The sequence below is a fragment of the Periophthalmus magnuspinnatus genome, chromosome 7 (genome assembly GCF_009829125.3).
Source record: "Periophthalmus magnuspinnatus isolate fPerMag1 chromosome 7, fPerMag1.2.pri, whole genome shotgun sequence".
In the NCBI taxonomy this organism is placed as follows: Eukaryota; Metazoa; Chordata; class Actinopteri; order Gobiiformes; family Gobiidae; genus Periophthalmus; species Periophthalmus magnuspinnatus.
In genome coordinates, this window is record NC_047132.1 from 713,571 (window position 1) to 920,869 (window position 207,299).

General features: G+C 42.5%; 12 protein-coding genes across 18 annotated transcripts; 5 read left to right on the plus strand and 7 right to left on the minus strand.

Annotated features, from left to right (window-relative positions):
- Positions 1-8,411: 8,411 nt before the first annotated feature.
- On the plus strand, positions 8,412-32,235 carry LOC117373842 (myelin transcription factor 1-like). The gene is made up of 18 exons (XM_055222868.1): positions 8,412-9,233; positions 11,110-11,229; positions 11,748-11,838; positions 13,106-13,213; positions 14,102-14,322; positions 21,576-21,638; positions 21,753-21,937; positions 22,434-22,649; positions 23,041-23,189; positions 24,510-24,572; positions 26,487-26,555; positions 26,654-26,716; positions 27,764-27,847; positions 27,983-28,204; positions 28,511-28,602; positions 29,178-29,281; positions 31,579-31,722; positions 31,952-32,235. The coding sequence occupies exons 1-18, from the start codon at positions 8,759-8,761 to the stop codon at positions 32,090-32,092; spliced, it is 2,610 nt and encodes an 869-aa protein (XP_055078843.1). The 5' UTR covers positions 8,412-8,758; the 3' UTR covers positions 32,093-32,235.
- Positions 32,236-35,774: 3,539 nt separating this feature from the next.
- On the minus strand, positions 35,775-46,632 carry asxl1 (ASXL transcriptional regulator 1). The gene is made up of 11 exons (XM_033970337.2): positions 46,484-46,632; positions 44,573-44,655; positions 42,615-42,732; positions 41,744-41,918; positions 40,722-40,879; positions 40,565-40,649; positions 39,889-40,055; positions 39,523-39,619; positions 39,344-39,449; positions 38,346-39,258; positions 35,775-38,109 (listed from the first exon to the last, which is right to left on the minus strand). The coding sequence occupies exons 1-11, from the start codon at positions 46,538-46,540 to the stop codon at positions 36,088-36,090; spliced, it is 3,981 nt and encodes a 1,326-aa protein (XP_033826228.1). The 5' UTR covers positions 46,541-46,632; the 3' UTR covers positions 35,775-36,087.
- Positions 46,633-47,686: 1,054 nt separating this feature from the next.
- Positions 47,687-51,298, plus strand: LOC117374156 (zinc finger protein PLAGL2-like). The gene is made up of 2 exons (XM_033970340.2): positions 47,687-47,821; positions 48,673-51,298. Exon 2 carries the CDS (start codon positions 48,967-48,969, stop codon positions 50,113-50,115), a length of 1,149 nt encoding a protein of 382 aa, XP_033826231.1. The 5' UTR covers positions 47,687-47,821; positions 48,673-48,966; the 3' UTR covers positions 50,116-51,298.
- A 5,984-nt stretch (positions 51,299-57,282) lies between these two features.
- On the minus strand, positions 57,283-75,472 carry mfn2 (mitofusin 2). Of its 3 annotated transcripts, XM_055223050.1 has the most exons (19): positions 75,338-75,417; positions 75,143-75,265; positions 74,266-74,447; positions 73,532-73,667; positions 71,572-71,734; positions 70,549-70,673; positions 68,304-68,412; positions 67,636-67,743; positions 66,895-67,048; positions 66,278-66,345; positions 66,071-66,192; positions 65,418-65,544; positions 65,241-65,345; positions 61,800-61,902; positions 60,642-60,859; positions 60,109-60,267; positions 59,518-59,714; positions 58,530-58,664; positions 57,283-57,521 (listed from the first exon to the last, which is right to left on the minus strand). In XM_055223050.1, exons 3-19 carry the CDS (start codon positions 74,441-74,443, stop codon positions 57,449-57,451), a joined length of 2,280 nt encoding a protein of 759 aa, XP_055079025.1. In that variant the 5' UTR covers positions 74,444-74,447; positions 75,143-75,265; positions 75,338-75,417; the 3' UTR covers positions 57,283-57,448. The 3 variants fall into 3 exon arrangements, with proteins under 3 accessions (XP_055079025.1, XP_033826230.1, XP_033826229.1); XM_033970339.2 differs by having other exon boundaries at positions 60,109-60,264; positions 75,143-75,472; XM_033970338.2 differs by having other exon boundaries at positions 75,143-75,448.
- An 805-nt stretch (positions 75,473-76,277) lies between these two features.
- dedd (death effector domain containing) lies at positions 76,278-81,707 on the plus strand. Of its 2 annotated transcripts, none has more exons than XM_033970178.2 (5): positions 76,278-76,580; positions 77,167-77,613; positions 78,610-78,696; positions 80,364-80,531; positions 80,607-81,707. In XM_033970178.2, exons 2-5 carry the CDS (start codon positions 77,250-77,252, stop codon positions 80,993-80,995), a joined length of 1,008 nt encoding a protein of 335 aa, XP_033826069.1. In that variant the 5' UTR covers positions 76,278-76,580; positions 77,167-77,249; the 3' UTR covers positions 80,996-81,707. The 2 variants fall into 2 exon arrangements, with proteins under 2 accessions (XP_033826069.1, XP_055079293.1); XM_055223318.1 differs by having other exon boundaries at positions 76,295-76,580; positions 77,164-77,613.
- Positions 81,708-82,940: 1,233 nt separating this feature from the next.
- efhd2 (EF-hand domain family, member D2) lies at positions 82,941-90,574 on the plus strand. Its single transcript, XM_033970267.2, has 4 exons — positions 82,941-83,368; positions 85,719-85,866; positions 87,402-87,536; positions 87,981-90,574. The coding sequence occupies exons 1-4, from the start codon at positions 83,082-83,084 to the stop codon at positions 88,110-88,112; spliced, it is 702 nt and encodes a 233-aa protein (XP_033826158.1). The 5' UTR covers positions 82,941-83,081; the 3' UTR covers positions 88,113-90,574.
- A 604-nt stretch (positions 90,575-91,178) lies between these two features.
- On the minus strand, positions 91,179-101,644 carry LOC117373531 (troponin C, slow skeletal and cardiac muscles-like). Its single transcript, XM_033969583.2, has 6 exons — positions 101,542-101,644; positions 99,899-99,929; positions 97,307-97,453; positions 92,680-92,794; positions 91,962-92,098; positions 91,179-91,325 (listed from the first exon to the last, which is right to left on the minus strand). Exons 1-6 carry the CDS (start codon positions 101,563-101,565, stop codon positions 91,294-91,296), a joined length of 486 nt encoding a protein of 161 aa, XP_033825474.1. The 5' UTR covers positions 101,566-101,644; the 3' UTR covers positions 91,179-91,293.
- Positions 101,645-110,234: 8,590 nt separating this feature from the next.
- On the plus strand, positions 110,235-115,021 carry LOC117373666 (solute carrier family 25 member 45). The gene is made up of 5 exons (XM_033969746.2): positions 110,235-110,305; positions 112,880-112,995; positions 113,442-113,630; positions 114,250-114,484; positions 114,735-115,021. Exons 1-5 carry the CDS (start codon positions 110,269-110,271, stop codon positions 115,019-115,021), a joined length of 864 nt encoding a protein of 287 aa, XP_033825637.1. The 5' UTR covers positions 110,235-110,268.
- Positions 115,022-118,260: 3,239 nt separating this feature from the next.
- On the minus strand, positions 118,261-132,970 carry LOC117374115 (solute carrier family 35 member E2A-like). 2 transcript variants are annotated; one of them, XM_033970279.2, is made up of 9 exons: positions 132,621-132,970; positions 132,041-132,435; positions 131,434-131,569; positions 125,365-125,492; positions 123,911-124,031; positions 123,791-123,844; positions 122,770-122,842; positions 121,528-121,664; positions 118,261-121,148 (listed from the first exon to the last, which is right to left on the minus strand). In XM_033970279.2, exons 2-9 carry the CDS (start codon positions 132,318-132,320, stop codon positions 120,929-120,931), a joined length of 1,149 nt encoding a protein of 382 aa, XP_033826170.1. In that variant the 5' UTR covers positions 132,321-132,435; positions 132,621-132,970; the 3' UTR covers positions 118,261-120,928. The 2 variants fall into 2 exon arrangements, with proteins under 2 accessions (XP_033826170.1, XP_055079292.1); XM_055223317.1 differs by having other exon boundaries at positions 132,577-132,970.
- Positions 132,971-133,936: 966 nt separating this feature from the next.
- nadka (NAD kinase a) lies at positions 133,937-159,952 on the minus strand. Of its 3 annotated transcripts, none has more exons than XM_055223315.1 (12): positions 159,597-159,952; positions 158,837-159,031; positions 152,855-152,938; positions 146,732-146,861; positions 144,528-144,636; positions 143,163-143,248; positions 141,903-142,005; positions 141,130-141,251; positions 138,881-138,980; positions 138,583-138,740; positions 136,927-137,009; positions 133,937-136,402 (listed from the first exon to the last, which is right to left on the minus strand). In XM_055223315.1, the coding sequence occupies exons 1-12, from the start codon at positions 159,653-159,655 to the stop codon at positions 136,255-136,257; spliced, it is 1,377 nt and encodes a 458-aa protein (XP_055079290.1). In that variant the 5' UTR covers positions 159,656-159,952; the 3' UTR covers positions 133,937-136,254. The 3 variants fall into 3 exon arrangements, with proteins under 3 accessions (XP_055079290.1, XP_055079291.1, XP_033825990.1); XM_033970099.2 differs by having other exon boundaries at positions 133,943-136,402; positions 159,829-159,952; XM_055223316.1 differs by lacking the exons at positions 152,855-152,938; positions 158,837-159,031; positions 159,597-159,952 and adding an exon at positions 151,133-151,418.
- Positions 159,953-161,406: 1,454 nt separating this feature from the next.
- Positions 161,407-196,195, minus strand: gnb1a (guanine nucleotide binding protein (G protein), beta polypeptide 1a). Its single transcript, XM_033969041.2, has 11 exons — positions 195,760-196,195; positions 181,642-181,747; positions 178,187-178,225; positions 178,003-178,109; positions 176,677-176,740; positions 175,657-175,819; positions 173,826-173,892; positions 170,670-170,871; positions 169,756-169,972; positions 168,812-168,927; positions 161,407-163,759 (listed from the first exon to the last, which is right to left on the minus strand). The coding sequence occupies exons 2-10, from the start codon at positions 181,696-181,698 to the stop codon at positions 168,821-168,823; spliced, it is 1,023 nt and encodes a 340-aa protein (XP_033824932.1). The 5' UTR covers positions 181,699-181,747; positions 195,760-196,195; the 3' UTR covers positions 161,407-163,759; positions 168,812-168,820.
- A 5,429-nt stretch (positions 196,196-201,624) lies between these two features.
- Positions 201,625-203,297, minus strand: LOC117373673 (tripartite motif-containing protein 16-like). Its single transcript, XM_033969753.2, has one exon. The coding sequence runs from the start codon at positions 203,295-203,297 to the stop codon at positions 201,630-201,632; it is 1,668 nt and encodes a 555-aa protein (XP_033825644.2). The 3' UTR covers positions 201,625-201,629.
- Between the last annotated feature and the right edge of the window lie 4,002 nt (positions 203,298-207,299).

The following is a 207,299-nucleotide window of genomic DNA, read 5'->3' on the forward strand; positions in this document are numbered from 1 at the left end:
GTCCAGCAGTAATCTGACACTTCTACAACTTTTTGTCCAGTTGACAGATTTTACTGTTGGCTTTTACTATTGTATTGGTTTTATGCTGTTTCAAACTTGACAGAGAAATTACAATACTGTGGTATACTGAGGACACTTAATTTATTCTACAGCACTAATAGTAGAACATAAAGCATAATATATAATGATGGATGCATGTTTTAATAACGTAAATTAGATTTTCTGTCTTAAGCCAAACACACATGCCCACACCTATGTTGGGTCAACATTCTTGACTGACGTTCATTTCCTTGGTTATGGTTAGGACTGACACTTTACCATAACCAAGTCACTACTTCCTGACTTTAACCTAAATCCTGACCATAACCTGATTTAGCCCAGATCTGAATTTTAAAACATGTTGTTGATCTAATAATAAAGGATTTATGTCATGAAGTCCTGATATGTGTGTGCGCACATCTTAGTCCTCACTCTGTGTTAAATACCCACACAGAAGCAGCCATCTTCCTCGTGACCCTCTCCATATGCTGGTTTAAATACAGTGTTATGTAGGCCTAACCCTGTAGGCCTAACCCTGTAGAACAAACTCTGTACGCCTAACCCCGTAGACCTAAACCTGTAGACCTAACCCTGTAGAACAAACCCTGTAGGCTTAACCCTGTAGGCCGAACCCTGTAGAACAAACCCTGTAGGCATAACCCTGTAGGCATAACTCTGTAGGCCTAACCTGTAGACCTGACCCTGTAGGCCTAACTCTGCTAGACCTAACCCTGTAGACCTGACCCTGTAGGCCTAACCCTGTAGACCTGACCCTGTAGGCCTAACCCTGTAGACCTGACCCTGTAGACCTGACCCTGTAGGCCTAACCCTGTAGACCTGACCCTGTAGACCTAACTCTGTAGACCTGACCCTGTAGGCCTAACCCTGTAGGCCTAACCCTGTCGGTCCTCTGCAGGGCTGCTGTTGTACGTGTACGTGCACAAAAGGCGCACACATGTCGCTGTGGGTTTGCGTTTTCACTCCGCAGCTCCTGAGCCCCCTTGTTGGTCACGTGACATAAAGGCGCACGCTCATTGGCTGAGTGTGAACCTGCAGGCCCGACCGGCGCCGCTGGGTGCAGAGCAGAGGGTTCTGTCCATGGTGCTGAAGTGTCCCGGTGCTGGACAGAGCTGTGGGGGGACCGGGCCCGTGAAGTGTGCCGCTGTGTGCCGCAGTGTGCGAGAACGAGCACCGACGAGCGGGCCGAGGGCAGCGCGGACCCAGGTAAGACTTGTGCGGGCAACAAAGAGGCGCAGTTAAGCCCCGGGCCCTGTCAGAGTAGGCTGCGGATAACAAGGGCTTGTGTGGACTTATGTCCGCGGTGGATAGCCGTTAGCCAGTTCTCTACGGTACACCGCTCTCTTTATGTTTAGAGGTCTCCTTCTTCGACGGCACAATGGCGCCGTGTGAGTGTGCGCTGTGAGGAGGACGGGCCCTGCTCCCGTAGCTCCCGTAGCTCCCGTAGCTCCCGTAGCTCCCGTAGCTCCGCTGTTATCGGCCTGTGCACGGATCATACGCGTTACAACTAAATAATAGAGTACACAGGCCAGAGATTACACTGTGAGGAGCACACTGCTGCGTCCACGTCCCCGCGTGTCCCTCTGCGCGACACAAAACATCAGTAACATCAGGATTATTTATTTATTACAACGTAACATGTAAACAAGGGGCGAGAAGAGCGAGAAGAGCGAGAAGAGCGAGAAGAGCGAGAAGAGCGAGACAAGCCTTCACCGTGTGTGTGTTTATGTGTGTGTAGGGGTGTGTTGGGGTGTGTGTGTGTGTGTGTGTTTATGTGTGTGTTGGGGTGTACTTGTTTTTTGACACATGTGTGTGTGTGTGTGTGTGTGTGTGTCGGGGTGTGTTTATGTGTGTGTGTTGGGGTGCGTATGTGTGTGTATATGTGTGTGCGTGTATGTGTGTGTTTATGTGTGGGGGTGTGTGTGTTGGGGTGTGTGGGGGTGTGTGTGTTTATAGGGGTGTGTGTGTGTGTGTTTATATATGTGTGTGTGGGGGGGTGTTTGTATGTGTGCGTGTGTTGGGGTGTGTATGGGAGTGTTTAGGTGTGTGTGTGTGTTTATGTGTGTGTTGGGGTGTGTCTGTGTGTGTTTATGTGCGTGTGTGTGTGTGCGTGTGTGTATGTATGTGTGTGTATATGTGTGTGCATGTCTGTGTGTCTGTGTATGTATGTGTGTATTTTTGTGTGTATGTGTGTGGGTGTCTGTGTGTGTATTTGTGTGTGTGTGTGTGTGTGTATGTGTGTGTATGTGTGTGTCGGGGTGTGTCTGTGTGTGTGTGTCTGTGTCTTTGTGTGTTTGTCTGTGTGTGTGTGTGTGTGTGTGTGTATTGGGGTGTGTCTGTGTGTGTCTTTGTGTGTATGTGTGTGTATAAATTATGAATAGGTTAAAAGTTTGAAATGGGCCATAAAAACAAGACTAAACTATAAAATCAAAGATAGTATAACCATAACATAACCATAACTGAGACTGACTCAAAAATATGACCTCACATTTTGTAAATTAATGTACTAGACTACAGTCAAGGTGATAAAACCAGTGGGCAGTCAGCTTCCATCAGCCCAAGTTTGGTTTGTCCGTCCAGGGCCGTCCCAGAGAGAGCCACTGGTTTCACCAGAGCATCCAAGTTTCACGCGACAGTGCCGGGGCTGTAGAGCGGCTGTGCACACACAACAGCCCTGTTGTGTGTGCACAGCCAACGACATGCAGCATCCCAGAGGAGGCTTATGTTTGAGTCCGATCCCGTGCTGCAGGTCTCCAGCGTCTCCATTGCCTCGCACCATTGCCGCCTCGGCACACGCTCGCACAAAGGGCCAGCAACACCTTTGCCCGTGCACTCTCCTTTCTTCCCTTCCAGACGGACTATGTCCTCCTTTATAATGTGTAGGTTCCCGTGATGTAGGCTATGCAGGTGTGTGATTACACAGCACCAGGGGTTGGCGCAGAAGTGATCCGATCATGAAGGTGTGACAAGGCAACCACGGGAGCAAAACTAAAACTAGGCCATACATACAATAAAATACAAAATATGCAAATTATAAAACCACAGCAAAGATAAAACATTAAAACACGATAAAAGGTTCATCTCACAAATTGTCCCATTTGACATATGTCCACAGGGAATGCACCTCCGCACCACACCGGTTTCTAACAGGGACCAGGACCAGGCCAAGCACCGAGGTACCCCACCCCCTCCACTCAGGCTACTGTGCACTACATATGAGTTTGTGTGTCCTTCAGTCTGTGTCCCTCTGTCTCTCTGTCCTTCTGTCTCATGTCTGTCCCTGTCCTCTGCATCTTTATTGTGTCTCTCGTGTGTCGCTCTTTTGGGGTGGACTTTGCCAGAACCCTTTTCCCTGTTTGTGCATTTATTTATCTGTCCAATTGCATTTCTGTCCCCGTCTGTCCCTGCACCTGTCTGTCACCCTGTCTGTCTGTCTCCCTGTCTGTCCTCTTGTCCCTTTGTGTATCTGTCTGTCTCTCTGATCAGGACCTGTCTCTGTCTCAGATGAGCCAGGACACCACAGGGACACGCACCCGCTCCAAAGCCATGCGCGGTAAGTCTCACTGTGTAATTGCCACACACCTAGAATCAGACTAGAACCATTTGGATAATGTCATCTCCTGGAATTGCCAGTTTCTACTAAACAAAAGGCAAAAGGAGCTGTAAGTTGAAAACTACTCCTTTATGACATCACAAGGTGGAACAGAGCATTTTGAGCTTTGGAGATGTAGACAGACTAATAATAAAGTGTGACTCAAACATGTGTGAATGAAACAAAACACAACTCCAGGTCTATTTTTCAGGAGGAAACATTATTATAACATGGTTTAAAGCTCACAGGAGTCAATTTTGTGTTATATAGGACCTTTAAATAATCACTTGTAAATTCAAAGATGCAAGCAGAAAGAGGGGGTAGGTGAAAACAAAACATTTCTAAGCACTTGAAGGCAGGACAACATTACATGCATGAATTAATCCAAAGCTAATTCTAAGATAAACAGGTAATACAATGATGAGGGACCACAGTTATATCATGGTTAAAAGCTCATAAAGGGACTTTTTGCAAAATATGTCCCCTTTAAGGTTAATGTTATTGTCTTTTGTAGTATCAAAATCAAGTTAGAAATTCTACCAACGTGACGACACTAACCCAGACACAGAGAGAACGTGCAAACATCTCTTTAAGGGAGCACTGTTTATCTTTTCTAGAAGAAGGTACTGTATGTCTACTAATGTGCTGAGAATGTAGCAGGTGGCATACTCTTCAGCAGAAATGTTCCACAGGGGACTTTAAAGTATTTGCACTATAAAAACCCCTAATGTGTATGTCCCTCTCATAGGCCCCACAGGCAGCAGTGACCCCGGGGCCACGGAGCTCAGACAGGACAGGTGCGTTCCACTTCCTCACCTGCCACTCCTCCTCCATCTTCTATCTCTCTGTGTCTCTCCTCTCTCTTCTCTCTCTGTCCATCTCTCCTCTGTGTCTCCTCTGTCTTTCTTTGTCTCTCCTCTGTCTCTCTTCTGTCTCTCCTCCTTGTCTCTCCTCTGTCTCTCCTCTATCTTCTCTGTCTCCCCTCCTTGTCTCTCCTCTGTTTCTCCTCTCTTTCCTCTGCCCTCCTCCTCTTTCCTGTGGCTCTCCTCTCTCTCTCTCTCTCTCTCTCTCTCTCTCTCCTCTATTTCACGCTCTCCTCTGTCTCTTCTCAACCCACCCTCTCTCCTGTCTCTTTCTCTCCTCTGTCTCTCTTTCTCTCCTCTCTCTGTCTCTCTTGTGTCCTCTCCTCCTTCTCACCCCTTTCCTGTCTCTCCTCTGTCTGTCTCTCACTCACACACACTCTCTCTCTCCCTCCTCCATCTGTCCTCTGTCTCTTCTGTTTCTCCTGTCTCTCCTCCTCTTTCACTCCTGTCTCTTCTCTCTCACTCCTTTCTCCTCTCTCCTCCTTCTCACCCCTTCCTGTCTCTCCTCTGTCTGTCTCTCTCTCTCCTCCATCTGTCCTCTGTCTCTTCTGTCTCTCCTGTCTCTCTTCATCTCTCACTTCTGTCTCTTCTCTCTCAGTCCTTGATCTCTCCTTTGTCTCTCCTCCTTCTTTATATCTCTGTCACTCCTCTATTTGTCCTCTGTCTCTTCTGTCACTCTTCTCTCTCACTCCTCTCTGTCGCTCCTCTGTCTCTCACACCGCTCTCTCTCTCTGTCTCTCCTCTGTCTCACTCACTTTTGTTTTCTCAGCAGCAGTTGTCCCACTCCAGGATGTGATGGGAAGGGCCATGTCAGTGGAAGATACGCCCGCCACAGAAGGTCAGACAAAATAGTACTAGAACTATTCAAATCACTACTTTCACGTGTACAAATTACTCTGAGTACCCCAAACAACCAAATTCAAATCATCTTTGCCCCAAAACCTGTCAGACCACACCCAGTCTACAGCAGGTCAAAGGTCAAAACGGAGTCCCTCAGGTGCTTCTAATTGCTAATAAAAACAGTTATCATACATATAACCACACTTCTGATAGAAATAAAGGGATTTACGTTTACAAGCATTTGATTTTCAGACATGTTTCTTTGTATATTTATGGAGAGTCTCAAAAAATAGATTTTGCGTAATACCCCCTCTTTAAAGTAGTAGTCCAAAACAATGAAACAACACGTGCTAATGTGAGGTGCAGACTGTAGTTTGTTATCGCTGCTGCTCTAAATAAAAAAGTGAGTACACATCCAAACTAATATTTTCCTGGCTGTTTCTTACCTTATGCAATTGAATGCCTCTCCTAGTCTACGTCTAATGTAAATCCGGATAGTGAGGTATCTGAGTATTGGCTGCTCCAGACGTGTTATTGAGATCTTTGAGGTCTGATTCATGATTTGTCAATCGTAGTTCCCAGGTTTATGTATTTTGATAAATTGGACCAGGCCAGTTATTTGTTTTTTCTGATGTGCATGTGAAACTGCATGATGAGATTTACTGTGACCCGTGCTGCTGCGCTGTGCTGCAGTGTGCTGGGCTGCCCCCTGGTGAAGAAGAGGAAGCTGGACGAGGAGGAGGACCAGAGCGCCCCTAAAAAGAAGAGCCCACAGGTGAAGGCGTCGGAGTCTGGAGCGGACAATCAAGGTGAACATCATGCACATCATGCTAGCGAGTAGCGAACAAAATAACTACACGACGCTACCAAATCCTACACACATCACTGATTAAGAACATAAAACAAGAGAACAGGGTAAGTAGAGAGCAGTAGGTGTGCATCGGTGGTAGTGAAAATGTTAGTTGTGCTGATTGGCAAAATGGTGTCGAAAATAAGCAGTGGCAAAGTATCACATGAGAAATAGACTTAAGACTTAAGACTTTAAGTGTCTGTTTAAAAATATACTTTAAGAATAAAAAGTATTACACAAGTGTTGTTAATTTATTAAAGTGTTAAATGTAGGGATATGATATGTAGTGATTAAAAGTGATTTTAAAAAAAAATGCATATTTTGGTCAACAACAACAATACAAATCAATTTCTTAATTTGTCTTCTGGATTTTGCGCGTTTATTTTTGTTTGCTCAAAGCCAAAGTTTAAACTTAAAAAACTTTAGTCAGGATGTTATCACAAGCATAGTAAAAATAACCCCTTAAAGTACTTTTCAGTCCTCTTCAAAAATGTAGTCCTCTTTGGGAAATGTGTCCTCTGCATTTGACTCGTCCTTTTATGCCTTCAATCAGACTCAGGACTAACGCAGCTTTAGGATTTTTACCTATTGTGCATGTTTTGCGTTGATGGGGGGAAAAAACTAATAAACTAGGGTTGTCAAAAGAATCAAAAGGGAGAGACTGCTGTTTGTGTGTTATTATTATTATTATTTTTTGGGTTATGGTCCTTTTCAAGCACTTTTTTTTTGTTTAAACATATGGCAATATATTCCCTTTTTACAGGGAATAGGGACACCTGGGACATGTCTTGTATAAATCTGGGACAAATCAATGTTTAGTGTTAAATCTGCTGGGACAGGGCACACAAGGCTCAACTCTGGGACTGTCCCGGGTAAATAGGCACAGTTTTACATAGTTCTGTTTACAAACACTGGAAGGGTGTATTTAATGGGGTTATATTTTCATATTGTTAATATGGGGATTTTTGTTATATAGTTCATGAACCTAGTCACTAAAAGAAATGATCAAGTTTAACATAAGTGGAGTTTGTGTGACTATCCCTTAATGAAGAGGCACTGTGTAAAAAACATGAAAACATAATGACTAAATTAATTCTACTTTTGAACACTAGAGAGAAAAATGTTTGTGCACTTTTCATCATAAGGGGACACTGTTCTGATTTTCTTTGAAGGATGTGTCTATGTCCCCCCTATATGATAATGACAGACCCGCCCCTTCCATGTGTGGCTCTTCTCAAGTCATGTCTCCTCCCCTGGACTATGTCAGGAGCTTAAACTCTGGTGCGGTGGTAGAGCACCTGCCTGTGGAACTAGTATCTTGTATGTTCAAGCCCCAGAGGAGAAGCATGGTACAAAGAGTACTAGTACTACAACTAGTTTGGGACAGTTTATAAATGCACTGATGATTTGTAACATGCCAGTTTGTGATAATCAAAGCATCTTTTATAGACTAGTTGCATTATTGGTACCTAATGTATCGACAGTTTCCTCTGAAGTTTGAACCTGTAATCTACTAATCCAGTTCACGGGGACGAGGCCTGACTTCATAAGGGCACATGTGGGTGGATCCCTCACTATCATACGGGGGGAGATCTGGACACAGCACTCGCCTAGGACCATAGAGGGTACACCTATTCAGTGCCACTAGCCACTGGACACTACATGACGTGAACTTAGAGGCCAGTGGTTTACAGTCAAAAATACTGTTCTGATGCCAGAAATTAGCGAGATTGTGACTTCAGTGTGTGATGTCAGTCTATAATGTTCACACACTGCTCTGAACTCAAATAACTCAAATCAATTCAATATATAGTTTCAGATGTTCCAGATGAAACAGTAACTCCAGAAGCTTCAACAGCTTCAAAGAAATCAGTGGCTTCAGAAGTACCCGTGGAACCTGAGGAACCAGAGACTTCAGTAGAACCCGAAGAATCACAGGCCACTGAGGAACGAGAGGAACTGAAAGCTCCACGAAAACCTGCAGAACTGGACACTTTAGGATCAAAGATTCCAGCGAAGCCTGAGGAACTAGAGTCTCCAGAGGTTCCAGTGGAGCCTGAGGAACCAGAGTCTCCAGAGGTTCCAGTGGAGCCTGAGGAACCAGAGTCTCCAGAGGTTCCTCTGGCACCTGAGGAACTAGAGTCTCCAGTGGAACTTGAAGAACCGGAGGAAGCTCCAGGCTCTCCAGCACTTCCAGTGGAACCTCAAGAACCAGAGTCACCAGAGGTTTCCTTGGAACCTGAAGAATCAGTGTCTCCAGAGGTTCCAGAAGAAGAAGCTGCTTCAGAGGGACTAGAAGATCACTACAACAATGTCCTTCCAATTCCAGAAGAGGATAATGCCCATCTGAAGCTTACATCTGAATGCCAGTCCTCTGAAGACACAGCAGAGAACACAGTGGAGGAGGTCCAGCCATGGGGGAGCCCTGATGACCTACCTGAGGAACTCCCTGAGGAGGTCCCTGAGCATGCAGACACAGAGCAGCAGGTGCAATGCACCCCGCTGGACCATCAGTACTCCAGTGGAGACTACTGCCACGGGGTTAAAGACAGCAGCATGAGACAGGGCAAAGAGGAGGAGGAAGATGAGGAGGAAGAGGAGGAGGGCTTCTACCAGGACAGCCCCACCTCCCTGAGCCTCTGCAGCCAAGACTCCCACACGGAGATGGTCCTCAGAGAGAAGCTCTCCACTCCAGAGCACCCAGAGGAAGAAGAGCAGCAGAATGAGCAGGGACCAGAGGTGCTAGAAGACTCCAACAAGAGCTCACCTGCTACAGTGGTCATCGAGGTCCACTCGGACGATGAAGAGGAGGAGGACGCCGGTTCTGAGGGGTCAGGGGTCACTGAGGGGTCAGGGGTCACAGAGGGGTCAGGGATCACTGATGACTCGGACGACTGGGACATGACTCGAGGAAACCTGCTTCTGCTGGAGCAGGCCATTGCTCTGAAGGCAGAGGAGGTAAAGGGAACACAGGGACACAGTGGACTCACTGTCCCCCAAGGCCCACGCAGGATTCCCCACCACAGCAAAGGTATGTCTGCTTCACACATGGAGGAAACATTGTGTAAGGCTTTCCTCATAAACCACTCCTGTTTTAGGTCTTAAATCATTCCAATGGTCTAGGCTGTGATTAAAAAGTCTGAGTTCGGTCCCTTGGTTCTGGTTATGACAGGAGCTGCTTTGTTCAGGACCAGTCACACATTACATTAAGTCTGGTAGCTTTTTAAAGCTGATGTCAAATGGAATGTAAAGTTTTCCATGATTTGATGGTGCCTAAATGATCTTACTAATAATCATTTTGAAGTCAGGCAGATACAGTATGTCCTTCAGGAGAGGATGAGATCTAGTTTAAGAGACAGTACTGGTGGACTGTTACTTAGTGAACGTGCAGACTGGGGTAGTCCCTCGTGGGGTAAAAAGGGACCAGAGGGTGTGTTCCAACAGGGGTAAATTAAATAACGACCTGTGAACTGAATTCAATTGGAATATCCTGAGAAGTCCCATTTTTATATGTTATATGTTGTCTGCCCCAATACCTAAATGTTATCTAACCTCAAATCAACCTCACATCCATAGACTGTGGCTTTCAGACTCTAGAATGTGATGATGTTTCCTCCTAGATGAAGGCAAGAGTCAGATTATATTATTTATTATTATGGTTATGGTTATATTGTGCTTTGCCATGAAATATCCAATATGTAAATTCACACATATTGAACCTCATCATTTCTATTATTGACCAGACCCTCAGGAACTCACTATTTAACAAAAAAAATCTTTTATTTTAACAATATTAATTTTAGCTGCACCCATCTGTATTATATATAAATATTACTGGCGTATAGAATGTTGTGATGTCAACCCAGCAATAATATAATACTTAGCAGTGACATCACGCTGGGGGTGTTCTACATGTATCTGTATGGTGGAATGTTCATCAGTTACCATGGAGACACAGTACACACATTAGTAAACACTATACTATATACTAATATAGTAAACATATTTTCAGAAGCCTCTGAGCATGACCAACTGAAAAACAGTTGACTAATGCTGAAATAGCTTGTGACTGTAAAGTTATTTAAGAGGGACTTGGTTAGCAGTAAAAATAAGATTTCATGTTGTAGTTCCAGCTACACCATTTTTTATGGTCAGATTGTGTTAAAAATTAAAGAAAAACTCCCGCACACTGTCTCACTCTTAATGCAATTTTATTCCATACAACGTTTCGGTCGCTCTGACCTTCTTCAGGTACCAGATTGTGTTAAAATAAAGCTCAGATTAAAGTATAATTGGAGTAACGGAGCTTCAGATAGAGTATGAAGCCCGTCGAGGCTTGGGGTTATAGTGGCTAATTTGGTGGGTCCATATTTGTAATTCCATCCGTGTATCATAGAAGCCAAAGCCAGTTCAGAGTGAGTTTGTTAAAGGTACATGCCCCTTCCTGCCTGCACCGCAAGTTTGGCAGGGAGCAGTTGTTTAGCAACGCTGTCAATCAAACATGTTGCTAACGCTAGTGGGAGCAGACCTCAAGGAAAGAAGGCTCGGTATTGATGCATTATTAATTTTCATATCTTAATTTATGGACAAAATAGTGAAATAAAAACCCCAGGATCATGTAGCAGCGGTTACAAAGAGAGGGGCAGCGTTTCTTCAGTAGAAACTGATTCGGAGCTGACGGAGCCAAATGCTCACTTTCTATTTGGAAGGCAGCGGCCAGCAGGCTAGCTATCCCCATTTATACATACAGTCTATGATGACTGTATATATATATATATATATATATATATATATATATATATATATATATATATATATATATATATATACACACACACACACACACACACACACACACACACACACACACACATCTTTGCTGACTTTGTCCTCTGTCCTTCCCTTAGATAAGAAAGAGGTGAAGTGTCCGACACCAGGCTGTGATGGGACGGGTCATGTGACAGGCCTGTACCCACACCACCGCAGTCTGTCGGGTTGTCCGCACAAAGACAGGATCCCTCCGGAGAGTGAGTACCCCCCACCCCTCTCCTCCTCCTCTGCAGTACATTTACACTTTAAAGGGCCTATATTACGCTATTTTCTAATATTTGCTCTAATGTTGTTTCCTCATCACAAACACTTGGAGTTGTGTTTTGTTTCACTCACACATGTTTAACACAAACCCTGCAGACTTGGGCTGAGTTTTTCTCTCAAACAGAAAAAAAATCCTCTGCTGCTCCACAGTGTTTTTAAACTCAATAAAGGTTTATGGAGTGGAAAAATTTTGATAATTTCAGTCCTGGAATTGCCAGTCTTGACTGAACTAAAGGTAAAAGGAGCTGTTAACTTGAAATCTAATTATTTTGAGCTTTGAACATATAGACGGACTATTAATAATACTCAAACATGTGTGAATGAATCAAAACACAACTCTAGATATGTTTTTGATGAGGTAACAGCATTATAACATGGCTTAAACAAATCGATTGCAATATAGGACCTTTAACCCACAGTCTACTAACCCCTCTGTACTGACTCTGTGCAGTTCTGGCCATGCATGAAAACGTCCTCAAGTGTCCCACCCCAGGATGCACAGGACAGGGACACGTCAACAGTAACCGCAACACTCACCGCAGGTTAACCCCACACCCTGCACACACATAACATGCATACACACAGTTTGACACACTTTTATACACACACTACTTTGCCGGAGACTTTACCCAATGTACTGCTTATCTAACGCTAAGATTAAAATGTCTACAACAGGTTTTGATGGTTCTCTAATTTTGACTTAAGTTGGTAGGATAATACCTGTTGCAAATATAAATGATAGTTTTATAACAATCATGAAGCAGGGAAAAAAGTTTAAATATATGTAAATAAATTACAGGAAGCAGAGAGTTTCATATTGATGACATGACAGTAGTAAGAATAAAATTTTCTGATACTTTAAACATATTTTCAACAAAATAAAGGTGTTTTCTTATATTTTTATTTGTCAAATTTTATTTGTCATAATTCCTGTGTCATAACAGAGGAGTTTTGGCCCAGTGTATAATATGGTTTCTGGGTAACAGCTATGAATTTCCCTTGTGTGATGTCATGATTTCAACCAGGAAGTACAATTTTAAACCTAAGACTGTTTTTTTTTTGTTTTTTTTTTTTTTAATTTATTTATTAGCAATAGCTTAGCAATAAATCTTCAGTGTTAAAAATGTTAACCATTTGGATAGAGATGGGACATATGTAGAAACAAGAATAATATCACAGTGGCTATAGTGCAGATATGTACCATTTGAATATTGAATATTTACACTATAATATGATTTAAAAATAAAACAATGTTGCCACGGCATTTATAAGCCCATTTTGGATTAGCATAATATAGTCTCCAGGGTAAGTCAGAATATGACTCTAATCATTTTGACCATCCCTGCCACTAAAGCATAATAACACCTGGAAGATGAACCACAGCTGTCTGGGTTCATTGGTGGATGTGGCCAAAAAACATTTTTTCTGCCAAATTTACTTCCTCAACATTTGTCCGGACATTTTGACCAATCAGAGCAGAGCAATCTAACGTTGGTTAGAGTGGAGCTTGTGCGGGCTCGGGGCGGGGTAGAGTAATTCTTATAAACCTAACTTTTATGTGCTTTGAGGTTTTATAAGTGTTAAATATACAAATATATGATGATATAGCAGATATATGATGAATGCACAGGATATGTCAAACCCTGTTTTATTGTTCTACATTTTCCACCTTTTCAGCATAGGACCACAGTCCAGTAGGACAGAGTACATCACATATGCAGTATAATGTATTGTACAACATGCAGCATTACAGTGACTCCACTGACAGTGGTCCCAGATGTGACTGTGAGCTGTGCTCGTGTGTTTCAGTCTGTCCGGCTGTCCCATCGCTGCGGCCAAGAAGCTGAACCGCAGTGTGAGTCAGGACAAGCCCATGCCCTCCTCCAGCGACCTGTCCAACTCCGACCGCGTACTCAGGTCTGCACACACTACCTTTTTGTCAGTATTGATTTAACACATAAATATGAATCCTAATAATTGTGCTCATAAGCATAAGCTTGTGCTTCTGGAGCTGGAGTGAATAGGCCTGTCCTCCATGGCCCGGGCTGCGTCTTGTGTCCAGGTCAGCCCCTGTATGATACTGAGGGATTCACCCACACAGGCCTGTCATGATGACACATTTTAGAGCATGATGTATTGCTGAAGAAATTATAGACAGATACAATAATGTTGAAACTAATTTATGCTACTAACACTGACAATAACTCAGCCACAAAAACTGTTCTAAATTTACAATACTGTCAACCACCACCTGCAATAAATAAATAGCAGAATGAGAGCAGATCCTTCTATAGCTTAAATCTTATCATGTTGCCAAAGAATAACCACAAATTTCCCAGCAGTGCAAAGTAAAAAGGTGAACATTTCATAAGTCACCATTAACACTCATATACCTTTGTGATTCACTAATACTGTTCCCTGGGGTGTGAAGCTAACTGTAGACACTGCTCTGTCTGAAGCTGTTAGACTTTAATCTGACCCTTGTTCTAACACAGTCTGACAATAAAGAATTTACAAAGCTGGAACTATAACAGGTGCGGCCAATTAGTACAGTTAAATAAGTCTTTTACATACATTACAGGCACAAGCTAGCTAGCTAAGAGGTTTACTGTTAGTCACTCTCACCTTTTTGTTGAAATTCAAACATGTAAACGGGACCATGAATGCTCATAATGCTAATGTGTGCTTTGTGTCTCAGTTGGAACTGCTGAACATTCCACCATAGAGATACATGTAGAACGCCCCTAGTGCGATATCACTGCAAGGTATCAATACTGATGACCTGTTTTTGTCTTTGTATTTCAGGCCCATGTGTTTTGTAAAGCAGCTGGAGATCCCTCAGTTTGGCAGCTACCGGCCCAGCACTGCCACACCCACGCCCCGAGCCAACCTGGCAAAGGAGCTGGAGAAGTACTCCAAGGTCTCCTTCGACTATGCAAGCTTTGACGTTCAAGTGTTCGGCAAGAGGACCCTCATCCCCAAAGCTCCAGGCCCCAGCACAGACAGCTCACCCAAAGCCTTCAAGAGTAAGCCCCAAGGCGTAGACCTGGTTTAGACCTGGTTTAGACCTGGTTTACACCTGGTTTAGACCTGGTTTAGACCTGGATTAGACCTGGTTTAGACCTGGTTTAGACCTGGTTTAGACCTGGTTTAGACCTGCTTTAGACCTGGATTAGACCTGGTTTAGACCTGCTTTAGACCTGGATTAGACCTGGTTTAGACCTGGTTTAGACCTGGTTTAGACCTGGTTTAGACCTGGATTAGACCTGGTTTAGACCTGGTTTAGACCTGGATTAGACCTGGTTTAGACCTGGTTTAGACCTGGTTTAGACCTGGTTTAGACTTGGTTTAGACCTGGTTTAGACCTGGTTTAGACCTGGTTTAGACCTGGTTTAGACCTGCTTTAGACCTGGATTAGACCTGGTTTAGACCTGCTTTAGACCTGGATTAGACCTGGTTTAGACCTGGTTTAGACCTGGTTTAGACCTGGTTTAGACCTGGATTAGACCTGGTTTAGACCTGGTTTAGACCTGGATTAGACCTGGTTTAGACCTGGTTTAGACCTGGTTTAGACCTGGTTTAGACTTGGTTTAGACCTGGTTTAGACTTGGTTTAGACCTGGTTTAGACCTGGTTTAGACCTGGATTAGACCTGGTTTAGACCTGGTTTAGACCTGGTTTAGACCTGGTTTAGACCTGGATTAGACCTGGATTAGACCTGGTTTAGACCTGGTTTAGACCTGGTTTAGATCTGGTTTAGACCTGGTTTAGATCTGGTTTAGACCTGGTTTAGACCTGGTTTAGACCTGGTTTAGACCTGGTTTAGACCTGGTTTAGACTTGGTTTAGACCTGGTTTAGACCTGGTTTAGACCTGGTTTAGACTTGGTTTAGACCTGGTTTAGACCTGGTTTAGACTTGGTTTAGACCTGGTTTAGACCTGGTTTAGACCTGGTTTAGACTTGGTTTAGACCTGCTTTAGACCTGGTTTAGACCTGGTTTAGTCCTGGTTTAGACCTGGTTTAGACCTGGTTTAGACCTGGTTTAGACCTGGATTAGACCTGGATTAGACCTGGATTAGACCTGGTTTAGACCTGGTTTAGACCTGGTTTAGACCTGGTTTAGACTTGGTTTAGACCTGGTTTAGACCTGGTTTAGACCTGGTTTAGACTTGGTTTAGACCTGGTTTAGACCTGGTTTAGACCTGGTTTAGACTTGGTTTAGACCTGCTTTAGACCTGGTTTAGACCTGGATTAGACCTGGTTTAGACCTGCTTTAGACCTGGTTTAGACTTGGTTTAGACCTGGTTTAGACTTGGTTTAGACCTGGTTTAGACTTGGTTTAGACCTGGTTTAGACCTGGTTTAGACCTGGTTTAGACCTGGTTTAGACTTGGTTTAGACCTGGTTTAGACTTGGTTTAGACCTGCTTTAGACCTGGTTTAGACTTGGTTTAGACCTGCTTTAGACCTGCTTTAGACCTGGTTTAGACCTGGTTTAGACCTGCTTTAGACCTGGTTTAGACCTGGTTTAGACTTGGTTTAGACCTGGTTTAGACTTGGTTTAGACCTGGTTTAGACTTGGTTTAGACCTGGTTTAGACTTGGTTTAGACCTGGTTTAGACCTGGTTTAGACCTGGTTTAGACCTGGTTTAGACTTGGTTTAGACCTGGTTTAGACCTGGTTTAGACCTGGATTAGACCTGGTTTAGACCTGGTTTAGACCTGGTTTAGACCTGCTTTAGACCTGGTTTAGACCTGGTTTAGACCTGGTTTAGACCTGGATTAGACCTGGTTTAGACCTGGTTTAGACCTGGTTTAGACCTGGTTTAGACCTGCTTTAGACCTGGATTAGACCTGGTTTAGACCTGCTTTAGACCTGGATTAGACCTGGTTTAGACCTGGTTTAGACCTGGTTTAGACCTGGTTTAGACCTGGATTAGACCTGGTTTAGACCTGGTTTAGACCTGGTTTAGACCTGGTTTAGACCTGGTTTAGACCTGGTTTAGACCTGCTTTAGACCTGGATTAGACCTGGTTTAGACCTGCTTTAGACCTGGATTAGACCTGGTTTAGACCTGGTTTAGACCTGGTTTAGACCTGGTTTAGACCTGGTTTAGACCTGGATTAGACCTGGTTTAGACCTGGTTTAGACCTGGATTAGACCTGGTTTAGACCTGGATTAGACCTGGTTTAGACCTGGATTAGACCTGGATTAGACCTGGTTTAGACCTGGTTTAGACCTGGTTTAGATCTGGTTTAGACCTGGTTTAGATCTGGTTTAGACCTGGTTTAGACCTGGTTTAGACCTGGTTTAGACCTGGTTTAGACTTGGTTTAGACCTGGTTTAGACCTGGTTTAGACCTGGTTTAGACTTGGTTTAGACCTGGTTTAGACCTGGTTTAGACTTGGTTTAGACCTGGTTTAGACCTGGTTTAGACCTGGATTAGACCTGGATTAGACCTGGATTAGACCTGGTTTAGACCTGGTTTAGACCTGGTTTAGACCTGGTTTAGACTTGGTTTAGACCTGGTTTAGACCTGGTTTAGACCTGGTTTAGACTTGGTTTAGACCTGGTTTAGACCTGGTTTAGACCTGGTTTAGACCTGGTTTAGACTTGGTTTAGACCTGCTTTAGACCTGGTTTAGACCTGGATTAGACCTGGTTTAGACCTGCTTTAGACCTGGTTTAGACTTGGTTTAGACCTGGTTTAGACTTGGTTTAGACCTGGTTTAGACTTGGTTTAGACCTGGTTTAGACCTGGTTTAGACCTGGTTTAGACTTGGTTTAGACCTGGTTTAGACTTGGTTTAGACCTGGTTTAGACTTGGTTTAGACCTGGTTTAGACTTGGTTTAGACCTGGTTTAGACCTGGTTTAGACCTGGTTTAGACCTGGTTTAGACTTGGTTTAGACCTGGTTTAGACCTGGTTTAGACCTGGATTAGACCTGGTTTAGACCTGGTTTAGACCTGGTTTAGACCTGCTTTAGACCTGGTTTAGACCTGGTTTAGACCTGGTTTAGACCTGGTTTAGACCTGGTTTAGACCTGCTTTACACCTGGTTTAGACCTGGTTTAGACCTGGTTTAGACCTGGATTAGACCTGGTTTAGACCTGGTTTAGACCTGGTTTAGACCTGGTTTAGACCTGGTTTAGACCTGCTTTAGACCTCGATTAGACCTGGTTTAGACCTGCTTTAGACCTGGATTAGACCTGGTTTAGACCTGGTTTAGACCTGGTTTAGACCTGGTTTAGACCTGGATTAGACCTGGTTTAGACCTGGTTTAGACCTGGATTAGACCTGGTTTAGACCTGGTTTAGACCTGGTTTAGACCTGGTTTAGACTTGGTTTAGACCTGGTTTAGACTTGGTTTAGACCTGGTTTAGACCTGGATTAGACCTGGTTTAGACCTGGTTTAGACCTGGTTTAGACCTGGATTAGACCTGGATTAGACCTGGTTTAGACCTGGTTTAGACCTGGTTTAGATCTGGTTTAGACCTGGTTTAGATCTGGTTTAGACCTGGTTTAGACCTGGTTTAGACCTGGTTTAGACCTGGTTTAGACCTGGTTTAGACTTGGTTTAGACCTGGTTTAGACCTGGTTTAGACCTGGTTTAGACTTGGTTTAGACCTGGTTTAGACCTGGTTTAGACTTGGTTTAGACCTGGTTTAGACCTGGTTTAGACCTGGTTTAGACTTGGTTTAGACCTGCTTTAGACCTGGTTTAGACCTGGTTTAGTCCTGGTTTAGACCTGGTTTAGACCTGGTTTAGACCTGGTTTAGACCTGGATTAGACCTGGATTAGACCTGGTTTAGACCTGGTTTAGACCTGGTTTAGACCTGGTTTAGACTTGGTTTAGACCTGGTTTAGACCTGGTTTAGACCTGGTTTAGACTTGGTTTAGACCTGGTTTAGACCTGGTTTAGACCTGGTTTAGACCTGGTTTAGACTTGGTTTAGACCTGCTTTAGACCTGGTTTAGACCTGGATTAGACCTGGTTTAGACCTGCTTTAGACCTGGTTTAGACTTGGTTTAGACCTGGTTTAGACTTGGTTTAGACCTGGTTTAGACTTGGTTTAGACCTGGTTTAGACCTGGTTTAGACCTGGTTTAGACTTGGTTTAGACCTGGTTTAGACTTGGTTTAGACCTGGTTTAGACTTGGTTTAGACCTGGTTTAGACTTGGTTTAGACCTGGTTTAGACCTGGTTTAGACCTGGTTTAGACCTGGTTTAGACTTGGTTTAGACCTGGTTTAGACCTGGTTTAGACCTGGATTAGACCTGGTTTAGACCTGGTTTAGACCTGGTTTAGACCTGCTTTAGACCTGCTTTAGACCTGGTTTAGACCTGGTTTAGACCTGGATTAGACCTGGTTTAGACCTGGTTTAGACCTGGTTTAGACCTGCTTTAGACCTGGATTAGACCTGGTTTAGACCTGCTTTAGACCTGGATTAGACCTGGTTTAGACCTGGTTTAGACCTGGTTTAGACCTGGTTTAGACCTGGATTAGACCTGGTTTAGACCTGGTTTAGACCTGGTTTAGACCTGGTTTAGACCTGGTTTAGACCTGCTTTAGACCTGGATTAGACCTGGTTTAGACCTGGTTTAGACCTGGTTTAGACCTGGTTTAGACCTGGTTTAGACCTGGTTTAGACCTGGTTTAGACCTGGATTAGACCTGGTTTAGACCTGGTTTAGACCTGGATTAGACCTGGTTTAGACCTGGTTTAGACCTGGTTTAGACCTGGTTTAGACTTGGTTTAGACCTGGTTTAGACCTGGTTTAGACCTGGTTTAGACCTGGTTTAGACTTGGTTTAGACCTGGTTTAGACCTGGTTTAGACCTGGATTAGACCTGGTTTAGACCTGGTTTAGACCTGGTTTAGACCTGGTTTAGACCTGGATTAGACCTGGATTAGACCTGGTTTAGACCTGGTTTAGACCTGGTTTAGATCTGGTTTAGACCTGGTTTAGATCTGGTTTAGACCTGGTTTAGACCTGGTTTAGACCTGGTTTAGACCTGGTTTAGACCTGGTTTAGACTTGGTTTAGACCTGGTTTAGACCTGGTTTAGACCTGGTTTAGACTTGGTTTAGACCTGGTTTAGACCTGGTTTAGACTTGGTTTAGACCTGGTTTAGACCTGGTTTAGACCTGGTTTAGACTTGGTTTAGACCTGCTTTAGACCTGGTTTAGACCTGGTTTAGTCCTGGTTTAGACCTGGTTTAGACCTGGTTTAGACCTGGTTTAGACCTGGATTAGACCTGGATTAGACCTGGATTAGACCTGGTTTAGACCTGGTTTAGACCTGGTTTAGACTTGGTTTAGACCTGGTTTAGACCTGGTTTAGACCTGGTTTAGACTTGGTTTAGACCTGGTTTAGACCTGGTTTAGACCTGGTTTAGACCTGGTTTAGACCTGGTTTAGACCTGCTTTAGACCTGGTTTAGACCTGGATTAGACCTGGTTTAGACCTGCTTTAGACCTGGTTTAGACTTGGTTTAGACCTGGTTTAGACTTGGTTTAGACCTGGTTTAGACTTGGTTTAGACCTGGTTTAGACCTGGTTTAGACCTGGTTTAGACCTGGTTTAGACTTGGTTTAGACCTGGTTTAGACTTGGTTTAGACCTGGTTTAGACTTGGTTTAGACCTGGTTTAGACCTGGTTTAGACCTGGTTTAGACCTGGTTTAGACCTGGTTTAGACCTGGTTTAGACTTGGTTTAGACCTGCTTTAGACCTGGTTTAGACCTGGTTTAGACCTGCTTTAGACCTGGTTTAGACCTGGTTTAGACCTGGTTTAGACTTGGTTTAGACCTGGTTTAGACTTGGTTTAGACCTGGTTTAGACCTGGTTTAGACCTGGTTTAGACCTGGTTTAGACTTGGTTTAGACCTGGTTTAGACCTGGTTTAGACCTGGTTTAGACTTGGTTTAGACCTGGTTTAGACTTGGTTTAGACCTGGTTTATACTTGGTTTAGACCTGGTTTAGACCTGGTTTAGACCTGGTTTAGACTTGGTTTAGACCTGGTTTAGACTTGGTTTAGACCTGGTTTAGACTTGGTTTAGACCTGGTTTAGACTTGGTTTAGACCTGGTTTAGACCTGGTTTAGACCTGGTTTAGACTTGGTTTAGACCTGGTTTAGACCTGGTTTAGACCTGGTTTAGACTTGGTTTAGACCTGGTTTAGACTTGGTTTAGACCTGGTTTAGACTTGGTTTAGACCTGGTTTAGACTTGGTTTAGACCTGGTTTAGACCTGGTTTAGACCTGGTTTAGACCTGGTTTAGACTTGGTTTAGACCTGGTTTAGACTTGGTTTAGACCTGGTTTAGACTTGGTTTAGACCTGGTTTAGACCTGCTTTAGACCTGGTTTAGACTTGGTTTAGACCTGCTTTAGACCTGCTTTAGACCTGGTTTAGACCTGGTTTAGACCTGCTTTAGACCTGGTTTAGACCTGGTTTAGACCTGCTTTAGACCTGGTTTAGACCTGGTTTAGACCTGGTTTAGACTTGGTTTAGACCTGGTTTAGACTTGGTTTAGACCTGGTTTAGACCTGGTTTAGACTTGGTTTAGACCTGGTTTAGACCTGGTTTAGACCTGGTTTAGACTTGGTTTAGACCTGGTTTAGACTTGGTTTAGACCTGGTTTAGACTTGGTTTAGACCTGGTTTAGACCTGGTTTAGACCTGGTTTAGACTTGGTTTAGACCTGGTTTAGACTTGGTTTAGACCTGGTTTAGACTTGGTTTAGACCTGGTTTAGACCTGGTTTAGACCTGGTTTAGACCTGGTTTAGACTTGGTTTAGACCTGGTTTAGACTTGGTTTAGACCTGGTTTAGACTTGGTTTAGACCTGGTTTAGACCTGCTTTAGACCTGGTTTAGACTTGGTTTAGACCTGGTTTAGACCTGGTTTAGACCTGGTTTAGACCTGGTTTAGACCTGGTTTAGACCTGGTTTAGACCTGGTTTAGACCTGGTTTAGACTTGGTTTAGACCTGGTTTAGACCTGGTTTAGACCTGGTTTAGACTTGGTTTAGACCTGGTTTAGACTTGGTTTAGACCTGGTTTAGACCTGGTTTAGACCTGGTTTAGACCTGGTTTAGACTTGGTTTAGACCTGGTTTAGACTTGGTTTAGACCTGGTTTAGACTTGGTTTAGACCTGGTTTAGACCTGCTTTAGACCTGGTTTAGACTTGGTTTAGACCTGGTTTAGACCTGGTTTAGACCTGGTTTAGACCTGGTTTAGACCTGGTAAATAGTGTAGTAAAATATCACTGACATAGTTGCTTGTCCCACAGGTAAAGTGTTCCCCAAGCCCCCGTCCCCCAGCCCCTCAGCCTCAACTGGGTACACTTCTGTTGGTAATCCCTCCTCAGTAGGATACTCCTCAGTGGGTACCCCCTCCTCAGCCGGGTACCCTTCTGTGGGTAACCCCTCCTCAGCCGGGTACTCCTCCACAGGTAACTCCTCCTCAGCCGGGTACTCCTCCACGGGTAATCCCTCCTCAGAGTACGACTACAGTCAGGACGCAGAGGCAGCTCACATGGCAGCCACCGCCATCCTCAACCTGTCCACACGCTGTTGGGAGAGTGGGCAACCGCACCCACAACCACCGCACCCACCTCACCAGCCACACCCGCCTCAACCTCCCACCGCCAAGGTACTCCTGGTCTGTGAGTGGCCCTTTAGTGTTGGGTTTAAGATGACATCACAACATTCAACAGACCACTCATGTTTAACACAGATGGGTTTTTGTTGTAATAAAGCCGGGTTCTAGGGTTTAGTCGCTAGTACAAATCAGGTTCAACATTTGTGAATTCACCTTTTACTTCACGGGCGTGTGATGCTAACCGTAAGCACTGCTCTATCTGTGGCTTGTTAGAACTACAACAGGTGAGCTGATTTGTGCTGTCTCTCACACATTACAGCACCAAGCCAACTCACATTAGCCTACAGCTTTTCAGTTAGTCACTGTCTTAATTTGTTGAGAATCAAACTCCTAAACAGGACGCTCGTATTGAAAAGAAAAGTACTATGATTTAAGGCTGAAAATCACATTATATTGTCTAAATGAGTGTCTATGTCGAGTTTGAAATGTTAGTGATATATATTGTCCCATATCTAATCATGATTGTATTCCCTGTTTGTCTCTGGAGGACTCTGGCATTGAAGTGGATGAAAACGGTACACTGGACTTAAGCATGAAGAAGAAGAAGGAGGAGCAGGCGGCCCCGGAGACCCCCCACCCCCCCTCCTCTGTCACACCCACCCCTCTCACGCCCTCCTCCCTCCCCCCCTCCTCACAGCTCGACTGGTCCGAGCCTCTGGACTGCAGCACCACCAGCGGGGTGAAAGAGGAGGAGGGCGAGGAGGTGTGCTACGAGGTACAGGCACAGTGAAAAAGTCACATTTGGCTTGGTTTAAAGAGGGAATATTAATCGACTTTTTGTAACAATGTTCCCTCATCAAAATCATGCCTGAAGAGGTTTTAGATGTCATCCATGCATGTTTGAGTAATCTAGAGATCTCTCCTGGGGCCTGTGTGAACCCTCCATGTGGTTAGTTGTATGATTGTGTCCATAGCTCAGCCCACAAGCCTGACCCATGCTCCTACAGGACAATTGTCCATGAATATGATACAAAACTGTACAACTGAGTGGGACGCACGTAAACAACATATCAGATCAGAAAACTACTTAATATGGGCCCAATGATAATGAAAATATGAGTATTTTTCTGTATTCTGACCGTACCCTTTGTCAGGACGAGTACGTGGTGCGCTCATACAGCTCATCCGACGCAGACGAGGATGACCAGGATGCGCTGGAGGACAGGAGATACCCCGGAGAGGTGACCAGCAGCTGCTTCAAGCTCAAGCTGCAGAGCAAGGACAGCCGCAAGGAGACGCTAGTGTGAGTGTCCACTGTCCATGTGTCAGATGCCCTCCCTGTGTGTGTCAGATGCCCTCCCTGTGTGTGTCAGATGCCCTCCCTGTGTGTGTCAGATGCCCTCCCTGTGTGTGTCAGATGCCCTCCCTGTGTGTGTCAGATGTCCTCCCTGTGTGTCAGATGCCCTCCCTGTGTGCGTCAGATGTCCTCCCTGTGTGTCAGATGCCCTCCCTGTGTGTCAGATGTCCTCCCTGTGTGTCAGATGCCCTCCCTGTGTGTGTCAGATGCCCTCCCTGTGTGTGTCAGATGCCCTCCCTGTGTGTCAGATGCCCTCCCTGTGTGTCAGATGCCCTCCCTGTGTGTCAGATGCCCTCCCTGTGTGTCAGATGTCCTCCCTGTGTGTCAGATGTCCTCCCTGTGTGTCAGATGCCCTCCCTGTGTGTCAGATGTCCTCCCTGTGTGTCAGATGCCCTCCCTGTGTGTCAGATGCTCTCCCTGTGTGTGTCAGATGCCCTCCCTGTGTGTCAGATGCCCTCCCTGTGTGCGTCAGATGTCCTCCCTGTGTGTCAGATGCCCTCCCTGTGTGTGTCAGATGCCCTCCCTGTGTGTCAGATGCCCTCCCTGTGTGTCAGATGCCCTCCCTGTGTGTGTCAGATGCCCTCCCTGTGTGTCAGATGCCCTCCCTGTGTGTGTCAGATGCCCTCCCTGTGTGTCAGATGCCCTCCCTGTGTGTCAGATGTCCTCCCTGTGTGTCAGATGCCCTCCCTGTGTGTCAGATGTCCTCCCTGTGTGTCAGATGCCCTCCCTGTGTGTGTCAGATGCCCTCCCTGTGTGTCAGATGTCCTCCCTGTGTGTCAGATGCCCTCCCTGTGTGCGTCAGATGTCCTCCCTGTGTGTGTCAGATGCCCTCCCTGTGTGTCAGATGCCCTCCCTGTGTGTCAGATGCCCTCCCTGTGTGTGTCAGATGTCCTCCCTGTGTGTGTCAGATGCCCTCCCTGTGTGTCAGATGCCCTCCCTGTGTGTCAGATGCCCTCCCTGTGTGTGTCAGATGCCCTCCCTGTGTGTCAGATGCCCTCCCTGTGTGTCAGATGTCCTCCCTGTGTGTCAGATGCCCTCCCTGTGTGTCAGATGCCCTCCCTGTGTGTCAGAAGTCCTCCCTGTGTGTCAGATGCCCTCCCTCGTCCACAGGGTCTTATTCTGTGTAAAAGCTGTTAATCCTGTAGTTTAGACCTCTACAAACATATTCTGAAATGTCCCTGCATGTCAGATTATTTTGAAGATCTACAAACATGCTTTTATAAATGGGACTATGCTTTTATAAATGGGACTCTTGTTGTGCTGCAGATGTCCCACTCCGGGCTGTGATGGGAGTGGACACATCACCGGGAACTATGCGTCACACAGGAGGTAAGAAACATACCCCAATGAACTGAACAACCAATGAATGAATGATTCATGTAAACTGTGTGGTGCACTGTGTATATATTTGAAACTCCTGCTGTAGTTTACTTATTTAAAAGTAAGAAATAAATTATTACAAATGTACAGTATTTCATCATGTGATGTTTACATATAAAAATAAGGCATTTTATGAGTAAAAATGACCAAATTACCAAAATTGACCATTTTTGGGACATTCAAAACAGAAATATGGAAATAGCCAGGTTTAAATTTCTTAAAATATAATAAAAATAAAATATACAGAGGGGATTTTATTAAGTATTTGAGAAAACTAAATCACACTGAAAAAATGCCTAAAACTTCTAATTTTGCCTCATTTTTGGAGTTAAAACTTTAACATTAATAACTCTCAGATCTATACAAAAAAAATCCTTGTCAAATTTTTTTGTCACTAGAAAGTTTGGTGTAGGTGCTTCTTTAGAGAGTCATCCTCATGCCCCTGTGGAAGAAATGCATTTTAACAAAATGGCCTTTGAAATGGTAATGTCTCATATAATTCTATGGATGCAAGTTTATTAAATTAAATATTAAAAGATCTTTCATTGCAGAGGTGACAATTATGTTGTTTTCACTTGAAAGCTTATATGCAAGGGGACAAAACTGACCAAAAAACAAGAAACTGAAAATGAGTAGTGAAGTTGAGTGTAGTGTCTCCTCTTAAGGTGCAGTCTTTCCTCCAAATTCATCATCTGTTTTTCCTTTTCTTTTTCTTTTCAATCTACTAAAACACAGTTGATGCATTTCCTTTATAATATTATAAAAAATATTTAACAACAAAATAGAATAAGTGAAGTATGAAAGTATAGTGCAGTATAGTATTTCTGCTAGTATGACAGTGTTTGTGATCAGACACACCTGAGTGTAATCAGGGCAGTCATGTGTGATGTCACATAGTACTTGACATTGCAGAGGCCACTAGAGGCAGCAGAAACTTAGATTTAGGTGTTTTTGACCAATAATAATAAATAATAACCTTTAATTCAATCCTTTTCTATAAATTTATTTTCGGACTTAAAACCAGGTACAAAATGAGCTGTACAAGAGATAAGAGGATCAAGCATCAAGCCCAGCCTGATCTCTGTAATAATTAACACGACCACACAGGTGCAGTATCTGGCCCAGAGTGTAGACACATCATTTCTATGGTAACAGTCTGTCTCCTCTGATATTGTCCTAACACAGATGCTATAGTTTTCAAACCTCTGACAAACCAGTGGAACTGAAGCATGCTACAGTCGCCTGTCACTAACCATCTGCTTTCTCTCTGTCTCTCTCCTCCTCTCTCTATTCTGCACTCCCCTCTCTCTCTTTCTCTTCTTCTACTCCCCCCTCTCCCCTCCTCACCCCTGTCTCCTGTCTCACTCTCCTTTGTCCCCTCTCTCTTGTCTCTCTCTTTCTCCTCCTATTCATTTCCTCTTCTCTCATTCCTTTCCCTCTCCTCCATCTCTCCTACTCTCTCTCTCTATCCTCTCCCCGTCACCTCCCCTCCACCTCGTCTCTCCTTCTCCTCCTCCCCTCTCACTCCTTCTCTCTCCTCCTCCTCCCCATCCTACTCTCCTCCTCCCCCTTCTCCTCCCTCCCTCTCTCTTACCTCTCTTTTCTGTCTCTCCTCCTCTCCTTTTTTTCTCCTTCTCCTCCCCCTCTCACTCTTCCCCTCACCTTTTCCACTTCTCTCCTCTCCTTCTCCTCCCTCTCTTTCCTTTCTCTTATCTCTTTTTTCCCTCTCCTCGCCCTCTCTTTCTCTCCCTCCCTCTCTCTTTTCTCCCTCCCCCTCTCCTCCCTCTCTCTTTCCTCTCTCTTCTGTCTCTCCTCTCTCTTTCTCTCCCTCCCTCCCTTGGACCCTCCCTCTGTTTCCTTCAGTCTTTCTGGGTGCCCTCTGGCTGATAAGTCTCTGCGGACCCTCATGGCGGCACACACGGTCGAGCTGAAGTATGTCTTGCCTTCCTTTCTTTTCTCCTCTGTTCCTGTGGTCTAACCCGTACCTCCAGCTGTGCCCTGTGAGCCTAACAAATGGTGTGTGTGTGCAGGTGCCCCACGCCCGGCTGCGACGGCTCAGGACACATCACCGGGAACTATGCCTCCCATCGAAGGTACTATACTTCTGAGGGCCGGTGTATATGTGATACAGTGATACTTGGTAGTGGCACCACACTGGGGGTGTTCTGCCTGTATGCCTATGGTGAATGTTTAGCAGTTACCATGGTGACACAATGCACACATTATTAAACACAACTGAAACAGTTTTAAGATTGTCTAAAAACTCAAGCAGTCATGTATTTTACCAAGACATTTTCAGGAGCCTGTGAGCAATATGAGCGTCATAGTCATGTTTAGGTGTGACATATGAGAGTGACTGAACAACTATTGGCTGATTCTAGCTAGCTTTGTGGCTGTAATGTTATTTAAGAGGAACTTCTTTCTGGTCAGATTGTGGTCAAATAAAGCTCAGATTTAAGTCTAGCTTGGGCTTTAGACAGAGAAATGCCTTTAGTTAGCATCACACCCCCATGGGTTTGATGACATCAGCTGCAAAGTATCAATAATTGATTCAATAGTTTATTTGCTGACCTGGTTTATGGTTGATATGTTTGTATTTACTGGGCCTATCCACATGACACAAAAACTGGCACAAACAATTCTCTGTTTGAGGGTGGACTACATCGTCATACTGTACGCTATGAGTGAGTGAAAATGTTAGCACCACCATCGACAGTTAACAATCAAAATAGTATATCTGGTATATGGTCAAACGTTTTAAAAAAGGAACTACAATCACAGCTGAACCTGTGACCAGTGCCTTCACCTGCAGATAGAGACATGTACATGTTTATCTCATTCTCAGTTTATGGACAGGCCTCATGTAAAAACTCAGAACCTCCAGAATTCACTCACTGAGCTGCAGAGGCTGCACTAGCACTGACTCATAACTGACTGCAGGTGCTGGGATTTAGGTAGTGACAATGCAGCTCATATCTTCAAATATAAAAAGTGCTTCCTGTGGTAATTTGAGCTAATTCACCAAAAATTGGTATGAGTGCAGAATGTGGACCCCGGGTTAAAGTTTAGACATTTCTGTTGACTGTGTGTGTGTGTTTGTGTGTGTGTTTGTGTGTGTGTTTGTGTGTGTGTGTGTACAGTCTATCAGGGTGTCCACGAGCCAAGAAAGGAGGGATCAAATCCACCCCGACCCGAGATGAGAAGGAGGACTCCGAGCTCATAAGGTCAGATATGATCTATAAAATAGTAAGAAGCACAACGCAGGAAAATAACAGCTGCTCGCTCTCTGCACTGAGCTGAATCCTGATGCTAAACCTGCTCCTCAGTGCTGATGTACTGACCGCGTGCTGCTCCTGCAGGTGTCCTGTCCCGGGCTGTGACAGTATGGGCCACATCAGTGGGAAGTATGCCACTCACCGCAGTGCGTACGGCTGCCCCCTGGCGGCTCGGAGGCAGAAGGAGGGTCTGCTGAACGGGATGCCCTTCTCCTGGAAGGCCTTCAAGAGCGAAGGGCCAACCTGCCCCACCCCGGGCTGTGACGGCTCCGGACACGCCAACGGGAGCTTCCTCACACACCGCAGGTATCACACATGCATCATGTATCACACAGGTACCACTGCGCACACACACCGACTTCACACGCACACTATCCTCACACGCACACACTATCCTCACACACACACTGACCTCACACACACACATCTCACACACACACCTCACACACACCCACACACCCCCACCCACACACCTCACACACACACACACACACCCCCACACACCCACCCACCCCCACCCCCACACACTATCCTCACACACACTGACCTCACACACACACACACACACACACACACACTATCCTCTTTAATGTCCCCATGTCTCTCTCTCAGTTTGTCGGGCTGCCCTCGAGCCTCAGCCAATAAGAAGAGAGCCAAGCTGCAGGGAGACGACTTCATGACGGCCAAGTTCAGAGCCAGCGATGGTGAGCTGGACACATAGGACTGAGTCTAATGGGGACAGAGCCCACAGTGCCTCTGTATATTTAAAGGGCCTGTACCTGATTTCAAACCATGATCCAGAGACATGTTTTAGTTTAAACCTTTAGGCCCGCCCACTTAGTCCTTTCTGCTGCTGTGATATTGTGCCATGGCACAAAAACTACTATGTGGGATAGTGTTTCCTTATAGTTCTCCAATTTTTGCTAGTATTAGCTTTTTTTTGTCACTACTGAAAATGCACTGTGACTGAGAATCAACATGTAGAAGGTGATCCTGTCAGTAGCTTCTGAGAAAATACTATGTAAAATGAATAGATTATATTTTGCAGTCTCAGTTTTTCTTATTAAGCAGCTTTTGGCATACAAATCATGATGTAAAGAGCATTTATCTTGACAAGAAAACATTAAACTAGTCTGTAGGCAGCTTTTATTTGTGTTGTGGGGACACATAAGGATTTACATACTTTAGGGGTACATGCCTCTTTTATGACCCGTGTGTGTGTGTGTGTGTGTGTGTGTGTGTGTGTGTGTGGGTGTGTGTGTGTGTGTGTGACCGCCAGTGCTGGACAACGATGAGGATATCAAGCAACTGAACAAAGAAATCACCGAGCTCAATGAGTCCAACTGTGAGATGGAGGCAGACATGGTCAACCTACACACTCAGGTACTACTACTGCTACTACTACTACTACTACTACTACTACTACTACTACTACTACTACTACTACTACTACTGCTACCACTGTCACCAAGCTCCACTTTACCCATGCTTCCTTGAACAGTGTTTATCCAAACGTCAGCAGTATGTGGATAGTAAAAGTCGGGACAACAGAGCTGTGGACCTGTGCCAGTCGTATTGGTGCATTCAGTGCCTCTGTCTTGCCCCCATCGGGACGATCAGACCACAATCTTGTCCTGTTTCCACCTCAGTATGTCTCTGCAGTGAAGAGGCAACCTGTCACCACTAGGACTGTAAAAAAGTAGAGCCAGGAAGCCCACCATGCCCTTCAGGACTGCTTTGAGATCACACACTGGGACTTGTGTGAGAATACAGCTTCCCTACACGGACGGGCTGTTATCCCAACACCAAGCCCCGGATCACCAGCCACTTGAAGGATCTGCTGAACAAGAGGAAGCGAGCCTTCAACTCCAGAGACCAGGATGAGTTGAAGAAGATACAGTTAGTTAGCAGCTAGAGAAAGCTGAAGCCCTAAACTGAATTTGTTTCAGGGCCCCCTGCTGTGTTCATGTCGTTCAGATATATATCCTTTACTTATTATATAAACGTCCCCTTCACTCTTTTATCTTGGCATGTCATGTCTTTTAGAGTAAGATGTAAGTAATAGGCTTTTTAAGTCACACAGAGCTGCCCACACCTCTGCCCCGCTCAAAGACAAATGTAGGCAGCAGAATATATTTTGCTACTATTGATTAAAAGAAAAACAAAAAACAAATGTAATTGTTTGAGAGGGATATTTAGGCTACTGTGAACACATGAGTCCTGTTTCTGATAAATCTTTACATATTATATTATTTTAAATACAAATGTGGGCTCTTGAGGGCCCTCTGGTGACCTCAGGGCCTTAAGCAGTTTATAGGCTGGGCCGGCCTGAAAGCAAGCCTACTGGCCCAGACCTAGTCCACCCCTGCATGCTGAGGACTTGTGCTGCACAGCTCACTGGAATCCTACACTTTCTCTCCACCTTGAGTCTGAAGCCTGAGAAGATACTAGCACCTCCTGCACTGTGCCAGGGCCCAAGAAGTCTTTTCCATCTTTAGACTTTAGACTGGTTGCAAAGACGTCTCTGGCTTGCTCAGACTCTTTGTGGCTTCTGCTCTGGATCCTCTATAATTTGCATGTTGTTAGTGTGGATGATACTTTCCTCTATCTTCTGCAGCGTGCTTGCTCTCACCTGGATTGTGTGAAGGACTATACACTGCCTTTAATCCAGCTCTTTCTTTGATTAGTGAGAAGGTGTTCAGGATGGGTATCAGCTCCTCCATTGCCTCCTGGATGGATACTAACTACTTCTCAGACAGGACTCAGTATGTGCGACTGGGGAGCACAGCTCCTGCCATCGACAGACAGGACAGGACATGGACATGGAGCTGGAGTATAGGACATGGTTTGCAAATTTTGTGGACTGGTCCCAGGCAAACCATCTGCTACTGATAATTGACAAGACCAAGGAACTGATGATAGGCTTCAAGAGGAAGGAGCCCATCACCATCCAAGGCCATGAGGCGAAGGTGGACTGCTTCAAGTACCTGGGAGTCCACATGAACAACAAGCAGGACTGGAAGGACAATAGTAATGCTGTGTAGACTGTAAAGGGCATGAGTAGACTGTACTTCCTGAGAAAGCTCAACATGACTCACATGTCAACATGTGAGTCAACATTTTCTACCCGTCTGTGGTGGCCAGTGCCCTGTACTTTGCTGTGGTCTGCTGGGGGAGCAGCACCAGCAAAAGGAACATTGAACAGACAAACTGATCTGTAAAGTTGGTCACATGATCGACTGTGAACTGGACATTTGTCACAGAGAGGGACAGGAGGACACTAGACATTCCTGCTCAGCCACTGCACCAGACTAGAGGGACAGAGGTCATTCACCCAGAGGCTCCTACAGCTCCGCTCACACAGAGAGTTACAGGACTATATTTATACCATGCTCCATACAACTGTACAACAACTCACCCTTATAGATAACCCTGTCTCATGCCAATCACTATTTAATCTTTGCACATTCTCCTTACCCACCTCTTGTGTATAGCTGAGATATATTTTGTATTTACTATATTTTTACTGGTACAAATGCAATTGTATAATAATTATTCCTTATTTGAAATACTGTTATGTGTGAGCTACTGTATCCAAATAATTTCCCCTGTGGACAATAAAGTTTGACTCTACGTCTGTTATTGCCCTGCTGAAGGCCCTCTCTCTCATGTTCTCACAGATCTCCACAATGGAGAGGAGCCTGAAGAACATGGAGGAGGAGAACAAGCAGATTGAGGAGAACAACCAGGCCCTGTACCTGGAGCTGTCAGGCCTGAGCCGGGCCCTCATCCACAGTCTGGCCAACATCAGGCTGCCCTCTCTGGTCAGTACACACACACACACACACACACACAAACACACACCCACACACACACAAAAACACAAACACACACACCCGGGTTTCCCCCATCAACCCAAAACAGCACTTGATACTAAAATTAGTATCAAAAGTAGTTATTTGAGCCAGTATCAATAATAAAAATCACTAGACAGAAAAGAACCTTTCCTGAATGGCTTTAGAATGATCTTGCTGTCCCTTGTGGTTTGTGCAGGAGCCTCTTTCGGAGGAGAACTTTGAGCGTTACGTGGACACGCTCACAGACATGTTCTCCAACAGAGAGTGCTACCAGAACCCGGAGAACCGCGCCCTACTCGAGTCCATCAACCAGGCTGTCAAAGGCATCGCTGTGTGAGGCCAGAGACCGCCCCAACCAGCCTGGAGTTCTCCCTCAATATAATCTCACCTCTCCTCCCTCACTCCTCTATCTGATCTCTCTTTTGTCACTCCTTTGTTCCTTTATCACTTCTCCTTTTTCCTTAAACTCACTTTTTCTCCTTAACTTCTCTCCTCCTTTTTATCCTTCTTCCTTTTTAACAATTGACAAACAGGGACAGAAATCTGAAAAAAAAAGACAAATCTTACTTCCAAATGAAACTTTAAAGTGGGTAATATGCTTTTAAAAAAAAACAAAACTATCTTAGTCACCTCCAAGACAGCAAAGTGTACCTATCTAATCCCCATCACAATACTTAAGACTTAAAGTTGCACTATGTAACCTTTTGATGAAGGGTGTGACGTCTGGTTGTCTCCATGGATATATTATTGCTTTGCCTGGAATATTCCACAGTAAATGATTAAACTACAGGTGTTTGTATAGAGCAAAAAAAAAAAACAAAAAAATACATGGGCATTCTTAACGCCCCACTGTGTAACATTTTAGCCAGAAAATAGACTAGAATAAAAGCATATATTTACATGATGGTTGTTTTCATTGCACTAAAAAGCTTAAAAACATCCTTACTGAGAGCAGACGTGCACTTCCACACACACTCTGTCTTGGCCTCCACCTGTTTGTAGCCATGGAAATTGTATTGATTTGGATAAAATGTTCCATAGTATGGCGTAAAACTTATTTATTACCATGGAGAATGTTTCAAATTATAACTTCAACTATGTTTCCATGTATTTGTTGCACCACCACCAAAAAGTTACACAATGTTGCTTTAACTGTGAGCAGGGTCTCCTCTCCCACTGGTAGCGTCACCTGCTCATCTCCATGGAGATACATTTAATTTTATACCATGGGGCATTCCAGGCAAAGCAATAACATCTCCATGGAGACAAGCAGGTGGTGGTGGACCCCGTTGAATTTGTGGATTGGTCAGTGCTTCCTGGAGTGGGAGGGGCTTAAATTATTACTTAATTAAACAAATGAATGACAAAAAAAGACAATTTCACATTCCTCCTCTTAAAAACAAAAGAGCATATTACCAGGATGTGGCTATGATCACTTTGCTTTGAGAATCAAAAAACTGCATTGAAATTATTACCATAATATAGAAGTTTAAGTTGGCACGACCCACATGTTAAAATAAGTTCTGCATGTGGCTCAGTGGTAGAGCAGTGGACATGCGTGTGTGAGTGTGTATGTGTATGAAGAGCTCCCTACTGATTATACTGTGACTAGTTTTCTAAGATGACGCTGTTTCACCAATAGTTTGTAGATCCACTTGTTACTGTTGTGTAAAATGTCCAATTATTATTATTATTATTATTATATACTATTTATTTCTTATTTATACGTTTACATATTTATTACAGTATATTATGACTCCCTCATTTTAAAGGGCCTATGTTAAGCACATTTTTTATCTGTGTTATAATGTCTCCTCATCAAAAATACTATACCTGGAGTTGTGTTTTGTTTCATTCACACATGTTTAGCACACAAACCCTGTGTGTTTAGTCTATATGCTTAAATGAAAACACTCCACCTTGTGATGTCATCAACTGATAACACAGGAAGTGCTTCACTGTGTTTTTAACCTCCGCACAGCTCCATTAGAATCATTTGACAGTTTCATGTATTCACGTATGTGGTGTTTTAATAGCTACTGTTGCTAGTCATTTTTGGCAATTTTAGTCTAAACGAGGTACATTTGCAGCTTTGTTATCAAAACATTCAAGTACTTAGTATGTCATTTCAAGTACTACATGACATCACACAGCACTACCCTGAATGTAGACAGGTGTGTCTGGTTACAAACACCTGACTGCAGGGGGCAGGGTTTGAAATGTGGATACCTGTTAGACCAATCATACTGTTCCTTATACCTCCAGACCCCGCCCCTCCTCCCCATCACTCTCCTCTTTTGTCCTCCAGGTACTGCCCAGTCTCGCAGCGCTGTTTGAAATGTGGTTATGGGAGGAGTCTAGGTGTTTTGTCCTACTTTAAAACTACCACTAAAGGACATGACATGGAGGAAGAGCATTTTGAGCTTTGGGGATGCAGACAGTGTAATAAACTAGGATTACTCAAACATATGTGACTGAAACCAAACACAACCCCGGTGTGTTTTTGAGGAGGTAACAGTATTATAACATGGCTAAAAGCTCACGAGTCAGTTTTGCATAATATAGGACCTTTAAAGTGCAACGGTTTGAAACTTACACCCTTACACTGAACAAAGAGGACGTATTTTCAGATATCAACTATTGATTATTTTGTTATTTATTGAAATGCTGGGATCTTTTTTAATGTGCAAATATTTTCTAACTTTTTTGAGATAATTTTGTAAAACCTGCTGATATGGTTATTTATTTCGTATTTATTTCCTTTGTCTATTTTGAGAACACTGCAATATGGAAATGCTGATTTTATTTGTGGGAAAAAGTGATCGTGTATTGAATTTTTTATGATGTTATTTATGGCTGTGAAGATTATGTTAAATAAAGCAGAACACAGAGGAGATTGAGGTCTCCCTGCTCTGACCAAACCTGGGGTACTGTCTGTCATCCATAACCTGCACCTACACCGGACAGCTCGCGTCTTATTTTAGGCCAGTTACAAAAAATAATCCCCACTAGTGAAAAGAAATTATGAATATTGAGCCACAAAAATAATTGTTCCAGATTTTGCATGTGACTAGTAATTTTGGTGACAGGCATTTAAAAGTATGACATACCACTGCATTATTCTGGTGTCGTTTTAGGCTTAGATTTGCTGTGGTGTTTGAGCGTGCAAACAGCTTTAAGATAAAGATATACCACTCTATCTGTATCCCACTAGTGGTCACTATTGGTGAAATTAAATTTTTATATAAAATAAATATTGCCCAAAGCAGTACAAATGAAAAGTAAAATATTTACTTAATACTTACAAAAAAGGACATAATCCCCATTTTTATGATTTGGAGTTCATGCAATTGAACAGACAGAAAAAAACATGCTAAATAACACGGTTATACTTTAGATTCTTATATACAGACCTCTGTTTATTTCATACCTTGACAAGTTGGGCTGCTACTGCCTACCTAACTTCTTCAGAACTACAACCCAGGATTGAGAAAGTTGGAATGCGCCCTCATCCTTTTACAGTCTGGTGGGCACGTTTCTGGATCTCGATGGCCGCTCTGATACAGTGATGGTACTCACTAAGTGCTTATGACTTTAGCATTGTCCCAACCATGAAATGGTTTTCCCTCTTGCAGTGGTCTGTTATTGTGGACTTTAGCTGTTCCAGGTGGGCTTGTGGCTCAGGTGCAAATCAAGATGCACATGTAGGATAGAGGTATGAGACGTCGGACCACAGATGGCTGTTGACCTACTGCTCCAAGTAGGAAAACAGCGTCACAGTCTGTTTAAATCAGCTGAGCAGACATGTCACAGCAACATCACAAGACAGGCAGCAGAGTGCAGCCCAAACTGTCAAGGTATGCAATAAACAGAGGTTTGTACATAAGAAACTAAAGTATAATCATAACAGAAGGCCTAAACAACCTAATGGGACAACATCTGAAGGTTATGTTAGAAACACCAAATGTTCAGATCGCAAGAAAGACCCATGCACTATAGATAAACAGAAATAAATGGCGTTCATGGTTAAAAAAATATTTATTTGCACAAGAAAATAACAAGGCCCTGTTAAGCAAACAAGGAACCAAGACAACGCTGGCAACCAAAACAAGACATGGCATAAAGATGAGGTAATGTTTCCAAGTTAACACAAAAGGCACAACTTACAAATCCATCATGCCCAAAATGTACAATTATATTAACCAGAATTATATCAATAATAAAACAGTACAGCAAATCCTCCTCTCTGCTCAATAACACTTGTTCTATTTTACACTTAGGCAATGTTGTTCATCAGGCTCTGTGACACCGACAGCAGCCAGCGGGGGCAGACTATCTGACCACCAGGCAGGATACACACAGTTTGGAGGGGCCGATACAGTCGTCGTGGCAGAAGGCTCCACAGCCCTGGCACATGATCATGGCTTTAAGGCGGCATGAGCACTTAAGGGCCACCTCCTCTGTAGTGTCGCTGAAGGCCTGCAGGGGACGCAGGGACAGCCCGCTGTCCATCACTGACACATTGGCTGTGTAGCTGAGGCCGGGGCCCTGCTTGGGCAGCTTCCCGTACAGCTGGAAGGGTAGGGGCCCCGAGCCACTGCCTTTGTGCTGGTCCTTCTTAGCCATCCGTGCCAAAGCCAGCTCCATGTTGAGCAACCCCTCCATGGCTCCCCCACTCAGATAGCCATCCACAGAGCTCAGCAGCTCTTTTTTGGTAATACTAACAGGAAGGGCAGGGGAGGCCCCGTCCTGACATGAGGGCCGAAAGCCCCCCTCACTCTTCACAGCAGCCGCAGGGGTCTGAGGAGCCCAGGAGCCTGGCTTCATGTGGGGCACAGTCTCAGTGGGACAGGGGTCAGCGTGGGGAGGGGATGGGTCGGTCAGCATGGTCCTAGTGGCCTGCATGGTTCGGTCCAGAGTAGCCCCCTGAGAGGGCTGAGGACAAACACTGTCTTTAAGAGTAAAGTCTGAAAGCTCAGGCTTACACCTGGATGAGCTTGAGGGATGAGAGGTGATGACAGGCACCTGCTGCTGCAGGACCCCAGAGGGGGGCACAGAGGGGGCCCCAGAGGGGGCCTCCACACAGGGAGACGCAGGCTGAGCAGCGGGCACACCCCTGATCTCCAGTCTGTTGGCTCCATGAGACGGCAGCACCTTCTCCAGGGGAAGGCTGCCCTGCAGGAGCTGGGTCACCAGAGGGTTGTTGGCCTCCACAGTGGACAGAGGCCGAGCTGAGCTAATAGCTCTCCTGGGTTTGGCAATGTCTGGATCAGGAGGGCTCAGTCTGTCCCTGGGTTCCACCTTCACTTCACTGAGTTTTGGCCCGTCGCAGAGGCTGTCCATGGAGTCGTGTGGCTGGGAGAGGCCGTTCATGAAGCAGTGCTGGATGACCGTAGGCCCGCAGCGGCCAGACACATGGGACTGGATGACCGGTTTGTGGTTAGGCTGTGGACTGTCTCCTGATGATCGCCAGCCCCGGTCCTGCTGTCCCTCTGTCTCCCCGTCTGAGGCTGTCTCTGTGGAGTCACTATGAGCTCCGTCATCCTCTTCCTTCACACTGAGGGTCAAGGAGGAGGGTGGGGCGCTGGGTGGGACAGAGGGAGGGGTCACAGAAGGAGGACTGACCTCAGAGCTATGCTGGATAACACCTGGGGCAGGCTCCTCTGAACGGGCACACGGCAACTTCTGGCTCACATCCACACCCTGAGCCCCAAACCTTGGCAGTGTGTCGGGGATGGAGGTGGGGGTTAGAGTTCGGGTCAGACCCTCTGTGCGGGCCTCTGTGGGTGCAGGGACACTCTCCACAGGCTGATCCTGCTCAGAGTCAGACTTGAAGTGGCAGGCGGTTGTCTCGCTAGGCTTGTCTTCAGGGCCGTCAGGCTGAGAGCTGGCTCTGTCCTCTTCTGCAGTGTCCTGCTGGGGGCTGGGGGTGAGTGAGGGCTCTGTGGACACTGTTGTGGAGGTAGTGGAAGGGGCGGGTGAGGGCTGAGCACTGGGCGGGGCTTCTACATTGGGAAGCTGTAGTTGTGTTCCAGCTGAATCAGTGCCTGTAGGTGCGCGTCCCTCTGCACACAGGGAACGCTCTGGCCCTCGGGCGCTGGTGCTATTGTGTATCCCAGGGCTATGTTGCACCCCAGGCGTGCTCTGCGAGGGTCCTTCGGCAGAGGCCGCAACAGCAGCAGCGGCCTCTCGCTGGGCACGGGCCTGTTGGGCACGGGCCTTGATGTCTGCCAGTGTTCTCGCGCCCCCCGTCCCCGACCGCTGCGAGCCCTGGCCGGGGGGCACGATCCGGGGGCAGATCTGATAGGTGGGATGACCTTTGACCCAGGGAGGTTTGATCCTGGACAGTTGAATCTGAAACAAACAAAATGTGTAAAATTTAGCAATAAAGTGAAACGTGTCAGATCCTGTCTGAATCCACTTCTACTAAACACAGTAAAAAGACACAACCAACCACAATATGGATATGAAGCTAAGGTTTGAGCGGTCTCCAGATGGTGTGGTCCAGGACTCAACAATTATTGGCTGTGTAAACTGATATAAGCCCACCACAACACCCTCTCTGTGGGTGCCCCTGAGTGTAGACTCACCCGTATAGGCGGCACCTTGGGTTCCTCTGTTGTTGGCTGCGGTTTCTCGGAGCACACACTGGTAATTGTGGTACGAAAGGACTGCTGGTCATTGAGCCGGGGTCTTTTCTCGGGGAAGCTGCGAAAGTCCTGGCTCTCTGGTCTTCTCTTCTGCTCCTTGGGCTGAGGGGCAGGGGTGGGCGCTGGGGTGGGGGTGGGTGCAGGGCTGGCTGAGGGGCTGCTCTCCCGACTGCTGGTGGCTGTGCCAGTCACGGAGGTGACTATAGAAGCTGTGTCATCCAGAGGATCAGCCACCACAGCGGCACTGGAGGCCGATGAGGACGAGTCCAGTCCTGCCCCGAATGCCTGAGGATCTGAAGGAGAGGAAGGGGAGGAGGCAGGAGATGACGCAGAGGATGAGGAAGAGGAGGAGGACAGGGATGAGGTGGAGGCTGCGGCAGGCTCTTCCACAGACAGGCTGGGGGGCACTTCGGGATCCTCGTTGGCGCTGGTAGAAGCCGGGCTGGGGCTTGGGCTGGAAGGGGGGTCTGGCTCTGGCAGAGGGGTGGGCTCCACGGGCTCTGGTTCTATGGGAGTGCTCTCTGCAGGGAACTCTATGGGGTCTGTGAGTACCACAGCATCAGGCACAGGAACGGGCTCGCACACCTCAGAAACCTCTGCGGGTGCAGTTGCCACCTCTGTGTCTGTAGGGGGCAGCACAGGGGCAGGTTTGCAGAGGGGTCGGCGGGCCCTGCGCCTGAGGTCTGCCCTGGCACGTCTCCTCATGCGCCCATCCCTCCTCCTGCGCCCCACACTGCGTCTCTTGGGGGTACTGGAGGCCACAGCAGCCACGCCCTCCTCCAGCACTGTGGCAGCCACCTCTGTAGCCTCGGTCATGGTGAGCTGCAGGGACTCCTCATGGGTCAGTCCCAGCCTGAGGAGAAGACAGACAAGGTCAGTGTTAGACAGGTCATAATCAATACGTCAGAGACAGGCACATGACATTTAGACAGACGTACTTTTGTCCATGGTACTCCTCAAAGAACTTCTCTTTCCACGCCTCCACCTTTTTCTCTTTCTCCATTTCTTGTCGGAAGCGTGCCTGCATCTCATGAGTGAACTCCCCTAAAGTACAAATAGTAGTGCTTAATTGGAACTGTCCATCTTACAAGTAAACCAATCTAGTGAACAGACATACCTTCAGCCAAACGCTCCTTCCAGCTCTGTGAGGCGTGGGTGAAGAACTCATTGTTGAGAGCAGAACTACTGAGTCTGGCCATTCCATCAGCTCCGATCTACTCAGACACAGGCACACAGCACAGCAGGGTCAGGAGGACTGTCCCTCTTATTGTCTCATGATTTTCATGAGTGTGTTGCCTTCAAGAGCTCCAGAAATGACTCTACTTAGAATTCACATCTAGAATAGCTTTAGCTGCTCAGTTCATAACACACATATATATCAGCTGTTATGTTGAAGTACATTGAGGCAATGGTAACATAATATTCTTGAAGCTTTATCTCAGTACAGCATATGCAAACATGGCCTACATGGCAGTGCTCGTACCTGTCTGTCCACCTCTGGCAGGAGCTGCAGCAGCTGCTGCTGGGAGTGTGGGGGGAAGGCAGAGAAGGTCCTCACATTGATCAGAGCTCTGATGTTGGTGTTGACCAGAATAGAGCCGGGAGTCTCAAAGTCCACATCCACACCTCCTCTGCGACTCTTCATGGGGCCTGGGGACAGTGCACAAGGTTAGCACCTGGGTTGTGATGCTGACCAAAGAATGGGGCAGTAAAATGACACTGTGCGTATAATGGACAATGCAGGGACAGTCCATAAAAACAGCTGGTATTGTCAGGCATTCTCATGGGGCCAGTGGCTTTCTGGACTTTTTGGTGTAATAGTGCTGTACCTCCAATTCAGACAGACACGCTTTACACCATACATGTGCCATCACACCAGTTATTGGACACCTGCTGTGACAGTGGTCTCTGTCATGGTGCAACATTAGAGTGACATGCGATTTGGGTGTACTGATTTGCTGGATTGCTATACATATTGCTATTCCAGTCTCCCTCTCTCTGTGCTCTGGGGGTTAAAACAGAAAACAAATGTGGTACTAAATCAATCATGCCTATCCCACATTTACAGGTTGAGGTGGTCCCCCTGATGAGTAAACAGCGTGTGTAGCATATATGTATCATGTAGAGTGTGACTAAGAGGCAGGAAGGCTGGTGCTTACCTGAAGACACATGTTCTCCATTGACTTTGAGAGGTGTGAGGACCACACGAGGCATCATGACAGCTTTCTTCCTCTGTCTCCCTGACTGCACACAGCGCACACACACAGTATAAGCAGAGCTCCTCCCTGGACATCACCAGAAGACAAGCACACGCACCTGTCTGGATCGACTCAGCCTGGTCTGGGCGTGGGGGGGTGGCTGCCGCTGGGCGTCTGGTCTCTGAGCTGCTCTGCTCAGTCGGGTCTGGGGGTGACTGACCGGGGCTGGGGTCTCTGTGGAGCACAGGGGGCTGGAGGAGCTCTCATCCACAGACGCTGCAACACAACAGCTTCAGTATTACAATGGAACTTTGCCCCAGTCTAAATAGTTTATTTAATTCTTATTCTCATCACTGTCCTTTTGGTTAAGAAATAGTCAAATGTACTGTATATACATAATGTTATTCAAAGGTTTGGACACACTTTTCCATTTATGATTCTTTCTTATTACTATGAATATTTCCATTGTAGATTCTCACTGAAGGCATCAAAACTATGAACAGACAGATGTAATATGAATTATAAAACATAGTAAACATAAATAAACTCAAAATAAATCAAAACTTTATTTAGATTTTTTTTTTAATGAAAATTGCCACTCTTTGCTTTGGTCACTGCTTTGGACTTTTGCCTTTTCTTGACTCTAAAAAAGGCACACCTATGAAGTGATAACCATTTCAAAAGTCTTCTTCATGAAGCTCATTGAGAGAAGGCCAAGGGTTTGCAGCACTGTCAACAAAGCAAAAAGTATCTACAATGAGCATTTGAATATATAAAAAATATATATTCATTATTAAACTTTTTTCCGTTGCTTCATAATTCCCTATATCCTGCTTCTGCCTCATATATTTGATGTCTTCTGTATGTTTATAAAATGCAGAAAGTAGTAAATAAAGAAAAAAAACATTGAATGAGAGGGTGTGTCCAAACGTATGACTGGTTGAGTACATAACGGTGCATAAATATGAGTAGAAGGTAGTTGTGTGTGAGTATGCAGCCCTTCCTTCCTGTACCCATCGATACTCTGAATCGTGGGATGTACAATCAAAGTATATGAACCCATTGTAAACACGAAAAGAACCATCCGCTGACAGACCCACTTGCTCCATAACCCCTACTGTTTGTGAGGGCCAGTCGTACCATCGTTGTCTCCGCTGACTGCCACAGTGGTCTCTGTGGAATCGCAGCTCTCCTGCTCTGTGGCATCTGAGGGGCCCCCAGCGGAGCCCGCCTCATGGGGACTGCTGCTGGAGCTGCCTGCCTCAGCCTGGAGCTCCGCATCCTCCGCCATCTTGGTCCACTGCAGAGCATTTTTCTGCACAAGACGAGGATGTCTTTAGTATGGGGCTGCAGTCAAAGACATGTCATGCTGATCATTTAGTCAACTAAAATAAAGGCATGCTCCCAAAACCTCTGAAAACTATAACGTATCTCTATGTATCTGACCCAAACTAGACTCACAAGACTACACCTGCATAGGAGTTCATGCAAACTTCTATTTTATGCAGAAAAGGGTACTAGGAAACTGTTAGAAAATTACAATTCTGTCACTGCTATTTGTTCAGTCCTTATTATCTTAGCCTGCGTCATCCAAGGTATAATACTCCCTACAATGGAAGCATAGCCAAAGTGGACTGTACTAGACTGGAATGGACAAGACTATCACAATGTCTTGAGGGTTCATGTCTCCAGGTGCTGGGTCCCATTCTAATAATATTGGTAAATAATCTTCTCCTGCATTAGAACTCCAGTATCATGACTCTCCGTTTTAACTCTCAGGCTACTACAATTTATTCTTCAGAAATTATGTACTTATATAATGACACTATTAAAGTTGGGACTCACAAGTTTAATCTGTCCTTTTGCCTTTTTTTACCAAAAAAAACCCAAACTCACTAACTTCTCCTTCCTGCTGTTGTTCCATATTTATCCTAATAATCCAAGCTAAATGACTAAAGGCCTAATTTAGTGGCGAGCTGATGTGAGGTTGTCTTGTGAGTGTGAGGCGCACCTTGAGAGTGAACAGGCTCATGCGTCCAGGCAGTTTGAAGAAGATGCTGTTCTTGACGCGGTCTCCTCTCACCTGGGAGTGCAGCATGGTGACCAGACAGGCCAGAGGGGCCGTGCCACTGCAACACAGCGCAGCATAATGTGAGTCACCAGGGCTGTGGATGCTGAAAGAGCATTGCTATAGATACAATTTATGGTATGAATAATCTAAACCGGCAAACATTTTCCCTGCTTTAGATTAATTCAAAATAATAACAATAACTTCAATATCAGTATTGGCCATTAAAGAAACACGCTGATCAATCTATGTAAAAAGTTAATTCAAAGTCAATTATAAACGCTCTGATAAATAACACAAACAAGCTCATCCCTGCTCCCTAACATCATTTAAAAGTACACTATGTAACTTTATGAAGGTTGCACTGGCACACCACCTGCATGATTTCATGGAAATACAAAGTTAAAACCATGATCTGGAACATTCTCCATGGATCTATGCATTTTATGCCACACTGTGGAAGATTATAGACAAAGGAACAACATTTCCATGGAAACAAGCAGGTAGAGGACCTCCCCCAGGCCAAAGAAGAATTAGGTTTGTGGAAAAGCAAGCCTGCTCAGAGTAAGGATGCACGTTTTTTCTATGTTTTCCAGTACAACAAAAACAAGCAAAAGAAAAACAAAAAACATGCTTTTATTATAGTTGTAGTTTTTGGCTAAAAGATTACACTGTGGCTTTAATGTATAGTTTGTAAAATTGTCAGGTTGAACGTGTCTATGTATTGATATATACTGGCTATATGGGTGTTTGAATGTGTGTAGTGTCAGTGTTCCTGTGTCCATGTCTGCGTATGTCCTACCTCCTGATTTGTGGAGCAATAGTCCGGAAACACAAAACCATTCCGATCAGTCCGAGAACACAGAATGAAAGCAGAGTTAATGATCTTACAGGGAAGACAGCGCCACCTAACAGTGCCATCTCTCTGCTCAAAGGTCAATGAGAAATTACATCATAAAATCATGAGAGATCTGAAGTTTGAACATTATTTTCGTAATGCCTGGAAGAGCTTATGATGGTACTATTGCAATAATAAACCTACTACTACTGCTTCTACTACTGCTACTACTTTGGTAGTGAATGATGCACTATGTAACTTTTCTGATGAGGACAGCACCCTGCTTGTTTCCATGGAAATATTGTTTTTCCTGAAATGTGATGAAAAAAATCTCCATGGAGATCGATCATTTCAATGGCATACTGTGGAACATTCAAATAAATAACATGTCTGTGGAGGCCCACCAACATAAAAGTTACATAGAGTGCACCTTTAAGTGAACCCATTGACAGAATAAAAACAGAAAAATCCAGTGAATATATAATATATAATATTGTCATATGAAGAACATGCAATAAAATCGGGCCCTCTGCAGCAGGGGTGGGCACTGTTTCGCCCAGGGGCCATGTTTGAATCCACCCATGTGGTCAGTGGTGTCACAAATTCTCGAGTACATTTATGCATCCAGCAATGGGTAACTAATTACTTAAAAAAATAACTTCCCCAACACTGGATGACAGATGTAGAGGTAAGTCCATAAGTGTAACCTAACAACTATAAAAGGGCAAAACGTATACATTACACAGTTGTTACCAATTTAAACTGTCAGAAAAAGTGGTGATGACATGGGTTATAGTTTTCCAAACTCACCACTAATTCCTATATTTTTGTACTTTTCTTAATCTCTTTTTTGACAAACCACCCCTTTACTAATGTAAAACTATGATAAATATTGATTAAAGGTACTATCCCACCAAACCAAGTCATAATTAGAAAAAACATGAAAAACAGTCATATGCACTATAGGACTAAATCTTGACATGTTTTAGCACATCTCTGTGGACCGAATATAGTCATATATGGACTATAGTTCTATGAGCGAACAACACTGAGCCCATCTGACCTCATCTCCTTGAGTCCTTTGGTCTGGATCACGTGGAGGATTTGTTTGGGAGTCATCGGAGCATCTGAAAAGTTCTCCAGGACCTGCAGAGACAGAACCAGCTCATCAGTGCGTGCTCACATCACAGGGGTCCCAACCTCACAGGGGTCCCAGCACAGTCTTTACATCACAGGGGTCCTGGCACAGTGTTAAAGATGTGCTCATGTATGTTACTTTCATGTGCATATTGGACAGTTCGGATTTTGGTTTAATGCTGAGAACACTGCATCTGTTTGCGACTCAATATTTTGAGCAGAAACTATTGCATACAAGAGTTATCCCAAACTTAATGTTCACAAAATACATACAAAATATTTACCTTATTTGTTGTGAACTCCATTTTGACGTCATGTGACAACTTTGGTTGTTTGTGCTGCTTTGTAAAATGCTTATTCATTGCTAAATTCAATCACAAATATAACTGCAAAAACAATAACAAGTTTCTTTCATTTCCAGCCTTATTTTAAATGGCTTTATGAAAAATAAAATTTTAGCAAAGACTTTACAATAGGCCTATCACAATAATCACTATATCAACTTATCGTTCAATACTTGACAGATAAAAGAATTATTTTTGAGGGTCAGTATTTATTGTGTGTACCTTTGCTTTGCACTAATGGGATTTTTTTTATGATAACATTTAAGCCGTAGAAGGTTGAATTAATAACTAATGACTCATCATAGATACAAACTAATCACTTAAGTGTTTATTTCTGCTATTCATTTATTGGAGCTTATGTTTCTTAATATAATACATTAAGAATGTTTTGGAGAGATAATCCTGCTCTAGGGCTATTGTGTCAGTGGCATTATTTGGTTTCAATAGTATCATTTATTGTCTACATTTTCTTCAGCAATATATCATACTTCAAAATGTGCCACTGTCCTGTTCTGTCCCCCCAAATGACAACACTGAGGTAATTTCCACAGTCAATAATCATATCATTTAAAGTGACCTATTTGGATTTGCTTTACAGTTGCAGTCAATATGTCACATACCTGACCATTTATTATTTGATACATTTGGATTATAAAGGGAAAAGATTCCCCCTTCATAAATAACCACTGAGTTGCTATAGTGTGTAATATTAGAGTACAAAAGCCCACCGTGCTGTAGAAGCATTTGTGCGCAGACCTCCCCCTCACTAACGGGCTTGTACAAAGGAATTTGAGCTGGCATGATCAGAACGCTCCAATCTCACGCAGCATGCAGCGGGCTGCACCAGAGCTGCCCCTAACCAGCCCCGCACACACACACGGTCATCATGGTGCTCTGCCTCTATCATATCTATAAAGACAGCACATGTGTAAGAGCACCTGGACCAAGCACCAGGCCGTGTGTTGTTCTGTGGGCTGCTCCCCGCGGAGGGGGCTGAGCTGCAGCTCCGCTAATGTTAGCATCAGGCTAACACACACAAGCAGTGCTGCAGCAGGCTTTATCACCCCGCGGCCGTTACAGCGGGACAAGCACCAAACACAGCAAAAGTGTGAATAGTAAAGTGTCACATATAAGCTGAGCTCCAGGGCACACAACGGTCCAAACGGATTCTGTTATGACTGTAGCAAACAAAGGCATCTGAGCTGTAGCAGGGGAGTGACATGCTAACATGCTAACAAAGCTAACCACACTAACACGCACACACACGGCTCTCTTTAGTCTTGTTTTGGTGCTCTACAAAAGCGACAGTTTCCCCACATGTCCACGCCGCTGTCTCTGTGGTCCCAGAGCCTACAGACTCACTCAAGGCTGCCATGTTGCGTAAAGAAAACTTAGCATCGCTTCGAGAGGAAATAGCCAGCACTAATGTTGTTTATATCGAGATCAAAACAAACGCGTCAATAATCGGTGTTTTTAGAGGATCTGTACATTACCAGTCGAGCTGCCTCAGCCCAGGTCCTCTCCTTCTTTCGTTTCTGTTTGTCCTTCATGTCTCTGGTGTGTTGTGGCTGTTTCCAAAGCTAGCACTGCCTCTGCGCTGAGACTGCGGAGCCGAGCGGACCAACGCGGGGCAGAGCGGACCAAAGCGGAGCGGAGCGGCGCCAGGCGCTTCAAAGCCTCTGCGCTGCGCTGCGGCGCGCGCGCTCTGCGCTCCTCTCGCGGTATAGGACGCGAACACAGTGCCGCAGCTCCGCTTCTGCGAGCGAAACGGAACGCAACAGCAAGCAGGTCAAAGGTCAAACACAGGATTCAGGGAGAAAATGGACATTATATGCATGCATGATTTTGAATTTATAATAGCAGATCAAATGTTAGTTACACACACAAAAGTAACCATTTAAAAGTGTCTCGTGCCTCTATACTCTCTTTCACTATGTAAACATTGAATTGTATTCTTGAGCCTTTCTAGAAACGCAGTTACATTGCATGATCACATCACATCATTCCTTCACTCCTCTCGGGTGGTGCTCAAGGACTTGGACCTGTCCTGTGCCACAGCTGCCCTGGGGCCGCAGCTGTTCTGGGGAATACTGATATGTGACTGTAGCTCATGTTTCTTTGATTTGATGGAGGCTGCAGGTCACACTCAATAATCTTGTATGCACAAACAGCATCTTCTTATCTGTTCTTGTATTAGGCTTTGGTTTTTGCCCCAAACTGTCTATTGTTATATTATTACTACACAATGATATCTTTTCCTAAAATCCACTTGAGTTTTCCATACTTGCATGTTCATTTTCACATCACAACATTCTGATATCCTCTGCACTATGAGCGCGTGAGCTGAGAGGTGGACTGTTTTTGGGACACAAGTTTGCTGCGAAAGGACGTGCTGCACCTCGTTTACAAAAGCAACACTACACAGTTTTCACTCAGAGTTTCAGAGTTCCACTTTAATAAAAAACAAGAGGCTGTATGAGCCATTAGAGACGAAAACAATAAAAAGGCTTCATTCATAGTATTCTAGGCCTTAAACTAGACATAGTGGTTATCAGTTGTAGTGCACCTGTAAGTTCTGCACAGACCCAGGCCCACAGCTGCCCCTGAGCTCAAGGATGGACCCGGGGCCACAGCCCGGAGCAGGGGGAGAGGAAGGGCTTCTGCGGCGAGTGACGTCATTACCCAGCATGCACCGCTGCAGCACCGCGCTTAGCAGCCCCTCGCAGATCCAGCCCAGGCCCAGGCCACAAACAACCAACAAAAGTCATCCCAAAATGCGCGCGTGGAGCCGGGCTGACGGCTGGACGGCCCGCGGCTCTGTGGCTCCTCCGGTGAGTAGTGCCATGTCCGCGGTCCCCGGGGCAGAGGCAGCTTTTGTGGCTGTAAACAGAGTTAGCTCCTGCGGCGCAAACTCCTGCACAACTTGGTGAACCGCTAGTCTGTGGATGTAGCGCACGGACCCTGTTCTGTGTTCGGTAACTCTCCCCCAGCACACTGGGACCGGAGTTACAACACTTGTGTCGGTTTAGTGGGGTTTTAACGCGCACATACTCGAGCACAAAACTTGTTTCCACTCCGCTGTTGGGGCAGACAGAGCGGCCATGAGTGCCGCGGGAGCTGCGGGTCCAGTCGGCCGCAGGTCCCAGTGCGCTCCCGGCTCACGGTTTATTTACTGCTGGAATCAGAGCCACACTCAACTATTCTCATCGCTGTTGGTAGTTTCATGTTTTTAAACCACCAACAGAGGCGTAAAAACTCTAGCTGCTCAGCCGTGAAAAGCCAGCAGATGGCGCTATGGGCTCCTGAAGCGTGCGTATTATGCAGAATGTGCACAAGTGACCAAGAACTCTCCGCAAACAGTTGGAACTATTCAGATTTACAGGACGAGTCTGTCTACAAAAACAAGAATATGGAACTTTTCTGCTAGAGGATCGGACACCTGATTCACTTCACAGAGACGATAGGGCTTTGTCTGGAATGTTCCACAGCATGACATTAAACTTATCAACATCTGAAGTGAATTCATCTCCATTGAGACAAGCAGCCTACCACCCTGACCAGAAAAGTTACATAGTGCACCTTTAGAGGCATTTAATATTAAAGTGCTGTGAATGGTAGTTGTGTTTGTGTTGTACCAAACTGTTGCTGTAGAATCACTAAATGCCTGACTTTGTGTTTCTAGGACTGTTCAGAGGAGCTGCTTCTTTGAGTGCTCAAGCTGCTACCCTGCCGCTCTTCCCCTGTTTTACCCTGCACCTGTCGCCCCGCTGCCCGCCCCGCTGCCCGCCCCGCTGCCCGCCCCGCTGCCCGCCCCGCTGCTCTTTGCTGTTGTTATGGCAACAGCTCTCAGAGAGGCAAAGTGGTACAGACAGACTTCCCTAAAAACATTGGCCTCTGCCCCCTCAGCCCCAGTGAGCGCACAGGAGAGAAGAATATGAATATGCTTTTTACAGTGTCCCGCTCCTGGTGTTGAAGCATGTTTAACCCACAGGGCCATCTGAGGGGCCCGCCTGAGGAGGGGCCTCCAGACGAGCGCCAGCGCTTTCACTGTCAGGAGTGTGGCAAGCAATACAACACACAGCTGGGCTTTAGGAGACACCTGGTGGCAGCACACAGCACTGCAGGGGCCCCTCTGTGTCCCCAGACCCCACCCTCTCTGCTGGAACAACTGGGCAGCCACACTGACCGGCCCCCTCCTACAGACGGTGCTGCTGTAGTCCCTGTCAGAGAGAGGAAGTACTCATGTGAACGCTGCGACCGGCGCTTCTATACCCGTAAAGACGTGCGGCGCCATGCAGTGGTGCACACAGGCCGAAGGGACTTCCTGTGCCCACGCTGTGCCCAGCGCTTTGGCCGTAGAGACCACCTGACCCGCCACCTGAAGAAGAGCCATGCCCAGGAGCCTGCCCTCATGACCCCGCCCCCTGCAGCTTCTGTTACTCCTGTGGCTACGCCCACCCCTACCCAGTGTCCAGTCAAGGAGGAACCTTCGCCCAGGAACTGTGACATGGGGCCCCTGCCTAAAGAGTCCCTGGACCCCTTCTGCAGGGACATGTACAGTTCATACCCCATGCCCCCCCATGGCCTCCCGCAGGGGGCGCTGCCCTCAGGAATGGGCCGTCACGTGACCTCTCAGGCACCACCCCTGCCCCAGCCAGGCGGCCTACAGCAGTCCTACAGCAGCGTGGGCAGATACCAGCACTCATCTACCTCATATCCGCGGTCCGATGTGGACAGCTTCCTGCTGGAGTTGCAGAGCGCCCCCCCTCCTCACCTCAACAGTGTGGGCCCCAGCTGCGCCTCGCCCCAGAGGGAGGGGCTGACTGAGGGTACAGAGCTGTCCTGTACCACTAACCTGCTGGGCTTCCTGCCATTCGGCCTGCCCCCCTACAGTGCTCACATGGGTATGGGAGGGTTGGTCATGAATTATCCCCCCACCAGCTCCTCGTCCCCCTCGTCCTCTGCTGGGCTCACCTCACAGGCCTCAGGGCCCTTCTTCCTGCAGCCCACTCAAACCCAAGTGCCCCCAGCGGCCGGAAGCCACAACCACAACCAGCTACCTCAGGCCTACGGGGGCTCCGGCCCCTCCAGCGCCCTACCTCACTACTACCAGGCCTTTCAGTGAGGCTGTCGCACACCTCCACACAACCAAACACCTCAGCAGTATTACCTCAGTGTCTAGAGCAATGCTTGAACAGAGACTTAGAGACTTACAGTGAAGGCACTTACCTCAGACAGCTCCTCGCCACGTCCCTGCCATGCCCACTGTGATGGCCGAGGCTGTCACATTGTTGTTGGGAATCAGTTGGTTTGCCCACAGACTGAATAGGATTCAAGTCACTAATGAACTCTATTTCCAGCTAATTCTGCTAGTGTGACTCAGAATTGTAGATGATGCACTTCCCTTTGGCCCTGTTGGCCCAACCTTGAGAAGGTCAAGAGGCCTAACCCAGACTCTCCCGTGAAAGTGACTGTTTGAGTGGCAGGCTGACTGGCAGCTGTGTGACATGCTTCTTCATATGGACATGGGACACAGTGGATGTGTCAGCTGTGGAGCTGTAGTATTTGAGCAGGCACTAGGGGGCAGCACACTCCACAGGAGTGGGGGGGCAGACCTCAGTGGTGCCTTAGGTGAGGGTTTGATGCCTTATGCCCCTTGTGCCTCAGTCAGGTTTAAGCACTTAACACTTGTTCTCTCTTTGCCGTTACTTTTTATTATTACTCTTTGAATATAGTTATTTTTGCTATTAGATTGAAACTACAAGTGTAGGTTTGAAACAGATTTTTCTATAGCTACAGAAATGTGTAGTCATGTTTTCTACCTCTACCTCCATGTCATATTTAATCAGATGAATAGATTTTGAACTATGTAACAGTTGAGCAGTTTGACCATGTTAGATGACGCTCAAGTGTGTGTTGGACATGTTTGTACCTTTGACTACCTCAGAAGAGATAGCTGCTGTGATGCTCTACCGTGGCCTGAGAGGGTGCTGTCTCAAATACAGAGGACATAAGCACAGCAGCTCCACCTGAGCCTCTTGTTTGTTGTACATGGCTCCTTCTAGAACACAGCTCATAGTATTTGTACTCTCAAACTTATGGTGTTGGATTGGAAGTGATCGACTAAAAGCCTTGGCGTCCTTAGCTCAGATACTAACCGTAGTTTTCCCTGTGCATAGACTGTAGTCTAGCGTAGCATCAAGAGGTTCTTTCGTAGCTCCACAGGTTTGTATTACGATGATTAGACTAGAACACAGAAAAGGGCATTCAACATCGTCTGAACTGAAATAAACGCCTTTTGACATCGGTGATCGCCTTATATGGTTTCTTGACACTTTGTGCACCTGGAGCTACTAATTTATTCAGCTAACACAGAGGGAGCAGCACACATGAGTACCGATCATTAGTGTAATTGACAGATTTGCTTAATGTTGGGGCTGTATTGTATTTTTTTCCTATTAAAGGAACTATGTATTCAACACTCTTAGTTTAAAAAAAAAATGCACATATGACTGAACCTGGGTTGCTGGTGCCTTAACCTTTCTGACTGGATAATTGTCTCGAGGTCCCAAAATCAAGCAATAACAACTGAGCCATCATGTCCAGTGCTTTTGTAATTAACTAATCAGTATTATCATTGTCAGTAAATGCTGTATTTGATTTGAACACTATTTTAATAGTTTATTTTTCCCAGACCCAGGTTTAGTTTGTTTTCATCTCCGACAGTTTCGACTGGTGGTCTTCCTCAGAGTGATCATGTGATGTTGCTGTGATGTGTCGTCAGCTGATTTAACCCTTGTGTGTTCTTCCCAGTACAGTACGCTGAAGTTCAACTGGGGTCATTTTGACCACAATTTGCCATAACATATATATACACATATATACACATATATACAATTTTGGGCTCTATTTTTAGTCTGACTTCAGACTAATGTATTAATACTAAATGTGTTTAATTTTTTTTCAAATTTTGGCTAGTAGGCTGTATTTTAGGGGGGAAAAAATGCATTTTTGTCAAAAAAAGTTTTTGATTATTTTTTGTATTATTTTGATTGAGAGCAAAACGTAAATTTTTCTCTTATAACTCAGCCATAAAATAACACTTTTAGAATTTTGAGCTCCATTTTTAGCCTGACTTCAGACTAATGCACTGATACATTTATATATTTAGTGCCAAAACAGAATTGTGCATCTTAATATGATTTTTAATTACATTATTTAATGTTCAGAGCCATTTGACTCTGCAGGTAAACAACAGAAGGGCATCATGTGTTTGGGGCCACGTAAGTCTACGGACAGTGGAAATAGGCTTTCACGTATTTCCAGTGATAATTGATTCCTGTGTTGGATTTTTTTTTTTTTTACATGTTATTTGTGTAAATCTGGTTTCTGGCCATAATTACACATTCTGAGTCTGTATTTGGCAAGGCACCAAACTATTTACCAGCAGAGTCAATCGGCTCTAAACATTCAATCATTTCATCCCAAATCATAACCTCTGATCAAAAACTCTGCTCAGAATAATGTCTGAACTCATTTTTATCAAAAAACCTTTTCAAATGCTTTTTTCATTTGACTTGAACTTTGTGAAAAAGAATCTGCCTACTGACAATGGAATTTGTTTTTCAACCTAAGGAATCAATCATTGGAAGATACATTTTTAATTATATAAAAATATATTTTATTTCTTATTACGTAAACAAAATGTCCCCCTTGAGCACTTTTAGTGGTCACTGGCTGCACAGGGGTCAGTGTTGTTCACTGCATTGGTCCCGGGGCTCTGTGGCAGAGGACATCTTGTCTTATGTTGTCTCTGTAGTAGGCTTTGACTCTGAATTGTGTTTTTGTAGAAGTCACATATTTGAACAAAGTGATATTTGATTCCTGTGTTAGACCTGACTCTTTAGACAAAGCCTAGTTCCACTGTCCAAACATGGCTCCAAACACGAGCTGCTCTTCTACCCTTTACTTGCAGCGTCAAATGGTTCTGAACATTCAATAATTTCATAAAAGAAATCATAAATTAAGATACAAAACTCTGTTTTGAAGAAATTTGAATCAAAACGCATCTTATTCCACAAATGTGGATTTGTGAGGGAAAAACGCAATTTGGCTTTACATAAACACTGGGTTTTTGCAGAGTTTTTTTGGCCTTAAAACTATAAAATTTGATAAATCCAAAATCAAGTAAATATTTGTGTAGATGAGGTCTTATGAGATATATATTTCATAAAAGTTCTCAGTCTGGAGTTTGAAGTTGGTATGAAAGGCCAAACACAGAAATTTAAGCAGGATTCACTGAATCTCATTGAAATTAATGGGAAAATGTCTGGGCTCATTGGAACTTCAACTTCACTTTTTGCCCTTATAAAAAAAAAAAAAAATTTTCAAGAAGAGCACCCATGTTAAATTTAGACCTCTCCCACCTTCTAATTATCCAAATATTAAGTAAGTCATCTCCATGTTTTTACCCTATAAGGCCCAATAACGCAAAATTATTTTCACAAAATCAAGGCCTACTGGCAATCAAAATACTTTTTTTTTTTTTTTTACAAAATTTTGACAGTGTTGACATTTTGAGGGTCAAAAATGCACTTTAAAAAAAAACAAAAACAAGACCTATTGGCAAAAAAAAAAAAAAAAAGTATTAGTATATTAGCCATAAAATAACACTTTTTTATAATTTTGTGCTCTATTTAAAGCCAAACTTTACACTGATTTATAAGAGAAACCAATTGGGGTCAAACTGATCACAGATGAACTTTATTATACAATCAAAACCTTTCAAATTTTCATTATTAAAGATAGTCAAAGTGAACAACTAACTCAATTTTCAACCCATTTGATGAAGAAATCAGAGTTCTGCTGTAACAAAGATGCTTTTGTGGGTTAAGTAGGCTTTGGTGCAAATTTCCTACTGGTGAAGGCAGGACGACAGCGCCACCTACAGTCCGACTTCTTCAGGACAGTATCCCAGGTGTGTGACAGTAAAAAACTATTTAAATCAGCTGGTTAAACACGTCACAGCAACATCATGTGACCACACTGAGGAAGGCTGCTAGTGAGCAGTTGAAATTGTCAGGTATGAAGACAAACTAACCCTTGATCTGGACGAAGAATCCATTAAAATAAATGGAAGACCAGGTGAACCTGTGATGGAAATGTATCTGTATCCATGTTGTGAAGAAAATATTCTTACATGTCCTTGTGTAAAAGCATTTCATCTGTGTCAGTGTGTCAGACCCACTGCAGACATCGTGTGACGGCTCTGTCTCCATCCCACAGAAAACTGTGGGATGGAGACTGTTATGCCTGTGTAAATTTAAAAGCTGATTAACTCATGGGTGTGAAACAAATGTCACTTTGCTTTGAAATGTGTGTAGCTTTGTAATTCTGGTATAAATACTCAACAGCTCAGATGCTCTAGGGATACGTGCTCTAAGAGAGAGACATGGAATGCTGGAATGTACCAGTCTGTGGCCAGGGGAGGCCTGAGCCCTGCCCACATCTGCTGTAACAAAGAATAAACCTATTTTGTATTTGAAAACTCAAATGGATTTTTATTCATAGTATTTTTCCACAACAAAGCTCATTGGACTATTAACTAGAACACCTTGTATATGGGGACAGAGAGGGGCCATTTTTATGGAATTTAAAATCAAAATATCGCGTACAGTTCCTTTATTCTTTCCCAACATTTATAGTTACAGATAAACCTAGACCAAAGTGCAGAAAAAATACAATTTAAAAAAATTGCCATTAGATAATGCCACTGTCACTATTGAAAAAACAAATATATTCATAAACAGAACTCCATAAAATAACTTTTGTAATGCACTTAGGCTTGTCATAATTCATAGCCACATCTGCCCTGGGGTAGACTGACAGAAGTGAAGCTGCCAATCTGCACCATCAGCTCCTCCGACCACCAAAAATCATTCACACACACCCCAAACAAACTAGGCAATGTGGGTAAAATGTCTTTCCCAGGGGTGGGACACGGGCCACAATGGGATATATATATATATATATATATATATATAGTAATGCTAGATTTAGTCCGAAACATGAATATGCAAGGCTCATTGTACAAATTGTTTTCCAAATGCATTAATTAAATTAATAATTCATTGATTAAATTTCAGTTAAATAAACACAGCAGACACACTCACATTCAGTTTTATCAAGTACCAAAAGTTCAACAACTTGTTGAAAAGGTAAAATTGAAAAAGGTTCACCCTTACCCATTTTAATATAATTTGGTCACATTCAGTGGGCCGGATTAATAAACCCAAAGGGCTGTGCGTGGCCCCAGCACCATAGTTTGCCCATGTCTGGTCTTGCCTAAGGATACAACAACAGAACTTGCTTCGTTCCACAAAAGAGGCCAAATGAATTGAGATGAGGCGCTGACACAGGACTGGATCATTTTATTCAGTAGTGTGAACAGAGAGTACAACTGTTTTGTGTATAACAACATGCCATCTCACCCACAGCGGGAGGAATCATGCCGACTCACCAGGACCAGGCTGACCATGGTTCAGTCAGGAGGCTGTTTAAGTATACAGTATACAAGCCTCATCACCATCAGTGCGCCCCTCAATGTGAACAGAGCATGAGGAGCTAAGCATGTGTGGGGGACATGACAGCACTAAGGACATGGTGAGGAGTCACAGATTTAAAGTGCATATGGCAGGTTTTCATGTTTTTCTAATTTGGACTTTGTTTTGAGGGATAATACTTGTAACTCTGATAAATATTTACCAGATCAATGGGATCAAATGTCATCACCGAGAATTTGCTCCTAAATCCAGTGACAATTTACAGGCAAAAAACCTTAACTATTGATACTTTGCGGTTGATGTCATCAGCATTGCCTGAGGGTGTGATGCTAACTGTAGATACTGCTCTGTCTGAAGCTCTGTTACTGAAGTTAGACCTTAATCTGAACTTTGTTTTAGTTAACTAGTTAGTTGGAACTACAACAGATGAGCTGTGCTGTTAAACAAGTCTCTACACATAAAATTATAGTCACACGATATCTAGCATTAGCCAATGGTTTTTCAGTTAGTTGCTCATCTTTTTGTTGAACATCAAACACCTAAACAGGAACATGAACGAGTGTATTGATCACAGACTCCTGAAAATGTGTTATTTAAATCCATTCTTGTATTTTTCAGACCATCTTAAAACTTTTTGACAGTCTTTGCTAATGTGGGCATTGTGTCTCCATGGTAGCAGCTAAACATCCCACCATAGAGATACAGATGTAGAACACCCCCAGTGTGATGTCACTGCAAAGTATCAATTGTGTAATTTAAAAGTTTTGGCCCTTGTCATGATGGTTGCTAAGTAAAATTTAAACATAGAAAAAAAAATAGGCAAGCGTTGTAGTGAAATCTTAAATATAATGATGCCAACTATGTCTCAGTGAAATTAGTGGTCTAACCCGTCATATGCACTTTAAGGTTTATGATTTAGAATAATGTACAACCAACCCTATACACGCATGTCGATATGTGAGCATTAAAGCGGATATACTGAAACTTTATTTCTTGTAAAATAGTACATTTTGTTTTCCCCCCATAGATTACACTGAAGCAGCAGCACTGTCACAATCCAATCTCTGTGCATTCTTGGCAGTAGGTATCAGCGTTCAAAAAACCTATATCGGACGAACTCAATTGTTTAGAATCCAGAGCAACTGATGGCCGATAATTTCTGCCCATGTTTTTGCGCCAATTTAAATTGTTTTCTCCAAAAAATATAATTTAAATTGACCACAAACATCCACAACCCTGTTTGAATACAAACTGCATAAGAGAACAGTGTAATTCTGTTTAGTGCAGTGTCCTCTTCCCTCTTCGCACTTATGTGTTCACATAATGCTTAATGCGTATTTTTTAAACAGCAGGTCACCAAAACAAAATCTCCTCTAGTAGAGAATTATAGCCGATAGACTAAAAAGTGCAAATATCAACCCAATATCATTCCATCACTACTCTGCAACCAGTTATGGATTATTTTCTTGAAAGCAGCACAAAAGGGTTCGATAAAGTTTCATGATACACTATGAGGAGTGCGGTCCACCCAGCTTCACTTTCCCGTATGAAAACGCACATGAAAAATCTATGCATGTGGATACTAACGATGTGCCAAAGTAAGCCAACAGTTTAAGTTCTTCTTTTATATTTTGAAAATCAGTGAAGTATTTTTGTTTGAATCCTTTTATTCTTTATTCATTTTTTTCCTAACAGAAGAAGATAAATAGCTTAAGTTAAGGTACATAAAAAAAAATCTTTTTGTTCTTATTTCATCCTCTAGATAGTAGTTAGTAGGCTTATGGACTCCAAACTGGTGCCACAAGGGGCCGATGGAGTGGTGCACCTGTACTGGTTAGTGTCCCTCCCTGTGTGTCGAGTAGTTCTGGAGCAGAGGATGTGGACATGGTGCAGTCATCACTTGCTACTGTGTTGAAGGTACTGTTGGATGAACATGTTGAGCTCACTGTCCAGCCAGCCTGCCTTGTTCCTATGAAGAGAAAAAAAAAACAGCCCAGTTGGTTTAGAAAACAACAGAATGCTATTCACTGTTGATTAGCATTCTTTCATTTTATCAGTTGGAGTCAAAATCTAAAAAAATAAATGACCATGGACAGTAGAGATGGGTTGAGTTGTTTTTTAAGAATTGGCACTTCTTGTAGTTTTCTAGTCAGAAAATCTACTCCTACATGAGTAATATTTTAGTTACAATACTCTTACTTGAGTAAAAGTTTTGGTTGTTCTTCGCTCTGTGAGTAAGTCTACAAGTAACACAGGTTTATGTTGACAATTTGAAATTATTTGAACATCAGTGTTTCTTGAACTGCTCCTTCAGATACGATTTAGTTTTGCACAACATTTGGTATTTTCAAATTATAGATAAGAAATTGTGTATTATTTAAGGTTTTATTACATTAAAACCACAGTAGGTAACTTTCCAGCCCCAAAATGGACTAAAATAGGAGCATGTTTTTTCCCTCCTGCTTGTTTCCTTGGAAATGTTGTTCCTTATGCTATAATATTCCTGGCATAAAACGTATCTTTTTCCATGGAGAATGTTCCGAATTATGGCTTTAACTTTCTATTTCCATGGAATCATGCAGGTGACATGTCACCTCCAGAAAGTTACATACTGTAACTTTAACTATCAGATAATATACATTTAGTTTATCCTTATTTGATTAGTAGTTTCGTCAAACTCCTTATTTTTAATTTATTTCTAAGACCGCTACTTTGTTCTTCTACTTGAGTGATATTCTACTGAAGTAATGGTACTGATAGTTGAGTTTTGGCTCCTCTACCCACCTCTGATAAGTGGGAAAAAAGTGGGGAAAAAAAATTCAGAGCACTCGAGCCATAGATGTGGTACAATACAGGATTAATCAAACAGGCTTAAGTCATAGCAAGTAAAAATAATGAAGGACAAACACTATACCCAATTTAAAAGCAATGGATTAAGCAGCATCTGTCTTCTCCCCGTACATTTAGCGGGCCTTACCGGAGAAGCTTGGCCTTGCTCTGCAGACTGTCCAGCTGCTCGATTTTGTGGTTCATTTCATTGATCTCATCTTCTAGATTCTGCCGTGTCACATCCACCTGCTGACAGAGCTGAGCAAACATACCCGCCAACTCCCTGAAAACACCACACAAATACCATCTTTACACGGGGGAAATCACCAGGATTATCATAATTATTATACTAATGTTATGTTGCAATATTTTTGGAAGTTTAAATATGAAAAATTTTAATATCAAGTATTTTCTTTAAAAATGTTCCGAAATGATCTTTCAAACAGAACCCAGGGCTCAATTAATTCCACTGGTTGCGATTTAACAGAAACCCTCTTACATTTATATGCAGATGATGCCGTTTTGTAAGTGCTCCCCCTGATGATCAGGTGATTTTAAATCTGCAGCAAGTACCATTTATTACAAATATATATTTACAAATATCTTATGTATTTTAAAGGATGTTTCCTTCCAAAACTCATCTTGGAATTATGCAACAGCGTAAAATCTAAATTATAATTTCATTACAGAAACAAATCTTGTATCCCATTGAATTACAGAAAAAAAACCTAATATTCAAGGAACTTTTCTTTCTGTATTGGATTATGGAGATATAATATATATGAAGACTTCAGCCTCTACTTTGAAACCTTTAGATAGCCCTGTAACTGTCGGTACCTCCAATGGATAGCTACACACCACAGATTTTTTTTTCATTTGTACCAAAATGACTATGCAGCGCTGCCTTGAAAGTAAGTACATGTTTGAGCAATTGAAGATTGCTAAAAAATGCACAAATAACTCAAAATCCTTTTAAATATGTTTCCCCTCATCATTTACTCATCCCAGGTTGATTTTGCAGAATAGATCTGCTTTAAAGTAAAAATTATGAATCAAATCAAATATCACAGAGATTCCAAAAAAGTTCAAGGCACATTGTTATCATTACACCCCTATCATGTGTCTGTGTGACTCACTGCTGGACTTGGTGGCTGCAGTTGGAGCCAGTGTAGCTGACGATGAGCTGTAGTTTCTCACTGGCATAGTCCACAAACTGCCTTTTGAACGCACGCTCTTTGGCCTTGGTGGTCCATGTGAGCCGCTCATAGATGTACAAGAGACCATATAGACCCAGGGACAGAGCAATCAGACGCCAGCCCACTGCCTTCCAGATCTGCACATATGCATATGGCCAATCAGATCAGAGAAAACACACATACAGCCAATCCAATCAGAGCAGTGGTCTGTAGGTACGGCTCAACGAAGACAACAGTTGGACCTATTTTTAGATAATTCTGTATGTAGCATTGGCATCAACTGTCTTCCTCCATCTTTGGCACACAGCTGCAATAATCCATCTACCATGAATGTGATCAAACATGTTTAACATTAACCGTAAACTTAACAGATTATTGGATAGTTATGTTGGCATTGGTAACTTTATTAAACCTTGTAAAATGTGATTCAGAGTAAAACGGTAATATGTCTCACTTTTACACCGAATGTCAGCACAGGACCCCAGGTGCCCAGGACACCTGAGGAAGCCTGCCTCAAACACACACACTTACCACTCCACCTACAACCAGCACGCCCATGGACGTCCGCGACGTGAGGGAGGCCAGGCCCGTCACCATGGAGACCATCAGCTCTTCCTGAGTGACTGAGTTCTGGGGAAACGGGGGCATGCTGGGGTTCACCGGGGTCAGAGCTAGAGGCCGAGGGACCTGCTTCAGACATGACATGCAGGACAATGAGTTATAATACAGAACAGATTTACTCAGTGATACATTTCAAGTTTCCTCTGAGCAGCATCAGAATGGTCAGACATTATAAAATTTTGTGTAACAGAGAAAACAGTTTCAAGCTCCATGGCTTATCACACTTATGTTTGTGAAGCAACTCTCTACTTTCTTTCACATATTGTTTGTACTAGCAGCACCACACTGACTATACTCTCTTGGCTGCAGTGAGTGTGGCTTCAGGTCTGCACTCCTCCTCACTGAATTACACATAAAACAATAGCCATCAATACTTAGACTCTTGCCTGAATATAACTGGCCTTATATTGCAGACATGCCACCTTTGGCTTAATGGGTCTCACCTCACTGTAGCCTGTAAGAGCCCGCCGTGTGTTCTGAGGCCCCAGGAAGCGTTTGACTAACATTGTCCAGCCCAGGGAGAAGTGGAAGCTGATGTCCTCCTGGAAGTCACTGCATAGTTTGTCACAGGCCAGGTCATAGCTCAGGCTGAAGCAGTGACGAGGAACCAGCTTATCCACCTGCTCGCGAACTTCGGCAGGCAGGAGGGGCTTCAGACCGTCTGTTTGTACATAAGATTATAAGATAAGATTATATAATAAGATTGTTCTACACATAGACTGTATAAAGAAGTGGACTAAGACTGTGAAATAACCCATAAACAGGGACGATTGGATGGAATTCTGAGAACGAGTATCATAGCAACCAAAGAGCCAATCCGGAGTGAGGGTGAAGGTCAAACTTGTCACTAACGTTAAGGGGAAAGAAGGCATCTGATTGATCTTTTATTAATGTTCATATCTTGGATCATGTAGTCTATGGTTCTATACAAGAAATTATAAAGGGTGGTGAACATACAATTTATCAGTCCCTTTTATTTCCGTTTACTTTATGTTTCTGACAAACCAGGAGACAAATTAATTGTTAAAAGGCATAATATGGAACCTTTTCTGAGGTATTTCCTCAAATAAATTGTTTCACTGATTAAGTTTAAACAATTGAATGCAGGGTACCAAATTATATTATTTAATAGCCAGATCATATAATTTCTCAGCTTTTTAAAAATTAATTAATGCACTGCTAACCCTAACGCAGCATTTAGCATACAGGGGGAGACTGCCAACACCAAAACTGATTAGAAGGGGAGACTGCTAACGCATTTAGCATACCATACTAGGACTGAAAGTAGGAGATTCGGTTGTTTTGTGGAGTAAATTTTCTGTCTTATTCTGCGTAAAAACTGCTAACCCTTTAGTTTAGATCTGTACAAACATGTTCTGTGATTCTTGTATTAGTTCACATTAGTCTTTTTTTGTCAAATCACAAATCTAAATCCAACCATAATGCTTACCAGAAAAATCCCATTTGGATAGTTTCACGAGGTGTATTCGTTCACCATACCATAGGGGGAGACACCAACAACACTAACAAAGCATTTATCATACAGACAGCCAAGACTAACACAGAGGAAGACAGAGGGAGGCAGAGGCATAGGGGCTTACCGATCATCTCAGTCTGTGTGGCCTGGAGAGATGAGTTGATGGATGTGGAGCAGCGATGGGACATGTTCTTCCCCAGGCCAGTCTCTATGTGCCTATGAAGCTCCTAAACACAAAAACATACTTGCAAGATGGGCAGGATGATTCGACCATAAAAATCTAATTGTGCTCTTGTTTATGTCTGCAGTATTGTTAGTTAATTCCAGTTAATGTAAAGAAAAAACTGACAAAGAATGAATCACTAGTTTCCGAGGATGCTTTTATTTTAATGTTTTCAAATTAAATGTGTGAAGCACTTTGGGATTTTTATATGTGGGAGGTTTTTCTAGTCATTCTAGTCCTTGTTTTATGATCAATGCTGGGCGGGGTCCAGATGGTCTTATGTAATTCCACAGGCCAATTCTGGTCAAACTGTATGTCCTTTTTCTGTCCCTGGAGTTGGGGCCTGTAGTTCAATCGGGGTGGTAAGTAAAAGTACTGCCATGTCACGTGACCTAAAGTGTAGTACAATACCTTATTGTGTTATTGTTTATAGATTTTGACTGAGCATAACTGAAACAGAGCATTTGGTGCATGAGCAGTTTTATTTGGTTCCTATTCAAGTACCCATTTTATCCAGACAGTCGCTGTGACGATACGCTGGTTGGGGTGGAAGAGATGGGCCAAAGCTTGGCACGATTGCTCATGTACGTGCACACATGCGGTTTATGTTTACAAGCCCTGTTTTGTGCGTGGAGAGGATAGAGGATAGAAGGGAAAAGTGAGAGTGAAACCTGCTCCAAACTCACGGCGAACCTGCACTTATCCTTCATTAAGGACTGTGGACAGAAGTTTTGAAGCCTCATCTCCTGTTTAATCCATGAACTCATGGTATCACATCAGGACTCATTATCTGCCTCACTATTTAAGAGATATTTCATGCTGTTGGACTTTTTTTCTCCGCTAAAACATTAGCAGTGCTGTGTAACATGCAAACAAACAGCCATGTGATGACGTCACCAGGCCGTGGCTCGGTTCAGTTGTGCAGGTATGAGTGCGGGCAATAGAACTCTGTATTTCCAATGCAAGAAAGTGGGTGAAATAAACTAAAATTTTCTTCCAAACTAATAGAATTTTGAGTTAAAAACGGTTTATTTATGCAATCGATTTTTTGCCCAGCCCTAGGTCAGCCTCTGAGTGATAGGTAAATTTAATCAATCACAGTGTAGAAGAATCTGCTTTATCCACCTCCTCAAGGAAGTAAAAAGATAAGCTGTACCATACATAAATCTAAATAATTGCCACCTGGAGGGGTTTGATCGTGAAGGACGGCCTCCCTGATCTGAACCCGAGTGGTGTTCTGTTATTGGACTTCTGTGCTAGTCACAGTTCATAACGAACACGATGTTCGAGCAAAAGGGTGTCCATGAGCGCACGTTGCACCAGGAAAACCTTGGTCGAAGGTCGATGATCGACTTTGCTGTCGTGTCATCCGACCTCTGGCCGTGTGTCTTAGACACCTGGTGGGATTTCCTGGTGGAGGATTTCCTGGTGGAGGAGGAGGGCTGACAGACCCGGCAGACCCAAGTGTTCTGTGAGGGTCTGTTGGGAATGTCTGGCGAAGCTGTCTGTCAGAGAGGTCTTCAACTCACACCTCTTGGAGAGGACATGGATTCCGAGTGAGCCATGTCCTCGATTGTCGATACGGCTGCTTGTAGCTGTGGTCGTAAGGTTTGTGGTGCTTGTCGTGGCAACAACCCACAAACCTGGTGGTGGACACTGGAAGTAAGGGATTGCTGAAGGACTCCTGTTGAGCCTTGTTGGCTTGTGGGATCCCTGAGGCATCTGATGGGTACCACGTGAGCAATGGCACGCTTGGCCCGTGTGGTTTCCGAGGTAAAAAGTTGGGGCTGGGAGGAGTTTGGGGAGGCCATGGATTAGGACCATCGGATGGGCCTCAAAGAGATTCTGGCAAACCATCCGAGGCCTTAGAAGGGGGAGGCAATGCTTCACCAACACTGTTTACAGTGCGGGTGGAGAACTGCTGACCTTGACTGGGGATGTTGTCAAACGGTGGAAGGAATAGTTTGAGAATCTCTTCAATCCCACTGTCCCATCTTCCGAGGAGGAAGCAGAGACTGGGTCCCCGGAGACGGACTCGTCCATCACCCTGGTTGAAGTCACTGAGGTGGTTGGCAAGCTCCTCGGTGACAGGGCTCCAGGGGTGGATGAGATCCATCCCGAGTACCTTAAGTCTCTGGATGTTGTGGGGCTGTCTTGACTGACACGTCTCTGCAGCATTGCGTGGCGGTCAAGGACAATACCGCTGGACTGGCAGACTGGGGTGGTGGTCCCTCTGTATAAGAAGGGGGACTGGAGGGTGTGTTCCAATTACAGGGGAATCACACTCCTCAGCCTTCCCGATAAAGTCTACTCCAGGGTACTGGAGAGGAGAATCTGAGTAGTAGTCAAACTTTGGATTCAGGAGGAGCAGTGCGGGTTTCGTCCCAGTCAGGGAACACTGGACCAGCTCTATACTCTTTATTGGGTCCTCCTAGCGTTCACGGGACTTTGCCCAACCAGTCCACGTGCTTTGTGGATCTGGAGAAGGCATTCGACCGTGTCCCTCATGGTGTCCTTTGGGGGGTGCTCCGGAAGTATGGGGTCTGTAGACCTTTGCCAAGTCCTGTCCGGTCCCTGTATGACCGGAGCAAGAGCTGTGTTCGCATTGCCGGGAGTAAGTCAGACCTGTTCCCAGTGCATGTTGGACTCTGCCAGCGCTGCCCTTTGCCACCGGTTCTGTTCATTGACAGGACAGAATTTATAGGTGCAGCCAGGGGGCCAGAGGGGGGTTCGGTTTGAGAACCACAAGATTTCATCGCTGATGTTTGCAGATGATGTTGTCCTGATGGCTTCATTCAACCAGGACCTGCAGCAGGCACTGGGGCGGTTTACAGCCGAGTGTGAAGCGGCTGGGATGAGAATCAGCTCCTCCAAATCAGAGGCCATGGTTCTCGACCGAAAAAAGCTGGGTTGCCTTCTCCGTGTGGGTGGTGAGTCCTTGCCTTAAGTGGGGTTGAAGTATCTCGGGGTCTTGTTCACGAGTGAGGGAAGAATGGAATGTGAGATTGACAGGCGGATCGGTGCAGCGGCTGCAGTGATGCGGTCGCTGTATCGGACAGTTGTGGTGAAGCGGTAGCTGAGTCGAAAGACAAAGCTCTCGATTTACTGGACAGTCTACGTTCCTACCCTCACCCCCGGATAAAAGGAAGAAAATGAATGGATGGAAATCTAAATAAAAATTTTTAATTGTAATGTAGACATATTCACTTTTAATTATTTGATTTTTTTGGCATATCACCCATCTCTATGTCGAAGTGATTTTAAAAGACTACGATTGAGCCCAGAGCCCTAAAATGGTTTACGACTTTCTGAAGTGCGCCCATATCTGTAGTTTAGACTTACATTTTTGTAGACCTTGAGGACCACAGGGGAAGGGTGGAAGTCCAAGTGGAAATCATCTACCAGAACATTGAGCTTCCGGATCTCCTCGGCCATAGCGTTGGATACCTGAACATCCCAGAGGCACTTAGACTATGCACACACCTACCATTATGTCAGGCTAACCTGACCTGGGCTTACCTGTCTCTCCACCTCCTCTGTGATCTTCTTAATCTTTGCTTTACAGTCCAGAGTCAGCAGGTCAAGTTGCTTATCCAAGAACTGCAGGCGGTCCTGGCGGTCTTCTTTGATCTCTAAGCAATACATCCTGTAGACAAATACGGTGACCAGAGCAAGATTTGATCGTGTTTACTTTACATAATTCAACAGGGACATAAACCATCAAGTCCAATGTTTTTGTAATTAAAAATAAATAAACATCAAAAACAATATTATCAAGACAACATTTTTAACATGTTTACTTCATATCTGACACAGAGAGGTCATGTTTCTGAAATATTTCATAATTCTACATCAAGCTATCCTAAAAAAATAAATAAACAGGTTATTACTCCCATAAATTCAAGGAAGTGATTAAACTAGACTGTTCTTTGGAGGATCTTTACACAGTCATTAATACTTATTGTAGTATTGTATACGCACTCTTTCAGTAGTTTATCTTTGAGGTCTTTTGCAGTTACCTTTACTTTGGCCTGGAGCAGCAGCTTCTTGGTTCAAGTAAACACTGATGAGGATCTACAGCTTCATCAAGTCTCTTAACCAACCAGTGATCCTATGAGGAGCCAAACTGGGCACCCACACACAATGTACCAAAGCTCCCAGGCCACACTCACCTCTGCTCCTGCGCTGCTACGTGCACTGACTCCATGATGCCTCGCAGGGCCTCACTGATCTGTTTGGCTCTCACCGTGTGCTGTTCAAACTTGGTTTTTACAGCCGACTGAGAGATGCATTCCTACAACACAAGGCAGCAGAGAAATCATTAACTCTGTATGCTGTTGTTTATGCTAAATCTCAATGTGTCAATGTGAAAGTTCTACCTCAAATCTTCTTTCAAAGTTTTGGAACTCAAACATTCGAGCTTGAAACCCCTCAGCGAGTGCTCCTCCTGAAATAAAGTCAATATTTACAACAATTTTAAAATACAATCATTTACAGGAGGCATCATCTGCATTAAGTGTTGTTATGGCTTTCTTTACCTTAAATCTTTATTTGTATTGTTATGGATTTTTTTTTACCTAACCTTCGTAATACCATCTGTTGTTAAGCGTGGGTGTATCTCTTGTTTGTGCATCTAACGGCCTCCAGCCACTTTGACTAGACTAAACGGTTAGGCTTACTTTGTTTAAAAATGCTATATTCACCGAAAACAACGTATTAAAATGTGTAATTAAATAGGCATGTTTTTTTTGATGATGTTAAAACATGGTGGAAAGCTCCAAAAAGTTGATTTTTGCATAATGGCCCCTTTAAAGATTCTGTTTACACAAGAACGATGCAAACTGGATATTTTGTTGTTCAGAGGGGAAGCAATCAATCATTATTGTGCTACAAAATATTATGAAATATCACAAAACAAAACTTTGCCTCAAATGTGCATGATCACATTTAAACTAAAGCTTTAAATGCTTGTGTGCATGTGTGCTGTGGGTGGTACCAGTCTCAGGCATGCCCTGAGCCTTCTGCACTCGGGCCTGCAGCACTTCTTTAGCCGACACAAAGAAGATGCGGTCTGCAGCCTGAGCCCGCTCCACCACACGCAGCTCCTCCACCAGGAAGTCTGTGCAGCGCTCCATGTGCTGACGCCGAACCTGAGACACAGACAGGGACTCACAGCTATGAGGTACTGTTATTTTAATAGATTCATGAGTTAGGTTTTTTTTTTTTTTTTAGAGCCGTTGTGGATATCCAATCTTTTGCCTGCTGCGGTCTATAACTGATATTTGCTGATACAGATATTTAGCATTCAAATCCATAGCAAGGCTGACACCTTTGAAGTGAAGATCACAGATGAACTGTTCACTTTCTGCACTTGAGCCATAAGTAGGGCTGAATGATTTGGAAAAAATATCTAACTGTAGTTTTTTTGTCAAGTGCAATTGTGATTAGATACGCAATACACATTTTGTAACATTCTGTTCAAAGGCTACATATTAAACACATCCAAGAACATTACATTTGAGAAAAGACTGAAATATGTATGGATAAACTAATCCAAGAACCCCACACATTTCAGACTAGACATGATTAAACTAAATATTTTGTTGTTTGTAGAGGAAATTATGGTACTTAAATAACTGAACTGTACTAATTAGCTAAGACTACAATTTAAAATTCAGTTGTGAGATATCTTTCAGCCCAAAGCTGTAGTGTTATGTAACCTAGCCCCAGGACTGACCTCATCCATGTACTCTGGCTCTGAGGCTGAGGCATCCCAGCGGTTGTTGAGGATGAAGATGTTTGGGCTGGACAGTCTCTCGTTGACTTTATGGAAGAAGGACTTCTCCTGTAGAATGACATGACAAAACAGTACATCTGTGTATGAGTTAGGCTACACTTTACTGATTACAAGGACAAAATAATTGCAAAGTTGAAATATTTTGTGAGCTGGGATCAGCAGGAGCCATACAAGATGGATTCTAGTGGGTTTGAAAAAAATCAAACCTTGTGACAATCCAGCTGCAGTGAAAGGTTATGCAATATATAAAATAAAGTGAAGAGTAATTCGAAAGTTGGGTTATAGTACATAGACCATTTAAGCCAACATAAACCAACCACTAAGACACTTTTGTTCTGAGGGCTATTGCTCTGACACATGATCTGATGACCCTATTAGGCCTCCTATTAAACTTGCGTGACCTCTGACTGAGCCAGCGCAGTGGAATTGTTGCTACAGGTAAACTTGAATTTCCCTCAGAATCAAGTATATCCAGCTATTCATCCATATATCCTTTTAATAATTCATGATTGTATATCATCAATTATTAAAATGAGTATTCTTAACATTTATTTTCTGCCCTCATGGCCCTCCCCAGACACGGGGCACAGGCAGTGCGCATGAGTTACCGTCTGCATGAGTGTAGATTCAGAGTTGGCCACCAGCACAAACACATCAGCGTCCAGACAGAACTTATCGATCCAACTGTCCAGCTCTGTGGTCACGTCAATGCCAGGGCTGTGGGCAGAAACAGTGTACAGATCAGGGAGGAGGGCTGCACCATATATAGAAAAAAATATACAACCCCACTTCCAATGAAGTTGGGACGCTGTGTAAAACTTTGAAAAGTATTTGTAAATCATTGCATTCTGTATTTTCTTAACCTATATTGAACTGAATACACGAAATAAAGACATGATATTTATTTCAAACTGATAAACTTTATTGGTTTTATGCAAATATTCATTCATTTTCTATTTGATGCCTGCAACACGTTCCAATAAAGCTGGGACAGGGCCAACAAAAGAATGGGAAAGTTGAGGAATGCTTAAAATACACGTGTCTGGAACATTCCAGAGGTGAAGGTTAATTGGTAGTAAGGTAGTTGGTAATTAGTATAGTATGCTTTTATTTGAACAGGGACAGTGTACAACAATACACTGACCTTATAAAAACAAAAAACAAAAAAACAGGAAAGCTGTATGAAAAAAAAAACAGGAACGATATATGTAATTGGAAACAGATGAGTGTCACGATTGGGTATAAAAGGAGCATCCCCGAAGGGCTCAGTCATTCACAAGCAAGGATGGGGCGAGGTTCACCACTTTAAACAACTGCATGAGCAAATAGTCCAACAGTCTAAGAACAAGGTTTCTCAACGTACAATTGCAAGGAATTTGGGGATTTCATCATCTACAGTCCATAATATCATCAAAAGATTCAGAGTTCACATTTCAAATTGTTCTTGGAAATCGTGGATGTCGTGTCCTGCGGGCTAAAGAGGAAAAGGACCATCCAGATTGTTATCAGCGCAAAGTTCAAAATGATGGTGATGGTATGGGGGTGTGTTAGTGCCGCATTATGAAGTGCAAAATATGACAATGGAGACCCCGGACTGCTGAGCAACTGAAGTTGTACATTCAGCAAGAATGGGAAAGGATTCCTCCTGCAACAATTAGTGTCCTCAGTTCCCAAACGCTTATTGATTGTTGTTAAAGGAAAGGTGAATTAACACAGTGGTAAACATGCCCCTGTCCCAGCTTTATTGGAACATCTTGCAGACATCAAATTGAAAAGTGAGAGTGAATATTTGCATAAAACCAATAACGTTTATCAGTTTGAACATTAAATATCATGTCTTTGTAGTTTATTCAGTTCAATATAGGTTGAAAAGGATTTGCAAATCATTGTATTGGGGTTGCAGTTGTGCAATATGAACAAAGACCTAATCCATACCCCAGGTACAATGTGGTCTTCCATTTTGATTCCTTCTTAGCCTTACAAAGCCTGAATGGCATTTGTTATTTTATGTATAGGCGTAGCATAGCAGTGTTTTCACAGAAATTTCAAACTCATTTTGATACTAGGGAATAAACTTGATACCAATTCTGATACCATCATGATGATAAAACTCTTACAGTATGTCATTTTTCATCATTAAATCCCAGAAAAAAAAATCTGTCAACTACACAAATCATTGTAGGAATGAAGACGTTTTGCTGCTCATCCAAGCCGCTTCTTCAATTCTGGTCAGATTGCTGGTGGACACTGCCTTATACCTATCTGAACGAAGGGGCTAACTACACTGAAACTGTAAACAGATATTGTTTACAGTTTCAGGCAACACTCTTCACTCCTACAACGATTTGTCCAGTTGACAGATTTAAACTTCGGCTTTTGCTATGGATCAGACCTGGACGACTGAGGGATTACACAGACAACTTTGTTTTATATTACCATGTAGTCTTATATCTGTGGGATCTTATACTTGCCTATGTGGTCTTATACTTATTCTGAGACAGCTTAAGATCATTCTAAAGCTATTCAAACAATCATTTCTGTCCTGTGAATGTGATTTTTTTAGTATTGAGACTTGGTCAAATGAGTATCTAGTTTCAATACTAGTTTAAGAATCAATTAGTATCCAATTTTCTACAATTTTGACAACCCATTAGCATAGCATGACACTTAGCAGCACAGCCACTCATAAGGAGATGAAGCTGCTGCATGGAAGGTTCTGTAGCAAGGTTCTGAGCAATTACAAAAACAGTCAGTTTATTGGCTGAAATAACGCACTGAGGCTTTAATTTTGAAACGATTCAGTTATTTTAATGAGGTGCAGCCCTAAAGAAGCAGCAGTGACCGAGGAGTTACCTGTCCAACAGCACCAGGTCGTCCCGGAGCAGAGCACACTTGGCTTTGGGCCACATGACACAAACCAGGCTCCCCGCGTCCAACTGCTCCTCCTGGTGCAGAGCATGGGCAAGCTGGTTCACTGTCTGCACACAACCACAGCACATCACACATTAAATACATATGAGAGGTTAGACCAGACATGAGCAAACTATGGCCCGGGGGCCACACATGTGGGCTTATTAATCCGGCCCGCTGAACATGACCAAATTACTGTATATTAAAATAGGTAAGGATGAACCTTGTTCAACAAGTTGTTGATCTTTTAGTTTTTCTGCTGCATTTATTTAAATTAATTTATTACATTTCTGTGAATTAATGCATTTGGAAAACAATTTGTACAATGAGCCTTGCATATTCATGCTTTCCTACATGTTACAGGCCAAATCTCACACAGACACAAAAAATTAGGTCATTTTTACTTCCCCTCGTTTAAATAGTGATAAGTTCAAGTGTAAGTGAACAATTATAACCTTATATATTGCCTAAAAATCTCAGAAGGTTCAGTTTACCTACTACTAAAATTTGGTGAGTATAACATAAGAATTATAGGAGCTTTTGAAGATTTAAAAGTGTCAGTGACTTTTGGGACTTTTTTTTGTATATAGCAGACACAAGCACAATAGGTCTTCTTTAAATGAAGGTTTAAACAGTCAGAAAAATGCCTTCCTTGCACATGTATTGTCCCTGCATTTTGGATGGAACTTTTGGTGTCGACACAGGCAGAGGTATTCTGTTTTAGAACTCACTGCTACTTTCTGTATTTTTGTACTTTTCTTCTCAACATTTTTCCACAAACAGCCACTTAACTGACGTAAAACTATGATAAATATTTAGTACAAGTACTATCCCACCAAACCAAGTCAGAATTAGAAAAACATGAAAACCTGTCATATGTACATTTAAGAGTACCTACAGGTTAAAATGAATCTTGAGTGAAGATAAGCCTTGTCATCCATAGTGTGAACTCCTGGCTGGTGTTACCTTGATGCTCTTGCGCTCCTCAGACCCCTCTGTCAGGATGAAGGCCTCCGCTCCATCAGTGCCCTCCACGCGCAGGAAGCAGTTGGTGGTGTGTCCGATGCCTGAGGGCAGCACTTTGTCACACAGCATGGCGTTTATGACAGAGCTCTTTCCATTACTGGTCCTGTAGGGCAAACAGCACATGGCATGAGAGAAACTGTTACAGACCCTAGAGTTTTATTTTACTGTGGCATTTTGCTTACTATTTAGTTCATTGTGTTTAGAATAGGTCACAGATATAAACAGCAATCACTCCATAGGTTGCGTCCATGTTTAAGATTTTGATTATGTCATAATTCCAGATGGAGGGCCACACTATGTAAATTTATTTGAGATTCACGTTTTTTGGAAGAAATATCCAAATGTATGATCCATAAATTTTGAACTTTATTATTATTTGTTAAGGGCTGGCTCCACAAACTTGCCATATTAATCTTATGGCTTAAAGTCCTTTTAACTGACAACAATCATGTTTTGGGGATTATTGTTGGAATTTACAGTCTAGTCAGGTCTAGTTGATATGATCAGATTCAGCATTTATAAATCTACCATTGGGTGTATGACATCTTCACGTTCCAGAATCTGAAAACCACCAATTGCTAAATTTCATTCTATGGCCCAATAATGTTTAATGCTAATGTTAAAATGCTGATTTTTGTTAGAATACAAAAAGTTAATGAGTCTAGTCACCAATAGAAATCATCGGGTTCAACATTTCTTGGGCTGTAGTGTAGAAGAAAGAAATTCTTGGTCAACTAAAAAAAATGCCCTGTACATTGACTAATCGACAAAAAGAGGGTGTGGCATAGTGTTTGCTCTCAAATCATTAGGATCTTGCACAAAAACCTATTATTAGGTATATAGAGAAGTAGGAGAAGTAATAAACAACACCTTCAGAAATGAAAAAGCAGATTGAACTGTCCAGTCATTCCTAAACTCCAGCTAACACACGCTTTCTTTCTCCATTCTGCTGCCGTCCATACAAACCTATTAAAATAATTAGTCGACTAATAAAAACTTTGTTCGACCAAGACACCACTGACCGATTAATCAACTAAACAAGCCCCAAACTTTTGGTTTACATTGTTATCAAAAGGAAAATCTGTTTCTTGCCCCTCATTAGGGAGCATGATACCATCACATTCTACAATCTGAAATCCACCAATACAGAGACACGGTGTTGAAGTGTCTAAAGTCTATCTAGTGAGGAGTGTAAGAAGTGAGACTTTTCTAGTCTAGTTTTGAAGCCACAGTGTGTACAGGTGCAGACTGAGTGGAAATTGTTTAAGCAACCTTTCTTTCTGTACTAGATCATGGAGATATAATATACATGCAGACTTCATCCTCTACTTTGAAACCTTTAGACACACTCATGCACTAATTAACTCTGCCATTCGTATCATAATTTCGTAATGAATTTTTAAACCCATTACTGTACACTCGATGAAAACGTAGATTTGCCATAGCTATCTGTTAGAATAGAACAACAATGTGTAAAATGTATTCATATTCATAAGGGATTACTTGATAGACTGCCTGAATATCTCACTTGCTTGTTGAACTTTGATACAAGAACTTTAATACAAAATCTCATGATTGTCTAGGTCTAAAAATTGGCTGCACTAGAACTGAAATGAGGAAAAAAAAAAAACTGGTTATGTTGCTTGCCAGAGATGGAAAACATTTCAAGGACATGCAAAACTGGGTACAATGGGGCTACAATGTACTTTAGTAAACCGACCTGCACGTGTTTTTAATGTTTTAAATGGACCTGTTCAGTTGGTATTATTGTTTTGTTTGTTTTGCTTGTATTGCCTAAACGGGGCACCCATGAAAAAGAGTCTGGTACTCTCATCTCTCCTTGTATAAAAAAAAAGTTAAATGAAAAATGTAATGTAAGAATGGTAGTCCCAGTCCATACCTCCCAAAGAAGACCACCTTCATGTGTCTGCGGGCAAGCACCTCTGCAATGCCTGCTGCTTTGCTCTGGAACGCACACACCTCTTGCACCTGCTCCTCTGTGGTGACTGGGTCCAACTCCTCATTCTTATAAGTCTCTGCAAAGACAAACTGTAACTATGGAAGAAATCACACACCAAAGTCACCAAATTACACCGTGCACTCCTCCGACCTTCAGGTTGGGGGACCAACGCTCTAACCATTGAGCCACTGTCGCCCAGTGTCATCAACATTCCCTGGGGATGTGATACTAACCGTAGACACTGCACTGAAGCTCTATTACTCAAGTTAGACTTTAACCTGACTTTTGTTTTAACATCATCTGATCATTAAGAACCTAGTTAGTTGGAACTAACGCTCACCTTTTTGTTGAACACCTAAACAGGACCACGTACACACGTTTTCAGACCATCTTAAAACCTTTTTGGCAGTGTTTGCTAATGCATTGAGTCACCATGGTAACTTCTGAACATTCCACCATAGAGATACATAACACCTGTAGAACATCCCATGCAACGGTGCGTGGTGCCTTGATGCAAAGTGCTTTGAGTGGCTTGAAGGTAGAAAAGCACAATAGAAATGTAACCATTTTTATTATATTAATACATTTTAATGTCGCCTTCCTTAACACTCAAAGATGCTTTACCAAGCATAAACAAAATATGTTTCTGAACTTCTTATGTATCGCAGTGTTACCTTCTAAAAACACAGAGCTCTCCTTGATGTAGGCCCCGAGCTGCTCGAAGATACCATTGATCTTCTTCTTGGCGGTGACAAAGTGCTTGAGGGGCGACGCGTTTACCTCGGCCATCAGTCGCTTGTCCTTCTTACTGTGTGCGGCACTGACACTGGCTCGTGGGAACACCACAGACATGGCACTGGGACACAACACAGGTATATGGTCATTTAATATAGAGCCTAAACTTAAGAAAACATCAGAATTAAGAGGTGGTTTGCATGATTATCTGGCTTTCTGATTCATTCAATTGCAGTTTTGAATAGCCTAGGTGTCGGTGTTTGACTATTCATACTCCCGAAAAGTACTGAATCTCTCAGATCTCTCAGCAAGTCCAGAGGATCATCTACCCTCAAGATGAACCAGGTTCTCCTTAAAGTCTCAGTTTTGGTTCATCCTCATACGTTCTCTTAGACACGCACAAACCCATTGTATTACAGAACACCTTTAATGCCCAGACAGTGGAGACTTTGCTTTGGGAAGTAACATTCTGCCTGCCTGTCTTATCACAAAAAGTGTCTAAATGATAAACCGAAAAGGAAACTTCCAGCTCAGACGACACAGGCTGTAGGCCTACTGTTATCCTGTGATGGTGCGCAGGTGTGCCGTACTCATGACACTCAGCCCTGGCACGGCTGGCAGGTGTGTGCCCAGGACACGGGCTCCACAGGCCCGGGTGCGCCCTGCTCCACTGTGTGTTACCACAATACAACTGAGTTACCTGCGTGACACTGGAACAGGACTCAGCGAGCTACACCACCAGTGTCATTGTGTAGCACCCCAGGGTGCCGTCAAGCTCCTAAATCCGTGCTCTTGTTAGGACAGAGCTGTACTCACCGCAGATGTGCTCGTTCTTCAGAGGCGCTTCACGGTCATGTCCCTGGTCCTGTGTATAACCGACCACCCGAGACCCGAGGCAGACCAGAGCTGTCGTCCTCTGTTCTCCTCCGCGGAGGAGCTCTGTAAAGACACTGGCTCGAAATGAAACAGGCCCCGGTCCTCACGGGCTTGTCCTCACGGGCTTATACTCACTGTCCGCGGACACGGAGGAGACTGAGCGGTCTGGGCGCGCACTAGTCCCTGCGCTCTGGTCGCTCCGTTTACATCAGAACGAGCTAATGCTAATGCTAAAGCTAGTATAGCACGCCCCTCACACAGCTGTGGAGCACTGAGCACACTGCCCCCAACAGGCAGCGAGCGGTACAGCACCGGAAGACCTGCGCACAAGCCCACAGGACTCAGTCTCAAATGTTACTTTCCACAAACTAAAGCAGAGTTTAATTTAACGACGAACATAAACGTATGCAAATTTACCCACAAATGTATGTTATACGCAAAAACTATGCAATGAATAGTAGGCTAGAGTTATTGATAGAAAAATGACAGACAAAACAGACAGATTCATTTAAGTGATAATAGTGACACTAATAGCAAATGTGTTTCAGTTTTCTGGTTATTTTATTCATGGGGACGAACTATAAGTAGATCTGCTCACAGTTTGAAAACCACTGAAGTAGTATCATAACATTTGTATTCTAGTAAAGCATAATCAGAGGATGATCAGAGGTGCCCAAACTTTTTTTATTTTTATCGAGGGCCACATCTCAAAACATATTCGAAGCGGAGGGCCACAGACCAGTGATCAATGCAGCACGGTGCTTTAAACGCAGCTTTGACGGAGCCACTGTATATTAATAAGGCTTGAAACACATTCATTTTAGGTCTCTATCACAATGCAATGTGATGTTTGAGGTTATAGTGGTAGAAATAGTTTAATTTGCTGTTAAAAGTACTGCTTATGATCGATTGGGCCGGTTCAGCAGGAGGCTTGAGGGCCGATAAAAATTGGTCTGAGGGCCGCATTTGGCCCCCGGGCCTTAGTTTGGACACCCCTGCCTTAGATTGTGTCCTCTCATTGTTTTCATGGTGCACTACTGTGGAGGGCCACACGCGGCCCCACACTGCCGCACTACAGCACTGCGCTCCGGATGTTTGCGCTGCGTAAAACGGAAATGCATTTATTTTACTGCGAGTGTGTGCGCTGCTGACCAGTGGATTTTAGCCTTTACCGCGACTGCCCAGGCCCAACGCTTCACATGTGAAGCACGAAAAGACTCTTGTGTGTGGTACAAGAGCATTTGTAAAGGAGCCGTGTGCCGTGCAGCAGACATGTGTGCCACAGGTCTGTGTGAGAGGGACTGAGGCGCTGTTAGCCTGGGACCAGCTAGCCCCGTTAGTCTGTGTGGAGCCGTGATCTGCCACACCAGACAGAAAGGTAACCATCACGATCAGTGCGCTGTGCTTTCACGAGTAAACGTGGATTAGCATTTACAAGGCACATGACAGAACGAGCACATAGGGCAGTGTTTGGTAACACGCAGAGTGCGTCTTGGCAGCGTGACGTTACGGCGGCCATAGCAAATGTCTGACGTTTTGTTCCTAATTGTAGAAGCTGATTTTCCAACGTAGGTTATTTGAGAGCATTTTTGAGGCTATATTCTCCCACATGCCCTCCTGTAAAGGCCGGGGCAGGCAGCAGAACACCATGGAGCACACAGTCACTTACCCCGTGTGTGTATAAGGCGTGCTCTGTACCAGAGCCATGTGGGACTGATCCTGCACACAGACAGGGGCCCTGTTGAAGCCCCTATAGTAGCAGAGCTATTAAACAAACATTTTGCACCAGATGCCTGGTCACTAAAAAGTGTAAATAGAAAATTAGATTAGAGTAGATAACTCTACAGAGGTGTTTGCCCTACCCCAATACAGGACACTTATGTGAGGTGTCCCATCAGCTCTGTAACATAGTTGGTATGCATAATGTGCTTATGTGTATTGAAAGACCTTGTTTTCGTCAGCAGCTCTGCAGAGCGCGTCTCGGCGCCCACACCAGTGCTAGGACGTATCTTCAGACTCTTCACCACTGGCGCTGGAAGCTGCCGTCATGCCCTCATCCCCGGAGAGCAGCTCGCCCTGTGCCCCGCCCTGTGCCAAGCGGCCGCGCTGCTCTGAACCCTGGCCCGAGGAAGCGGTGGACAACTCATTTGGACTCTACTCCCTGCACCACATGTTTGACATTGTGGGCTCCCAGCTCACGCACCGCGATGTGCGTGTGCTCTCCTTCCTGTTTGTGGACGTGATTGATGAGTACGAACGTGGCGGCATCAGGTGTGGGCGGGATTTCCTGCTGGCTCTGGAGCGCCAGGGCCGCTGTGACGAATCCAACTTCAGACATGTTCTCCAGCTGCTGCGGATCATCACCCGTCACGACTTGCTGCCCTACGTCAGCTTGCGTAGGCGTCACACTGGTGAGAACCTTGACCGCAGAGCCCTGACCGCAGAGCCCTGACCGCAGAGCCCTGACCGCAGAGCCCTGACCGCAGAGCCCTGACCGCCCTTAGAGCCATGACCACAGAGTCATGAACGCCCTTATAACCCTGATCACCCTTATAGCCATAACCGCACTTATTGATCGCTGACTTGATGTTAGAGCTCCAGGGGTTATGGGCTCATACATGCACATGGTTAGAGGAGGAAGGATAGGAACTACTGATTACAGTAACCCTGGTGAATCGTAAGAAAATAATTAATCTGTGTTCTTTGGACTCCAAACTGCCTCTATTATGCCCTGTGCTGAGAAGAGGTTGTATTATTACTATAGAACAATTATCAAAAGATACAATATATTTAAAGATAAAAATCTTTGCTGTCTAAGATGCTCCCCGTATCTTCTATTTTTGCTTTATTGTTTACTTTTTTTTTTTTTTTACTGAAGTCTAAATTCATCCATAGCTCACCAACATATAAAGAAGACCAAGATAATAGCAGCAAAATAAGCCTTAGTAAAACAAGCGTGATACTTTGATTTGACGTCATGCTGGGGGGGTTCTAAGCAGAATGTTCAGTAGTTACTATTTTCAGGAGCCTTTAATCAATATGAGCATAGTCCTGTTTAGGTGTTTGATTTTCAACAAAAAGGTGAGAGTGACCAACAGAAAAGATGTTGGCTAATGCTGACTAGTTTGTGACTACAATGTTATTGGAGAGGGACAGCATAATCAGCTTATCTGTGGTAGTTCTGATTAAGTCAGTTCTTTATGGTCAGATTGTGGTAAAATATAGCTCAGATTAAAGTCTAACTTGAGTAACTGAGTAACTTCAGGCAGAGCTGAGCCTACAGTTAACATCACACCTCCAAAGAATGTTGTGACATCAGCCATAAAGTATCAATAGTTCTATGTCACATTTATGTCTGACATGATTCTTGCTCTTTGCCAATTCGCTTCTGCTTACTGTGTTTTCAGTGTGCCCTGACCCGGTGGACAAGTATCTGGAGGAGTCATCCAAAGGCAGTGTGCAGAGCCGGAGCCCTTCCGGCCAGAGGAAAGCAGGTGAGAGTGCTGCGCTCCCTACACGCCCTCACTTGCATGTAACCAACCATGTGTACTACTGTTATCCGGGCTCCTTCAGTCAATGATGTGCTGCTTGTGTCACACATATTTAAAAACCCATGATTACATTAACTGATATGCAGAAAACATGGATACAATGCACATGCATATTACAACCCCAATTCCAATGAAGTCGGGACACTGTGTAACACTAAAAAATACAGAATACAATGATTTTCAAATCCTTTTCAACCTATATTTAACTGAATAAACTACAAAGACATGATATTTAATGTTCAAACTGATAAACCTAATTGGTTTTATGCAAATATTCACTCATTTTGGTTCCAATAAAGCTGGGACAGGGGCTACAAAAGAATGGGAAAGTTGAGGAATGCTTATAATACACGTGTTTGGAACATTCCACAGGTGAACAGGTTAATTGGAAACAGGTGAGTGTCATGATTGGATATAAAAGGAGCATCCCCGAAGGGCTCAGTCATTCACAAGCAAGGATGGGGCGAGGTTCACCACTTTAAACAACTGCGTGAGCAAATAGTCCAACAGTCTAAGAACAAGGTTTCTCAACGTACAATTACAAGGAATTTGGGGATTTCATCATCTACAGTCCATAATATCATCAAAAGATTCAGAGAATCTGGAGAAATCTCTGTACCCAAAACCAACATTGAATGCCTGTGACCTTCGATCCCTCAGGTGATACTGTATTAAAAACAGACATGAATGTGTAAAGGAAAAGGATATTACCACATGGGCTCAGGAACACTTCAGGAAACCATGGTCAGTTAACACAGTCTGTCGCTACATCTCCAACTACAAGTTAAAACTGTACCATACAAAACAAAAGCCATATATCATCAACGCCATTTTTTCTGGGCCCAATCTCACCTGAGATGGACTGATGCAAAGTGGAAAAGTGTGCTGTGGTCTGACGAGTCCACATTTCAAATAGTTTTTGGAAATCGTAGATGTCATGTCCTGCGGGCCAAAGAGGAAAAGGACCATCCAGATTGTGATCAGTGCAATGTTCAAAAGCCCACATTTGTGATGGTCTGGGGGTGTGTTGGTGCTCATTGGTAAGTTGCACATGTGTGAAAGCACCATTACTGCTGAAAGGGACATACAGGTGTTGAAGCAACATATGCTGCAGGGATATCCTTGCTTATTTCAGAAAGAAAATGCCAAGCCACATTCTGCACGTGTTACAACAGCGTGGCTTCGTAGTAAAAGACTAGAGTCTGTTGTAGTACTAGACTGGTTTGCCTGCAGTCCAGACCTGTCTCCCATTGAAAATGTGTGGCACATTATGAAGCACAAAACACGACAACGAAGACCCCAGCCTGCTGAGCAACTGAAGTTTTACATTCAGCAAGAATGGGAAAGGATTCCTCAAAGCTTCAACAATTAATGTCCTCAGTTCCCAAATGCTTATTGATTGTTGTTAAAAGGAAAGGTGATGTAGCACAGTGGTAAACATGCCCCTGTCCCAGCTTTTTGTAGTTTATTAAGTTCGATATAGGTTGAAAAGTATTTGCAAATCATTGTATTCTGTGGGTTTTTTTTTTTTAAGTTTTACACAGCGTCCCAACTTCATTGCATTTGGGGTTGTATTATTGCAATAATAATTAGTGTTTGTCTGTGTTCAGCCCCACAGCCGCTGATCTGCTGCCCCCCTGCAGGGCCACAGGTGGGGGCCTCTCAGGTGGGGCCCTCTCAAGTGGGGCCCTCGGTGAGTAAGCCAGCCCGGACGTCCCCCACACACAAACGCAAGAGGAGCCAGAGTGTGGTCGACTGTAAAGAGAAGCAGACGTGTGGTAAGGAAAAGACTGTCTTACAATAAACACTTTGTATATACTCCTGTCCCTGACACTGCTCTGTGATTTGTGCAGACATCCGCTTGCGTGTGCGGGCCGAGTACTGCCAACATGAGTCGGCGTTGCAGGGGAACGTCTTCTCCAACAAACAGGAGGCAGTAGAGCGCCAGTTTGAGCGCTTCAACCAAGCCAACACCATCCTGAAGTCCAGAGACCTGGGCTCCATCATCTGTGACATCAAGTTCTCCGAGCTCACCTACCTGGATGCCTTCTGGAGAGACTACATCAACGGCTCTTTACTGGAGGCCCTCAAAGGAGTCTTCATCACCGATTCTCTTAAACAGGCTGTGGGCCACGAGGCCATCAAGCTGCTTGTCAATGTGGATGAGGAGGACTACCAGGCTGGCCGGCGCAAACTGCTGGGCAACCTGGTGACAGGAGAACTGTGCTCCTCTCGATGGTAGAGGTTCAGCCTAATCGTAGATGTCCACTGCATGTGTCCACTGTCCACTTGGCCTGTGCCAGAGAGATCTGCTCCAGTCCTGCAGAGGGCAGCCCAGAGCAGGACGTACACTGAGTGTGTAGACCCATCAGATGACACCAAACAGAAAATGAAACACATTGCACATGGACTATGCTTTTCATTATTTTATCCTCTTCCACCTGATATTTTAGATATTTATTTTAAAAAGACTTTCTCTTTAGGTTACAACACTTTCTTCTCGCTCCCTCATGTTTGTGCCTGATTACTTCCCCGTTGTAGAGGAAACCCCGTCCAGTCAATGTGCTGTGTTCTCATAAGAAATGTCTGACTACAATGGTAGTCTTCATCCTGTGCTTCTGTTTGTTCTTCTGGAGCTCCTGTGAGGTGGAGGGGAGGTGGGGGAGAGCTGTGGGTTGGTCAGCTGGAGGTAGGCACGTTCTGTGGACACATACAATGAACAGTGGACAAACATAGTGGACAGTGGACACGAGCAGTGGACATGGCTCTGAGACCACTGTTGACTGTAGCTTCTGGACTGTGACATTCTTCTCAGTGTTGATGTGTTCTGTAGGAGGCGCTGTCTGATCCTGAGTGGATATGTGGTCAGTTTATGATGAACATTTTACTGGTACACTTTGCTTTGTGAGCAGATCCATTACTCTAGAACTGCATATTAAACTTTTTTTAATTCAGTCTTTTTTCATTGTCGTAAGTCCAAGTTCCTGGATAGAGGATTTGAGCTCTTCAGTAGGGTTGTCTGATATGCTAAAATATCATTTGTTAGGGCAGTTCTTGTATACTTGAGTTACTTGATCTCTCCAGACCCTGCCCCTTCTCCCCACTCACTCTCCCCTTTAGTCCTCCAGCCCCTGACCCTTCTCCTCACTTACTGTCCCCATTAGACTTCCAGACCTCCTCTCTCACTTTCCCCTTTAGTTCACCTAGTCCCCTCCTCCCCCTTCCCCCTCACTCTCCCCTTTATTGCTCTACCCCCCGCCCCTCCTCCAATGGTTGAACTACGTGAAATATAGTATTGAAGTCAGCCTGTCAGCAAAATTCACTTAATATCTGTCTTTACAACCTGAGCCAAAAGAATCATTAGTTGGAACATTTCAATTCAACATTCAACAAAGCAGACTTGTCAAAGGAGTTAAAGAAAAAAGTTTTTAGGAGGAGAAAAGAATCCAAGTAGGCACTAAAATAATGAAATTTAAAGGTGCACTATGTAACTGGGGTCTGCCACTTGCTGAACTCCAGAGATTGCTTTCCAATCTCTGGAACTATGGTATACTATACTATAGTTCTGTGGAACAAATGTTGCATAGTATGGTATTAAACTTATTCATTTTGCATTTATTCAATTACAGGTGTTTTTATAGTTCAAAAAGTGCATTTTTGCTGTCAGATCTGATCAGTAACTTGCCTGGTTGCATCACCTGCTGCTTCTCTGCATGGAGATGGACAAGATAAAGTTCATATAGTAGAACATCCCAGGCAAAGCATTAACATCTCCATGGAGACAGGCAGGTGACAGACCATCCACTTGACAAGTTGCATTGTTCACTTTTAACTGTAGATTACAGAAGGGATCTGTAGCTGCATATGTATAGGTCTCTAGTTTCGTGACGGAAAAAATGTAACATTCTGTCAACTTGTGTATGTCCTCTATCTGCAGGTTAAGGCACAGGCAACCCAGGTGCAGTTGTTTACCTTTTTTAAACCAGTAAGAGCGCAGCCTACAGTTTCTTTAGAATGGTTATCGCTATGGCAACTCTTTCTCACTCTGCTGCTTTAAGGACACTATCTATAGGCTTCAGTCAGTCATGCGTGTGAAGCTCTTCCCAGGTGTCCAGTAGGTGGCGATATTTTTACACGAGACACACATCCTCCATAAAGCCCCAAAGAAGACTCCGTGGCACAGCCCTTCAGAAGAGGAAGAGGAAGAGGAAAAAGGAAGAGGAGCACGCTCACTGAACCCGTGCGCTCTGCTCCATCTCCGCGCTCCACTGTCAAATCACGGCGTCGCCACACTCTCCCCTGACGCCCCTCACCATACCGTCCGGACCATGGCCACAGACGAACTCTCCTCCAAGCTAAACCGGCGGCTGCTGATCGAGGACGGGGCCGCGGACCCGGTGGCCGTGGACCTGGAGCCCAACGACGGCGACCAGGCGGAGGAGGACAAGCCCTGCACCGGGAGCGCGGACTCGGAGCTGGGGGCCAAACTGCAGCGGCGCGGGGAGCTGAACGAGGGCCGCGGAGAGGTGCACATGAGCAAAGTGTTCAACCCCTACACCGAATTCAAAGAGTTCTCCCGCAAACAGATCAAAGACATGGAGAAGATGTTCAAGACGTAAGTGTGTCGTCCTGGGTCTGTGCGTAAAGGCGTGTGTGGGAAAACTGTGCGCAAGGGCCGTGGCCAACAGACTGTCACCCGCCCAGCCCTCATGTAGCTCCAGATTAGACCCATTTAGATTAGAGCTAGTTTAGTCTGAGTTTAGTCCTGGTTTGGAAATGTAAATCTTGATTGACTTGATTAAGGCCTTCATGTCCTTATTTAGTCATGGTGTTGATTAGTCTTGGTTTAGTCTTGGCTTAGTCCTGGTTTAGTCCTGGTTTAGTCCTGGCTTAGTCCTAGTCAGTTTATTCAGGTTAGTCACACTTTATCCATGATTTATGATCATGGGTCAGGATGATTTTTGTGGGTCAGTATTTATCATGGTACTTTTTTTTTTGCAGTAGATTGATTAAATAACTTCTATGACTCATTACAGATGCACACTAACAACACAATAATTATTTCAATTCATGTTTTTTTTTTTTTTATAGTACATTTAGAATGTTTTTTTTGGGAGATGATTCTGCTTTGTGGTTTGGTATTGTTGGTATCGTTTATCATCTATATTTTCTTCAACAATATATTGCACTTCAAAATTTGTTGACAGACCTAGGTGCATTCACAACTGGGACTACGCCTGTAATTAAAGATGGACCACAGCTAAACTGAAATAGGACCAAACCAGGTCTACTAAATTGGGCTCAAGACAGGACCAAACCAGAATATAGTGTAAATGAACCCATAGTTCCCGTTTAGCCCTTGATTTATCCTGTATTAATCCCGGTTTAGTCTTTGTTTTGCCTTGGATTAGCCCTGGTTTAATCTTCCTTTACCCCCCTGGTTTAGACCTGGTTTAGACCTGGTTTAGTCCTGGTTTAGACCTGGTTTAGACCTGGTTTAGGTGGTGATTTTTTTAAACGTGTTGTGCAAACCATATTTACTTGAAGTATCCTGATTTTTAGTGATAAAATGATGAATAATGTGAATGAAGTTTGTGGCCCTTAAAGATGAGTCAAACAGTCGCACTCAGCATTTTTACAAGACTGGACTTGCAGAGAATTCCCTTGTGGAGAGGAGCAGAGAAAGAATTCTGAAGTCTGCAGGGACCTGTACATATTTGGCCCTGGCTCTACTCCACCTCAGTCCTCAATCCTAGGTTCAGTTCTGCTTTAGACAGAGAGTTTAGGCTAATGTTCCTTTTACTCAAGACAGGAACAAAGCATGAGACACTCCCACCGCAGCATCTAATCTAATCTATGTCAATGTGTCAACTTCCTGTTACAGCCAAGCGCTCGGCCAATCACCGAGCGCTGATGTAATCGTAAAACTGAAGAGGCCAGTATTGTAAATGTCAAGTTTGACCAAAAAAATAATAAAAAAAGACGTGTTGTATTTTAAATGAATGCACGAATAATGTGATAAAGCTTGTGTCACAAGATTGTAAATTAACTCTGTAAAATTTTGTTTTTAATTGTCAGAAACCTATTTGTGTCCCCAAACACTAAGTAAGCATGTTCAAATCAAACATAGCTTTTACTAATAACATTTGTAATGCTGATTTATTCTTAATTACACTGGACATAATGGTCAAGTTGTTAAGTTATAATTTGATGTTTTGGTTCTTAAGATGATTACCTAATTTAGAAAGCAGAGTGAGCCTCACAACAGTCTCTCATTTGGGTTGCCAGTTTCAATGCTGAAATCCAGTTAGTTAAAACTTGAAGGATTCGCTGACCTGTAACGTCACTACCTAAACCCCAGCATCTGCAGTCAATCATTAATCGGTGCTACTGCAGCCTCTGCAGCTCAGTGAGCGAAGGTTTCGAGCTTTCACATGAGGCCTGGCCTGTCCATAAACTGAGAATGAGAAAAACCTGGATGTGTCCTTTATTTACAGGTTAAGGCTCTGGCAACATAGGTTCAGTTGTGACTGCAGTACCTTTTTTAAAACTGTAAGAATGCAGACTACATACAGTTTAAGTAAGACACTTAATTGTGCACTGCGTAACTTTTCTAGCTGGTACGCATACAGCCTGTCTCCATGAATGTTATTGCTTTGCCTTGAATGTTCCGCAGTGTGGCATTGAATGTAAATAGCTTCAAGTAGACAAACAGGTGGTGCTACCAGGCCAAATTACAGGTAAGCCACAGAATGCTTGTTATTTTTACTTTAGCAATAAAACTAATTGAATTGAATGCAAGATGGATACCTGAAATGCCATACTGTGGAGCATTCCAGGCAAAGCAAAACTATCTCAATACAGACAAGCAGGTGGCAGTCAGCTTACTGGAAAAGTTACAAAATGTTTCTGTGTAAAGTCATGTGATCTTAATATAACATACTGAAATGTGTTTGTCCCTCCAGGTTTGACGCAGGCAAAGACAACTACATTGACTTGATGGAGCTGAAATTGATGATGGAGAAGCTGGGAGCTCCTCAGACTCACCTGGGCCTGAAGAACATGATCAAAGAGGTGGACGAGGACCTGGACAACAAGCTGAGCTTCAGAGAGGTGAGCTCCAGGAGATGGGCTTCAGAGCAGTGAGGAAGCAGTCTAAAACTCAAGTGTGCACTGGAGACGTTATGGATCACAGTGAGATGTGTAATGGAGACATTATGGGTCACGGTGAGGTGAGCTCCTGGACATAGCTTCAGAGCAGTGAGGACGCAGGCTGCTCCCATAGACACATAGTGAATATACCAAAAAAAATAAAACATCATGATTTTGTTGGAGCCAGATCATGCATTTTATTGTTGATTTACACTTATCTATCTTTATAGTCCCTTCCGCTTCCTTACTTCTATAAGCTAATAATAATTTTTTAAAAGTTCACAGTCCACTATGAGACAGTGCCAGGTAGGTTCAACCAATCAGAGCACAACAGACTATTAGGAGGAGTGGGGAGGAGGAGTGTTGAGCTACAGAGAAGCACCAAACTTCCCTTTCAGAAAATCAGGGTGTGATGTGTGTGGTGTTCAGGTACAGACTAACCCAAATGTAATGGTTCATTTGCAACCTCAGCCTCCATTGTTCTTGCTCTCGGTCGCAGTCGTGTATCCCAGCTATTTACGCTCTAACTTAATAACGTGTAAATAACTTAACCCTCCTCGTGGCCCTTATTAAAGGAAATTCTCTGTGTTTCTGTGCTATATGAAGTGTCTTATTTTGAACAGGCCAGATAATGTCAATGACAATATTTAAATTCATTTTGGGGGATGAATAATGGTAATTCTGAGGAATCATTTGAAAACTTAATACATATTTAAATGTCATATTAAAAATGAAATGGAGTCATTAACTATTTCAGCCTTCTTTGGGCGGAGACTTTACAGATTAGGTCTCAAATAGATGACAAAATATTAGGCAAAGCAAATGCATTTGTATAGCACAATTTAATTAATCATTTAATTTATATAACACCCAAAGCACTTGCATTATGCATTCACTCCACACTGAGTGCTGGTCAGCCACTATTGTAGCCACAGCTACCCCAGGACAGACTAATTGAAGGGAGGCTGCCAATCTGTGCCATTGGTGCCTCCAACCACCACCGCACTCATGCACATACCACATTCATACTAGGCAATGTGGGTGAAGTGTCTTGCCTAAGGACACAGTAAACAGTTTTTTGCAGCTGGGGCCCCACTGTGGCCCCACTTTGTGTGGCATCTGGTATTCTCAGCCTTGTCCCATCCAAGTACTACCCAGGCCCAGCCTTGCTTAGCGTCTCAGATCTGACAGGATTAGGCTTTGACAATATCAAGCTTTGAATTATTTTATGGCTTGTGTGGCCATTGAGCTAAACCAGGACTAAACCAGGACTAAACCAGGACTAAACCAGGACTAAACCAGGACTAAACCAGGACTAAACCAGGACTAAACCAGGACTAAACCAGGACTAAACCAGGACTAAAGTCCCTGAGGTCCTCAAAGTATGAGATGGTGCATATTATTCCATGGTGAGATGTTGTAGACCATGTTAAAATGCTGTGGACCATGGTGAGGTGCATGTTGAAGATGCTGATGTGTCATGTTGGTCTCCACAGTTCCTGCTCATCTTCAGGAAGGCGGCTGCGGGTGAGCTGGCACAGGATAGCGGCCTGGACATCCTTGCCCGTCTGTCTGAGATTGATGTTTCTGCAGAGGGGGTGAAGGGAGCCAAAACCTTCTTTGAAGCCAAAGTAACCACCACTTTTTTACTGAATAATTATTTACTTGAATCAAAGGCCAAAATATGTCAGACAAACTACAAATGTGATAAAATGTTTTCATTTTGGGTGAAAACCCTTAAATCAACAAATTTTCTGACCCCGTTTTAACATTATCTCCTAAAAATTTAGCTTTTAAAAGTCACAAGATGGTTGCCACTCTTGCTACAATAGAATCCACGTCTCTAGCCTGAAAAAGCATTACTTCCTTTAAACTGTACAGTGTGAGACACATGAAAATGAAACATTCATTAATATACTCAAGGTATTGTTAGAGATTTTTATTCACCAAGTGATAACTGTTGTGGAAAGTACTTGTCCAAGAAAATCCTTAAGTGAGAGTTTTGGGGAAACTAGTAATTTTTAAGACATATATATATATATATATATATATTTATTTATTTATTTTTTCCCTAGGTCCAGGCCATCAGCGAGTCAAACCGCTTTGAGGCAGAAATCCGACAGGAGCAAGAGTCCAAGAAGCAGCAGGCCGAGGAGCAGAAGCAGAGACGGGCTGCCTTCAAAGAACTCCAGTCTGCCTTCAAGTGAGGAACTAGGGCCCTCCTCCAAGCCCCGACCCTCAGGCTGCATGTACTCTGTCCAGACAATCATGGTTCTTCTGGTAATACTAGGGCTTCACAACAATATGATATTCAGGACTGTAATATTTTAATACTAAACTAACTTTTTAAGACAATAATTTCACAAAAAGTTCTTTACTAGCCAAACTCTGTCAAACTAAAACTTAACTGAGACAAAACCTAAAAACTAAGTCGAGGCGAACCTTGGACTTGATAAGGAAATACCTGAAAGAAAAAAAACAGTTTTAAAATATTTTAGTAAGAAGCGTCCATTTCTGCCAGATAAGGAGGTTTTATTGTGATGTATTTAGTTATGATATCAGTACTATTGCAACATATGGTGCAGCCCTAGCTAATGCCACCTTTTCTTTATTATTTTTCTAACTTTGGTACAATCACTAAAGAGCATTTTTTGTAGTATTCCATAGTGTTAGACAAACCCTCTTTTTCTACAAGGGTGAATAACATAAGGGAAAGACCGGGAGAGGAGACCGGTCTTTTGAGCACTTTTGAAGCCAAATGAATCCGTGGGCACATATATATAGTGTTGATCAAATCATTCCAATGTGAACATTCCAGGATCTGCTGTATTTTCCTCACACGTCACGCATTAGGGTTTTCCTGATGAATATGTAAAAACTCCCAGTCAAAAGTTTTGACACACTTTTTCATTTAAAGTGCCCATATTGCGCCAATTTCTGATCTCTTATAATGTTGTTTCCTCACCAGAAATAAAGTCTGTGAGTTCTTGTCTCAAACTGAAAACGCTCTGTTCCACCTTGTGATGTGATGTGGTGATACAGGAAGTGCGCCATTGTGTTTTTAAACTCCATACTCCTTCACTAGAAATATTTGGATAATTTTAGCTCTGGAACTGCCCATTTCTATTGAACAAAAGGTAAATGCTAACTGTTATTTTTAAAATTACCACTACATGATATCACAAGGTTGAACAGAGCATTTTGAGCTTTGGAGATGTGGACAGACTAATAAGTGTACTCAAATGTGTGAATGAAACAAAATACAACTCTGGGTATGTTTTTGATGAGGTAACATTATAACATGAGTTAAAGCTCATACGGATCCATTTTATCCTTTTTAATGTTTTTTCATTACTATTTACAGTGTAGATTCTCACTGAAGGCATCATAACCATGGATGAACACCTATAGAATGTAGTAACCAAAAAGATGTGAAATTACTCCAAAGATGTTTTAGATTTTAGATTCCTGAATGTAACCTTTACCCTTTGCTTTGATAACTGCTTGGCACAGCTGTGAAGTGAAAACCATTTCAGGAGATTTCATCTTAAAGCTTACTGAGAGAAGACCAAGGTTTTCTAGCGCTGTCGACAAAGACAGTGGTTCCTAGTTTGAGGAATTAGGAGTTGTTTAACATTTTTGCTACATAATTCCATACATCTTGCTTCATATATTATATATTATCTTCAGTATGTATCTACAATCAGTTGACATTTGAATGAGAAGATGTATCCAAACTTTTGACTGGCCGTGTATTTAGTCATTTTCTTTACTCTAAATGACGTCACTCAATCTTTCTCTGGGTGAAAGTTTGTACGTATCTCATGTTCACATGCCTTTCATGAGCTAAACAGCTAACAAGTTATTCAAAAGAATAACTGCCAGATTAATCGATTACCACAACAGTTGCTAGTTCAGCTCTACTTGTAATTTTGAGTTTAACCAGTCCAGTCGAATTAACATTTAGAACAATACTGAAATCTGAATGCTCAAACAAATACAAAACCCCCATGCCTATTTATGACCAAATTCATTGCAGCCTATGCATATTACATTCCTACTGTTTAAAGCAGCTTTTTTGCAGTGCACTAGCAAACACAATTATTTTGTCAAATTTGAATACATTTTAGACCAAAGATGGCATTCACAATTTCACATTTGAGCCTTATCTGATTAATAGAAGAATACAATGATTGTCATTTTTGTCAACTTAATTAATAAGCAAACTAATGTCTAATAGATTACCAAATTCCAAATAAAATTTGGCATATGGTGATCACATGTTTTTCAATGGCATAAAAATACAAAATTACAAATACCAACTCTGCAAATGACAAAAATTAAAATTTTAATTCATAATCCTGTTTATATTGTTACTACCTACTGTGAACCTAATGGTATTGATGAGTTGGTTATCCAAAATACTGAGCTATAAAACAATTCCACTTAAATTTTGATGAGTATTAATATAATACACACTTGTCTTTATTTTGCTGTATGTTTTAACCATCACTTGTTGTTAATGTGATATTCAGTATGACACGTTTAATAATATGAATGACACAAGATCATTTTGTAGTATTGGTGGGTGGGGGACAAAGTCATATATCTGATTTCTAAAGATTAAGATTTGTACTGTTTTATAATATACATTTGAAATAAATATTTTTTAACAATAATTTGATTTGTTTCTAAAGTTTTGTTGTAATGTTAGCATTAACACATTTGTTTCTTGGGACATAATTATTGGTAGAAATTACCTTAATTAATAATTAGGGGTCAAAATTGAACTGTTGTTTTTTTCAGTTGAAATTCTGTGTCCGAAATTCAGCTAGAGACCCAATTATAAAAACATTGCAACTTGTGACAAAGTTCTTTACAATGAATGCTTCTGGGGAGCTGACTGCAACAGAACAAATCTAATTAGTATATCTTATTTGCACTAGAACAAGACACATTTTACTCAAAAACATTGGACTTGACTTGACTACGAAATGTGGTGTGATTATATAGTCTTATTATCCCTGGTAGTCTTTTATAACAGTGTTCTAACAAATTATGACGACTAGCATCCTAATTATACAATATACATACAAGTCCAGGTATTATACTGACACATTTTATTCAAATACTTGGGGAAAAAATTGAGTACAGCCACTTTAGGGCTGTACATACTGTATACCACGTCTAAACTGGGACTAAACTGAGGCAGAACTAAACTAAACCAGGACTAGAAGAGGACCACCATTCAGAGACTAAACAAAGCCCAAGCGGAGATGTAAACGGTTTTATTGACTGTTGGTGACATCACATTGATCTGGTACAGTATGAGAGAGACTGAGAGCACGGGCAGGGGGAGGTTTGGAGCAGCAGGGGGCAGCACACTGTTCATTCCACACCTTTCATGAACTCCAAGAACTCTGCGAAAGCATAAATGAAAAGACAGACATTCAGGATAATTTAGATATTACAGAAAAGATGGCAACAGTGATTTAACAAAATAAAGGTCTTGCCATTTATTTGTATTGGTCTAATCATAACTGCAATTTAGACCAACTTAGGTTTCTGTCTTTCTGTCATAATACCCATAATAATGAAGAGCAACAGTTATTCCAGGTTATTCCCTAGGTGGCAGTACTGTAACATGGAATGGTAACAGCGCCTATCCTAATTATTCTTGTCAAAAGTATCAAAATTCGGATACTGTCATTTATTCTAAACTAGTATCAAAACTAGATAATCATTTGAGCAAGTATCAATACTGAAAAAGTCACATTCACAGGACAGAAATGAACCTTTCCTGAATATGTTTAGAATGATCTTGAGCTGTATCTTTCTCAAGTATAAGAAACAGACTAGTATACACCAATGGACCACTATGAACCTACTGGACACTGAGGATTACACAGACACATGGGAATAGAAAAGAAAGTATTATGATTTCATGTTGAAAATCACATTCTATTATCTAAATAGTGTTTTTTATTAGCATTGTGGTATTGGAATCAAGTATCGAGTCTTTTCCTTTGTATTGAAATCCTTTTCCTGTGTGTTACCGTCATAGTCAATTTTTCCATCGTTGTTCTTGTCTCCGTCCTTCATCAGCTCCTCGATGTCATCTTCAGTGATGGCCTCTCCAGTGGACTCCAGCATGCTCTTTAGCTCTTCCAGGTCGATGTACCCGTCCCCATTTCTGCACAGCACACGTCACATCCGTCAGTTACTGCAGTTTCAAGTACTACGTGACATCATGCAGGACTGCTCGGATTACAGCCAGGTGTTTCTGACCACAAACATCTGGCTGCAGGGGTGAAGTTTAAGAGCGGATACCTGTTAGACCAGTCACAATGTTCCTGATATGTCCCTCCTCCCCCCTCACTCGCCTTTAGTCCTCCAGGTACTGCCCAGTTTAGCAGCTCTATTTGAAATGTGGTTGAGAGGGGAGTTTAGATGTTTAGTCCCATTTTAACACTGGAGACAGGGCAGAATTCTATGGTGGAATTTGCTGCAGCCCATTAATATATTAACATTCTATAGGCCAATAATATTTCATAGAGATAAAGGGACAATTAAAATGAATATTGTTAAAATGCAGATTTTTGTAGCAATACAGAAATCATTAGGTTAAACATTTATGACTTTACCTTTTGGATATTTCATGGCAAAGTACAGTGTAATCAATAAGAAAAACTGGGTCTTGCCCCCATTTGGGAGTGTGACATCATCATGGTCGAGAATCAAAAAACCTCCATATCTCCGACAGCTGAAACGTACTTGTCAAACATTCGAAACAGCTCGCCTAGCTCCTCTTCAGACTTCCCTTTGTTCTCCTCCTTCATGCAGCGCACCATCATCACCAGGAACTCATCAAAGTCAACAGTGCCGCTCCCTGCAAGTCAAAGGAAAAAGGAAGGAAAAGTCTGGCCCTAGCTGACATTTTGGATGTGGACACACTGTAGAGACAGGACTACACGAGGAGTTTCCTCTGGAGTTGGAAGGCAAGGCAAGTTTATTTGTATAGCACAATTTGTACAAAAAGTAATTCAAAGTGCTTTACAAAAAAAGAAAGACATTAAAATCACAATACAAACAAATCAATAAATAATCACAAATAATCATCATAAAAACATTAAAGGAGAAAAGTGTAGAGTAAAAACCTTGCACTCAAACAGCTAAACAGACTGTTTTGAGCCTGGATTTAAACATTGTCAAAGTAGAGGCCTGTCTCACATCTTCAGGAAGACTGTTCCAGGTTTAAGCTGCATAAAACTTAAACGTTGATTCCCCATGTTTAGTCCTGACTCTGGGCACCAGCAGGAGGCCGGTCCCTGAAGTCCTCAGAGTGTGAGATGGTTCATATGGCTCTAACATGTCAGAGATGTTGTTTGGTGCTAGGCCATGGAGAGACTTGTTCACAAGCAGAGCTGCTTTAAAGTTTATTCTGAGCCACAGGAGCCAGTGTAGAGACCTGAGCAGAGGACACATGTGTGAAGTACTTCCTGGTTCTACAGCTTCTGCAGCCGTCTTAACACTCATTTGGAGAGGCCAGAGGGCAGGCCGTTACAGTAGTCTATCCTGGAGAGAAATGCCTGGATAAGTCTCTCCAAGTCTGGTTTTGACAGTATACAGTATTGGACAGGTGATGAGCAGTGCCTGGTGTTCTCCACACATACCGCTTAGAATTAAGGCCAAAATCTATCTTGGTCTCATCAGACCAGAGAATCTTATTGCTCACCATTTTGGAGTTCTTCGGGTGTTTTTTTTTTTTTTTTTTTAGCAAACTCCATGCGGGTGTTCATGTGTCTTGCCCTGAGGAGAGGCTTCTGTCAGGCCACTCTGCCATAAAGACCCCACTGGAGGAGGGCTGCAGTGATGGTTGACTTTCTAGAGCTTTCTCCCATCTTCCAACTGCATCTCTGGAGCTCAGCCACAGTGAACTTTGTGTTTACCTCTCTCACCAAGGCTCTTTTCCCCGATGGCACAATTTGGCTGGATGTCCAGCTCTAGAAAGGGTTCTGGTCGTCTCAAACGTCTTCCACTTAAGGATTATGGAGGCCACTGTGCTCTTAAGAACCTTAAGTGCACAGAAATTGTTTTATAACCGTGGCCAGATCTGTGCCTTCCCACAGTTCTGTCTCTGAGCTCTTCAGGCAGTTCCTTTGACCTCATGATTCTCATTTGCTCTGACCTGCACTGTGAGCTGTAAGGTCTTATATAGACAGGGGTGTGGCCTTCCTAATCAAGTCCAGTCAGTTTAATCAAACACAGCTGGACTCCAATGAAGAAGTAGAACCATCTCAAGGATGACCAGAAGAAATGGACAGCACCCGAGTTAAATACATGAGGGTCACAGCAAAGGGTCTGAATACTTGTGTGATATTTCAGTTTTTCTTCTTTAATAAATCTGCAAAAAATTCAACAGTTTCTTGTTTCTCTGTCAATATGGGGTGCTGTGAGGAAAAAAATTAACTTAAATGATTTTAGGAAATGGCTGCAAAATAACAAAGAGTGAAAAATGTAAGGGGGTCTGAATACTTTCCATATACATAGATTTGAGTGTCATCTGCAGAGTTGTGGTGGCACATTATTGCCGTGTATTAACTGGTCTAACAGCAGCATGTAAAGATTGAACAACATGGGGTCCCAGGGGTACCCCACAGGTCAGAGACATTTTATCCGGGACACATTTATTTTATTTTATTTGTTTGTATGTATGTATGCATCTATCTATCCATCTATCTATCCATCTATCTATCCATCCTTTTCATAGTGGTATTTCACTGTAACAAGTAGATTATCATGTATGTGTTCTTATTGGTTAAAAGAGGCATACATGACATTTACCTGACCTTACATGTCCAGCCAGAGCCATATGCTCTGACAAAACATTAGACAGATGACGTAATGCAGATTTGTGCAGAAGCAACAATCAAGGCACTAAACTCTTTATCTCTTTATCTCATGTAAAAGCAGTTTGTCTTCCACATTTGAGAGACATGCGATAGAAATTAGCAGCTGTTTTTGGAGGTTTGTCATGCTCTGTGGCTTGATTCTAACAGAATGTAGAAGGGACCGGGTACTCAAGCAATAGGAACCCCACTTATCAGTGTCATGTTTAGAGGAAATAGGGGTTAGGGGGAAACCCACATTTTCTGAGCACTCAGGCAAGACAATACAGGATTACTCAAACATGCATGAATAAATCTAAATAGTCTCTCAATTATTGAAAGCTCATAAAAGTTAGTTTTGCAGAACATCTTTCCTTTAACAGAATTGTATGTAGCCTGTGCACTTACAGTTTTGAGAAACAATCACAACTGAACATGGGTACCCAGAGACTTAACGACACATACAAGTTTTTCTCATTCTCAGTTTATGGACAGGCCTCATGTCAAACCTCAGAACCTCCAGAATTCACTCACTGAGCTGCAGAGCCTGCACTAGCACTGATTAATGATTGGGTGTAGGTGCCAGGGTGCAGGTAGTGACGATTCAGATCAGAGAGAGGCCTTTTAAGTTTTGCTTTTTCATTGGGTAATCATCTTGAGAACCAAAACACCAAATTATAACATAAACAACTTGTGCATCATGTCCAATGTTTTTGAAGTTAAGAATTAGCATTACAGTTGTTATCAGTAAAAGTTATATTTGATTAGAATATGTTTAACTCATGCTTGGCCCTGAGTTTAGGCTCTCAGTCTTCACTGGTATAATAGTAATAGTAGTAGTGGTTAGCTTTTGTCCTGGAGGCACACAGGCAGATATGTAGAGTGTTAAGTTCAATGAAATACAAGATGAAGACTTGCCATCACGTGATCTCTGTAGAAAGGTTATTTATATTATTAGATTATATCTTTTACTAAGCTATAATTCTCCAGGTCATGTGCGCCTATTAACAAGGGCAAAGGACACATGTTTTAAATGTTATGTTTAATGTTGTATTTTAGGTTTATTATTTGGTAAAATGTTCAGCAGTAGTGGTTTAATGTGTAATAGTATCTTTAGCCAGCTTGTTGCATTTTTTGAATACAGCAGATAATTGACCTAAATTAAAACCAAAGCAATTTACCACCAACTATGAAACTGTTCAAGTCTAAAGTGATGGCAAAGATATATAAGCCCACACAGATCTGACATGACAGCTGCACAGGTTTATTTTTGTAATTGGCTCAATAATAAAGGCACACCAGTTATTATTTATTCTCTCCACACTCTGGCTACTGTCCTGGGATACACTATCACTCACCACCAACACTCACACCACATTCATATAGGCAATGTGGATGAAGTGTTTTATTGCCCCACTCTGACACCTGGTATGCCCAGTGATCTCACATCAGCAGCGGTGCCAGGGAAGCAAGGGCGTTAGGGGGCACCAGCCTCCCCTAGAATGGTCAATGCATAGCCCAGTCCCATAGCTCCCCCAAAGATTTTTGCCCCATTTTCATAATACATGTAATCGTGACTAAAAATGCTCAAATGGTGACCACAGAGTGCTCAAAATGAGACTACAAAAAAAATAAATAAAAAAATAATAAAAATTAAAGCCATATTAGGTTTTATAAATACACAGGGTGCAAACTACATTTAAACTCATTTAAAACAGTGAACCAAACATGGCAGGGGGTGGGGGTGTGCTCACATCCAAAAAAGGCTGTAAATTAACATGTTAAGAGAGTGCCCCCATTGCACATAGCACCTCCTACCAAAAATGTCTGGTGCTGTCCAAATATTAACTAGAAGCTGCTGAGCTTCTGAGACCAGACGACACATTCTCAAGGTGGTATATGGCCACAGATCTAGGGCTCATTTCTAAAGTATCCACAGTATTAATAAACCACATGCTGGACATGAAACATTGGGCCCTTTCATGTAAAGTGTAGAGTTGGTGTATGCGATATGCACTTTTCAGTGACCAAAACTAAACACCTCTGTGTATTTTCAAAGTGTTTGGACTTAAGTGAACTGTACCAGCCCGGTACTGGTCCACAGAAATGAGGCAGACCCTGCGGTGTACTACCTTCCAAAGTGGCTGAGTACGTTTGACCTAAGGAGGAGCTACACAAACTGTAGCCTAATGATTGGAGAGAGAACACAATCCCAGACAAGTGCTCCTTACTGGTTATTTGGCTCTGGTACCAACTGGGTACCAGAGCCAATCAAAACATGGCTATAGTGGACCTTAAATTATTCCATAATTATTATTATTATTATTATTATTATTAGATATGCAGGGTTCCTTTGCTAAACATGTATGAATGAAACAAAACACAACAGTTATGTTTTTGAAAAGGGAACAACATTATAAGAGCAGGTTGACAACAGTATTTGTGTGTGTGTGTTGTGTGTGTTGTGTGTGATTATGTGTGCGTTGTGTGTGTATATGGGTGTGCATTCATACCATCCTCATCCACCTCATCAATCATCTCCTGGAGCTCCTCTGGGGTGGGGTTCTGGCCGAGCATCCTCATGACTTTGCCCAACTCTTTGGTGCTGATGCAGCCGTCCTCTGCATCCTGGATGAAGACGTCGAACGCTGCCTTGAATTCTGACACATAACCACAGAGTTGGTGAGAGTTGATAAGATGTTTACAACAGTTACAATATAATCCAAGATTAATTTAAAGGCCAAAGCCAGGTGTGTAGCAACCGATGACATAAAACTGGCCAGTAATGTAATAATGGTCAATAATGTAAGTAAACAATAATTTTGGCCAGGTTTAAAGCAGTCATATTGTGCTTGTGTCTGCTATAATTTTATAATTTGTCATCTTTGGATCATTATGCTATAATTTAGACACTTTAGATTGCAATATTCATCTAAAATGACTTAATAAAAGAAGAAAACTGCAGTGCCCAATGGGAGCTGATGTTGCTGTAAATGTCAACACTACAAAGAGTGGGCACCTTCGATAGATACCTGCAGGTCACACTAGCGAGCCACAGATTTATGTTCATTTGAACCAAAATGACTATGTGCTGCTGAATCCTACATGTATCACAGATTAAGAAAATTAAACTGATTTAGTACAGCACAGTGGCTGTATACCAGAGGTGGTGAAAACAGGTGTTGATTGACAAAATGGCATCTTGAAAATAAGCAATTAAAGATTGCTCAAATATACAAGAATCACTCCAAACACAACTTCGGGTGAGTAAATGGTGAGAGTAAACAACTATAACATAACTACATAACTGCTGCATTTATTACATTATCAGAGAAAATCATCTATGTCAGGCCAAAGATATAATAACCAGCCAGTAATGCAATAAGTTATTACAGTGGTTCTCAAAATGTGGTACATGTGGTAGCACTGGCAGTACACAAGCTCCTTCAGGGGCTCTTCATTTTGTGAGTTTGTCTCATTTAGAGTAATTTTTTTTCCCACTTTTTTCTTTTTTAGGACAATTTCTTGTTTAAAACTACAGTGGAAATGATGTAATGCACTTTTAGACCTGGTTTAGCTCTAGATTAGATTAGAACTGGAATCGTCCTATTATAGCCCTGGTTAAGATCTGGTGGTACTCGGAAAGCGGTGGTGCTTAGTGTGTAAAGTTTGAGAACCAGTGACTTATTACATTATAGGCTCACTATATTTATTACATTATTGTCCTGTTATTACACATTACCCAGTTATTACATTATTGGTCTGTTATTATATTATTTGTCTGTTATTACGTTATTCGTCTGTTATGATCTGTTATTACACTATCGTTCTGTTATTACATTATTTGTCTGTTATTACATTATCATCTTGTTATAACATTATCATTCTGTTATTACATTGTCGCCTTGTTACTACACTATTGTTGTTATTACACTATTTTCCGGTTATTATATTATTCTGTTATTACATTATCATCCTCTTATTACATTATCATTCTGTTATTACATTATCATTCTGTTATTACATTACTGACCTGTTATTACATTATTGTTCTGTTATTACATTATCATTCTGTTATTACATTATTGACCTGTTATTAAGATGAGATAAACTTTATTGTCCCAAAAGGGAAATTTGTCTTGGGCTCACTGCCCGCAGCTTAAAATCACAGTTACACTCACACATACACAACAGTCTCAAGATACATGTGCCATTATTAATGTCCATAGTCCATTTGTGCACTGCACAACCATAAAGTGTCCAAGTTATTTCACAAGCCCAATTTCGCATTATTACATTATTGTTCTGTTATTACATTATCATTCTATTATTACATTTTTGTTCTGTTATTACATTATTGTTCTGTTATTACATTATTGTTCTGTTATTACATTATTGTTCTGTTATTACATTATTGTTCTGTTATTACATTACTGGCCATTATTACGTTATCGGTTGCTACAAAGTGTTATCCACAACTTGACTAGAACTAATGAAAACTAACTGAAGAAACTAAAGAATTAAAGAAAAATGAATGGAACAGCTGAATTAGTATGTGTAACTAATGATATCAGGTACAAGCAGATTAATACCAGAATACCAGTCTTTTGTTACCTTTGGTGTATATTTTATTTTGGGTTCTAGGTCCATTTTATTAGGGCAGGGGTGTCCAAATGAATGCCCTGGAGGCCAAATCCCTTAGACCAATTTCTGATGGGATTTATGGTTCTTGCTGAATTGGCCCAAATGCCAAAAGTAATACTACTATTTATTTATGTATTTATCAGAAACATGGCACAGGCTTTGGCTCTCAGTATAACTGTCAATGTGTCATTTTCCTTCCACTTTTTCACTCCACTTGAGCAGGTGGAGCTGACAGCCCTTCCACTTCAAAGTGAAATATAATAATAATATATAGGTTCATTGCATTTATATATGAAACACATGGTATTGGTACTGATATTGGAACTCTGCTTTACTTGGTATCGTATGAAAAAAAAAATAGTATTGTCCACCACTAGAGCCATACCATAGTCTGAGAACAATCCACTTATGCTATACATTGCTTTGAGTGACTCTAATATCTATGAACTGTAAGCACTCACCATTTTTCTGCTCTTCTGTGAGGTTCTCAACCTGAGGACACAAACATGGGACACTCAGGAAACTATGACTGTTACAGTCGTCCAATCACAGCATGCTACCTTTGCCTCTCAACCAATCATGTAGTATTTCATACAAATGCACTTCTCCCTAACTACAACCTGACTTCTATGTGCAAACCCATCTCCGCCGCAGTAGCAGAACCATCCACGTCATCAGACTTTTCCATCTCAGATATTAACATAACACATTTAGATCACCATATTACCTTTTATAGGAAATATCATATTCACCAAAAACAACCCCCCTTCAGACTGCTATCACAACACAATCAGCGTATATCCTGCTAATGAAACTACTGCACATCGCATCAGGTTTGTGAAATTGTAGTGCATTGTTTTGCATATAGCTTTTGTATATTTATTGCAAATGACCAAGTGGGAGCATGGGCTTATGGGCTGAGCATTGGACAGAGTCACATTGGTAACCGTAAGGAGGGTTCAAATAGGGAGAGATTGCAATATTACTCAAACATCCACAGATGACGTCTAAATTTGGCATAATGCCTCCTCTTTAACAAATCCATCCTCCTTTCCCTTCTTACTACCAGAGTTCATTTAATGACTCATGTCTTTCTTAGTGTGTCCTCTTTCAAAGCACATCTCTGTGGAACACATGACTTCAGAGCAAATGCTTCTCCAAAGCTGTGAGAACATTCACCTTGCTCTTGTTTTGTCATCAATTTAAACTGATGATTTGAACAGTTTGACTGCTTAAAATTTTCCCACAGTTTCCACTTGTCCCTAAATTTCACCTGCATACGCACATCTGTAACTGTGAGTGAGCACACACAGCCCACCTGTTCATGTCGCTCTCACATCTCTGAACTGTGTTCTATTAAAAGTACAATAAGCAATAGCATTTGTGTGTGTGTGTGTGTATGCGTGTGGGGGTGTATGCGTGTGTGTGTGTATGCGTGTGTGTGTGAGGGGGGAAGAAAACATTTGGGTTTTTAATCTGTTTTAATTCTATGTGACATTTTTGAACGCAATGTCAGACTTTTTTGAGTACAGAACAGTGGGCGGAGGTAGGTGAAAACAGGAATACTCAAACATGCATGAATCAGAATCTATGATCTATGTTTCATTCACATGTTTAACACACAAACCCTGCAGATTTAGGCTGAGTTCTTCTCTCAAACAGAAACAGTCTGTTGCACCTTGTGATGTCATGAGGTAATACAGGAAGTGTTCCGCTGTGTTTATAAACTCCACACACCTTCACTAGAATCATTTGGATGATTTCAGGCCTGAATTTCCAATTTCTACTAAACGAAAGGTAAAAGGAGTTGTTAACATGAAAACCATCACTTCATGACATCACAAGGTGGAACTGAGCCTTTTGAGCTTTGGAGATGTTACAGACTAATAATAAAGTGTCACTCAAAAATGTGTGAATAAAACAAAACTCCAGGTGTGTTTTGGAGGAGCTAACATCATTCTAGCATCACTCCATTTTGTGTAATATAGGACCTTTAATGATGAGGGAACATTGTTGTAACATGTTTAAAAGCTCGTCAAAGTTTACACAATATGTCCCTTTAAGGTACAGGTTAAATTGGGTTAAAATACAGAAGGTCACTCACCGCTGCTTTGTACACGTCATCCATGTTGAGATGTGGTCTGCTGAGACTCCAGACAATACTGACCTGATGGAACGGAGAGAGAAGAGTGGAGAGGGAGGGAAAGAGACGGTCCACCTGTTGGAGAGGAGAGAGGGAGGGGGAAAAGAGGGAAAGAGGGAGAAAGAGAGATGGGAAAAGTGAGGGAGGGGGGGGGTCTGTCTGAGAAAGGTGGGAAAATGGGGAGGTGTAGCGAGGAGGGAGTGAGGGAGGAAAAAGAGAGAGGGAAGGCAAGCGGGGAAGGGGATTTAAGGGATGAGAGAGAAAGGGAGTTTATCTTTTGGAAGGAGGGTGAGAGGGAAAGAAAGTCGGCAGGACAGGGAGAGAGGGAGGGAGAGAGAATGAGAGAGAAAAGGACGAGGAGGGACAGAGATAACCAGAGAGAGAGGGAGGACACCTGTCACCGATTAGAGGGAGAAAGTGAAAGAGCACCAGAGCTCTTGGGATACCCTCAGCTGTAAAGAGTAAGGGAGAGGAAGACATGTGATGGATCAGAGGCAAAGAGAGCAACTGAGAGAGATAGAGATAAAGAAAGAGAGAGAGACGTGACCCATCAGAGAGAGAACAGGAGGGAGGTATAGTCTCCACAGCCAAGTTCAGCAGAGGTCGGGCGTCAGACATAACAATGGCGATGATGAGAGCTCTATATTTAATGTGCACTGTCCTTGGATACAAATAGAAGAGGTGTCCATGTAGGGCAGTGCAGAGCGGGACAGAAGCACAGCTGCACACACAGCTCTCCTGTAGGCCTATGCATATAATGTATAGGCAGACTGTAGGCCTACTCAGCCTACTCAGCTAATGTAGACCCATGTATAACCCTTTACATTTAATGTAGGCCTAATCCTATAACACTACTTATCTAATCATCTAATGCCATCTAATGTAGGGCTACTGATCTTGTGTATAGGCCAAATCATTTCATGTAGAGGCCTACTCATCTATTTTATTAGTATACCTGTCTAATGCAGGTCCTCTAAACTCAGTATATTTCTACTCTAATGAAGGTCTGCTCATCTCATGTCATGGGTTTCATACATAGACTGTATAACACTATATATTATATATAAAGTCTATGGTTTCAGTGCCCTGTTATGAGCAATATATGTCACATGTAAGGACATTTTCCATTTCAAAGTATGTAATATTTTGTTTTAAATTGTTAATTGCTACAGTAGTAACTTTTCACCTTAACCCATGTATAGATCTATTTATCTAATGTAGATTTACTCAACAAAATGTATAGTAAAACAAAGCTCAACTCATGTAAGCCCACACATCACCTTATTTAGCCTACATTGTAAAGGTCTACTGATCACAGGTACAAGCTCTTGTGCATATAGCTACTCATGGGTCAGCTGTGAGAGTGCAGAGGGTAAAGGGTCCCAAGCAGGAAACATCTTTGATGTGGAAGCAGCAGATCTACCAGTGACATGCAGAGTTTAGTGACACCTGCTGGTTATTTTTAATATCTGCTCAAACTATTAGTTAACAGTGGGTATGTTTCCATGTACAAAAAAGTATAAAAAATCCAATCCTTATCTGATTCTTGGAGTTATCAGGTTCTTGAGATGTGAATGTCATGCAAACAAATACATCTGATGTGTGTAATCTGATTTATTTCTGATTGTTCACAAGTTTGTGACAAGGAAAAACATTCAGTGTCCACTGTGAGTTCCTGTCATGAGCCCACTATGGACTTGTGCCCGTCATGGACTCTCCTCTTAATCGCAATGTCTCTGAATCACAACCGCCCCTGAATTGTGACCATCTCTGTATGAGACTGCCTGACATGCCATCCTCCCTTCCTGACAATCGCCCAGGCCACTATCTGCTCTTCACCCTATTTCCATAGTGAAGTGCCAATTGGAGGCAGGCACTGAACCAGCAATGTGCATAATACACAAGGTTCCTGTGGTGTAATGGACTTCTTTGACTGGAGTAACCTACATAAATAATGTGTACATTTTCAACCACTTTGCACTTTATCATCTGTAAATCACAGAACTATAGTTACATCCATAACTCTCATTATACTGATGGGTACATGACTTTTTTGATCAGAGTGACCTAAATAATGTTTGTGTCCATTTTCAATAACTTTGCTTAAAGTAATTTCTGTCTCTGTAAATAGATCCGTAAATATGAAATAGTGAATGTTTATGTGATGTTGGTCCAATTGACTTTTTTGTATATTATGGTGAATGCAATTAATCCCCCAGATTTCATGACAAATGGATAAGTTTGGACCTTTTATGTGTATTATAGGGGACACTATTATCACCATTGGTTACGTGCTTATTACTCTGCTCCATTCAGATTTTGATTTAACATTTTTAGCCCTGTAGGCTGACGCGTGTGGCCATGAGAATGAATTTTTCACTAAGATGGTTAACTCTGTCAATTATTGTGTGTTTTGGTTAATGTTTAGTGGCTCTTTCCTTCTTTCCCTGATTGAGGAAATCCCAAACATGGAAATCCCAATGGAAACGTGGGGCACCATCTTGCTGGAAAATGGTTGGTTGAAGGGTCTGCAGTTGTGGTGCCACATATTCAGTCAGAAGGTCAAGGTAAATATTTGCAGTAATTGATTTCTCGTGGAAGAAAAATGTACCAATAATTTGATTTCACATAATCCCACACAATGTGATTAAAAACATTTATAATCACTGAGTACAATAAAACAAATCAAATTAATATATTTTATTGTGTGTGTGTGTGTGTGTGTGTGTGTGTGTGCGTGCATGTGGGGGTGTGCGTGTGCGTGCGTGCGCGCGCATGTGTGCGTGTTAATTGACTCATCATTGAATTTCAATAGCTCTGGATGTAGTATCTCAAATTTGAGCTCATTCAGACCAAAACCCTAGGACTAGTTCATTAAAATAAAATGGCAGTCAAAGGGGCATTGAAACGTCCTGTTAGGGCAGTGCTTCAGTTCAGTGCTTCAGTTCAGTGCTTCAGTTCAGTGCTTCAGGGCAGTGCTTCAGGGCAGTGCTTCAGGGCAGTGCTTCAGTTCAGTTTTAGACTTGTCTCTTGGACTCCATCACTGTTCTAATTATTGTGAGTTTATGCCAAAAATGTGCCAGTTTCCTGTCTCACAGGGGTCCACTTCTAGGTGGAGTTCATTTTCACTGGACATTCTCGTGATGCCAATTTTATACTTTTTTTATTGGGCCGACCTTACGTAAGACTTCTTGGCAATGTTCAGGAGGTCAAAAATGTGATCTTTTTGTCAGAAAAAAAGTTGCAAAGCAAAGACCAATATTCCTGGCCAGTTAGACTTTGTGACTTGTGAAGGCCAAAAAAGAACGAACTAAGGAAAAAGAGAAAATGTAAAAGATTGAAAGAGTTACTTTATAGTCTTTTGTACTTTGTCCTCCAAATACAACAGTTACTATAAATATCCACTGATTCACACGTGACAGGTGTTTGTGATCATCAGATTTCTCTTTTGCTGTAAACACACCAAAAACAAACCTAATTATTGGGTTATCTGATTATTCTATTGATCAGATTTTTACTGGTCATGTAAATGTATCCAGTGTCAGCTGTGAAGAACAGCACATATGAAAAGTTTATTTTTATTATTATTATTTAAATATCTGCTTAATACCCTATAGATTTGATAATAGATCCATGGAGATGTATTTGTCTGTCATGGTCTCCCTCTGATCTGAATCTTCTGTATCTCTTTAGGTAGTCTAAACCCCAGCACCTACAGTCATTAATCAGTGCTAGTGCAGCCTCTGCAGCTCAGTGTGTAAATTCTGGAGGTTCTGAAGTTTTACAAGAAGCATGACTTGTCCATACAATGAGAATGTGAAAAACTCCCAGTGATTCTGTTACCGTGGCAAAGGAAAGTGATGATGTGAACTGTGATTCTGCTTGAATAACTGGATTATTTTATTTTGAAGGGTGCAAAGGAGGTGTGAGTGCTACAAGCGGCTGCTGCTGTGACACAGATGTTGGAAGAAATTGTTGTTCTGTGTTGTACTTTTGAACAGAAGAATTCTCTGCTGCTGTCTGCACGGGTAAGACTAAGCAAAGAGCAAAAACTCAGGCACATAGGAGAACATGCCAAAGTACAATCCAATCTGCAACTATGCTTTCAGTGGTGAATGATGTTACATTTGAAGCTGGGGAGTTGAACTTTTCTGCTCACTAACTGCAACCACAATAGTTACAGTTGGAGTTAAATATGCTGTATCTGATTTTTGCTGTCTTTAAAATGAATTAGTTTTGTTTTTCACTTTTTAACAGTTTGCAGTGGTTCAAAGTTATTCCTCATTACCTTATGCATTCCGAGCATCCAAATTATCCACCACATTTAGTTTAGAAGCACTTTTCACAACCACAGCGACGTTTGCCACAGTAGAAATAACTAGCATGCTAAAATGCACTTTCTGGTTATCAGACAATTAAATTAGATGTATTGTGTTCATGCATGTTTTGATTTATTATTTGGTGTTTTATGAATATCTTTCAGTTAAAGAATAAAAATTATAAAATGGTACATGTGTTTTGCCACTATGAAAAATATGCAATTTATAATCTTTCTAACTGGACAAAAAGTACAGTAAAATGCAATTTTATCTTTATTTTTTATTAATGAGGAATTCTACTAGGATTTTGTTGTTTTTTCTAAAAGTATTCTAATTATTTATTTAGGCCAATGGATTCCCCTAGTTCCGATTTGTCCCACTGACTTGGTCAGTATGCAATGCCGGCACAAGCCTTCAGGGGGCCCTCAGCAAAATTTGCCTTAAAGGTCCTATATTACACAAAAGTAACTCTTAAGAGCTTTAAGTCATGTTAGAATGATAACACAGGTGCACTGTTCATGGAAATGATGCACTTCGAAAATGCCTCATGTTCTGATGTTGATGATTTGTTGAATTTGTTGACTTTGAGTGTTCTGAATGTTCTGGACACCATTGCCCCGATGAAGGTTAAAATGGTTAAAGATGAGCAGAAAGTGCCATGGGGGAATGAAGACTCGGTCAGGGCACAGAAGTTATTAGACGTTGCAGTAACAACTCTCGTGTCCTGTTTGCAGCGGTAAACAGATTAACAAACCCCCCAGCTCCACTGCCATTAGAACTGATTTCCACATCTAAGTGCAATGAGTTTGCAGTGTTCTTTAATGACAAGGTTCAGGGCATTAAAAATGCCATAAATTCCACAACGCAAATAACAACCCAGCACCCACCTAGACACTTAGAACTGATTCACTTTACACCTGTAACTGATAAAACTGTCCAAGAGATTGTCACCAGTCTGAGTTCATCTACATGCTGCCTCGATGTGCTACCCACTAAATTTCTAAAGTCTGTGCTCAACAGTTTGCTGTCACCACTCACTTGCATATTTAATATATCACTTTAATCTGGAACATTCCCAAGAACTTGTATAACTGTATAACTGCGGTTATAAAGCCTTTCCTCAAGAAGAGCAGTCTTGATGCCACGATATTGAACAATTACCCACCAATCTCTAATCTGCCGTTTCTAGGCAAAGTCCTTGAAAAAATAGCTTACCAACAGTTTATTAACTTTCTCCAAATTAACAACTCCTTTGATGTTTTCCAATCAGGTTTTAGACCCCACCACAGCACTGAGACTGCTCTTATCAAGGTGACAAATGATATCCGCCTGAACACTGATACAGGCAAAGTCTCAGTCTTGATCCTGTTAGATCAGAGTGCTGCTTTTGACACTGTGGATCATGGGATCCTCTTACAGAGACTAAAAGACTGAGTGGGCATCTCTGGTACTGAACAAAACTGGTTCAGGTCCTATCTAGAAAACTGTACTTTGTTGAATCTTTCTCTCCACATCAGCTATGAGTTTAATGTAACAACACTGTTATGGTTATTTTATCTCATTCATAAAATGGAGATGGATTTCTTCCAATAAGTTAAATATCATTACTTATCAATACAATGTTGAAGTAACATCACATCTTTCTGCTGCTTTTAGTTAAAAGGAGCTTACTATTTACTTGCACTACAATATCTCATAGTTTTAAGGTCAAAACTTTACCAAAACAACGAACTGTCACCTAAAATGGCTAAGGTATGGAGCTGGTGACAACCATTGGAAAGAACAACAGGAACAACTTTCATAAGGATCTTGAGCATTGTCTCTGGGTTATTGACAGGGCAGGGCTGAAGCACTGACCATCAGACAAGTCTCAGCAGCTGAAACAGTGTCATGCAAGATGATCAAATGATTGATTACAAATATTACCTGGCCTTTTGAATGTGAAAGCTTCCAGTGAATGGATATGGCAGCACTTCCAACAGTGATTATAATCAGTAATCCATTGTTTCACTTGGTAACTGGAAAACCTGGTAAACTGGGGAGAGCCATTGAGAAAGTGTTATTTGTTATTACAGATACAATAAGGGAAGAATTTTAACTTTAGCTTCAGCACATGGTGACTGGGGGCTTGAACATACCTTTATTCATATTTGGCTTTCTCGCATCAATCTCTTTACATGGTTTGGTGATGCGTCTGGCGTTTGCCTTTTGTTGGAGCCATAAAGAGAAGTCTTTTAAGGTGTAGTTTTGATATCCTCCATCTCTGAGGATTCCCTGGCTTAGGCAGTGATGAAAAACTCACAATGGCTTGGTAGCATTTTGCTTAGCAGTTTGTCAGCATGAGAGCCACATTTTAATTAATTTCCATCTTGACTTTCAGTGGACTTCAACAAGCCAAGTAGAGCCTGCACTTACAAAGAAAACTTTTCAAAAACTTCAACATACTACTACTAGGGGCAGAAAGAATGTTCCCTATTTCACCCTGGATCACCTGCCGAGGAAGATCTGGTACTTGTACTGCTCTGAAAGATGAACCTGACTGCCAACAAGTGTATCAAGAGCTTGTTTGAGAAGAAGGAAATCACTTTCATTGTCAACTTCAGAATACAGTAAGTGAGGTTTAGGAAGGCCATAGGAAGAGGAGACAACAAAACAACTCTGAAATCCGAATGAGGCAACAAAGTTTGACCATCTGACTGAGATGGTGCAGCTAATGCCCGAAACTACGGCAGAAGTTGTGGGACAATGACTGAAGGTACATGGGCATTCACATTGAGGCATAAGCATTAGCATTAACATTAGCAGTAGCAAAATGAAGTCTGAGGTAATTATACTGAGAAGAGGCCACAGAAGAGCCTGGTAATGGCTGAAGGCTAGGATAAACTTCACGATAAAACTGGAGAGAGAACTAAGGTACAAGTGGTAAGGGTCAGATACCTGTGTCTCAGTTGACAAATAATTGGCTTGACCCAAGGTGGATGAGTTTAGTTCTTTGTGGCCAATCATCTGTAGCAGGTTCACGCCCCATCGTCTTTCCAGACAAACCACTGAGTGTGTTCTCGCAACAGTCAACAGAGGCGAACCTGCAGAGGAAGGTGAAGCAGGATGAAGCTGGATATGAAGTAAGGCAGCAGCTCCACCCACAGCACCAAGAGGCCCGAGAAACATAAGCTATAGACGTAGTTGACCTTCTGGCCTGTAGTGTTGTGTGGCTTTTGGAAGTTGACAAGTTATAAGGGTACGCTTAGGGGTAGCCTCATGCTCTTTGTCATCAAGTTGCCTGTAATGTCCTCGACTTCCATTTCCTCTGCTTACTGATTTCTTAATTCTTCTAATTCTATAGATTTCACCTTTTCATCCAGTAGTGCAGATTGAAGGGGCCCTTGAAGGGGCCCTTGAAGAAGCTCTACATGAGCGTAGGCCAATTTCAGTGACTGTATGTGACAAAGTGGGGCCTTTGTCCCTTTTTAATAGTACTATAATTTGGTTTGTGCACATGTCTGTTCATTTTCAATAACTTTTCAATACTAAACTAAATAGAACTGTCCCGGGTTTGCTTAGTTTAGTTTTCAATCAGTTAAATCACCACACACTAGTGAGTTTAAACATTTTATTTAGTTAAATGTGTCAGTTCAGTTCAATACAGCAAGCCACTTACCTGCATCTCCACATGGTCCAAACGAAGAGGGGGTGTGGCCTATGTCAGCCATTTTATAGACTTGAGAGGGGTCGTGGGCCGAACCATGTGGAAGGGAAAACTGGTTTAAGTTTGTTTATTTCTTTGTGTTAATGTCTTATGTATTTTTGGTTCAATGATATAAGTGTTTATAGTTTATTTTGTTAAACACTTTAGTAAAGGGACTTGGGCCCTGAGATGTGGTTTTATATTGAAGGAAATGCAAATGTTACATCCACAGCACCTGGAGAAAAGATGGAGGGGGGAGGAGCTTCCGGTGCAGGAGAGTATTTGAGCAGGGCTAATTAGACAGATGAGGGACATCAGTGTGGCCAGGGCACACATGGTGGTTTCCTTAGTTGTTTAAGTTTTGTTGCTTAGTTTTCGTTGAGCACTTGTAAATATGTATTATTTTTTTGTGTTCACGGGGGACCACTATGTGGTTAATAAATTTTGTCTAATGGGACTTCTTTGGAGTCTGCCTCCTATTTGATCACTTCGGGCCAGCTTCCCCACACTGTATTATCAGTTTTTCAGTCTTTTTGCTACCACCTGTATCGTCCCCATGTGAGACCACTATCTGATGAGTATTTGTGTGTATGTGTTGTGCTCCAGGTACACGTATGTTTGTCATACATTAACCTCAGAGACTGAAGTTCACTCATGGTTGTGTTGCCCTGACTTCCACTCGACATGCCCCTGCTGGAGTTCCTGGCTGGAAGTATCTCAGGTAAGAATGGGACTGGCACAGATAGTGAGGACTTTAGTGGGATCAAAATGCCACACTAATCTACAATCATAATCAGAAATATCACTACATAATCTTAATATAAGATCTTCATTTTCATGGTGATAGTTTTGTCACTTGCTTGTTTCCATGGAGATTCTATTGCTTTAACTAAAATGCTCAGTTAGGCATTATTCCATTTAAGGATAGTGCATATTTAAGGTCTATAGTATGCAAAATTGACTCATGTGACCCTTTAGAAATGTTATAATGTTAAAATGTTGTTACCTCCTCAGAGAATTTTCTGTTTGAGAGAACTCTCCTATGCCTAAATTTACATGTGAATGAAACAAAACACAACTGCAGATATGTTTGTGATGAGGAAACAACATAACAGATCAGAAAATAGCATAATATGGCCCTTCACAGCAATTATACGCACACTCAAAAGCTGATTATTTACAGATTTCAGGGTTATATGTTTATTAAGATGACATGTAAACAGCTAATTTATCTGATTTCTTACTGAATGTGACTTTTTCTGATTACTCACACCATATTTGGCATTTGGTATTTCATTTATGTAATCTTAAATGTCCAGAAATCAGATAATAATTAGATGTTGGTGTGCATAAACATAGCAAATGTGTCAGCAAGCAGCTTCAACATAAATATGGCAGAGTTAGCACAAGAGTTACAGTTCATCCTTTGTCCTAAGGCCAGTCAAAGCATTACACTTACACATTAGTGGGCATTATTCAACTTATCTTTCTTGAATGTATGTAGAGTTAAGTGTCTTGGTAATTAATAAATACATCAATAAATAAACAAATATGTAACATACATAAATACATACATAAAATAAACAACCTATTAAAATTCAAATTAACACACATTTACAGGTACACTGAGGAATGAAGCAGTTCCTACAGCTAAAAACAACAGCTGTTCCCTTCAGTTAATATGGTATAGGCCATAGTAAAGGCCAGCTGAGCACTCAAATGAGAAGAACAAATCTTACAAAGGTGTCTGAACATGACATGATGTCACAAGGTAAACAGATGTTTGGATGCTGGAGGGAGACAGCCTGCAGGTTTAAAGAGGGAGTATTGTGCAAATTTGACTTTTTATTTTTTTTTAGCTTTCTACCATCTTATAACATTAGACATGTTTATGATGAGGGTACAAAGTGTTTTTATGTCATTCAGGCATATTTCAGAGTCCTTATAGTACAAGCCGGCTTGAGGGTGTATGGTCACACACAGCAAATTTCCATGGATAAACAAAACTACACCACAACTCGACAAACCTGGTGTGCTGTGCAGTAGTTTCATTAGCGATGCATGTTGATTGTGTCAGGATGGCGCTCTGAAGCGGTGATTTTTCACACAGAGCAAAGGGAGGGGCGACGCAGAGAGGCAAAACGAAATGTTGACACCTCGTTTTGGGCAGTTTTCAAAATCAAAGGTTTTAAAAAAGACTAACACACTGCCTCACTCTTGGTTCACTTTTATTAATACAATGTTTCGATCCCTCTGACCGGGGCCGGCCCAATGCTTTCATCATCTCAATAGCAAGCAATAGCCACAAGTATAACAGTCTAAAAACATGTCAGGATGGGATGTTCCAATTGGACTAAAGTGGGCTTACATTTAATTCTTCATGTTATAAAATGCTGGATTGGATAGAGTAGCCAAAAGATGTGCTTAAGCCAAGGTACACTTACTTCAAAATCATATAAGTCAAAGTAGCATAAGAGAAACAGTCTGGACATGACATCAGATTCATAATCATCTGCCCATGTGGTCTTGTGTATGTTGGAAAGACGACACGAAAACTGAAAAGTGAGCACAAAAGACGTCAAGACCCGGACTCTTCTGTTACTGTTCATTTTAATCAGCCCAAATGTGACGTGTAACAACAATGTAATGTTATGATTATGTCAAAAGGTGCAATTAATAGTTCACATTTGTGTGGGAGGTTCATGTAAACTCTTCGATGCGCCCCTTATTTTGCAAAAAAAACAAAAAAATGGAATAGGTTAATGGAATACAGTTGTGACCCTTTTGTGAGCTAAAATGCATGAACAATGACTAGAAAAATATGAACATTATTAACTCACTAAAGACTGGTGTAAAGTGAATTATGTACAATATGGCATTTATATTGTGAATGTATTTTTTGACTGTTGTGATTGGTTGATTACACTTAAGGGAGCAGTCCCTTAACTTATATAAGAGGAGCGGATCCCTCTGACCTTCCTCAAACCTGAGGAAGGTCAGAGGGATCAAAACGTGTGAATACAAGTGAATACAAGGGTGAGACAGTGTGCAGAAGTCTTCTTAACCTTTCTGTCGCCCAATCAGGGGTGCAGAGTCTAGACAGAAACAAAAACAATAAAAGGTAACATGGTGAGCTAAATATGTTACGTGTTAGCAGTTAATACTCCATAGAATTAAAATACCAAAAAAAAATACAAAAAATTACTAATATATTTATTGTAGCACCATATAAAACATTACATGTGTCTTTATCAAACTGTGGTTCTCGTGAATTCATGTAAATCTCATGTTTTAGGAGCACTGGGGATCATTGTGGGTCACCCTATCGACACCGTGAAGGTGCGGCTGCAGGCTCTCACTCGGTACAATGGCGTCGTGCAGTGTGTGGTCCAGACCTACACCAGAGAAGGGGTCAGTGTGGACTCTATGTGAGTCAGACCATGACTAAACCGGAATTAAACTGGGATTAAACCAGGAGCAACGACAGGGCTAAACCAGGTCTAAACCAGGACCAAACTAGGACTAAAGGCTGAATAAACTATGTCTAAATGAAGATGTAACCAGGACTAAAAAAAATAAACGGGGGCTAAATGGGGACTAAACGGGGACTAAACAGGGACTAAACAGGGACTAAACAGAGACTAAACGAGGACTGAACAGAAACTAAACAGGGACTGAACTAAACAAATACTAAACAGACTCTAAATGGGAACTTAACGGGGACTAAACTGGGACTATACAGGGACTAAAGGGTGAAGTCTGTGCATTTTTTATGGACTTTTGTCCTGTTTCTTGTCTCCTGCATCGTATGTTGTGAATTGGCAAAAAAATAAACATAAAGAATGTGCTGTGTGCAGGTGCAGGGCTTCTACCGGGGCATGGCCTTCCCTGTGCTGACCAATGGCCTGGTAAACTCTTTGGTGTTTGGGGTCTACAGTAATGCCCTGGATGCCCTGAGCCAGGGCAGGCAAGAGGAGCATGGAACTGCCCCCTCTGTGCCTGCGCTGCAGGTCTACACTGCGGGAGCCTTCTCTGGACTGGTGCAGGTGAGGGGACAGCCACTGAGTCTGGAGGGTAATGGTGTTAGAATACATTTTTATACATACTATATTTGTACTGCCTAAAAGCCTTCTATGGACACTTTGAAATGTAATCACTTTGTCCTAACATACAAACATTTTTGCTGTTTTCACAATGATTTTAAGTGATAAAATATGTAATGGAACACACTACCAGAGCACATTAGAAACTGTGGACACTACTCAACCTTCAAACAAATCATTAAGAACTGGCTGAAAACGCAGCAGTCCTGTACTCATATGAATATCCATTTGTCTTGGGTTCTTTATACTCTAGACTGAGGCACTTCTATTGTAAATAGTGTAATATCATGTTACTGTGTTCTCATGTTGTGTGTTTATGTCTGACTGCTGTAATGTCTAAATGTCTGTGTTTTCATATTGAATGTTTCATTTTTGCACCTGCCTTAGGACAACGGATGGAATTTAGGTCCAGTGCTAACACCGGCATATTTATGTGGAAACTTTTTGTAGACGCATTGATTAATATGTACTGTCCTAGTAAAAAATAATAAATAAAAATGTATATGTAATATAGCACCAAACATCCAACCCTGTGGAAATGTATGTAACATTTATGTCACAGGTTCTCGTGGCTGCCCCCATTGACCTGATAAAAGTGCGTCTGCAGGGCCAGACGAGCGTTGGTGGGCCCCGGGGGCCCCTGCACTGTGCTCTAGTTATACTGAAACAGGAGGGGCCCCTGGGGCTATACCGGGGGGGCCTGGCCATGGCTCTAAGGGACATCCCCTGCTATGGCTTCTACTTCCTCCCATACGAGGTCATCTGTAAGGCCCTGACAGAGAGCGGGCAGAGGCCGGGTACGTCTGCACAGTGCACACAACTGTCTGTGTTTACTGCTAAATATTCTTATTCAAATTTGGAATTAAACCAGTAAAACATTGAAAACTCACCAGAAGCAACTTCAGTGTGATGTGTTTAAGAATTTAGAGCTTGTGACAAAATGAAAAAATGAATTAAATGAATATATATATGTATATATGTATATATACATACATACATACACACACACACTTTCTAACCATGTACTACTGGCGTGTTTGTGTTCAGGCACCTTGGCAGTCTTGGTGGCGGGGGGTATGGCGGGCGTGATCACATGGGCCCTGGCCACGCCCATGGATGTGGTAAAGGCACGCATGCAGCTGTCAGGGGCCGGGGGTCGCAGGTACCGGGGGGTCCTGGACTGTGTGAGAGTCAGTGTGAGGGAGGAGGGCCCTCGGGTGCTCTTCAAGGGCCTGCTGCTCAACAGTGTGCGTGCCTTCCCTGTTAATGCTGTCACCTTCCTCAGCTACGAGCACCTGAAGAAACTCCTGTGTCCCAGTCCTGCCCCCAACTGAGCAGCTGCAGCTCTGAGCACCCACAGCACTACCAGGGGCATCCACAATTCTGAGCACTCATAGCTCCCAATGAGCACCTACACTCCTGAACACCAACAGTCCTGAGCCCGCAAAACAATTCTGCGCAGCTCTGAACTGAGCAACCACAATTGTGATTGACCTGAGCACCAACAGACCTGAGCACCCACAGTACACCAAGAGCACACTCCATCGAACCCTCCTCTTAGTTTTATTTTTATAAAGTAAATAAAGATGATTTAGGAAGTCACTGGAAATACGAACTCATATCTCTGGACGTTTTGAGCCTTTTTGATCATATTAAAGTTTAGTTAACATTTTGCCTTCACTTTGCAGCTAATCCATTTCTAAACCAGCAGGCAGCTGCAAGTGTAACCATTTAGCAAGGCAAGTTTATTTCAATAACACAATTTGTACACAAAGTAGTGCTAAAGTGTAAAGTGCTTTACAGAATAATAAAGACATTAAAATCACACAAATCAAAACATAAATAATCACAAATAATCATCATAAAATGAACATTAAAACAGAAGAGTGCAGAATAAAACTGTTTATCTGTGCATATGACTTTCAGTCGTATGCACAGATAAACAGAACCGTTTTGAGCCTGGATTTGACATCAACATTGTCAAAGTAGAGGCCTGTCTCAGATCTTCAGGAAGATTGTTTCAGGTTTTAGCTGCAGAAAACTGAAACACCAAGTCCCCATGTTTAGTCCTGACTCTGGGCACCAGCAGGAGGCCGGTTCCTGAAGTCCTCAGTGTGTGAGATGGTTCATGTGGCACTAACATGTGGGAGATGTACTTTGCTGCTGGTCCATGGAGAGACTTGTACATAAGCAGAGCTGCTATAAAGTCTATTCTTTGAGCCACAGGAGCCAGAGACCTGAGCACAGGACTTATGTGCTCATACTTCCTGGTTCTAGTCAGGACCCAGACATCAGTGTTCTGGTTGTACTGCAGCTGTGTTAAGGCTCGTTTGGAGAGGCCAGTGAGCAGGCTGTTACAGTAGTCTAACATACTGGAGACAAATGCATGGATAAGTCTCTCCAAGTCTGGTTTGGACAGTAAACCTTTGATACCGTTTGATGTGCCTCCTCTTCTCAGTGCAGTGACGCTGTGTGCTCTATAATCTGGAAAGACTTCACTCCACTGTTTCCCATGTAAATATAACACGAAAGTCACATTCTGAGGTGTACTTTGAAAAATAAATATAACAGATCATGTAACAGGTATATTTTGGATCACTTAAAGGGCCCTATTAGACAATTTTCTGATCTGCTAGAATGTTTCCTCATCAAAAAGATACCCCAACTTGCGTTTTGTTTCATTCACACATGTTTAACACACAAGCCATACAAATTTAGGCTGAATTCTTCTCTCAAACTGAAAACACTATGTGATGTCATGTGGTAATACAGGAAGTGCTCCACTGTGTTTTTAAACTCCATACACCTTCACTAGAATCATTTGGATAATTTGAGTCCTGGAATTGCCAATCTCTACTGAACTAAATGTAAATGAAGCTGTTAACTTGAAAACTACCACTTCATGACATCACAAGGTGGAACAGCATTTTGAGCTTTGGAGATGTTACAGACTAATAATAAAGTGCTACTCAAACATGTATGAATGAAACAAAACACAACTCCAGGTCTGAGGAGGAAACAACATTATAACTTGGCTTAAAGCTCACAAGAGTCCATTTTGCACAATATAGGTCTCAGACTCTGGTGAGCATGTGTGTTTTGAACTATTTAAACTTCTCATGTTGCATAGTGTGACATCCAACAATCTTATTGATACTTTGCAGTGACATCACACTGAGGGTGTTCTACATGTATGTCTATGGCATGTTCAGCAGTTTCCATGGTGACACAATGCACATACTGACAAACACTACCAAATAAGTTTTAAGATTTAGGCTAGGTTTTAAGTCTGAAAACTCATAATTGGATTGGAACAGCACTTTTCCAGAGCCTATGATGTTCATGTTACTGAGTTTGATTTTCAACAAAAAGGTGAGAGTGACTTACTGAAAAACAGTTGGCTAATACAATTCTCACCTGTTGTAGTTCAAGCTGAGACTGGTCAGATTGTGTGAAAATAAAGCTCAAACAAAGCCTCAGACAGAGCAGTGCATACAGATAGCATCATACCCCCAAGGAACGTTGTTGACATCAGCTGCAAAGCATCAATAAGATGAGAAAATAAGCTGTAATACCACGTAGTTGCGTGTGGCACAGTTGGGGGAACTCCTGTGTGCTTGGACACGCTATGGTCTGTATTTTGCTCAACATGGTTCTGACTCGTGGGATCGGAGCAGTTTGGGTTCAGCATACGATATGCTGACTGTACGCTGAATGTATGCTGAGCTCTGCGGGGAGCATGTGCACAGAACTCTGTTTGTTTTCTAAACAGGATGTGTCTCCTCTAAAAATAAGGCCCTGAGCACGAGCAGGTGCACACTACACAAGTATTATAGGCCTCACAATGAAACTACATCCATTTTTTTTCTTGCACTCCTAACAATATGGATCAAGAGGGTGATTCTAAGTTCATATGGACTCACCCAGAGCAGTCCTCCTTGTGCATAAACTGGAAATAATCCGCTTGTAGTTTATGCATCTGTCTCTCCTTGGAATGTACATGAATCCAGTTCTACCAGCATACTTTTACTCCTACTTAAGTACGATTTTTTTATTGAAGTAACAGTACTCTTACTTCAGTAAAAGTTGCAGTTGCTCTTTCCACTGAATAAATGAGAAAAGCTTTATATTTACAATACGAAATGATGTGAACATTTGTGTTTCTCACACTGCTCCTTCAGATATGATTTAGTTTCTAATTTTTATGTCTGTCCTTTGGAAATAATGAATAATGCACAAAATGTGGTATTTTCAATTATATTAACTTAAAAATCTAATGTTACATCCTGACAGTTACTCTTTACGTCACTCGTACTTGAGTAGTTTCCTCAAATATTTTTTTACTCAAGTAATTTCTTTAACCAATATACTTTGTATTTTCGCTTGCGTAATATTATTTTGAAGTAACACTAATCTTAAGTACAATTTTTGACTACTCTGCCCTACTGACTCTACTCTGTATGTATAACCTGTGCACTCCATTTAGGACCAAAGGGTAAATTATTCCAGATGATTCTATATTTTAAAAAACATGTCCTGTGTTGTTAGATATTATATAAACTTTTCAAATAGAAACTATCGAAATGTTGATTTATTCACAAATTACAAAAACATTGACATGACGTTAAACTGTTTTTTTTTACAGTTTGGATAATCCTCTTGAGAAACAAAACGCAATAAAAAAGCAGAACAAGCTCATCACTTTGGGTTGCCAGATCCTATGACTAAAACCAGAGAATGACTCTACAGGTTCAGTTGTGGTAGTGCAGATTTAACCAAGACAGACATGTTACTGCTAATACCTTTAAATGCCTGTACCTGATTTCAAACCATGAATTCAAAAAATTGAAGACTTAAGTACAGAGCAGTGGGTGTATTCCGGTGGTGGTGAAAATGGCTGTTGACTGGAACAATGACGTCTTGAATGCAAGAGAATAAATATAACTCAGGTGGGGTTGAGTGGGTAAATGAGAAGGGAAACAGCTATAGCACGGTCCAAAGATCTAAAAAGGTAATTTTGCCGAATAGGTCTGCGTTAACGTGAATTTATCTTGACAATAATCATTTCAAATCAGGTACGGGCTGTTTAAATGAAAAAGGGGAAGTCTTCACCAAACATTAGTGCATGAGTCATTTAAGGCATGATACATTTCCAGTGTCACTTCCTCCATAGAGCTGAAGGAACCCTGAGCATCAACAGTTAAGGAGAAAAGCACCACCAAAGTCCGTCTGGTATCGCTCACAATCTAGGGAGAAGGGGGGACATATCTATGGTGGGCAAGATTGTTTTTGCAAAAATCCTTAGAGGAAAAAAAAACATTTCTGATGAAGGGTTCACCATCTGCTTGTCTCCATGTCAATATTATCCCTTTATTTTGAAATGAATCTTACAGCTAACTAACGATGGTTCAACTAGGGCCCAGAGATTGCAAAATTTCACAAACATGCATGGATGACATCTAAAACCTCTTCAGCCATGTTTTGATGAGTGAACAATGTCATAACAAGGTAGAAAGTAAAAAAAAGCATAATACTCCATCTTTGAAAGTTTTTTGGGTGAGAAAAGCAGGTGACCGTATGTTTTTTCAATGCATTTTAAGGCATCAAAAGCACTTATAAAGAAATAAATACTCGATAGATATGTCTAATGCCATACTGTGGAACATTCCAGGGAAAGAAGACTCCATGGAGACAAGCAGGAAAGTTACCACCAACAAGTTACACAATGCAGCTTTAAAAATGAAAGGGCAAAACAATACATTCAATATTCGACTTTTGGCATACATAATTTCAGCATTATCCTGCAGACAATACCCCTAAACCAGTCCTTAAAATTCTCAAATTTAGAGCTGGATATGCCATGATTTTTACTATTTCTTAGTAGTTTAGAAATAGGGGCGTCAGAAGTATTAAAAATCAGATACTAAAACTAGTATCAAAACTAGATACTCATTTGAACAGGTATACTAAAAAAGTCACATTCACAGAACCGAAATGAACCTTTCCTGAATATCTTTAGAATGCTCTTGGGCTGAATCAGATGATTTATATTTTATAAATATATGACCAGGCTCTTCCTCAGCACTGACTGATCTGGAATAAACAATGGAATGGATTCACAACTTTCTCCAATTCCTCCAAGGTGCTTTTCGGGAGTCCCTTTTTCTCCCTTCCATCGGTTTTGGTGAGAGTTAGGCAGTCACACTGGCACAGGTGAGGGAGAAGTGTCATGCCCAAGGACACAACAACAGCAGGGTCCAATGTCTGTGGTTCTGTGTGCTGATATAGGGCTGCATCCCATTTCTCCTCAAAGCCTCAGTGCTTCTACAAGTCCAGGTTATGTACCATGACAATCTTAATCCTATTAAGATTATTATTTAGCAAGTTAAACAGCTTGTTTTGATTTTTGAAAGAGGAGCCACAATTATTGATAATAATTGTTTTTCCCTGTCATTTTCTGATATTTTGTATCAATTTTAAGAGGCTTGAAAAAATGTGCCTTTAAGTGTCTTGGTTGAGGTTAAAGTGTCGCCCATAACATGAAGGGTTTGTAATGGGTTTGGGTCACTTGCTCCTCCATTGGAGGTGTTCTGGGTATGCCCCACTGAAAGGAAGATCCAGAACACGCAGGAGGGACTATGTTTACATACTTCCTCCAGAGGAGTTGGAGGAAGGGTCTGGGGTAAGGGAAGTCTGGGAATCCCTGCTTAGACAGCCCCTACGACCTGGCCCCAGATTAGTGGAAGAAAATGGATGGATTTATGTAAAATAATAATTATACATATTTATGCCCATTTCGTCATTTTTGTTATAATCTGCTGCAATTATATGAGTAATCAAAAATGTTTTACTCCCAAGACACTTGCTCAGCTCCTGTGGGGTGGCACCAATCTGGCCACTACCTGATAACTTTACCCAGTGGTCTAAAACCTGCCTGTGGAACATTTTCATGGAGGCAAGATGGCAGACCCTCTACCTGCATGTTGCATGTGCATGTTTAAAGTCAAAAGTGTAGAACACTCACTTTATACCCTTGTTTAGAAGATTACACTGAAACTTTTACATTTACGTTCCTAGTTTATGTCATCACATAGACAATAAAAGGCCACTTGTAGATTTAAATCAACCTCCTATAAAGTGTTAGATGAATGAAACGAGGAGGCCAAGAAAAAACAAGGAAACTTCGAGGTCCCTGTTCTGAGATTTGGAACACGGCTCTCAGCGTGGGTGTGCCAGAGCTCTCAGTGAGGATGTGCTGGGGTATCCTTATCCTGTGGCACTGCGACGTTCTGCTGGGCCAGATCTTGTAGCACGCCCCTCTGAAACTGGCGTGCCTTGTTGTAAAGGAAGACCCCGATGAAGACAAAGATGGTCCCCACGGCGCTGAGCAGGGTCACATGGTTACTGAAGACGATGACACTGAGCCACACGGACAGGGCGTGCTTCACTGTGCTTGCCACGCTAAAGAGGGGAGGGAAGGGGAAGGAGGGACAGGAGAGTGTTCAGATACTCAGTAAAGGAGCTCAACAGACCACCCGCCTCCTGGTTTACAAGTCAATTTTTCATTCATTTTTCCCATACACTTTCTGAAAAAAGTTGATATTAAAAGTCTGAAAGCTTGTTCAGGGCTAATTTGCTGTGTGGTAACTAATGACCATTTCACTAAATTAAATCAAATGTGCCTTTTGGACTCAAAACACCTGCCTTATGGCTATTAGTTAGCAAAGTGCCCAAATACAAATATTAAAAAAAATCAGTATGAAACACATGAGCTGCAAAATGCAAAGGCACACAGAGGCACATTAAGCTACATTACACAATGGTAAAAGACATGGAGTACCTGAAGGTGACAGGGGAGATGCGTCCCATTAGGGCGTAGGCGGTCACACTCTGCAGGTGGAACAAAGCTCCATCAAACAGCAACAGCAGCAGCACGTCCTGGCTCAGGTACAGGCTCCGGCTCTTCTCCGGTATCTCCTGTACGGCCATGACAGAGCAGGGGTTATACAACTCATGTGAGCCTACACCCAGAGAGCACCCACACAACACCCAGAGAGCACCCACACAACACCCAGAGAGCACCCACACACCACCCAGAGAGCACCCACACAACATCCAGAGAGCACCCACACACCACCCAGAGAGCACCCACACAACATCCAGAGAGCACCCACACAACATCCAGAGAGCACACACACCACCCGGAGAGCACCCACACACCACCCGGAGAGCACCCACACAACACCCGGAGAGCACCCACACACCACCCGGAGAGCACCCACACACCACCCGGAGAGCACCCACACACCACCCGGAGAGCACCCACACACCACCCGGAGAGCACCCACACACCACCCGGAGAGCACCCACACAACACCCGGAGAGCACCCACACACCACCCGGAGAGCACCCACAGAACATCCGGAGAGCACCCACACACCATCTGGAGAGCACCCACACAACATCCAGAGAGCACCCACACACCACCCGGAGAGCACCCACACAACATCCGGAGAGCACCCACACACCACCCAGGACACAGCATTGAGGGGGACACCAAATCAAATCTTATGACAATCCAGCTGCAATACAACGTTAGCAACAATAACAGTCTGTTTGTGTTGTCACAATACTAAAACTACTAAAATTTCAAACTGATTTTGACTCAAAGGAATAGAGTTGATACTCAATATCGATTCTAATACTACTATGATAATTAAAAAAAACAGTCTTTATTTAGACAATAAAATGTGATTTTCAACATTAAGTTATAATACTTTGGCCATGTGTCTTATATCTGTGTAATCCTCAGTGTGCAGTAGGTTCATAGTGGTCCATGGGTGTGTACTAGTCTGTACTATGTGTATGTGTCTTATACTTGTGATACAGCTTAAGATACTCCTAAAGCTATTCAGGAAAGGTTCATGTCTGTCTAGTGAATGTTACTTTTTTAGTATTGATACCTGTTTAAATGCGTATTGATCAGATTTTTGGTACTTTTCACAACCCTACAGTGTATGATAATAATTTGAACAGTCAATAGTTTGAACAGACAGAGGAGGAGGCTGATTGTAAAGCTCACCAGTAAGAATCCCCAGGCAGGTATAAGCATGATCACAGCAGCCGCACTGGTGTAGAACTGCAGCTCCGGAGGGCTAAACACACAGTAAGTATGTTTTAGTCTGTACCTGACTGAAGGCAATCTGCTCCTATTCCATAAACAAGCTCCAATGGGCATGACTGACAGGCAGACAAGCCAATCAGAGGCCAAAGACACTACTTTGAAAAAATGTATTGGGTATGTACCAGATATATTGCGATACTTTACATGGCAATAGTATATCCCACAGGCTACTGTGTAGATGGGTTTCAGATCACAGAATTCTAAAGCCCACTATTATGTAATATAGAAGGGTGCAGTTAAAATTTATATTGTTGAAAAGCTGACTTTTGTTGTAATATAGTGTGTTCTTGGCTGTAGACAATAATATCCCTTAAAGTAATATTGATACTTTGCAGTGACATCGTGCTAGGAGTGTTCTGCATGTATCTCTGTGGCAGGATGTTTAGCAGTTACCGTGGTGAAACAACGCACACATGAGCAAATACTGTGAAAAATGTTTTAACATAATCTGAAAACTCAACACACTCTCAGGCCTGTGATCAATATGAGCGCTCATGGTCCCGTTTAGGTGTTTGAGTTTCAACAGAAAGGTAAGAGTGGCTAACTGAAAAACCTTTGGCTAATGCTAGCCTGACTGTAATGACTTAACAGTATAAATGAGCTCACCTGTTATAGCTCCAGCCAAGTCAGTTCTTTATGGTAGATTGTGTAAAGCTCACATTAAAGTCTAACAAAGCCTAAAACAGATTAGTGCAGTTTGCATCACACCCCCAGGGAGTGTTCATGACGTCAGCTGCAAAGTATCAATAAGCCTCAGCCCTCCATCTGAAATAATATCATAATGAAACTCAAGAACGTGAGCGCAACCTATCCACAGGTTTCAGAATGAGGAAAAATTAGGACAGTTGCCATAGCAATTGACAATTTAGAACAAAATATTGTATCTTTTGAACCCTTCACTGCAGGTTTAAGTCCTCACCTGAACTTATATGTGTCTCCACTGAGCAGTTTCTTGGAGAATACATTCTGTAAACTGAGAGGACAAAGTTAGAGCGTCCCCAACTGGAGGTTTGGGGGTACTGCAGGAGGAGGGTGTTACCAGTCCATGATGTTGGTGGAAAGAGCAGCAGAGAAGCCCAGCATGTTGAAACTGAGCTCTGTGGCTGTGCAGAGAGCCAACCCAGCCATGACAGGGAACAGGGACAGGTTCACCCACAGCCCTAAAGACACAGAGACAGGCACAGAGAGAGAGACAGAGAGAGACAGGCACAGAGACAGAGAGACAGACACACAGACAGAGAGAGACACACAGAGAGTAAGAGTACCATCTGATTCATAATTTGAAGTTATAGGCCTTGTCCCTGTTTTTTCCCCATGTATTTGAGCAAAATGTGTCTAAGCTCTGTTGAGGTCAAAATAAGTCTGCTGTGTACTGTCTGTATCTAGTTAAAAAGCATTTCCATTGTCTGATAATCAGGAAGTGCACTGTTAGCATGCTAGTTGTTGTTATCGTTATTGTCTCAGCAAAACTATGGTCTTTGAAAGTTGTGAATAGCGATGATAAACTCATGCATTCTGCACATCCTAATTATTCATGGCGATAAGGTAAGTGAGGAATAACTTTGGACTACTGCACACTGTGATTACCCAACCCTGAGCTGTGCAGGTGCTTTCTGGAGCACACAGTTTATTGTGTAATCATCTCTGTCAGTATCTTATCTTTGACTGTTTGCCTAGCGTGATTGATTGCTTTACTTTTATTGTTTTACCATTTTTGCAGCATCATTTTAAACAAAAGTTCTGTATAAACAAAAATGCTTCTTATGTGCTTATTTTTTGAGTCCTAAAATGGTATTCAAATTTCAAGACCAAATGTTAGGTATTAAGTACTTAACATTTTTAGAGATCTGTGCTTTACTTAAAGACGCTGTACCTGATTTTTTAAACTTGAAATGTGAAAAACAGAACTAGTTCATTTGAAATGGTTTGCAGCGGTCCACGTGGTTATTCCCTACTTACCTTATGCATTCTGAGCATCTGAATTACTCACCACGTTAAGTTCAGAAGCACTTTTCACAATTCACAGAGGCCAGAGTAAAGTTTACTGTCATAATAAAGCTAATAACAGCTAGCATGCTAATTCTCTGACAATATAATGCTTTACAATTGGATCCAGACAGCACACAGTAGACTTATTTTGACCCCAGGAGCTGCTCACATGTGCGCTGGGAAAAGGCATAGGCTCTTTAAGTACATTTAAAAGTCAATACTTTTCAACATTTGAGAGCAGGTATCTGTACTCCACTACATTTGGAACATTTTGAATCTTCATCAAAATCAGTAAATTTGACTTTGCTTTAGTAGATCTCACAATCTGTCCAAAATACTTTTATTTTTTACTTTTAAAGTAGATTTTTAAACAAGTACTTCAGTACTTGTAGATTTGTAGATTCCTATATCTATACTGTACTGTAACAAAACTGACTACTTCTTCAACTACTAGTTAAGATTAGGCAAATAGTCATTATAGTGTGTGTCACGTGTGTGTCATACCGGTGTACTCGCCCAGGATGAGACGGGACATGATGACAGTAAAGATGGGGGCGGAGCTCTTGACTGTCTCAGCAAATGACACAGCCACATTCTTCAGACTGACCAACCCCAGGACCACGGTCACGAACCTGCAGCAGAAATCACATGCTAACTCCACAGTACACAGAACACGCTACATGCTAGCTCTGCTGCAAACACAACATGCTACATGCTAACTCCACCGCCGACACAGCACGCTACATGCTTTAGAGATATTGCAATAAACTGGTTCAAGTCTGATCTAGAAGACAGGAAGTACCTTGTTGAAATTGGAAATTGTCTCAGATCACATGATCCTGACCTGTGGGGTGCCCCAGAGGTCAATCCTGGAACCCCTGTTGTTCAATCTCTAGATGCTGCCATTAGGCCAGTTAATGGGCAGCATTACCACAACCACGACTATGCAGATGACCATGTGACCATGACCATATATAATTATATATATAATTATAAACTGTTGATTTTCTATCTTTCTGTTGGTTAAATTAATTCTCATGTTCAGCCCTAAGAGGCAACTGCTGTTGTGATTTTGGGCTTAACAAAAATAAATTGAATTGAAATTAATAATTAATTTATTAAATTTCAGTTAAATAAATACAGCGGCAGAGATCCGGGCAGCAGTCGAAGGCGGGGACCTCGACGACCGGACATGGAGACTGGCTCTGGGGACATGGAACGTCACCTCACTGGGGGGGAAGGAGCCTGAGCTTGTGCGGGAGGTTGAGCGTTACCGGCTAGATATAGTCGGCCTCACCTCCACGCACAGCTCGGGCTCTGGAACCCATCTTCTTGAGAGGGGTTGGACTCTCCATTTCTCTGGCGTTGCCCGCGGGGAGAGGCGGCGAGCTGGTGTGGGCTTGCTCATTGCCCCACAGCTCAGCCGCTGCGTGTTGGGGTTCACTCCGGTGAACGAGAGGGTCGCATCCCTGCGCCTTCGGGTCGGGGACAGGTCTCTCACTGTTGTGTCAGCCTACGGGCCAAACAGCAGTGCGGAGTACCCGGCCTTCTTGGAGTCCCTGGGAGGGGTACTAGACAGTGCACCAACCGGGGACTCCGTTGTTCTCCTGGGGACTTCAACGCCCATGTGGGTAACAAAAGTGACACTTGGAGGGGCGTGATTGGGAGGAACGGCCTCCCCGATCTGAACCCGAGCGGTGTTTTGTTATTGGACTTCTGTGCTAGTCACAGTTTGTCCATAACAAACACCATGTTCGAGCACAAGGGTGTCCATCGGTGCACATGGCACCAGGACACTCTAGGTCGGAGGTCGATGATCGACTTTGTTGTCGTGTCATCTGATCTCCGACCGCGTGTCTTGGACACTCGGGTGAAGAGAGGGGCTGAGCTGTCAACTGATCACCACCTGGTGGTGAGTTGGATCCGCTGGCGGAGGAGGAAGCCGGACAGACCTGGCAGGCCCAAGCGCATTGTGAGGGTCTGCTGGGAACGTCTGGCAGAGCCCTCTGTCAGGGGGGTCTTCAACTCACACCTCCGGGAGAGCTTCTCCCTGATCCCGGGGGAGGTTGGAGACATGGACTCCGAGTGGGCTATGTTCTCCACCTCTGTTGTCGATGCGGCTGCTTGTAGCTGTGGTTGTAAGGTCTGCGGTGCTTGTCGCGGCGGCAATCCCCAAACCCGGTGGTGGACACCGGAAGTAAGGGATGCCGTCAAGCTGAAGAAGGAGTCCTATCGAGCCAGGAGGCTCGATAGGTCAGGAGGTCAGGAGGGGGAAGCAGTGCTTCACCAACACTGTTTACAGTGCGGGTGGAGAGCTGCTGACCTCGACTGGGGATGTTGTCGGGCGGTGGAAGGAATACTTTGAGGATCTCCTCAATCCCACTGTCACGTCTTCCGAGGAGGAAGCAGAAACTGGGGACCCAGAGGCGGACTCGTCCATCACCCTGGCTGAAGTCACTGAGGTGGTTGGCAAGCTCCTCGGTGGCAAGGCTCCGGGGGTGGACGAGATCCGTCCTGAGTACCTCAAGTCTCTGGATGTTGTGGGGCTGTCTTGGCTGACACGTCTCTGCAACATCGCGTGGCGGTTGGGGACAGTACCTGTGGAATGGCAGACCGGGGTGGTGGTCCCTCTGTATAAGAAGGGGGACCGGAGGGTGTGTTCCAATTACAGGGGAATCACACTCCTCAGCCTTCCCGGTAAGGTCTATTCCAGGGTACCGGAGAGAGGAGAATCCGACCGATAGTCGAACCTCGGATTCAGGAGGAGCAGTGTGGTTTTCGTCCTGGTCGTGGAACACTGGACCAGCTCTATACTCTCCATCGGGTCCTCGAGGGCTCATGGGAGTATGCCCAACCAGTCCACATGTGTTTTGTGGATCTGGAGAAGGCATTCGACCGTGTCCCTCGTGGTGTCCTTTGGGGGGTGCTCTGGGAGTATGGGGTCCGGGGCTCTTTGCTAAGGGCTGTCCGGTCCCTGTATGACCGGAGCAGGAGCTGTGTTCGCATTGCCGGCAGTAAGTCAGACCTATTCCCGGTGCATGTTGGACTCCGCCAGGGCTGCCCTTTGTCACCGGTTCTGTTCATTATATTTATGGACAGAATTTCTAGGCGCAGCCAGGGGCCGGAGGGGGCCTGGTTTGGGAACCACAGGATTTCATCTCTGCTGTTTGCAGATGATGCTGTCCTGATGGCTTCTACGAGCCAGGACCTGCAGGAGGCACTGGGGCGGTTTGCAGCCGAGTGTGAAGTGGCTGGGATGAGAATCAGCTCCTCCAAATCTGAGGCCATGGTTCTCGACCGGAAAAAGGTGGTTTACCCTCTCCGGGTGGGTGGAGAGTCTCTGCCCCAAGTGGAGGAGTTCAAGTATCTTGGGGTCTTGTTCACAAGTGAGGGAAGGATGGAGTGTGAGATTGACAGGCGGATCGGTGCGGCGTATGCAGTGATGCGGTCGCTGTATCGGTCCGTTGTGGTGAAGAAGGAGCTGAGCCGGAAGGCGAAGCTCTCGATTTACCGGTCAATCTACGTTCCTACCCTCACCTATGGTCATGAGCTCTGGGTAATGACCGAAAGGACAAGGTCGCGGATACAAGCGGCTGAAATGGGCTTCCTCCGCAGAGTGGCCGGGCGCACCCTTAGAGATAGGGTGAGGAGCTCGGTCACACGGGAGGAGCTTGGAGTAGAGCCGCTGCTCCTACACGTTGAGAGGAACCAGTTGAGGCTCGGGCATCTGCTTAGGATGCCTCCTGGACGCCTCCCTAGGGAGGTGTTCTGGGCATGTCCCACCGGGAGAAGGCCCCGGGGAAGACCCAGGACACGCTGGAGGGACTATGTCTCTCGGCTGGCCTGGGAACGCCTTGGGGTCCCACCGGAGGAGCTGGAGGACGTGTCCGGGGTGAGGGAAGTCTGGGAGTCCCTGCTTAGACTGCTGCCCCCGCGACCCGGCCCCGGATAAGCGGAAGAAAATGGATGGATGGATGGATAAATACAGCAGAAAAACTGAACAAGGTTCACCTTTACCTATTTTAATACAATTTGGTCGCGTTCGGTGGACCAGATTAATAAGCCCAAACGGCCACATGTGGTCCCTGGGCCGTAGTTTGCCAATGTCTGAGCTAAACTCAGACAAGACTGAAGTCCTTTGGTCTACCGAAACAAAGCGGAAGTGTCAGCAGTCACCTCCAATCTCTCTTTCTAAAACCTTCAAATGAGGATAGAAATCTATGGCTAATAATTGACTCAAACTTAAAGTTTAAAAGCCACATCAAATAAATAACATCTGCAGCTTTTTACCATCTACAAAACATACTGTCAAAACCAGACTTGGAGAAACTCATCCGTGCATTTGTCTCCAGTATGTTAGACTACTGTAACGTCCTGCTCACTGGCCTCTCCAAACGAGCCTTAAGACAGCGGCAGTACATCCAGAACACTGCTGCTCGGGTCAGGACTAGAACCAGGAAGTACTTTACAATATGTGTCCTGTGCTCAGGTCTCTGGCTCCTGTGGCTCAGAGAATAGACTTTAAAGCAGCTCTGCTTGAAGTAGCTCTCTCCAAGGCCTAACACTGAAGTATTTCAATGTGTTAGTGAACCATCTCACACTCTGAGGACTTCAGGGACCAGCGGCCTACTGGTGCCCAGAGTCAGGACTAAACTTGGGGAATCAGCATTTCGGTTTTATGCTACTAAAACTATTACTTGTGTACTATTACTCATGTAATAGTACACTTCAAAATAATACTGGCTACTCACACAGAGTAAAAGTATGGTGTCAGAACACTATTACAATTTAATTTAAAAAGGGTTACTCAAGTAAATGTAGTCTACTAGAGTGCTATCCACCTCTCACAAAAAACAACAAACTGTGGTCACTGTATTATGACCACAGTCAGTTGAGTAACAGTGTACATTTGCATACATATTTAGCAGAAAACTTGGGTAAATGTGCATATTAATTAGCCCATACAATACAAGTCACGACTCGTTCACAGGCCATTCAGTCGTCCAGTAAATGTGACAGCGGTTTATCAGCATCACTAATTTGATAAGAGGAGCAACCTGCAACAGCCTAAATATTGACAGAACGTTGGCTGATGGCTGAATGTGAAACAACAATCAAAAGCAGACAACTGAATGAGCTGATTCACCATGCTGTGTTCATGTCGATTCTTAGATTACTAAGAATACCTTGTGATGGAAATTTAGGTATATTAATGTTGTGAAGAAAATAATTGTATGTCTTTAAAAGCATTTGATCTGTGCCAGTGTGTCAGACCCAGAGCAGACATCAACATGTGTGAAGCCTCTGCCTCCGTCCCACAGGAGAGCCTTTGTTGTCTTATCTGTCCTCAGGTGTAAAACTTTATGGTCTCATGGGCGTGAAACATATGTAGCTTTGCCATTCTGGTATAAATACTCAGAGCTCAGTTAGGGGGGAGGGAGGGAGACTAAGGACCAGGGGGGAGACTGAGGATCAGGGGGGAGACTGAGGACCAGGGGGGAGACTGAGGACCAGGGGGGAGACTGAGGACCAGGGGGGAGACTGAGGACCTGTCCTGCCTGTATCTGCTGTAACAAAGAATAAACCTTTTTTGTATTTCAAAACTCAAAAATGTATTACTTTTCATCTAGAATTGTACAACATAATCACATGGTTAAAAAAAACATTATATTTGACAATGTTTTAACTGTGTTCCCTGATCATTAACTTTCTCAGAGTTATATTTGGATTGATTCCTGCATGTTTGAGTAATCCCGTATTGTCCTGCATTTAAAGCTCGAGTCCTCTGAAAACTACTCCCACCCGGAGCTCTATATTTATTTGAAATTATTATTTTTGTAAAATCTGACTCTGGGTCATACATGTAGGGTTCAAAAATGTCACTAAGTCATTTTTCCATAATAATAATGACAGCAATCTGCTTCATGGCACAGTGAAATTCAACTATGAAGCGGCAGAGCCAGTCAGTCCTGTCGTTTTGAAGAGTCAATGATCCGTTTTTTTATTATTACGCTGTTTTAGATCAACACTGTAAAATGTAACATAATGATCTACCTCTGTTATTGTGTAATACCAAACTCCCAGAAAAAAAACATATGTCTAATGTTGTTTTCACAGTAGTTCGGTCGATGTGAAAGAGCATTCGCTCCAAGAGCGGTGCGCTTAGGCTGGTGTGAACCCAACAGCCAATGGACCACATTCAAAGTCTACTCCCTGCACTTGAAACAGGTGGTTTTGATGCGACGAGTGCAGTGTGAACACACCCGACCTCGGGCCGACCCACGCAGTAAGAGATACAAGGAAAAGTGCTTGAAATTGGGCAAAAAAGTGCTCGGATCAGGTATATTTGTATGAATGGCTGCTGCATAGGAGAAGTGAGTGTGTGAACACGTAATCTGTCTGCTTCAAGTGCGTTGTCATAGAGATTAGTTCAGTGATCACATGGTGCAGATGCACAGTGTGTGTGTGCACAGGAGCCGCTCCACAGATCCACTAACAAGTGAAAACCACCTAAGTACAACATTCTGCCCTTCACTGTGTGCGGGTCAGAGGGATGAGGTGGGTAGAGCTGACCTCATGAGCCCGACGAAGAGCATGATCATGATGAAGTTGGCGGGGTACTCGGAGCGAGGCTTGTGCTGGTACAGACAGCACGGCACACACATCTTCAGAGAGCCAATCAGAGTGGTGGACAGCATCTGCACCGCGCCTGGAGCACACAGGACACAGAGTACAACACAGAGAACCAACACAGAGAACCAACACAGAGAACCAACACAGAGAACCAACACAGAGAACCAACACAGAGAACCAACACAGAGAACCAACACAGAGTACCAACACAGAGAACCAACACAGAGAACCAACACAGAGAACCAACACAGAGTACCAACACAGAGAACCAACACAGAGAACCAACACAGAGAACCAACACAGAGAACCAACACAGAGAACCAACACAGAGTACCAACACAGAGTACCAACACAGAGTACAAACGCAGAGTACCAATGCAGAGTACAAACAGGGAACATGAGACTGGCTGCATTGTGGCAGGGACAGGACAGAGGACACACAGGGGACAGGAGACAGGGGACTGGGGACACACAGGGTACACACGGGGTACACACGGGGACACACGGGGGACACACGGGGGACACACGGGGGGGTCAGGGTACTCACCCAGCATGCTGGGCTCCCCTTCCAGCAGGGACAGGATGTACTTGTTGAGGAAGAGTGTGCAGAAGCTGAAGAAGTACCAGAGGCCCATGTAGGCCAAGGAGCGGCTGCTCCACACCCCAGACTCAGCCTCGATCACTGTGGTCTCTGTCACGGTGATCTTCAGCACCTGCTCCCCCGACAGGCTCTCACTGCGCGCCAGCACCACACGTTCCGGGCCCCTGCCCAGAGGGGCCAGCAGCCGCCACATTGGGTGTCTGGACACAGACCGGCCCCCCGTCATGACGTCACAGGGTTCTCCAGGGCCAGCTGGAGGTATAGGTGGGTAACACAGGTTTGGAGCAGAGGTATGCTCAGGCCATCACTGCCCTCAGCGGGAGGAGAGCTCCCAGAGGCACCTATCAACAAAAAAACAGCTCTGTGCCTGTGGGACTGACTCACATCTTTATTACAATAACAACAGCACAGTAAGCAAACAGACAGAGGGAGTATGCCCACACACCCAGATTTAAGCTACAATTACACATTACTTAACACACGTTTGCCACGCTGCGTAATCCAGGCTGCAAAAACACGAGCGTACCCCAGATCCAGGCAGTTTGTCCCGCAGAGCAGAGCCCGCCGCGGGGGGAGGTCCTGGCCTCAGGTGCTCGGTCCTTTCGGACTGGATCAGTTCGGATCAGGACTCAGGAGGAAGCGGAACAAAGGACGTGCAGCAGCTGTGGGTCTGCGCAGCGCAGAGGAGAGCGGCGGCACAGAGGAGAGGACAACGGACAGAGCGGCACAAAGAGCGGCACAAACTGCGGCACAACCTGCGGCACCAGCGCTCACGGCCTGCGGGCTCCAGGCGGCTCTGGTTCTGGCGTCTGAAGATGAGACGTGGCTGCGTCCATCAGTGAAGAGTCAAGCGAACAAACAACACTCACCGGAAACGAGCCACTCCGGGAGCGGAAGTCACAATCTGAGGCAAAACAAAGGCTGTCCTCTTCAGTCACGTGGGAGGAAAAAAAGAAAAACAACGTGGCCTCTATTCAAAACTGAAAACAAGGATCTTTAACTACTGCTACTACTACTACTACTACTACTACTACTATTACTACTACTACTACTACTACATTTACTACTACATCCACTACAACATCTACTACTATTACTACTGCTACTACTACTACTACTTGTTGCGTGGTGAAGTGTGTTGGACATAGTAGATATTCAGATTGTATTGTATATTGACGCAGTACTTTGTTGGTTATTGAGTTGTTCTTTTGGACAGTGTACTTATAAACTCTATCCTGTCTTTAGACTTTTCAGGCTTAATCTGGGCTTTTCTATCAGGCCCATTAAATCCACTGTAATGAGACAGTTTAAGTGACTGATAAATCCATACAAACATGTTGGTTTTGTCTGGGCGCTGTAATGTACCTCAGTCACTGACAACCTGTGACCACCAGGGGGCGCAGTGTGTACACTGCCAGTACAACACACCTGAAGGAGTGATATTAGTGAGGTCATTGGATCATTTTGGTCAGATAGTTTAAAGAGGGGCTCTTTTATTTACACAATCAGCTTACATCCTGTTAATGAAACTACTGCACATTGCATCAGGTTTGTGAAGTTGTAGTGTATTGTTTTGTATCGTATTTGTTTAGAACTGAATCTCTTCTCTTCAGTTTTTTTTGTTTTTGATGAAGCAATAACATTATAAATCAAAAGTCAGTAAGATCCTGCTTTAATATCATTTTGAAGAATTATTTCATATTTTTGTAGATTTCGTCCATAGTTCTAATTCTCTCTCCCCCGTCTCCCACGCTGTCCTTCTGATTTTCCTTTTCAAATTTCATTTTAAATCTCCTCCATTGTACTTGTAAAATCTAAATTAAACACATTGAAAAGTGCAGTCACTTGAAAAAAAAATACCAAGTTTATTTTAGCAGTGACATGTTGTAAACAGGTTCATAAACATTCAACTTCACAAATACAAAGCAATCAACATTTTATCTCAAAGGAATGTTTTTCCAGTATCTTGGTCCTCTTCTAAAAAAATTACAAAACAGTTCTCTCATCAACATTACATAATTATTATTTTAACGCACTGCTGGGGAAATTTTTTTTAAAAATCTTAATGTAAAATGTATAGACTTTAGTTTACTATTTAGGAAGCATTAATTAACTTCCCCACTTTGCAATGATCTTAAAATTCAGAATTTGGAAGAATATACTGTCGTCCTGTTGCTTTAGTGACAGACAGTGATGTTTCTTGAACAATAATTTAACTATTTAATTTAGTAAAAGGTATAAAATCTACAAAGACTGTTATGGCTTACAGAGCTTAAAGGAGACAAGTCATTGGGTTTTGTTTTATAACTTAAAATAATACTACTGTGAATTATAAAGTGGTTTCATTAAAGATGTGGCTTCCAGTGCGCAGCTCAGATTAGCGTGTGCGCCCTCTGCTGGTGACAGTGGGCAGTGAGCCAGAGGAATAAAATCTATCCAATTATATTAATAAAAAATCAATATGGCTGAGGCTATGGAGTAAAGGCATTTTAAGTTCATTATTGGGTTTTATGATTTTCAATTTTTTTGCTTAATTTGGTGAAGAGTATAAATACATTTTTTCTTAGTGTAAATTTTACATCAGTGAAGTAACCAATCGAGAAGAAAAAAGTCTGAAGACACACAGACGAGAGAGACTTGTACAGGCAGACTTCAGTCTACTGCAAAAAAACGTATGTGCAAGGAACACATTTTTGACGCTTAAGCCATTATTAAACTAAATAAAAAAAAACAACAACATTTGAATTGCAACTATTGTATAAATTAGGCTCTGACCGTTTTGGCTCCAGTGGTTGAGTTATGGAATGACCTAGTGTCATAATTTATAATCAATAAGAAAAATTATAAAACACTAAAATTGCCACAATGGGGAAAGACTGTGAACCACTCAGTTAAATATGATGCAGATATAATGTATAAGCAGCAGTAGAAACTAAATGTTGTGAAGAAAAGAAGGCATATTTACTTAGGGTTTACTTAAAATGTGAATTTAACTACAACTCATGATTAAAAATATGATACTGAATAATAAACAATAAACACTGAGTGAACATGTCTCCTTTAAGCCCTTGAATCACTGGAGTAGTAGGGCCTGGGTTGGAATGGCTCTGGTGGGACTGTGATGCCAGCTCACAGGGCAGTGTGGGAAACCTGCTGAAGATAAGGCACTTTTCACAATAGTTTTGCTGCAGCAGCAGCAGCAGCAGTGTGGACTCTGCCTTTGGTCACTGAGATCGTCTGTCAACACAGAAGAAAGTGCAAGACAACCCTGATACGATAGGAGGAAAACCAGCCGGCTAAATATATAGACAATCATATACGTTTAAAGGTCCTATATTATGCAAAACCAACTCATATGAATTGGTAGCCATGTTATAATGCTGTTACCTCTACAAAAACACACCTGAAGTTTTGTTTGAGTAATCCTGGGTTATTAGGCTGTCTGCATCCCCAAAGCTCAAAATGCTGCCTCTCGTGATGTCATTTAGTCGTAGTTTTAAAGTTAACAGCTATCTTGAGCCTCAACTGTACTCTACAATACTTAATACTTAATGACATCACAAGCTGGTGTTTCAGTTTAAGAGAAGAACTCTAAAACATGTGTGAATTAAACAAAACACAACTCCAGGTCTGTTTGTGGTGAGGAAACAATATTAGAACATAAGACAAAAGTACTGCAATATAGGCCCTTTAAGTCTATTTTGTAGACTTGTAAATATGTAAATAAGTATTGTAAAACAGGTGACACTCCATTTAAAAAATACAATTACTATTTACCAAAAATACATCATATATTCCACTAATTCAATAGTTAGTAAAAGATAAAAATATGCTGATGAAAGCCAGGTCTCAGGGTTATTCTTTAAAATGCCGTTTCTATTTGTATTTTAAAAAATATGAATTATTTTGGCTAAAAGTGAACAGCCAACTTCATCAGACCAATCCAGAAGTGTAACAAAACAAGGCCTCAAGACCCAGTGTCTACCTTTTAGAGCCTCTACACCAATGTAAAGCAGTTAAACATGTTGTGCCTTGTGCTACATTCACAGCTAAGGCCAGGCGGTGGGCGGTGGGTGGGGTGAGTAGGATGTGGGTGTGGTCAGTGACCATTGGGCAGGGTCAGTTAGGTTGTGGGTGGGGCCGGTGGGCTGTGGGCGGGGTCAGTAGTCATCATCCTCGGGGCTGAGGTAGCTCTGTCTCTTGCGTACGTTCCAGTGCAGGCATTGGGCCAGGCTCTCAAACCAGTCGTTGACCGGGTCTCTGAAGCAGATGGAGGGCACGGGGAAGCATGATGTGGTGATGGTGATGCTGAGGGGGGCACAGGAGGGCACACAGTTACTATGGTCACAGAAGCAGGTAATGTTAAAGGGGCTCAACCTGAGTTCTTTCATATGATAAAGTACAATGTATCTTGTCCCAGGACAGATATATTGTTAATGCTTCAGGGTCTGTGTGAGGCCACTGTGTCTGTATCTACTTACAAAGCCAATTCTCAGACAATACAGAGAATCAGTATACACTTCGTAATTATTAACAGGAAAAGTGCATTAGCCTGCTAGCCGTTAACAGTGGCATGATGACAAAGTTGTGAAATATACTCATAAACACATTACAGTGAATAAATAGAATGTTAGGAAATTATTAAAGCGAGTTATATGATTAAACATGAGTTAAACAAAGTTTAGTATTTTCTGCCACAAAGAAGATAACCATGGTGAATGATAAAATCTCAGAGATGTGATTGCCAACATGTGCAGGAAACAGTCAACTGCTCAAAGACACACCCAGGACAAACGCGGGACAGATGGAGGACAGACCCAGGTCAAACCCACCTGTCTCCATGGCATATCTCCTGGCGCTTCCTCCCGTCAAAGGACACCCAGGCCGTGTGTCGGGCATCACATGACAGCATGATCTGCACACACATGAACACATATCACTAGATTTACTTTTATATAAACCATATTTGACAGTAAATTAGGTTTATACTGTGTTTTATGAAGTAGCTCAATCACCCCCTGTGTTATTGCCAGGTGCTGTAGAGCTGTCACCTGTCCTGTCTCTGATCCTGTCAGACATGTTCCAGATCTCACACTAGAAATATCACATTTTAAGCATAGTTTCAGGTTTGTAATGTTATTTATATTTATCTGGCTAAGAACTAAGCCTGTCACTATATATTCGATATATAGACGATAAATGATAATACTGAAACTGCTTGATTCTGCTCAATAGGGGGTGATCAGTATAGGCTGGGTATCAGTATCGGCTGATAACGCCGTTCGTTACTGATATTCAATGCTGATATTTTTTGCCCTGCCTCATGCTCTGAATGTTCTTTTTAAACAGACTAATGAGTAAAAATGCAAATAGAGTGTTATATGGCACAAACACACAAATATCTAACAAATAATTTTATATTCCAGATTTTTACAAAAGTGAAAAATGTATCAGTGATTTCTTCTTTAACTTCAGATACCTTTGTGGACCTAGCTAAGAATTTTAAAAGCTAAATATTGGTGTCTGCAAATATCGGTTATCGGCCACAGCATTTGGTCAAATATCGGATAGGCAAAAAAAAAAAAAAAAAAAAAAAAAGGAAAAAGAAAAAAATCCATATCGGCCCATCACTATTGCTGAAATATTAACCCTAAAGGAGGACAATCGCAGCTTTTTCAAAATGTCCAATATCATTAGAAACATGACACAATGAAACAATATAGCTATAATAAACCATATTAGTTACTTTATGACCTTCTATAGCTCAAATCTTATCCTACTACAAAAGGAAGTGAAATAGTTCCCCACAAATCAAAAGAAAAGGTGCATAAGATAAATACTAAGTCCCTAAAACTTTTGTTCTTCCTGTTTATTGAATGATAAGTTGATATAGTAATTATGGTGACTGACCTAGTAAGAGGCAGACACTACTTTTACATGCCCAGAACTCTAATTGTGCTCAACAACCAAATTCAAAATGTCTTTGGGGCAAGAGTGGTCTGACAGGTTTTGAGGCAGTCTACAGCAGCTAATTGCTAATAAAGTGACTAACATACATATAACCACACTATTGACAGAAAAAAAAAAGATCATCGACATCTCTTTTATGTTGAGCATTTGATTTGCTTCGAACTGTCTTACTCACAAGTTATTTATCTCAGCAGCACAAATAAACACATTGAGGCTCTGGTAGTTTTTTTTAAAGTAGTGGACCAAAATTACACATGGTCAGTGGAGAGACTGTAGTTTGTCATTACTGTTGATCTAAAACGAGTGAGTAAACGTCCAAACACATGTCTATTATTTTCTTGGCCATTTCTTACCTTGTGCAGCTGAACGCCTCTCTTAGTTTGCAGTTAATGTAAATGGGACTACGCAGTTACAGGGTCAGAACTTTGATAAATCTTTTTAAATTGGACTAGGCCAGTTATCTAGTTTTCCCAGTGTGTATGTAAAGGTAGTGAATGAGCCCATAGCGCAAAGCAGACCTTGAGCTGGACCCCGGCGGGCACCACGATTGGCCTGAAGGACAGCGAGTGTGGGCAGATGGGGGTGATCATGATGGCCGGGACGTTGGGGTGGATCATGGAGGCTCCTGCAGCCACAGCGTACGCCGTGCTGCCCGTGGGAGTGGACACGATCAGGCCTGGCCACAGATAACACCATTACAACACATATACACACACACACATCTTGGGTTTCCATAATGTGAGTGTGGAATCTCGGGGTCCCCCCAATGTGATAAAAGCCTGTCTACATGCACACACATACAGTCAGCGCTCATACCGTCTCCCTGCACTGTGGTGATGAGATGTCCATCCAGGAAGAGGTCCACATTGGACAGGTATGAGGACGGCCCTCTGTCCACTACCACCTCATTCAGAACCTGGAACACACAGCAAAGTTCACTCAGGTTGCAGGTTTGCGTGTAATGGAGCAGATGAATACTAGTGATAGACCGTTATATCGGTCAGCCAATATTCAGCCAACGTATCGGCTATTAGCCTTACAGCCGATATTTTGTTTGGCCAAATGCGTTAAGAGTATATGCATAAAACTATATTTGAACACTTAAGTCCAAAGAGGGCAGTGCCAAATATGACTACACTGCTCTTTTATCCAGTTTGTAGTAAGACAAGGTCATGGATGAGTTTGTACTAAATTCAAATTAAATCCTTTTACTAAAATTTCTAAAGCATCGGTATGCTGAAATATTCCCTTCAAACGTGCTCAAGGAACATGAAGTCCTTTCAGTACCGCCGTCTGGTGGTCATCCGGGATTCACAGAACTGTAGTTATATCTGTAACCTTTTGTGTATCCATTTATGTCACATGAACTCTACTTCACAAAATTTATGTTTTTCAAGCTGGTCAGATACTAGAGCAATGGTGATCTACTAGACAATGGAAATAGAAGTAAATTAGCATTTCACTGTTGAATCCTAAAATAATGTTTCTTCTTACAATAATTGTATCAGTAAATGTGATATTCTGATGTGCAGATGTAACAAAACAAGTCCAGTCCATGTTTCTGATGAGAAAACCTGACTAAAAGAGCGTAGTCACTTTTGTGTAACTCTGTAGCTGAAAGAGCAGATTTGACATAGAGCTGGTGAGGTTTTATGCTTGTGTCCTGTAAAACGCTGTGGGCACTGTGCATGAGTACCACTTCTGTTCTCTTTTCATGTACACCCCAGCAGAACCAAAGAGCTGCTCAAATACTTTAAACTTATAATAAACCCACACAGCCTCTGTCTGCTGACACGACCGTGGAGAGCCAATCAGCTGATTTGAATGGCATTTCACTTACTGGTGACCACAGTGGTGCAGTGGATTCAGGAAAGTGACTGTCCACCAGATTGTGGCTGGTTTAAGTAAAAAATAGCAGAACAAGCGCTTGTGGTCAGAGGGCGACTACTTTTCCAACACTGTAAATGTATGGACTTAAAACCATACAGGAGTGTAGGTTTCAACTGCTCATGTAGATCACTGAAACTGAATGATTATACCTCTGATTGCAATTATTAAGACAATCAATCATTAAAATGATAATAATAATCGCCAAACCTTAATAATATATGTTAAATATGTTAAAAGTGCTCTGTGTACCTTGTTTGGTACTGGGTACGTATTACTTTGCCTTGAATATCTCATAGTATGGCATTAAACGCATCTATGTCAATGGAGACAAACAGGCAATGGATAATGGAAAGAGAAGAGCAGTTTATTTTATTTATTTATTAATTTATTTATAGCGGACAGTGCATGTTGACCAACAGTAACTGTTTAACATGCCAGCTAGTTAGGCTGTATATTTACACTCATCATGCTACTAATTATGCATAATAAAATGTATTTATCTGAGATATAAAATAAAGTTAATTTGTGAACTTTACTATAACGTGAAGGGCCTATATTATGCTATTTTCTGATCTATGTTATAATGTTCTTTCCTCATGAAAAACAGACCTGGAGTTGTGTTTTGTTTCCTTCACACATATTTAAAACACAAGTCTCTTCAACAGAAAACACTCTGTTCCACCTTGTGATGTCCTTGTGATGTCATCATGTGGTAATACAGGAAGTGCTCCATTGTGTTTTAAAACTCCACACATCTTCACTAGGATCATTTGGTTGATTTCCCCCTTAGAACTGCCCATCTCTATTGAACTAAAAGGTAAAAGGAGCTGTTAACTTGAAAACTATCACTTCATGACATCACAAGGTGGAACAGAGCATTTTGAGCTTTGTAAATGTACAGATTAATGATAAAGGATTATTCAAAAATGTGTGACTGAAACAAAACACAACTCTGTGCATGTTTTTGATGAGGTAACAACATGGCTTAAAGTTCATATGAGTCAGTTGTGCATAATATCTACCGTTTTACATATAATTTCCAAAAAATACCAAATCTTCAGCTAATTCACTCACTAACTTCTCCCTTCTGCTGCTGTCCTATATCTGTACATCTTTATGATCTAAATAAAATGATTAGTCAACAACTATACATTTTGGTTGTGAGTGTGTCCCACCTGGTACTCCTCTGCTGCCCCCTCCCCCTCTCTGTTGATCAGACTCAGGCCATTGTTCTTCTCGCTGCTCCCTTTGGTCACTCGCACCCGGAGCCGACTGCGCAGGACCAGGGCCGCGTTCCCTGCACCACAACACAATACACATCAGCGGTGGGGACTACGTTGGGACGGGCTGTCAGGGAAAACCAATTTACAATTAACTGAGGAAAGGAAAGGAAAACTAAATAAATATGGTGGGACGAAACACAATTTCCACGAGACAAGATACACATCATGAAATGATGTACACAAGAATGAGACAAGACAAGATTTTGACCAAAATAGTTATGATTAGACTAATAAAAGTAAATGTTAACACCTTCATTTTGTTAAATTAAGGTTTAAACTGACAGGAAAATAAGTTTCTTGAATACAAATTGCCCCTACATTTTGGATAGAGTTTTACCTGTTGATGACAGAGATAGAGGCATTCTGTTTTAGAACTGACTTACTACTACTTTCTGTATATTTGTACTTTTATTCTCAACTTTTTTTTCCAACAAACTGCTATGTAAGAGGTGGAAAACTATACTACTATAAAATATTGTAGGGTAAATATTTTCCACTAATACCCCACCAAATCAAGTAACACTTGACACAATCTGTCATGTGCACTACAGGCACAGGCTCAGTAAAAACAATCATGAATAGTCATAGTTTCATTTCCATTGCATGTCTTCCTCTAATAACACTAAAACACATTGTGAGAGTGTTGTTGAGAGAGGGCAGAGTACCTTGGATGACCTGAGTGAGCTGGGACTGATACGTGTCAAACTTGAAGGGGGTGAGGAAGCCCAGGGAGCCCAGATGGAAGGCAATGACCGGGGGTACGCTCTCCTGAGGACACACACAGGTGAGATGGGCATAAAGCCTGGGCATTTCACACAGGAATGAGGTTAAAGGTCAGTATTGGTGCTATTCAAAGTCTAGAATATGATGATGTCATACTGTCAGATGGGGCAATTCCCCCATTGATTACAATGTAAAAGAAAAATGAAATTCTGTCAACTGGACAAAAAGTTATTGGAGTGAAGCCATTTCGCGGTTGACAGTTCTCGTTAGTGTTAAACAATTGCTATCCTTTGTTAACAAAAGATGTGTCATTGATAAAAAAAAAAAAAAAGAGGAAATTGTAAACATTATTATTCCATTATTTTCAATTAGCTAATGCACCTTGGACCCAGAAGTGACAACAATCCTAAAGCATTCCACAATTTTGAAAAAAATAAAATAAAAAAAGAAGAAATTGCAATTATTATGATTGTGATTTGATTTTTCAATTTATGTTTTAAAAAGTAGGATTCTGTTAAGGGTGGAGATTGTAAGCAACTCCCGAAGGATTCACATTTGAGAGGAGACTGAAATATAAACTAACCTAATTCAATAATTTTACACACAATTGTATAGATCTAAGGTTCAACAAGATTTTCTACCAAACAACAGGATAGTTTGTTCTTTACAGAGGACATTATAGCAAATCATTGCCGCCTTTGCAATTTGACAATTATACAGCCCTAGATCTTGAAGCTTTTCACATTCTGAGCACTTTAGCCTGGAGTTCGAAAGAATGCATTTGTTTACTCTACTACCTCTCGTTAGGTGTGATGTGTAGTGAGGAGTCTGATCAATGTGTGGACTTTAAAAAGACTTTAAAGTGGCTATACCTAATTTCCACTACCTTAAATGCACTACAAATAAGTTTTGCCATGACAGTAAAGCTAACAACAACATGCTAATAGTCTTACTCACACTTACTAGACAGTAAAATGCTTTTTAATTAGTACACAGCAGACTTATTTTGAACTCAAGAGCTGCTTATACAATATATATGGAGCAAAACATATTTTGCTCAATTACATGGAAAAAATTGGGTACAGGGCCTTTGACTTAAACCCTAAGCCTAGAGGTTTGACCTGTTCCACACTCACACATTCTAGTGAACATTGAGTGGGTGAGGGTAGAGGAGCACCACCTGGAAGTCAAAGGCTCCATACCTGAAAGAGGGAGGAGGCATACAGTAGAGTCCCATCTCCTCCCAGGCAGATGATGAAGTCCACACGATTGGAAATGTCATCAAGATCTAAACGAAAAAAACACATTTAGGACATACATATTTTAAAATAATATTTCAACACATAGTTAGTAAATAGTAAAAGCCAAAAGTTAAGTCTGTTAACTGGACGTTGTACGAGTGAAGATGCTTCGCTGCTCATCCAAGCCGCTTCTTCAGTTCTGGTCAAATTGCTGCTGGACACTGCCTTATATCTGCCTGAAGGGAGGGGCTAACTACACTGAAACTGGAAACAGCTCTTGTGACTGTGTTGGTACATTCTCTTACGGTGTGACTGTTTAGTTTCTCCAGTGTAACGCTCACTGCACTCTTCACTGCACTCTTCACTACACCGAACAGAGTAGACCACATTACTTTGTTTGTGGCTCGGGGGTTTTGTCTTTTGGGTGAACCAGTTTCTGTCTTAAAGTGTTTGTAGGTCTGAAGTAGACTGGAATCTCAAATTGCCTGAAAATTCTCTAAAATTTTTTAGACGTACAAGGTGCTGTAAAGAATAGTTACACTGAGAGTAGAGTTGGTAAAGTATAATAAAATGTATACTAATGCTTATAGCAAAAGAAGCATTCAATTATGTTAACATCAAATGTTGGACAAAAGTTTTAGAGTGAAGACGTTTTGCTGCTCACCCAGGACACTTCTTCAGTTCTGGTTACTGATTACTGGTGGACACTGCCTTATATCTGTCAGAAGGGAAGAACTAACTACACTGACACAACTATTTGTTTAGCATTCAGACCCTTGTGGTTCCTCTCACACCTATTAGCATACTGGCTATCATTTTTGTTTTCCTTTTTTTGGTCTGAGGATGGAGTTACAGATAGGAAATAAATAATGTTTAAGTCCCCATTCCCCTGACAGATGATTGGCTATAGATCTCCCCATGAAAAACACCCAAACTGATCATTGACGATTAGAAATTAAAGAATTTCAATCTCAATTAAAGACATATTGTGCTTGTGTCTGCTATATAGTTATAATCTATGACACCTGTGGATCATTATATTTTGGGCATTTTAAACCACAATATTGATTTTAAAACCACTTAATAAAAGAAACAGGACCCCAATGGGAACTGACGTGGATGTAAATGTCATCACAACAAAGTGCTGCTCAGATGGATAGTAGCACATCACGGTCATTTTCATTTAAATTTGTACCAAAATGACTACATGACGCTGCAGAATTCTATGAGTATTAGAACATAAAAGTCTAAGATTGCGGTAATTGCACAGTTTGATAACTAAAACAGCACATTTTGCACAGCTAATTTGAAGTGTTCCAGGCCCACCTTCTCTGAAAGTGCAGAACTTCTTAGTGATGGCTGCAAAGTTTTCATCTGCAGAAATGGACGGGTCTTGTAGAACCTTCTTCTCCACGTACACCAGCATGTTTTTCACCTGACAAGCACATGATATTGTATTAAACACTGAAAGTTACTCCCACCAACCATTCATACAGCAATAGCAGTGGTCACATTTTGATTTGTAGTTTTTGTAGCAGCAGTAGAGGTGGGTAGTACTCAGTTAAATTTACTAATTTACTACTGCTTGCTACTACTTTTTTAAATAAATTGTACTTTTCAGAGTACTTTACTAACAGCATAATTTTACAGCTACTTGAGTGATGTTTTTACAACTTTTGCTCAGTACTCTTACTTGAGCAAAAGCTGTGGAAACTCTTCCCACTGTGAGTAAATCTACACCTGACAAAAGCTTTACGTTGACAATACTGATTGAAATGATTTGTGTTTTTTGCTTCACTCCTTCAGATATGATTTAGTTTATCTAATTTTTGTGTCTGTCTTTTGAGATATGTTTTGTCTTTCCATTTACGTTAACTTTAAATTATAAATCAAATATTACATAGCAAAAGTTACTCTTAGTTGAATAGTAGTGTTCCCAAATACCTTTTTACTCTTGCTTGAGAAATTTCTTGGACCACTACTTTGTACTTTTATTTGAGTAATACTGATATGAAGCAACTCTTACTTGAGTACGGGCTACTCTACCCACCACTGAGCAGTAGTAGTAGAAGTTTTGTAGCAGTAGAATTGTAGTAGTAGTAGTAATAGTAGTAGTTGTAGAAATATTCATTGATTAGTTTATTTTAGTCACAAGTATTTTCTCACATAATATTTGTAATTTTAGAAGTAGTAGTAGAAGTAGTGATTTTAGTAGTAGGACCAGTTCATGAATAAATCTATAAAAAAGATTTGAATACTCTACAAAAGCTTTTTATTTGGTAGTTTTAATTTTATGTTAGTATTTAGTATTATACAATGTGAATGAAAGAAGATTAAGGATTTCACTAATGTCTGATCATGGTGAGAGTCAATAATCATGATTAATTGTAAAATCACAATAATCTTGACACTAAAATATGCTGGATTCATCACAACATTCTCGAATCAATAGAGTTTAAACTGAGCTGGAGACAGTTCAGAATTCTCTGGTGGAATTTGCTGTTTAACTGTCAGAGTGTAGATGTGTTGACCTGGTTTATGGTTAATATCTCTGTAATTACTGGGCCTAGCCACATGAAAGAAAAACTGCCATGAAGTTCAACATCTTCTCTGTCAGTTTAAGTAAATGAAAGTGAAATTATTTTTGTCACAACATCTTGGTAGAATTATTCAACACCATCAATGTGTTTGAAGCCAAAATATTAACTTGTCAGGTTTGTGGAGCTGGTACCTTACAACTTATAATAAGGTTCAACATTTGTGGAGTAGAAGTTTGATATCTGTGTAAACCCTCAGTCATCCAGGTCTGATCCATAGCAAAAGACGAAGTTCAAATCTGTCAACTGGACAAATTGTTGTAAGAGTGAAGACGTTTCACTGCTCATCTAAGCTGCTTCTTCAGTTCTGGTCAGATTGCTGGTGGCCACTGCCTTGTGAAGGGAGGGGCTAACTACACTGAAACTGTAAACATCTATTGTCTCCAGTTTTCAGCTGGAACTACCCTATTCAGCCCTATTAGAAGTATGAATTATTCTTCAAAACTTATTTGTGAATTTATCTTTTAAATATTTCATGGCAAAATACATTATAAGCAATAGAGAAATCTGTGTCCTGCCCCCATCTGGGAGTATGACATCACATTCTACTAGGGCTGGGTTTAATGTAATCATTTAGTCGATTCATCCATCGATGGTGTCTTAGACAACCAAAATTTTATTTTATTTTATTAGTCGACTAATCATTTATTTAGATTATAAGGACTTATATGGGACAACAGCAGAAAGGAGAAGTGAGAGGGTAGGTTAGCTGAATATTTGGTATTTTTTAGTATTTATATGTAAAAAGGCATGATTCACATATCTTATCTGTCTTTATATACATGTATAATATACATATACATTACATTGTTTCCTAGCAATTTATTTCTGCATAAATACACACCCGTGCAGGTGTAGTCTTGTGAGTCCAGTTTGGGTCAGATAGAAAAACATTTGGGCATCCCAGGTCGATGGTGTTTGATTTAGTGGTACCTCAGTGAGAAAGGTGCAGAGCTCCTTAAAGGGCAGCAGCAGAGCGGTGTCTCGGATCTTCTTGATGACCAGCACGCTCTGAGGAGGCTTGTTCCAGGTCAGCCTCTGACTGGCAGGATCCTGGATGTGCCTGCATACACGCCACAGTGTAGGGGTCAACCATTTGGGAAACATTTCTAACTGCTTTTTCTGACAAACTTTAGGTCAGATTATATTTGATATTTATGTTTTAATAATGGGATTAGATCCAAATTCACATTTTAAAGGTGTCCAAAAGAATGACAAAAATATATGAACTGGCAAACTAACACAAGAAACACATTTTAGAACATGCACAGATCTAAACTACAGGGTTAACAGTTTGTATGCAGAATAAATCAGGGAATTTTGTTGTTTGCGGAGGAAATTACAGTACGTAACTTCAAACATTGTATCATTTGCGATTAGATCATTTTATCCATTCAAACTGGAATTTCTATTAGATTGTGTTTATTCTTGCAGCCCTAACAACAGTCTGCTACCACAAGGACATCACATGTTTGGTCCTGGTTTAGTTCTGGTTTAGTCCTGTTTTAGTCTTGCTATAGTTCCGGTTAGGGTTAGTCTTGATTTAGTCCTGGTTTAGTCCTGGTTTAGTCCTGGATTAGTCCAGGTTTAGTCCAGGTTTAGTCCTGGTTTAGTCCTGGTTTAGTCCTGGTTTAGTCCTGGTTTAGTCCTGGTTTAGTCCTGGTTTAGTGCTGATTTAGTGCTGATTTAGTGCTGATTTAGTTCTGGTTTAGTTCTGGTTTAGTTCTGGTTTAGTTCTGGTTTAGTTCTGGTATTGTCCTGGTTTAGTTCTGGTTTAGTCCTGATTTAGTCCTGGTTTAGTCCTGGTTTAGTCCTGGTATAGTTCTGGTTTAGTCCTGGTATAGTCCTGGTATAGTCCTGATTTAGTTCTGATTTAGTCCTGGTTTAGTCCAGGTTTAGTCCAGGTTTAGTCCTGGTTTAGTCCTGGTTTAGTCCTGGTTTAGTCCTGGTTTAGTCCTGGTTTCGTTGTGGTTTTAGTCCTGCATAATATATTGCAATCGAATCAAAATCCCAATTTCAGTTGGGGCAATGATCAAACCACAAAGATAATAGAACATTCTCTGCAAACAACAAAGTAATCTGTTAAAGTAATCGGCAATACTTGTCAGAAAAATCACAATCTACCAGTGGCGGGCCGTTAGGGCCAGCAAGGCCTTTTCTGCTGGCCTAAACATGCTCAGAAAAGTGAATTTATTTTATTTGAATAAATATGTGAACAAAAAATATTCTCTATTCTCTGTTCTCTTTATTTCATATCATATCCACTTCGTTGAGTGGTTTCCAATGTTGTTTACTGTGGTAGAGTTTTTATCCAATTATATTTCAGCTAGCTTGTGTTGTCAGGTAAATTTCATTTTCCTGAGGCCTTTAGAGTAAACAGAGCAGGCCCCGCCCACTGTAAGACACAGGCCGTTTCTCATTTCGCCAAATGCACCCTTTGAAGGTGCCATTCGAAGTACTCTTCAAAGTGTATTTTAAAGGTTCCAGTCGAGAATCTGCCCTCCTCAGTGTAGCCGCCATCTTGCTGAAGTGGGACAGGCCTAAACCACGGACCGCACTTCCACCGCTGTCTTTGAGCGTACGATACGCACATTACGTACGTTATTTTTAATTATTATTTAATAGAAGGAAAGTCAAGATGTCGTCGTCACAGCCGTTTCTTTCTGTTTAGATTGAATATCAACAGGCAAATATAAGTTTCAAGGTGATTTCATAACTGCCCTTCGACGTACACTTCCAATGGTGATTCTAAGGCCATTTTGGCGAATTGAGACACAACCACAGACACAGTCAGTTTCAATAGCCAATCAGATCTCGATTCTGCATTTCACGGCCAACTAGAAGGTCCTACACAAACTGGACATGCACGTGTCCTGTGATTGGATACACATACACACTGCTACAGCCTGAAAGGTGGCAGTTTGCAGAATGTTAAACTAAATCCGGAGATCCAACAGCTATTATTGTACTTTTAACCCATAATGGCAGGAGGAGGAACAGAGATTCATCTGGTTGCAGATATACTTTTCACACCATTTTCAAGATGGGCTTTTCATGAAAATCTGGAAATTATGAGAAGAGGTCGGCCAACCCCTGCACTAGCTAACCTGTCCCAGCAAGGAAAAGGGTTTGTCGGTCATTACCAGACAAGTAACTATGAACGATACCCGTGGCTCACAGCTTCTGAGAAACGCTGCAAATTGTACTGTTGTTGTACGGCTGGGCACTTAAAGCTACAGTGCGTTTAAAAACTTTTGGAGATGCTCAAGTGGACCTGCAGCTCAAAAAAGCGAGTTTATAATATTAATAATAGGGTGGAGCATTGAAGTCACCTCAGTTAAAACTGCACTAAAGTTCGTTCAATCTCAGCTGCGCCACATTTTCAGTTCTTTGCTGTTGTATAGCCTATTGTCAAAAATGCAAATGATCTGTTTACTTTATTTTCAAAGAATAGTTTGTTTTGTTATTGTCTGACTGGTATCTTATAAGAACTGGCAACATGGCACAGTCTATTGGACAGACTTGTTTAAGCTCACATAGCATAATTTTGGTGGCATTTTGTTTGGCATCTTTAAATCGTTTAAATTTTTGACAGTATTTGTGAGCTTAGTTTCCTACTCTTAATTGTGAATGCAATGCATGCTTATTGGTTTTAAATGATCCTAGCCTATATTGAGGTGATGTTGTAATGTGCAAGTGGAACTGAAGGCCCAAGGGTGAAATGCACGGCCCACCACTGCAATTTACACAAAAAACCTTGTGGAGAGTGAAACTGGACATTTAGTTGTTGTCAAATTAACAAAACAATAGCAGCCTGTGTCTGACTATTGCTAGAGTTTAAATAATCATGATGACTATTCAATTGTGGGAAATCAGCCCTGCCTTCCTTACACATAGTTATCTTTGGCACTGGCTTTAGAGCAATGCTTTTAACATTATTATTATTCTTATTAAAAGCCAAGTTACAGTTTAGATCAGCACAGAGGTGAGGAGTGTTTAAAGGTACAGTAGAGGTGGCACATCACCTGCATGACTCCATAAAAATATAAAGTTAAAACTATACACAGAACATTCTTCATGAAGATAGATATGTTTTAAAACATACTTTAAAATAAGAAGAGATGTGTGTTTGTGTAGATGCAAGCCTACTCACAGTAAGGATATAATATATAAGATATAATATTTTTCAGTGCAACCAGATTGAAACAAACAAACATGGCTAAAAAGTTACATACTGTGGCTTTAAGCAATACAAACACCTGTAAATAGAGCTATTACACCTGCAAGATAGAAATATTAATGCCATACTGTAAAACAAGGGAAAGCAATTACATCTCTATGGAGGCAAAGAGGTTCCAAAGTGCACCTATAAAGCACCTAATGAATGGACATAGTGAGATCTGGTGTCAGTATGATTGTCCCTGCTTCTTCTCTATGAAGGACTCTAACTTGGCACACACCACACAGTTCAGAGCTCGCCTGTTTGATCATCAATAAGCAATACAGCCAATCCTCTACCAGGAAAATCATGAGGTTTGGAGCAGACGGAAGTCTTTGGAGGAAGAAACTTGACTATTTATGGGTTAAAGGAACTGTATGCAAAATTTCATTATGTCCCCAGATATGAGGTAGACATGTTCAAAACAAATACAGCTTTGATTTGACAGTTATACTTATACAATATTGGTCATGATGTCCCATTTACTTGGTGTTTTGGTTCTCAAGACAATTATCCAATCAGAAAGCAGAATGAGCCTCATATGAGTCTCTTATTTGGGTTGCCAGTTTCAATGCTGAAATCCAGATGGTTTAAACCTAAAAAGACTTAGGCCTACCTAAAAAAAAAATTACCTATTGCAGCCGCTGCAGCTCAGTGAGTGAATTCTGGAGGTTTTGCGCTTTCACATGAGGCCTGTCCATATACTGAGACTGAGATAAATGTGTATGTGTTTCTATCTGCAGGTTAAAGCTCTGGCAACACAGGTTCAGTTGATTGTAATATAAAAAAAAACAACCAAAAAAACAGTAAGAGCACAGGCTATGTACAGTGAGTTCCTTTAACTGTCACTAATTACACATCTGTCTAGTTTACGGTCAGGAAATTAATATTGAAAGACACAATAAATTTGAAAAAAGCAATCAATATAAAGGAAAAAACATCATAAACATATCACCGAGTCCTAGTTCTTAAATGATGCGGGCTTTTTAACAAATTGAAACACTGCTGTGATTGATTCCTAAATTCCAGCCCAAATTTCCCCATCAGCCCATACATGAAGCAGCAAGGATCTGACTGCTCAGTAGATTTGAGTAAAAGTGTTAAAGTGTTCCTACCATTTGGGGTTGAGCTGGCTCATGATGCTGCCCCAGAGGGCGTCCTGCGCGGGGCACATAGTATCTAGTGTGCAAACCTCACAGCTCCGGCACTGTCATAAAGAGTCATCAGGGTTGCCAGATTTTCAACTTGTCACTCAGGAGCAAGCCCCCCCTCCAAAAAAAAAAACACCACCTGTGACCAAGCAACTTTCCAAAAAAAGAAGCCCAAAGTTGCTATAAAGAAGTGGACTTGGCAACTATGAGAGCCATGCTCCCTTGCCTGTTTCTGCTGTCTCTGCTCACTGTCTGCTCAAGATTAGAACGGCACTTACTATGGCACAAGCCCCACCCTCGCCCTGTAGTCCCGCCCCTCCTTTACGAGAGAGCTCAGCCATTGGCTGCTGAGTTAAACCAAAAGAGTGGTTATGTCACCGGACAGGTAATTCCACCTGTAGGGTTATGCTGCAGACAAGCAAACCTCCTGCTCCAGTGCCTTTAATACCAGACAGGACAAAAGAAGTGCTGTATCACAGGAATGACACAATGCAAACAAGTTTCAGTATTTGTGTACAAGGTCAGCTTGTACTGTACTGCACGCTAATGTGACCTCAGTCTGCGTGTGCCAATGAACTAACATCCTCAGTACCACTGTACAATAACAACATCTAGCCTTAAAGGGCCCATATTATGCCATTTTCTGATCTACCTTATGTTGTTTCCTCACCTAAAACATACCAGGAGTTGTGTTTTGTTTCATTCATTCATCATTAACATACAAACCCTACATATTTAAAGTTCTTCTCTCAAACTGAATATACTTGTGCTCCACCTTGTATTGCCATGTGGTAATACAAGTAAAACCTGTGTTTTTAAACTTCATACACCTTTACTAGAATGATTTTGGATAAATTTCAGAACTGGAACTGCGATCTCTACTGAACAAAGGGTAAAAGATAGCGGTTAGCTAACGGAGCATTTGAAGTTTAGGAGATGCAGATCGAGGATTACACAAACATGTGAATGAAACAAAACACAGCTCCAGGTCTGTTTTTGACATGGTAACATTCTAACATGACTTAAAGCTCACAAGAGTTCATTTTGTTTAACACAGGACCTTTAATAAAGCATCAACAAAGACTTAACCCTGAATGAACACATAGTTTATTAAGAATGATTCAGGCTTAGTCACTACTTTAAAGGTGCAATATGGTGTAGGGTCCACCACCATGAAGTTATTGGTATTAGATTTATCCATCTAAAATACCTAAAATATGCATTCTTACTGTTAGGGGGCTTGCCTATCTAATTTCGATACTTGTTTTAGTATTGAGTAGGTCAACAACAGACTCTTTTTAATAACTACTTGGTTCTTTTGGGAGTGTCTTCTCATGCAGATAAACTGTAATCCTGTATGCCCAGTATTGCTCCATGTCTGTGTTTGGCTGTTGATGTTCAGGTCATGCAGTGTGACAGTCCTGCTCTGTGACATCACTCTGTATAATAATAATAATTAAAGTAGTCTCTCCTGAGCACATACAGTACATGTGCTTAGCCACAAGAAGCAGCGCCAATCAACAAAGTTATGAAATTACCACTACGTATGTCATATCTGCTGCCCATGTCCAACCAGGAAGTAATTAAGTCTATTTCAGTGAAAGTAGAGTCATTATGTCTGTGGGTGCGTGTCTGTGGGTGTGTGTGTGTGTGTGAGGAGGATGAAGGGTGTGTGTGTGTACTTACATGACAGCCTGAGGGTTCTGCAGCATGCATGCCTTGGGGCCAAACGTGGTCACGGGGCTGGGGCCATGGAGCCACTGAGTCCTCCTGAAAACACGCAAACAAACACACAAACATGTCACTGTTAAAACACATAAAGGCATGCAGAGAGATACACCTGTGAGACACAATGATGCAAGATAAAATGATTCACAAAGAAGAAGGAAACAAAGAAAGATAAAACAATAGAAAGAGATAGATAGATCGATAGATAGATAGATAGATAGAAACAGAGACAGAAAGACAGAAAGAGATAGATGGAAAGATAAATAGAAAGAAAATATGTAAGATACTTTATTGGTCCCAAAGACAATTCAAGACACACTGTAGGTAAAAATACAATAAAACATTAAGGTTCAGGTATACATTATTGTCCCCATAGGGAAATTTGTCCCCTGCGTTTGACCCATGTGACGCCACCCGGGACCTGTCAGGAGCAGTGCAGTGTTTGGGGACCCATCTCCAGATCTTTAGCTAGTCTTTGTCAGGACTACCTTAGCTGGAGGATTTTATTTATTGTGCAATATTGTGCAATTGTCCTGGTGAATAATTAGGATCCTCAGAATGCATAAGGTAACAAAATCAACCTAACCCCAAGTATGTTTTTCACCAGAAAACATTATGTAACACACAAGGAAAAGACAGTAAACTAGCAGTTGTTTTAGCATAAGTTTGAGCTAAATTTGTCTTGTCTCTGTACACATATATTGTATAAGCAGCTCTTGTCTGCTGAGTGTTGTCTGATTCCAATTCTAAAGCATTTTATTGTCAGAAAATCAGGAACTGTATGTTAACATGCCTGTTGTTGTTAGCTTTACTGTGACTGCAAAATTCTGATCAGTTTTTGACACCTTATCTGATTACTGTGCACAAAGGACTACAGTTGCCAGCAGAAGGCACAAGTTCAAATTAGGCTAAACACAATAGCAGCTAGGTTGCTTGTATACAGTTGCCTTTAAGATGTAACTTTATTTTTTAACTTAATCCTATTTTGATCTTTGTTTTGTGGCTTATTTTATATTATTTGCTGATCATGAATAGTGATTTAAAATGTTTAAGCACATGAACTTTGGAACTTTTTGCGCCACCTGCTTGACTCTATGGAATTACTGCTTTGTCTGTAATATTCCACAGTATGGCATTCAATTTATTTATCTTCTGGACGTCCCAATTATTCACCGCAATGAGTTTACAAGAGCTTTTCACAGCTTTAAGAGACCAGAGCGGAGTTACTGTAGCACTAATAACAACTAGCATCCTAACTATGCACTTCCTGATTATCAGATAATAAAATGCCTTATGATTAGATGCAGACAGCCCACAGCAGATTTATTTTGACCTCAAGAGCTGCTTATACAATATATCTGTACTGAGGCAAGATCTTTTTTTTTTTCAAATACATGGGAAAAAAATCTGGTACAGGGCCATCAATGCCATAGTGTGGCTAAGCAATAACATCTCTATTCACAAGTAGAAAAGATACATAGTGCATCTTTAATATTGTTTTTATTAAATGATTTGAATTTGTGCATAGAACTCCAATTAATACAAAAAATTAAGCCTTTAAGTTGTGTGATTTAGTTAATGAGAACGTATTGTTATGGAGAGTAAAGAGGGTGAAATATTGAAATGGGATTATGTAGTGGCCGTACGGCGCATTCAGAGAGCTGTGCAGGGGTCAGGGGTCAGTTTAGATCTAATCCTCTTAGCGCTGGCTCCATCTGCTGTTTACAGACATGCTAACACTCCACTTGGCTCTCACCGACCAGTAGCTTCTGCTTTATAGTTTAAGGTCTCTAAACGTGAAGAGAGGGATCAAAATGACACTTCTGTTTGTGTTTTTGGTAATAAAAGGTTACAAAAAAAGGGGGAAAAAATATATTAATTAACTTACTGTCAAAAATATTAAAAAACATACAAAAATAAGTTCAGGTGCAATAAGATAATAACATTAAATATAACATTTGTCTGACAATGACAATATTATGATTTGAAATGCGCAAATTACAACGTAATAATCCATGGGTGCCCTAGGTTATAACCACCTAGCAGACACAAGCACAATGTCTTCTTTAAGCTACAGTTGTGGTCCTTTAGTTGTTTAGTTGATAGAGTCTTAGTTGACCAAAATTTATATTACTACTCATTTAAAATACAGTTACCTGATAATGTACAGATCTACTGTATATTTGCACACAAATAAAGATAGTGAATTTGAAAGTTTCCATTTGAGAGAAATGTATACTTTTAAAATTAACAACATTTACTTTAAAAGTATATATGTGAGGCACCCCTCTTTGAAGCGCCACCTTAACGTGGTGGAAACAGGTCCTTGGTACTACAAGGTCAGACAAAGAACGGCTCATTATGATATCATATCCTGGGGTGGATGCTCGTCAGCAAGCGTCAGCGTGGACCCACGAGGAGGATCCAGAAGGGGCCGGTGCAGGGGGGTCTGTACAGCAGTCGAAGGCAGGGGCCTCGACAACCAGATCTCCGGACATGGAGACTGGCTCTAGGGACATGGAATGTCACCTCACCTGAGGGGAGGAGGCTGAGCTTGTGTGGAAGGTTAAGCCTTATGGACTTGATATAGTCGACCTCACCTCCACGCACAGCTTGGGCTCTGGAACCCAACTCCTTGAGAGGGGCTGGACTCTCCAGTTCTCTAGCGTTGCTCACGCTAATGCAGTGAGCTGGTGTGGACTTGCTTATTGCCCCACAGCTCTGTTGCTATGTGTTGAACGAAAGGGTCGCTTCCCTGCACCTTCGGGTCGGGGACAGGTCTCTCACTGTAGTGTCGGGCTACGGGCCGAACAGCAGTGCAGAGTACCTGGTCTTCTTGGAGTCCCTAGACAGTGCACCGACCGGAGACTCAGTTGTTCTCCTGGGGGACTTCAACAGTGACACCAAACTTTTTGATGGGGGTCACCAACTGTCCTAGAACTTGATGATGTCATAATTTCAGATTGCGGGCTTGGGCCCATGTAACTCTATGAAAGGTTTACAGATTTAAAAATAAATATCCCAAGTAGAAATCCACATGTTTAACCGTAAATCTTTCAACCGGCAACCATCATGAGTTGAATAATGTCCCCAATTTATGAGACAAAAAAAACAAAACACTTTTGTTTATTTATACTGACAAAGAAGATGTTGAACTTTGAGTCTTTGCTTCACGTGTATAAGCCCAGTAATTACAAAGATATTAACCATAAACCAGGTCAACAAACCTGCAACCGGTCAAACAGCAAATTCCACCATAGAATTCTGCTCTGTAAATAAATGTGAGAGTAGCCTGCAGAGTCCTCGATGTTTTTCACATTTTAGATGTGTTTTGAGATTTTACTGAAGAACACTTCATTACTCCCCATTGACAGCCACATGCCACTTAGTGTAAAAATTCTGAATGTTGTGATCTGCATAACCTCTATTGCTGGATTTCAGATGACATCACAACACTCTATAGGTCAATACTAATTAATACAGATGGGCCACCAAAAATGAGTATTGTTAAAATATAGATTTTTGTTGTAATAATAATGTATTTTGGGGTCTTGTCAAAACTAAAGATTTTCAATTCAACATTTGTTTGAATTTAATTTCTGGATATTTCATGGCAAAGTACAATGTTATCAATAGAGAATACTGGCTCATCTGGGATTATGACATCATCACATTCACAATGTTCTGTATCACTAACATAGACTGTATAAAGAAGTGGACTAAGGGAGTGTAACATCACCCATAACGTTCAGCTCCAGTCAAATGAAGCTCATCGAGGCTAGCAGTTAGATGGCGAATTTGGAGCCAGGCTCCATATTTGGAGGGCTCAGCAATGCTGTCTATCAGACCTGTTGCTAACGCTAGCCAGAGCGACCTCAGGTAAAGAAGGCAGCTGATTTGTCTCTTATTAATTTATTAATTATGTTTTCTAATGTAAAGTGAATTGGAGCCAGAGCTGGAGCCCCCGGAAGGGCAGCCCAGGATCGCTTTCTATTTGGAACATAACATAACAGAAGTGACAAGTGGAGACAGGTTCTGTTAAGTCCCAGAACCAGACCATTTACTCTCAGTAAGAAGTCTGGGGCTCTGTAAATTATAGACTAATCATAAACTGACTAAATTAAAGCATTTCTGCTCTTTTTGGTTAATTTAAAATGAACTAGCTCCGTTTTTCACATTTTTAAGACAGTACAATTACCTCTGCTTTTGTACACATTTGCCATAATTCTCCTCATTATTTCCTTCCTTTTAACTGGACTTGCCCCGCTAAATCTCAACTTCTCCAAAAGATCATGTAACCTTCACAGTGACACAATCTTGGGTTTTTGAGACATACTTAACTACCAGGCTAAATGTGTGACTGTCCTTTGTAACCACAGCACTTTTGTAAGGAGCCGTAGGTGTGCACTTCCCTGTTCCTGTTCGGTAAATGCGATGTGTTTGGTAATCCTGGCCTGATACTTCCCCAAGGTAAAAAAAACAACAGCTATTGTTTTGTCACATCAAACTTGGGGAAGCATTGCACCATGCATGGTTCAGAAGTCCACTGTGCATCTGCTTTTGTCCAGCGTATCGTAAACTAAAGCATGTGGTAAGACTTGGACCAGTGAGACAGAGAAAAGACAACATCAGCTAATGCAGGTTAGTGTTGTCAAAAGTATCAAAAATCCCATACTAATCAACTGAAAAACAATACTAATTAGACAAGACAAAAAACAAAACAAAATACAGTTTTAAAATAATTTGAGCTATAAGACCAAAGACTAAGGCAGTGTCATGTCACCCACAGCATTCGGCTCCAGCCAAATAAAGTCAACTGAGGCTAGCAGTTATAGTGGCTAATTTGGACCCGAGGTCTATTCTATATATCTATACTGGGATTATAAGCGCATGGGAAAATACCTGTTCTGCTGCTCCAGATGCACACTGCAGATCAAACCTGACCCAGGCCTCTTTCATTTGTGATACTAAATCAGTTTGTATTTGGTCTTTGCAAAGTGACTGCAGTCTGAGCTGAGCAAGGAAATGCTACAGGTATCACAAGGTTTTACTGAAAAAGCAAGGAATAAAACACAATAAAACAATGAAATGCCTGCCAGACGACATTAGATGCAGAGAACAGAACTTTGGCGAAGTAGACAACCTAATAATAAAGTTTTAGTCAAACATGTCTGAATGAAACAAAACATAACTATATTTTTGAGGAGGTAACGTTATTACATGGCTTAAAGCTCACAAGAGTCGATTTTGTCTAATATAGGACCTTTAAAAGTATTATATTCTTCTGTATGTGGTGTCCTCAAGAATTACTGCTCTATAGTATTCAGAACAATGAAAATGGTTTTAATAAAAAATATATATAATAAAAAAACATAATAACAACAATAATAAAATATAATAATAATAATAATAATAATAATAATAATAATAATAATAATAATAATGTGATAGACATTTTGGATTTCTGACCTACATGAAACCCACCAAGACGAAATACAACATGGTGCACCTCTCTACAGTCTCACTATTCGTTCAACAAAAAAAATGTGTTTAATCAAAAGCTGCCAATATTCCTCTTGGGAACCCATTAAAAGTATTCAAATACAATTTCAAATGCAGTAATAATAAATAGAATTAATAAGTTACCGTACATTACATCATAATACAATGGCAGTGAAATAATTTAATACTATTGTAAGCGGGTGTAGTAGTCTGCATGATGCTTCATTCAGTTGGACCTGTTGTATCCTCCTCTATAAATGTATGTTTTCCCAGCCTTGCTCTTCTTCATAATAAACTGAGACGTTTTACTGCCTTCCATGATGAGCCTCTACTTTGTCCTGGGTAATTACTGCCTAATAACGCCATATAGTTTGCACACTACCCTAGGCATGTCAACTTAGAAAACAACACTACCCACAGTACATTATTTCTAAGTACCTGTACTCCGAGCAGCCGGCAGACGACGTGCTCAGGCTGCGGCACTTCCTGGTTCTGCGGGACATACTCCTGGTGGAAACATCTCCCATGGACATGTCTCCTCCATCACAGGGACAGCAGAGAACAGGAGATGATTGTATCCCATCTGAGCTCTCCATCACTGGCCTGCTCGTGTCTTCAGCCTGGGTCAGGAGCCTACAGGACGGTCACAGGGGTTAGAAAAACCTACATGAGAGCCAGGTGAGATAGGTGAAGACAGGCGAAGACAGGCGAAGACAGGCGAGGACAGGCGAGGACAGGCGAGGACAGGCGAGGACAGGCGAGGACAGATGAGCCAAGTGAGACAGATGAAGACAGGTGAGACAGGTGAAGTGTGTGTCCCTGTGCCGATCTTTTGCAAAATGACTGTGGTCTGAGCTGAGCAGGGAAATGACACATAGTTTTACTGGAAAGGCATGAAACAGAATAAAACAATGAAAAGCTTGCCAGACATTAGGAGCTAGAAAGTACAAATAAGAAGTGATGAAAAAAAAAAAACAGCCTGGCTCAGGACCTACAGGAGGGTCACAGTAACCTGTCCAGAGCTCCGTCCAGAGCCCTGTCCTCTGTCCAGAACCCTGTCCAAAGCCCTGTCCTCTGTCCGGAGCCCCGTCCAGAGCCCTGTCCTCTGTCCGGAGGCCAGTCCAAAGCCCTGTCCGGAGCCCCGTCCAGAGCCCTGTTCAGCAGCCTATTGAATAGCCCCTTCCCTGATGATTCACACCTCTGTCCACAGCCGTTAGTCCTCGCAGCATTAGCATGATTCTGGGCTGAGCTGCACATAGCACACCTGTCTCTGTGGAATATTAACTTTAAACACTGTTAAAAGTGCAGAGACAGTGTGCTGCTGCAGGCTGACAGCACAGGCTAAGCTAAGCTCATGCTAGCTCACACTGCGGCTCTAACCACAGCACTTCTCCGGGAAAAGCTGTTTGTGGAGCGGGTAGAATAGTTACCGGGTTCAGGGGACCGCTGGACTTGGTGGCGCAGGGATGTTCACAGAGTGGACATTATTTCATGTTTTAGGCCTAATTTGGACATGTCCATTTCCCCCGAAAGTGTCAACAGTCAGCCCAGGGTTTCCTCATTTTCAGCCGCCAACCAAAGCCCGCGCCTGGGATGACGCCGCACGCACGCCCCGCCTCCTCACGCCCCTCCTCGCGCGAGAGGACAGCCCTCCCTAAAGTGAACAGGACAGATTATTATTTATTTACTATATGCAGCCGGTCACTTATAATATAGCTTTATGAAAATGCCATAAACAAATTGGTGACGGTAAGTGCGAGCTTATGGCTCAAAAAGGAAAGCCACTATATTAGGTTTTTATTTCATGTGATTTTGAACCGTATTTTATGCCATTTGGTTTTACATGAACTTGGTCAGCAGGGGGCGCCCTTCTCCTTAAGACCAGTGCTGGTTACGACCTCACGTATCACTAAATTCAGATGACGTCACAACAAGCTATAGACCAATAGGATTGAACACAGATGGAGCCACAGAAATGTATATTGTTAAAATGCTGATTTTTGTTAAGATACAATAAGATACCGAGTCTATCCGAATCTTGTCACCGGGGGGATACCCAGATACTCTGATTTGAGCATCTGGGTATCCCCCAGATATATTAATTGCACTATTCCCAACAAATATTTCATAACAAACAACAACAACAATTTTTGTGGAAAGATCTCAGATAGTAAAAGCCAAAAGTCAAATCTGTCAACTGAACAAAAACGTTGTGGGAGTGAAGACGTTTGGCTGCTCATCCAAACCACCAGACCACAGTTCTGGTCACATTACTGGACACTGCCTTATATCTATCTGAAGGGAGGAGATAACTACACTGAAACTGGAAAACAGCTATTGTTTAGGTTTTTTTGTTTGTGTTTTTTTTTTTTTTTTTTTCCAGTTGACAGATTTTACTTTTGTCTTTTCTGCTGGATCAGACCTGGATGCCTAAGGGATTACACAGACATTTCAGCAGATAGCCAACGTCACTGAACATCTTTATAAGGACTTGCTTTGAAATGGGAGAATGCAGTATTTTGCTTCTTTTGTAAACAAACAAAAAATTAACTGTATTTAATTATAGATTTGTTCATTTTATTGGAATAATTCTACCTGCACAAGTGTAAATATTGCAATTAAAAAACAAACTGCACATTTCTATAGTGGCACTGTTTCTTATATAGAAGTGGCTCCACAAAAAAAAATGCTATGTGCATACAAACATTTGTATACAATTTTGTACAACTGTTAAGTTATTAAATAAATGTATTTATTGACTTTTAATAAATGTATTCAAACAAAACTAAAGACTACTTAACATGACCATGGCTGCCATCCTTTGGCTAGGGAACAAAATTACAAATGAATACAAGTGTTTTTCTGCTAATTAGTATCATTCACTTGATTACTATTTCATGTAAAAATGTTAAGTTTCTGTTCACTTCTGTGCATGTGTTGTTTATTTTTTTGATTACAGCTGTTATGGTGTGAGTGGACATATGAAAGACAGAACTGTAGGGGCTCAGTGTGGATAAGAAAGTGTTTATTTCATTTGAACAGAATTACAGGTCAAGAGTGGGCCACATGGAGCGTGTGTGGAGCCGCAGAATCACACGACACAGGGTCATCTCAAACTGCCTTTTATTACATCTTAAATAACAGTACATTTGAATATAGTTTCTATCTTGCATCCAGCGTTCGCTTGTACACTGACTGACTTCAAAATTAAATACAAAAATGAAAGGGAGCGTCGGGTCAGAGCTCTACAGTTATTGAGTTAAAATGGAGGATAAGAGAAAAGGAAAGTGGAATTTTAAGTCATTTGAACTTTTTTTTTTTTATTGACTTTTGCCAACTCCAGGCCTAAACGCACAATTACAGCACATGTTTGTACAGAATGTAGCAGAGAAAAACAGTGAAATGTCACTAGTGCTAAAGAAAGAGCCTCAGAGGAGCAGAACAGCAGCCTGCGTTCTGCCAGTGAGTTCAGGAGGAGCGGTCTGGAGGGATTGGACCTGCTACAGAGGAATGAAAACTTGTTCCGTCGCCGTGGTGATGAGAATGTATGCACAATGTGTACAATTCAACATGGACTTCATTTGTGGAATCCCCCCATGTACTATGGACCAGGGGACGGCTGGGGCTGCTTCTCAAGTGCATAGCTTTGCCTTTTGAGTTGTATCATGTATGCACGGAGGAGCCGAGAACAAGGAAAAACAAACATAAAAAATAAAATATAAATACCATATCATAGTATTTATGATATATCAACATTTTTTCTTAAAGAAAAACATCAAAGAATTGAATTCCATATGCACCTTTTTAAGCAATTCTACAGCATGCGATTCTAAGAGATAACCCACCCATGGCAGACAACCAAAATCTTTTTTTTTGTTTTAAACTTAAAAAGTTTCAATATCATTATTTTCAAACATTGATTTATACAACATGTCATTCACAGAGTAGTAACTGCATTTCCAAGCACGGATCTGAAGGTCCCGCCCACGGCCCAAAGAACCAGGGGACAGAAGAGAGAGGCAGAGTGGGCCGGGTTCCACCTGCGGCCGGACTCTACACTCACTACATTTACATGCACGCCAGGAAAACCAGATTACTGTTCTAGTCCAATTTAACAAATTTTAATGCATGTAAACCCGGGAACTACAATTGAGACGCTGTGATTTGGAGAAGTTGGTACGTACTCGGATACCTGCTGCATGTAACAGTGCAGTCTTATTTACATTAGGCAAAGACTAAGAGAGGTGTTCAACTGCACGAGGTAAGAAACAGCTAGGAAAATAACGTGTTGGACGTTTATTCACTTGTTTTATATCAGCAGCGATGACAAACTACGGCCTCTCCCCAGTGGAATTGCACGTGTCTGCTACGATAAAGTGAAAGCCAAAACTACCAGTGCTTCAATTTTCTAATTTGTGCTGCGGAGAGCAAAGACCCTGTGAGTAAAGCAGTTCCGAGCAGGTCTGAAATTAAAATCTTTATGTAATGAGATGTCACATATATTTCTGCCAAAGGTGGCTATATGTATGATCGTCGTTTTAATTTGTAATTATAGCTAAAAAGTTTTAGTACTTATAAATTACTAGACACCCCTGAACATAGCCCGTTTGCACTTGTTCAGTTCTTTGACCTGCTGAAGACTGGAACAACAGTGGTCTGAAAGATTTTGGGACAAAGGCGATTTGAATTCAGTTTAGTGCACTCTGATTTCCCTGTACACGTAAAAGTAGTGACTGTGCGCACCGGGGAAAGGAGGAGGGGAGGGGCCAGGTTCGATCTACACTGTTGGCACCAAGGGGGAGGGGCCAGAATTTGTAATGTGTGGGTGCCTTGTCAAAAAGAGCATTCATTATCAGACGGCGTGTGCTTTGTTAGTTAACATTATTCTATATATGTAGGTTTTCGCTTGTGCAAACTAAGACATGACTACACAGGAAAAAAGGTAGAAAAATGTGGGCGCATGTACAGAGGGCGATTCAAAACGGGCTGTCTAAAATGTGGAAGGGCTAAACTAAGGTGAGCTTTGATCCTGGTTGGTAGTCTGACAGCCACTCAGCTAACTGTCAGACTAAAGAATGATCAGAAGAAAGGGAGAGACTCATGGGGTGGGCGGGCGAGTGAGCGGGGGAGCCGGTCAGCGAGAGGGAGGGAGGCCGAGTTCACTGGTCGATCAGCGCTTTTCCTTTGACTTCGGAGGGACGACCACGTTGTGCTCTTTTAAATAAGGAGGAAAGATTTTGCCCTTGATAAGTTTGTGGGATGACTGGAGTCAGTATGGTGGTGGGTGGAAAAGATTGGATATGCCAGAAAATTTTACATTGTGAAGTTGGAATGGTCTTCCACTCAGAGTCCAGAGGTCACCTGCAAAGACACACACAGGGAGATGTAAGCACTGGGGACATTAGCATCAAGAAAGTGACGACCAAAAATGTACGACTGCTTCAAGTGGAGGGTATGTCATCTTGTTTCCTATAATGTCATTGCTTTGCCTAGAATGTTCCACAGCACTGCATTATATATCCAGGCAAATCAATAACATCTCCATATAGATGACAGCTACCAGAAAGGTAGCTGTCCCAAACTCAGCTGGCAAAGATTACTTAAAACATTTCCAAAAATACATAATTTTTAAATAAGGACGCATAAAGCCCACACTTTCCTTACACACTATTGTGTAGACATATTCATCTGAGGAAAGACTTGAAAGAGTAGTATCTGTTGCACCGGACATGTTAGTTTTTACTTCAGAAAAATATTGTTCAGTATCAGCACACATACTGTCACAATAACATTTTTCTTTTTTTGCGATATATTTTCAATTTGTATGATAGCAAAATCAAGATTATACAAAATTCCCCAATCACAAACAAATAACAAATTTTGAAGCATAATGTAAATTATCCTGATAAACAATATCGAAACTAGTCTATATTATAGACATGATAACCCTAAAGCAGGAGAATCCCAGTAAACCTTTTACTAAGTGAACCAAATTGCAAAAAATGTGGCTAACAAAAATTTTCAATTTTCCAATAAACTTGGGACAGGGGCATGTTTACCACTGTGTTACATCACGTTTCTTTTTAACAACAATCAATAAGCGTTTGGGAACTGAGGACACTAATTGTTGAAGCTTTGCAGGAGGAATCCTTTCCCATTCTTGCTGAATGTACAACTTCAGTTTCTCAGCAGTCTGGGGTCTGTGTCGTATTTTGTGCTTCATAATGTGCCACACATTTTCAATGGGAGACAGGTCTGGACTGAAGGCGGGCCAGTCTAGTAGCCGCACTCTTTTACGATGAAGCCACACTGTTGTAACACGTGCAGAATGTGGCTTGGCATTGTCTTGCTGAAATAAGCAGGGACGTCCCTGAAAAGGACATTGTTTGGATGGCAGCATATGTTGTTCCACAACCTGGATGTACCTTTGAGCATTAATGGAGCCTTCACAGATGTGCAAGTTCCCCATGGGCACTAACACACCCCCAGACCATCACAGAGACACTAACACCCCCCCCCCAGACCATCACAGAGGCACTAACACCCCCCCCAGACCATCACAGAGGCACTAACACACCCCCAGACCATCACAGAGGCACTAACACACCCCCAGACCATCACAGAGACACTAACACACCCCCAGACCATCACAGAGGTACTAACACCCCCCCCCAGACCATCACAGAGACACTAACACCCCCCCCCCCAGACCATCACAGAGGCACTAACACACCCCCAGACCATCACAGAGACACTAACACACCCCCAGACCATCACAGAGACACTAACACACCCCAGACCATCACAGAGACACTAACACACCCCCAGACCATCACAGAGACACTAACACACCCCCAGACCATCACAGTGGCACTAACACCCCCCCAGACCATCACAGAGGCACTAACACACCCCCAGACCATCACAGAGACACTAACACACCCCCAGACCATCACAGAGGCACTAACACCCCCCCCCCCCCCCCCCCCAGACCATCACAGAGGCACTAACACACCCCCAGACCATCACAGAGACACTAACACACCCCCAGACCATCACAGAGACACTAACACACCCCCAGACCATCACAGTGGCACTAACACACCCCCAGACCATCACAGAGGCACTAACACACCCCCAGACCATCACAGAGACACTAACACACCCCCAGACCATCACAGAGGCACTAACACCCCCCCCCCCCCCCAGACCATCACAGAGGCACTAACACACCCCCAGACCATCACAGAGACACTAACACACCCCCAGACCATCACAGAGACACTAACACACCCCCAGACCATCACAGTGGCACTAACACACCCCCAGACCATCACAGAGGCACTAACACACCCCCAGACCATCACAGAGACACTAACACCCCCCCAGACCATCACAGAGACACTAACACCCCCCCCCCCAGACCATCACAGAGACACTAACACCCCCCCCCAGACCATCACAGAGACACTAACACCCCCCCAGACCATCACAGAGACACTAACACACCCCCAGACCATCACAGAGACACTAACACACCCCCAGACCATCACAGAGACACTAACACACCCCCAGACCATCACAGAGACACTAACACCCCCCCCCAGACCATCACAGAGACACTAACACACCCCCAGACCATCACAGAGGCACTAACACACCCCCAGACCATCACAGAGACACTAACACACCCCCAGACCATCACAGAGACACTAACACACCCCCAGACCATCACAGAGACACTAACACACCCCCAGACCATCACAGAGACACTAACACACCCCCAGACCATCACAGAGGCACTAACACACCCCCAGACCATCACAGAGACACTAACACACCCCCAGACCATCACAGAGACACTAACACACCCCCAGACCATCACAGAGACACTAACACACCCCCAGACCATCACAGAGACACTAACACACCCCCAGACCATCACAGAGACACTAACACCCCCCCCCCAGACCATCACAGAGACACTAACACCCCCCCCCCAGACCATCACAGAGACACTAACACACCCCCAGACCATCACAGAGACACTAACACACCCCCAGACAATCACAGAGGCACTAACACACCCCCAGACCATCACAGAGACACTAACACACCCCCAGACCATCACAGAGGCACTAACACACCCCCAGACCATCACAGAGACACTAACACACCCCCAGACCATCACAGAGACACTAACACACCCCCAGACCATCACAGAGGCACTAACACACCCCCAGACCATCACAGAGACACTAACACACCCCCAGACCATCACAGAGACACTAACACCCCCCCCCCCCCAGACCATCACAGAGACACTAACACACCCCCAGACCATCACAGAGACACTAACACACCCCCAGACCATCACAGAGACACTAACACACCCCCCCAGACCATCACAGAGACACTAACACACCCCCAGACCATCACTGAGGCACTAACACACCCCCAGACCATCACAGAGACACTAACACACCCCCAGACAATCACAGAGGCACTAACACACCCCCAGACCATCACAGAGACACTAACACACCCCCAGACCATCACAGAGGCACTAACACACCCCCAGACCATCACAGAGACACTAACACACCCCCAGACCATCACAGAGACACTAACACACCCCCAGACCATCACAGAGGCACTAACACACCCCCAGACCATCACAGAGACACTAACACACCCCCAGACCATCACAGAGACACTAACACCCCCCCCCCCCCCAGACCATCACAGAGACACTAACACACCCCCAGACCATCACAGAGACACTAACACACCCCCAGACCATCACAGAGACACTAACACACCCCCAGACAATCACAGAGGCACTAACACACCCCCAGACCATCACAGAGACACTAACACACCCCCAGACCATCACAGAGGCACTAACACACCCCCAGACCATCACAGAGACACTAACACACCCCCAGACCATCACAGAGACACTAACACACCCCCAGACCATCACAGAGGCACTAACACACCCCCAGACCATCACAGAGACACTAACACACCCCCAGACCATCACAGAGACACTAACACCCCCCCCCCCCCCAGACCATCACAGAGACACTAACACACCCCCAGACCATCACAGAGACACTAACACACCCCCAGACCATCACAGAGACACTAACACACCCCCAGACCATCACAGAGACACTAACACACCCCCAGACCATCACTGAGGCACTAACACACCCCCAGACCATCACAGAGACACTAACACACCCCCAGACCATCACTGAGGCACTAACACACCCCCAGACCATCACAGAGACACTAACACCCCCCCAGACCATCACAGAGACACTAACACACCCCCAGACCATCACAGAGACACTAACACACCCCCAGACCATCACAGAGACACTAACACACCCCCAGACGGTTCTTTTCCTCTCTGGTCCGTAGGACACGACTTCCATGAGTTCCAAAAACAATTTGAAATGTGGACTCGTCAGACCACAGCACATTTTTCCACTTTGCATCAGTCCATCTCAGGTGAGCTCGGGCCCAGAAAAGCCGGTGGCGTTTCTGGGTGTTGTTGATATTTATTTTGCTTTCACTTTGCATGGTACAGTTTTAACTTGCACTTGGAGATGTAGCAACAAACTTTGTTAACTGACAATGGTTTCCTGAAGTGTTCCTGAGCCCATGTGGTAATATCCTTTACACATTCATGTGTGTTTTTAATACAGTACCGCCTGAGGGATCAAAGGTCACAGGCATTCAATTTTGTTTTTTGGCCTTGCCGCTTACGTGCAGAGATTTCTCCAGATTCTCTAAATCTTTTGATGATATTATTGACCGTAGATGATGACATCCCTAAATTCCTTGCAATTGTACGTTGAGAAACCTTGTTTTTAGACTGTTGGACTATTTGCTCACGCAGTTGTTCAAAGTGGTGAACCTCGCCCCATCCTTGCTTGTGAATGACTGAGCCCTTCGGGGATGCTCCTTTTATATCCAATCATGACACTCACCTGTTTCCAATTAACCTGTTCACCTGTGGAATGCTCAGAAAAAAACAGGTGTATTGTAAGCATTCCTCAACTTTCCCATTCTTTTGTCACCCCTGTCCCAGCTTTATTGGAACGTGTTGCAGGCAAATTGAAAATGAGTGAATATTTGCATAAAAACAATGTGTGTCAGTTTGAACATTAAATATGTCTTTGTAGTTTATTCAGTTCAATATAGGTTGAAAAGGATTTGCAAATCATTGTATTCTGTATTTTTTATTTATTTTTTAAGTTTTACAACTTCATTGGAATTGGGGTTGTAGAAGTATATTTTTATAAGCTTAAATGTGAGTGATTACAGCCCTCATCTGGCTGCACTGAGCCCAGTTCTGATTAAAGTGCACAATGTAATAAAGGCAAACAGTGTGTGTACCTTTGGACTCTAGTTCCAGATCTTGAGGAAGCTGTCCCAGGACCCTGTAGCCACTGCCATGCCGTCGTCGGTCACTCCCAAACAGCTCACCCGGTTATCGTGGCCCGCCAGCACACCTGCAACACCACACACAATGTAGCAAACATATGTGGGGTTTTGGGGCCATTACATTGACTCATCCATTGACTGGAGAGTATATTGTTGTCTCCTCGTCAAAAACATACCTGGGCTTGTATTGTGCTTCATTCATGCTTATTTCATTAATCCATTAACCCAAAGAGTACTCAAAAATGTTCTATTTGCGTTTTGCCTGGATTGTTGTGTCACAGGTAAAAATCCAGACAAAAGAATGTTAAATAACAAAATATGTTTATTTTATTTTACTTATTTACTGCCATTTTGTCGTTTTATGGTTTTATATACTTTTTATGGTCTCTAGTACATTTTACTCAAATTTCCAAAGTATTACACATATAAATAAAGTAAATTTGGATTTAGATGAAGTCACCCGAAATGGTTTTCACTTCACAAAATGTGCCTTGTCAGCATTCATTAGTGGAAAGTGTGCAAAGGTCACTTTTTAAGAATCTAAAAACATTCTACACTTTTTTTGTTTACTACATTCCATATTTCTCCATTCATATTTGATGCCTTCAATCAGAATCTACAACGAAAAAGTGTGTCCAAACAAAAGGGCTGCTCAAGTAACTTCTGTGGCTAATAATTGGTTCATTCTGCTATATGTTGTAGGTCAGGTCTTTTCATGTGTCCATTAAAACCTGTTTTACAGCATTATCCTGCATTACTGTTATCGTCTTAGTAGGAAAAACATTGAATATGATCATTTATTGTTATATTTCTCTGTAGCAATATATCGTACTTCAAAATGTTATTGTGACAGGTGCACACATTGGTGATGGGAAGGTTTCAGAGCAGTGGTGTACCTGCGCGGTCGGCCTTCAGAGTGTCCCACACGTTGCAGTTGAAGTCATCATAGCCAGCCAGGAGAAGGCGGCCGCTCTTGGAGAAAGCCACCGAGGTGATGCCACATATGATGTTGTCGTGGGAGTACACCATGAGCTCCTGGTCAGCCCGCAGGTCGAACAGCCGGCACGTGGCATCGTCCGAGCCCGTGGCAAAGGCGTTTCCATTGGGGAAGAACTAGGTCAAAAACAAACACGATTAGCTGGAAGCTAAGCCTTCCATTTCAACTAGAGCCATTATACTTGATGGATTCAAAATATATCAATACTATACTGTTATCTCAACAATTTTTAACTCGTCTAATGTCAATAATTTTGACAGGTCTGGTATTCTAATGTCAATTCCTTTTAACACCAGCATGAAAAGTATGAAGGTTATGGACATAGGAGTCAAGTTCTTTATTTACTCTACATGCAAGTTGTACAAAAAATGGGGCAGAACTAACCATCCATCTGATCTACGTCAATTCAGCTGTATGCGCTGGAATCATACACACCATTGCTGTGAGTTAATGTAATCTGCATGTGAGAAAACTGAGCACCCTACACTGAAAGGCAAGACTGCTAACCACTCTGCTACCGTGCCACCCAAATTTTAAGCTTTTGGTAAAAGACTACCAATGGAAATTTTGGCCATTTCAACATGAATCATGAAAGCCAACAAACTGTGGTCTGTGGGCCCCTGGGTCATGAACTAAACATCCTTGCATGATGATATTAAGTCTCCAAAATCACCCATCAAAAATTGCACAAGCACCAACTCTAGATAAATACCCTTTTCACAAGGAAAGGGACACACATATACACCCGTACACACGTGTTTGAGTACTAGTGTACACATACACACAGACATGACTGCTAGCATGCTGCCTTACACAGATAGCGTTGATGTCGGACTCGTGGCCAGTGAAGGTCTGCCGGCACATGCCTTCTCTGATGTCCCAGAGTTTAGCCGAGGCATCGCAGGCTCCGGACACAAACAGCCTGGTATCGGGGGCCAGGGACAGGCTCATCACGTCCCCAGTGTGGCCTGCAAACGTGGTGGTCTGCTGGCCTGTCTCGATGTCCCACAGAGCACTGCACAGACAAGAGGAGGACATTGTCAGAGATATACATACTGTCCACTGGGCTAAACTAGCTACAACTAAAGCCAACAAGATGCCCCCTTTATATTAGGTATGGTTTATCGGTAATCAACAATATCAGAGGATTGTCACAGATATCGGCCAGAAATGGAAAATGTTGCTGATATTTGGCACCTTTTTTTCTGCACCGTTTGAGTCTGTCCTCATGTGTTTGTCCTCAGTGCCTGTTGTTGCTATAAGCAGGCCTACAATGTTATATTTTTGTCTGTTCTGTTTTATTTTTGGTGTTATTTATGATGTGAACTTTGATGAGGCTAGTGGGTGACAAATGAAAATCTTTTGGACGTTGTTTACAACTTTAAAAACAAATAACCATTTCCTCACCTTAACATAATCCCGTTCCTAACCTGAACCAAACAATAACCTTAACCTGCAACGAACTGATGAGTGAAAATAGGAATTTATACCCCAAATAAATAAATGTTCTCATTATTTTCACAAAAGTGACACTTTAATGTGTAAACTTCACCATAACTTAACATAAATTTGGTCTGTACTAGAGATTTTAAAAGCTTAATAGCAACATTGGCAAATATTGGTTATTGACCACAAGACAAATATTGGATAGTGGTATTGGTTCAAAAAATCCATATCAGATTATCCCTAAATTATATGACATCACAACATGGGTTCATAGCTGAGAGAATTCTATGAAAGAAGATTCTGTTAAAATGTCAAAATGAAGAGGTTTTCATTTATGTTCAATATCTCTGTAAGAGATATTGCTATGGATCAGACCTGGACAATGAAGTTAAATCTGTCAACTGGACAAATCTTGTAGCAGTGAAGACGTTTCGCTGCTCATCATTCTTCAGTTCTGGTCAGATGCTGGTGGCCACTGCCTTAAATCTATCTGAGGGGAGGGGCTAACCACACTGAAACTGTAAACAGCTATTGTCTCCAGTTTCAGATGAGACTACCCTATCCAGCCCTTAACGACCCTACTATTGTTCTCATTGTTCTGGGTCTGAGGATGGAGTTGTAGATGGGAGAGAGATTATGTCTCAGGCCCCATTCCTGTTTAAGGAAGGATTCTTTCCTAACAAAAACAGCTTCTTTAACTCCTCTCTCAAACCATTTCTTTTCTCTGGCTAAGATCTGAACTTCACTATCTTCAAAGGAGTGGTTAGTGTCTTTGAGATGCAGATGTACAGCAGACTGGGGTCTAGAAGAACTCTGCCGCCGGTGTTGGTACATTCTCTTATGGAGTAGCTGTTTAGTTTCTCCAATGTAACGCTCACTGCACTCTTCACTACACTGAATGGAGTAGACCACATATGGCTCGGGGTTCTGTCCTTAGGGTGAACCAGTTTCTGTCTTAAAGCATTTGTGGGTTTGAAAAAGACAGGAATCTCATACTGTCCGAAAATTCTGACGTTTTTCAGACACACCCGCAGTGTAAGGAATGGTGACACCTCTCCTTCTAGGTTCAGATTCTCTGTTGTCCTGTTTTTTTTTTTTTTATCTCTCTTCGATCTATTGAAGGCCCATTTTGGATATCCACAAGCAGAGAGGGCTTTCTCCACGTGTTGTTCCTCCTTTACTTTTCCCTCTGTGTTTGTAGGCACCACTTGAGCTCTGTGTTGTAGTGTCTGGATAACTCCGAGTTTGTGCTGCAGTGGATGGTGTGAATCAAACAGCAGGTATTGGTCTGTATGTGTAGGTTTCCTGAAGACTTCTACCTGGAGACACCGGTCCTCTCCTATTGTTACTGAAGGCCAGTTTGTTCTCCTTGGCTCCTTCCCGTGTGAACTTGATGTTTGGATCCACAGCATTAATATGTGCAGTAAAAGGCTCCAGATTTTGAATTTTAGTCCATCCACATATCGATACCAGTGTGTGAGTGGAGGGCCTGGAAATGAGACCAATGCCTCCTGTTCATATTGTTCCATGTATAAGTTAGCCATGATAGGAGAGACCAGTGAGCCCATGGCACAGCCGTGGATTTGCCTGTAGAAGTTTCCTCTAAACTGGAAAAATACGGTATTTATATAAATTTCCAGCAGTTTGCAGATTTGGTCTGGTGTGAGTTTAGTTCTCCCTTTTAGCTTAGTATCCTGCAGTAGCCTCCTCTTAGCTGCCTCCACAGCTACTGATGTGGGGATACAAGTGAAAAGAGAGGTCACATCAAATGAAACCATAGTCTCATCCGAATCAAACTGAAGATGCTTGATTTTGCTCACAAATTCTGCTGTGTTCTCAATGTGGTGCTTTGCAAATTACAACTGACATCTGAAGAGAAAAAACTGATGTTCAGCAGTGGATTCAATGAGCGACTGGGAGATATAACAGCAACACGAATTAAGTAAATACAAACCACAGTGAGAAGCACTGCTCTAGACAGTTAAGTTTAATCACACCATCTACAGGTCTGTTGTGTGGGAGGACAGGAAAAGAATGCCCATAAAGAATATTAAAAACTTAAAATTTGGCCAAATGTTTTAATAATGATTATAACAACCACAACAATAACAATAATAGTGCATTTGGTTTATAAAGAACTTTTATGGGCACTCAAAGATGCTTTACAGTAAATTATTAATTCATTTAGCATTTAATAAAGTTTGAGAAAGAGATTTAAAATAAAATTATAACTTGTGTTGTGGTCACATAGAAGATTAGCCCCAAGCCCTTCTGGAACCAAGCGGTGGGTGGTCCCTCTTGAGCTCTATAACAGTGGCTCCTGCTCCCTTCTGAGAGGCAGACCAGCACACTACAGAATATGTGTATCACTAGTCTTTGAAAAACTGATCATTTGGATAAGGATATCTTTAATCAATAAAAACATTAACAGTTTGTGTACTGTATCTGTATTATTCAGCATGGGCAATTAGCTCCATTTTGGATGTTGTTGTTTAAAGGTGCAGTTGCAGCTCCTCTACTCACCAGGTGGTGTCTCCAGAGCTCGTGACAATCTGGTTGTCGTCCAGAAAGCGACAGCAGGACAGGTAGCCTGCGTGCACACACATACACACATATACATTAGTGTTAGCGTTAGCATGAGGAGGCAGAGATTGTGTGCTGGTGGGGTGTAGGGGAAAGGGGAACAGAGAAGGAGAGCTTTAGATCAGTTAGTGCTGGTCTGGTCTGGATGGACATAAGTCCTGTTTTATATTTAGCTGTTAAATGTATTATTTTATAGTCCAAACTGACTAGTGGGTGACAAATTAAGGTCCTATATTATGCAAAATTTACTCTTACGAGTTGTGTTTTGCTTCATTCACACATCTTTAAGTGACCCTTTATTATTAGTCTGTCTACATCTCCAGAACTCAAAATGCTCTGTTCCACCATGTGATGTAGCAGTAGTTTAAGTTAACAGCTTCTTTAACCTTTTGTTTAGTAGAGATTGGCAATACCAGAGCTGAAATGATCCAAATCAGGTGATTGGAGCACTTCCTGTTTTACCACATGACATCACAAAGTGGAACAGTGTTTTCTGTTTGAGAGAATGGTTAAATATGCAGGCTTTGTGTATTAAACGTGTGAATGAAACAAAACACTACTCCAGGTATGTTTTTGATGATTACATTATAACAGATCAGGAATCAGCGTAATATAGGCCCTTTAAGCATTTCTTCACCATAACACAATCACGTTCCAACACTTATCCAGACACCAACCTTAACCATAATCCTTTTCCCAGTGTAAAACATAATTCTGTCCCTAAACTTCATCATTTCAAATGACCAATCACAGCAGAGCGTCCCTCCCTAACCAACATTCTAGCATTAACCCTCCAGATGAGACGCTTCCACACTTCCTGTACCATGTGATGCGGAACCATGTGACGGTGCAGATAAGTGCTCTTTGTGTATGTGGCCCATGTGACTGAGGGGTTATTCTGGCACAGGAGCTCACATAGCCCTAAACATCACTCCTCTGTGTGATAAACCTCTCCCAGCTCCTCTGCTCCTCCTCACAGTCTCCTCTGCTCCTCTGTTCCTCCTCTGTTCCTCCACACATGCTCAGCCACAGTGCTTACACCAGAGTGGCTGTGGAGGCAGCCGTTTGGGAACATACAGGTCAAAAAACATAACCAGCATGTGTGCCGCCTGATGGATTTTATACAATTGAACCTGGGAGACCATTAGCAGTGATATGAAAGCCCAGTGCTCAACATTAAAGAAGGAGTATTATTGTTTTGTTTTTGCATTTTCTTCGGCTATATTCTCAGAAAAGAATGTATTAACATGTTTTATAAGTTTTACTTTTCTTTCTGACACTCGAAGTCTCCACTCCCTTTGCTCCCCGTGTTAAGCCACTCCCCCTTCAGAGCACTATCACAACAACACAATCAGTGTGTATTCCGGTAATTAAACTAGTCCACATCGCATCAGGTTTGTGAAGTTGTAATGTACTGTTTTGTTTCTTGCTTTTGTATATTTATGGAAAATTGTCATGTGGGAGCATGGATGACGTAGGCTTGTAAGCTGTGCCTTATACAGGCTCGTACTGCTAACCACAAGGAGGGTTCAAATAGGGCCTGGGAGAGATCGCAAGTTTACTCAAACATGCATGGATAACATCTAAAACCTCTTCAGGCATGTTTTTGATGAGGGAACAATGTTATAACATGATAGAAAGCTCAAAAAAGTTGACTTTTGCATAATTCCCTCTCTTTAACAGTGGAGTCAAAGCAGGAGCTTCGGACTTCGGTTTATATTTGTAATGACATCTAGGAGCGCGGAAGTGTACCTGTGTACAGTATCAGTACCTGTGTGTCCGGCCAGCTCGCGGCTCACACGCACATTGCCCTCGCGGGTTTTCAGGTTGTAGATGGAGCAGATGTTATCCAGACCTCCACAGGCCACATAGTTCCCAGAGGGGGCATAGGCGCAGGTCATCACCCAAGAGGAGCGCAACGGGATGGCATGGACCTGCAGGCAGACAGTGCAACATTTGAGAGGAGACAAAACAAGCCCACAGGCTTAGCAGCATCTTCTAAACGTTCTGTAGTTTATGCTGATGGTGCCAACAAACAGATGAACAGTGGAACATAACGCTCTTGTTATCTGAAACACCCTTTCATAAATGAGGATTTTCAGTTAGAGCTTCAATGATAATTGGTCGATTAGTGAAAACTCAAAATATTTAATGCAGTGATCAGACATTTCTATCACCCTGCTCCAACAGTGCCCTGTACTCCGCACTCAGACCAACAGCTCCTATCCTCTCCTTTAGTTTTGAAATATAATAAATAAAATAACAGGGTTAGGGTTAGCCATCAATAAAAAATATTGGTTACTAACATGTGCTCATGTAGAGCTAAATGTTATGTAGATATTTGTAAAATTCAGTTCTGTATTTTCAGATGCTGAGCACTATGGGCATGGATAAATTGAGAGCATACATGAGCATTGTCCCAAAATGTTCTGATATTACACATGTTTCAGGTACCCCACTGGCAATTCACCAATCTGGCACTAGCCATTTTCTGAAGGAGGACATGTATTTTGTGAGCCAGAGCTGTTTACAGCTTGTGGCTAATGCTACTGCTAACGCCCAAAGCAGCTGTACAGGCTTGAGGCAAGTATTGGAGTGACTAAACACATCTGGGAACAACCTTAGCTACAAGTATGCCTGTCATGATGAATACTGTGGCTTAGTAATGCTTCTTACCAACTACTTATGTATTTCATATGGCTAGCTATTGTTCATTTAAAAGAGGTTCAGTGTAATGATCCTGCTTAAGGGTCATTGTGTCAGTGACAGTAGTCTCTGCATGTGTGTTTACCTTGTTTGTGGTGTAGCTGTCCCAAATGATGAGCTTGCCATCCTGAGAGGCACTGACCAAAAGCCTGTAGACAGAACACACTGTCAGAGCTAAGCAGACCAAAGCTACACTGGTTCTCTCTCTCAGCACAGGGAATCTGGAGTAATGTGGAAGAGAACAGGCAGGTGATGGTAGATGAAAACTGTACAAGTTAAGAAGTGTGACAGAGTCAACACAAAAACAGCGGTCTCTGTCACCATGAGCAGTCTCTATTCTCCTGCATGAACAGAGGCAGGAGGAGCTGGACTAAAACATTACACTTTTCTTTGTTTGTCATGAGCCATTGCTCAGTAAGCTAAATGATAGGATTGTTTAGGTTAACATCACAGCTTGTTTGGTTCCAAACGTTCAAAGCCTCAGATTGACACATTGGAACCTGGGAATTTGGCTTATAGGCACCATTAGTCAGGTAGTGACGTCTGCAATGGTGCACTTTAAGTACTAAACTGCTTGGTATACAGACCTATTGCAGGTTCAAATGAGCCAAAAGGTAGTTCTAGAGCCCAGGTTTTAAACAGGACTTTCTATGGATACATAGCTTTTAACCACCCCATCTGTTTTATTATGGTGTCAGGTATAAAACCTGAAGTAAATTACTCACACTTTCCCCTTTTGGATGTTAACAGCATCCCTACAACTGGATCTGCATGAAACCCACTATAGTTGTTGACACTTCGTCATACATGCTCAAAAGCCTAATTTTTATTGGTTTGCTTGGGAAATGATTGGTACGAATGTCTCTCCACTGTCTTAAGTGAATCGTACTGTTGAGGGGTCTGAATAGATCTAGCTCTCTTGGGCTGGCATACTTAGCAAAACATAGCTAGTGCACATTAGCAACAGCGGTTTCATGCACAGCACTTGCATCAAGATTCATCTTTCGCTTATATTTCTAGAGCATAATCCACCAACTTGAGCCAAACCCAATGTATTACCATAAAGAGACATTAAACATGGTGTAGAGGCACAAAGTAGTAAAATAAATGTAAAAAAAGCTGACAATAAACCGGAAGTAGTTTAGTGTTAATGTCAGCTTTAGCCACATCTCACAGAGCAAACTTGGAATTACTAAACCTCTTTTGTGAATTTATGACCAATATTTGTGAATAGTATAATTCAGGTACAATTGATTTATTAAAAAAAACATTTGTACCAACTAGGCAGCCCAAAGTGTACCGCGTCCTTGGAAAATGACGCTTTCCAGACCTGTGCTTCCTTATAATTTATATAATATAACATTTGATCATATTCTTGTCTAATCGCTTCCAGACTACGAGGAAACAGTACCTGGAGTCTGTGCCCCAGTGCATGGCGTAGATCTTGGCCAGGTGCCCCCTCAACGTCCGTCTGGTACGCATCTGGATCCGGCCCACAGGGTCGATGTTGGCCGTGATCTGGAGGGTCAGAGAGACAGGGGTCAGAAAAGACAGCGTGTGGTGGAGGAATGTAATTCTCGGAGCATGGAGCTTACTTGAGACAGGGTGGCATCTGCGCACGCTTTCCTGGCATCCTGAAACACAGCACACAGTTAGAGCACAGCCTGGGCTAGTTCAGAAGGAGGAGACACAACCAAACATCAACCTGATTGTCCACCAGTGAAAACAGAAGGGAAGTGACAAGGGACTAGAACTCAGGCTTGTCAAAATCAGAAAATTAATTGATCACAGACTATATGAGATATATGGACATGGCTAACCAGCTAGCAGCCAAGTTACAAATAGGAAGTGAGTATGGGCAAGAGTCAAGTCCAATTCACTTTCTATTGAAAAGCTGTCACCTCTTTCTCTAACTGCTGCAGTCAGGCTCACCATTTTAGTCTTAAAATGTTCACATTGGCCTGTTCTACATGATCCTGATGTTTTTTTGTTGTCATTTCATACATAAATCAAGATATAGAAAGAAAAACAATAAACAAATCAGATGCCTTCGTTCCCCGAGGTTGCACCCGCTAGTGTTAGCATCACGTTTGACCAGCTGTAGGTGCAAGCAGGGGCGTTACTTTCAGCACCTTCATTGGCTCTTATACTCGCGGTCCCCTATAACTGCTAGCCTCGACTGGCATTTGGCTGGAATCACACTCTCTTAGTCCACTTCTTTACAATCTATGTAATTGATACTGAAATCAGTATTAAAATTTGGGGAACAACATTACAGTTTCCTCACAAATTTTACATTTTTCTCAAACACAATCTCATTTAGGTCTTTAAGGAGAGCTTTTCTTCCTATATCTGTGAAAACCACAGTTACGCACTGCTGTAGTGACATGTGCATACTGTGTGAATCATGTGTATTGTATACTGTATTGCAGGGTTTCTCATAGCAGATTATTATTTTTATTTGAATAATGTAATCTCATTCAGTTTGTAGAGTATAAATGGCCTATATTTAATCTTTAACCCCTAATTTTTGACCAGCATAGCCCAGGTGTATGAAAATATGATGAGCAGATGAAAGTTTAATTTTGTTATATCATTATAGTCCATGTTGTTGGAGGAGAATTTTAAACTAGGGGTTGAGGGCACCATTGTCCTGTATTAATGGGAAACACCATTATGAGTATTGTTGCATCCCAAATCTGACACTCTTTTAAACAGACTTCTAATCATTCATTTTAAAATCATTCCATCAGTAATAAATTTGTAGTAGTGTTTTTTTTATTCATTCTTTCAGTATTCCTGTAGATTTAGCCTGTCTCAACAAACACACTCAAAATGCTTGGTCTTCCATAAAATGATGTCAAGGTAAACCAGGAAGTGCTCCCTTGTGTTTTCAAAGGTCCATACTACAACTTTATGTCTTTATAGCAGCGGCGGGACTTTAATCATGCGGACCTTAAGACTGTTTTTAACAAACTCCAGTGTCATATTAAATATGCAACCAGGAGATAAAACACTAGACCAGGAGTGTACCAACATGGCCAATACTTACAAAGTACATGGATTGTCCCACCACTTGATCATATTTCACTTCGCCAGTCCTTCGATGAGATTACTACTACAGTTATGGGATTACATACATTTTTGTGTTGACAATGTTATATGATGGAAAGAGATTCCTGTTTTCCCAACAACCATGGATGACACATGAGGTACACCTGCTTCTTAAAGACAGGAATGTACCTCATAGGTCTGGAGACAGTGTGTAATACAGTAGAGTCAGGAGTGCTCTGAGGAGGGCAATAACGTCTGCCAGTGGCTTATAAAATGAAGACAGAAGCCCACTTTGAAACCTCCACTAAATCTCAGCAGGTGTGACAGGACATTGGGGCTCTAACAGACTATAAGAGATCACCATCTACCCTGGTCAACTGTTCTTCTACCCTGAAAGAGGAACTTAACATGCTCTATGTCTGTTTTGACACGGACAAGAAGAACAAGAAGGTTTTTTGGACTTTTTTGGCAGAATGGTGTTAAAGGCTGAATTATGCTCTGCTCAAACTGTGTGACCTTGGACTGAACAGCTCACTATGAGAGCGGTTGATTAGGAAGTCTGGTATCCAGTTGCAGTGTGTGAAAATAGATGAGCACATCTCATTCACCATCTGCATCAACGTAGGTGCTCCCCAGTGGTGTGTACTAAGTGCCCACTACTGTACACCCTCTACACTCATGACTGTTCTGCTCTCTTCCCCTCTAATCACGTCATAAAATTTGCAAATGACAACTGTGCTCACACTCATTACAAAAAACAATAAGACTGCATACAGGGAGGAGGGCAAACAACTTAAAGACCAAAGAAATGATTGTGGACCTGAGGAAGCTGAAGAGAGTCAAGCCCCAAAGAAGCTCATGACCAACTGTTAAAACTGTTATTCAGAGTGTGCTGACCTATGGTCTGCTTGTGTGCTCCAGCTGTACTAAGGAGGAGAGGGTGGTGACAATCGCTAGAAAAATCACTAGGTCCTTGCAATGGCAATCTCTGGGCCTCAGAGACTGCAACTGTGTAAACCTCCTGCTGTCTGCACCAGACCCACAACATCCTCAGGGAGCGCTCCGTTCCAGCATACAGCCCATTTCACCTGCTGCCTTCTGAAGGTACAGGTCACTCCTTCCATTTAGGTCCCTCATCACCCTCCTCTCCCCACACCTGCCAACTGTGAAGTGGACTGTACATTAATTCAACAAAACAACTCATCTACACCTTATACTGCTGTATGTACACTTTATAAATTACACTAATATTGTCTCACACTAGCCACGCTTACTGTTTAATCATATAAATGTAGTTTTGTTCTTACTTTTGACAATGACAACAAATCCTTAAATCCTTGAAACAAAAGTTGTTCTGATAATTTCAGGGTAAAATGCCATCACTATGCAGCTGAGTAACGTTAGCTACTAGCTTCTGCTTGAGCTAAGAACAATTTGAACCTTATTAACAGTTTCTAATCTCCTTGCGCCCTCTTCTGACAACAGTGGTGTTGCATATGCTCAAAATGAAATAATTTGTGGTTTTCCATACAGATGGAGCCAATAACATGATACCTGATGCTACGGCTTTCCGACTTGGTTAAAAGTGGCTGAACATTGCAGCAGACAGAACCAGTAAATACAATTCCATAACTCTTAGAAGTTTCAAATACTGTTAAAGGGACCACATCCAGATAGAAAAGGATGATTATTTGGAGATGTCTAGAAGTTAGGACTGTGCTGTATATGCTGGGCCCTGGAAAACACAGCCCTAAAGCACAATTTTGGAGCATCAATTTGTTTGACCCAGATTACTCTTAAAATGACAGGATTTTCAGTAGAATGTGACTTTAAAGCCCATAGGCACGAGACAATACTGAAATTGTGTGTTATGATTATCGTGGCCAAATAAATTGCAATAAGCAATAGTAATATTATAAAAATAGCTGGCAGGTAAAAATGTTATGGATATATTGCGGGGCAGTGCGGGGCAGTGCGGGGAAGTGGCAGAACTTACTCGTATCTGGTTCTTGAGCTGCTCAGCCTCCTGGCGTAGCTGATCCAATTCACTCATTTTCCTCTTCTAATGCTGGACTTCTCTCCTCCACCTAGACTCTGCTGATCTGCACAGGGGCACAAGACAAACACAGGCTTGTTATATACAACCATAGACTGTATATATAAATAGACATAAACAAATAGGAAGTGAGCATGGCAGCGATTCACCTCCATCGGCTCCAATTCACGTTCAATCTGCGGCTGTCGGACTCATCATTCTGAGCTTAAAATGTTGGTTTTAACCCGCTCTACATAATCCTGGGATTTTTATTCCACCATTTTGTCCTTAAATCAAGATATGACCTTTAATAACAGCAACAAGTCTGTCATTGTTGGCTGTCTAAGCACCTGCTCACTGTCAAACCAGTGGTGCAGGCGGGAAAGGGCATCATCTTCAACAGCCTCGTTCCTGATTGGCTCTTTGGTATAACACTCTGATTTACAAATATGGTCCCTGGTTGCAGATTAGCCATTATAACTGCTAGCATCGATTAGCTTCAATTGACTGGAGTCAAACGCTATAGATGACATGGCACTCACTCAGCCCACTTCTATATACAGCCTAAGGATACAACCTTCACATTATTGCAATCCAGCTACTAGAATGTTGCAATGCATTCAACATTCATTTGCGACATAATACTACTAATGCATCAGTCTAACAAATCACCTTTTCACCATAGCCACAGCTGCCCCAAGTAGAGTGACAGAAGCCTGGCTTCCAATCTGTGACACTGGCCCCTCCTACGACCACAAAACACCACATTCACGCAAGTAGGGTCTTGCCCAAAGCTGGTCTCCAGACTAACAATTTGAGTTAAGTTTAGGCACATCGGTGCACCTTTCATTTGGGTGCACCAGAACCTGAATTAGGTGCACCAAAGCTCGTCGCTAATTTAAGGCACCTTAATATGTTATACTTAAATTGCCTTACATAATACATTTTGTACATGTATAAGCCGCAGGTTACAAATAGGTTGTAACATGAGATATTTACACAGAAAGACACACATTTTATTCCGAACTGTGCCTGAAAATCAGCAGTACGGCACCAACGCACCATCAACACGGAATGAACATACCTGCAGGTTTAGAAAATAAAACAGCACCAACACGGGCCATCTGCTTTTATTTCCTCTTAAAGCTTTTGTCGTCTTTTTACACTGACCAAGTTCTTCCTGCTGCCGCCTCCAACGTTGCACCATCGATTCATTGATGCCAAGCTTACGTGCAGTGGCTCTATTTCCTGCTTTGATGGACAGATCCATTGCCTTTTTGTTAAAAGCTGCATCATATGTATTTCTTCGTGTTTTTTCCATGATGAGGGTGTGTGCATAATGGGCAAAATGACAATTCAAAATCAAAACTAGTGTATTCTTCACGCATAATCTGTCCTCATGTCTGTCTCACATTTGTGCTTACAGCTCTAGACTGGTGGCTATTAGCTATTAAAAATCTATAAATTAGCCTCACTGTTGTATAGGCCGCAGGGTTCAAAGTGTCGGAAAATATAGTCCGAAATTTACAGTACTATTTTTATTCAGTCCTTATACATTTCTATTATATATTCCAAGTTGTTTATTTGATCAAACATTAAGAATATACATTTTAACTTAAAAATGAATTTGTTTAACAATTAAACTAAAATAAGTTGCTAACTATGACAGGATCTTTATAATAGTATGCGCAGAGAGAGTATTTTCAATAGTTGATCTTTGTCTTTTGCAGTTTAGTTTTAATTTTTCACCTCACGCATCGCAATATAAAATGATTTAAATAACTGAGCACAGTGGGAAGGACCTGCAAGTTTGATGCTGCTTTTTAAAGGTAAATACAGTGTCTCATTCACAAATAGCCAAACGTATGAACTCTGTGGTGAGTTTAGCTCTGTGCACCAGAGCGTGACCTGAGCACATGCTTCAGCATCTCGGACTGGCTTTAGTGCTCTGTACAGAAGAAAGTTAATTCATAGCAAAAGAAAAATTGTATCTGTCAACTGAACAAAACGTTGTAGGAGTGAACACGTTCGGCTGCTCATTCAAGCCGCTTCTTCATTTCTGGTCAGATTCCTGGTGGCCACTGCCTTATATCTATCAGAAGGGAGGAGCTAACTACACTGAAACTAAAAACTCTGAAAAGAACAGAACTGAAGAAGCTGCTTGGATGAGCAGTGAAACATCTTCACTCCTGCAACTTTTTGTCCAGTTAACGGATTTTATATTTTTCCTTTGCTATGGATCAGACTTTGGCGACTGAGGGATTACACAAATAACAAGCCAATTCATGCCTTTTTTCTTTTAGTTGACAATTAAAACAATTTAAGTGTGTTATATAATTTAGTCTGCGTTTATAATGAGGCGAGAGGACGCGAGAGGACACATGAGAAAGGATGTGACGAGGATCTATCAGGTGCACCGCACCTTTTTTAGGTGCATATGCACCCATCAGAGCTGAAACTGAAACCACCACTATAGTGGCTCTTGACTGGAGTTACTTTGGGAAAAAATCAAATTGTGATTTTTTTTTTCTGACAATGAATGCAATTTGATAATTGCTACCATTGAAATTGTGATTTAGATTTGACTGCAATTAAACAAATTGCTTCAGTTACAATTTAAACTTTTCATCCATTTTTCCAATGTTGGGGGAAAAAAATAATAAAAATTCCAACTAACCTGGCAAAATCCACTTAACATTACGCATTTCAGCCATCCCAGTAAGGTTGCCAAAATGATGAAAAATCAGATACTAATCTGATACTTAAAACTAGTACTGAAACTAGGTACTATTTGATCAAGTATCAATACTAAAAAAGTCACATTCACAGGACAGAAATGAACCTTTCCTGAATATCTTTAAAATGATGTTGCTGTATCTTTCACAAAACACATAGACTAGCATACACTCACGGACCACTATGAACCTACCTGGACCACTGAGGGATTACACAGATATAAGACCATGTGGTAATAGAAAAGAAAGTATTTCTATGTTGGAAATAAGCATTGTGATTACACGAGTGAGCATCACGTATCGAGACGATTCCTTAGTATCAAAAACAGAGTTTTAGTATCGTGACAACACTAGTATCTACCGATTAAAGCTAGAATTGACCTCTAGTGGCACAACCTCAAGTAGGGGTACGAAGAGGTTTATCCCTCCCTGACAAATTGTTTTTGTTACGATTTCAAAGCCTTGTCAACCATTTCTTCCAACGTTGAAAAAAACAACAACAATCAAATTCATCTGGCTAAACCCACTCAACATTACACATTTCAGCCATCAGATACAGACAGCTCTATTCTAAGGCAATCGTAGCTTTTACATAGCCGCTTCAGCATCCAACCAGCATCTGCCCAGTCCTGATGAGGTTACCGTAGTCCGGTTCACTCCAAATCCAACCTCAGAGATGCAGAGGGAAAGCGGCGGTGTGTCTGGGGCCGTGGACGCACTGGCTCTAGACTCTTCTTCAATGTCACTGTGGTAATCCTGGGACACAGTTGATTCAGCTCCTCGGGACAAATCGGGTTAAGACAAAACCTGCTGATGATCCTGAATGCAGTGGCCTTCTCGCTGACCTCAATCCTCCACCGCCGCCTGCACACTTTCACTGCTACAGGTCTGCCGACCGCACAGCTCATATTTCTAACTCCCAAATAGGGCTGGGAGATATGGCAATAAAATCAAATCTCATCCCTGTGGCAATATGCCATGTTGTCAACTTGCCTTACTTTAATTAGAGATAGCCAATACTTTGAAAAGTGCAAATATCGTCCTGGTCTCAGCCAAATCTAAATCAGAAGCCAATATTTTGTTTGGAACAACCAGGTTTCTAAAGAATATGCATAAGGCTTTATTTGACCACTTTAGTGCAAAGAGCGCACTGCACAAACACTCTTATCCAGTTTGTATAGACTTTATAGTAAATTTGAATTAGCACCCACTCCTCCTACTGGTCAGCATCCATCATGTTCTGAGTGAGTGACAGGTGGATTTAACCAATCACAGAAATCTTTCAGAAATGTATACAATCTTTAAGAGTCAGCTAAAGCTCTAAGAAAACATTTATTGTGACTAAATCACATGGCAAATATTAAAAGGTGACAGTGGCCTATCTTTGTACTGTGACGCATAACTTTAAGAATCCAGAGAGCCAGGGCCATTTCCATGTTGTTTGTACCAGACACTGTGTTACATGGTCACTGTACAACATGTCTGCATTCAAGGAATGTAGTCTCAACTTGGACAATCTGAAAAAAAAAAAAATCACCCTTTCTACTAATATAATTGAAACAAATCAAAATGCTCAAAAATATTCATAATTTCAGACAATCATAAGCATGTCACATAATGGCGCCCTTTAATCTCAAAACACACAATACAATCAGGAACATGTGGAAGGTTCTGACAAATACTTGGTCGAAGTGTCACAACTGCAGAACAAGCTGAGGATTCAAACTTTTGTTAAATCCCATTGAGAGAAAAACGCACGCATGATTTGCACTTTCATTTCATTTGACAATGCTGATTTCAAGCATCGTAGTCTGTATTTATGCTTAAAAATCACATTAAAATGAGCAGAAAGGTCTGAAACAGGGGTATAAAGTGAGATTTCTGTACTTTGAGGATCAAGTATCACACAAAACCATACAATTTACTACCAACCAAGGCATTTACAGGCACATTTTAGTGCATTCCTGTTTCACTGAGAAAATATTGTCTGAATATTGTGATCAAAACTTAAATAAATAAAAAATAAAAATCTGCTACATGGCCATTTTTGTCAATATCGCGAAGCTGTGCTGCTCACAGAAGTGTCACTTCACTTGTAAACATTCTTTCCTGATTCTCCCACTGCTGCTGTACGTGGAAGGCGCCCTTAAAACAGAACATTGCAAATATGACCCCACCTGTGCTCTGCTGAAGTTGAGTGTGAATGTAACTTTGTTTTCAATTTGAAAGTCGTGAAATGGGTGAAATGGGTGAGTACTGGCCTGTTTGAAGAGGGCGATGAACTGACCACCACAGAGTTCACATGAGATGACCTTAGCCAACCAAGCCTTTCTGTTCAACAGAAATTAAAGTATTTATCTTGTACAAATATGAAAACACCAAGAGGCTCCTTCAAAATGTGAGGAGCCTGCGCTGGTTTCATACCCAGCACAGGCTCAAGCGTCTCCAGACTGTGGCATGGTGGTGACACACACACATGCAGGAGGTGTGACATCAGGAGGCTGTGTGCTGCAGAGCCCAGCCTCACTCACACTGTGAGCTATTTTTAGACAGGTGCTGGAGGGGGAGGGGCTACTGTGACGCTGAGCAGAGAAGAGGAGCGGGTTTTCCCTGGGCCAGGAGCAAATGTGCACACTCTGCACTGTTCAAACCAAAAGACTATAAGCATTTCAACCAGAGTTTAACATAATTTACAACTACACTACGCAGACTGTGGGAGAGCAGAGAACATCAACACACAAAGCCTTGGTCTGGGAACTGAACCCTGAACATTCTGGTTTCATCAGGAGTGCTAACCACTATGCCAACATGCCAGTCAGATATGAGGGACTGCCTGTTCCCCTCTTGAGTTCCTCCACAGCACACCTCCTCATGTTTGGACAAGCACAAACGTTGGTCGCGGTTACACAATGACACTTTGCACAATGCTCTGTGTGTCACTGTGTGCCAAATGCATAGAAAAGCATGGCTGAGGGCTGTGTGGAGCACACTTTGGAGAGGAAGCAGGGGAAGTGCTCTACATTATTTAGGCCCTCCCGCCTGAGGAGGCAGGCGGGGGAGAGGGAGTAAGGGGGAGAGGTCACTGAGGGGGAGGGGAGTGAGGGATGTGACGGACGGCACACCTTTGTGAGCTCAGAGCCACCTCACTAACAACCAAATGCTACCCACAGTAGCCTGGGTTAGACCACTGTCAGTACAGTGCACTGCTTCACAGAGCTAAAGTATAAAGGGAAAGTGATAGTCATAGCAATGCTATAAAGTTCACTACTGCTGTGGACTGAGCCCAGGGCTGCACACTTTGATCGGAGCATTCCAACAGAGCCTCATGAGTTGACAACGGTATGGACTATGGACAGAGACAGGTCCAGTCTGCAAGCAACAAACCTTTCATATATAGAACTCCAAAGTCTGCTTAGAAACCTCACAGGGTACAATCTAGGGGTATATCTTTTTACAGCCTAGATCACAATTTTACCGTGATCCATGAACACTTTATAGTCTTTATGTAACTTAGATTATCTGTGGCTTTTCAGAGTTCATACATCAATGTGAGTGGTTAAAGACATCTGTCACTCACTCAGAACATGACAGAGGCTGACCAATAGGGGGAGTGGGTGGCGAATAGTGTCATTGAACTGCAATACTGATGACTGTGGCCTTTCTAACTACCTTATTATTCAAAAATCTTAAAGAGTTTTAATGTGACTCCTGGACCTCTGGATGAAATAAGAACATGATCATAGATTGTTTATTTTAGACAATTAGCATTAATGCTCTTTGTTATAAATATTTTTGTCCTGGGCAGGCCTGGTCTGTCAAGCTTTGACCATGTTCAAAATGGGGTATGGCTCCTGTAAATGAGAGCTGGAGTGTTCCTGGCTGAGTGCTGGTGGGGGCCGTGGGCTGTAAGTGCTGGGGAAGCCATGCATGGTAAATGTCTATAAAGCTAACCAGGTCACAAATACACAGGACAAGAGAGCAGACAGATAGTGTACCCGGGTAGTCTTAAAAGCCTGCTCCAGCTGCCTCTCTTTAAAGCACCCTAAGGAGGTCAGGACGCACACATCACACAGGACAAAGAACTGCTTTTGGTAAACAGAGGCACTACCAAGTCACCCGCCCGCAGTCATCTACCACAGGCCTGTGCAGAAATGTCACACAACACACACACACAAGTATCACACAGTGTAGAAGGGATCCTAGAACATGGTGGTTGAGGTTATCTCAGTGGGATAACAAAAATCACCTGTAGGGCCCAGACAGGGCCTGTGGCATAGCCAGTACAGGCAAATGCTCAGGACACGCGTCTAACAATGAAGGATGGGTGCCAGCCTCTGTCTCGTGTTAGGTACATGGAGCATATATATGTCATTGTGCACGACTGCACCAGTATTTACCTTCCGCAAAACCAAAAGTACAAATATTGCACATGAAAAATTAAGACAGTATATTTTGTAGAACAGAATCTTCAGTTAAACTCAGATGTGGACATCTCAAACATAGCCAACCAAGATAAGTCTTTTTCTACACTTCACAAAGATGCATTGTGTGATCTAGGACTAGACCCAGTCTAATCTCCCGGGGGTCACATGGGCATGATTGACAGATAGATAAACCAATCAGAAAAAAAAAACATGGTCTGTCCATATCAAAACAAACATAGCAGATTAGCACTGAAAACAAAACAAAAACACATAAGACTAAGAAATATGGTGGACTTTACCAGAATCAATGAGTGAAGCATTAAACTTAGACAGTTTTGCTTTGATTGTTCTAAATCAATGACCAACAAGCTCCTTCTCATGTGTCACTGAATAAACACACCTGATTTGACAGCTCTGGGTTTGGCCTGAAACCCAGAGGAGGTGGGAGCAGTGACCAGGGGATTTCAGGCACTTTATAAATGACCTTTATGTTGACAGTAGCAGTGCCACTGCTGCCCGTAGAGTTCACCCAGACGGTGAACCCAGACAGAAACTACAGCGCATCATGCTGGTGAGCAGAGTACACACCTCTGGAACACTAAGAGGAAAAGGAGTCAGATGAAGGACTTGTGAGGGACTGTCTCTGGGCTGGTCTTGGCATAGTTACCCTTTAGAGCTGGAGCAAAATTTGTACAGAGAGCAGAGTGCATCAGTGTGCTCAGAGTCAAAATAACCATTTCCTGTTTGGGAGAGTTAACAGTTCAAGCTGAGGCACACACCCAACCACCCCAGCTTTTCCGTCTGACACAATGACCAAAGTTTAAAACACAAATACTTTCTATTCCCAATTTCAATACCACAATGATCATATAAGACATTTTTTCAGAATATACTGTAATTTTTTACAAAATAAAACTATGTAAGTTTTCTGGTGAAAGGTCATCTGCTAGTCTCATAAAAAATTGAATTATTTTCTCTAGAATTTTCCACAGTATGATTAAATTGCTTCCATGGAGATTGCCTAGTTTAATGCCATTTTGTGGAACATTTCAGACATTCGAACAATATCAATACTGAAATTCTTATGAGTGTCTAGTTTAAAGATTAGTTTTAGTATCAATTAATATTTGGGTACTGGCACACTGGCTCGCTCAATAAAAGAAAAGCACAAACATTTTCCTTTATTAAAACACGTTGGTATTTCCGCTAAAACTGACATAAGTATGTCGTTTGTTTTGGTTCGGTCAGGTGCTTCACATTTGGCTTCCAGCCAAAACCACAGTACAGCCCCATATTTCTGATGGCAAATACATAGGAGGATCTAGCCTTCCACTAAGGCAAAAACATGACTCAAATGAGTTCACATACTAAACAAAGATGAAAATGATTTTCTAATTTGGTACAATAGACACAGGGCCATGGTCCTTGTGGGCTACAGTTGAACCAGTGCCCCAGGTCCCATAACCCACTTAGCTGTATGAAACTAGAACAATGGTGGGGCTGACAGGACCAGCGCTCCATTTATTTGCCCCTCCAAAAGTCAGTAACGGATGGCACATCCTGACAAGCATTCAGCACCTAATGGATCCATAAATGGCACAGAAAAAAAACAATTGGTTCATAAAGTAAGAGGGTGCAGGCAATGTGTTTTGAAGAGATCCAAAATTAGAATCTGAAGCATGTTTCCTATGATTTATTAAAAAAAAAAAAAAAAAGTTCAAAAGCTGCCAGAGAGTCTAAGAGTCTAAACAAATTGAGCTCTGGCCTCTGGATCAGTGAAACACACGCCACACCAGTGTGCACACCAATCCGTCACCAGCAGAAGCTGGTAAAAGGTGGCGCTGTGGGCAGGATGTAACTGATTTGCAGAGTCAGTGTCAAAATGTGTAACGGCAGTGGACGTCTTTCTCAAGGGAGCGATCTGATACGTCAGGAGTTCTTGTCCAAGGAACAGACGTCACATAATGTACTAGGAAACATCTTAAAAAGGGGAAAGTTGTGTTTCAGATTGAACTGTCCTCCACCATGACATGCTGTGGTCTGCTCCTCCTGATCTTGATCAATCAGAGTGCATCTTTGAGAAGTATTCCCTCCACTAAGCCTGTCATAATAACAAATACTGAAGTTCAATATATTGCTGAACCCAATATAGAGGATAAATGATAATACTGAAACCAATTTATACCACTGTCACAAAAACCCAAGAGCAAATTTAAACCACAAAAAACTCTTCTAAATGTACAATATTGTTAAAAAGTCATGAGCTGCAAGTAATTAACAGCCGACTGAAACCCTATAGTACTTAGTTTGCACCTGTAATGAATCACAGTAGTGAAGTTATTAATTCAAACTTTTACAGCTTATATCTTACTGTATAGCCAAAAAGTAATGCAAAAAAATGCATGCATCCCCAAAAACATATTGTTCCAGCTTTCATTTATTGAACGATAAGTTTATATAATAATTATCGTGACAGGCCTGCCCTCCACCAAGTGCAGACAAGAACTCCTGAGAGACAGAACCAATGACACTCCCCAGGTCGAACAGACATGCACTGCCTACAGCACCACCTACTGCCGGCTTCCTACAGTCGACAGATTTGTCCATACTGAGTTTAACTTCACTTACGTGGCTCACCTATCTACACCCAAGACCCAGTGGAATAACACTGAATTCTGGAGGTTCTGAGCTTTCACGTGAAGCATGGCCTGCCCATATACCGAGAATGTATGTCTCTATCTGCAGATTAAGGCACTGCAATTTTTAATACAGTAAGAGCACAAGCTATATACAGTTCCTTTAAGACAGTCAGGTTAGGACTAGGCATGCCTTGATAAAGGTACCAATACTGGTATCAAATATTGGTGCAAAAAAAAACAAACAAAAAAAACAAACAGACTGGGTTCCAGTCATATACTGTATAAAGAGGTCTGAGGTCACCAAATGAAACTCATCTAGTCTAGCGGTTTCAGGGGTGAATTTGGAGTTCCGACCACAAGTATCATAGCAACTAAAGAGCCAATCCAGAGCAAGGCTGATGAAGGTAACGCCCCTTCTCGCCCGCACTGCAGGTTTAGCAGAGTGGGAGCTTAGCAACATTGTCAATCAAATCTGTTGTTAATGCTAGCAGGACCGACCTCGGGCAAAGAAGGCACTTGAATCATCTGTTATTGATGAATCAAGTGTTATTGATGTCCGTATCTTGCAGACACAAGAGCCAAAACCACAAGATCGTGTAGTAGCCTAGGGTTGTCATGTATAATATGAACATTTTAAGACTAAAATGACGAGGCTCACTGCAGAAGTTACAAAGAGAGGAGTGACAATTTAAAGTGAATTGGAGCCAGAGTCGATGGAGCCGGAAGCGTGTCCATGATCACTTCCTATTTGGAACATGGGCCTGTAAATGGTCTTAGTGCTGCTCGCCGGTACTAAGACCATTAATTAACTTGTCTTTATACAAATATGTTCTGGAGCTACATGAAGGATTACAGTACACCATATATAGTTTTGTCATATTGTATTTATGTTTAAAGGAAATAAATGTCATTTTCAGTCTCTACACTGGTATATTTTGTTTGGGTACTGCATAAGCCAAAGTATAGACAGTGATCTGGGACAGAACAGACATAACTTTCAGCTAAGGAGCTAGCCCCTTGTGTCAATGACACAGTAGCCTTTAAAACAACTTTGATCCGAGAACTACAACCTAACGTCTCCTCTGTTGGACAGTGCATATACCTGGAGGTGCTTCTTCATTGTGCTCTATTTAATAATCTGCAGATAACTTGGGAAATGGATACTGTACAAGTAACATTCTAGTCTAGTGTCTAGTTGAGTGGAACTGAATCCTACACCTAATCAATCAAGCTCCAGTTCAAACCACTCAGAAAAAAGACAGATTCAGTCTAAAGCTGATTCACAACAATGGAGTAAGGTGTAACCAACTTAAACCAAATCTAGCAGACAAATACACACATCTTTCCCATCCACAAATGCACACAAGTTAGCATGCATACACGGCTGACCACTACCTGGTTATTCAAAGATCACTACACCAACATGAAGTGTGATATGCAAATATATGGCTCCGGTGGGGAGGGGCAGAGCGGGTACATGCAAAGTGTAGGCACACTGTACGGTGCAGCGGTCACTCACTTTGACTATTCAAAAGACCTGTGACCTGCTGGGCTGTCATCACCTCAGACACTGCAGACTCGCACAGGGCGGGACAATGCTATGCTAACATAACAAGTGTCAACATGCACACAGTACACCTCTACATTTTGTATAAAAACTCATTGTAAAACAAGCTCCTTTTCTCATTCTGGGTTCATGGATATGTGTCACCACTCCCTCACATCTGCATGTGTGAAAATGACCATATCACTCATCAAATCCTATAATCCCTGAGGGCCATCCACATGTCGGATTAAAAAGTTAATACCATTATCCAACATTTATCACAGGCAGCTTAAAAATAACTCAAACAACTGACAACAGAGGCTTTATTTAGAGCGTGGGCCCTGTCAGTGCAGAGCACACATCTTAGGCAGTGCTTTCTTTCGTGAATATGTAGGTCCCCATCGACTGAGGACACAGAAATCAACATATAAGAAGAATATATTTTACTCAACCAGACCCGCTTTGTCGCCATTCCAGATTCTTGCATAGTTTCACAAAATGCACACTTTTGTCAATTTTTCAGGCAAACGCCAGGGCCATGAACCAATAGCACGTTGTAGATTTTGAACCTGAACCAATCAGCGAGCAGCACATGGCTGATCACTCACATCAAACAGCAGCTGGAGGTCAGCTTCATATAAGAATAATAAGTGTTACAAAAGGGTGAACATTTGCAGACAACAAAGCCATAATCTTTTGCGTTAACATAACGCCACCACCACGCCGCAAAAATTGAAGAACAGGTGGGCGGAGTCTGAGTTGGCACGAGAACATGTGCTATTGGCTGATAGCGGAGGATACGTCACGTATGGCGATAGCTGTCCGCTGTTTCATCTCAACAAGGGTTACGAGAAAAATTGCTAATTGCCAAAAAAAACAAAAACAAATATGAATGGCGACAAATGTATTTAGATTCCCTGATAAATGTAGACGATACAGAAAACGGGTCTTCCCTCGGTGGAGATCGATCAACTGCACGAATAACACTGTTGGCCCAGCACTTATCTGAGGGAGGGCCGGGACAGGGCTGTTAGGGAATATTTGACACAAAGGCCGGGTTTAGTCATACAGAAGGACGTTTGGTTGTATTCCATCTGCACGTGGGACTGTCCTGTGCGGTATGCTGAGCCTATATAAAGCACCGTGCAGTAGGCCTAATGAAATGGCACAGAGAGTACCCGGGAGATGCTCTACTCTCCGCGGAGCAGTCCCGTGGCCTGTCACTGGGGCTCTATGTAACTACAATCAGAGCCGGTTACTTAAAAGGCTCCGATCACAGATAAGCCGTGCAAGGTGCCTCCGCTGCTCGGCAGCTGTCTCCCTCACAGTGGAAAAGAGCTCATAAAGAAGCCTTCAAACGCCATCTTGTTCATTGCAGCTGCTGAGGCTCCGGATACAGGAACTCATTCATTCGTGGAGGCGAGGGGCCGATGGCCTAATCAATACATGTCTCTAAATTACTAAATACAAACAAGTGTTTAGAGAGTGCGACATTACGCCACACACCGCGTCCATGCTCTGTCCTCTCTCTGTCCTGCTTTGTCCAGCTCTGTGTGCAGGTCGGTGCTCGAGAGCAGAGCATGGGCCCATCCCACTCGCTAGGCAGCTAGCTTCGTAAAACAAGTCCTGTATATATAACCTATTCTGATGCGAACACCCTGAGGGTTGTGCAGGTTTGTAACATGGTTTGTAGGCGGCGGAGAGCGCCTGGAGAAGCGCCGTGGCCGCGAGCCCAGCCCCGGTGCACATAACCAGATTGTCCCAATCCCATTAGAGAGGCCAGGCTACACTTAAACATGCACACGGTCCGTCACACTCAGGACTGCGCCTCGGCCAGCCCAGCCCACCCTGACCAGTCCAACGCAATCTACACAGACCTGCCCCGGGTCAGAGCGGGTCTGGACAGTCCACTCTGTGGTGAGGATGCTCTCTGCTGCAGTTTGTGCTCCACTTCCTTTGCACCCACGGAACGTAAATGTTGCTTTTACAGCTGCTTGAGCACGTGACACGAAAGGGTTTGAATAGTGCAGAGTGCATGGTCCATTTCCGTCATGTGCGTCCATTTGCCATCACCCCAAAGGCTGTCCCCTGTGAGCAGGCAGCGAGGGGCCACACAGGGCCTTTGAGCGGGGCTGACCCACTGACCCGACCGTCTCTAAAGAAGTCCAAAGCACAGGAGGGGTCAGGTCCCCCCGAGCCCCGCGCACAGACTGGTACTGCCGCTGTGCGTGTGCCCGTGGCTCCGTGTTCTACGGGGCCGGTGGAGGTGGTTTTATAGCGGTCCTCACTTCTACTGGGGCCTGGTCCTCAGCTGCATTAATCATTCGTCTGTGCTGCACTAAATGCACATGGAAGTGCCCAAAGCCCAGTCAGACTAGAGCAGAGTGACTAGAGCAGAGTGACTAGAGCAGAGTGACTAGAGCAGAGTGACTAGAGCAGAGTGTATCCGGAGAGTGTATCCGGAGCAGGGCCTGTGTGCGCCTCTGCTCTACCGGAGCTACACCCAGACATGAGGCCTCACCCAGGCCCGGGACATTGGGGGGAACGATCTTATTGAATGTTATATTAGCTCCTTCTTTGTCAGGTATTACACAGACAGAGTGTTTCTTTAGCTCACCCTCGCTCCCGCTCTCTTGTAAATGGAGCTTTAGCTCAAAGCTAACAGCGGCTAACGAGGAACCAGGTTTAACCCTTTGGTTGATCCACACAAACAGCCTCAGTGGGGCTGGCCTTACCCGCTTTCAGTCGGTGGTGTCCGTGCTTCTCTCACATTGACTGTGCGCGGGATTAGTTCGCCTCCTGTCCGTCTGGGGGCTCAGATTTGGTGAATTTTGGCCGAACCGAGGAGCGGCACTCCCCGCACCCAGTTTTTGACCCGCCGAGGGGGGGAGACACACCGGCTCAGAGACTGGGCGCTGTCCACCACAAATACACGTCGGAGTCCCGTAGAAACGTTCAGCTGGATAAAAACACTAGATCCAACAAAAGACTCAATCCCTTTAGGTCGTTCCCACCGACGCGAGCCGTCCCCCGGTGCGGTCCTTCTGTCCAGCTCTCAGCGGCGTCTTCCTGCGGCCATCAAACAGCACAGCGGAGGAACAGCGGAGAAACAGCGGAGAAACAGCGGAGATGGGCGCGGTGCGGGGTTGCCAGATCTCACGAGAGAAGCACGCAACCAGGCCGGTGAATAGCGCCCAAGAGAGAGAGCCAGCCAAACCCACCCTCATGAAAATAAGCACAAAATAAAAACAACACGGAGAGCATCCTACTGATTGTATAACTGAGTCAGATTATAGCGTCAGTCTGTGTCACCAGTGTATTCATGATAATAATGAAGCATTCCAGCTGTGGCTTTTAGGCCAACTACATCATACAACGAACTGTACGAGAGTGAACATAATGTTATTTTGACACATAGTTTAGTCATTATTATTATATAGACATATTGGCTTTAATATGACACCATTTACATCATCAGTGGCATTACACCTTGGTGATCTACTAGGTGAATTTGCTTGAAAAAATAACAAATTCTGAAATATCATCTCTGCCATAAGACACAACTACCAGCAGAAAGAAGCCCCAAAACGGAACCCATGACTTCCAAACTTTATAAGTACTTTTCCAAAAAGAAGCTCGAAGTCGCTATATATGAGTGGACTTGGCAACTATGGCGCGGTAACCCTGCTCTCAGCGCTTGGAAACCCCACGTTCAGGCAGCGTCACGACGCACGGCAGCGGGGTCCGGGGACCACTGAAAGAGCAGGAAATACTGCCATCTTTGGTACAGTTATACAAATGTGAACACCAACAATAGGAATGACATACTTTTGGTGGTCCTAAGGTCTCTTTGAAGTCCAAGTTTAGCTTTGGTTTAGAACAGGTTCATTCAGTCCTGGTTTAGACCTGGTTTAGACCTGGTTTAGACCTGGTTTAGTCCAAGTTTAGAACTGCTTTAGCTCTGACTCCATGTAGCTCAGTTTAGTGTGGGTTTACATTTAAAAGGCCCATATTACACTATTTTCCGATGTATATTATAATGTTTCTTCCTCAGACATACCTGGAGTTTTGGTTTATTCACACACGAAACAACCTGCATACTTAGTTCTTCTCCAAAACAGAAAACGCTCTGTTTCACTTTGTGATGTCATGTGTTAATACAGGAAGTGCTCCATTGAGTTTTTAAGCTCCTTCACTAGAATCATATGTATAATTTCAACTGTGGAGTTGTCCATCTCTACTGAACTAAAAGGTAAAAGGAGCTGTTAACTTGAAAACTACCACTTCATGACATCACATGAAGGTGGAACAGAGCATGTTGAGCTTTGGAGATGTTACAGACTAATAATAAAGTGTTACTCAAACATGTGTGAATGAAACAAAACACAACTCCAGGTATGATTTTGATGAGCTAACAACATTATGTCAATTTCGCTTAATATAGGACTGTTAATTTAGTCTTGTTCATTTTTGTTCAGCAGTGTACCTCATCGTGAGAGTCACTGTGTTCATCACGACAGTCGCTCCGAGCTCGTAGGCCAGCTCTGGACCTCTGCTCTCCTGTAGATTCTCACTCTGTTTAAGGGAAGGTAAATATATTCTGATTTAACTTGGTTAAGCAAACATTCCCAGTAAACATACTTCAAATCCTTAAGACAAGCAGAGTCAAGTTTGGTTTTTTGTTTTTTTTCCTCTGGTCAGTGTGGAATATTGAAAAATAGTGATGATGGCAACAACAAGAGCCACCTGACCCAGTGCATGCAGACTGGCATTTAGGCTACAACACTTACATTTCTGTTGTTCTGTTTGGCCGTTTAGCCTACACTAATGGTGTACTATGTAAGTTTTTATAAAGACTCTGGCACCTGCTTGTGTTCATAGAGATATAAGTGCTTTGACTTGTTCCACAGTATGGCATTAAACCTGTCTATGTTGCATTTATTCATTTACAGGTGCTGTTACTGTCCAAGAATAGTTTTAAAACCACTTCCTTACTTTCAGATAAATGACTAACACTTGGCACCACAAATTGGAAAAAAAAAAAAACATTGAAGAAATAAAATCAATTAAAATATATTATTTTAACTATGACTGTTACAATATTCTTAATCATTTCACAACTAATCGTGTGTGTAAACACTAGATTGACCTAACAAGACAGGTATGCTGTTAACCTGATGATTTTGTGTGTTTGTAGTTAGCCATGGCCTGTTGGAGGACTCAGGCAGGGCTCATTATGAGGAGCCTGATGCTGTGGGACAGAGGGACACAGAGGACACAGAGGGACACACGGGGGACACATGGGAGACACAGGGGATGGGCCGTTACCTGGAGACACAGAGACATGATGGAACAAAGCGTGTCCCCATGGAGCAGAGGGAGGAGCAGGCCTCACAGAGCTGCTCTAGTGCTAAAGCTGTCCTCATCTCACAGCATCACACTGAATTATTCTCTTACCCTTTTGTCTTTTGGGAAACACCAATTTAAGAACTTTAAGACATTTAGTTAGTTCTGACCTTTTGACCAAAAATAATTACTTGTAGTTCAATCGATTCAACCCATAATAGTTTTAGTCAACTCAATTTTTTTTAATACTATGTTTGATACAGACAGGTCCCTTGTAGATTGAGTTTGTTTATGGTTTGCTTTGGAGGGGTATCTATGGTCACCCGACTTTATGTTCCCAAAGCCCAATGGTCCTGTGTTTCTTAGAAAGTTTGGGAAAAAGGGCTCTATGCTCCCACAGGTCTGTTTTCTCACATTTAAAAGATATTTTTGAAAGTAAACGCAAAATCCCCAAACTCACCTCGCCCTAACCTTAAAGATGGGTTATTATACAAAAAAACAACCAAAAAATTATAATCTTCCCTCATCAAAAACATCCATGCATGTTTGAGTAATCTAGCGATCTCTCCCGGGCCATATTCAAACCGTCCATATGGTTAGCCTGTACAAAGCTCCACCCACAAGCCTACGTCACCCTTGCTCCCACACGTCAATTTTCCATAAATATACAAAAGCGTGATACAAATCTGTACACAGCAACTTGAGAACTTGATGCAATTTGCAGTGGTTTCATTAGTGGGACGCTCTGAAGGGGGAGTGACGCAGAGAGCGAGGGGAGGGTCCACTCAAACAAAATTTTAACTAACAACAAATTTTAATATGCTGTTTTTTGCCAAAAAGAGAACAGAAGAGATCCTGATGGTACAGAGGAGGCCGGTGTAGAGGGGTGGTGGTGGTGGTACAGAGGAGGCCGGTACAGAGGAGGCTGGTACAGAGGAGGCTGTTACAGAGGAGACCAAATGTAGAGGAGGACATGGTGGTACAGAGGAGGCCGGGGCAGAGGGGTGAGGGTGGTGCAGAGGGGTGAGGGTGGTACAGAGGAGGCCGGTGCAGAGGAGGCCAGTGCAGAGGAGTGAGGGTGGTACAGAGGAGGCCTGTGCAGAGGGGTGAGGGTGGTACAGAAGAGGCCAGTGCAGAGGGGTGAGGGTGGTGCAGAGGAGGCCAGTGCAGAGGGGTGAGGGTGGTACAGAGGAGGCCGGTGCAGAGGAGGCCAGTGCAGAGGGGTGGGGGTGGAGGTGGAGGATGAGTAGCTGTATTGGAGCAGATGGGATTAGGGCAGATGTGCTGATGTGATTGGTTGATATGATTTCATACGACACAAGGATAAACTCATAATGAGCCCGATCTGATTAAACAGCATCTGTCAGATACTCACAGTGTCCGACAGCGCCCTCTGTGGACACATGCGGAGGTGGCGCATGACAGCACCCTCTGCTGGTCATTTTATTTATTTTTATTTCATTTTTATTTCATTTCTCAGTTTATTTGAACGTTTATTTAAACAATAAATCGATAGAAATTAGAACTATCCTTCGAGATCATTGTAACGATACCTAATCATAAATTCAATAACTGTGTTATTATGATGAGGCTATTAAATGAACAAAATACTGTTGAACCATGTAAGCCTTTCTGTGTTGTTGTTTTTTTTTTTAGATTTATAAAAAAAACAAAAACAAAAAACAACAAACCAATATCAAAGTGGTAAATATTTGACTGTGTTGTTTTAATGTTTTCTCCCCCGTAGTTATTAGACTAAAACAGACCTGGGCGTCCCGGCCCTTTGGTTCATTCTGACTGGTCCGCCTAAGGTTAATTAATTAATTGCAAAATAAACGTATTTTCTAATTTTACCTCATGCATGAATGTGCATTCCTTTTATTTTGAAGTTGTGTTTAACAAAAACACAATGCACGTGACCTGTTGCAAGCGCAGAACCACAGATTTTTGATATTATTTAGTATAACGTCACAACAAAACTTTAGCGCCCAAAATGCCACTTTTCTATTTTACATAATGTGGACTACATTCATTATGTGAGTACGACTCTTGTTTCGTCACGTGAGCTGTCAGTCTGTGGGCTCGTGCTGCCACCTACTGACGTCACACACACTGATACAAGTGTAATGTGTCAATGTGTCATATTTATGTAAACTATTACTAGAGGTGGGTAGTATTCAGTTACATTTACTCTAGTAACTTTTTAAAGAAAAAGTACTTTTCTGGCAGCATACTACAGCTACTTGAGTAATATTTTTATTGAAGTAACAGTACTCTTACTTGAGCAAAAGGTTTGGTCACTTTTCCCACTGTGAATCTACAAGTGACAAAAGCTTTTATGTCGACAATATGAAATGATTTGAGCATTTGTGTTTCTTGATCCGCTCCTTCAGATATGATTTAGTTTATCTAATTTTTGTATCTATCATTTGAAAATTCCAGATTTTGTGCATGATTTAAGGCTCCGTACTTCACATTACATGAACTTAAAATTATGATGCTACATCCCAGACAGTTACTGTTACTTGAGTAGTACTTTTCCCAAATACATTTTCACTCTTACTTGATTCGTTTCTTCTTTGTACTTCAGTTTGAGTGATAATATTTTGAATTAACATTATTCTTACTTGAGTAACATTTTTAGCTACTCCACCACCTCCGACTATTTCTTTTTTCATTTATTAAGATTGAATTAGACAATAATATAATAATGTGGTTTCATCCAATATTAATCACATCATTTGAAACATAAACATTCTATTTAAATGACATGACATGGCATTGGAATACTTTATCATTTCTTTGCAACTTGAAGAATTACAATCATTGATATAAAGAAAAACTGATTTAATTTTCTAAAGATCAACAAAATTCTAAACAAAATTTACTAGAAATGTGTGTAAAATGTTTTTTATAATGTTGTTCCCTCATCAAAAACACACCTGAAGAGGTTTTAGCTGCATGTTTCTGTCCGATGCTCAGACCATAAGAGTAAGTCAGCCATGTCCCCATACAAACAAGAAACCACAACTTCACAAACAAAAGACTTTTGTTTTCTGAGAACATTACATTTTCAAAAGACTAAAAGGAAACATGGTGATCTAAATATGTTATGTGTTAGCAGTTAATATCCCGCAAAAGTAAATTGCTCCCTCCTTAATTGACTGCTTTGTACTTTATAATGTATAAAGTACTGTATAAATTGTAATCATTTGAATACCAATTTTCCATTTTTCTGTCTTGAGTACAGGAGCTTTTCTTATTTTAGTTGTGGGAGATACGCAGTGTCTTCAGGGTTAAACCAGTTAAGGCTGAGCCCGATGAGCAGAGGCTGAGTGAAGGTGGTCTGGACTCTGTGGAGGAGGATGCTGCTTCTTTGCCTTACACTGTAGAATGCCAAAACCCCTGCGCTGTGGTCCAGGTAAACCCCGATCCTGGACGAGACCGGACCTGAGACCTGGGTCTGGACCCCGTCAGACCAAAAGGAGTACCCATCGTGGTCGCAGTCTAAGGCCCAGGATTTGTCATTGAACCCTAGTCCGCTTTGTGCAGAGGCTCCCTTCCTCTCCATATCGTAGTAAGCCAGTCCAACCCGCGCCTTCCTCCCACCCCACTCCACCTCGAAGTAGCAGCGCTCTGTCAAGCTCTCTCTGCTCAGCACCTGGCCCCTGCTGCTGAACCTGTGTGGATGGTGGGGGTAGCCCTGGTTCTCTCTCTCCACTGTGGCTCTCCTGTTTCCGTCAGACAGAGACAGTCTGCAGTGAGCTGTGTCTGGGTCCAGTGTTATGTCCTGGGCGTACTGCAGCAGGGCCTCTCTGGTGCTCGCTGGAGCCACTAAACTGTAGGTGTCCCTCAGGGCTTGAGAGAGGCTGCTCAGCCCCTCCTCCACAGCCTGCTGGAGCTTCTCTCTGAGGATGGACACAGCACTGGTCACCTCCTCATAGTAGCGCTGGGAGCCTGTGTGGACCCTGTCTCGGACTATCTCTTGTGTGTGTCTGGACAGAGAGGAGTAGAGCTGTATAAACTGGTTATGATCCTGGGTCATGGCCAGTGAGTCCAGCTCAGAGATTCTATTCTTGAGCCCCCTGATGTCCTGCTGCAGTTGGTCCTGGAGCTCTTGGACTCGGCTCAGTTGGGTCTGCTCCTGGGAGCGAATCTGCTGCTCCACCGCACAGCGCCTTTCCTCCAGGAGAAGAACCATGTCTCTGAAACTGTCTCCGCTGAGCTGTACTGCTGTCTGGGCAGAGTGGCTGATGTCCTGGGCCTCCTGTTGGAGCCTCTGGAGGTCTGTCTCTTTGAGTTGGAGGCTCTGGAGCAGTAGAGCCCTTCTGGCCGGCAGCTCTGTCAGCCTCTGAGCCCTCTCTGAGGCAGTGGTCACTATGTGATGACCCTTGTGCTGGCCCACAGAGCAGAGGTAACAGATGGTCTGTTGGTCGCTGCGGCAGAACAACTTCTTCACCTCGTTGTGTTCAGAGCACAGGTTCTCCATAAGCGTGTGTGAAGGCGCCACCAGCTGGTGTTTCTGTAACACTGGTACGTGTCGATGAGGCTGCAGGTGGTGCTCACAGTAAGAGACCAGACACTGCAGACAGGACTGAACTGCCTTTAGCTTCCTCCCAGTGCACACATCACAGGACACATCCTGAGGTCCGGCATAGCAATGTGCAGCAGAGGGCGCTGTGAGCCCGCTCTTCAGCTGCTCCACTAGAGAAGTCAGTAAGGTACTCCTTCCCAGGACAGGCCTGGGGCTGAAGCTGAGATGACACTCAGGGCAGCTGTAGAGCTGCTTGTGGTCCTCCTGATCCCAGTGGTGCTGCACACAGCTCATGCAGTAGCTGTGTCCACATGGGACAGTCACTGGGTCCCTGAGGAGGTCCAAACAGATGGGACAGAAGAAGGCTTCCTGGTCCAGTCCACTCTGTGCCATGTCTCTGGATCTGTGCGTCAGATACTTTCACTTTAGCACTAAACTAAGTGTAGAGCGTGTGCTGTGGAAGCCCCGCCCACTGCTTTGTCACTGTGAGGAGGAACCAGGAAGTACTGAAGGGGAGGAGATTTACTAGCATAAGGCTAGGGCTTTTTTATTCTTAATAATCATACAGTACAGTTGACCAGCACAGTGAGGTAAATGCTGGTCAGTTACACTTTTCAGAGCACAGAAAAAAAAAAACATTATGCAAACACTGTGAGGAATTAAGCATTGGAAATAATTATGAAGTATTGAAGTACAAAAGTACTCTTTTAAGTCCCAATTTAAACGTTGGCTTTTACCAAATCAGAGCTGTCAACACCAAACTCCTGCTGCTGCCATCTAGTGTTTGTCCCTTTGCATGTGCATCTTTGTAATTCTGCTTCAACAAATCTTTTTATTGGCCCTTTGTTTATTTTCTTGTGCTTTTTTAACATAATCTTTTACTGTTATTAATTGCATGCTGTTTTTAATAACCTGTCTGTTTTAATTATTTCGTTTGTCTTCGCTATGATTCACTTTGCTTGTCTTTGCTATGATTCACTGCTCAAGACTTAATGCTTTTCTACCTTTTTACCACACCTGTAAATGTACATTTATTTTTATTTTATTCTGTGTCCTCTGTAAATTATTTAAATTTGCAAGGAGCCATCTGTACATAATGGCAACGGACAACAGATGAAAACTAGCCTCTTGGCTAATTCTGGCATGTTAAACAGTTACTGTTGGTCAACATGCACTGTCCGCTATAAATAAATAAATAAAAAGTAAAAAACAAAAACAAAAGCGTAGCACCACACCACAGCCCTGACAGTGAGGCAGTGGATGTGTCTCTTTTACATGAAATTCACATTTTTACTAATTTTAAGGTTTTTACTCCTTTTTATGGTTAGAGGCTTGGACAGTGAGAACATAGCTATAAAATTCCCCTTTGAAAGCTGCAAACGTAGGTTTTGACTTTGTGTTTTTAGCTTAAATGTGGTATTTAAGATAATTATGAGATTAATACAGAAATGAAAGTTTGAGATGGATCCATAGGAGACACTGACACTGACCTGTGTGATCAGAGCTCTTACACAACATACAAAAAACACATGGAATTGCATCAAAAACAATAGAATATTCTCGAGGAGACACAGGAATGCTGTTTGTGGAGAGAAGTTGTGTTTGAAGATTAGTGTCCAAGAAAGCAGAGCCTGTTGGTGAAAGGACAGACTGGGATTTTCTGAATGCTGTTATTGCAAAGTAAAACACATTTTAAGGCTCCTATTTGAGAGAAAATATAATATAGAATTAAATTCCAGGTGGAAGTGGGGTTTTGAATATACTGTCTAACCCAATTTACTTTAAATGCGCTGTTAAGAGATGAAAAATCTATTTCATTTAAGCCATCTTGGTTTTAAGGCTTTATGACAACAGATTTCTTGACATAGTGGATTTTATTCTTCCGTATGAAGTTGGACAATGCTTATTCAGCTTGCACACCGCCGGATCCATCCCCAATACCTGAGCTGCATAGGTTAGATGAGAAATACCTTCAGCTTTAGAGAGCAGAATTCTACCTTTAAGAGACAGGTCCCTTTGCCGCCAGTGATTGAAAACGGCCTGTGTCGAAAGTGCAGCGAGTCTCTGTTTTACTACTTACAACTTTTTAAATTGCAATATTAGTACCATACAAACAATAAATGTAAGAATATATATGTGTATATTTAAAATAATAATAATAATATGTCATGATGTGGGTATTTCCGCTCTATGTTTTACCTCCTGTCCTGCTCTTCCCCCTCCCTCACCTGTCTGTACCTGGAGCTGGGCGGAGCTCTCGGCTCCTCCCGCGCGCACCTGCAGTCCATCTGGCTAATCACCACACCTGCCGTGGATAAGAGGAGCTGGGAGAAGACACTCGGGGCGAGATCGTCTGCGTGTCTTCACCCTGTCTGTGCTGTCGTCCCTTCTCTCCTGTCAGTCCCTGTGTTCCGGTCGTGCCTGCGTTCCTCACCCTGTCCTTCCTGTCGTTGTCTGCGGGATCCTACGTGTGACTTCGCCTCCTGTCCTGTTTTGGTCTCCGGCTTGTTTCCCGTCACCTGCCCTGGCTCCCGCTTGCTGGATTACTCCTGCTCGGTCCTTCCTGTTCCCGCGCCTTGTTCTGTCGTGCTCCAGCCCTGGATGTCTCCTGCCCGCTCTGCCCTGCGCCCGTCTGGTCTGCCTCCCGCTCCCTGTCCCCGTGTGTGATAAGTGTACTGTCTGATCTGTCTTCTGCACCTTTTGTCAATAAACACCGTAAATCTGCCCCGAGTCTGCATCCCTTGGTCCTAACCCGCACCATTATGACATAATAATAATAATAATTATTATTATTATTATCATCCAGCCTATTAAATAGGCTTACATTTTCACTCTGGGAGTTAAAACTATAAATATTGACAATAATATATTTCACAGGCTCTTTTTTCACCACAAGGAAAATGCTGTCCTCCTCATCAGGGTGTGCAAACCATACATCTCCTCCCCACTGAGACCTACTAAGGGCTCTTATACAAATAGTATTCTATGTATAATACAGGACTATTCTGCATTCAGTTCAACATATTTACCCCACAGCAAAGCTGGAGCTCAAGACAGGAAGATTTTTTGTCCATTGGCAAAGGCACGTCCGCTGATGAACAAAGCTGGTTGGTTCTCCTTGCAGGTCTTCTCTACAGCAGACCACAGCTGATGTCTCTGTATGTTGTCCTCTGAAAACAGATCCTCTGTCAGTTTAAGATTCTTATTCCTTAGGAGCAGGGAGTTTTTGGCTGCATACCAGACTGCATCTCTGAAGCGGCGGGAGGTAAACTGCATGATGACTCCACTGGCTTATTCACTCATAGGGTTTTATGTCTATGACTGCTGGGAGATGGTCTCTTGCTTCAGGTAACAGGCCCTGGCACAGCTGGACAACCTCCTCCCACAGGTCTTGATGCTCCTTTTCCTCCCGGCCGTACAGATTTAGATTATACCGATGGGAGTAGGTTTCCAGGTGAGTGGTTCTCTTGTCCAGAACACTGGATCTTTCATTGGCTGTTTTAGACTGTGACTCAAGAGCCTTGACCTGGTCTTTCAGGGAGACAAACTCTATAGACCATTTAAAATCTGTTTTTCATAGCAGTGATTCCCTTGCTGTTGTCTTTCACTTCTTGCCTTATGCCAGCAATTTCATCACTATTTTGTTTAATCATACTTTGCAGAGTGCCCAAACTTTCGATGATTTGTTGCTGAGAAGGAGGGTCTAAGGACAGGGGATGTTCTGGGACAGTGTTCCATTTGCTTGTTTTTCTGTGGATTAATTTGCTTGTCTGTTTCTGTTTCAATGTTGATTTTCTAACTTTCAGTTGTTTAAATCAATTCTCATGTTCAGCCCTAAGAGGCGACTGCTGTTGTGATTTTGGGCTTTACAAAAATAAATTGAATTGAAACAGGTAAATTCCTTGAGGAATGTGACTGTAACAGAGTTGATGCCCACTCTTGACTGCTTGGTCGGAAAGACAGCAGAGCAGTGAACTCCTCAGGATTGTCAAAGAGTGCCCCCAGTAGAGCACCCAGATAGTTGTGCATATTGTTAAGTGCCACAGATGTGTTTGAAGGTTGGCTATCATCATTGTCAGGTAGTGAGAGGTTAGCTGGCCCTAGGTTAATAGATGACAAAGAGCTAACTCTAGCCATCGCCTGGGAGTTAGCATTGTAGGTAGGTCTGCTAATCTGATCATTTGTAGCCAGTGTTGTCTTCTTACATTCCATTTTCCTTTAGTGCTTTGAGCCTATTCTGGGAAACCACAGAATTAAGCACAGATTGCCAATTCCTTTGCTATTTTTGTACTTTTTCCAGTTACTTTGTGAGCTCTGAGGATGTATGTGCTCAGGACGCTACTGCCAGAAGGGCTAGGGTTAAGGTTTAACCTACTAAAACCTGAGCTCTTGCAT

Coding starts and splice junctions, on each gene's coding strand:
- LOC117373842 (XM_055222868.1), top strand. CDS start 8,759: ATGAGACAGGGCAAAGAGGAGGAGGAAGATGAGGAGGAAGAGGAGGAG. Junction 23,190..24,509: donor AGCCGCAAGGAGACGCTAGT/GTGAGTGTCCAC, acceptor GTTGTGCTGCAG/ATGTCCCACTCCGGGCTGTG. Junction 28,205..28,510: donor AGCTTCCTCACACACCGCAG/GTATCACACATG, acceptor TCTCTCTCTCAG/TTTGTCGGGCTGCCCTCGAG.
- LOC117374156 (XM_033970340.2), top strand. CDS start 48,967: ATGTTTAACCCACAGGGCCATCTGAGGGGCCCGCCTGAGGAGGGGCCT.
- LOC117374115 (XM_033970279.2), bottom strand. CDS start 132,320: ATGACGGGGGGCCGGTCTGTGTCCAGACACCCAATGTGGCGGCTGCTG. Junction 123,845..123,910: donor TCCACCAACATCATGGACTG/GTAACACCCTCC, acceptor TTGTCCTCTCAG/TTTACAGAATGTATTCTCCA. Junction 122,843..123,790: donor GGAGACACATATAAGTTCAG/GTGAGGACTTAA, acceptor CTGTGTGTTTAG/CCCTCCGGAGCTGCAGTTCT.
- asxl1 (XM_033970337.2), bottom strand. CDS start 46,540: ATGAAGGACAAACAGAAACGAAAGAAGGAGAGGACCTGGGCTGAGGCA. Junction 41,919..42,614: donor TGAGCCTGTTCACTCTCAAG/GTGCGCCTCACA, acceptor CGTCTTGTGCAG/AAAAATGCTCTGCAGTGGAC. Junction 40,880..41,743: donor AGTCAGCGGAGACAACGATG/GTACGACTGGCC, acceptor GTTGTGTTGCAG/CGTCTGTGGATGAGAGCTCC.
- nadka (XM_055223315.1), bottom strand. CDS start 159,655: ATGTGCAGCTCAGCCCAGAATCATGCTAATGCTGCGAGGACTAACGGC. Junction 159,032..159,596: donor ACTAACGGCTGTGGACAGAG/GTGTGAATCATC, acceptor ACCGTCCTGTAG/GCTCCTGACCCAGGCTGAAG. Junction 136,403..136,926: donor GAGATATGCCATGGAGACAG/GTGGGTTTGACC, acceptor TGCCCCCCTCAG/CATCACCATCACCACATCAT.
- gnb1a (XM_033969041.2), bottom strand. CDS start 181,698: ATGAGTGAATTGGATCAGCTACGCCAGGAGGCTGAGCAGCTCAAGAAC. Junction 170,872..173,825: donor AGCTCTGGAGACACCACCTG/GTGAGTAGAGGA, acceptor TTGTCTGTGCAG/TGCTCTGTGGGACATCGAGA. Junction 168,928..169,755: donor TCTGAAGGCCGACCGCGCAG/GTACACCACTGC, acceptor GTGGTGTTGCAG/GTGTGCTGGCGGGCCACGAT.
- LOC117373666 (XM_033969746.2), top strand. CDS start 110,269: ATGCCCCTGCTGGAGTTCCTGGCTGGAAGTATCTCAG. Junction 112,996..113,441: donor AGACCTACACCAGAGAAGGG/GTCAGTGTGGAC, acceptor TGCTGTGTGCAG/GTGCAGGGCTTCTACCGGGG. Junction 113,631..114,249: donor CCTTCTCTGGACTGGTGCAG/GTGAGGGGACAG, acceptor TTTATGTCACAG/GTTCTCGTGGCTGCCCCCAT.
- mfn2 (XM_033970338.2), bottom strand. CDS start 74,443: ATGTCTGTGGTGTTCCCACGAGCCAGTGTCAGTGCCGCACACAGTAAG. Junction 68,413..70,548: donor GACCTGGTGCTGTTGGACAG/GTAACTCCTCGG, acceptor TTCTGCCCACAG/CCCTGGCATTGACGTGACCA. Junction 57,522..58,529: donor AGCAAGGCCAAGCTTCTCCG/GTAAGGCCCGCT, acceptor TTCTCTTCATAG/GAACAAGGCAGGCTGGCTGG.
- dedd (XM_033970178.2), top strand. CDS start 77,250: ATGCCCTCATCCCCGGAGAGCAGCTCGCCCTGTGCCCCGCCCTGTGCC. Junction 77,614..78,609: donor CTTGCGTAGGCGTCACACTG/GTGAGAACCTTG, acceptor CTGTGTTTTCAG/TGTGCCCTGACCCGGTGGAC. Junction 78,697..80,363: donor TTCCGGCCAGAGGAAAGCAG/GTGAGAGTGCTG, acceptor GTCTGTGTTCAG/CCCCACAGCCGCTGATCTGC.
- efhd2 (XM_033970267.2), top strand. CDS start 83,082: ATGGCCACAGACGAACTCTCCTCCAAGCTAAACCGGCGGCTGCTGATC. Junction 83,369..85,718: donor ATGGAGAAGATGTTCAAGAC/GTAAGTGTGTCG, acceptor TTGTCCCTCCAG/GTTTGACGCAGGCAAAGACA. Junction 85,867..87,401: donor ACAAGCTGAGCTTCAGAGAG/GTGAGCTCCAGG, acceptor TGGTCTCCACAG/TTCCTGCTCATCTTCAGGAA.
- LOC117373531 (XM_033969583.2), bottom strand. CDS start 101,565: ATGGATGACGTGTACAAAGCAGCG. Junction 92,099..92,679: donor CTGTTTCGAATGTTTGACAA/GTACGTTTCAGC, acceptor TGTGCTGTGCAG/AAATGGGGACGGGTACATCG. Junction 91,326..91,961: donor TGGAAAAATTGACTATGACG/GTAACACACAGG, acceptor ATGCTTTCGCAG/AGTTCTTGGAGTTCATGAAA.
- LOC117373673 (XM_033969753.2), bottom strand. CDS start 203,297: ATGGCACAGAGTGGACTGGACCAGGAAGCCTTCTTCTGTCCCATCTGT.